Source organism: Cyanistes caeruleus, chromosome 3 (assembly GCF_971803275.1).
Source record: "Cyanistes caeruleus chromosome 3, bCyaCae1.hap1.1, whole genome shotgun sequence".
Lineage (NCBI taxonomy): Eukaryota > Metazoa > Chordata > Aves > Passeriformes > Paridae > Cyanistes > Cyanistes caeruleus.
The window spans coordinates 64,226,988-64,515,345 of record NC_141703.1 but is presented as its reverse complement, the minus strand read 5'-3'; the positions used below and the strand labels follow the sequence as shown (position 1 = coordinate 64,515,345).

The 288,358-nt window shown below is 39.3% G+C and overlaps 5 protein-coding genes across 16 annotated transcripts; 3 read left to right on the top strand and 2 right to left on the bottom strand.

The window, feature by feature from the left end:
* Positions 1-48,261: 48,261 nt before the first annotated feature.
* FREM2 (FRAS1 related extracellular matrix 2) lies at positions 48,262-174,717 on the top strand. Its single transcript, XM_086881449.1, has 24 exons — positions 48,262-55,800; positions 59,390-59,479; positions 115,104-115,250; positions 117,443-117,673; positions 120,358-120,483; positions 121,370-121,621; positions 135,206-135,355; positions 137,219-137,428; positions 137,594-137,791; positions 139,791-139,955; positions 140,035-140,217; positions 143,640-143,770; positions 144,684-144,842; positions 145,723-146,026; positions 147,882-148,013; positions 148,605-148,936; positions 158,486-158,678; positions 160,933-161,037; positions 162,202-162,329; positions 162,419-162,553; positions 166,892-167,018; positions 167,216-167,403; positions 168,278-168,424; positions 170,072-174,717. The coding sequence occupies exons 1-24, from the start codon at positions 50,433-50,435 to the stop codon at positions 170,582-170,584; spliced, it is 9,714 nt and encodes a 3,237-aa protein (XP_086737575.1). The 5' UTR covers positions 48,262-50,432; the 3' UTR covers positions 170,585-174,717.
* Positions 174,718-179,910: 5,193 nt separating this feature from the next.
* On the top strand, positions 179,911-231,153 carry LOC111945366 (complement C4-A-like). 6 transcript variants are annotated; one of them, XM_023948187.2, is made up of 43 exons: positions 179,911-180,371; positions 182,047-182,111; positions 191,018-191,100; positions 192,585-192,777; positions 193,808-193,988; positions 194,623-194,693; positions 195,006-195,091; positions 195,758-195,840; positions 196,808-196,895; positions 199,292-199,397; positions 199,584-199,707; positions 200,018-200,133; positions 200,859-201,026; positions 201,769-201,966; positions 203,575-203,766; positions 204,186-204,335; positions 204,753-204,879; positions 205,254-205,325; positions 206,189-206,389; positions 207,296-207,407; positions 207,635-207,705; positions 208,644-208,783; positions 209,600-209,812; positions 211,072-211,123; positions 211,582-211,662; positions 212,726-212,929; positions 214,423-214,498; positions 214,914-215,070; positions 216,405-216,500; positions 216,822-216,990; positions 217,965-218,131; positions 218,575-218,733; positions 219,325-219,384; positions 219,825-219,918; positions 220,646-220,814; positions 222,450-222,537; positions 223,091-223,165; positions 223,787-223,895; positions 224,852-224,941; positions 225,306-225,398; positions 226,093-226,176; positions 229,540-229,672; positions 230,825-231,153. In XM_023948187.2, the coding sequence occupies exons 3-43, from the start codon at positions 191,036-191,038 to the stop codon at positions 230,961-230,963; spliced, it is 5,052 nt and encodes a 1,683-aa protein (XP_023803955.2). In that variant the 5' UTR covers positions 179,911-180,371; positions 182,047-182,111; positions 191,018-191,035; the 3' UTR covers positions 230,964-231,153. The 6 variants fall into 6 exon arrangements, with proteins under 6 accessions (XP_023803955.2, XP_023803830.2, XP_086737572.1 ...); XM_086881445.1 differs by having other exon boundaries at positions 180,128-180,371; positions 181,974-182,111; XM_023948062.2 differs by lacking the exon at positions 182,047-182,111 and having other exon boundaries at positions 180,023-180,371.
* A 1,130-nt stretch (positions 231,154-232,283) lies between these two features.
* On the bottom strand, positions 232,284-241,479 carry STOML3 (stomatin like 3). Its single transcript, XM_023948335.2, has 7 exons — positions 241,385-241,479; positions 238,567-238,670; positions 237,879-237,951; positions 236,541-236,623; positions 234,666-234,869; positions 233,512-233,646; positions 232,284-233,102 (listed from the first exon to the last, which is right to left on the bottom strand). The coding sequence occupies exons 1-7, from the start codon at positions 241,434-241,436 to the stop codon at positions 232,902-232,904; spliced, it is 852 nt and encodes a 283-aa protein (XP_023804103.1). The 5' UTR covers positions 241,437-241,479; the 3' UTR covers positions 232,284-232,901.
* Positions 241,480-244,439: 2,960 nt separating this feature from the next.
* On the bottom strand, positions 244,440-266,112 carry PROSER1 (proline and serine rich 1). Of its 6 annotated transcripts, none has more exons than XM_086881439.1 (14): positions 266,032-266,109; positions 265,229-265,299; positions 262,071-262,136; positions 261,273-261,341; positions 260,726-260,820; positions 258,425-258,518; positions 257,856-257,966; positions 257,088-257,171; positions 256,115-256,193; positions 253,769-253,864; positions 253,603-253,647; positions 249,566-251,327; positions 248,765-248,912; positions 244,440-244,771 (listed from the first exon to the last, which is right to left on the bottom strand). In XM_086881439.1, exons 2-14 carry the CDS (start codon positions 265,271-265,273, stop codon positions 244,766-244,768), a joined length of 2,700 nt encoding a protein of 899 aa, XP_086737565.1. In that variant the 5' UTR covers positions 265,274-265,299; positions 266,032-266,109; the 3' UTR covers positions 244,440-244,765. The 6 variants fall into 6 exon arrangements, with proteins under 6 accessions (XP_086737565.1, XP_086737564.1, XP_086737566.1 ...); XM_086881438.1 differs by having other exon boundaries at positions 265,835-266,050; XM_086881440.1 differs by having other exon boundaries at positions 265,901-266,050.
* NHLRC3 (NHL repeat containing 3) lies at positions 265,436-275,492 on the top strand. 2 transcript variants are annotated; one of them, XM_086881443.1, is made up of 7 exons: positions 265,436-265,854; positions 267,321-267,470; positions 268,372-268,519; positions 269,006-269,206; positions 270,300-270,391; positions 272,256-272,368; positions 272,833-275,492. In XM_086881443.1, the coding sequence occupies exons 1-7, from the start codon at positions 265,513-265,515 to the stop codon at positions 273,059-273,061; spliced, it is 1,275 nt and encodes a 424-aa protein (XP_086737569.1). In that variant the 5' UTR covers positions 265,436-265,512; the 3' UTR covers positions 273,062-275,492. The 2 variants fall into 2 exon arrangements, with proteins under 2 accessions (XP_086737569.1, XP_086737570.1); XM_086881444.1 differs by lacking the exon at positions 265,436-265,854 and adding an exon at positions 266,182-266,316.
* The last annotated feature ends 12,866 nt before the right edge of the window (positions 275,493-288,358 follow it).

Below are 288,358 nucleotides of genomic sequence, written 5' to 3'. Positions count from 1 at the left end.
CAAGAGCTACAGGGCAAGCCATCCTGACGGTGTACATAGTTACTCACTCTGCTTAAGTGGCATTTCTTGCCATCTTGTTGCTATCTGATGTTACCATCCAACAAGTACATGAGTAAATAAAAATTACTCATTGTCTATAAATTGATATAAATTTATAACTTTGTCTCAATTTGACTGTGATTATAGAAAGTCAAATATGGGGAAACTCTACAGCTGTCAATAAGCAGACTCAAAAGGATCAGATCCATGTATTAGTGTCTAAGATAAACAGGAGACCTGATTTTTAATGTGATTATGTTAAATAATTGTGGCTCAAGGAAAGAAGCAATCTGTGGGGAAGGAAACCAACAGCAATACAGCAGAACTGCAGTTCAATATTTTTAGGAAAGTGAGAACTTGTGGGTGATATTGAAATGACAAATAGCTTCCTAAAAACAGTGAGGATAATGTTTTTTTCTGGATATAGCATAATGAAATAAAGCCTGAACTGTAGGTGTAACTCAATAAAACAGAACTTTTTTTCCTTGACAGATGATATTGCAATAAAGGCAAAATGAATAGACACGATAAAAATCTATACAATTTTAGGGTAGTGCTTTAATTTGTGAAGCGATAATCATAAAATAGTCAATCTGGATTGCAGAATGTTGCTGGGACATAGAACTAGCTGAATAATCAACATAAAATGGAGAATCTGATTCCTTTCTATTGCCTGCATATTTCTTCCATCTGTGGACCATAATATAAATTGCTGAAGCATACTCAACTTCTCTGCAAAATGTTCAGCAATAAAAGTTCTTGAACACTCATAAAATGTAAATCCTTATACTATATCAAAATCTCCAGTCAGCCTGGAAAATATGACCTTTATGAAATAAACTGACAACATGAAATAAAAAAAAAAAATCATTGAGTAAGGAGAAAAACAGAGAATCCCAGCTGCTAAACTGCTACATCATCCAAACTCTTCTTACATGAACAGCAATGTAAATTACTCTACTGAAAATATATGCCAAAATTATACAGTGGTCTGAAAACCCTTTCAGTCTTTAACCAGTTGTTTCCTTGCAAACACTTTTTAACTCCCTTAACTGTTTTTCCTCAGCACAAGAATAACTGCCATTCAAGAAAATATCCATACCCAACACCTGACTAAATACTGAACTACCCCATCCAAATTTACGTATGAATCAATTCCCTACCAAACAAACGGGAGGTCCAGAGGGAACAGTTAGTTTTCCAACAGTGATTTGCAAATCCAGCCTTGTAGAACTTTTTCCTCATAGCCTCTGGCATGTCCTACAAATCATGACCCAGTTTCCCAGTATTCCCCTCAATATAGTTATCTAGATCACAGGGCTTTATATTTCTGAGACAAATTCAACATCCACCCTATGTTTGCCAATAATCATGTGAACCAGACAAGTTTTTCAGTGATATTTATATGGGCTTGGAATTTCTGATGATGCTGACCTCCAGCTAAAGTATTTGGGAGCAACAGGATGGTGTTTGCTACCTACATGAGGCATCCAACTATAATAAATAATGTCAGTGAGCTTGATTCCTTATCCAGCCAATGGAGAAAGGCAGGTGCCTCCAGAGGCACACGGGAACAGCTACATTTAAATGCACAAAGACAAATGCTGTGATTACTGACCTTGCAGGGTCAAACCCAGAAGAAGACCACTCATTTATTTTTTGTTTCTCACCCATTTATAAACATGCCCAGCAGAGGGAAGTATCTCTCTGTGTTTTGAACTCCCGGGCTCTGACCGAGTAGGGGCAGCCTGAGCTGACACCCCTGAGCCAACATCCAGAGCAGGGGTAGCCCTTGACCTGATGGCAATAGGTATTGCACCACTGAAGTGAAATTATTTTAAGAAAGCTGAAAGAGTTTCCATAGTGTTTTCCCATGCTCTGCAATGGGGCACTGTGGAGGCAGGACATTGGTGATATTATTTGAAGTTCACATCTGCCATAATAAAAATATAAAATGCTTTCTAGAGGAAAAAAGTAAAATATTATAAATCAAGTAATAAATCTGATGGCTACATAATGTTTTAAGCCTCTAACCTAAGGAGCTCCATGAAAGGAAGAGAAAAAATCTAAACTGCATCTGGCTTGTTGTCCAAGACAGCTTTCTCTCTTGGGTATGAGAGGGAAACAGCTCCTTGATAGGCAGATGGGGCTCTACAAATCAGTGCTGATGACAGGAGGTGAGGGAGGCAATCCCTCAGCCTGCTCTCCACATTTCCAGGAGAATCAGAGCAATGACAAATTTCAGCAACTGAGATAAAGGAAGGCACTGCAGCAGTACTGCAGATACAAGGCGCACATCACACTGCAAGTTTGTCATGCCAGCATTTGTAGACCCTTAAGAAAGAGGTATGTTGATTTTAATAAAAGATTTTCTCTACCTCTTCTGGCTTCCCCCGCCCTCCACCCTTGCCATTAAACCCACGCAAAATTTAAAAAGACCCCAACAACCCCAACACCAAACACGCAAAAAACTCCGTGGTTTAGATTTAAGAGGAACTCTGAATGGAAGGTACTGCTTATTGGACAGATAAGTTTTGTTCCTGCTGCAGCTTAGCAGGAAACCTGCTGTGAAGGTTGAACTATGCTTTCTCTGGCTTAGTTCTAGTATTGCATGTGATTTTAGACTAGAAAAAATCTGAATGGGTGGAATTTACAGAGGAATATTCCTTGCTTCCATACATACAGAAATATCCTGATTGGAAGTCAGCTGCCCGAAGCAGATCCTAATCACTGTGAGTGAATGGCAGAGAATTACTGAGTCTTCCTGCATTTTGACTGATCATAAAGTCACCCTTTTTCTGATCTTGGTGACAAAACAAAGGGCAGTATTATAGAGCCACATTTGCTACCCATAGTCAATCTTTTGTTCAAGATCAAAATGTTTATTTCTCATAAAAATTCCTACACATTATATGGATCCTGCAGTGGTGACCTTTTCTTATCGCCATGTAATAGCAACACTATCTTTCTGTTAGTCACACACTTCCTAGCTTCAAAGGAATGGAGAATTTTTGCACTTGAAAGGGGGTGGTATTTTAAAATCCCATGCTGTATGAACAATTAATTAATAGCTCTGAGGATATGGTCAAGTTATGAACTATGTTTTTGGAGCCTCAGTTCTTCAAAAGAGACCAGCAGCAAACTGAGGCTTAAATTGTCACTCACCAAATAGATAATGACACTTTTTCAAGACTCTGTCATTTGATCACTGGTCCCTGTATTAGTTCTGTTAAGTACTTCTTTGGCCAAGTGTCAGGTTTAGCAAACACTGTGTAATTTGAATCTTCCAAGTAGATTGTACAGGAATGCACACCAACTTATCAGTGCTGGGGAGAAACAAGGAGGAAAAAACCTTGACAGTGTTGGATTTCAGGCACGTATTACTATCACTAACACTTGTCTTTGTTCTTTGGATGAAGGGTATTTACACAGACTGTATCTGAAAACTGGGTTTTGATGGTTTATCACAGCTAGATCTTACTGTTCCATTTCTTTTGACTGAATGTGTGCTTTTCCATCTGAAGGGCTGGATTCCAGAAATTTCAAATGTTTTGCTGCACCTCTATTTATGGAGACTTTTACTAGATCTCAAAGGAGGTCATGTCTCAGGGAAAAGGACCATCAGAGAAGATGAGATCCAAAGATAGGGGATTAATAGAGAAGAGCTTCTAAAGTGGTACTATTTGTGTTTCAGACAGAAATCCGAGTATCTGCCTTGGAGTAACTCGGCTCTTCTGTTTGTGCTTTAAACAAAGCCTTTTCACAAAGCTACAGCTAAGGTGGAATAAACAGATCAGACCTATAGCAAAATTAGTTTGTGTATCTGCATAAGAAAAATGCATAAACAGCCATAATTCAGGATACCACAGGAAAACATAGACCATTTAATAGTTAGGAATAATTTGCAGCAAGGGCCACTGATATTTGCCTCTGTACAGTCATGATCCAAAATTTTACTGCCTGTGCAAACTGGAACATTACACAAAATGATCTCTCCCTGCTGAGCTCCTGCACAGAATAACCTTTGTCACAGACAACGATTTTAATCATCTTACCAGAGATTTGGAACAGCCTGCAGGTGTTCTTGCCCTTAAGAAATCTCACTCCTAAGAAGAGACAGCCATCACCTCTGGGTGGTTTGATTATTTTTCCCTACCAAATTAATTTAGCAATATAGAGTAGATTTCTCCAGTGTTTGTAACAAAAACATATTTTGCAACTGAAAAATTTTATTTTTAAATTTGCCTAAAGCTCTAAGGGCAGATGTGAATCTTCCATTCATATTTGAGACTCTACTCAACACATCTCTGTTTCCTGGAATATTTTTAGTAAAGTGAAATACAGGGTAAACCATAGTTTTTGGTTTTTTTCAGTCCATGCCAAACATGAAGCCATAAGTCTGCAGCCAGCTGCTATAGAGGTGAAATGTCAGAAATTTTCTCCATGAGAAGCCCTGTGACAGAGTGCAGCTGGTGTGTGTGATCACCAGGAAGCATTCACACAAGTGGCCTTATCAGAACATAAGAGAAACAACTTCCACCTGAAGCAAATCTTTTGCTTGGAAAAAAATTACTGATTCTGAAGATACAGTATCAAACACACTATTATTTTCTCTTGAATTCTTCTTTAAAAATTCCCTTGCTTACAGACTCTAAGATTAAATATATCCCAAAAAGATTGTTCACCTCTATCTTATGTGCTATTACTGTTCTTGTTGTCTTTCGGTGAGCATATTGTCCCAAAGTTGCATTTCAATTTGAACTGGAAGTAGCAAAGCTGCTGTTTTTGGGGAGAAGTGAGTCTTTTGTGTGCAGGAAGAAAGAGGGGGCCTAGTTGGTCTGCAGCCCTAGGCCCTGTGTTACCCAGGACACAGATTTCCACAGAAAAGGAAATCTGCAGCCTAAGGAAGCTGAATCTGACACCAGTATGACCAGGGGAAAGCACTGTGTCACATTCCCTGCTGCAGTAGTTAGGTACTGCTGCAAAGTGGGATAACTTGGTGTTTTCTGCATCTTACATGTTCTGGGCAGAAAAAATGTAATGTGCAGGAAGCCATATTTCAGACGTCTTCCAGGATCTGAGAAGCAGTACAGGTACATAAGCCTTGAAATCTGCCTTTTCACATTATATAAAACAGGTGAGATATTTTTTTTTTCACTATTAGACTTTCATTCAGTAATCCAGAAGTTTTCAACTATGTGTATCTGTGCTATAAATAACTGCTCATCTCTGAAACAACAGATAAACTCAGTGCTCTGCTTTTGTTGTAAGGTGTCTCCATGTAACTTCCTTTCATCTACACTTGTATCGGAAGGAGACAAAGGGTTTTGCAGACTATATTTACCATTACCTTTGCAAACAGTGTACTGGAGATGAGATCATATGGTTTAGCTAGGCCATTGGAAGCAGATACAGGATTTTTGTGTCTCATTTACCCTGGAATACTTGTGTCAGTGACAGACATTGACAGCCAGCAGTGTGGAGGAAGTTCATCCTGAACTGGAGATTATTCCATTTCTCTGTCATGTAACACTCCTCTCTTTTGCGCATGCATATTCATTGCTACCCAATTCTCCAGTTCTTTTCTAATCCTCAGCCTTAAGAATAAAGCCCTGCTAAGTTTGGAAATGTCAGACTGCAGCAGTTCTTTTTTATGTCTGAAGGTAGAAACCATGTTGCTGCTGCAAGAAGCTGTCCATACATCTCTCTTGACTTCCTTCTGTTAAAATTAGTGATGATGCTGCCATGCAGCGAACTGGACCAGATCACTGATCTGGTTAATAAAGACCCAGAGAGGAAAGAAAACATTAAGATATCCAGTGACCTAGTCCAAATGTGACATGGGGTTAGAAGTAAAGTCACAATTTTATCATTAAGATTATCAAGTTATTGCTAAATACCTGGGTGCAACAATGCTCTTTAATCATGTGTGTGTTCCCTGTACTCATTTGCCTTCAGGACCTGTAGCAAACCATTGCCTTGTTCAAAAGCACGGTGTTTAATTAAGTATGGCAGTACCAACTTCTCTCAAATGTTGAGGTGGGATCCATTTGTACCACTGCAAGGTGCAGCTGGCCTTGAATCAGTTCAGCATAATAACATGCATTGCATTGCTACAAAAAGCCACTTACAGAATTTAATGCTTTTCCTTTCATCTAAATTTGTCTTTTTTTATATTTTTTTTAAAGGTAGAATTTTACAAATATTTCAGCAAGGCAAATATTTAATTTTAAAATTATCTAAACTGTGAAATAAATGCTTTGCATAACTTTATGTGTCATTTATATTAATGTCTTGCCAATGTGCCAAGTTTTTATTTTTGTTTCAGCCTACATTTAATTCGATATACACTGCAAATATACTAGATACATGACTTTGTTGTAATTATTCATATTTTACATACACAGTAGTGTCCAAGCTATTAATTGTTTTAGAGCTATAGTCAAAATGAGTTACTCTTTGATTATTGAAGTTTCTAGTGGAATTATTCAGTCACCACATTAAATTGACAAGAATGTTCATTATTTGACAGAAAATAGGTGAGATTCTATATCACTGCTGTAGCTGTCAAGCACTGTCATAACCTTCCATGTAATCCATTCTATTTTTGGGCAAAAACTGCTAGGAGACGACTCTAGTTGCAAACTTTCCCAGTTTTTTATAATCAATTTTGCATATGTTTAAATTCCTTTTTCTCTCAAAGCATATACCATTTTTAAAAAAGTTTTCGCTTTCTTCAAAAGAAGACTATAATTTCTGAGACATCATCCTGCATTCCTCAGATTTATTAGATGCAGAGGAATAGGGAAAGGCTTATTTCCTTTATGACCATGGGATTTGCAGACTGAAACAGGCCTTGACATGACTCATTGTTACTCTCCTAATGCCATATTCAAGTGCAATGTAAAGCCTGTTTGATCCCTGGTTAAACTCAGTTTTGAAAGGTTTGTTCCTCTGCAATCAAGGGTTTTTTCATTTGTTGTTCCTTTCCACTTGATGTTTTAGGTTTTGGAAATGTGAGAGCACTTTAGATTGGGATCTGAGGCTGGGTTTATGCTTTTGTGATGGAAATGACCTGTTCCATCTGATTTGTATAACTAACAATTGCTCTTGAGATGGTGCCCTATCCTGCACCACCAATATCCACCCTTAGGGTGTTATTTTCTCATTAGTCCATAAATATAATCAATATATTTTCATGGGTTTCAAGGCATGTTCTCATCCATTTGGCCAAACCATGATGTCTAGAGATGTGTTAAATCATATTGCAAACTATGGATTATAGCAAAATAGCACACAAAGCACATAAGATCAGAGGCAGAGATATTTGGGTACCTAAATTTACATTGACCTCATGGGAATTCAGATATATAAAGCCTAAATATATTTAATAGTTAAGTTAAAAAAAAAATTAAATTGATCACAATACACTGAAATGACCCTTTTTCTAGGATATAGGAGCAGCAACACTCTCCTACTTCTCTTTCCACAAGATATTTTTCTCCCAGACTTCTTGTGTATCCTCTTTCTTCCATTCTCTTGTTCTTTCTTCAGCAGTGCCTGCCTCAGATGCAACTCAAATTTCAAATGTCTATTATATTTGAGATTTAATTTTGTCTTTAAATCTCTGAAAAAAATATTCTGTGATTTCTCCTATGTCTTACTTCTTTTATCTCTTCCAAAATAATTCCTCAAGTGGTCTCACTGCACTCTTTCTTCCCCCCTGCCTCCACTTTACCCTTGATATGAGCATCCCTTTTCATCAAAGAGGTAGAATTTGGCGTTGTCTACAAAGCTGAGCAGAGACAGGAGCCTGTTCTGCCCACACTCTCAGCTGACTGAGGAAAATCCAGTTCCTGAAAGCTATACATCATGTTCATTTGTCACTGAGCCTGCACTAGTAACCTCAGCAACTCTGCAAAGTTCACTAGCTGAGCCCAGCTGTGGCCATGTCAAAGCTTCAAGAAGGGGAGGGAAAACTGAATTTTGCTTCCTCAAGTGTAAAAGGCTGAAGCTCCAATGGAAAGAGGAAAGAGGATTTGCAGAAAGATGCCAGATAGAGTGCAGAAAGTTGAGTTTTCTGCTTCCTGGAAAGGTAAAGAATATGGTAACAGCAGTAGCTGAGAGAGCCCATTTCTCACTGAACAATATTGTTATATAAATATGTACCAAGTCACCTGTGTGACATATTATAGCCACACTTTAAGAGAATCCAGGCCCAGTTCCCAGGGCTCTGACAATTCAGAATAGTCTGGAAAGACGGTAAATACATTACCTGAAACAATCCATTGTCTCAAATCTCTTGCTTACCATACTTTGCCTTGATCTTTCTGCTTGTTATTATAGATATCAGTATCAAAACTCATCCATCCAGCACCGAGGACAGGTGGTAGCGTTTGTGCCTGCCCACACCACAGCATTCAAACTCCACAGTTAAACCTGTGAGCAGCCAGATCTGAGAGTTGTAACACAGCAGCAGAAGTAGGAAAGTGTTGGAGTTTCGTCTTGCAAAGATACTTCAAAAATGCAAGGCAAGCTGCGGTTTATGTGCTACAGTGACAGGACAGCAATTAGCCCATCCTCAAGCTGTGTTTTTGCCATAATACAGCACAAGCCCTGTGCTGAGACATGATTCTGCAGCAGAGGAGGAGTAGCTATAGCAGAGAATTAAATCAGTGCTGGCAGAAGCATATTCCCTCTTTTGGCATTGCTGCTCCTTTACGAAACCTAAGTATTGCCCTGCCTGACTGGAGGAAAGGTACCCAGTTATTGCTGATGTAAGCTGGCCCAACTCTGTCAGTTCCAGGCTTATTTCTGACCCTTAAACAACACAGAAGTTGTCATGAAAGTCATGTTCAAATTTTGGGTCACAGGTTTTTGTCACAGTGTCCTCACTCTCACTAAATCCTAAAGGTAGTTGGTATATGCAGTGCAGGTATTTTTAAAGCAAAGAAATATGAAATAAATCAATTTAAAGACACACACCTTTTGCAGCAGTTTCACTGAAGGAAGGTATATATGTTTCATATTATTTCTGATCCAAAAATCAGAAAGAAATTTAAACAATATACTTCAGCTAATGACATTGCTATGAAACAAAATAATTTTTTTTTTTACGTGAGTTAATGTTTTTTTGAAGTAATATGTTAACTGCCTCTGTTAACTGTTAGATTTTTTGATCTCCGTTTCATTTGGCTGAATAAAAGTATACTATCTTTTATCTCTAGATTTTAAAGCCCTAAAACTTTGTTTGTGAAAAGCAATAAAAACCTCATACTAACAAATCACATTTCTATTATCCCAGCCTGATCTCTTCGGCCACATTCAGCCAAGAATTTGGCCTCCTGGAAGTACTCCCACAGCATGCCAGGGGAAATCAATGGGACTTAGAGCCACTAAGTGAAATATTTGGGAATTTGATGTGTAACTGGTGACTCCCATAACACCAAAGTTTCTTTCGTACGTATTGTTATTAAGTGGGTGTTTCTGAAAAAGGACTTCGGACCAACAGTTTATTTTTCTTACAGTTCATCCTGCTTCTGTGCCAGATGCTCAGGAATGCCAGAAAATATATTCTCAGACATGCACCTTTGTGGAATGTCACAGGATTCAAAAGCAGAAAAAGCCTCACAGGAAAATACTACTTCTTATTAGTCTGCACATTTCTGTATGACTTATAACACTAATTGCTTTGCACATTTCACTACGTAGATGCCAGCAGTACACATCTGCGTGTCTGCTTTTTCACTTCTCTGGTCACCTGGTTCTTCTATTTGTTTTCTAAAAGACTATTTGCATTTGAGTAGCCTTTTATACTCAGTCTGCTGGGATGGTTTCACAAGGTGAAAAACCCACTAGAATTATACCCTTAAGGATATATATTTTCCAAAAAGTGTGTGGCATTGCTTTGTTCTTTTTGAATGAGCTAGAAACTGATGCATTTAGGGATATCATAAGGGATGGATAAGCAATTAGTTTAAATTGGGGTAATTACTTAATTATAAGTAGGAGCCAAAATTATGGTTAGAAATGTTTTTTCCAGCTTTTACTAAAACTTTATAATCCTCAAATAATGGATATATCCTCATGCCTTGCAAACAAAAACTATTAACAAAAATAATTAATATTAGCAAATAGTTTTGATGTCTTTAGGCCACGTTCCACTCCTGGTATGGCATGATTGCAAAAACTCAATGCACCCTTCCTTTCCTTCAACAATAAGCATGTTCACTTACCTCCCTGCATCCAAAAGACTCATGTGGAGGCTTATCTGGCCCTGCTATTCTGCAACCAAACCAGATTTTCATCCCCTGTCTGTATTTATGAAACTGCTCTATTGTGGAAATTCTCTGGAACCTACTTTTGGTAGGTTTCACTTCTGCCCCAAGAACTTGATTGAATAGTGGATATGGCTAGTGAAATAATGAGCCATCTATCTCCTACCTACCAAGCCTATTTATGACCTGCTTTCTCTTTCCTCATTCGTGTCTTGACCCCAGAACTAGTAAGTTTTTTATACACTCTCCCTGTAGGTAGAGAGGCTCATATGGGCATTCATGGCCACTCACAACGAATTCCTTCCAGCTCAGTGTGTTCAGACATTAAGTTCCCAGACAAGAATTTCCTGAGACGCTGCTGTCTGGATTTTCATCTCTTGTTTCTCATGAGGGTATCGGCATCATCGTTTGTAACCTCAGTCATCTAACAATAGCACATATATAATGTATTATACTGCAAGATGGCTCTGTGGGGTTGTTTTTTGACCCATGTTTTTAGGAAAAAAAGCAGGCTGTAATAGAGAAAGGTCAGCGTAAGTCCTAGACAGCTCCCAAAGCCCTCTCCTCTCAAGGGTTAGGCTGTGTTGTACAAAAAAAAGGAAACTCAGTTTGACAGTTCTGGAAGAAGTATGCAGAAACAAACACAAGGAGGCCTAAGTTACTCAAAGCTTCTTTGTAACATAAGAGGTACTTTTTAACGTGACATGACTCAACATAAGGATGGGCAATTTAAGCACATTTGCTTTACGTATTTCTGTGATAGTTACAAAGAGCTGGTTTTTTCTGAAACAGAAATATCTCCTTAGCATCAGAGAGTGGATGAAATTAACTACAATTTACCAACATCTGAGATTTGGAAAGCCATAGGATAAAAGGAAATTTTACATCATATGCAGATGTAGTGTTTTATAACATTTCATACTTCTATCTAGTCCTGCATTCTAATGAATACTGCCAAGTGGTATTTTTAGGACTCAGCACACGGTTTCTCCAGTGACATCTTTTTCCCTCCATTTAGTGGATATTTCAGTACATTTTCTAATCCTTCCTGCCATTTCAGGTCAGACTGCTCAATCAGTCAGTTTGAGGTTCTGGACACATCTACCATTCACACTCAGGTTAGCTCCATTGGGCTTGTGCAGTGGGAGCTAAACTTTCTGGAAGCAACACAGGGATAGTCTGCCCATGGTGAGAATCAGTTGAGAACACACCTAAAGGTGTTATGAAAATCCTTCAACCAATATCGTGGTAAATCTAACATAACTCATCCCAACAGCATCAACATTGCAGGTGCTGCTTGTACACCAACCTGTAGCAAAAATATTACATATAATCCTGATGTAGAATCTGACACGTATTCCTCATTAAAAAAAAAAAAAAAAAAGCTTTGTACAGCTGAAGGGCCCAAAGTAAAACAATCATTATTTATAAAATAATATCTGTCCTTACATGGAAAACACAGTTATTTTCAGTGTAAGTCCCATAGCCTCTTCCTGTATCCATATGAAATCTAGGTGTCTGTCAAAGTTCTGCTATATTTTGCACAGTGTTGTTGACATAAGCATGTGGGATACCTTGTGGTCTGAACATATATTTTAGGATGAAGTAAATTGCCCTCTGGAGATCTTTAGTTCAGTCCCAAAGAAGAGGTATTCAATCTTGACCAGGTACCTCACTTTAAGGTGTTGGGGTAAATGAGACAAACTCCACTCTAAGTATACACAAATTCTAACAAAGTACAAGAATTTTAAAACTCTTATCTACCTTTGTTTATAGCTCTGTACTTTGTAATATGTTCCTTGAATCCCACACTCCTATCTCCAAGAAATCCTTATTTTCATCCATACTTACTGAGACATGGAGAATTTATTTGCTGTGCATAAGAGATAATCCTCTAAAACCAGGAAAAAAATGAAAAATTTTTTAACATACTGTAGTATTGTAGCACAGAAGACTCCACAGCCTTTCTAAGAATTATAAGTATTAGCTGCACTGTTTGGAGAAGGCCCAGGTGGACAACAGGAGCAACTTGCTTTGTTGCCTGTCTGGTGAATTTTATAGTAATTCTTGTCTGGACTGTGTAGGCACTCTAGTGAGCAGCTGGCAGAACAGTAACAATCCACACCAATGCCCCATTCAGTGAATCAGGCTTGTGCTGTGGGGAGCTGAATCACGATTGTACTAAGTTTTTTCCTCAGCAGAAAAACAGGTTAGCAGTTGATACATTTGGCATAACTCCACATCCACACAGAGCAGGGCAGGAAGTGCCACTCTGCTGCCAGTCCTCCAGATGCACAGCATAAAGGCGCATCTGGATCAGGAGTCCAGGTTTCAAGTGCTTTGGGGGTATGTACTGCTGCTTGGTAGAGCCTTCATACAACAGGTAGAGGTGATTGCCTCTAGCAGTTACTTTTGATTAAATACATTTTAAGCTTATCTGCTTAAATATTATCTCCAAGATAAATTCTGTGTTAAGAAAACCTTGTTTCCATACCGACATGCAAAAATAGCATAATTATTTGCTGCTAATACATGTAAATGCTTGTTTTCAAGAACAACCACGGATTTTTGTCACGCAGATGCATTTCAGAGCTTAGTTAGGTAAAGTTTAAACTCTTCATATATTCTGAATTGACTGCTAAGATTTTAGGTCATGGATTTTTTTTCTCTCTGGTTGCCTGTGTTTTCTATGTGAAAAGTACACTCTTTACCCTGGGGACAAGGGATAACTAAGCAAAACTTACTCCTGCACCATATGCACAGTGAACATAGAGATTTGGTCAGATTTGGCAACTTGACAGCTACAGTATGTGGCTCAGCTGTTGTGGAGCTACCCATAGCTACTAAAACCAGAAGGTGGCAACAAAGTCTGTATGGCATTTGCAATAGAAAGGCCTGAAAACACACAGTTGAAAACTTTTATTTTTGCTAACAGACATTAAATAATGTAAGCATGAGAAGTCACTTTCTTTGTATTAGTCTTAGGAACTCGGGGTGGGCAGACTCCTGGCTATCTCCTGTGATAGGATCTAAAGTATTATGACTCCCTCAACCCAGATTAATTATTTTTTAAGAATCATTATGAATGAGTCAATTTGTCTGGGATTAGTAAATATATAATACTGTTCTAATATCAGTGAATGTATTTTTTATCCATAAGAGTTTAATTAGTCATCTTGACAAATATAACAACTTATACATTATCTATGCACATGATTTAACTGGTGCTGTCCATCTTGGCTATCAGTCACCTAATCTAGGTTTTATCCCTTCTCACTTGGATTTTCTTCTCTGTCAGAGTCCTGGACAGAACAGAAGTGCAAAGTGTACCAGTAGCAGTACCTAGTCAAACTAACCTTGATTATGACAGGCTACACTAGAAGTACACTGAATGGGTTGATAACCTAATTTATCTACTGATAATCTGCTGATAATCTACTGATTTATCTACTGATCATCCTGAAGCACCATTCACCACATTATACCTTCTCTGAAAATCAAATCTTTGATTCTACCCTGAGTTCTATCTCATATCTCCATGCTATGTTCATCTGTTACCTCATTTTCTATCTCTTAATTTTTCAGATTTTACTTGCATCACCTCATAAACTTAAATTAAAGTTTTGTGGGGCATAAGGCATAAGATACATATTTTTTTACAACTTTCAGATTAATTTTATTTTTCTTTTTAGGAAATTTTATTAACTAGAGAATTTATAAACTAAATATAATTTCTACACTGCATTATTCCCTCTATTTTTTGTAGCTTTTGAAGACTGTGGCAGAAAACCTGAGCAAAACTTATTGACAAGAATTCTGAAGCTGGCTGCCCACATGTTTCTTTGTCTAAATTCATCCTTTTACTTTCAGTTATTCTCTATATCTAACCTTCTACCTGTAAGATTAGCAACATTTAGATATTTTGAGTCACTTAGTCATTCCTTAGCCAAACTATTCAAATTTTTCCTGGTGTTACGCCACAAACTGATTCTCTCTTTTCATCATTTTTGTATTACTCTTCTTACCAATCTTCAACTGCTCAATATCTTTCTAGCAGTGTGGTGTTCAGAAACTGAGCCTCTCAATTCTAGGGTTTTGTGGTATTAACTGCATAGTTACTTAGGGCAGTGTGCTATGCCTGCTCTGTCTTGTGTGCATCCATGTAAAGAGCTGAAATGTAAGGATTAGAGAGCTGCAGCCTGTCAAGGAGGAAGCAAAGAGCCATCTACATTCCATTCTTCAGCAAGTACACGGAGAAATCTCGTTCGGGCAAGTACCTGCTTACCCTGCATTAGGCACCACACTTGCATGTCAGTTATTAAGCATATCATCAGATAATACACATGGTAAAGTGTGTTTTTTACAATTATTTCAGAACAAGCATGAAATGATGAGGTAGTGAAACACAATATTGGCTATGAAGTAATTATTTGGAAACTTTTCAAGAAAAAATGAAGGAGGAGTATTGTCAATTTTACTGCTAAAAGTCTGAGTTTGGTGACACAATCTATAAAAAACATTCAAATAGTTCAGCTCTTTTTCAGGTCTTCTTTGGAATAACAGCTTTCTCCAACTGTATTGTACTTTCCTGAAATCACTTATCAACAAAAATGCAACCCACTGACCTTACTGGATACTTCTCAAAATTCTCCTTAGATTTCACTAAGAAATAAGGGATGACTCTCTAAAAGCATAAAAGTAGCATCAGCAAAGGAAAAATATTTTCCTCATCTGAAGATCTAAACTAGAAGAATATTTCTTCTCTGCATACACCTATGAGAGCAGGTACCAGTGTGTGTCTACCCAAGATTAATGCTGGTTTAAATGCTGTTTCACTTAGGGCCGCTATCAGAGGAAAAGTATCAACTGAGTTAAGGGGGAGTGTTGACCTTGGCTGGCTGCCAGGCACCCACCAAGCTGCTCTATCAGTTCCTTTCCATCAATAGAATGGGGTAGAAAATAAGATTAAAAACTTGTAGATGGAGATAAGGACAGGAGGATTGGAAAGAAATTACTGTCACAGGCAAAACAGGCTCAATTCAGGGAAAATAATTCAATTTAATGACAATTAATTATTACAATTAAGTTGATTGTGAGAAATATGAACAAACATAAAAAACACCTTCCCCCACCCCCTCCTTCTTCCAGACTCAACTTCACTCTGAGCTTGTTTACCTCTCCATTCCAGTAGCACAGAGGGACAGGGAATGGTACAGTTCTTCCCAAACTGTCTCAGCATGGCTTCCTTCCACAGAGTAGAAGAGTCCTCCAGGAACAGGCTGCTCCCACATGGGTTCTCCATGGGGTCATGATGGGCCAGCAAACCAGTTCCAGCCTGGGTTCCTCTCTCCACAGGGACACAGGCCCTGCCAGGAGCCTGCTCCAGCACAACCTTCCAGTGGGTCACAGCCTCCTTTGGGGCATCCACCTGCTCTGGTGTGGGGTCCTCCATGGCCTGCAGGAGGATCTCTGCTCCACCATGGACCCCCATGGGCTGCAGGGGCACAGCTGCCTCACCATGCTCTGCACTGGGAGCACCTCCTTCTCCTCTTTCTGCACGGACCTTGGTGTCTGCAGGGCTGCTCCTCTCCCATCTCCTCATTCACTCTACAGCTGCTGTTTTGCAGCAGTTCTTTCCCCTCAAATATATTCACATGGAAGCACTACCCCTGTTACTGATGGGCTGGGCCTTGGCCAGTTCTGGGTCTGTCCTGGAGCTGGTCAGAGCTGGCTCTGTCTGATACGGGGGAGCTGCTGGTGTCTTCTCACTGCAGCCATGCCTACATCCCCCTTCACACTGCCAAAACCTCACCCTTTAAACCCAATACAGTTTCTAGAACTTCTTTCCTTGAAAATGCCATGATGGATTTTAGTAATGCAGTCAAGTGTGCAAGAGGAAGGAGACAAAGAGACACACAGGGAGATATTCTGTTATTTCTCTGAACTTCATCAACTGAAGCAGGCATCTAGTCTAAACTACTTTCTAAGTTAACCTCTGCAGTTAGCAGAGACTTATATATCTATAGAGCCATTTATTTTCTCCTAAGGTAAACACCTTAAATCAGTAGGACAGCTCTTTGCAGCATGTCTACCTCTCTGTTGACTTTTGGACAATTGGTTTGGACTAAGAACTTGACCTCTAGACAAACAAACTTAAGTCATTTGAATACTACCTGTACATATGTAAGTATTTTGAGTATTTTTATTTTTAATGGAATACAGGTAGAAAATATCCTTATTTCTACCATAAAGAACAGAAACAGAGCAAAGACAGAGGCCCTCAAATTGTTGACGAGGGAGTAATATCACCATTTATATCATTTTTCAGGAAGGCAGAATTGCCTGCTTGGGTTAATTAACCCATTTAAGTAGATTAACATTATTAATATTATTGAAACAAGTAGGAGCTGCAGTTTTGCACTAGAAATTTGTACTGCTGGGACCTGTGCAGCAAAAATCTGAGATCAGTGCAAACATATAGAGCTATAGGAAATAAGGAAAGGGAAGAGCAAATTAGCAGGGCAAGAAAAAAAGAAAGAAAAAAAGACGAGCAAGGAATTAATTGCCTTTATTATTTATTATTTGCCTTCTGAGCATGGCATGTTATAAACTGCTGTATATCAGATGCAGAAATGTGCCTACTTTTCGTTTTCAGTGGTTGTGCTTTGAAACAACCACTTCAGACAATACAAAAACCTTTTGTTAGATGGTTCATTTCTTTCTGTTGCTTGTCGATGTGATCATTACCTCTACAAAATAAAGTGATAGAATCCTATTACAAAAAGTACTAAGAAAAGAGCCGTGGAAAGCTGAAAAAGTTTGAAACATGGATCATACAGCACATTAATTACCAGGGGAGAAAGAATCTGATAAAGCCTGATGTGCAAATACGTGATCACAACAAAGGTGTTCACACACATCCACTCGCTTTTTTCCCCCAGGCCTTGAAATTCCTCCCCCTTGAATTTGAGCACTCAGAGGGAAAGGAACATTCCTATGTTTTCAGTGACTTCAGGGATGCTGAGATGAACCTTATTTTCATCTGCAAAGGGTCTTGTAATTTTCCTGGGTTGTGTATAAATGTTGGGGTCTAATTCTGTCTGACCGAGCAATGATGAGTGGCTGATACCATCTGGCAGTTTTAGGGCTGTTATGTCAGCAGCTTTCCCTGCTGAGATGTACAAAACAATCCCTTATTTTTGGAAAGTCCTTTAAATAAAGTCCCAAAATCTATAGTAACATCCAATTAACCTTTGCACTGGGTTGACAAATTCACTGGAATTTGGTGTGATTACACCCATTATCCTGAACACTTTAATCCTGCGATAAATATTACAATTCTGCCTTCATCTGCCTTTCATGAAAGCCGCTTTGAGCAGAGTCATCCATGTGCCAGTCACCTGGCAAACATGCAGGGCATTACCATTGAAGAACAGAGTGTATACAAAGAATAATATAATAGCAAAGGTATTTTTCCAACACTTCCAATTTTAGGAAAGATGCTTTTAAACAGAACTTTATAGTTGCTAAAAATATTTAAGTTAGTATTATTTTTCCCCTCTGATAATCTATCACAACACGCATTCTTTTGGTTAAATAATGTCATTCATGCATCACCTTAGTGACTGCATACTTTGGTTAGCAAACATTCAGTAATTCCTTTAAGTTCACATAACAGGAAACTGCGCATACTTGCACACTCTGAGATTGCTTATCTGGAGTTCAGGTAAGGTCAAAATGCGTGCAGGTTCCATGGGACATTTTTCCCTGACCAAAAGAAAGGAGGTATCTCATTTGATATCGGCTCCAGAGATTAATTTTGTGATTGAAGAACCATCATGTTTTTGAGCTAAGTAAGCAAAAAACCAACAAACATTTCTAAGATTTTACAGCCAATTCAGAGGCTATGTAAGTCTGCTATTTTTTCACATACCAGTTTAAAGAAAATGCTTCTTTGGAAGCTAGGACATCCTTTTGCCAGGGGTATTTTGGTATTTGAAAGAAGCATGGTAAATCTTGGTGGTGTCTTCATGAGAGTGTGAGCTGAAGAGAGTCCAGCCATGCATTATCACAGTCTTGGTCCAGATCAGAGACCTGGAAAAACATGTTGTCATCTGCCTAGTTTTGTTAGGATTTCTTCTGGGTTTTATGTTTATGCATAGATTTACTCATACCTGGATGCTATTCAGATGTAATCGAGTTACAAGGTCAAATAAATAAATAACTGAATAAGTAAAACCAAAAAGCCTTAAAAATGAATATAGCCAATTCTAGCATTTAAAAAATATTTCTTTCTGCAGTCTTTACAAAATGGAGAAAAATCGTAAACAATCTGGAAAATTGCTAAACTACCAATAATTAAATCCAGTTTCCCCTAAAATTTTGCCAAGGTATAAAAAAATGCTAAATAATGATAACATTACATTCCAGAAATTATTATTAAAGTGTAAATTGACCAATTTTTGACTGCAAAATAAAATAAATTCTGTGAAATTTTTAACCAGTACATTGATGTAATAAATGTACCCTATGTCACACACTAATGATTTTCATTTCTTCTCAGCAGCTCGCTCCTCCAGACATCCCAGCAAGTGTTAGCTGATGTTGTGTTTTACATTTTTTATTTCTACTGCTACAGAAGAGAAATCTTTGGCTATGAAGCTCATCTGTCACCCACCTTTGTAGTGGTCATGGGCTTTGCCACAGGCCAGGGAATTCTCTATTGCTTGAATGTTCAAGACACTGGACCAGGGGGCAGTCTGCTCTCTCCTGTCTGTAGGCATGGCAAAAGAGAAGTGCAGTACACCTGGGCCTATGCTTTCTTAGAAGACTTAACATTTGGTACCTGATGAAAGAGACCATGTGAATTTTAATCTGCTCCTTTAATCTGCTGCTCTACCAGAACTAAAAACTGCAGACTGAGGGTAGCCAAATGGGGTAGATCAGGAATGAAATTCTATATAATTCCGGTTTTCTCCTTCCCACTGTGTGTTAACTGTAATTAGCCTAGAATATGGTTCTTAGTTTGAAAGAATAACCCTGTTGTACATTCAAGTTCTGTTCATTTTTCTATTAGCTTCCACTATTACAAGGTGGTAGTTGTCACTGAGTGGCACCAGGAGGCTTGGATGAGTCTTTAAGCAGAAGGTGGCAGAACCTTTCATGTCACATGAAACCTCCTCTTCTGGCACGTGTGCCAGATCTGACACATGTACACCAGTTTGCCTACCCTTTGCCCTCTGTGGTCTGGAATTGTGACAGGTTTAAACTAACTAGAAGAGCAGAATATAGAAAGCTGAATTAAATGATGAATGGAGGCAAGGCTTGTGTATCAATTAGGAATATTAAAGATACATTCACACAGATTGGTTCCTGCTTCTCTGAATTTCTCTAACTATGTAACGCAAGCCAATGATTTTCTTGTTTCAGAACATTTCATTTTACCATTCAACAGCTAAGTTAAAAAAAAAAAAAGTGATAAATTTCAACAGTGTGAGAGAGAACACCCTAAAGGCCTCATAAACAGTAAAAAGATAATACAAATTTTAAATGTTTTAATAAAAAGCTGTTGAGTGTTAACTGTATTTTTCATGTAAGGGCCTCCTTGAAGCCTTTTTTACTGCTTAGAGTTGCCAGTACAGGGTACAGTTACTCTCAGCCTGCTAATTAATTGCACAGCTCCTACAAAATGGTTGAGATCTAATTTGGTGTTGCAAAAGTATCTGGATTGGCACAAGTTCCACTATCATCAGCCTTATGAATTTGTCTCTCTGTGTCTGATTCACAGGTAATTTAGGCAATCTAAGGCATTGTTTTGCTTTTGTTTCTAGAAATTTCATGTACGTAGGAGCTTGGGCCCTGAGTTTTATGCTGTGCTGAAAACCATGGCATTAAGGAATAGACCCTGGGGAGTATCAGCACATACATGGAAGCTGATAATATTTTTAACCTAAAACTTGGGCACTCTTGGTCAAATCTGGAATGGAAAGGTAAAAAGGAAGAAAAGGGAACGGAGAGCAAAGGTTGAATAGCTAAAGGATACAGCCATGCTGACCTAATTGTCAGATTTGAGAGAAAGCAGAGCTTTTGTCCTACCCTCAAACCCTGCCTAGGGAAGTCTAGAACGTTCTCTGTCTTCACACCACATCATCAATAAGGCTTCAAGCCAAGGCCCATAAACCTACAGTTGCCTCAAGCCAACAGGCTTTCCATAAATTCCCAGGAATCTGTATTTTTCTCTCTGTCTCAGTTTCTGTTTTCTACTGTGTCTGCTTGAGGGAGGTGGGAGAGGATGTGGGCAGGATCTGTGTGAAAATACAGGGGTTTTCTGGGAGATTCTACCTTTTTAGTAAGAGTATCAAATTTAGTTTGCTCGAGTTCCACTGGTAATGAGCAGCCAGTATGTAAGACACAGAGTTAGCACCTTATATATGCAGCTCCTTACTGATAAAACCATGGCCCCATATGCCACCCCACATCCCATAGCTCAGTTCACAGCCTATGTAGTTAGAAGTTTCTTTTCTCGTTTTTTTCAAATGGTAAGTATTTAACGCAGTCGAGAGACCTCTGTTCAAAACATATTCTAATAAATAGCAGTTTGGGGACCAGAACACACATTTCCCTAAAATTTAATCTTTACTTGAGTGTCTGAAGTGGACCTAATCAACAGTGCTTGCCACCTTCCTCACCTCTGTTCCTGTGTGGAGTCGTAAAAAAATACAAAATGTTACCAAATGTAGCACTTGGATGGACAAAGGAAAAATTTTGCAAATGTATTTTTGGAACCAGGGAGATTTTTCTTGCTTTCTCTGGGGGTACTGGAAAAGTAATATATCTTAACCATCCTTTTTTTTCCATGAAACACTTCCTTTTATGAAACACTTCTAAAATATTTTATTTGAGGAAAAATCATGCAAAAATGTGGCAATAAAGAAATTAATGAGAGAGCCTGCTTCAACACATGTCTTCTCATTTATTCTCTCCACTTTAAACATGCTCTTTCCTTCCAGGAGAATTTTTTCAGGAGATTTATCTGTAAAGCCCAGCTACATGAATTATGTGATTAAAACTACTGATAGGTTTTGTTTGTGACTCGTCTGTGATTCTGTGGAATGTAGGTATTTTACTGAATAAGGCTAATTATTACGTGTAGGTGCCAACTCTCTGTAATGAGTGCAATGCAAAGCTTTTCAATGGCAAACTGTAACTGAGCTGTCAGGTGATAATAAAAACATTAAACTATATTGAAAAATGGGGAAAAAAAGTCTCCTCTTTCTCACTTGACAAGTTCTGAAGCGCAGTTGTGGAAGTCATTCAGGTCTGAGCATTCATGCATGCACACTGAGCTCAAGATTCACAATTAATTCCCGTTCCCACCTCCCCCACAGCCTGGCCATCCCTTCTGTTTGTGCATTAGCTGGAAGCCCCCACACTGCCTGGTGCCCCAGGCTGCAGCAGCAGCTCTGTGGCCACCTGGTCACCTGGCTCACCCACAGCCCTGGCTGAGTACACAGGAGGGAATGTGTACTCGGGGGAATGGCCATTCCGTGCTGTCCTGGCTCTGAGGCACTGCTTAGCCTGGTGTCCAAAGGATCCCATCAGTTAAGGGCCTCCTGCTCTTCAAGAACAGCACCCAGCCACAGCCCCCAAGGGCGACCACGTGTGCAGAATGAATCTGACTGCAAGGCCTTTGTGAGAGATCTGTGCCTTCCTCTGGTCACATCTTGTTTCACAGCAGCTCTCTAACTGACCTATTTTATCTTTATTTGCTGCCATGTCCAGTTCAAATGAAGAAATGTGCCTGAAGGGCCCTCTGTTTTCTGACCCACAGCCGTGCTTGCCTACTCCTCGGGAAGAAGGAGCTCAGTGTCTCATTCACAAGATCTGACTGCTCAGGTCTTTGTGAACCCATAAATGTGCAGAGACACACTGATACAGTCCATACAATGCTAAAGACAATGCAATTTTGGCAAACATCCTAAACCAGTTTAGACACATAAAAGACACATTTATTTTAGTTCTTAGCAGTTTTAGGGAGTTTACATTGACTTCACTTTTTTTCCAGTAAGAACATATCTTCTCCTATAACAGTAGAGCTTTTTTGGGAAACAAACCTTAATGCAGAGAAGTGTGTGATTTGCAAAGATGTAATGCAATTTTATTTCTACTCTGAGCCGAGGAAAGTGTTGGGAATTACGCTATACAGGCTGAGAGCCAAATGCCCAAAGACAGAGCTGAAAATAATGTAGTTACAGCCATACCCTAGACTGCTGAGTTTTTCCTTCAAACTATTCACAGAAATATCAGTAAAAATGCCCCCATGGAAAAACCCTGGGCTTTGTGGAAGATTGGAAACTGGCTAATTATGTTAATTACAGACCACACAGCTTGTCTTAGCTCCCATTCAAAGGAGAGATTTATTAACGAAGCCATCACGTTTCAATAAGGACAGAAAGAAATCCATTTTATGTTTGATGTCCTTCTTGTTGTTTTATGTCAAAAGGTCCTTTGGGGCAGGAATTTTTCATCCGGAAAAGTAAAGCTGATGCAGGTTAATTTGTCCTTCAGACAGACATACTCCTTCGGTCCTCTCTTAGAAACTTATCTGAGTTGCTGAGGCAACAAACACTTTGGTTTGCCATAGGTCACACATACAAACTGGGAATCTCATCCACAGTTGTTTGAAGTTAACAGGATTTCTTTTCTGCTGGATGTTTACTTAGGCCATCTTATAGAAGACACTGAGTCTCCATGAGGGAAATTTATTAAGAGACTGGGGGAACTTGACTGGCCTTGTCATTTCTCATTCTGAGAAGTAAGGACACCATCTGGTGACCAGACAAGCGTCCCTCACTCCTAAACATTCAGTGACAGCACAACATAATAATTTATGGATTGCACTTGAATGAATCAGAGTAACCTCACTTGAGTCAATGAACTCGCATGAGGAGGTAGAACCTTGACATTTTTCTTTGTATGTTTTTATTAGTGCAATACAAGTGGCTGAGATGGGATTCATACAGCACACCTTTGGCCATCTGAAAGTGACAGCCTCTGTGGGGGTAATGAGTTGATGGAAACATACCCTTATGTTCAGTGTCTGTAGAGGTTAATGTTTCCACAACTCCCCTTTATAGGTACAGGAGATGTGGTTGCTCTCAGCAGTGCAGCCTGGACATTGATTCAGCTGAGCAGTCACTACTCTAGGGTGAAGTTATATGTTCTCCTTGGATTTTCATCTAGTAAATGGAGAAATTCCTCTTGAGATTAATTATTTCTCTTTCTAAAAAGCAGGTCATTTAAAAACCAAACTAAACCAAACAAAGCTCTGTGCACTACTTTATAATCAGCACAACTAGTAGTTTAAAAGGAAACATAGCCATGGTTTAGCCTAGAAAACTGATTTTTTAAAAGCTACAGTTGGCTAAACTGACTCCTAACCCAAATATTTGTGGAACTTCTGAAAATTAGATGCTGGGAAGAATGTAGAACTAAGAAAATTATGTCCAAAACAAGAGCCCAATAACTCAATGGGGCTGTTGTGTTACCAGAGTAATTTCCATTGTCAGCTGTCAACTTGTCAGCTCATGTGAAGCCAAGTTTACTATGGCTCTGTCCCCTACAGCCAGTGAAGGCACAGGGCCATACCAAATGCTCTGGCATGAGTCCAGCTGTTGTGCTGGATGTTGTGCTGTGTGGACAGCTGCTGCATTGCCCCACCCAAAGCCCAGCATGGCACTTCTAATATTTTCTCACTCTTTAAAGAGCCTGGTCTCCATTGCCTCCCTCTTGTATTCTGCCAGGCTTCTTCTTCCACACAGCTTTCAGCAGCAACAGAGGTTAGTGCTGTCAGCCAAGTGCAGCACACACAAGCAGGGATCACCCAAGAAAATCTGGCAGCCCTTGGGCATCTGGAAGCCCAGCTACTGACACACATTTTTTTTTGTCACTGATTTATCTGTGGTATTTTTCTGGACTCTTTATCATGTAAAACAGAAAAAAAAAATAAAATCCATGAACTATAACAGTGAAGCTTTCTTCTCCTCTGCTGCAGACTGTAGACTATTACAACTGATTCACTGCATTGTTATGATGTGGTATTTCTCCCACTTTAAACCAGTTTTGGAGATGTGATCTAGAAGAAATAAAGGCAAGAAAAATGTTTTGGGTTATATTTGACTTCATCAATAAATAATGTAACAAAGACTTTATGGGATATATAAACAACACGGTAATATTTTGAATAGCACAAAATTGACTGGGATGTTACTGACTGACAGCAGTACAGAAATATCCAGCAGCTGAATGTTAGGCATGAGTGTTATGCTTGCTCTCAAGGTCATTTTGAGGATTTTTGAAAACAGAAAGTGATTTTTAAAGCAAGTACAAAAGCCAGCCCTTATATTCATCTGCTCAATATCCCACTCATGCCAATGTTGTTTAAAAATATGGTGCTCAAACTCTCCCTGTCATAGTGATGAAGCTACTGTTGTGAAAGCAAACAGGACTTTGGCTTGATAAATTTTACATGTATTGGAGGCGTTCTCAGGCTCTCTTATGCTAATAAAAAAAATTATTGACTTCCTTTTATAATTAATATCAAATGATGCCTGAAAAAAAACTCAAAGAAGGATATTTTCATAGCATAATGGGACCTTAGTAAACTTCCTTTTCATAGCTGCCTGTGAAAAGGCTGACATTACACCAGCGATAAAGAAAAATAAGGGCACAGGAATCAAGACATTCAAATGTCTTGAAATTACTTGAGAAAAGGTTCATCTGTTTAAGTCATTCCTTTTCATGAAATGTACAAATACTTTTTTTTGTCTTCTGAGTCATCCATAAGTTATTTTAAGTTATCTGTAGTTCCTTGGTGTGGATCTTATTAGAGACAGATTTGCTAAGTATGAATAATAGGACAACTTAAACCAAGAAGCCAAAACCATCACGTTCCTATGCTATATAGCCAGGTTTCACTTGGGTACCTCTGTCTGTTTTGCACTCTTGCTTTTATGCCTTTCCCTCCATAGCTGATAGCAATAGCAGGAGAGCAGCCATAGGCTGGGCTCCCTCAGAGCAGTGCTCTGAGACAGAGTTTGGCATAAGGGGCTCCCAGTACTTTGTATTGGAAATTATTCTACAGTTGCTGCAATCTATGGAGCATGAAATGTTCTCTTGGGGCATCAGTCCTTATACCAACACAGAGTTAGCTGTGCTTTTCATGATGTATGGCCAGGTCATGCTCTGTGAGTGAGCTCAAGGGCCCCCATCCTCCCCAGCCTGAATATACCCTTTCTCTCCTGGTACAAGAACACAAGTATGATCCAGCCCATTCTACCCTGAGTATAGATAAGCCTATGAAATACTACTTGGTGTTGTATTCCAGTAGGATACACTTCAGATGTGATTGAATGCCATCTCTCTGTGGTGTGAAAAGTATTCTTCACGGGCTTGCCAAGAATTGGCCTTTTGCTGCCAAGTTTTCATTTACACTTTTCAGGGGCAATGTGCATAAATGCTACTACCCTTCACTAGGCAACTTGCATCTGTTAGAAGGAAGAAAACTTCAGCAAAAGCTTGTATTTTTCTTCAGCTCTTTCAAGGGGCATGAAAGCCTGGAACACAGAGAAAAGCAGTTTCCTGTTGCTGATGGTAACGATAAGCCATTATTGCTGATGAGCTCAGTGTGGAGCTGGAGAAAAAGGATCTGGCTGCTCATCAGACTGAAGGTGCAAGGCATTAAAGGGGATTAAACCAGCATAGCCTCTGCCAGCCTAATCCACTTGGCACCAATGAACTGTAGGGAGGCCTGGCTGCTTTGTGCTTACGGCGTGTACAAGGAGGCTTAGAAACAAAAGAAGTAGTAAGTTTAGTTGCTATGAAGGCTTTTACTGGTAATTGACTTTTGTGATCCTTCCTTTTCTCCCTTTTCTTTTTTTTTTTGGAATTGTTGATTAGAAACTGTGCACCACTCTACTTTAATGCCCATGAAATAAAGGAAGTTGTTATTTCACAGTGAAAAATCAGAACTTTAGGGCAGTATAAGGGCTTGTGAATATGCCATGTATGCTCAGAGCACTGCTGCAGCACTGCCTTTGCTCTGACTCTGTTAAGGCAGGTCCAGTTTAATTTGAGGCAATGGAAACACTCCATGAAGTTACCTGAGAATGAGATTGGATCCATATCCCTTTTTCACTGTCCAGAACACAGTACACTACAAACGCAGGAAGGCAGCTTTCAGTGGTGGTACACTGTCCTATAGGGAAGCAGGAGCAGCAAGAGAAATTCAGACCTTCTATGGTGAATTTGATCCTGATAGAGGCAATTTGTGTTCTGAATGTCACTGATCCACTTCTGATGGCTTCTGATCCCAGACACATGCTGGAGACAAAAATGAAAGGTTGTATATGTCTGCAAAGAAAAACAAAACATTATTCTTTATATTCTAGGGACAGAGATAGTCTATTCTCAGAATAGCTCAGAGTGGGAGCATAATGCTAGTTATTTGCACTTACCCAGGGAGGAACTACCCCTGTCCTTTGACTCTGAAATGAGTGTGGACAGTTTATGTTCCAGCCAACAGTAAAGATTAACCTAGCAGCATCTCCAGAAAAAAATCTAGAAGTAGTTTTTCCCATCTGCGATCAGCAGTGAGGAATACATTACGTTGTAGCTATCTGCAAAGAAAAGGATTTTCTTCTTTTTTGAGCACTGGATGTTTGGTTGTTATTTTGTTCTTCTTTATTAATTCAGTGCATAAATTCAAAGGGTAACATGGTTCAGACTGACTCCAGCAGGTACAGTGTGTGTGTTATTCTCTTAATTAAGCTGTTGGAAAGAACTGAAATTGCCGTGTCAGTAGGGACAGGCCAGGAGTAGTGCAGTATTTGCTAAAAGGCAATTTTTAGGGATTAATGTAACAATGGTTCTGAAGACCTTTCCTCTTTTCACTTTTACTTCTGACCTTTTCTGTCTAACAGAGTTTTCTGATTAACGTTTTGAAGGGTGTAATACAAAACCAGTGAATTATTCCTTTGGAACAAGAAACCTGTTAAAATAAAGCACTGGCTATATTTATTTGTAAGCTGAAGAGAAAGCATCAAAAAACCCACTAAACACACAAAAACTCAGAGGCAGAATTTTTTTTGGAGGAAAAGCTATTTGAAAGGCTTTCATTTTCTTTGCTTTTGGAGTAACCACTATGGATGTGAAGATAAGAGATCATTAGACCTACATCAGTATGTGGCATAAGGGCTGCTCTTCTGTAGCCCATCAAGCATGCAATAAACCAACTGAAATTCCCACAGAGGTTAAACAATAGCCTCCTGTTTGTAGCTGCCTCCGGTTCATTTAGTAGAAAATGTATAACCCAAGTTTTATCAGATTCAGCTATAAAGACGAGGTGCTCAATATTTCCTGTGCTAAGTGGAGTTCTTTGATCCATTGTCCTGCTAATTACCAATGGGGTTGACCTCTTCCTGGATTTAACTGCTCTTGCCCATTTTTTTTCTGGCTCCCTGTATTTGCTTAATTAGACAGAGCCATGAATGCTCCCACAGTTCAAGCCATCTTTGACTTGTCTGTCTGGATCCAGCACCTTATGAGTTAAGTCGGTCCTGCTCAAGGACTTGATGTAAAGGCCAGAGAAGTCAAGAGGAGACTATAAGTCAAATGGCCAGACCTGGTATGGTAAATAAAATCCTCCATGAGTGTAACTGGAGCCAGGCCAATTTGTACAAGCAGAGAATTTGGTCCTGAAGTTTACTTTCTGATGTTAAATTCAGACTAACACTGTTTACACAGTGGACATAAGAAAGACCAAATTAGGTGCTGTGGAAATACTCTATGTACAACTAGCTGAGGAAGAAAATGTTTCACTGTCTTTAAAAATGTTCCATTTTCTTTCCATGATTCAGGTGTGAAATGTGGTAAGAAAGCTTATTTTCCAGTCTATTTATTGCTGATTTTTAGTTATTTGTAGACTTGTAGACAGCTGACCTAGAAGACATGCTCAAAGGCACTGGAGTCCCAGACCCAAGGAACATGTCTGTGTCATTTCTGGCATTTATTTATCTACTGCACTTTTAAAACCATGATAGGAACTCCTTTCTCCTTTAGTAATCTATTTTTGTGCTTCTCTGTGCTAGCAATTAGATTTTTTTTCCCCTTTATATCTATTTCTCCACAGCTGCAATATAGGCCCATTAGCTGTTATCTTCCCATTGGATAGGGAAAATTATTTACTTCTTTATTGTTTTTATGATATCCTGTTATATATTTGAAAATGATTCCTATATTCTTCTACTTTCAGACTAAAGAAACTTCTCTAAGTCATCTTTGTTTCTATCTATCCTTGCAGTGCATAGGACAAATTTGTAGGATCTTAGTGTAGCAGAGTTTGGGTTAGACCTTAATTTAACGTGAAAGCACCATCATCTGTAGGAAGCATGTTCCTCTTCCTAAGGGTTAACTGCTAAAACCTCCAGCCAGCCTTAACAGAATGCCTGGACAGACAATTAGTTCATGGAGGAGCCATATGGCTTTCTTTTCCTCACTTTCATTAAGGGCCTTGGCATCCTGAGGGGTGTAGGAATGCAGAATCCCTTGTAGGAATTATGTAAAAATTTGCACAATCTATGACAAGATGCTTTAATGGGGAAAAACCCTACAGACAGTGAGCATTTTAATACCAGTCCATGCTGATGGATCAGACAGAGATAGGATCAGGATCTTCCTTCCGTGGGGGATGAACCCATGCAGGTCAATCCTGTGAACAGGAATTGGATGGATTGTGTCATGTTTCACTTTCAAGATAGACCATGAGAAATTCTTCTCAGTTTACATTCTGGAAACAAAGATCTGAGATAGAACTAGTTTGACTAAATCTAAATTTTACAGGTAAAAGGAAGAGAAGCAGAAAAGAATGGAAAAGGAGGGTATAAAAGCAATAAGGCCCCTTAGAAAGTTATATTTACTGTGTGGTTGTGTGCTAGACATGTTTAAGGAAGTTTGAAGATTTTCCTTTGAGAATGAGGCACAGACTACATATCATAGAATATGTGTTCATCCTTTCATTAAATATGTTATTTTTTTTTATTATGAGGCTTTTAGTTCCTGCAAAATTAGGTATGAACATTCAGCTCATCTATAGTTTTGTGTGTGAATTTCTGCTAGAGAAGAGCTTTTCTCAAAACTTAGGATATATCAAAGGCATTGCTAGAGATAGCCACATTGATGAGGGTTAAAAAGGAAGTGTTTTAACAGCTTCAAAGTACTCCACTAGTTAATTCTGTCTCAGCAATATCTCAAACAGGAAACACAGAAAGTTAATAGTTGGTCTCAGTCAGGATTTCCTTTTTATTTCTCTGACTACAGTGCACAAATTATTTCAAATATGCTATTCAATTTGTTTACATTTTAGGAAATCCATGTGGTTTCTCATATCATGTGTAGCTATTTCTTTAGAAAACTGAATCACCTTTTGTAAGCTTTCCAAAATCTGTAAAAATTCCTGGAAAGCAAAAAGCATGGGTGTGATTTCTTGGTCTCAATCAAATGCCCCAAAAGCCTTGCTAAGATGTGTGATTCAGAGGATTACTCACTTCAACAAGCAATTCCTTCACACACATCTCTTTTCATCCCTAGATCCTTATAAATACAAGATATTTCTTATAGTTCTTCCTGTTAATTTTTTTCTTGACTTCCACTTCAGAAATTGATTGTGTGTTATCATCCATGTGTTACCAACAGACAGTCAAATACTAGGCAAATTCCAAAGCTATGCAGTGCAAATATAGGTATGACCTCTGTGTTCTCCTGTCTCCAGAAATATTCTGGTTCTAGGGAATTTTGAAAATCAGGTACTGACAACCTTCAGAAGATTTCAGAGAATGTAGCATGTTCTTATCATCAAACTCCTAATTAATGTGTGCTATGGCTCATGGAACAGCTACAGACATCCTCTCTAGGTCACAGGCACTCCATGAAAACAGTGAGCCAGATAACATTTTCCTCTTTTCATGAGTTGATGAAAGCTAGTTGCCTTTACTTAGTTTTTGCTTTTGTTTTCACTTCCTAAAAAAAAAAAACCAAAAAACAACGTTATTTTGCACTTTGAAAGCACAGTTCAACTGAGTCATTAATGCTACAGCCAGCTTGGGGAAGAGGTCAATTTCTTATACTTTCGTGGTTAAGGAAACCAATATGGAGAATTGAAAGGCATGATAATAGAATTGTTTACTGTAATTGTGCACAATCTATACATAAAGCATGCTGCAATTAAAATTCTGCTCCTCCTAGGAGCATTATGAAGATGTTAGAGTACACCAAACTCTACAGCAGCAGTTTCCAGTGGGAAAGATGTTTTTTGACTGTAAAATTTATTTTGCTGATCCTCTGTGCAGACCACTTGTCTAAATGATGTCTAAATGTTTAAATGTTTACCTGCTGAGCCTTTCTTTGGCAGAGCACCAGTAGAACTTGCACATTAAGTGCTCATACTCTCTACATCGGAAAATGCAGCCCTCCCCTCCCCTTCCCTTCCCTCCTCTCCCCTCCCCATTGATATAAATTTCATTTGAAAATGGTAAATTACAGTTTTACTGCTACTGAGCTCCATGGGGATTGATAACAACACTGACAGACCTTAGGGACACATCAGGACTGACAATCCTAGCAGCACTGTCGTGCTCCTTGTATTTATCTTTTCTTTTACTCTAAATTGTAATTCTCAAAATAGCAACGACCAAAAACACTCATCAGCTTCTCTATTTAGCTGAGACCATTTGGGCAGCTGGCTCGCTATTCCTTTCCCAGACAGCATTTTCACTCTCCTGCAGAGTTCAATGGGGGTGTAACATGAAGACATAGCCATCATAAGAGCTGGCATTCAGAGGGAGAACTTAAATTTAGGCCTAACTATTCTTACCCCAAGCAAGCAAATGCCTAGAAACTAGCTCTATTCAGATGCTGCAAAGTGCAGTACTTACACAGAGAATCCCACTGCTTCACTAAAGGTATACAAGCAAAAAGGTGGTTAAGTGTGCTGATAGGTCTTGATAGGGAAGGGGTGACAGGCAGATCTCATCCTGCTGTTATGACAGCAGAGACCACAGACCTTGCCAAGATTCAGAAGGCAACCATTTGTTTCCCCTCAGATGATATAATGATAGTTTCTAATACTGGAAGAATTATTAAGATAGAACAAAAATAAATAAAAATAGTAAGAATATTTTTTTTTAAAGGGATTCCTTTTTCCTGCTTTCTGTGGAATCTTGGTGATAAAAAAGAAGGACTGAGGCAGCCAAGTTTTGGAAAGAAATTAATCTTGTTAGTAATACTAGAACATGTTGAGCATTTCTGTTTAATAGAAGCTTACATTCAGTGTCCAAATCTGTTCAGACAAAGATCCAGTGACTAAAATGTGGGAAAAGAGGTAGCACATTGTGAAAAAAATAGAATCAACTTTCTTGAGGTAAAGATAGCTGAGAACAAAGATACACCACATCTTTACAGAGCACAGTTCTAACCAATGTGCAAATGTCTGTAGTCCCATCATTTCCATGCAAGTCAGAAAGAAAAATCCAACTATTTATTTTTTTTTGTTGGTTTTTTCCCTGGTGTATTGGGGGTTCCTGTTTGCTTATTTTGTTAGGACATTTTAGCATCTATCTATGAAATCATTGTGAGAGACTTCAAACTGAAAGGAAATTGAAGGACCTTATGCTGCGAATATTAAATCAGCCCTGGAATTTTCCAACTGTAATGACTACAGTCTCCTAATTCCAAAGTCCTTTACCTGAGAAGGGCAAACATTGAATGAAAGCTCTTCACAAATGATAAGAGGTCACTGAGTTAACAGTCAGACAGTGAGAGTGAGCACTACTGGGTTATTTTCAGCTCTGAAAACAAGAAAGTCACAATGATTAAAACTACTCACAAAGCTAAGAATGACTGTGAAGTGAATGAATGAGGAGTCCAGACATGGGAAAAAATACTACTTTAAAAAAAAAAGGCTTTCCTTTTACTATTTATTTGATAGTCTTAAAATAAGACCTGATAACATAAGAAAAATACCAGAATCTTAGTCTTAAGATTAAAGAGCCCTCACACAAAAAAAAACCCAAACCAAAACAAAAAACCACACAACTGCCATGCACAAGGAGAAAATGGAACACAGCTAAGGAAACAAAATGTAAATATAAAATGAGGGGGAAAGAAAGTTGATAGGCATGAACACTAATTAGAATCCAGTCATTGTGGGACTATACCAATAGAAGCATAAACAGGTGAGTATAGAGAGCTAGTCAGGGTACTTACGAACAACAAGAAGGTTTTGAATGATTTATAATTTTTTTCTCAAATAGAAGGAACCTCTATAGTAGGGAGGGGAAGTTTCTGCATTGAAAAGGGTAAATTTATCAGTAAGAGAGAATCACCAGTTGTGCTCAGAATGCATAAGTTTATGTCATCTAAATAGATCCATTCCTAGACAGGATTTTGTAGAGCTTTCCTTGGCCCTGAGAAGAAGGAGTATTAACACTGATAGACTCTAATTTACCCAGCTAGTATGAATTGCAGTAGTGTGACCCGAGCACAACAATAGTGTATGGATTTTTAAATCTGAAAAGTGGTGTTTCGGACAGATGAACTATTCTACAAGATAAACCAGCTTATCTACATTTTCACTGTCAAACTATTTAAGGACATCAATGTTGATCCCAAACAAAATAGAGGTCTACAATTAACACAAAAATAATTTCAACAAAACAAAGGTTGGAAATGAGCTAATGTTTCTTTAATTTCTTTACCAAAATTAGATTTTTCCATTTCATTCTAAGACTTGCATAAAGCAGTGTAATTTTTCTTGATTTGTACAGTTGAAAGGATTTTTCTAGCTTTGAAGACTAATAACCAAGCATTTAATAGGAAATAACAGCAGTAATGCAATACTACAAGTCCACATCACAGAAACTGAAAGAAAATTTTTGTTCTCTACATTCTTTCTGCCGGACTACTTTATTAATTCTATTATGCAAATAAGAAGAGAAATCTCTGGAATCCCACTGCTTTTACAGGACAATGATTTAAAGGCAGCATGAATGGGACTCATTTAACTGATTATTGGTATCTCTATCTGATACATTTAAATTCCTAAGAAAATCAGTGAAGGTCTAACCGTTGAAATGATGTTCACTTCACCAAATGTAGGCTTCTGCTTTAACATGAGATGAATCTCATGCTCAGCTTCGCAAACCGGCTTAATGTCTGGCCATCGAAGGAACTTGCATAACTGCTTTGGATGTGGCTCTTTGAGTTGCATAAATCTGCATTTGAACAGGAAAAATCAAACCCTTCATGTGTTAATTCATTCTTTTTTGCTACTTATAAGAACGTCCACAAGTGGGACCAGGATTTGCTACGTCATAAAAACACTTCGTTCCTAAGTACTGATTACCTTTTTTCAGATTTCCAGGTAATTTAATAATTTGTTGATGATGACAGGGAAAAAATGTCTGAGAGCAGATGGATTAATTTTGGAATTAAAGTAAGGAAATCCCCAAAAGTAATCAGTAAAAATAATTTACAGCTTTATTCAGTAATAAAGATACAATCCCTCAAAGTGTACATTCCCATTTCTGAGGGGCTCATCACTTCCCACTCTCTTCAGTGAGGATTGCATGTGCTGAATCTTTCTCAGAAGACATTTAATTTACATGCTTGTAGTCTAGATTAAAAGCATCAAGCTGCCCACAGAGCAGTTATACCAAACTGCTAAATCAAATTTGGTTCAATGATTTGGAAACTTTAGATAGGAGCAATGTCCTTCTGCCCAGGAAATAGGGCCCCACAATTTATGTCTTTGTTAAATATTTAGTCATGAATTAACAACACGTAGTGCCACACTAAAACATTCCATTTGAGATCAGAGACCAGAGAGTTTATTTGAGCCTGCAGTCCTGCTTGACAAGATTTGTAGCATACACTTATCAAGCCCGTTGGTATATTCACAAAGATACAAAAAGGTTTCCCCTCACATGGATGCCATCCATCTTATGATGCATTTTAACTCTGCTCTTTTCAGAAATACATAACCTCATGCCAAAACATGCTTAATATAATCTACTAGAAATCAGACATGAAGAAATTAAAAGTGAATGGGTTTTGTTTGCCATGATTTTCAGAAAGTGACTTGGGAGGGTTTGACAGTATATTTTAAGTATTGAAACTCATCTATCAAAGAGCGCAGCAGTAGCCTTTGGAGTTACTGGATTCAGTCAAGGATAATTCTGAGGTAAATGGAAGGAAAGAGGAAAAAGAGCTGAAGCTGAGAGATCACTTGAGCTGTAAATATTTTTTTGCCCTCATTTTCTTTAATAAATTCATGATTGACCTATACACAAAGGTGTTCTCTGGGACTAAGGGCAGCAATTCCAGAAGGATCACACAGGGCTGGCCACAACACTTTTGCAATGATTAGGGGAAAAAATAAGTTATCTGCCTTTGGTTACATGGGCATGTGGCAACACCAGCAGAGTTTTCTTCTCATGCAAAAGTAACATTCATCTTAGCATTTACATATTTGTGAATGTTTGACTTTGCAGATTTATTCATCTATTAATTTAGCAGGAGGAGTAAAGGGAGGGAATGTTAATGGAAAATCTTGGGTTTTTTTAAAAGAAGAAACTGACCCCCTCAGAAAATCCATTATGTAGCATTACAGTGACCCAGAAGGTTCATTGTGAGAATTTTGCTCTTTGGATCCCTTTTAGTTAATAGTGGCGCATTTGTCAACTTCTGCATAAATCAAGAACAAGAGACACATTTTGCCAGCAGTGTTGAAAGCTGACAATAGAGGAGGCTCAGTAATCTTGAATCACTTCCAGGCTCCATTTACTAGAGATCCTTCTGACCATATCAAAATTTTGCTCCATTTCCTCCCTTGTTCAAACAGGAGGAAATCTTTGCTCTTTCCACATTGCCATTTTATTTTATCACCTTCAGGCGATACTCGCTCACCTCTCAGTCCCTGCTGCTTTCTGCGTTAGTCACTTTAATGCTTCTTTTTCAGCTAAGAACAAAACAGAAACAATCTCTTCTGGTGTCTGGTGCCAAAGGGGCCATTAGCAGCCAGAGGACAATTTGCAGAGCAAGCCTGGCTCAACTGATGGCCTTCCACACAAATCACTTCACCTCTTACCATCATGACTCCTACTGGACAGTGCAAGTTCAACACTTCCTCAGGCAAACTTCAGAAAAGTTCTCTCTCAACTTCCATCAGGGCCTAGAGGGCACCAGGAGGTCTGACTCGCTCTGTCCAGCCTCATGTGGCACCTGCATCCCTGAACCTGCTGCTGCAGGAGCTCCACAGCAGCATTGTTGGTGTGTCTGTCTCACACCTTCTCTCATGGGTGCACCTTGTGCCTGTCTGCTGAACAGACCCATCAGAAGTGTGTCTCATGTTAAATGAGATGCCTGTAAATCACATTGCTCCAGGGTTAACACTTCTGAGTCTTATAACTAAAATGCAAAGAAGTTTACATTCAAATGTAAATTCAAAAACATTACCAATATGAAAAGATGTGGAAGTTACCTATTATTATTAAATTATCTAAAATAATGAGCTTCTCAATCACTGAAGCTATATTTCCTGAGATTACTAACTGAAGTATTTTAGAGTTTATAAAAAGGCTTGTAATGTCTACCAGTGTCACGATTAAATGGCTTTCTGAAGGTCATCCCCTCTCCAAATGGAAAAAGTCTGAAAGTCTATCTTGGTTCACTGCTGTTACTGTCACTGGATACTTATGTACATGCATGTGAAAACATCAATATATTTAGGGCTGGCTGCTGGGCGTGTGCATGTGAGAAAGAACAGAGCTCCACTCTACTGTAAAGGCACTGCTAAGGTTATCAGGCCTTCCACTTGTTCTTCTACTTATAAATAGACCATAAATTTTAGTTACTGTACATTCTTGACAATTTAGGAATTTCTGAGAAGAAAAGTCAGGAATAGCTGTGGGCGGGGACAACCAAACCCTTTTGCTGATTTGGTATAAAGCACTAAACCATGATACTAATGTTCACTCTGTCAAATTACCTGTCAGAGTAAAGCTCTGTTATCTTTGCTTGGCCTGCACATAATGAAAACACAAGCTTTCAGCATTAATGACAAATTATAATAGCTGTACTCATCCTTGCATTTAAAAACACAAACAGAAAATCCCACTCAAAACAGACACAATGTAATTTTTCATTGCAAGTGCCCCTTTTGAGACCTCTAATAGCAAAATAGACATCTTTAATATAACACAAGAAAGTGTGGTAGAAACAAGAAGAGTATGCAAACAATCATTAATGATTCAAATTTTTATCTCATACTGCCTTATTTTCCCTAAGTTGCCTTGTCCATTCTTAGCCACTTCTGGGATTTTGGCCACACGTCTCTTTCCCTTCCTGCCCAATTTAAAGAACTTTCATTACTTCACAAACAAGAATAAGAGTACCACAAGATGTTAACATCTGTGGAGCCCAACCCTGACTTTCCTTCATCCATCTGTCCTGTTGTTTATTCCTCCTCTTCCTCTCATCATCTCTGCTCATGCAGACCTGAGATCCTTGTTCCTTGAGAGCAGCAGCAGGAGGACATGCTCATCTCTACTGTGTGGCCTCTTCTCACCTCACACTTGTTTCAGCTCTGAAGAGAGTACTTTGCTCAGGCAATGCTCAGATCTGTTTTACACTCCTTGCTTAGCAGCCCCTACATAACCCACATATACCTCCACTGACCATGCAACTGTGTGATTTATCAAGAGATCACCATCCAGCCAAATCTAAATGAGTGATTTCAATACTCTCCAGCTGTTTCTAATAAAGTGTCAGGCATAGTTAGTCATTCCTGGTATTACCAAATCATGGATTCTACTGAAATTACCCACAATAGTTCTTTACTATTTCTCCGATTTTCATCAGGCCCAAACAGTCTTGTCCTCAAAACACAGGATGAACTCCATGTGGTATCATTAGGACTGCTTTCCATGTCAGAAGGTCTCCTTTGCATCCTGGCATGAGCTCTGGTGTCTGAGATGAAGAAACATGCTTGAGCTGGAGCAAGGGTGGGATTTCGTGTGCTTCTCCCTTCTCTGCTTCTCTCAGTTGGCAATGTGTGCTGCTCTTATTTCACTGTGCTAGAGGCACAGCTGAGTAGCTGCAGCCCTTCACAGTGTTCGAGTGAAGGACAGACAGAAGGTTAAGACTGTGAGAGCAGCAAGTACTTGTGAGTCAGATACCAGGGAAAGAGAAGGAGCTGCAGGGTGAGGTGGCAACTGAGATGCATTTTTGCTTTAACAGCGAAGAAGGGAGTCCATAGAGTGTTTCTTGGGTGTTTTTTAACAAACTGAGGCAGCAGGTGATGTTGCTGACTCCTGAATCTGAGAGTAGAGAAGAAATGGAGTTGAGTCCCTGGCCCCAGCTTTGCTAATGACTGTTCACCATCTGAGAATTCCAGCAGGTGTGTGTTTAGGAGAGAGCTGCTAATAAATAACTGGACACAGGAACCGAGGATCTGAGACATATGAAGGGTGCATATGAAGCAGGCCAAATAGCATTTTTTAAGATGCCTTTGTGGTCTTTTTCTTGCCTCTGTGCTTCATAAGACTGTAGCTGCTCTTCCATAGGTCCTGTAATGTATGTACTAGCCCAGTTTGGTGTCTCAGGTTCTGTGTGGCATCTGAGAGTACTAGACACCTATGCTTAGGAATGTGAATACCTCTCAAGGTATCTAACCACAAAATCTGGGGGAGAAAGGACATGAAGTGAAGACATGAAGACCTAAGTAGCTGAATTTCTCAGTATTATTACTTTATTATTACTATAATTTTTTTTTAAAGCAAACTAGATTTTATATCAGCATTTACTGAGAGCTTCAATACTACCAGCATGACATGCTACACATGTACTATAAACATCTAACAGATAGATCACTCCCTGAGAGATTTCTGAGGGTGGTCTGATCAGCCCTGGGTATTACCAATTCTCTCTGCCTGTCAGGGCAGAATTAATTTCTTTAAATAAAAATAGATCAAATTGGAGTGGGGGATGTTTCTGTGTGTGTTTTTGGGTGGAAGGTAGTTTAATCAGCTCTCTCCTGAGCCCTGTAGTCTACTGATCATGCTGGCTCTGGCTTATGAGAATCTTCTAGGAATATCTATGGCCTTTTGGACACATATTGGGCACATTTCAGATGGTTTAAAGGAAATTCAGGCAGTACAGCCCTGGAAGGACTAAAGGACAAGTCTAGGAGCCCTCCAGCCAGAAAACAGGATGTCATTGTTTAGGGGGCCTGTAATGCATGAGTTTAGCACGAGTGCTAAGATAGGCATCTAGGAGCCTTAGACAGCACTTCTGGAATATTGCTTGAACCACATATTTGCACTGAATCTCAGCAAGATTAGGAAACCTTTGTTTACTCTTCTGTCTCTAGGGTTGTGTTTTCAGTGGGAGACACTAATACAGATAAATGTATTTAGAATTTGAAGAAAAAAAATAAGAAAACTCTGTTTGCTAATGAATATAGCTCCATGTGTGTAGTGGGTCCTGTATCTCTACTGCTTATAAAAGTTATGTCTCATATAAAACAGGCTTCATTTCTTGTGCATTCTATTTCATTTTAATTTTCAATCCTATATTTTACCACCTGTTTATTTTTTCCTGTGCAAAAGCCCTTTTTTTTTAATACAAGAGACCTGCCTAGAACCACCCAAGGAGTACACTTCTGAACAGAAACACGGATTCCTGTTAGTCCTGTTTGGAAAGTAATGGAAGTAGTTATGAAATGCAGTAACTAGGAAAATGTACTGATACCAAGAAACTGCAAATAAATAAAGACAGCAAAAAAAAATTTTAGCTAGTTGTAACTCAGAGGTATTCTCATTATTTCAATCAGGGCCCCTTGAGGACCGATGCCAAAATACTTAAAATAGCAGGAAACTAAGACACCTTCAAGCATAGTGTTGCCATTTCTGCAAAAAAAATAATAATAAAAAAAAATTGCATTCTCTTTAAACAAATCATAACAGAGCTACTAACACGAAGTGTTGGAGAGCAACATTGATCCTTCATGGAAACATAAAGCCACAACATTACAGAAAAAGCCACTTCCAAAGCATCACATTTTCCCTTAACACCCTTATTTTCAGATGGATTGACTGTTTCAAAAAGGAGTGATGGAAAAGAACATTATTTTTGTCTTGGGTTTGCTTCTTTAAGGCTGTATGGTGGAAATACATGTTTTGGCACAGGCAACCTTCTGAATTGCTGCAGTCTCTCCTATGCCATGTCAAGTGGATCTGTTCCCATCAAAGAGTTTAACTGACACCTCAGCCTTTAGACTGTATCATTAAAGATCTCCTGGGATTTAGCTTGTCCTTCCTTGAGTGCACCATGTGTGCATGGTTGCTCCAAGGCAGAGCGAGAGGTTTTGATCTGCACTGTCTCTATTTATGATTGACTAGCAGAGATTGCAAGGCCTCCCGAGGCAAACTGCTTTGTTGGATTAGACAAATAGGTATTTGGTCTAGGTTGAGTTAATCCCACCCTAAGGCAGGAAGGTGGACTACTTGACCACCTGACATCCTTTTTAGTCCTATTTTTTCCTACAATTTTCTGATTCTTTCCTGATAAATAGGCTGTTGGGTTCTTCACAAGGTTAGGCGCTGGAAAATATGAGGATGAAAGGCTGAATCCATGAATGTATATACAAGCTTAAACTTCATTTATTTCTATGGAAACTAAGATCCTAAAGACTGCTCTAGATCACAGACCAAGCCCAAAATTATCACTGCATCCTGAATAAAATAATAATAATAATAATATATATATATATATATATATATATAAAAGGAGATGTCCTAACTTGCAAATGGATGCAGAAAACTCAATTATCTTAGATAAGGCTGGACCACAATCTTTCCTGAACAGCACTTGCAGGCTTTGACCTCTGAATATTGCAGCTTCATTTTCAGGTGTATATGATAATCTAGCCAGCAGAGTTATGTCTGGCAGCAAGCTACCCACATGATGATATTTCTACAGAATATATCAAAGGAATGACAATCCATTTGGTTTCCTTAGCTGTTGTTTCAGAAATAGGGAAAGTTTCCTGACAGACTGATGTCAGACTGAATACCATTTTACCAATGAATTTAAGCATACTTTGGACTGCTGCCAGACCTTGGATCAGGTGCTCCCAAGGTCACCTCACACCCACAGTCACCTGGCATGGGAAGAGACCAACGTCATAGGTTCTAAGCTTCAATGCTTTGTAAATAAGATCCTTACCCAAGAAGCTATAACATTAAAAAAAAGGATTTTTTTCTACTACAAAGATCAAATCCTTTAGACAGATAAATATAAATGCTCTACCTAACATTTAAACTATTGAAGTTCTCTAAGTTAGAAACTGTATTTCAAGTGTTCAGAAAAGGTACAGTGCAATTTTACCACATATTTACAAAAAAAACCCCAAAAACCACTTTAAGTGCCCACAACTATCTACCTTTGAGCATTTTATCCTGTGAAATATTCCTGAAAAATATTTTAGCTTCCACTTAATTCAAAGTATATATAGACATAATATTCATATGTATACATGTCTTGGAAAAGTATTTATTACAAGATCTGTGTTGGTATAGTAGACTATCCCATTCCATATCAAATATAGCTTATAGGAGATTGTGCTGTTGTACTGAATAATAGACAATAATACAGATATGGTGTAGCATTTAATCATGAGTGCTGCAAAAACCCCCAAATTAGGAAAAATAACATGAAATTAACTTTGACAGTTACTGTCAAAAAAATGTTTGCTTCTCTTTAGAAATGCATGCTTCGACTACTGTAATTTCAGGGCATTTCAGAATTTCTAATATATTGTCCTCTTCAAATATTAAGTGCTATTATTGCTACTTTGTAGCATATAGGAGAAAATATTAATAAACACAGACATGTAAACCTTTGGCCTCTGATATAAGCAATGTTTTCAGCTGTTCTATATTGCCCAGCACTGATAAAGGGCAATTGAGTCTCATCTCTCCAATGCTTCCATTTTCAGGATAGAAAGGATGCTCTTTTAGAAGTGCCTGTCTATTTTCATCCCTGTACTGCACCTGACCCACTCACCCAGGCTTTTCTTGTGGTAAATGGAGACAGAGATGCTTTCAGAGCATTATTCAACTTATTCTAAAGTAGATACCCAAGGTAGCTCAGATGAATTGCAAATTAAAGCAGCTTTTCTTTCCACTGATAACAAAAAGAAGCCTGGGGTGATGAGCACAGAAGAACCTTCACTGTAGGCATCTGCAGTCAGGTATAAAGAGAAGTTTCCATTAATCCACATTCCCAGCTATCCTGGGGGAGTGCACTCACTTGAAGGGGATTGATGTTTTTTGTGAAGTATTCAGCAAGAAAAGCTCCAAAGAATATTTATTCTTTCTTCCCTGCATCTTCTCTAATTTTCAGGGCGGAGGTAAAGGAATGAAGTCTTCAGTCATTAGATGAGACAGTAACTGACCCTTCCTTTCTTTTCTCTGCTAGTCTAGCTTCACTGGGAAGGACAGATCCAAAAACTGTTTCATAGCTGGAAGTTCAGGTAATTGAGAGGAACATTTTAAGTCCTCTTTGATAGTCAAAAGTCTAAAATCAACCTCTAGTATTTCTGGAGAAGGTGCTCTAATCACTAGTTTATTTGTACATACCAACTGCTTTACTTCTTCCTTGAAACAAACAGACCATAAAGACTGAAAATCTTCATGGCAAACCACTAACTATCTTATTCAGGAACTTTATATAAACCCAGTAACAACAATGAAATCACAGTGGATGGTCTGTGATCACTGACACTTTATTTTGTAGAGAGATCTGTAGGGATTCAGTTGTTTGTGTACATGTTTTTGGGATTTTTTTTTTTTTTCAGCAGATATCATACACATATCCTTTTTCTTTATTTTCTTTCAGACCATTTATTTTAGTTATTGCTTCTGTTGTTTTACAATATTCTGGACTGTCTGGTTTAAGACCTGAGAAAGAAACATTTCCTTCTCAGCTGAAAACTTCATCACTGAAATGTCCTGGTATAGTTATGGAGAAACAGATATATAAGCAAATTCTCAGTTACAGACTTGAGAAATTTAAGAGAAAGTGATGGAAGAAATTTAACTTCCACATGTCCAAAATATTTTATTAGACAAAACAATGTAAACTTTCTTGGGTATTTAAATGGCTTCTGAACTAGGAATGACTGCTCAGGGCAACACTGTGTTGTATGCATTACTGACCTCTTACCAGTCCACAGTAAGGGGCAGAAAACCAAATCTAAACCTAGATGTATTACAAAAGGTATGACATTAAGGTGATATAAGTTTTTTACATAAATGAATGGCCCAGAATACTGCACAGAGAAATGGAGACTTGCTTTGTGAGACTTTTGGTTAATTCAAATGCTTTCATAGATGAGAAACCCCAGGGAGGGAGAATTCTCCTATGGATATATGTGTTTAGGGCTGATTTGGACCTTCAGTGTGGGATTCAATTCATAATGGGCACAGAACAGATGGGGGAAAAAATAAAAAAAGTAGTTTCTTAAAGTCTCAGTGTGCAATACTAAAGTCGAAGGGCTTAAAAAAGTAATGGGGAAAACTGCCATGTCTGGCAATGGTGCGAAGATACAAAGGTTCTTGTTTGGGTGCAGGGCAATCACCAAGCTGTAGGTCAAGCACACATCTTCCATGAAGTCCCAGCACCATTTATAGAGATGCAGTGGGCATAAAAGGCCTGATGGTGATGCCGATCAAAAATACTCAGTGAACAGTGGCTCTAGATATGTACCAACCACATACACCTCACCTTCCGGCTGAGAGTTTTTCAAATAAAGCTGCCAATTTTACTTCCCTGAATATGGTTGGAAATAGCCTGAACAATGCAAATACTAAGGTTATCTGACTGCAAATACTTATTTAGCTATCTGAGGCAACTGGCAGTGCAGTTGCATAGCCCCTGCCGGAGATCTTGGTTTACCTGCTTAGTTGCAGGTTTACATGCTACAGCAAGAGTAAAGTTTATGGTGGGTCAGACACTGGTGGCCTCTGACCCTCCTTATTTGGTGACTGTATGTTTGCTAATTGAGTTTGTTTTTTTTTTTTTTTAATAAGAAATGTTTTATAGCTAACTGCTTTTAAAACTGGTGAAGGTGTATGTGTTGTGTGTTCAGTCATTAAGCATGTCAAATTCCCATTAGCTTTAGCTAGCTGAGGCAGAGGAGTTCCCTGGACCCTTTTTTTTTTTTTTTTTTCCTCCTTGGATCTGTTCAAACCTGCTCTGGACTGAACACCCAGCCAAACCCCGGGAGCTCACGCCTGTGGCCCACCAGGGCCTGGGCCTTAGCACTTTTCCAGCACGGGAGGGACTGATAAGAACCTGAGCGAGCTGAGCTACACCACATGAAAAAGACTTCTTTTTTCCTGGATTTGCCATCCCATCAAACAGTGAGAGGTTTTATTGTTTAATATTATTCAATTTCTGTTAAATAAACAGGGTTTTTTCCACTTCTCTCCCAGGAAATCTCCTTTCCCAAACCAGTTGTGGGGAGGGGCTGCTTAGATTTGCTTTCTGAGGGGACCCCATTTGGATGTTCTCTCCCATATTTGCCATAAACCAGGACAGCACTTTCTCTGAGAGGCCTGTACCTTGGTGATGCTGCAAACATCTTTCTCCAAACACAAATCCCAGCTGTTCTTTGGCTTCCAGTTAATGTCTATGTTTCTTGAAGTTAGGCACTAAGTACTTATCCATGCTTTCAAAAATCTTTCCTCTAAAATGCAATGTAACCTGAAATGAGGATTCTCACTTGCTAACCATGTTTTTTCTGTGATGAACACCTGCAATCCTAGCGAGGCAAAATCAGTGTGATCTAGTGGTTCAATAGCTGTTGTTCCAGAATAGGTCCTATTTTATAGTATATGTTGACACTAAATGATGGTTCATTTTAAAGTCCTGGAAAACAGGTTTGAAACAATTTTACAGAAAAGCCTGGAAATCAACTTGCACCATTACGAAAATGCCAATTTTCAATAGGTATCCAGGTGAAGAGACACCTACATCCATATGATTTGTATATTAATAAAATCATCTATCATATTTTAAACTGACTGTGATTCTTATTTTGGCAAAACTCACTGAAGACACTATGAGGCTTAGCTGAATGGAAGTCACAGTATCAGACCCAAAAGTTTAAGAGGTGTTTATTCCAGTAATGTGTAAAATAGGAATAAAGTTAACATTGACTAACTTAGGGAAATCTCTATGGAGAAAGGAAACATAGTAAGCGGTTGATATCACTACCTGGATATTAAGAGGGAGGGAGTATGCTGGTTCTTCTCCTCTTCACAATCTTAAGGCTTAGTTCTCATTTATTTTCCAGCCTGTGGCTGTCTAACCTAAAGAGCAGAAGTTTACAGTCACAGGAAAATGTATACATGGCAGTGATACTGTTTGAATTATAATACGATGAAACTGCCTGTGTGGGGCGGTTATGTTATGACAATCAAAGCTACAAAGATTAGGTAAAATTTCTTCTATAAAGCGGGACAGAAAAATTACAGTGAAGGGAATCTTAAGTGATTCAACTGCAATTTCATCAGCCTTTGATATGCAATTTTAATAGTTATCCAAGGTCAACTCAGAGATGGCAGGATCATTCTTCAAAAGAGTTTTGTTACATTTTCTTGCATTAAAAAATACCATGGCATCCTGAATTATTAAAAGCATTTAATTTGGGGATATCTGACAGCTTGTTTGACAGAAGTTCTGGACCTAGTTTAACAGCCTTTGTCATGGAACATGACTGCATACTATATAAAATGTGCAGTATGTCATGTTTATAGTATAGGTGCGTATAAAAAATATTTAGTTGGTAGAAAAGAGTTCTATTAATAGGCAAAAACCAGCATCTTGGCTCATATAAATTAAAATAATTTTAAATATTTTTACTAAATATAATCCTCTGTCAGCTGCAGAATTACTGCACTATTTTCATCAATTAACTCACAGACAAATATACCTCCTTCCATAGAAACAGCAGACATCCAAAATAAAAGTGAAAGATAGTAACATTCATCTAAATATTGCTGCAATTGTTTTGATAAAATATCATACTTATGTTATAAAAGCCTCACAGCCACTGAGATCACTCCTCTAAAGAAAAATGGATTGACTCTTCAAAAGAATCACTTTGATGTGAACACTTGGTACAATACAGTCTCCCCTCACCACTGATCTTTCAGCTAAACATGAAACATACAGAAAATTATTAACCATAGGAACCCATGATGGAGGAAGATCATCTTCTGAATTAAATTTCAGCATGCACAGCTTCATTCTATAGGAACTGCCAAACTTGTCTCTCAGACTGCTTCCCAGATTTACCATAAGAAAGTTAATTTGGGGGAAATATTCTTGATGCTCTTTTTCTAGGGCAGGTCAGCCAGAAGATAAGACAGGCTTATGTGGTCAAAGGCTTTTCTACGTTTTTGCATAGAAGCGTCTGTTAAATCTATTAAACAGCATTACTTTTATGTACAAGTCTTCCCTTGCTTATTATCAAAGGGAAACTGTAAAATCATAAACTGAACACTAAACTGAATATTGACACTAACAAAGATATTAAACTGTAGTCAATTTGTACGACAAAAGTTTCACCTCAGCTTCCTTTAATATCTATTCTAGAATGAAATGTTTTACCAATAATTCCTTGTTGATCCACAATTTCAGTTATAATTATATTACTAGATATAAATATATCTAACACTATACATAACCAGAAAAGGAACCAATTCTGGATTGTACATTCAGATTAAATTGTTATTGTCACCAGTGACAGTACTTGGCCACTTCCTGTCAACAACATTTCCAATCCCTCACCAATTTTATCCAAGAGCAATATGAGAGAGACTCTAGGTCTTAAGGTCTTTAAATATTTTTTGGAAACAGCTATGTTGCTTACAGTGCCTTTTTTTCTTGCCTTCATTACACATCAAAGAACATGCATGTGTGTGTCAGTGTACATAAAAAAATAATGTTATACATTCCATAAGCACAGAAAAAAAACTTCAGAGTCCAAACAGAAGACATAAACTGTAGGTAAACAACTTATTTAGTCTAGTAAATAACTATCACCCTTTGTTAATAGATCAAGAAGCCGTATTTTGGCTTTGAAACAAAAAGAGTGATCAAAAGGCAGAGGAAAAAAAGAAACATAAAGCAAAACACATTGCTTCTGATGAGATCTGAAGTGGGAAGGACCTTAAAGAAAGTTGACTTGAAAAGTATGTTTTCAAAGACCCAAGGCTGAAGTAAAAATAGAAACATGGAGTGTTGGCAGAGCACCAGTCCCAGAAAGGTGAAAATAATTATTGGGACAGCAGCAGAAGAAACACCACAACCTAATACAACAAAATCTAAGAAGAACTTTAGAAAGCTGGGGGGTGATTTTGGACTGGGTTTTGGAGTGGATGTTGGAGTTGTGCTCACATTTACTGTAGGCACGTGAAATGTACAAACCAGCACTGTATTCATCCCAGCATCAACCCAAAACAATTTTGAGAACAGACTGTGTAAGTTTCACTAGCTAAGGAATGCAACCTTATTCTGACAGAAACCATTTCTTCATACCACAAGGCAATGGGAAATAAACTATGGATGTCAGATTTGGTGGTGGACTTTTCGCGAACATCTCTGCCTGCATGGCAACAGATATTTGGACTGAAACAGAAGTCATGAAAGAAATGGAGAACAGGTTCAGGACAATGACCCATTTACAGATTGTGATAGTAAAGAAGACATTTTGGGGACGACTCTCAAGGCAGCAATCTGCTTCTGGAGATACCTAGCAGGAAAAAGATGACAGAAAGTTATAGCTTAGCAATACTCCTGCGTATATCCAGGCAAAAATCTTTGCCTGAAAATTTATAAATAGACACTTGTTTAATAATTTATTAATGAAGTAATGAACAAAAGTAGTATAGAAGCAACAGAAAGATTGTTAGTTAAGTACAGCAACACACAGGCAACTGAAACACTCTCTCAGTTGGCTGATCTAAATTTTTCAAATTCTTACTGTTTCAGCAGACTTTTTATATAGGCTCGTTCTTTGGTCTTTGAACACCAAATTACTTGACATACTGTGAATGATGGACGTTTTCTCTGAGGCACAGTAGATACTGTACACCTTGCTTTTACATGGCCTTCAGTGTTGAATTGTAATAGCAAAATTAATTATGCAACCAATTAAGTATCCAAACACTCCCATGAAAACCACTTGTTGTTTCCATCCTCTTTCCCTGCTCTCCTAATTTCCTTGGCAAGATAGAAAATACACATTGGCAAGAGATGGCAAATCTTTCTGCACTTCTAAGATATGAAATACACTGTTGAAAAATGTTAAAAAAACCTGTCATTTGTATGTCATATTTTTCCTCATTTACCACTATTTAAGAACCAAAATTATTTAATTTTTACTAACTCATTCGAAGAGCATTTCTGGAATTGTTTACATCGTTCAGTACAAAACAGCTATGAAAAGTAATGTGTTAACAAAAATCAGTCATTGCTACTATTTAGAAGTTAAGATTGTTCCTTATCAACAGAGGGCAGTCTTTGATAACTATACATTTGAATGAAGACTTGGAGAGCAGTAAACTTCTGTGTGTTTTACATGGGACTGTGAGTTGTGTAGGTTTCAAGTAAGAAATATGCATCTCTGATCCATCATCAAAAGCAGGAGCCAGATGCCCCCAGGAATGGTTGCATTTAAAGTAAGAATATATTTGCACTCTTTTTAAAATAAACAAATGTCTTAAAATATAGATTTACCCTGCTGAACCTCACAGGGTTTTTTTTTGTTTTTAATTTTTTTCAGAGGAAATATTCATCGCTAGATTTCCAGAACACACATTTACTTATTAATGCTCTGTTAAATGAGGTGGTCTTCTGTGCCCTAAATCTTTCTGTTTCTATTTAGACTTGGAAATAAAGTTTAGTAATATAGCAAAACTTCAAGCTTTCATGCAAAGACATGTATATGCTTTCTCCCCTGGTCAAATACCAGTTCCTTTATTCACTAAAAATTTATTTTAGAAGATCAGTGGACTTGTTATTGGGCCCAGATCTCATTTGTCACACTAACTTCAGGGACAATTTGTGGAACAGTTTGGATTTACATCTATGTTATTAGCTAAGTTAATTTGTTATTAGCAAAACTTAGCCAAGATGAATTTTCTTCAGGTACAATTTGAATACAAGTGTTGGCACAGCCCAAGGAAAATACTTTCAAAATTCTCATAAATTCTGTAATCTAGAATTTTTGTTTATGTGTCCTGAAAAAAGAAGAAGAAATAAAGCAAGTCTTGCACTTTGTACTTGGACTGTGGCACAAGAGCTGACTTGTTTGACAAGACAGCAACTCTTAGAAATAAAGAGGACTTCTGCTGTTTGTACATGGAGATTTACTACTTAGTGATGGAGATAACAGAGGTCAAAAAACCAGACCTTGTGTCCATAGAAAATAAGAAATTTCTGTGTGACACATGGGGCAACTCCATCCCTCTACTATGTTTTGATTTTTTTCCAGATGCAGCAAAATATCTCAAAAATTAATAGTTAGAATGCCTTGGTCATTGATGCCTAGGACTCAATCGAAATATCTTTCTTTGAATCTTACAAATAAGACATTCATTGCTGAAATCCAGGGCGAATGTCTCATAAGGGTAGACAAATAGTATTAGTGTTGCTTAACTTGATAGATATCTAACTACTAGAATTATTACTCCCTGAAGCACCATCCGACTCTGTAAGTCTATTGTATAAACTTCTTTAATAAAATAGCTTTCAGCAGTATTACACAGGTATGTCAGTAGTAAAAGATAAAAATTTATCAAAAACTACAATAATCTAGTGTTGTAGAACTGAGTGTAGGTGTCTACTGATGTCCCCCCCAACCCAAGCTGAATTATTTCTTAAAAAGAATACTTAAATGTGAATGTAGCTGACTGTGCCCACACCACAAAATTCAAACTCCAAACTCGAGTTTTGCCATACAGAAAGCAAGATCGTGCCACAATGTTGCTCCACCACTGAAGGTTAATGTAAAAGATAATTTCAAAAGAAGGAATAAAGAAATCACACACATGTCGAAACAGCCTTGTGCTGTCCTTGAATGTCTCTTTGTCGTATTTTTCGATTTGTTAGAAACCTTTCTTATACCGGCGCGCAGATCACATTTCATAAACAAGAAAGAATGTTATCCACTGTGAGATACGCTGAATCGAAGCTCAGAGCCTGGAATCAGGAATTTTACAAGACAAGGAACTCAAAGTTCGGGTTCTCGTTAATGTGCTTTTAACTGCAGGCACAAGGTGGCAGAGGTACCGTGAGGCTTTCATTCACCCGCTGCTGTGACTCGAGCAGTGACACCGGGCACTAGCTGGTACCAACTGATGCTTTCTGCCCCCGGGATATTTATCCTGCATTCTCTGCGGCGCACAGCACCGCGGTGCCGGCAGGCAGCTCCGCCGCAGCCCCGTCCCGTTCTCCCTCGGGCACTTTTGTCTCCCTCCAGCTCCCCATCATCCGGACGCGGCTCTCGGGCAGCCCCGCTCCTGCTGCGGCTGGAACCCGGGCGGCACCCGGCACCCCGAGGGGACGGGAAACCCGAGCACTGCCCGGCGGCGAGCCGGGAACAGCCCAGCTTTAGTTCTGCCCCCGGGGGCCGGCCGGGAGCGGGGTAGCTCAGGGCAGGGGGCGGCGGTGAGCTCCTGCCGCTGCCGGGGCTGGCAGAGGTGCGCTCCTACGCTGCGGGAAAGCAGCCGCCCAACAGGAGGGTTCCCTTCCCGCAGCGGCTGGCGGCAGCAGAGCAATCCGTGCCCTCCCACTCCCGCACCGCCGGGAGTCATCCCTCCCTCCTTCTCTGCTTCCCGCGGCCGCTCATCCCGCCGCTTTCCCCTCCGCAACCTGCTGGGCGGCCGCGGGAAGCAGAGGAGGGAGGAGAGCCCTGCCCCTCTCATAACTTTTATGATTGGCAGGCAGCTCTGTCCAATCGCGCATGCCGGCTTTACTCCTGCGCGGGTGCCCATTGGTCACTGGGAGGCGCGGGGCGGGGCTTACCGGGCCGCGGGGCTCCCCTCCGGAGCGGAGCGCGGCGGGCTCAGAGCGCAGCGTGTGCCCGGAGTGAGGGGCGCCGCGCCGGCGGCAGAACTGGGGCCGCGGTTCGGCCGCTCCGGAGGTTCCCGACGCTTCTCTCCACCGGCAAGGACGATGCAGCCTCTCACCAGCTTGCTGCTGGTGCTGGCCGGCTGCGCCTGGGCTGGGGCGGTGGAGCCGCCGCCAGACAGGAGCGCCGCGGTCTCCTCGCCGTGGTCGCCGGAGGCGGCCCCCGTGGTGGTGGCCAACCGCGGGCTGCGGGTGCCCCTGGGCCGCTCCGCCTGGCTGGACCCCACGCGGGACCTGGTGCTGCAGGTGCAGCCGGGTGACCGGTGCCACCTCACCGTGCTGGACGAGGACCCGCTGTGGCAGCGCCCGGGCCGCCTGAGCCCCCGGCGCTTCCCCTGCGACTTCGGAGCCCGCGAGGTGCAGTACTCGCACCTGGGCGGCCGCAGCCCCGCCCGGGACCGCGTCCGCCTGCAGCTGCGCTACGACTCGCCGAGCCGCGCCCTGGTGCTGCCCCTGGTGCTGGAGGTGGAGGTACTCTTCACCCAGCTGGAGATCGTCACCCGAAACCTTCCCCTCACCGTGGAGCGCCTGCGGGGCACCAGCAACCCGCTGGACGCCCGCAGCCTGGAGTTCGCCTTCGAGCCGGGCCGGCAGCGCTGCCGGGTGGGGCTGCTGCCGCTGCTGGCCGGGCTGCCCCGCTACGGAGAGATCCTCAACTACCCGCCGGCGGCGGCGGGCGGGGGCGGGGAAGCGGCGGGGGGCGGCCCGATGCCGTCCTTGATGTGGGACTGCGAGGAGTTCCTGCGCCTGGGGCTGCGCTACCGGCACACGGCCGCCGGCGGCTCCCCCAACCGCGACCTGGTGCCGCTGGTGGCCGAGCTGCGGGAGGCGGCGGGCGGCGGGGCTCTGCTGAAGCGCGAGTACTTCCAGGTACTGGTGCGGATCCGTGCCGGGACTGAGAACGTGGCCCCCAAACCCAGCTTCTTGGCCATGCTCATGATGGAGGTGGACCAGTTCGTGCTCACCGCCCTCACGCCTGACATGCTGTCAGCTGAGGATGCTGAGTCACCGCCCGATCTACTGCTCTTCAACATTACCTCTCCCTTTGGTCCTGGCCAAGGCCACATGGTCAGCACAGACGACCGGAGCTTGCCTGTCACCTCTTTCAGCCAGCGGGATGTGCGGGAGCTGCGCATTGCCTATCAGCCACCCGTGGAGGACTCTGATCGGGAGCGGCTCTTTGAGCTTGAGCTGGAGGTGTTGGACCCAGAGGGTGCTGCTTCAGAGCCCTTTGCCTTCGTGATTGTGGTGAAGCCCATGAACACCCTGGCACCTGTGGTGACCCGCAACACTGGTCTCGTGCTCTATGAGGGGCAGTCAAGGCCTCTCTCGGGCCCAGGTCCCAGTCCCAACCTGGTGGTCAGTGATGAGGATGACCTTGAGCAGGTGCGGGTGAGTGTGGTGGCAGGGCTGAGGCACGGCCACCTCACTCTCCTGGAAGACACACCAGGATCTGCTGCCCCTCGTAAACATTTCACAGTGGCTGAGCTGGCAGCAGGCCGAGTCATTTACCAGCATGACGGCAGCGAGTCTCCACTCAGTGACAACATTGTGCTGCGGCTGGAAGATGGTGGCTCTCGCCATCGCGTTGAGTTCCTTTTCCCCATTACTCTGGTGCCCACTGATGACCAGCCACCCCTACTTAATGCTAACACAGGGCTCGCCATGGCTGAGGGTGAAACAGTGCCCATCACCACCCGAGCTCTTAGTGCCACTGACATTGACTCGCAGGATGCCATCCTGCTCTTCACAGTGGAGTCTGGCCCCGTGGCTGGGCAGCTCCTGCTCCGTCAAGCACAACCACCTCCTGGCTGGGAAGAGGAGGAAGAGGAGGAGGGCTTTTCTTGGAGGAAGGTACCAGGTGTAGCAGGGAGCTCCCTCATCTATGAAAAGCCAGTGAGAGAGTGGCTGCAACAGGACATTGTGGAAGGGCGTCTCTTTTACCACCACTTTGGGGCTCACAGCCCTGGCCCTGGGGTTGTGTTGGACCAGTTCATCTTTAGAGTCCAGGATGACAATGACCCACCCAACCGCTCTGGACCACAGACTTTCGTGATCAGGGTACATCCTGTAGACAGATTAGCTCCAGAGCTCCATAGTAGCAGCAGCCTGCATTTAATAGTTGCAGAGCAGCAGGTGACTCCTCTGCGGAGGAAGCACTTGTGTTACACAGATCAGGACTCGGGGGACCGTGAGCTTCGCTACACAGTAATCCAGCCCCCCACTGACACTGACTCCAATCACCCTCCCGATGCATATGGAGCACGCCTTGGATCCCTCGTGCTTACTGAGGATCACTCTGTGGAAGTTACGCACTTCACCCAAGCCCAGATCAACCATCACAAGATCTCATACCTCCCCCCACAGGAAGAGCTGGGGGTGGCCCCTCATTTGATTCAGTTTCAGTATCAAGTGCAAGATGCAGCTGGCAATGCAGCCAAAGGGACTTTCACCATCTACCTGCAGCCTGTGGATAACCAGCCTCCCGAAATCACTAATACTGGCTTCACTTTGCCTGAGGGAGGCAGCCATGTCCTTAGTCCAACTGAGCTGGATGCCAGTGACACGGACACTGAACTTGCCCGTCTCAGATTTATCCTGACCCAGGCTCCTCGGTATGGCCAGTTGCAGCTCTCTGGGTACAGTCTGGTTCCAGGAGGTATCTTTGGCCTGGAGGATATCAGACAAGGGAGGGTGGTGTATGTGCACAGTGGAGCTGAGACCAACAGTGATACCTGCAGGCTTGATGTGAGTGATGGGGTTCATTTTGTGCCCATCACACTGAAAATGAGTGTGCATCCAGTTGATGATGAAGTTCCTACGCTACGACTGCCCCCGGGCACTCTTGGTTCCTACCTGGATGTGCTGGAGAATGGTGCTGCTGAAATCACAGCTAGTGTCATTCAGGGCACGGATGAGGATACAGATGACTTTATGTTGACCTTCATTGTAGAGGATCCTCCTCAGCATGGCAGAATCCTGGTTCAAGGGGTTCCGGCAGAGAGATTTTCCCAGAGAGATCTGCTGGATGGCACTGTGGTGTATGCTCACACTGGTGGTGAAATAGGCCTTCTGCCCAAAGAGGATGCTTTCAACCTTACCTTGTCTGACCTCTCTGAGAAGTGGCGTGTCAGGGGCAATGTCGTTCAGGGAGTTTCAGTCTTGGTGACCATTCTTCCTGTTGACAGTCAAGCTCCAGAGATTTTTGTGGGGGAGCAGTTCATGGTGACGGAAGGTGACAAACGGGTCATTACTCTTGCTCACCTCAGGGCTGAAGATGTGGATACCCCTGGTGATGATATACTATGCACAATTGTTGCTCAGCCCACGTCTGGGTATGTAGAGAACATCTCTCCTGCCCCAGGATCTGAAAAATCCAGGGCAGGTATAGCTATAAGTGCTTTTACCTTGAAGGACCTCCGCCAAGGGCATATTTTTTATGTCCAGAGTATACATAAGGGCGTAGAGCCTGTTGAAGACAGATTTGCGTTGCGCTGTTCTGATGGCATCAACTTTTCCCAGAGGCACTTCTTCCCCATTGTTATTGTGCCGATCAATGATGAAGAGCCTGAAATCTTCCTGCGAGAATTTGTTGTGATGGAGGGCATGAGCCTGGTTGTTGATACCCCTATCCTCAATGCAGTTGATGCAGATGTCCCTGCTGATGAGTTAACATTCACAATCACCAGGCTTCCCAGGCACGGCCACATTGTGAACCAGCTTGTCAATGGAACTGTCCTAGTGGAGAGCTTCACCCTGGATCAGATAACAGAGAGCTCCAACATTCTCTATGAACATGACGACTCTGAGACGAGGGCGGACAGTTTTGAGGTGCAACTCACGGATGGTAAACACACCATTAGGAAAATGGTACCCGTCATGGTTATTCCTGTGGATGATGAGACGCCCAGAATGGCCATCAATGATGGTTTGGAGATTGAAATAGGGGAAACTAGAACTATTAATAACAGAATATTGAAGGCTACTGATCTTGATTCTGAAGACAAAACCTTGACATACGTTATAAGTTACGGGCCAGGACAAGGCCTCTTGCAGAGGATAAAGCCTTCAGGTGGAGTTCAGAATATCACCCTGGGAATGAACTTCACCCAGGATGAAGTGGATAGAAATTTGATTCGATATGTGCATTTTGGCCAACAAGGAGTTCGTGATCTTATCAAGTTTGATGTGACAGATGGAATAAATCCTCTCATTGACCGCTACTTTTACGTGACAATAGGCAGCATTGATATTGTCTTCCCAGACGTCATCAGCAAAGGAGTTTCTCTGAAGGAAGGAGGGAAGGTAACCCTTACTACTGATTTGCTAAGTACCAGTGACCTGAATAGTCCAGATGAGAACTTAGTTTTCACCATTACCAGACCACCCGTTCGTGGCCATCTTGAATGCACAGATCAGCCTGGGGTGCCCATCTCCACTTTCACTCAACTCCTGTTAGCAGGCAATAAAGTCTATTACATTCATACTTCAGAAGACGAGGTGAAAATGGACAGCTTTGAGTTTGAGGTGACTGATGGCTATAACCCTGTGTTTCGTACTTTCAGAATTTCTATCAGTGATGTGGACAATAAGAAACCTGTTGTCACAATCCATAACCTGGTGGTGAGCGAAAATGAATACAAACTGATAACCCCATTTGAGCTGACTGCAGAAGACAGAGATACACCTGACACACTGCTAAAATTTGTCATCACTCAAATACCAGTTCATGGCCAGATCATGTTCAATAACTCCAAACCAGTCACCACCTTCACTAAACAAGATCTGAATGAAAATCTAATCAGCTACAAACATGATGGCTCAGAATCGGCTGAGGATAGTTTCTCTTTCACTGTTACAGATGGCACTCATACTGATTTCTATGTCTTCCCCAATACTGTTTTTGAAACAAGGAAACCCCAGACTATGAAGATTCGAATAATGGCTGTGGACAACAGTATACCTCAAGTTGTAATAAATAAGGGTGCTCAGACTCTCCGTGTTCTGGCCACAGGTCACATTGGGTTTCTGATTACCAACAAAGTGCTCAAAGTGGAAGACAGGGACAGTTTACATGCTACTCTTAAGATCAGAATCACAGAAGGTCCACGCCATGGCTTCCTGATTCACCTGGGCAAAGGCAACCATAGCATCAGCCAGTTCACCCAAGGTACTACAATACTTCATGTGATTTCTTTAGATCACTGGAAACATTATTTTTTCATGCTAAATTCTATAATAATTGATGGGAGAAGCATTCTGACAATGAGCTTATTTATAATGGCTTCATTTTTTGCATCTGTTTCTTTTTTATTACATCCATCACAGCTTTAAACAGAAAATGTGGTCTGGCGGATAAACCCTGATTAAAGGAGCTTCATTTCTTTGGAGAGCTTAATGAAAATCACACTTTGGAGAGTGTGATTTGCACTTTCTGTCAGTCCTAGTGATAGAAGTATGGATGGGAGAATTGGGCTGTACGTCTTAAGAGAAGGTGTTTTCTTTGACCAGTTCTATTTACAAAATGCTATGGGAGTGGCCAAACTATTATTAACTAATGGCTAGGGTATCAGTTTCTGTACAGTATAAACATGCCTAACTGTAAAAGCAAAATAATTTCCTCACCAGTGAGAAATAATATATTGAGTGCATTTGTTGCCTTAATTAACACAAATCTTTACCACAAAGTGTTTGTGGTAAATTAAAATGTAATGTAAACATTTAAAAATTATGTTAGTGGTGCTTTTTACATGGAACTAAAATAACTGGTGGTATAAATAGGGAAAAAACCACACGTGTTATATATATTCTGAAATAAAGCCTCCACCCAAGGCTGTGAAGTAACTTCAATTGAAATGGGAACATTAGCTATTCTCTGGAGAATTTTCCATGTTGCGTTGCAATGATTTAATGGCTAGTTGACTAACAATGAAATTAGGTTTCTTTTGCAGCCTTCTGCAGCAGTTGAAGGAACAAACAGCACCAGCAGCATGGATGCTCAGAGTTAAAGGGGCCCAGCCAGGCTGGGCTGTGTAGGTGAAAAGGCTTGAGGTGAACATTTGCAGTTGGCTGTGTTTCATTTCACAGAGCCCATACTGGTTCATATCCCTCATATCCAGCAGCCGCAGTGTTCTTGTCAGATATACCAAATCTTTCTGTTTTTCAACTAGCAGTGCAATGGCTGAAGTATCTTCAATTTTTACTGCCAGTAAAAAAAAAAAAAAGGATGATAAGAGATCAAACTGTGTCCAAGCTTTGGGGACCACCACAATTACTTAAGGCTTGTAAGGCTTCAGTAGTGAGCTGCGAGTAATATTGAGTGTTATTAGAATAAGTGAGAAACAAAGGAGAAAGGGAGTGAGCAAATAAACAGATTATGACTTATTTTAGTGGGTTTTCTTTTACACTGAAGAATGTGAAATTACTGAACAGGTGTTCCTTGAAAGCAGAAGAACAGTGATAGTTTTTTTGAGGATGGGGGAGCACTTGGGAGAGGTACATATTCCATTCCCTCCTGTGCCGTGTGGCCAGGCATACATTTGTCTGACAACCAAAATGAAATTGCTACTTGGCTTTGAATTGGCCATGGAGCCATATGGCATGAAGGCTGTCTTAATATCCTGGGGCTGCCCAAGCTGGGTAAGAAGAATGCAATCCTTAGGGAAGGTTTATTTTAAAGGTAGTGAGGATCCCCAGAAAGTGGTGTAACTTCACATGTTCCCTGACAATACTAGCACAAGCACTCTTTAATTTGTGTTGGATTGAGGAGTGTGTTTAATTTTAATTCCTTCAATAGTACTGGCCTTTTAGAAGGTCATGCTTAGGCTACGCTGAGACGAATAATTGTCTAATGTTCAGGGCAGAAATAAGCAAGACCCTCTTGTCACATTCATTATGATCCCAGTGTAAGCACAGATTCTGCAGTGGACTTTGTGAAGCCTCTGCATTGACTATTGGACCTGTTGTTACATGCTTTCTTTTTATATTTTGATCTTCCCCTCTCTTTAGACCTTTTATCCTGTCATGTGCCACCTCTTTCAAAATGCTGAATAGTTTCAATTTCACCAACACATGTGGGTTCTTATGGGGCTTGTAAAACTACATTAGAGTCTTCCAGTTTATGTTGGAAGGGACCTCTTGAGGTCATTTGATCCTATCTCTACTCAAAACTGGGACAGCTTTGAAGTCAAATGAGGCTCTTCAGGACATCCTGCAAAAATTTTGAAAACTGCTTGCTAGTTTGTGCAGTCCATACTCAAACTCTCAGTTCTTGGATTTGTGCCTGTGGTTGTATGAATAGGCAGCCTGACCACTTTGAGTAGGGTAACAAGATTCATTGTGTGCAAGCAGCAGGAGCAGTCTGTTTTTTCAGATTCCTGTAACTGAAAGAGAGGGCAGAGCAATTGCTTAGAACACAGCTTTTTGCCTTATGCTAGTGGGGATAATTATATTTTTTTAATAGAAAATTTTGCTTGATGTGTTTTAAAATTATGTTGGAGAATTTCAATATAAAAATAATTTTATCAGGCAATGTAGTTACATGGTTATGAATTGTGCTTATAACTAGGCAAGTTTTGATAAAGCTAGCACAACCCAATCAGCTGTGGAAGGAAGGCATAGACTTGCTCAAGTGACTCCAAGCACATTCTTAAGGAACAGAAAACAAGTCATTCTTTGCAATTATTTTGACAAAATTAAGGTCTTTGGATGGTGAGCAGCCTTTTTTTCTTATGAGGTGGTCCTGGTCCTGCAAACACCAGTTCAAGTGCTTTTCTTTATGTCTGCTGGAACCATGGATCTTGATAAGGCTACCCATGCGAGCAGAGCTGAGTACTTGTGTGTTTGCTGTTTGAAAGATTTATGTGCTCCACTGGTATGAAGAAGTATTTGTTTGCATTCTCTTTACGGCCCCATGAATTTTTGATCTTTAACTTCAAACATTTATGGAAGAGATTCTTCAGTTACATATATTTGCTGATAATGCTCTTAATTTGTTTGCGCTCAAAGATGTCTGGTTACTTTTGGAACTGAAGATTTTGTGAAGCTCTAACAAAAGTGATTTTGGCTTCTTTTTACTCATTCATCCTCCCTAACATCCAAGGAGAACTTGGGTGGTACTTGATCTCCACTTTAATGTGATTAATTTCTAACACTTTTTCTTGAAAAAGGTATCAGACTTGGGTTTTTACCAACAGCAGTCCTAGAAACTAGAAAAAACAATATTAGCAAATATTTGTTTATCTTTTACATACTTTATGGTAACTGCTGGCTCAAAATTGTACATCAGTTTGGTTTTTTTGTTACTGAAATAATTTCTGTTTACTTTAATTGCATCTGTTTGGGTTCTTAAAACAGACAATCACTGTAACTGTCCTCTGCAGCACTTTGCAGGCTAAAGAATGACAGAATCAATATTAATATCCGTGTGGAGATACACCTCTGTTTAAGAAAATGGACCACTAAAAATATGAAATAGTTCTGACTGTCAAGCCTATGTTTTTAAATTTCATTTCAGTTCTTTTTGTAAATACAGCTTAAAGGAAAGAGAGCACTGGGGAGGGGGGGAAGTAAAGAGAGAGAGAATGAATGATATCTGTAAAGCTTCAATGCTGTTAATACTGAGATTCCTCAGTTCTGCTGGAGGACCTTGACTTCTCTCTTGTTGAAGTTAAACTATTTAATACATGTCAAGTTTTTCTAAAAAATATTTCCAACCTTCATAATTTAAAATAAAGTCTATTTTTCCTGACTCTTTCCAGCTGATATTGATGATATGAAGATATGCTATGTTTTACGAGGGGGTGACAATGCCACCAGTGACATTTTCCACTTCTTGGTTGAAGACGGTGGTGAGTACTCCTAAAATCTCAGTTTTTCTTGTTATTTAGAGACAAAGAATTTAAATATGCTTTCAGAATTGAAGAACATTGAATTTAATGGAGGGAATTCTGTGTTATCTTCTGCAGTATCATGTTTTTTATGGTTTTCCTACATTGTGAACTATTTCTGATGATTATGAAGAGAGGTCTTAATAAAGTGGTAATTGCACCTAATGAAAAAACCTCAACCTGTGCTAACAAGAAAGTGAAATTCTGTAAGTCTACTCAATACCTGGACTTTCTGTAGTTTTACCTTTGTATTCCCTGTCCAGACTGCTCCCACATAAATTCTCCTAAGTCTTTATCTTGAAAAACTTTTCATTTATGGTTATTGTTGTCTACTTTTTTAAACATTCTAGTAATAAGACTGTTCATATTAAAATGTTATTCATAAAACATATAAACATATGTTTACATATAAAACCATGTACCTGTTGTGTAGAGTTCAAGTTTTGATTCTATGTACTTAACATAACAGAATCCTCAATGATCTTTGCCAGGTAATTGGTGTGAATTCTCCTGGGTAGTATTATTTTCTGGGATTGTGGTGGATGCAAAAGAAAATTATTTTAAAAACCCTGAGAATGCTGGCGTGTACTCATTTGAAGAAGAAATATGTCAGAGTTTTTTGTTTGGTTTAAAAGCATAAAGAAAGAACAGTTTAAAGGTTAAACAAAATGTATCAATGGGCTTTTTTTTCCCCTATCCAAAGTCTGACTTGATGTGGGTATCCCTACATGTAGATATTCCTGTGTGTGGTAACAGGTGTCTAGATTATGTTACTTTAATGCTTTTTTAAATATGCGATACATAGCTCTATGAGTAATCGGCAATGAATTTTATTAGTTGATTTAATAATGTACTTCTTAGAAAGAATGCTTCAAGTTAGCTGATTGTCAGCTCATGAACACAGCTTGTGTTACTGCTTCACAAGAAGCACAGCCAATTAAGGGTATTAAGATCAGTGAACAGGGATTTTTCCTGTCACAGGCTGGACGGTTTTGTCACCATCTACCATTGCTGGAGTGGGATATTAAAACATGTTTTACTGTTTATTGTGCTGGACAAGCACAGAGGAAACCTTTCTATCTTCCAAGACTTTTGGAAATGTCTTTGCAAATCTTTGTGACATTAGAGACCGAGTAGTGACAGAAGAGTTTACAACACTTGACTTATTTTCCGTAAATAAGTCTTATTTTCACTGAGATATAGGTTAGAGAAGCTTAAAGATAAATATAAAAATGGAGCATGGGATGCTGCCTTTTCATAGAAATACTTTTTTATGACAGGTGTCACCACAAGGTGACATTGTTCATGATATTCAGTTTTTTTGTTTAGTAGGTGAAAAAATATTAAGTCTTGAGATTGTTTTAAGGTTTTGTGTGATGGGAATAATTAAAGCTGATAAAATTTTACTCTCAGTGAGCTGTTTAACATCAGTTCTTAAAACTGAGTTGCCCCTCGAGATACCAACATTTGTGGGATTTGTGTCAGTACTATTTAACACTGCACAGTGGCAAATACGTAGTTAAAGCAAATTGCACCTAATATATTCCAGCTCTATACCAAGAAATTTTTTTCATTTGGAAGCTTACTTGTCACATCTGCTTCTCTTTAGCAGAGTTGTAACAGCCTGTCAATTTTAAAAGCATGCTATTTTTCAGAATACAAAGAATCATAACAAGGTGCTTGCAAACTTTTTTAGAGCCTTTGGAAGTTGTGACATTGTCTTAGACCTACTTAGCTAGATGGTAAGATGGTTTGTGCTTTCCTGAGGCTATTTGTTGACAGAAAAATGAGCTGTGTTGCATTTCAGAGTATGTCTGATTTTGAAGATGGTAAGGACACATTTGAAATTGATGAAGTTGTGATCAAAACATTAGTAGTTTATTGTCTGAAATATCTCAAATTTATTAGCAATGTCTTTAGAATCTGTAAGAGATGAAAAGTCCAGCAATTTAATATACTTCTATTTCCACCCTCCTCAGAAAGACTTCAAAGCCAGTGTTTTGTAGCTCAGATGTATTTTGGCAGACTTTCAGTTGTATCAAGGGTATTGTGTAGGTTTTTTTTGATTTTAAGCCAAATCATAATTTAAGAGACTCCACACAAGAGCTGAGTGAAAGATGAAGCACAGGTGATCAACATCCCATTGTAGGAAGCCACACTTCTGACTTCCATCTCCTGTATCAAGATTTTTGCAATAGTAACAGGTTTGTGCTACCCTACAGTGCCTAATGCTATAACTTGAATAAGTGGGACTTCAATTAAACTGAATCGTATGGTAGTACCTGAGTGAACTGGTTCAAATCAAGAAGCATTTCAAAACATGATTCAATGAATGCATATGTGTTCGTATAATTCAGGTAATGTAATTTCAAGTAACTTAAAAATCCTAAAATAAGTCACATATTACAACCCAAGTTGTTTAGGTTTTCATGCCTCAGCAAGGGGAACATACAACAGCAATTTCTTCTCTTTTCATGTGACACAAATTAGAAAGTTATTTTTGCCCCAGATGTGTAGTGTTGCCTGTAAAATACTTTTCTACATGTCCTGTGGTATTTGTTCAGAGTCTCTGAACTGCACATAGGAGAAGAGCATGACTTTCCTTAGGGTTGTCTTTTGGTGGCTGATCTGCCATACTCATTATAACATGACTTACGAGAACAAATGCAAAAGCTCTTTTGTCGGCCTCTTAAATGATGATAGTCTGACTGGGGCCCAAGGCTGTTATTTCATGCAATTGCCTGGAGACCAAGTACAAGGAGTCATCAAACTGCTGTGGTGTGAACTGTGTTGTGGATTTGGAATTTTGTTTATCTTCTCACATGCAGTAGTATTTATGGTAAGCAAGTTAGGGCAACAGCAGGCTAGGTGGGTAGGTGAGGGGAAAGGAGCCAAGTCAGCCCTCTGCCAGCTCTTGGCCCTTTGCCTGCTCTGCTTCTCGCAATGGGAGTAAGGTGAGTGCCATGCTGCATACCAGAGCATGACCTGGGATCTGAAAGCATGAAATATGGTACTGGAACAACGTTGTTTGCCTGGTGGCCAGGGGAGAAAACTGAAGTGTAGACAAATGAAGAGTAGCTTGGGGATTATAACTAGCACATAATAAACTTTGCAATGATAACTAAAGAGAACAGAAATGTGCTCAATATGAAGAGAAAGGAAGTCCATTTGAAAGGAAATCAAGCCCTTAGGACTATAATTAACAAGCAGGAGCATAGGCCTGCTGTATTCAAACCAAAATTAGAGGTTTCACCAGGAAGAACTGGTTCAGGTTTAAAGCTCTGAAAGAGTCTTATTGTCAGCATCAATTACCCCTACAAATGTATGGCTGTAGAGATTTTTCTGGCTTAAAATGGCATTTTCAATAAGAGTAATTAAAAAGTAAAATAAATTGAACACAATTCACCTATTTATCAAAACTAATGTTTTTTTAAAGGTAGAAGGTGTTTTTATTCTTTGTATATAGGGATTTAACCTCAAGATGATCTGCTATAAAGTGGGTGAACCCATGCTTCTGCTGTGCTTAGAATAAGAAGAGTTTGCAGTGTGTCAGATGCTGCTGAGTTAGCTGTGTGACATTTTGAAATAAACCACTGTGATTCATATTAAGAATTTACTTTCCCTTTTTTTAAAAATTCTAATCTTGAAATAATCATGTGGAGATCTTTTGCTACTGAAAAAGTGTTATGAGTCCAGTTTCACAAAACCTTGAAGAAAGCGTGGAATTTTCTTTTCCACAAAGGTTGCAAAATAGTCTCAGTTGAATCACATTCCTCAAGTGTGGCCTCTACATTCCATTAAGAAGGTGGAGAAAAAACTCTTCTTAGCAAGTGCAAGCATGTGACAGTGGTGAATCCTGATGTTTACATTATTAAATTCTTAATTCAGTGATTAATAAAGGAATGAGGGAATAAGGGAACACAGGATTTTTATTTCTCATGGGGAAGTAAAATGCAAATCTAGACTGATAGTTGAACTCCTGCATATAGTTCTGATATGTAAGTTTCAATAGTATTGAAAGACTCACTAGACTGAAAAAAAAAAGATCCAGTTGAAAATTCTTGAGCCTTGTAAAAAGTGAAAAACGCACTCAGAAGCTAACCTATATCTGGTAATTTAAAGAAGGAGCTGCAGTTTCTGCAGCAAGTTCATATTACTGAAATCTTGAGAAAATTATGTGTGTATGGCATAGTTGGTGCTTCAGCTGTGCAAAGTGGCACTAATCTGTATGGAATGAAAGTTGACACAGAAATTAGCTCCAGTGTGCTGAGCTCTGGTGCCTGTTTCAGAACACTGCACACTACAATTTTACACTATATCCCTCATGAGTTGTCTGAGGCATTTTTGCTCCTTATGTGAACTGGGCACAGAAAATTAAAAAACTGAAAGTTAAAACTGAAGTCTGTTGCTTACCTTCTCTTTATTCTTTGCTTGTCTGAGATTCATTATTGTCACTGCAGTAAGTCATAATCATTGACTAAGAATATGGACTTAATGCCCAGCTATCCATTCTGTAGAAGATATTTTCTCATGGAAGGTGCTGTTTCAAATAATCTGAAACTGGTTGAACTGGTTTAAAGCATTTTTTTTACCACATTCTGCTGATTGTGTAGTGCAAAACAAACATACCCTAAAACTGGCACTAAACTCTAACCCCAGCACAACCTCCGTGCCTCCAGAGCCAGTATCAAGGTGAAATCCATTCCCCTGCCAGCACTGGGTATCAGTACTACTGTGGCAGCATGTGGACTGCCTGTTAGACAGCAGCTATTGTGTTCTCTTTTGATTCACATAAGAAAAATTCTTTATTTTACTTCAGTTTTGTAGATAAGTCTGAAATGTTCAAGATCAGGTCATGTAAAGTCAGTGAAGGAATGTTCATCTCTTTTAAATAGTGGTCTGCTCCCAGATATTTTTAAAAGAAGACCTTGTTCTTGGCCTGCTTGTTACTTGACTCGTGCTCTCATCGCAGTAGTTTGCTGTGTTTGTTCCCCTCCTCCCCTGTCTCTCTTCTGAAGCTTGGGAAACTGTCAGCCAGGATTGCAGCGCCCATGGAAGAAATTTCTGTGTTGAGCCTTGGTATTTTTGTTGCAAGAGGCTAGTGCCACACTAGTAATATTTTGCATTACAGTCAGTTCTGTTATGTTTTCCGGTTGTGACTAACAAAATGAGATAACTCTGATGTGGGCCTTTTGGGTATGGAGCATTCTGAAAAAAAACCAAACCCAGATCATTTCCCATTCAGCTTTAATTTGAACCATAATCTGTCTGACCCTTACCTAACTTCATTCTCTGCACAGTGCTTAAGTGCTTCATTAGGGCTGCTATGATATCTTGCAACACCTTGCCTCAAGGGTAGAATGGTTTCAAAGGGGAAGTAATGACAGATTCTCATAGCTGGTTTAGGAATGTGAGGATCACTAGGGAAACAAGAATTGTTTTATTTCAGGCTCTTTGGGCAGCTTTTCTGACTTAAAGCCAGAGCATCGCAAAGCCAAGGCTCACTAAAACTGGTGATTTACATCATTAGCTAAATCTTACTTAAACTTTTCATTACAGATCCCTAAATGCCTTAACACAGCACTGCATTTTGCTGTACTAACATTTGGCTAAATCCTATTGAAGCAAGAATCTTTCAAAAACAATTCCCTGAAGCTAGCCTTTAAGCCAAATTTATGGGAAAATTTCATAGACTTTTCCCAAATATGTTTATGGAAGAAATTCTGCTAAAGAATCACGTTCCACTGCCTAGAAAAAGCTCTCCATTAGGTTTGTGAAATACAATTATTTCATCTGTCATCCTTTGTTTTGCTAAACAAATACTATTTTTTTAGGAGCTTCACCATTCTGGTATGCTTTATTAATTTATGAGCGAATAATATTTCAACCTTGACTTTAATTATTAAACTATAACAATATACTATAGTATACTATAATATATATATACTATATAATACTATAACAGTTTAATAAACAGTTATATATATACAGTTGTCAGTGCTGTTTTTTAAAGCCAGAATGCCAATGTGTTTTCTTGGGTGAGCTATAATAATAATGTTGTATCAGGCCTTTTGGATGGAATATCTGAGAGTTCTTAAAGTAGCAAACTGGTAAAATATGATTGGGAATTATTTGCAGCATCCTAGCTTGACCTCTCTTATGGCATTTGGGCATACCAGTCTTGGCAAGACACATCAACTACATTTATCTTTGGCTTAAAAATGAGGGCATCACATGTTGGTGGTTTGTTTGCCATCATTTGCCAAGTACTGTATTGGATTCTGGTCCATTGCCAGGCTTGTTGCTGCTGTTATAATATACACTAGGATGGTGCCCAAACAATTTTCCACATGTCACAGTTCTTACTGTAAGTATTACCAGGGGATTTAAATAGTTAGTTTGACACTAGAGTTTATATATATAAAAAAATCAAAATCAACTTTACTGTAAATAAGAAATGAGTTAATGGGGATATTATTGTGAATGTGTCTGCAAGGTCTCAGCAAAATTAAGTATCTGTGGAAGTACACAGGGATAAGAGATGCTTGTATGGGGCATATAGAAAGTTTGGTACAAGTCTTACTAATCTCAGTGGAAAGATTGTATTGTCTCCTTTACTAGTTATTCTATGGGTCTCCTTGTCCTGGCATTTTAGACTGAATAATGGGAATTACTGAATTTTCCATTTCTAAATTGAATATCACCTTATCCTCCAAATATGGACACAGAAAAGGTCTGCTTTGTCTAGTTGAAACAAGATGATTTTTTGAGAGGAATTAAGGTAGCTGTGTGATTTGGCAAGAGTATTTTTGTTTGGTTTTGATTATTTGAGTTCAAATGGTGATTTTATCCAAAAACAAAGCTTTCCTTCTGCTCCCCATCCTGTATTTTTAATAATTTTCATTAAAAAGCAAAGCAGTGTAATTGAAGGGGTAGGTTTAGATATTGCCTTGGATTAGTAAAGGAGAGTCAGTTGTGGTTTTAATTGTCTTTTATACAGAACTTAGAGCACTTTGTCCAAACACGGAAGTCTCGGATGCAATTCCTTCCTTCATTTGAGAGGCTTTTTAAACCATACTTTCACTAATGTGCCTTTGCTTACATTCTGGACTGTTTTGTATTGATTTTCTGTTTGCTGCCCAAGTATATGAGCTCTTAATTACTCTTTGTAATACTCAGGAATATTGCCTGCACTTAGATGTTCCAGTTTCAACTAAGTATTGTTACTGTGGGGCCAACAAATTCTGGTTTTTTGGGTGGTTTTTTTGTTGTTTTTGTTTTTTTTGGCTTTTTTTCCCCATTTGTTCCTCTTCTCTTTTTTTCCCCTGTATTTCTCCTTTGCTGGTGATACCTGCTATGTTCCACAGAATAAAACAGGCCAGTTAGGAGCAGTTCCTTCCAGAGTTAGGCTGGTGGTTTAGATCAGAGATTAGAGCAAGCAAATACTGATTCCAGCTCTCCTTGAGTCAGGTCCAATAGTCTTGTCTTCCATGCAGAGTGAGGACCTGAACTGTTGGGCTGGCTGAATAGAAAGGGAATGTCTCAAATACCAATACCTGTTGATAGTAGTTTTCTAGTTTCCAACTGAGATCACTTGCTGAGTAATCACACTTTCAAAGAACAGACTGAGATGCAACAAAGTTTACCAGTTTTGAAGCTCAATCAGGCTTGTTTTCCTGAGCTGAATAGTGCCATTGATTTTGTTTGACCTGGTCAGACGAGAGACAAGCAAGGTATAAGGTAGCCCTATAAGTTATTAACAGGCTTTTTCCTTAAAAATAATCCACAATTTAGCTTTTATATTCTTGTGATATAGAATAAGGCCCAGACAGCAGCAAAAGAAGCATGACAATGAGCAGTAAAATTAGGTCAAAATGCAAGAATTAAAGGGATTAAGGAGACACACTAGGCTTAAGTAGAAGAATTGAGAACTCTCAGCAGTAACACTGATTGCCAGTGACATGAGAACCTGCAGAAAGACGCTAATTCCTAAAGTGAGCTATAATAAGCTTGTGAAATTATCTTGGTAGTCAGTTGGAAATATTTTTGATTTGAATATTCCGAAGAGCTCTAGAGAAGAGACACTGGGTGCTGAAATCCTGCTCACAGCTTGTTTAATTTCCCAACTTGTTTTAATCAAGGGATTCTAAACAGCCCTCGGGATAAGTTTAGCTTTTATCACTTCACTGGCCAGTTAACTGTGTAGAATCCTCTAGAGTTCCCATATAGGTTAATTTGAGCAGTAAAAAAATGTATGCAGGAAGTTTCTGGATTTCTTTAAAAATTAGATTGATATTTATACAAAGAGGGAAAAACCTCTGAAACAAGTAAAAGATACATGAAAAATAGCATTCCAACAAGAAAAGTTAGTGAGTATTAACCCATGGAAAGATTCTAAGAATCAAGTGAAATTAAAAATGGAGAAAATATAATGATGACATATGTTGTTATCGAAGTCTTGCAATTTGTGCATCTTAATTTACATTAATTCTCACTGCTCCAAGTTTCTGTTTGCCTTGCTAGATATTATAAAGGCAATTCTTGCCTCGTCAACCTCTGTGATTTTTCTGGGAAAATGAAGACAACTATTTTTGTTTCATAAGCCCAAGATTTTGCTTGGATACTGTTCAAACTTTCCCTGAAATTATATTACCTGTTCTTTATAATTGGCATTGATGTTAAGGGAGTGTTTTGGTTGACTAGAGCTTAACAATGGTGGCAGCAAGGCAGAGTGTTTAGGGATAGGAATCAAGGAAAATCCAGCAAGGTAAATACTGTGGTGAGAGTCAGTTATGGAGCACCCAACCAGGATGAAAAAGCAGATGAAATATTCTATAAGCAGCTGTGAGAAGTCTCACATTCACTACTAGCTCTTGTTCTCCTGGGGGACTTCAGCTTGTAGCATGTTTGCTGTAGGTCCAGTACAGCAAGGAGGAGGCAATCTGTGGAGGTTCCTGGAATGTATGGAAGAAAACTTCCCGACACAGCTGGTCAGTGAGTCAACCAGGGGAGGTTCCCAGCTGGACCTGCTGTTTGTGAATAGGGAAGAACTGATGTGAGATGTGGTGTTTGGAGGCTGTTTTAGGCACAGCTATGACAAAATTAATGAGTTTAAAGGAATAGGATCAGCAGAGCTGTCCCCTTGGACTTCTGAAGGGCAGACCGTGGCCTGTTTAGGAGCTTGGTTGACAGAGTCTCTTGGGAGATAGTCTGGAAAGGCAGAGGGAGCCAGGAAAGCAACACATTCTTCAAGAAGGAAATCTTGAAAGTGATGAATTATGATGTCCCCATGTGCCAGAAGTAGGGAAGAAGACCAACTTGCCTGAACAGAGAGCTTTGGCCAGAACTTGGGGAACAAAAGACCTTATCACCTTTGGGAGAAGGGGCAGGCAACTCAGGAAGAGTACAAGGATAACATTAAATTTTGCAGGGAGAAAATGAGAAGAGCCAAATCCCAAGTAGAGCTTAATCTAGCTATTGCTGTGAAAAACAATTTTAAAAAGTTTCTGTTAATACATTAGCAAGAAAAAAAGGACTAAGGGAGATATCTTTATCCTGTATTGGATGTGGGGAGAAAAATAACGATGAAAGATGAGGGACCAAGTTCACCCTCAGTAAGTTTGCTGATGACACCAAGTTGTGTGGGAGTACTGATCTTCTCGAGTGCAGAAAGGCTCTGCAGAGGGATCTGGACTGTCTGGATCAATGGGCCAAGGCCAACTTGAAGAAGTTCGACAAGGCAGAGTGCCTGCTCCCATTCTTGTGTCAAAACAATCCCAAGCAGGGCTACAGGTTGGAGGAAAAGGACCTGGGGGTACTGGTGGACATGAGCCAGCTATGCCCAGGTGGCCAATAAGCCAATGGCATCCTGGTCTGTGCCAGCAATGGTGTGGCCAGCAGGAGCAGGGCAGGGATTGTCCTCCTGTACTCAGCACTGGTGAGGCCACACCTCAAATCCTGTGTTCATTTCTGTGCCCCTCACTGCAAGAAGGACACTGAGGTGCTGCAATGTCCATGGAAGGGCAACAAAGCTGGCAAAGTGTCTAGAGCACAAGTCCTGTGAGGAGTATCTGAGGCAGTTGGGGGTTTTTATCCTGGAGGAAAGGAGGGGAGATCCCACTGCTCTCTACAACTGCATGAAAGAAGGATGTAGTGTGGTGGGGGTTGGCCTCTTCTCCTGGGTAACAAGGGACACGAAAAGGGAAAATGGACTCTAGTTGCACTAGACAAGGTTTAGACTGGATATTTGAAAAAAATTTCATGGAAAATCTCATCACACATTGGAACAGGGTACCTAGGAAAGTGGTTGAATCCCCATCCCTGGAGGTATTTAAAGACATGTGGATGTCATGATTTAGTGGTGGATTTGGCAGTGCTGGGTTTGTGGTTTGACTTAATGATCTTAAAGGTCTTTTCCAACCTAGATGATTCTATGATTCTATGAAATGAAAAGCCAGGAATGATACAAGCAGACTGAAAATCCTTTTAGACTAAATTAATTAATTTTACTTGTGTTGATTATTGTTTGGGTAAGGTCTAGATCAGACTAGATCAAGACTGTATAGTGTGGCTTTTCTAGGGTTTCCTTCAGTTAATTTTTCTTTAACAGATTTAACTAATTAGTTTCTGGTTTTATTACTAGAAAGTATTTCATTTAGCAGTAGGCCCTTAGGAAGCTCTTTGAAAAGATAAAAAAAAAAAAATTTCCCCTTCCTGAAGAAGGATTTTGACTTGTTTAAATTCAAGTCATTAGTAAAACATTAATTCAGTCAGCTTGATACACCATTGCCCTGAATGTTTGCCAGGATTCCAGTCTCAGTAGCTCTTAAGTACCAGCGCAGCACTTCTGTCACTGCTGTATAATGCACATTTTTTAAAGTCTGTAGGAATGCTGTTACCACACACTTTGCTGCCTCTCTAAAGCTTTGTAGTTAGGGAATAATATAATAATCAGAGAGTGAATTGTAAGGATACCTTTAAAGAAGCATTTGAAGCCTAATTCAAAGCCCAGTGCCTCCAGTGAGGCTCTTCATGCCTCAGGGTTTTTGGTTTGATCCTCCATTACTGAAATCTCTGATTTATTTCTTTTTCACTCATACTGTGGTGTTCAAGAGCAAGCTGTACAAAATAAGATTCTCCTAGCTAAAAGCATGCAGTGTCCCTAAAACTATTTTGCCCTTTAAGTTTTTATTTTAGGGCCTTTGATTTGGTTTCTTATTCTGATGTCTGCTTTTTAGGCAGAACTTTTGAGTTCAAGAGCCTGAGATACTATAGCAAATTAAAAAAACTCATTGAGGTTCTCTGTATTATTTCAAGACTTTCCTGGGTTTTGTGCTGAATTCAGTCAATGTCTGTGCCCTTCAAAATGGCTCATCATGACTGTAGTTTGTATTTGTGCTCAAATACATTCCTTTTGAGAAAGTTTTTGACAGAGATCTAAGATCCTAGTGGAAAGGAAACCAGTCAGTATGTTTTTCTTTTTCCTGTGCATCATATTCAGCTTCTTCTTTAGGGATAGATGATGCAGTGTTGGACATTTAAGATCCAAATGACAGAATTTCTTTAGTGGGCATTTTGGGGGGGATTTTGTCCTGGATTCGTCCTAATCAAGTGAAAATCCTTAAAGTGCTGGATTAATAGCAATAATAAATTTAGGTTTTGCTCATAAGCTTGAGGATGAGATTTAGATTTGGCATAGTAACAATTGCTCTGAATTCTAATCCAATTTTGCCCATAGTTTTCCTTTCAATGTGTACTTAGAATTGCATTAATTGTCTAAGTATTAAACAGTGTTCTGCACTGGCAAGGTGTACATTTTAGTTGGTGAAGTGGACATTTTCAAGCTTGTTGGCTGATTTGGGCATTACACTAAATGTAGGAAAGGACATGAGATTGCTGGTGGCTTGCTTTTACTTTTTAAATCATTGCATATTGTATTTGTTGCAGATATTTGAGACCTGTGCTAAATTTTCTGTGCTGCCTGAGGAATCTTAAATAGATATTTCCTACAAAACTGCTGTTACCTTGAGGCTGTAGGAAATGTGAGTTAGCCTGTACTCCTGCAGAATCATGTTGTTTGTACACCAGTGGCAAGTGGGAATGAGACAAAGCAAGTTACTGTTTTGCTACCACTGAAAAAACACAGGCAAGAAGAGGAAAGAGTAGTTGGAATAGGCAGACTTTAATGCATTAAACTGTAGTTGTATGACTGCAGTAGCTGAAGGGGCCTAAAAAGAGGGGATTGCATTGGCATTCATCAGCCAGCTCATGAGATCAAATATTTTCATATAGCTCTCATTTCCACTCCCCGCCCCACTTAAGGATAGGCAGAAGGTCAGTAGAATGTCCTGCAGGTATTATAGCAATAGCATAGCAGAGTCCTGTATGTCTTTTTAAGCTGCACAGTTACTGTATGCTTGTGTCTTATTTTAAAATGTACTACTTCAGAACCTGCAGAAGGATCACAACTGTGTTAGATTCAAATAAGCAGGACAATTTTCACCAGTGTTGTTCTGCCCTGAATCATATAATGCCTAATTCTTGATTTTCAGATTATGAAGAGTGGAGGAACAGATCACAATAGAAAAATGTTTTATTCAGTCACTTGTTTATTTAAGGGAAAATAACTCTTTAAAAGGAGTACTAATGCACTTCTAACTATCTAACTTGGGAACTATCTTATTCCCCATTCAATGCACACAACCCAACAGCCAACATCTCTACAGCAAGGTAGTGAGCTTGCAGCAAGTCCTGTATCATGTTTCCACCAACCTGAATTATGCTGCTACTTAAACTCTTTTTCTGAATTGTTAGGTTCATAGCACAAGTAAATTCAAGATAATATGATTTATTTTGATCAGATCACAAAGATATGTTTGCACCATATTCCAGTTAATGACCTGCAAATGTTTACTAAATCTTCAGGAAAGAGGATGAGACAGGGAAGAGAAATATTTTTTTATGAGTTTGGTCTTTTTTTTTTTTCTGTTTGAGTTTACTCACTGCATACCCCAGAATAGCCTTTAACTAATTGCCTTTTTCTGTCATTCAAGAGTTGTTTCTGAGAAAATGCATTTTGCTACTCATGGTGGGCTTGAAAATTGAAAGAAGCCTCAAATGAATCTACAGCTGAGAAATAGAAACCCACTGAGTGAAACATTAAAGTTGTAAAAATTTCAGCATATTGACTAATTAAAAATATGTAGTTTTAGACTGTTAGTATCTATGTAGTTACTGCTATTATTTAAAGTAGTTTGATAATCATTGGTCATTGAAATCGTATGATAAAATTATTTCTTCTCTCAATTGCTACTGTAACTACCTATTAAAGCAAATAACTCTTAAGTATGGATCTTCTGATTTTTCATGGTTCTTTAAACTTCCCTTAATTGCACACCTAAACCAGGCCTTATTCAATGTTTTGAGGTCCCAGATTCATCTAAATTTCTGAGGAGGAGACAGCCCTGGATCAATATCTAGTTACTGAATTACTGAGATCTCAAGTGACTGCCTTACTTTCTGCTGTCTGCTTCTCAGGAAACTTCATTTAACTGGGGCACTGATTGCTCTTACGTGTGATTAATCTCTTTGTTGTTGAACAGACTTCCCTTGGCTTCCACTAAAAGAGCCAAGAGCTAAAAAAGAATAAATCTTCTGTGGACTTGACTTATATTTTTAGTAAGACTGTCTACAAAGTCTTTTCAATGGAGCTGTTTTTCCTAGCTGGGACATACTTTTGCAAATGCAGATGGAACCTGATTTGACCATGCATGGCTTTGCTTGATTAGGTCCTCATCAACAGGCGATGTTTTATGTAGGTAAAAAAATAGCTTCTATGCTGTTTTTTCCTGCACTTCTCTCAGTTTTGTGATTTGCATGGAATATATGGGCATTGGAGCAAAAAAAATTTGTGAAGCATGTATATATTGTTTGTTTAAATCTTGTGATTTTCATACCTTTTGAGTAGTTTTGAAACCTAGTAATTTTAGTGTAGTTTTATCTTTCAAGTGTTAATTTCGACTTGAGGGTTTTTTTTTTGGGTTGTTTGTTTTGGATAGTTTTGTTGTTGTTGTTGTTTTGTGGTTTTGTTTTGGTTTGTGTTTTGTTTTTTAGTGTTGGTCTGGTTTAGTTTTGGTGGTGTTTCTTTTGGCGGGGGAGGGTGTTTAGTCATGTTTGATGACTCCAGAAAGAGTATCAATATAGTAAGATTGAGTATAAGGTATGCATATAAAGAGTTAATATAGGGTTTTTTTCCACAGCATTTGACATAGCAATGCATTACAAAATTACCTTAAACATTTAGCAGGTGCTGAATTTCATGAAATTTACAGTTTGGACAGTTAGTAATGTTTTCCTTGAAGGATTGTGGAACTTGTCAAATTTCATAAAAGCTGGGAAGTGTAATTTCCTGAGAAGCTTTGTTTCATGAAACTTAACAGTGATGGTGATTTTGCTAAACAAAGAATCTAGGCTGCTTCAGGTCTGCTGGCAATTTTTGGATGCTCAATTTCTATATTTCACCCATGTTAGGAAGTGGCATCACAAGGATCACAGTGGTTGGAATTTGAATGGAGAATAATTCAGCTTAGAGATGGCAATGTAGTTCCTAAGAGTGGGTGATCTTAACTGGTAACAGATTTCCAGGGAAAGTGGTGAATTCCAATGACTTCAAGAACAGGTCTCTTACAGAAAAAAACCCCATCTATGAAACTACATCCAGCATAAAGTTACTGTATGGACTCCTATGTTCTCTCAATACAGAAGATCAAGCTAAATCATTACAAATGCCTCTTTTGGCCTTGAAATCAATAGATCAGGAATTTGTAGAAACTGTCAACTATTACTGATTTTGCCTGCATCTAGATACAGCAGTGAATCTCTCCTGGAAACTTAGTGAGAAGAAACTGAAAGGAGAATATGTCATTTGCAGAAAATTCTTATCAGTTCTGTACTTTCAAATTGTATATTTAACAAACAATCCTTATTCCTCCCTGACCCTGCTTCAAGACCCTTAAGGAAATTAAGAAGTGCTATTGTGAAAGTCGTAGAAGAACCTTTAAATCACATAACTGAGAAGCCAAGAATTCAAAGATAAAATGAAACCTGAATGGTACAAAACTCAGAACCTGTGGATTGTTAAAGCTTTTCATATAGTAGTTATTATTTGTTTAGTATTTCAGCATACAATCTTATCCCTCTCCCACCTACACACATTCTTGTAAAGTATATCGTTCTAATCTTAATGTTATCGTAACATTTTTCACCTCAGGGAAGTTTTTTACAAAGAATTCTGTAAGTAAAGCAGCTCTTGGAAAAAAACAACCGAAAAGAACATGGAAACCTAAAAAACCTGACCAAATTGATTTTTAAAGCTTTTTGTATTTAACAGTTAAAAACCCCTTAAATTCCTGAAATTCTATTTATTTTCTTTTTATGTTCAAAACTCCATAATGTGCCAGATACTCTTAAAATAATATTTTTATGTAAATGTAGATGACAATATTTTTATAGAATTCCATTGCGTATCCTGTTGTTATTAGCTAGATCAGGGTTATTCTGACATAATTAAGTGAAATAACTCCATCCTTATGTAAATGAAAGATTAGCCAGATTCTACCCCCTTCTCAACAAAATTATTCCCACAGAGGTTATCCAACATGAGTGCTGCCTGATTAGTGTCTTGCTTGGAGGAGTTCAGCAGATCAGAGAGAGTTGTCATGTTCATCACACTGCTGGCTTCTCTGTGGATGTGCTGTCACATGATACCAAATGTGGGAATATGGATGATTTTCTGCTCTGATTATGGGAAGTGTGTCTTTCCTGCTTCACTCCTGTTTTTTTCCCCCCATATAATGCTGAGGTTGCTTTGGTGAGCGTTATGGCTCACGGTTAAGTCTTGACTTTTGGATTCTTGACATGCCTGAACTGGCTTTCCGCCTGAATAAAAGCAGGTATTCCACCTTCAGTGCTTAGCTCTGCATAAATAGTTCCTTACCCTGACCAGTGCTTATAGACACTGTTATTCAGTCAGCTACACTGAGGGGAGACTGAGAGCATACTGTTTCAAGTAGCAGTCAGTTTTAAAATATAGAAAAAAGATGCATTTCTTCTGCATCAGAATGACTCAAATTTTTGGTGATAAATAATTATTTGGAGGGAAAAGATGGTCAAGAGATATTTTCACACTTTTACAAAATTCTTTTTAGGTCAACTTTTAGTTCTCATTGATCACAGTATCTGAAACCACAGCTTTCAGGCCCAACCCACCTTTCCAGCGTGGAACTGATAAGAGATTGTCAAGAGGCTGATAAACACAAGCTTAAAGATTAAGGGTAAAATAAAGTATATGGGGTGGGCTTTCAGGGAAAAGTGGTGTCCATGAGTGAATGCAGATTTGCAGATTTTCTTCCTATTTTTATTTTTTTAATTTCTCTATGCCTGGGCTTCTTTTAAAATCCTTCTCTTAACACAGTTCAGTTGTCCTTGCCTTATTTCTTGCTAAGATTAAAAAAAATTAATAAATTAATTTCCCCTCCACAAATATATTACCTCTGAGAATTCCCCTTTGGGCAGTGTTGTTTAGCTTCATTCCAAAATACAAGGTCATGGACTAAATGACATAGAATAGGATATGCAGGAAAAACAAAGGCATGATTAATTGCCTGTGCTAACATATTTGTTTTACTTCAAGCTAGCTGCATGTCTTAGAGTAGCAGAAGCCACAGCATGAATTCCAATATATGTTAGTCCAAGTACAAACTTTCTGTGCATTGTGGTTATGCACACTAAATACATAACAAGCATTGGTAAATGCCATATTTCAATCTCTTAATTGCTAGTGTTTGGGTGCTAGCTACATCAAGCTAGCACAATACACTGTCCTATGCTCTTACAAGTCTCTTAATTTTTCTCAAGATTTAACCAAGTTTGGAGGGAGCTGGTAGCATACTTCCCTGGGCACTTTTAGTTTTTGGGTTTTTAAAGGCAAGATCTGAAGAACCATATGCTTTTGTCATCTGCTCATTTATTACATTTTAGCAAAAAAATATTCTCTAGGTACAGACAAATATTATTCTTTCAAATTCAGAAGGAAAATAAAAAGTATGGGAGTCATATGTTTTGACAAAGATGTCCAAATGTATGGTTGCAAATCTAATGGTAATTTTGGAATCCCTTTATAGTTAATGGAGTTGCTAAGCTGATTAAATGAGGGTGATTCATCTCAGTCTAAGAAACAAGCTAATAGATTAGTTGAATTGCTCTCCTGAGGCATTCATTTCTCCATTTATGTCATGGTACATCTTGGCTATTAGTGGAAATTAGAAAAAAAAAGTTGCATCTACGTACATAGTTCTGTAACTCCCACATAAGATTTTATTTTCTGAAATTAATGTTGAGGGAAAATACAGTTAGGAATAATATTAAAAACATCTATGCAGTAATTTCAGTGCATTTGTTTAATGTTTATCTATGTATTGCTCAGAAAACCTAAATTCAAATTCTGTATTTTGCCTTTCCTGGAGCTTGAAGATGGTTCATGGTTTTACTTTATTTCTTTTATAAACTTTATTACTGCAAAATCTGCAGTAGATACTGCAAACAGTTTTAATGAGTTAAGGAAATTGATAAAAGTAAGATTGTGTTATCTTTTACTTCACTGTAAATTTGGCAAGCCCCCTTCATTTGCAGTGGCCATTCTTTTTATCTAAATAGTTGGGAAAGAATACAGAGATAATTTTTGATGAAATGAAATACCAAGAAGTTGTGATTCAGATAAAAAAATGCTTAGAAGTGCAAGGAAAATTTTTATCTTGTATATATAATCCTTTAATACATGAAACGACTAGAGCAAATAGGGAGTCAAGCACTGGACTACAAAATTTAGAAGAAAATACTGCAAACACTTCTTTATGAACCTTTATTTACATTTTTCTAAATACTTATGTGAGTATAGAGTGTTCTCATCATGTATGTTTATATGCATGTGCATACAAAAAATTCAGTGAAAATATTATCTGTGAAGTTAAAGAAAGACATATTGAATATTCTGAATATTCTCAGCTTTTAGGAGCATAATAAATAATATGAGTAAAAAATAATCTGTTTCTTTCCAGTTCTGTTTGTGCCTCTAAGTGGAGGAAGGATGGCTTTGAAATGAAGTTGCTAAAGTTATTCCTAGTTTTTCCCACTTGGCATGTGACCTTATGCAAGCCATAGACTCATGAAACAACAAAGTGCTGGGCCCAACTCTGGAGATTGTTTAGTCTGATACCCCTGTGCAGAGCAGACTCAATGAGAGCCGATTGTCCAGAACTGAGTCCAGTCAGGTTGGAAGTATCTCCAGGTATGGGGATTTCCACACCCTCTCTGAACAATCTGATAAAAACCTTGGACACCCTTAAAATAAAAAAGTGTTGTTGTCATGTTTGAATGCATCTTGTAATTCAATTTGGCCCCAGTGTTTCTTGTCCTGTCTCTGGGCACCTCCGAGAGGAGCCTGACTCTCTCATTACACCTACCCATCAGGGAATCTTAACAGGCACTGTTGTGTTTCCCACCTGAGCCTTCTCTTCCCCAGGCTGAACAACAACAACTCTCTCAATCTCTTCTGAAAAGTTAGGTGCTCCAGGTCCTTAATCTTAACCTTTGTGGCCCTTCTTGCCACATGTATGTCCATGTCCCTCATCTGTTGGTCTCCGTAGTGGGCCCAACAGTGCATGTGTGTCTCTTCATGAGTAGAAAGGAAGGATCACATGCTTCAACCTACTTCAACAAGTCACCCTAATGCACCCCAGAATGCTGATTATGTTCATACTAGCACAGATCAAACTAGGTAAGTCCAGGCTTCATATTGTGGCAGTAAGAAAAAAAAAATCTATTCCCTGTTACTTCATTCATCTGCTGAGAAGCAAAACTCTAGTATTCAAGTGTACAAACTACAACAAATGTGAGCGGCTTACAAATTTTATATGCAAGGAGCATATCCAAATTAGTGTGAATCACTGATAGCTGAGATAGGTCTAGAGACTGTTTTCCATGTTCCACTTGGAAATGGAGCAGTGTTAGAAACCACCAACTGTACACAGAACTTTAAGTCTGTCTCACAGCAGGATTCTGGGGAAATCACATAAAAGGCTTTGTCAGCTGCTCACAAGATCTCTTACCATTTATTACCTTGGCTCATGGCAAAATAGCTGAAGACTTTCTTCCCTTCTCTGTATGAATATTATAGGCTGGAACATAGAGATTCATATGCATAATAGCTGGTAAAATCAGAAGAATCAGATTTGGGAGGCAAACTCAAAAGTGTTAATTTTGCTTTCAATTTAACTGTCTAAAATTAGAAGACTTTAAAGGATGATTTAAGACAGAGGTATGAAAGGATATTCTGAAAGTGCCTGAACTATGATAAAAGTGTATCCCTTTATAGCTGGAACTGATTCCTTCCATAATTTTTAATTTAGATAAATGAATGAGATGCTGTTTAGGTGAGAGGAGCAGGAGGGGGAGAGGGAATTCGAAATCCTTGCCACCTGGTTCTTAACACTAAACGTGATGCCTCCGGAGTTTTACTGAGGATATGTCGTTATCTCTGGAGGACATTTTAGGTCTTACGCAGGCCAAGTAGCCCTCTGGAGTTTGTTAATTCTCTCCATCATCTGTTTACAGAGTTTACAGTGGTTGGGTTCCTCCCTTAAAATGTGGTTCATTTATCATTATCATTTGAGTGATACAGTCAAATTTGACTTGATGACTTACTGCTGCCAAGCAAGCAAGATCCCCCTCTCCCTCCCTCATCCTTTCCTATCTCATCCATCTCACAACAGTTTATAGCATGCTAGGTTGATTCAACTAACTATTCTGGCAGAAAGCCACTGGGGTTTTAGGCTAAGTGAAGGGTAGGGTGCTGAACTGGTTTACCAGGCAGGCAGGGATGAGCAGCAGGGAGACCACATGTTCAGGAATGCAGGGACTGGAGGAGGTGGGAGTGAAATGGAGTCTCCCAGTTGAGGGCTTGAGGTGCTGTGTTGGTTCAGCTCAGCTGTCCAGCTGTGCTGCTTCCCACTCAGTTTAGATGGGCCTTCTCTGGCTGCTTGAGGCAACAGGAAACTGTGCTGCCCACCGCCGGGGAAGTGCCACCTCCTCAGTTCATCTGGCTGTACCTTCTCTCTGTGCAAGCACAGGTGACAGTGCAGCCACATGCAGAAGCATGGACTCCCCCTATCTACAGCATCCCGTAATTAATCACACTAAAACCATCTGAGATCCACATTCTTGGGCTCCTCAGGCTAAGAAGGTTTGATGGATGAATGAACAAACAACTTTCCAGCTACTGCTTTAAAAATAATAACAACACATATTAGTCTGACTAGTGGCTTAGCGACAGAGAAAAGGCAGTTTATAAAATGAGTCCATTTAATCTGTGCAATGATATTCCAGCATGACATCTCCATTAGCACTTAGGCAAATTTTTCTTGGAGGTTTGAATATGCTGAAAGAGACTGTACATTTTGTAAAAACCATCTAAACATTAAGAAGAAGAAAATAATAATAAAAGAAGGTGAAAAATTATATACATATCTGTGCTCTTTAGGAGAAAAATATCTAAATCTGTACCTGAGAAAAAAACGCATAGGTATAACATTACACACATGATAAAATAGAGGAAGTTTTATATCTTCTAACTAGCAATGTTCTAACAATTTTAATAAACGTTGAAATAATTTTAGTTGTTTAATAATGGAAGCTCTCCCATTTAATTTAGAATGTTGCAGTAGTATTGGTGAAGGATTTAGGTTGGAATTGAGGTAACAAGTGATGAGAACGTAGCTTAATTGCTTTTGTGGAAGGAATATTGTGCTGCAAGTTTATTATCACTAAATTGAAAGTGGGTTAAACATTTTAAGTGCCTTACACAAGATGGTGGTTTGCGTGTGGTAGAAGATGTGCAGTTAGATGATTGAAATCATGGGGTTTGCATGTATATGTATTGGGATTACAATCCTATAAAACTTGTGCAGCAGAGAGATCCAGCTGGGGTATGTCTCATGTTCTACCATAATAGATGGCATCCTTTGCATCAAATATTTGATTAACAAGTTAAATATGGCATTCATGCGATGAGTACATCATCAAAACAATCTTCTTTTGAGGTGGCAAAGCATGGAAGGTGTGATGAACCAAGTCATTAGGCAAATGCTGTAGTGTTTCATAGAATCAAAGTAGGAACAGAATTTTAAGATTATTAAGTCCACCTATCAACCCAACAGTACCGCTGAAGCCCCTAAACCACTAAACCCCTGGAACTGAGTAAAAGCTAATGGAGAGCCACAGCTTCACAGGATTTTTCAAAAGGAGGCTGTTTTGCTTTCTTTTTAAAAAAGAAAACAAATAAATAAAACCCCCACAAAGTGCATCCTCTTAATATTAAGGGAATTTTCAGAATTCATACATGTTCTCTATTGCTTTGTGTAAGTAGTTATTGGTGGTGGGTTATGTCAAGACAAGGTGATCTCCCACTTTGCACTGAGTCAGTGGCTTTGCAGTGCTGGGGACGAAGGCAGGAGCCCATACTCGCAAGCCTATTCCCAGGAGAGAAGGGCTTTTTCAGAAATCAGCTGAGAATATTCAGCTTGTGCATTCAGTTTGTGCTGAAGAGGCCTTTCTCTCCTTGCAAGGGTTTCAGGGGGAGCTAGGGAGGCAGGTCCAGACAATAGCCAGAGATACTGCTATAATACAACAAGAAATTGCAGCATGTTTGTTCAGACATGCAGTGTCTGTAGAGATGCCAGCCATCCCCTTTGCGTAACAAAGGCACTGTTGCCTCCAGAGATTTCTTTCTGAAGGCATCTCTGTTTGGAGACACTGCATGCATGTGCATGTCATATTTCCTTTTTGTGTTTGTGCTTGGTTGCATTTTTTTAAATCTAACATAATGTCACACTGTACATCAAATCACTCTGCTTGATATTTTCATGTGCAGCCGTGATGAGGTGTTTCAGATTTTCCATACTGTGTAATAAGAAGCTATTTTACAGCTTAAGAGACATGATTTGGTTTGAGCAGAGTATCTGAAAATATTATATTAATGTTGCAGGCAACCAGGTTGGTTTTGCCTGAGAATAAAATGTAATCTTTTTACACTTCCAGAGAAGGTGATCTTCTAAAACTGTTCTGAATATTCATAATGATTCTGGTCTGGGTCAAGGCACACATTCCTGACGGATGCTGTGTGTAAATCACAGCAGACTAATTCTGAGACAGAATAATGACTGTACCTGAGCTGAATTTACTGTCTCGACGAGGTACCAATAACACTGCAGCCACAACAGTTTGGGATTCAGATTGATCTGCAAAAATGCTCTGTAGGTGTTTATACTGAGCTCTACATTGCCACTGCCAGATAAGTTTTTTAACTAGTTTAAGCTAGGTGCTTTGTATCTGTATGTGCTGCAATTGATTATTTGTATGCACAGTAGCAATGTGTGGTACCAAAAATTGGGAGCTGTTGATGGTTAGAGCTCCCTTTCCGTGTGCTGAGGGTAGGGTATGATGTAGAAAATGCTGTTCCTCCACAGCATGGGAGTATTCTGCTCCAGAGTATTCAAAGGAGCCCATGTGACGACAAGGGTCTGAACATACCCTCTTTTCCAGTGAAAAAGCATGACTTTTTTCCTTTAAACAAACATATTTAAGCTTGCTGATTCTGCTTGTCACATGTTTTGTCCTTGAGCTCTTCTTGAAGATAGTAGTAATGTAGTAATGACCACATTTGAAAAAACAAGTTCTGACTGTCATTTGCTGAGGAAACAGGTGTGGTGGTTTAATATGTTACTAAATCTCCTTTTGCCAGAGGTAGCTGCCTCTTTACAGAGTCAGCAGAGTGGTATGCATGTGTTGGTAAGTCAAGAGTTAGTCCAGCTCTGCAGCAGTGCAAGATGCTGAACTATGGGTGTTTTAGGGCAGGGATGCACTCTGCTTCACTAAAGCTGCTGGAGCTTTAGTGAAGTTTTTCCTGCCAGTGGTGTAGGAGGGGGTGAACAGCTGTGGAGGGTAATGTCTTAGAGATGCTATGGCAAAATTTGCCAAGGCTTTCCTGTCCGATATGGTCACAAGATCAAGATTTCCATCAGAATGTACGTTATCATGCAATTCATTAAGAGCTTTTATTCACCGCTCATTTGAAGTTGTCCAAGTTAGTATAAGCTGCCTAGAAACCTTTCCTGACTGCACACAGATTTAAAACACCACAGTCTAATTATCCACCACCCTCTTAATTATACAGTTTCTGTATTTTTCATTGTAGTTATGGACACTTGCCTGTTGGTACGATATAGGACATAAAAAAACATGTTATGAGAAGCAATCCTGGTTTTTAATGAGGGTAGGCAGAAAAATTCAATTTTAAAATTTGATTTAAAAAATAAGTAGTTTTAGCAACATAAAATAAGTTCAGATTCACCTATGAAGGGGTTGTTTTCAAGTCAGCAATCATTGGTCTCTTTGTGTGACATAGATGCAGTCAGACTTTCGCACTTTAAAGAAATAGTTTTTATAACTAGTGCTTCATATTTAAAGAAATAAGATGTTATCATGAGCATTACAATGCCAGCAATTATTTTTTACTATGGAAATATTTGTATTGCCTGTATCTGTCATTTCAAAGGTAGGTTATATTAAAATGTATTTATATCATATGCTAATGTGATCTCATATGCTAACATGTACTTAAAGGTGGAATGCTTTGTTTAGAGGGAATTGAAATTTGGACATGGTGATTGCCAAGTAGAATTGTGAATATGAATATTTAGTACAATAAGGAGAAACATGCAGCATAAAATAAGAGAATTAAGAAAAAGAAGAATAAAAACAAGAACATGATGGTTTGGAGGAAGTGGGAAGATGTGTTTGTGTAGATGCAATTACATGAGAAAAAGCTTGACTTTCAGATTCGAACAGTTATGGGGAAAGAACAAAGAGAAGGTTATTAGCAGAGAAATAAAGAGACACTGAAAACAAGTGCTGTATATCTAGCAACAACTTAGGAAAAAAATGAGGATTTAATTAGTTACAAAATTAATTTAAGTAATAGAAGTTCCCTTGAGTATTATGAAACTAAGATGCTTTCTATGGTACTGCAGGAGAAAAAGGTAATTATTTATGGTGCCTACAGAATTACAGTAATCAAAATGTGATTTCTGTGTAATAGTTCTTTCTGTGCTGCCTTTTCTTCGCTAGCTGGAGCTTTAAACTATATATACATGCATCTCTTCTGTAATTTACAGTCAGTGTAAGCTAAACTGTAAACTGGAATTTTTATTTATTTTTTTTTTTTTAAATAGGGGCTTAGTTTGCAATATCAAGGTTAAATTTCACTCTTTACAATTTTTTATATGTCTTTTGTTTCTACTTAGTGAGAGACCTATCATCCCAGGCAGAAATGTGTTCCTGACTGTTTTACTTTAAAAGGGAAAAGGTCTTTCTTTGGGATCTTTGAAGCGGAGTTTTTTAATGTGTGACTGTGAATGTTCTTTGCCTTCTACTTTCATAATCAGAAATATGTCACACTTTGTAAGATATATTACAAGAGTCTAGAATTTTGTGTGTGCTTAGTCATTAAGTCCTTTATTAGATGTAGCTGGTGGGGTTTCCATGACGTAGATTGGAAGATGTGCCTGAGTGCAGACTGGCCATTAGAACTCCCTGAAGGTGTGTTTCTCTGCACTGTGGCCTGGGTCCTAGAGGAGATTTTAGCCTGAAAGTGACCCTGGTCTGCTCGTGAGTGTTCATGTTGCAGGGCTGGAGTCAGTACACAGCATGTAGCCAAGACTTCCAGTGCTGAGCTTATTGAAGCACCAGAATGTGTTCTTACAGCCTCACTGAACTGCTCTGGGATGTTTGTTCTCCTAAGTTGTGGGAGTCTCTGGACGCACTGGTGTTGAAGTGGTGTTTTTGGCTTACACAGAAGCGTCCTACTCTGTCTGTCCATTCCATCCGTTCCAGTATCCAGAGCACTCCAGTGACTGCTTTAGCCAGAAAGATCTAGAAACTCAGTGGTACAGCAACCTCAGAAGGGGTGATAAGTTTTAGCAAGACGATGGAATAGTTTGGGTGCAGAGGTGGCAAAGAGGAGACAGACACTGGATGAAGCAATGGCTGCAGGTTCTCTTCATGAGGATCTTATAGTGCAAATGGCAATAGTAGAATTCTGACCAATCTCACACTACATCTGTTCATGACTATTCTTGTTCAGTCACAGGCTTCTTTTTGAAGAGATTTTAACTTTATAAGTAATCAGATGGATAACTGCTTAACCAGAGTAGTTCCCCCAGACTGTCTTTTTGTTTGTGTTCTACCAAGCGATTATAGTTTTAGGCACCCCTGGAACAAATGAAGCATGATAATTAGAAATTGTACATATGGATGTAGAGCTCACTGAAGCTTTTTGATAATCTGCCATGAATGCTAGTTTGCATTAGGCTGCCAAGAGCTGTGGCTGTGGCTGATCAGATTGTTATCATCAAGTAAAACAGATGTTCTGTGTGGAGTTGGAGGTTTAGGAGGTGTTTTCTCTTTTGGCTGCCATATTCTTTGGCATATGCTGCAGTCACTGAGCATGAGGCCGAGAGCTTTTGTTAGGCAATTGCAAGGCAATTTCATACTGTTTTCTCTAGCCATTACAGAGGGTTAGGAAAGTACTGTTGTCATCATGTAGGCTGCTTCCAAGGAAGCAACCAACATAAGGAATGCTTTGTGCTTTCACATCCCTGCGTAGCAGGAGGAAGGGGCCCTTTCAACGGAAATTTGTGATGCTATTAAACACTTGGCCATTTAGATGCTTTTGGTTTTATGAGAGAAGATAATTCATGAACATTTAGAAGGAAATCTTGTTTTCTTTCCCATGTTCTTATGGGGAGCAATTCAATGGAACAAATCGCTCAGCAAGTTTTGCCAGCAAATAAAGTGTTAAATTAGAAATCATTATATCAAGCCGGAGGAAAGTTAAATGTAAAAAAAAAAAAGAAAGTGAAAGTAGACCTAAAGCCTGGGAATAGTGCAGCCACTTGCAAGATGGGTAGAGTTCTTCATTATCCTAGAAAGATAAATTATTTTATTGTCTTCATGATGATTGCATTCTGCAGCTGAAGCAGTCAAATCTGCTGGGCTCGTCACCTCTGAGCCTCAAGAAGTGGAATTGTCACCTTGCTGTGTAACTGGAGATCTTGGTGCTGCTTTACTAGTCCCTTTGTACAGGAAATGAGTATGAAGTTTCACCAAAAGTTATTGGCTTCTGAGTCATTCAGATGTTTTTGAAAATTTTATCTGGTAAAGAAGAGCTTCACAGAGGAATTCAGGATTAATTATATAAGCAAACTCACAGTTTTTTTGTGAGCTCAACTAATTGCTTCCACCCTAGGCTAAACTTGACCTGATGCCCTACAGAGTTGCTTGTCTATCTGCACATCATCCTCCCCAGCATGTCTCATAATTCCATTATTATTTTTTCCATTTTCTGGGTTTTCCCAGGCCCCTTAACCTTAACATTGAATAATACAGAGTTAAGTGTAATTCTGTATTACTGGAATAACACTTCAAAATTTACAAGGAAGAATAGAATGTTGGTTATACCCACCCTAAGTCTTAAAACTTCATGCCATCTGATTTTTCTTGTGGTGAGAGAAATGTCAGCAGACTGGTCTTTTGTCACAAGAGTGTATACAGTTACACGTGTCCTTTGTGTGATAGGATTTTTTCAGTGACCTGATTAAAGAGGCTTTTAAAAATGCATTTTTCATTTAAATAGAAAACTGATCCTACTTTCAATAATTGAAACAAAAATAACTCAAACTGAGTCACTTCAGTGTGATCACAGAGACACATTTAAAAATATTTTTTTTCTGTAACTATCTTCCTATCTCTTTCTGTCTTCGCTTCAGAAGATCTTTATCTATTGTGCTTGAGGAGAAAATACGGGGTTGGAGAAAGGCACCAGACCAGGCTGAGATTGAAATCTCTATTCAGTTTTTCAGTCAAGTTTCACCTGGCTGGTAATCTTGGGTAGTATCCTTAGTCCCTCTGTTGCAGAGGGTAGGAAATCTTTTCATTGTCCTTATGTAGCCTACAACATCTTTAAACTATCTCTCAAGGAAGGGCTTTATTTTATCTAACTTAGATTTAGCTTAGATACATGTTTTGAGACGAGATGAATCCCACCTTTTCCCTCTGTTGACAAAAGACACCTTGAAGGAACTGAAGTGTGATGTTAATACTGACTGGACTGCTGTACTACGTTTTCAGTGTCATGGAATTTTATCAAAAATTTGTATACATAGCAAACATGGAGTTGCAAATACGGATGTGGGCTAGAGAAATAAGAACAGATGAGATCTGTTATGATGGGCTGCAGAGCCTCAATTTGTTAGCTAGAAGAAGAAACAGCAGTGGCTACTGCAAAGAGATGAGCTACACAGAGGGGTTCAGAGAGGATGGCCAAGATGGGGTGGTGAGCAGTGTGCAGGTAATCTGCAGAGCAGTGATTTTACTGGAGCACACGTGATAGAGAGCCAGGGAAACCTCACCTTTGTCCTGCTGCACAGGACTGCCCCAAGGAAATGTGTCGGAAATACGCGTTTGATGTGCTTAGTGGAACTCTTAAGGGCTGTGATGAGCACACACGTTTGTGCTGTTTAGTATTGGCAGGCCTCTCAAAGGAATTTTCATTTTATTTGGAATCCAGGAGTGGTTCGGGGAACTGGCAGAGGGTTAGTATCTGCAAGGCTCCAAGGTATGTGAAGTGCTCTAGGTGCCTGCTCACAGCCTAATAGACTGTTTGCAAATGGCTGTGTCATGTCACTTGGTGGGACATGCCAAGTCCTAGGATAAAAGCTGGGCTGTGACACTAAGCTGTTGATGGAGAATATGTATTTTAGCAGGCCTCTGTTAATCATGGATCACTTGTACATTGTATCCTTGTAGCTATGTAACATAACAACCTTCCTCTTTCTCTGGCAAAATAAGCCAGATTCTGGGACATGGGTGTTGTGAAGCAGAAAAAGAGCCGGTGTAAGGTTCTGCAGGTGTTCAAGGTACAGGCTCAGCCGTGGGCATCGTGGAATGAGACGTATCTGCATTGTGTTTCCTGCTCATTTGATGAGTTCTGTGCTCACAATTAATCGACCCCTCCATAAATCTTGAAGTGGGGCTACATTGTGTTGTTTTTGGCCCAAATCTGGCACATTAACAATACACTTTTTTATTGTCTCTCCCTCTCTCCGTATTTTATTTTGTTTGGTGTGTTTATCTGTGGCCACTGGAAAAGTGAGCTTCAGCTTATGGCACTGTGCTCTCTTCAGAATCAAGTATGGGATGTTTGCTATATTTGGGGTAGATTTTTAGACAACTTTGTAAAATGAAGAGATAATTAATAATAAACTGATGTTAAAAAGACCTGACCATTGCCACCATTTTTATCTCTCAGAGTTGGAAACGTGGAATAAATCTTGCAAAGTATTGAAACAAAAATTACATGAAAGCTTTTGTCTTTTTTAGAGAAAGTTATGCTTAAATCTTCTTAGGAGCTACATTAACACTCTTTTTTTTTTCCCTAGGTGGTGGCATTAGCATGCACATCAAAAATATTTGTTAGCAAACTGACAGATATTTTGTGATTAATGCCATTTCACACACATAGGTTAAACATACAAGAAGCAAAGGGTTCAATTCGCCCTTTTTTTTTTTTCATCTGCCCTTTCTAGCATAAAGTACATAAACCTTGGAAGATAATTTTTAACCTAGGAGTTACCCATTCATTAGCAGAGTTGAAAGCAGGATACATTAAGTAGTTGTTTCCTGACCTCAGAGAGAGCTGCCTGTGTGCTCTCAGATCTGTGTCCAATAATTGGTCCTACCTAGGGGGAAGAAAAGAAAAAAGAAACTAGACAAACTGACTGAATGACCACTGAAGGGTGCTTCCAGAATAATAGCTGGCTTCTGGCAATGCTCCTGTTCATGTGACATAGTTTGAAATACTTTTCATGTTACCCATGGGTATCTTCTACCTTAAGCTTTTAAAAGGTCATTGTTGAAAAGCAGGAATATTGATAAGTTAATGGTCTGAATTTTTAATCTTAGTGTTTGTGCTGTGATCAAAAAATGTTAAGGGACTTCCCATAAATGAAAATGTGTGTGATTTAATTTTCTGGACTTTATTGCTTACAGACTCCTAATAGTAAACTTTGCGCTTTAGTTAGATTATATAAATACTTTTTCTGCAAATCAGGATTTTAGAGTTGTCTTTAGATTGTGTCATGCCTATGAACAAAATCTGCTTAATCTGTCGAGTTAATGCTTCTGCCTTGAGCTGGCTGCCATGGCCAGGCATTCCATTCTGACTCTCTTTAGTGTAGCTCCTCAGCTACTTGCACAATGCCTTTGTCCTGAAGAATCATTCCGGAGTGCCTGCAGTTTTGTTGATTTTCACATAGCCTAAACTGACTTGGGTGGAGTGAATTCAATTATAATGCGAATGCTATGTCAGAGGAGAAAATAATCTCCTCTGGAGGAATGATGCTTTTTGGAAGGTTTAGTATGTGTACTTCAAAAAGGAAGTTTGATTGATTCTTTGACATTTTTCTTCTGCTCTTCTGAAGTTAATAAATGCCAGATAAGTAGAAATAAGAGCATTTGAAAAATCTAGCTTTTTTCTTTTATGTAGTTTGTTTGCATTTTACACTTTGCATACCCTGATTGGTGTGCTGGATTTCGCTGGGGTAGAGTTAATTTGCTTCACTGTGGCTGTTACAGGACCATGTTTAGTATTGGTGCTGAACACAGGGTTGATGATATAGGGTTGTTTCTGTTAGTGCTGAGCAGTGCTTACACACAGCAAAGGCATTTTCTGCCTTTTGGACTGCCATACTGGCAAGGAAATTGAGATTTGCGAGGAGACACAGCCAGGACAGATGACCCAAACTGACCAAATGGATATTCCAGACTTCATGCTCAGTATATGAAGAGAGGGAAGAAGGAGGAAGGGAAGGACGTTTGGAGTGATGGCATTTATCTTCCCAAGTCACTGTTAAATGTGATGGGGCCCTACTCTCCTGGAGATGGCTGAACACCTGGTGCCCATGGGAGGCAGTCAATTAATTCCATGTTTTGCTTGTGTGCATGGCTTTTGCTTTCCCTGTGAAATGATCTTTATCTCAACCCATGAGTTCTCCAGATTTTATCATTCTGATTTTCTCCCTGATCCCACTGGCGGGGGAGTGAGGGAGCAGCTGTGTGGGGGTTAAACCACGACAGTCCTTTTTGCCCCTAAAAAAGGGGCAAACCACAGAAGGGAAAAAGGTAGGACTGAAAAACAGCAAAGCTGAAAAACTGCTACAGCGAGGGGAAAATTTGTACCTCCAAAACATTCCAAATACGTATAATCACATGTCTATTTTGCATTTCTCCTCTATGGGAGAAGGTAAGATGTGCAGTCAGAATAGGCATCAACAGCAGAGATAAGAGTTTCTCGATGAGTCCTTGTTTTCCTTTTGATTTTAACCTGGCCTTTCTGAGGATAGGTCATGTATCTAAAATGTTCAAGAATGGAAAATGTTGGAATGAGCTTCCCTACAGGTGGGTTAGTGCCTTTGAGGTCAGCCAGTAGATGTCATCACAAGACTGAGTGTCTATGTCCAGGAGCTGTGCAGCACCCTTCCCTAATCCTGCACACACTTGCCAGCCCATGACTGGCTGAAACCTCATTGCAGTACTTGAGTGTGTATTTTCTGGCTGGCAGCAGGTGTGGGCTAACAAAGGGGTTCAAAGTATAAGTCATCTACAGAGGAAGTGCCACTTGCTGAGACACCTTTCCAACAGATTCTCCTTGAGCTCTGCTGGTAGTATGTGAGAAATTTAAAAGTTTTTTCAGCAGAGGAGGGTAACTGTTGCCTGTGGGAATCATGAGATATCACTGACAGTAAATTCACTAACATAAGGTCTTATAGATAAGACCATAGATATATTTACAGCTGCAGAATCTCACCTGTGTTTCAGAATGGAAGGGTATGATCTGAAAAAGTGTCTTTTAAGTGTTAATTGTATTCTGTCCTTGCTGAGTAATAATAAGAAATTTACCATTGATTTTATGAGAGGAAAAGAAGGGTTTTAAAAAATATCCTTTCCTAAATTTTAATTTTATAAATGCATTCCCAGTCCTCATAATCAAGCTGATTAAGAATGAATTGCCTAAATATACATATCTTGCAATAGTCCAAGTACAGTAGAACTGAGAGGTAGCCTTCTGGTCTCTAGCTGTCCCTTCACAACTATCCAGTTTTCCATAGGCCCCAAAGCCAACTGCATTGATGTCTGGTTTCCATAACCTTAAATTGAACTATTTGTCAGCACTTTGGCATCTAAATCACATCAATACAGAATTACTTTTCTTCTGAAATCTGTAAGCATGCTGTTTTGTGGTAGCATATGTATGACCTGCCCTGTATGTATGAATCTCAGTGAGTTAACACTGAAGCCCTCTCAGACAATCATCACAGAGGCAGCTGTGGTGGTTTAAGATGTCCTCGTCCTTCAGCTGTTCAGTACTAAACTGCTGCTAGGGGCTGCATCCCACACAGGATGAGATGCCTTCTGTTCTGAGACAACAGAACTCTGTCTTTCTCTGGTTCAGCATAATGCTCACCTCAGTTACCTTAACTTGTTGATGAAGAGGCTTTAAGTTAGGCTGGTTAATTTGTGCTGGAGTAGATGAGAGAGGCTCACAAGATCTGTTGATTTATATTGCTAGAGGAAGCCTTCAGCAAAGGAGCAGAACCAAGTAGCCAAGGTATATCAGCTTCTAATACCATCTCATTCATTTCTTTAATGCATGTCTGGCTGCAGCCTAAAACTAAATATAACAATTTAAACAGCTGCAGTGGTATAGCTAATCTTCTTCATATGCTCACTCACTACAGTATTTTACAATATTGCCCCTATCCAAGACTAACTAGACACCAAAATCTCTGGCTTGCCATTTGCTCATCTCTCAGGATTCCCAGCTGCCCCTGTCCAGTAAATAGATATGTATGCTGGAGTGTGACTTCAGTGCCCTGAAACCAGAAATGAAGACACAACATTAAATGCCCTGCATTTTGCATCATAGCCTTATAAAACAGGAATTGTATTGATTCTCATAAGAGTTTACTAGAGCTCAAGAATTCTTTTACTTTGGACACATAGCTCCATCTGCTTTGGAATTTCCACCTGTCTGTAGTAACTCATAATCTGCCTATAGCATCTAAGTTCAGTTTTCCTTGGAGTGTGCAGCATTTTGTTTACTGCTATTTGTCCATGACAAGTCCTATAGAAAGCAGCAGGGCCCATGGAGAGCTGCCAGGGAGATTCTGGCTCAGACAAAGAGAGAAGCCCCTCTGAGAATTTTCTGGCATGAATGTTTGTCTGGCCAGCTTCACCAGCAGTGGGGAGGACAGGTGGGGGGACATCTCCCCATCTTCATTTTGTGCTCCTCTGTTCTGTAGAGCCAGTTCTTCCCTTCTTGAAAAGACTGGGTCTTTAAGGGTATCCAGTCCACAGCAGGGAGATGACTGCTTGTTTGCTACTTTTGTTATCTCAGGCGATTTGAGAACAGGCTAAGACTGGTGTTGCACTAAGGACAATTTAGCAAAAGGAAGCAAAATCTCCTGGTAGGAGGAAAGTATCAGCTCCAAGGACAACTCCTTATAGTAATAGAGAGTACTGCTTGTACAAATGCTGCAATGAAACAAACTTACTGCTTACTTGCCATAAATTGCTTTCATGGTTTCTTTCTTCCAAATCTTTTAGGGCTGCCTGATGATAAACCTACTCATGATAATTCTTGTATGAAATGAAATGTCTTGTGTCATAGTATCTCCATTATTTTTTTAGGAGCCTAATTTTTATTACTAGAGACCAATTTTGACATTTTGAAGTTTTGAAAATTTCACATTTATTTCAGTGCCTGAACTGACTATTTGGTAAAGACTTGAGTCCTAAATGTACAAATAACAGCAACAAATCTCTTTAAAATGCAGGTTACTGCTCTTGAAACTGTCAGTTTGAGAAATATTGAAAGATTACAAGGTCAATCATGACAGAGGTTTTATGAAATGAGAACATATGTGACACAATAAAGCATCCAGCATAAAGTTTTATTGTCAATTTGTTCAACTTGTAAAACTGCTTCATGACTATTTGCAAGAGACACAGTATTTTCATGCTGTCTTTTGTTTCACTTATCAATCAAATAAAGTCAACTAGTCTCTTTCCTTCCCCTGTGTTATGCCTGCAGCTGGATAAGGAGTACGCAGATGTTGCAACTGTCAGCACAAGGCAAGTTGAAGTGGAGAACAGAGACTACATTTTAACAGCAATTTTCTGAGGATTAATAATCTGCTATTAAATAGAAATGGATATTTGAAAGTTTTACAAATTAGATGGTTTTGAAAACCCATCAAAAGGGCATTAAAGTGATTCACATCTGAACAGATGTCCAATATGGTATTCAGCTGTGTTGAAATAAGAATGGATAAACTAAAAAACTTCAGAAATGTTTTGGGAACTGGGAAATAGAACTTGAAAACTGTATTTGCTTAACAGCATATGCAGAAACTTTTGGACCTTCATGTTATTGATTAAGTTTATTGATAGGTCCCTGTACTGTCAATATTACTTAACATTCCAGTGTCTTGTTTGTTGGTAATCAGTTAACATTTACAGGATTCATTGTAATGTTTTTAGGTTTAGGAATCTGGCTTGATGGATAGACTGTCAGGTTCATTTAAGATGTGAGCCTGTGGAGATGGCAAAGAGAATGTGTTCCTGATAGAGCACAGAGCATTGCACTGGGAGAGGGAAGCAGCCTTAGAGAACGTGTCAGGGCATGACTGATGGTGTGGCTGTTCTCTTCTGTGTTGGGTCTTACTGTGCTCCCCCCGCCCCTTCCTATAGTATCCAAGCACCTTTCAGTAGTACATGAGCAAACATGATTAGCATCTGTCACAAAATGTTCTTTCTTTCATCCTTTCCTTGAGGCAGAATTGTGTGTGCAGTATAAACTAGCACTTTCTTTTCTTTTCTTTTTTTTTTAATGTATTTGTTACATTATTATTATGTTTGTTAAAGAGAAATCAAAGGTGTATACTCTGACTCAAATTAGAAGATTTGTGCTTTATTCCTGGGGGAGTTCATTTCACAAACTGAGACCAGCTCCCAGGCAAGCTGTGTTTCCTGCACAGGCAGGCTGTACCTTCAGGAGAAAAACAAAATCTATTATGCCTGAGGAGTATTGACTAGCCAGTTGAACTGGAGTTTTAAGCAGTGTTTTAAATATGGTCAGCCCAGAATCATGAGCCCCGTGAAAGAATGGTTTTTTGGTTTAAACATAAGTCAGAGTTCACTGTGAAGCCATCAAAAACTGTTTAACAAAAAGACTGGACACACCCTTTAAAGTCTCTGTTGGTCAGATGAATGGGAGTGTTTGGTTATCATTTAGCATTCTCTGTTTACTGAAGGACACATGTTAAAGATATCACACCACTGTGACCATGAGAAGAGTGATATGCCAAGTATAGCCTTTTTTTTTCTGTAATTAATGATAAAAGCAAAGCCTTGCCCCGTGACATAATCCTTCTTTTTGCCATCAAACATAATACAATCCAAGTTGTTTCTGAAGAAACCTATTCTTGATACATTGTTACAAACAAAATGAAGCCTAAGTTACCATTATCAAAATCAGAAATAGACCAAGTTCACACTCATTTTCAATGAAAATCTTGGACATGATGAGACTTAGTTTCAGTCCTGGCCTACCACAAAACCTGATTTAAAGCTTACGAGCATGATACCTCTGTTGTAAAAACACTTGCTGTCAAATGTTCAATCCGGTATGTGCTTCCTAGCACTTTCTTTAGAGATGCCGCCTCTCAGATGCAGTGATATCTACAAACAGTGCTTTCTGACATCTGTTTGCTCTTCCATTTCTTCAGCATGACAACCTGTAACCTATGGCCCAATTAAGAGGAAGGTTTAAGACTGATCTATTGTATCACATACTAGATACATCTGCCTCCAAAGGGGAGTTGGTTAGTGTAGAGGTTTTTTACATCTGAATCAGGTGAGGAGATTCCTGTTTATGGTTTCACAGTAATAAGATCAGCTTTCATTTATTATTGCAAAGGGCCAAATTTTTGGTCTTGACTGATGTTGAAAAAGAGGACATGAGATTTCCTTCTACCCATTGATCATGATAGGATACCTATTTTGTGCATATAATCCATTCTTAAAAAGCAGACATACAGGAACATAAACCAGATTTTATTGATTCACAGAATAGTCTGAATTGGAAGGCACCATAAGGATCATCAAGTTCAGCTCTTAAGCAAAAGGCCCATACAGGGATTGAACTGACAATTCTGGTTTTTATTAGCATCGTGCTCTAAATAACTGAGCTGGTCTCAGTTTTATTTGAAGGTGTACTCAATGTCGTTTTAGCTACTTCACTTCTAATAGCTGATAACAGTTTTGAGAGAAAATCTATTGTATTGTACAGAGGCAGTGTCAGCTTTAGTGGTGACAATCTCTGCAGGAAAAAACAGTATTTTCTTTTGTTCTCTGTTGCTATCTGATGGCTGTGAAGATGTTACTGGAGAGAAAATGTTGTATCTCCAAAATGTGAAAGCACAAAAGCGTGGGCTAGCTTCCCATTTATCCCAGAACTGACCTGTCACCTACAATGCTTTTACGTCTTTAGTCAGTTAATGCCTAAAAAAAATAAATATTGGTGCTGTTTTGTATTTCCTTACTTGACTGAATGATGAGAGCCACAGTTAACCTTTCTCCCCTCATTTTTCAAAAGATCACATGCTATCAATATTTGGGAGTATAAAATCATTTTTAATTCTTTGCTCCCTGTAGGCTCAGAAAATGTTTTCCATCCTCTAAGTATTTAGAACAGTAGCTGGAAAGACTGAAACAAAGGTAGGACATGCATTTTCCTAATGAAAAACAGAATTCTTCTTACGTGCTCCCAAACACTATTATAGGAATAACCTGCAATCAAATTATTTCTTATGAATTTATTCTTAGTACAAATATATAGCTCAAAAACATAGTTACTGATTGACCTTGTACTTTAAATTCTACTTATTGAGAAAGGAAACTCCTTTGTTTTGTTTAGTTTTGTTTTGTTTCATTTTTTAATGGTATTTATTTCCATGAGGACGGGGGGGAAAGTTGGTGAGAAACTGTGAAGTTTGTATGTCTGGATTTATACTCTGGTGAGTGCATGGCAGCAGGGTAGAAACTAGATGATTTTTATGGTCCCTTCCAACACAACCCCAAACCATTCTGTGAAAAAGCTCTCAGAACTTCTTTGTGCCTTTAAGTTAACACTCATATTACTGATGCATAATTTGAAGCTGTATTTTGTATACGGTTTTATAATGAGATCCTAACCATTTGGTAGATATGAGATTAATTACATGGAGCTACTATTCAGCACTTGGGCTTCTGGAAGTAAAATTTTTTCCTTCTCCTCTCCATCTATGTTCAGGGGACATCTGAGATTCCTACAGTTGTGCTCCCACCACAATGCTGTTGGATAAGACATGTCTTATGTGTTCCAATGTTTGCCAAGCAAAGCTATAAAAGTCCCCTTTTTTAAGTAGAAAGGCAACAAGAGGAAGCCCTTTTTTTTTGTGTGTCCTGGGGTGAAACTAGGACATTGTGCTTTTGTTAGCTAGCTGTATTTTGTATTTAATATTTGAATTTTTTAGTATAACCCAGAAAATATTTCACAGGGTTTCCTGTATATAAAAATACAAAAGAAAGAAATTTATAAAAGGAAGCAAAAGCAAAAAATGGTACTCTGCAGGTTTGGAACATTTATCTATAATTAGTAAATAGAGAAACTGATAAATACCTGATAAAGTTTCTGCATGTAAACAACCAGAGAGATAATGATATAATAAAGCCAGTTGATCTTGATGTTGATCACTATGTTTCTTATAACAAGGTATAGAAATGTCATGCTGGTGCTCCTTATCCTTCAGATTTTCTTGCTGGCTTTTTTCGTTCATGGACCTATTTTCTATGTGTCTGGAATGATTGCCATCGCTGCTTGTGTGTGGATTGTACGTATTTTGAAGATAGACTCTTACATTCTCCTAATGTTACTAAGCAGGAAGGATGCCTTGCTTTGTTGTGGGCTCAGTTTAATCTAAAGACAGTGCCATCAAATCAGATATGAAATTCTTTCCATACTCTCAATGATTTTTGTGCTAGGGAATATGGTGATTCACCTGCATGCACTGTCAGATACTGTTAAAACATCTCTGCATTTAAAACTCATTTGAAAAAACACTAAATTATGAGAGTTTAATTGTTAAGGAGGTTAATGAGAAATTTATTTTGAATGTGTGTGTCTTAGTTACATTTACTGCAATATGATCAAGAGGAACAAAGAAAACTAAAGAGCACATTGTTCAGATTCATCCTGCTCTCAGTACATTTTCTTCCTTCTGTTTGCCCCAGTGTCTATCACAGTCAAGCAGATCTGTTTATTCTCTAATATAAAAGTAAATAATGAAAAAAGGATTTTCCTGCAAATATCTGCTTCTGGGTCAATCATTAACATAACTTACCTATATGAATACTTCAATATGCATAGGAGTACTATACTGGAAAAGGTCACTTGTGTTTTTGCAGGGCTAGTGTCATAGAATCACAGAATTTTAGAATGTTTTGGGTTAGAAGGGACCCTAAAGGTCGCCCAGTTCCAATCTCCCTGCCATGGGCTGGGACACCTTCCACTAGATCAGGCTGCTCAGAGCTCCATCCAACCTGGCCTTGAACAGCTCCAGGGATGGGGCATCTGCAGCTGCTCTGGGCAACCTGGGCCAGTCCCACCACCCTCACAGTAATGAATTGTTTCCTGATGTTAAATCTAATCCCAGATGCTTTTACAGTTTAAAGCCATTCCCCCTTGTCTATCACTACATGACCTTGTAAAAACTCCCTCTCCAGTTTTCATGTATATATAATTTGTATAGAAGGGGCACTGGACTGAAGCATCACTGGAAGAGGAAATAATACACAGATCTTGATTTTCAGATGAGACCTGTATTTCTCATCCTTTATTCTGTTGTGAGCTCAAGATGTTGAATGGTTTAGTAAATAGGATACAATTATGAATACATTCAGAAGTGACTCCCTTAACATATTTCTCAATATAATGAAGCCTGTGAAAACAAGTATATTTTTAATTTCCTAATACATACCTAGATTTTTATATTTAACATGTTAGTACAAGTCAAACAAACCAGGCTTCTCTCTATTCAGTTTCTTTTTTTAATTATACATTCACTTCAGAATTCATTCTGGTGAGTGCTTTATATGTTTGTGCGTTTTTAGTTAGGCATCTGTCAGTGTATATATAAAGCACAAGTTTAAGGGAATTATTTTTTGTAGAGGGTTACAATTTTTTATGTGTGTTTTTCCTGTTAGAACATCAAATCTTCATCTTGTGGAGTGACTTCTTGTTTTTAAAGGGCGTGGCTGGTGGGCAATTAGATGCAAGGTAGTGCCTCAAAAATGATCAAAAGGAGCAAGTTGTAATATTTCATAAGCTCTGTCCTTCAGTCACATTAATGTCTTGGCCTGTGGGTCTGGTGGAAGGCCTAACAGGAAGCCTGGTTATCTGTAGGAATAACCTTGGGAAGCATTGTAAGGCAGGAACCTTTATGGCCTCTTTAAATGGTTGCCACAACAACTTCTGCCTTCTATCAGGAATCATTTTCAAGTTGTTCAAAGCAATGTGATTTGTGTCACAATCAAAGCATGTGTTGCCTGGTTTCACTCTCAGTTAGGAATCAGACATAGGGATAAAGTTGTTTCATAGTAGAAATGACACAGAAAACTGGCTTTTCAGGTTAAGGGTCAGATTTACATTCTAACACACTGATTTATACCAGCAAGGAATGCCAGCTTGAGGGCTTGCTTCCAGCATCAAGAGACAGAACTGCTGCCAAGCACAGCAGTCCCACTTTCTCTCCACCCTTGGTATTTATCACTGTGCTGCTGCCTCCCTTACACTGGCACAAGCAGTGTTACTGCTGTGCCATGAACTCTGGGTCAGGGAAAACACCCAGATTAAAATTAAACTGTTTCATTCCTCATTTAGTTTTACTAGAGATCATTTCCCTAGAGCGGCTCCTTAAATGGCCGTACAACCACCCAGGGAGGGGACAAAGCAGGAGCTGGGACTGAGAGCCTGTGGGGGAACAGGGAATCCTTGATTTCTTAGGCAGTGCTTAGTCTGCATTTGCTGGATGCATCCAGGATGTGGCTCAGGGATGCATTTTTAATCAGTTTAATTTAATCTGAGACCAACCCTTACATGGATACTGCATCCCCTAGAACTTGTTCTGCTCTGAGACATGTTCCTGTCCCACCCTGTTTGCCTGTTGTTTCAGGCTGCCTGTTTGATGCAGGAAAACATCTACACATTCATCTCAAAAGATATGGTGCCAAGAGGTAAGGCTTGCAAATTTCCCTGTTAGTAGTAGAATCAGATGCCATGTAACATGTTTGTTTTTCTATCTGCATATCCCCTCTCTGAGGAAAGTTTTACAGTAGTTTGTGCTAGATTGAAGACAGATGAAGTTAGATGATTAAATGCACGTTTCTGAACGTGTCTAGTTGTCAAAGGTCCCATTGTGGTCCATGAAAAACTAAACAGTTTGGAAATGTTCAACCAATGCAAGTGTCTTCTTTATGATGAGCTGAATAGCTCTCCAGACACTGTTGGGCATGTTTCAATTCCCTCAGCATAGGACCTGTGAGGGCTCCAGCCAACCTGCCTGACCTCTGTCCAACCCTGCCGAAGGGCATGGGCTTCCTGTTAATCACGTGTTACATTTGCCAGCTGTCTGCAGATGTCTCAGATACCTTAAAGGGTCTCAAATGACCCTGAATACCTATCTTTAAACAGTAGGCTACAAATTCACTGACTAGTCTTCCTTGGATATAATAGATGCTTAGAATAGCTATCTTAGGATGCAGACATCTACCTCATCCAAGGTTAGGTGAAATAAATGCTTTTCAAAAAAACCTGTCTAACATAGCATGAGTGTAATTCAATGCAGTAATGTCTCTCCCTACAGAGAGTGTTCTGGAGAGAAAGTGGACAAAGGCTTCCAGCTGCTGCTGAGGTTACTAGAAGCAGCAGGCCTACAGCCTGGATCATTCCTAAAAGGGCAAGGATTTGGGTTGTGATTATAGCTATGAGCTACATATAGCTCTCAGTTGTAATCATACTTAGTGAGGTCTAGGGGTTGATATTCCAGTAAAGGGTAGCATGAATATAGAAGTTCAGTGGAGAGAGTAGATAAAAGAATTCCACAGACATCAAAAAAAGTTTTTTGCTCAGGATAACCATCACTTTTTTTTGTCATTTTGTTTTTTGGTTTTTCTCCCAGAACATTGCTCTTTACAGTGTCTTTACTTACTGGGGTATTTTTAGTGATTCAGGCTGTGTGGAACCAGCAGTGTCCACAGCCAATGTAGTGTCCAGGCCAAAGGCTTGATGGACTGCAGGTCAAAGTCTGACTAATGGGAGAAGAAAGGTCAGTGAGTTATACCAGCTTAAACAGGAGTATTGAAGGTATAATGTCAGAGAATGCCTGACATTACTGTGTTGCTTTCACAGAATGAATTTTTCAGAAAAGGCTGCTTAGTCTTGGTTTACTGACAGAGCATGAGGTTTTAGTTATGTGTCTTGGGAAAATGTATGAACTGATTACTCTTGTGTATGGTGTGGGAGTCTGCTGCAGTTCTGGACAAGGTTCATGAAGAAATGCTCTTGGAATTTCTTTTTACAGGGATTGGAGTGTAAGTCAGGTAGAATGGAACCATTAATACATAAAAAAATTACTCTGGAGATCTGCAGGATATTTTACTTTGCTTCATCCAGCAAAATAAGATTACTATCCATAACTGTAATATTATTATCCGTGTTACTGATTTATTTTAAACTGCCAAAGAGAATTAATCCTCAGCCCGTTGTGTAGGTTCTTCCAGCCCTGAATGAAGATTTGAATTCTCTGTAAGATGAAAAATAAATCCCAATGCATAAATTCAACGTTAAAAAAATAGTAAACTTGTGTGGATATGGTGCTGGGAGCACATTTATTTCCATTTATGTTGGTGATATAAAGTGAGTATCACTGGTAAGCAGCTACTACAGATTCTGTGATGGCAGAGAAACACAAAAACTGTGGGCCAGGTCTTTATCTTAATGAGTAGTTGTTGCTTTGTTTGCTTCAACTGAGCTGATTTTGAATACAGTGCAGCCACTGTACTCAATGAAGTTTAACTGAGTTCATTCTTGCATAAGTCTGTGTGTATGTATCTATAGGAACTTATGTATGGATATATAATTATTTTGATTAAGATATATACAGAGAGAAAGAGACTTGCAGTGTAGGAATATATTAAAGAGCATTCCAGGAAAGTAGTGCATCTCAATTTTCTTTATTAATCTAACTGTGTACAAAGAAAACTGGCTTAAGTTCACCAGTTGAAATGCACATGGTTTCTTAAAATATAGGATACGTAGCTACTGGGAAGAAATTCAGATTCTTCCCAAAGTCTATATGAAAAATGTAAATCTCCATGGTTGAAAAATGTGGTGTCAATCATTTGGGCATATCAGGTGTAAAACTCTTTAGCATTCATTATATTCTCTATATTCCACACTACCATTGGTGTTAACTTATACTGTTAACTTATAAATTAACATTCATACGGTGTTATCTGATGGTGATTGCACTTCACACTGGCTATTGGGCAGATTCAAAATCTAGAAATGAATGCTGGCCTTGAGTTCACTGCTGGTGTTTACAGTATAGTGCTGAAATGCTAGGAATGGAGGGAATTGTAAAGATAATAATCTCTAAAACATGAAAGTTTATAATTTTTCTTTTCCTGTATTAATAATAATATTCAGGCATAGATTAGAACATATAAATATTATACTTACTACAGGCAAGAGATTTATACCTTGTTTAGTATGTCTCTTAGAGAACTCTAAGTAATCTAAGCTATTTTCTTGACACACTATTTCATTTTCATAGGAAAGTAATGAAAGTTTTCACTGTTCTATTATTGACCCAAATAATGCTGATTTCTTAACTACTAAGTGTCAGAACATTCTATGTATTGACTCAAATATAGAACTGTAAAATCACAGAATCATTAGGTTTGGAAAAGACCTCGAAGATTATAGAATCTAATTTTTAATTGAACATCCTCAGTGTCCTTCTTGCAGTGAGGCACCCAGAACTAAACACAGGATTTGAGGTGTGGCCTCCCCAGTGCTGAGTACAGGAGGGCAATCCCTGCCCTGCTCCTGCTGGCCACACTAGTGCTGACACAGACCAGGATGCCATTGGCTTTTTTGGCCACCTGGGCACAGCTGGCTCACGTTCAGCTGCTGTTGTCCAGCACCCCCAGATGCTTTTCTGATGAGCCACTTTCAAGCTACTCTGCCCTCAGCCTGTAGCGCTACATGGGGCTGTTGTGACCCAAGTGCAAGACCTGGAACTTGACCTTGTTGAATCTCACACAGTTGGCCTCAGTGCATTAATTCAGCCTGGCTAAATCCCTCTGCAGAGCCTTCCTGCCCCAAGCAAATCTACAGCAATCTGCTGCATCATACCTGACTTCGTTGTTTTTCCGTCATGATACATTATGATTCTTTGAAACATTTTACAAAATTCCACAGAATACTTGGGTACTGCTGATTTTATATATGTTTATAGGAGTTCACTTGTGTGTCAACGGTAGACAAAAAAATTATATGAAATGTTAAATAGTAGATTCCAGAGAGCATTCAGGAATTCATAGGAATAATTCACAGTAGGTTTTGCACTATTTGTATTAATAGGGATTTGTGGGGGTTTTAATTTTTTTTTTTTTTAATTTATTTTTTATTTTATTTTACAACCAGTGGGTGTGCAGGAACATTAAGTGACAGGGCATATTTTATCATCAAATTTGATTTGGTATAAGCAGAAATTTAGATACTATAAAGCCAGCTTCACTCAGAACTGCATGATATAAGAAGAGAATGCATGTTTACTTTAAAGTTGAAATAGAGTATAGCCATTCGGGGATATGATCAAATTTCAACTGTTCATCTGTGGAATACTTTCACCATTATGGATATATGTGAGTAAGTATACTTACATGTAGTAAAAAACAATATATTTTTATTTTGAACTTCCATGCACTTCTGCATAACACTGCTTTTATTCAGATCTCGTTGCATACTTAGTAAGGTAGCAAAGAGTTTACCTAAAAGGTTATAGCTTTCCTGTAGAATGCACTGTCCAAATCTCATTCTCAAGATCTCTTAGGAAGGAAAAGTTTAACTATAGTCTGAATGAATGTCCAGGCCCACTTTCATGCTGTGAGTTTTGCCAGCCTTTTCTCTGGTAGGTTTGAACAACTGTTCTGCTTATCACAATGTGACTCGGAGAAAGCAGTGCCCTTTGAGGACACTAGTGTGAAAACTGGCTGTGAAATTTGTCTGACACATACGGCTGGCACAACTGTAGCTGTTGAATAATGTTAAAGGAAAGCATAAGAAAAAAGGTTGGAAGGCTTGACCTGTACTGTATGTCTACATAAGCAGCTACTGTATTTACCCCAAGAAGGGCTTGTGAGGGCAGACTGGGGAGAAAATGGTTTCTGCAACCACATTTGAGTACGAAAGAGAGACAAGTGTGTCCTACAACCTGTAGAGTGCACTGTCAAGAAACACTGAGAGAACCCAACATCAAATCTACCCTCATTTATTTCCCTCTAGCCAAAACTAAACCTTTTCTGTCTATGGAGCAACACAGTTCCTTAGTGAGCTACTCAAGTCAGAGCCTAATGAACTATCTATGGAATCAGCAGGGTTGAGGAGGCTCAGCAGAGCATCCATCTGGTAAAGCTTTGCCTCTGCAGGGCTGGGTCATGTGGCACTATCCTTTGTGCCATGAAGAGGTACCTGCTCAACTGGAGCCAGTTTGTGTCGCTCTAACAGGATGCACATACTGTGTCTTGCCCCCATATTCATGTGCAAAAGCACGTTAAGGGATCTTGGTGACTGTAGATTGAAATACCTGTTCAATAAAAGAACTACAGCCAAGGGCTCTTAATGTAAGCACATACTAGAGCAAATGTGTCTGCATTGAACAAGTAGTTTTTGAGACAATACACACACATTTCTTTTCACTTTTCCCTCCAATGTTCTTTAACATAAGGACCTTTATCAAACTTTTCCTGAAAGTTGCTCATTAACTAGAAAGTGAAAAGAAAGTGCTTTCCCATAGTTATGTTAGACTGTATTACCCTCATTATCCTCTCAAGAACTTACTCGTGGAGTATGTAAAGAGGTAAAGAACAGAGGTATTGCTTGTGTCTCAGCAGCTAAGAAATCTAAAATATATATTTTTTTTATTAACATGAGGTAAAAATCATGTCAAAAGGATTAAGAAATACATTTGGACAAAGATGTTTCAAGATCACAATATGTTCTCTTGAGATATTCGAGTTAAAGTGTGTAAAAAAATAACTTATTGTGAGATTATTGAACTACAGCACCCAGTTTTAGAATCATAGAATTATTTTGTGTTTGAAAGGATCTTAAAATTCATCTAGTTTCAGACATTTTGTTCCATTTAGTCAAAAATCATCTAGTTTCACCTGTTCAACAATTTTTGAAGTGTTACACAAGAGGAGCTGGAAACAAGAGCAAGAAGCCCCTTCTTTCGTAGGTGGAGGTTAGTGAGAATATCCCTTTGGTCAGTTTGGATTATTTGGATTATTTTGGACTATTTGTCCCCCCTGCCAAACTCTTGCCATCCCCAGCCTACTGAAGGGTGGTGGAAAGTTGGAGAGACAGTGCTGTGCCAGTGCTGCCCAGCAGGAGCCAAAAACACTGGTTATCAACACCAGTGCAAAGCACACCACTGTGAGGGCTGCTGTGGGGAAAATGAACTCCATCTCATCCACACCCAATGCAACCTTATAAATAATGTTAGTAGTATTTTCCCTCTTTGAAAAGAAAGGAGAAAGCAACCTAAGTAGACAAGTGATTCTTTTAAATAGCCAATATAGCAGGTACTTCTTTGGAAAGCTTAAGGCTAGAGCCCACCCTTCCAAGTGACAAGATAAGACTGACCAGTAGAGTTAAAGCAGAAAAATTTCTCTGGCATAAGGAAACCAGTCAAGGATCTGATTTAGCAAGGGTGTGGGCATGAGTAAAGTTACATGTGCAAATGTTAGAATGATTGCAACTTTATTATGCATCACACAACTTTTCAGATCTATCTCTAAATAAGGAGTCACTGCCATATTTTTCTTTAGAATGCGTGGCATACCATTTTTTTGCACAGGATGATTAGCAGTTTATTGCTTTCAAACTGACCAACTGGTTGCTAAGCTTTCATAGATGGGCTGAAATACACATCTTGCTGAGGTGTCAAACAAAGGACCAGCAAGCAGTGACATTTCATATATTGCACAGTTGTCTGTATGAAGATTAATACCTTTGCCATCTCATTTTCTGCTGTTAACTCAGTTCATATCCACACCTGTTTGATCCTATAGAACAGAGAAAAAAAACCTGTGAGTTTAAGTTATGCATAATCTCTTATGTACCTCTCATGTACCACTCATTAATCAATCCTGCTAATTAAGACGTCCATTTTCTTCTAGAATTAGGGTAGAAGAGAAAGAAGTAGTCTTAAAAGATATCCAGATGAGAGGCTTTCACAAGTAGCTCTATGGCAATCAGTGACTAGAAGGGTTTCTGAAACCAACAATACTTATGCAGCTGGGGGGCTGCCCAGGCTGATTCTGTCTGAGATATCCTGTTAATCTCACTATCAGTCTATTCCAATCACTAGCAATCAGTGAGCTCTGTCATCTTCTCATGTCTGCTCTGTTCTCCAGCCTCTGCTGCATCCTCTATTCTTCATGGCCCTATGGTCCATGAGGCTTCTGTGGCATTCCTGGAATGGGCTTCCATGGACCTCGGTCACTAGCATGCTGTTGCATCCTAAAAGAAGCAGAAATCCTAACAGGTCTCAGGGGCACTGTCACATTTACTGGGGAAAAGAAAATAAATATTTTGAACAGCCATGAAATCGGTTTAAAATAACAAGTTTAACACCCCCAGCCAAAAGGATGAAGTAGGTGATGACAGCTCAGCACTGTGTCATCAACTTTGTTCAGATTGCTGCAGGCAAGAGTTTTCCCAGCAAGTGCCCCCCATGGTGCTGCAGCCCAGGGAATTGCCCTGGTTTGTGTCTCAGCAATCTCAGCAGCTACAGCAGGTGACGTGGGAGGCTGAGGTCATGTCCCAACAGGTGAGCGCTATGCAGCTCTCTTTCAAAACAGGGTGGGAGACAGCTTTCTTTACAAGTGATAAACATTTGTGCTGGTGGGCAAGTTCAAACTTCTGTGATTGCGCCTCTACACATTTCTGAATGAATTCTAAGGCAAAAAAATTAAAGCTGAGACCAGAGATACCCAGGCCTTCACCTGTCTGTATGTGGTAGCCAGCAGATTTGGTGGGAGCCAGACTTGATTTAACTTCAGAAAAATATTGCCTCCCTGATGCTTGGCAAAAAGCTGAAGGATTTTTTATATCTCGATACATATGGGAGAGCAGTGGTGGAAATCTTCATTGAGAATTCTTCAGAAACTTGATGGATGCTAAATCAGCTTAAATAGCTAAAACAGTAATCTTTTTTCAAACCAAATAAATGTGAACCATTCATAAATAAGTTGTTAAAGTCTGTTGTATAATAAAAACAAATTTGATTGTAAAGGTGCAATTTTTCTACTGCCGATTTTAATTTAATTTCTACATATCTCGAAGTGTTACTGAAGATTTCATGCCAAATAGAGGGAGAAGAAATGATGCGTTGGAAGCAACGTGCTTTCAAGACTGAGTTGTCGTAATTTCACAGTCTCTTCGCTTCTCTCTTGGAAAGCTCAGAGTGCTCATATTATTCTGGACTCTCAATTCTATTTCTTCTGAAGTACTTTTGTGTGCTTTTTTTGTATATTATATACTTACATACCATATATTATATATATAATATACAGTATATTATATATTTTTTGCATATTTTTAATATTTAAACATATTTCTGACATCTTGGCTTGAATCTTTTAAGGCATCTTTGGCTCCTTACAGTTTTTTATTTTTTCTTCTTGCGATATACATTATGACTACAACATAGAAATTTCAGATAAAATGATACAGGAATATATTATAGTTACTGCCATAGGAATATGCTGCCCTTTAGGATATACTTCAAGTAACAGTAAAAAATTTGTCATGGTATAAAAAAACCCACATTACTGCAAAAATATTTTTCCTCAGCAGAACTAATATCTTCAGCTACTCTGCAAGGCTTGTCTCAAGTCAAAGTTAGTGACTTCAAAAAGAATCTTTTTCTGTTCTTGTTTATATCAATAATTTTATATGTTTTCTCTTTTTTAATCTACTTTTGCTGAGCAGGACTAAATCACCTGCAAAAGGTTATCAGTTTAACATAGCCTAAGAGGGATGAAAGGAACCACAAAGGAGTTTCTCTGGTCAAATAATATTGGAAGTCCAATACTGAAATTACCTGGTACAATTACCCTGAAATGAATTAAAAATAAATGTTAAATGAACCTGCCTGACATTTGTTCTCCTCCAGTCAGTCGTACATTTTATTTGTTGTATTGCCAGAACAGAAAAGGAACTAAAATTCAAGTCTCTGGAAGGAAATTCTTAATTAAAGAAACAGTTCAATCACTTTGACACGGAGTTAAAAGAATGTTCTTTGTGTCAGTGCTCAGTGAGTCCAGTTGATAAAATGGGAACACTATTCCAATTTGTTTAGAGTAGGTTTTGCAAATAATACTAACCTCTTTAATTCCTCTTGCATGCATTTGCCTCTTAAGTCTGTAAAATTTGAGCTTTATGAGTTTGGATTGTGGTCTGAAATGAAGAAGAATTTTCTTCAAAGACAGTGCTGAACAGCTAGAAAAAAAAAATTGAAAAGTTCAATTACTTCTTCAAAGGAAGTTTGACAATTTGACACAAAAAACCTATTTAAAATTCATAGTAAAATATTAGAGGTCTCAGTTTCAGATGATACCCCCTCATGCATCCTGGTTTTAAGCAATAGAATGATTTTGCAAGCATTGAAATATTAGGCGCATATGCAGGAGTTTGCAGTAGTGGATTCTAAATGAAAATGTAATCTAATGAAAGGGAAATTGGTCTATTCTTTTCGCAGAATAGAGGAATTTCTTAAAATAGTACAATATGTAGTGAGATCATATTTTTATTGTAATTATATTTCTCCTGAATCCTGTTCTATTGTGATGTCTTGCATTTGCGAGGTTGCAGTACACTTTCCTGTTACTACTCATAAATTGTCTGGGGCTTAGGATGTACCATGACCCTCAAATTTAACACTTTCTCTGAGTAGGCTTTAAATGAGAATAGCTTTCCTATGGGCTACTATATGTGTAGCTTAAAGGTATAAACCAGAAAAAAAAGTCCCCTATATGACAGTGACTAAGATGGTTGAGCTAAGCCCGTTATTCCGTGAGCTGAGGAAATGACCCTTGCTTCAATTCAGCTGGAGCCTCTTGGGAGAGTTGTCTGGCGCCACAAAACAAATTAGTAAGCAGAGACTGAAAACTATTAAGTTTATTTTAAGAATGTGTTGTCAGAGATCTAATAAATTTACTTGTTGCTGCAGGCCATGCATGTATGAAGCCTTAACTAATCCAGGTGGTGTTTTTTTCCTTCAGAGGGAGATGCAGGGTGTGGATCTTTAGGAAAAAGGTATTGTGCTTTAGGTAATGTAGGCATTGTTTAATGATAGACATGACAGTGGTATGTTTGGGTTTTCTCTGTTAATGCTCACAAGGCAATTTACATTAATTTTCCCACGCAAAGTTAGTTAGTGACTTCACAGAATGCTAATTAGTTTAATGACAGCATGGAAATAACTTTATAGTAACAGAACAGTTCTTCAAAAATAAAATAGATTCCTATTGTTGCCATGCTTAAATAGTCCACAGATTACTTTTAAAGTAATAAGTTTACCATATTACAGTTCAGGACCAGTTGTGTCTTTGGGTTTTCTCAGGACCCTCATTTGTCAAGAAGACAACTTAACTGGGTTTTAGTTAGCCCTATAGACCGGTGCAGTGAACACACTCCCATTACATTCAATGGGGTGGATCAAATCTTTCCAGAAGGTGATTCTGCTGTGCAGATGAGATGTGCCTGCAGTTCCTGAAGGTGTAGTTCTTTCAATTTCTTGTGCCTAGACAGCTAACTTTAGTTAAACATGCATCTTTTATAGGATAGCAATAGATGATATGAATCCTATGTCTATGAAATATCTCTTGTAAGAATCTATAAGGCAGGTCTCTGGTCTTCACCTTTTGTGGAACAGGAGCCAGTTGATTATGTTCCTGTGCTCTGAAACCTGAGCAAAAACATAATGTGTTTGCCCAGGAGTGTTTTTTCACTGGAGGTATTGAATTTATTTGCTCTGAGTTCTTTTCTGCTCAGAAACAGTGGTCGTCCTGCAGAGCTGGTCCCTTGCTTACAGCACAGAATCCAAAACCAGCAAGTGAATCTTTTGGATTCCCTGGAAATCAGTCACAAACTAAGTACTTAATGTGCATAAAGGCTTTCAAACACACACAGTTCTCCAGCATCTTTTTTTGATGATTCAAATTGGGTTGCTCTTTATCTATCTTGCTCTTTTCCTTTGGAAACTCTTAGTCTCTTGGTACAGCCAATAGAGTGACAGTGTCCTGGCACTCAGTGAACTAATTTCTACAGAGCTGATTTATACTGAAATTAATTTAAAGTTATGAAATTAATTGGCTGAAGAGCCAGTGCATATTTGTTTGCACAGTTTTTGTTAATTAAAATCAGGTTAATCTCTTAATCAGAACCCAGTTAATCTACAGAAGAACTGGATATAGACTTAAACTGTGAATTCCTTAAATTAACCCAGCATGAATCTCCAGACTGCACCTGGAGACATTCTTTGTGATGCTTAGTTGAATTTTACAAGGATCCAAATTTAATACACACTAGGTAACTTTGACATTCATGTCTTGTCTCTCACTTCCCCTTCCTTTATGTAAAAAAGCAGCTACATGGTATTCTTTAGATATTTTTTCTGCTGCATGACTTCAGGCATTTGCTTATTCTGAGCCCTGGCAAATATGGCCCTTCCAACTTGTTTCTTGGGGGTAGACATAAAACAGAAAAAGGAGTTACAGAAACTACTGAAAGACAGAAACTGTCTGCAGTTCATTGGATACCAGCAATTACACTCCAGGCAAGCTAAGTCCGTAATGCTGGGACGTGTGTGTTTTCTCATGAGAAGTTCAGAGAAAGCATTGTTTTAGTCCCTAATCACTAGGGGCTGGTTTAGGGGGTTCATTTTGGCTGTTCTGCAAAAATATTGAGTTACAGTGGCAGATAGACTGCAGGAGGGTGCAGAGTTCAGTAAGTTATTTTAATGATTGGGGTCTATTTCCGTATACTCGAAAGACGCTTATAAAGGTGGAGCATTTTAAAGCTTTTCTAATCTTAGGATATCTTATGCATTGTTAAAGTCAATTCAAGAGTTTCTAGAGCCATATGTTATGTGCTGGGTTTACTTAGGTAAATGGAAGTAAAGACATCACAATTCACTTCTGCAATTTCCATATGAAATTAAGTCAGTTTTAAAGGATATTCCCTTGCTGATGGTCATAGCGAGAAGGAATAGCATTTGATCATAGAATCAACATTTTAGATCATAGAAAGAACATTTTCAGGCCATCTAGTCCAATGATTGACTCAATGCTCTTAATGCATTGAGAGCAAAACATTTATTGTCTACTTTATTACTGGGGGCAGTGGGGGTGGGGGAGGGTTAATAGTTTGGCAGAAAAAAAATATTTACTTGAGACCTTTGCCTTTCTAACCTGAAGCTAAAATGTACTGGGACCATTACACAGTACAGTAAATCAGAGTTGTTGAAGCTGTGTGCCTTGAACTGGATATATAATGTCTATATATTTATTCTGAATCACCTTCTGTAGTCAGGTAAAAATAGGTTTATACTTTCCTTTAATGACTAGAAAAATAGTGTGCGGAAGTGGAAAGTGTTGAGGTTCACAGGAAGCTTCATGGCTAAATAGGGAATCATGATGCTGGGGACTAAAATTTCTGCACTTCACACCAGATTTTGCTTCTAATACACTTGCTGATGTAACTTCATCCTGGTGTATATTAACTGACTTGGCACAAAAGAGGCTAATCAAGGATTCAAATATGGAACAGATGTCTCAAAATAGACAATTCCCTGTTCTTCCCTCTCTCCGTATCTTTGAATTCAAGTTCAGATGTGGGTTCCTGTTTTCAGATGCTTCATGTCCCTACTGCAAAAAGAAGGGTAGGGTAGTGGCCGCTTAAATAACCCTGTCTGAATGAGGCATCAGATAGGGCCAAATATTCAGAACCAAGGAAGAAAGAGTGCAGCAGACATGCGGACATGCAAACAAGTCAGCAAGTATTGCATTGCTGTACAGTGATCCCTGAAATGCAGGCAGATTGTTAATACATCACACTTTCTTTGATTCTCCTTATTAATATCCTTTTGCAGGGTGTTTAGAAAACAAAATAAGAAGAGGAAGGAGAAAAGACCTTTAGTAAAAATTTTGAAGAAATGCTTTTTTCTTGGTGCTTTAGTTACCGGTTTTTTCCCACTCTGTCTTGTTTTTGAAGTATGTTCTTTGTCCTGAAGGAGTTTCTGGGCTGGTTTTTTTTCCCCCATTAAGCAACCTTAGCTAATGACTAAAGAGAGCAGATATATTGTACCTTGAAGCTCTCCAGGTCCCAGATAGCTGTGTTTGTACAGACATACCTTGTGCACACAGTGAGTCTGTGTGGCTGCAGTTATGCAGGGTAGGCACTCTTGTTGATTCATCTGATTTATGCCATGGATACTCAGCAGGGAAGTCAATATCTGCATCAAGATGCATCAGTTTCTGTTGTGTCAATAAGTGAATACTGAGGTGCAGTTATATGCTTTCATTTAGGAATTGGGGTCTGGGGTAGCTCCTAGGGACAGCAAAACTACAGTCAGACTTTCCTTACAGAATGGCCATTTTTTATGGCCCCTCAGGTCAACAGTGCTCAAGATACACAATTTAATGTTAGAATTATTTTTTAAACTGTCTTTATATAGCTCTGTGATCTATGTAGAAAACCAGAACCGATTCTCTCCTTCTCTGAGCTCTTTGCACCATGATAGAAAATTCTGGCAATCTAATCTGTATTTTTTCATGGAGGATTTATAACTTTGAGGTATCTGAGCAGCATGGCTGGAAAGATGAATGCTTGAATAGGAATATTAATTTAAATATTTTCCCTTCAAGCAGTCACCTGACCAAGTCCTCCTCCCCATCCTCTTTTATTCATGTTGTGGAATTGAAACTGTTTTTTCCAGATGACTTGATCTTTTTAGGAATTTTTTGTTTGATGACCTATGCAAAAATAATGCATCATTGTTTTCTGACAGGCAAGCAATTTGCTGACAGGATTTCTATAAAGACCTAGATATAAAGTTTATATCTATCTTTGCCTTGTCATATACAGGCAAACCTTCTCAGAGAGTTTTGTCTTCAAAAGCCTCAGTCATGAGGTTGCTTTTTGACTTTGATCCTTACCTTCAGTTTCTTAAAAAGTTTTTCTAATGTGTCTCACAACTCTTGCCACTTCATTTCTCATGAATCTCTCACTGCACCACCTCCTGTCTAGCTTCTGATTTAGCACCGCTGCAATCTGATCTCGGGCAAAATTTAGGAAACAAGTTTTCATGCCTCGCTTTGGCATCATCTTGCCAGCCACGTCTCATTGACTCACAGGTCCTTTGGATTTACCTTGTTCTGACACTGCCCTCCTTGCATTTGTGTAGTTTAAAAAGTAATGGCTTCCCTCTGGACTTCTGATGTATTTGTACTGCCAGCACTTGTCTGGGAGAGCAATAAAAGCAAAACTGTCACTGGGGTATAGCAGCTTAATGATTTGCCCAGCAGCTAAATGTCTGACTGTGCCCAAGGGCAGAGCTTGTAAGCAGTGCACAGTCCATCTGCTGATAGAAATATTATTGTAGGGCAGATGCTTACTTTAATAGTGAACCAAATTAAAGTGGCATGTGCTGTTTATTTCTGACTTTTTATAACTTCTAAAAGCTACACTCTTAATATTCTTCACAGGCGATGTGTTTGTGAGGTGCTTGGCTCTATGTTTTAGCAGTTTCATCCGGATTAGGCAGGGAGGAATTCATTTTACCAAGCATTAGATGTCTGTAATAAAAGTGTCTACAATGTAAAGGGTCACAACAAGAATTTTTAAAAGCTGCAGAGGAAAAATGTATGCATTTTTGCATATTTCAAGGCAAATCTAATCTCGTTCAAAAATGAATGCCTAAATCAAGTCATAGCCTTACAAAATGCCTCTTTCCTGGGTTTGGGTATTAAGACAGTTTAGGATTTCTATCTGAAATAAATTAAGGTCTATCATATGCTTCTTGCTTTTTGTTAGAGGTCTGTGTTTTGTTCTATGGGACTGTGAAATGGCTTGTAAAAATTAGAAAATGTCTTTTGAACATGAAGAAAAAGCACAAAGTAAAGGCACAAAGATTTAAAATACCTTTATTCTTTTCTTAAAATTTTAAAGCTGATGGGTTTAGTATTGCACATTCTAAATGGTGAACAGTATATATGTCAGTGACTGAAGTAGGTCTGTAAAGATGGAGGCTTGCTGTAACCCCCTTAAGAAATACACTTTTTTGTTTGGTTGTTGGGTTTTTTTTAATCCTACAAAAAAGAAATAGAAAGAAACAGCTGAAAGGAAGAAATAGATGTAATGAAGGCAATACTAAATCTTTTTTATTGCCTTTTTTGTGCTTTTTTTTCTTCCTAAATTTCAGTAGTAAGAGACCTGTATGTAAGATGTAGATTGTGTGTCCTTGTCCACAGCACATTTAACCTTGAGTTCTTTGGATATGAGAACAAATAATGCCGGATTATTTTTTGCTTTCTATCCTCTGGTTAGAATATCTTTTGTTTAAAAGGATGCACTCTGCTAGAAAATTTTCCTTTACCTGGGCAGTTTCAAAGATCAGACATTCTCATTTGAAGTAAGCTCATGCAGCATTATTTCTTCTCATTAATGGTACAAATAGGTTCTCTCTCCTTTAAAAGATTTTAAATTTCCATCCTTTTTATATGTCAGAAACTTTTATCCTTCTGTTAAATTGTTGTCAAATTGGGCAGTGCATTTAAGGGTGGCACACAAATGGCTTTTCTCACGGGATTAGAGAGTAAGGCATATTCTGTTACATTTGTCTCCAGAAATTAGTGGGAAGACAACACATACGGCAAACCTAATGCAGGTGCTGTTGTAGCTGCTGCTGTAACACTATGGCTGCTGGTTCCCTGTGGTGCTCTTTAGTTTTTGATATGTGTGTTTGCAGCCTTCCCCTTTGTCAGTAAAGACAGGGATCAAAAGAGCAGAAAGGAGCAGGGTGAGGAGTGCAGGGAGACACTCTAGTAACCATTTCCCTCCTTTCATTTACACAGTACCTTTGCCTCCCTGTGAGATTGCACAACTATAGTTCCTGGGTTTTTTCTAGTAGGCAGGTCAGCAAGAAACATAGAGGCTTATCTTTGAAGCAGAGTGAAAGTACTGCTTTCAGTGAGTGGCTGCCTCATTTTTCAAGAATGGAAGAAACTAGAAGGGGCACCTTCATTTGTCTCTTCCTCCAGTAATTAAGCCATGAATTAATTTAAAAGCTTAGATATGTCTCTCTTCTGTTCAGAGGAATTACTTCCTCCAATCACCAGCTTGGGTACAGAAGAGTTAATTTCTAAAGGAAATTTCATGCACATTTAAGACAGCTGTTACCTGAGCAAACCTTGTTCTGTAGCAGCACCTTGTGGGAGACAAATCAGACTACAGTCTCCCACACAGGCCAGCATTCCCAGAAGACAGTATCCAAGTGAGCATCCCCTATCAGTGAGCTGAGCAGCTAAAGAATTATTGGTTATTGCTGAAGAACTCACAGGATTCTAGAGTAATAGAAAGCACATCCATTAGGATGATATACAGAAGGCATCCCAAATACACTTTTATTTATTCTTGATCTTTTTCTCTTGAGATATAAGAAAATTAGTGCACTATGTTTGTATGCATCTAAGGAAAAAAAACAACTCCTATGTGTAGAAAATGTGATATGATTGAGTTCTTTACTTGTAATTTCTTGGTTTTAAATCTTTAAAACCTTTGGCTTGTGATGTCCAGATAGATACATACCTTACCCAGGATACAAGGTTGCATTAACTTCAAAAGACAAAGTAATTTAACAGAAATTAAAAGTTATGATTACATCTTTTTAATTTTGTTTTGCAGGAGGCAATAAGCTGAAGAATCAACATTTTCGCCTAAACTGGGCATGGATCTCTTTAGAAAAAGAGTATTACTTAGTAAATGAAGACTCCAAATATCTTGATGTTGTTCTTAAACGGAGAGGTTACCTGGGAGATACCTCTTTTATAAGTAAGTTCAATTCTAACCTTATCAGTTGCTTCTATAAATCATCTCCCAGCCAGCTGATATAATGTATCAATACAGCTGTCCTATAACTGCTGTTTCATGATAAGCAAACTATATTCAAAGGAATATGTTTATTTGTTAAAGAATGTGTCTTTTATATACTATGTATATGATTTCTTTAGTTCAATAATGAAATTTTGCCTTTAGTGTTTTGTTGGTTTTTTTTGTTGTCTTCTGCAATTAATTTTTGAGTAAACAACCCAAGACATGGTCCTTCTTTCTTTGATTTGATTGATACCACTGTTAATTTGTTTCAGAGAATACAGGTCTTCTCCAGATCTCCTTTTCCCTATAATGAAAAAATGCAGTTGTAGCAATGGAAGAGACAACAATAAACATATATCATTTTCCAGGCAGGCTGTTGTGAGCTGCTCTGACCAGCAGCGATGGGCATTAAGCTCGTTTTCTTCACTCAGTGTTGGCAGTCAACTGAGGCTGATACAGGAGGTGTTGAAAACTGTTTGCAGTGTCTGGGGAGGGAAAAGGTGAAAAAAGGGTTGTGTTATCACGTTCTGCAACCTCACACCTGTTTCTGTCTTCTGGATCTATTTCCTCCTCTGGTGCATTTCCATCAGGGAACATTATCCTTGTACCATTTCACATTGAAACCTGTGGTGAGCTTACACTGCTTAGAGAAAACTCAATTTAAAGCTGTTTCTGCAGAGATATGTAAGCATTTTCCTGGAAAGGTTCTGTTTAGGGCTTTTTCTGATTAAAAATCTGAGTTTCAGGTAGCGAGATGCAGTAGGGACACGTATTTTAGCATGAGATTTAGGAGATACAGACCTTAACCACCATGATCTTACTTAAAAGACAATGTTTTGAACAATGAACCAACTTTATTTCTTTTGATGAAAGAAAAAGAAGGGAAGAGATAAATACATAGTTAAGCATGTGTGGTTTAAATTGATTACTAGTACTGAATAACAGGTACTGATGTGATTTCTGATCCTTCAGATAGAGTCTTTACAACATTTTCTACCTATGGATTCAGGGTCAGTTTCAGTATTGAGCTGACTGAAAAAACTGCAAAACCAGCTTGAGTAACTTGCCTTTGACTACCTTAATCCTGCAGGTGGAATTACAGAATTGGAAAGAGCATAAAACATACTGGCCAAGATGCTTACTGGCCTTTCTGGTCTTTATGCAGTGCCAAAGGGGCTGAAGGTTTATAAGGTGTATAAAATTGGCTATGACTTAGGACAAGGCACAAGCCTGAAGAAAGCAAGCCAAGGTTTGTAGGGAAAGGTCATGTGTTTCAATACATCAAACAATGCAGCTGGAAGAAACAGAGAAGGGAGAAGTTTAAAGGTTGGGGGTTTTTTTTCCCTGAAAACCTGAGAAAATATTGAGATTTCAGTTGTACTGTGGGATTTAAACAAGGCCAAACACATTGGGAGTTAGAGATAGTTCTCAAATACTTCCTAATTTCTGTGAGGGTCTTTCAGAAAGCCTTAAACTGGGAGTAAAATGCCTGTGAAAACCTTTTTCAGAGCAGTCTGAATATAAGGCTGAAAGACCTGTGCCATCTCTCTGGATTGAGTTGTTTGAATTTTTTCCTATGGATTTGCAGCTTCAGCTTCATTTTAACCTAATGATTGTCATTATGCAGTCAATGAAATAAGAGGATAATAATTTTTAAAATTTCTTATTCCAATAGGAATAAGGGCAATGGTTCAGGTTTTGCATTTTCTTTCATTTTCATTCAGTATATTTTCCTTTGTGTCTTTGTGTTTTCCTTAGCTTTCCCTTTAAAGTCTGAAATTTCCAGGGGTGTTTTTATTTTTTGTAAGAGAAATAAAAATCTTCTAGGATTTCAGGCAGGATGCTATTTAAATGTTCTAGAAAAGAAGAGAGCCCAGAGGACTAAAAGGAGAGAGGAAAGTCTGTTGTCCTTTTTTGACATCCATAATCTAATTATGGGGAAATGGAAACTTGATGTAACTGCAGAGAATGTAGAGTTTTTCCACCTCTATGTGTGACACACAAAATAAAATTGATAAGAGTGATGGATTTAGTTTGAATGTTTTCAGTTTGTTAAAAATATGTTTTTTCTACACGTCTTTTAAAGATGACACAATGGGAGAAAAATTTCCAGTGATGTTTATAATGACCTGAATTTCTGATTTTAACAGGTATTAGCACCAGAGATGGTACTGCCAAGAAAGATAAAGACTTCAGAGGAAAAGCCCAGAAGCAAGTGCAGTTTAATCCTGGTCAAACCTCAGCTACGTGGCGAGTACGGATTTTGAGTGACGGTGAACATGAGCATTCTGAGTCCTTTCAAATTGTTCTTTCTGAGCCCGTCATGGCAATTCTGGAATTTCCTGCTGCATCCACAGTGGAAATTATTGACCCAGGAGATGGTGAGAACCTTTCCAGAACTGTACTGCCAGTATGTGCATATACCAAAAGATAAACTGGAGGGCAAATGCTGTGAGTAACAGTGGATACTAAAGGTTAACTGTCCTCAAAATATTTCTGAAAAGAGTCTTGGGCATCAGGTAGCCATTTGTCTTCTATCACTTTGTTTGGTGAAGGGCTTACTCAGGTAGCATGTTTTTATGAAATACATGCATTTTTTATGATGTTATTTCTAGGGGCTCTGTTTTTTTTCATTTTGGGTATAACAGGTTTTCCATTAAATGTGTTTGCAGACTGAATGTGTCTGAAGAGAAGGCTGGAGGATGATTTGATTTACTCTGCCACAGTAATTCATGTGGGAGAGGATGGTATAGGAAAGTCTAGCCTGGTTGATCACAACAGGTTTGGTCTTGGAGCAAACTATTTGCATCTCTTAAGGCCTTGATATCAACCTGAGAAGCACAGTAATTGTGAAGTTCATTAGACCAAGTGTTGCACACACTGTGTTAAGAACAAATAAAATTATGGTTAAATATAAATTAAGAAATAAGCTGATTTAAAAAAAACAATTAAAAATAAGTAGAGCATGCTCTGGTTGCTTTACATCTGTTCAGCTGCATCCAGATGCTTGAACCTGTGGGCTGTAGTCACACAGAACTGTCCTTAAGAAATCTTTTAAGTGCTGGATGATCATTACAAATTAAACTATATAGTCTTCCCTAATTAACTTTTTAAGAGTGTTGGGCATGGAAATTATGAGATGTGTCTTAGTTCCTGGTTACAAATGCAGGCTAAACTAGAGCTTATCTCACATCCATTTTTAATCACTGAGAAAAATAGTGCTTAACTTGAATAGCAGCATGTATGAGACACAGAAATTGCTTGAAAATGTGTTAAATCTCATCTTTTCTATGATCAGTAAGATAGCACAGTTAAAAGTAATTGGCTGAGTCTTCTTTATGCCAACAACAGTATTTTATATTTCTTACAGTAAGATAAAATTTTTGCAGTCCCAGAGAATTTGTATTAATCGTACATAAAGTGAAGTTGCAGAGGGCAAAATCAAATGTACAGCTGCAAATCAAAGAATACCTAGAAGAAAACTAGATGGAAAACTTTGAGGGGAAGGACTGTGTTTACTAGCAGTCTCTTGAAGCTCAGGGTTTACAAACATCATTGAATAGGGAACATCAAAAGTTTCATTCTGCTTCCAGTGAAAATATCATTGATTTGAATGGTGTAGCTTTAGGATCCAAACTGTGAGTTTATTCAGAAAGCTGTACCAGCCTCTCTGGGACATTAGTTAATGTTTTATCCCAAATATTAATTGCATAGGGATGTAGTTTTTCATACTGGCTGTGATGGTGTAGCTCATTCTCCTCCAAGCTTTTATGCTGTTCATAAGGTCTGTTAAACTTTTGTAGTGCCATTTTACTCCTAGTTGAATAATTATGAGAGAGAGAGAGAGAGAGAGGAAACTGAATAAATCAGATTCCTGCATGTTTTAGAAGTAATGAGTTTATTTTGCCAACTAAATTCTAAAGGGAGAAATAGAAGTAATGACATGGGATTTTTTTTTAATACTTCCATTTGCTTTACTTTAAAACAAAAAAAAAAATAGGACTTTGATATTTTTCACATTGAATTTTTTGTCTTGCCAGAATAGTGAGTACCCTAGATGTTATCAAACCTGAATTACAGCATTTTTAAGGCAGGCTTTTGACCTTAAGTCATGCTAGTAATAGCTGAAGAAATAAAACCTGGAACATGTTTTCAATGAAGTCACTTTACAATTTTCAGAACACTGTTTACCAAAGTACTCTGAAATGATGAAAAATTTACTTTGTTCAGTCAGCTGATATCACTTAATTTTATATTATATGGAATTATATTCTGTTTGGGTTGCAGTGACTAATGCAACTGTAAAGGTGCTTGATAATTATGTGCATAGCAACCTTTTGTTCTTGAGTTTTTGAGAGAACAACGAAATTGATCCTGAATCCCAGTAAAAGCACAAAATCCCACAATCTGATTATATGAGCATAAAATAATGAAGGCGTTCAGAATGCATCCTAGTGGATTTTTTCCCTGAAAAATGATCTGATATCCTTTTGTATGATACATTTTAGGGTGAGATTGCTTCTCAGACTTCACTGGCTGTATGGACTGGGTCTCCTTTTAGTAAAAAAGGAGTGCAGACAAGTAACCAACTCAAATCAAATGTGCAAGTCAGAGTAAGATGCCAAGAGCTCAACCTTGCTCCTCAATGCCAAATGATTTTCCTGGTTATTTTATTTTTAAGTTAAAGAACGGCCCTGGTGAACCACAGCCTATGTGTGAGTTATGCTATTGATGCTTCTGTAGTTAACAGTTAATAATTAAATACCATGGAAATAATAAAAATATAGACTTTGTGGACAAATTCTCCGAACACTGGCTTGCACCATTAATCCTAGATAAACAAATCAGTCACGTTAGAGACCACTTAATAAGGACATGTGAATTCAGACCTAATGATGGGACTTTCTTTTCCATTTCTGAAACACTAAGAAAATCTACTTCTCTCACCCTCCAAGTTTTACTTATAATTTTGTAGCGTTGCCAGTAAATGCAGGCTATTTGTTGCACTATCAAAAATGCTCTTAGCTTATGTACAGGTGACTTTATGAGGTTCTTGTCTTTGCAGAATCAACAGTCTTTATTCCTCAGTCCACCTATACTATTGAAGAAGATGTTGGTGAGTTATTTATTCCAGTCAGAAGAAGTGGAGATGTGAGTCAGGAACTGATGGTCATCTGCTACACTCAACAAGGTAGTAGAATCTCCTATAGAATAACAAAAAAGGCAAAATTGGAAAAGAGACAGAAATTTAGAAAATATTTATTCTATCTATTTTATGATAAAATAGTTTATAACTCTGTTACTTTTTCATCTAAATATCTTCAGTCTCAACTGGATATATATTCATCTCTGCAATCTGTCAAAGAGTATTACTGAATGCAGTTTAAAAATCATCATGGAGAGGTGAAGAGGATCTGTGTTCTTCATATTTCTGCAAGATTTTTATATGCAGCCCCATATATCTGAAAATGATAGGAACTGAAAGCACTGCAGTGATTGCCCTGACTATCCTTCACTTGTTTGTATCTTGAAAAAAATTATACAAAATGATATTCCTTAACTGTCTAATTTGTCCTTCCTCTGACTTTCAGTCTCTTACTAATTATACATATGCAGGGCATGGGGTTTCTACACCTATAGTTTTATTACTATTTTTTATCTGGAAAGCTGAAGCAATATTTTGTGTAAAGTTATATAGAATCTAAATAATTTGTTTTCATGAAATTCTATCTGTTCTAGTTCACTGGTGCCTTCAATATGGGTAAAATGTGCTAAGGTAGTTAACTGGCAATCCTCACAGGGGCTATTTTGTCACTCTGTCTCTCTTATGATAGGCAAAATTCCTTCTCACTGAAAAGGTGCAAATGATTTAAAGAACCACACTTTTCCATTGTATCATATACAAAAGTAGTACAGACCTCAGAAGTGAGTCCGTGGACCTGGGCACTTGTCCACAGCCCATCTTATCACCAAAAATTAAACAGAAATTAAAAGATAATGAAAATAAAATATCACCTCTGTGAGGAGACTATCATAACCATGGCATGTATAGTGACTGTTTTCCTTTTATGCCACAGGAACAGCCTCTGGCACTGCCCCAACCTCTGTGCTTTCCTACTCTGACTACATATCCAGGCCAGAGGATCACATCAGCATTCTACGTTTTGACAAAGACGAACAAGAGAAAATGTGTCGGATCGTCATCATCGATGATTCCTTGTATGAAGAGGCTGAGACCTTTGATGTTTTGCTGAGCATGCCCATGGGTGGAAGAATTGGTGCAGAATTCCCAAGGACTCGCGTTACCATTGTACCTGACAGGGATGATGGTAAGACATCATACAACTGAAGTGATATTTCCAATGCAGGATAGAAACTACAAATAACATCACAATCAAATCAGCATGTAGAAAAAGGGTTTTGATTTTCTTCCTGCTGGTTAAAACACATGCTGCTTCCATCTTGAGATAAGAAAATACTATTGGAAACCTATGTGGGTTTTTGAAAGTATTTAGTATTGCTATTTCATTGTTTGAGAAAGTCACATGAGCAGTGATTCAGAGCAAGGAGCTGCACCTTTCTCTTCTGACACATTAACGGACCTAATCCAAGATGTTACCTTGCATGGGCAGCCTTGTTTCTGTGATTCTGTGTTCACAAAGCCTTTGTGCCCATTCGGTCATGCTGCAGAGGGCCCTATCGGTGGCCCTGAGGGGGCAGAAGCTGTCTGGCAGATCCCAAGAGGCATATTTCTTCTGATTTGATGCATTTGAATTTCTGTGTAGAAGTGTCCATTTGTACTCTCTTTGTCTTTTTAATAAAGCAAATATTAAAATAAGAGTAATGTTACTTTAGTAACACTAAAGTTTAGTGTTACTAAACTTTAGAAATTGCCTCAAATAGTAAGGAAATACTGACCGAATTATGTAATTTGTTCAACTGGTTAATAGCTTTAAGTTTTCAGCATTGCTTTGAAAGGGGCACTTCTGGTGGTGATTAGAAAAAGAGGTAGAGTAGAATCGGAATGCAGTATTGCCAACTGCTTTCAAAAATACATGTATTATTGCTGCCTCAAGCCTCTCCTTTAATGTCTCAGCATTGGTATGACAACTCTTTTTCAAGCAGAAGTAGCATGAAAGCTTCCTGGTACAATTTCCGTCATTTATGTGTGGAGTTCGGAGACTGACATCTCAAATGCAAATTCTGTGATAGGACTACTGATAAGCTGTTTAAGTCCTCTCTGTGAGGCCATGAACCATCTGTTGTGACACCATCATATTCCTTAAAGACTAAAGGGAGGAATTAGATAGTGCAGTACTCTTTGAAAGTCTGATGCCAAAACAGACCATTATTATCAGCACAGTGATTTCTCTCTAGGTAAGGATACAAAAGGCAGCTCTTAAAGGCAGGAAGTCCACACCCATCTAATTGCCTCATAAATACTCAGTCTGCCTGAAATTTCTCACCTGTAATCCTGTGACAGAAGTGACTTTGTTTTCTCTATGCAGCATTTGGGTAATCATATAGCATTAATGACTACAACAGGTTGAAAAAAGATGTCTTGTAAAGCAAGAGATCTGATACTGAATGCAAGCCAAAATAAATCTTTATCTGACTCTGCTATTATAGCAAACACAAATTTTCATTTAGGAGCTTCTACAACAGTTTGATTTGTATGAATAAATTTTATGAATTCATGAACTTTAAAGTTTGTGCATAGCAGAGTATAGAATATTTTGAGAGTAGCTATTAAAATTATGTATTCATGCTGAAGCTGATTCTTCAAAAATTGGAAGTGTTCTGACTGCTTAAAATATATGTGGAGAGTTTGGGATGGAGAGAATGATTATCCAAGATACTAGTTAACATCAGAAATGAGCTGAAATTAGACCATCTGACTCCAGTGGAAATCTCAGTTACTCCCAGTCACAAGAGAGTATAAAACTTATTATTTTATGAAACCCATACAAAATATTAGGGAAGCAAATGAGAAATCTCTTTTAACACTGCCATTAGAAAGCAGAAGTAATTTAGTTTGTGTACCACTGTTCAGTTTTAAGTTTCTGCATTTATGAGCACAAGTTGCCTCAGAGCTACAAACTTTTCTACACAAATTAATTTAACAAAGAATAATCTTATACTATTAATTAAAAAAGCAGGGGAAGTGTTTGGGCAATTAGAATAGAATGTTTTCATTATGTAGCAACTGACATATCTATGGTGGTAGGAGTAAAGAATATTTGGGATATTGAAAGATAAGGTGTCTTTGAAGGAAAGGTTTGGAAGTCTTTTTTGCAAACAATCACTTTTCTCTTTACACCCAGAATGTTGATATGTGGTATTTGGAATGATGTGACAGAACTCCTTTTTAGCTTTCTGTATCAGTGAAAGAACTCCCACAAAGAATTCCAGCACATGCAAAAACTTAACAACAATTCACTTACCAATAAAATTTCCTACCACATTCTTTTTAGTTTGCATAAAAATATAAAGAATGAAAAGTCTGTATTTTGTTTCATCTGACATCTGTTGCACTGCCTTTTCTATAAAAAACAAAGTACAGACTACAGAGTAGATAAATTATAGATTACACTTTGCATATTTATGTATTCACACACACTTAAAAATATATATACAAGCACATATTTATGTAAGATGTGAGCAATTTAGCACCCTGGCAGTCATGATTGAAATTCTGCATAAATAAGCAGAGGATTTTAAGCAGCATTGGTTATTAATTACTATTAGTAAATTCATTTTACTAAGTTAAACCAGTGTGATATGTGAAAAAAAAAAACCAAAAAGGAATTTTCTTTAGCTTTTAACAGTAAGATTTAATTCAGATGTCTAAGAGGTCAGTAGAAGATTTAGCACATATATAATAGCCTATCAGCTGTAGTAATGCTGTAATGCTAAATTTTGTGGTCCACTTTTGTCTCTAGTTCACATCTACTGATGTATATTTCTGTTTGTTTATGTTCATCTTCTACTTAACGGAGTTGCTTTGGACAAATGTGTCATTAAGTGATATCTCTGAGTAATGTGAGTGAATTAACATTATGCATTGACTTCTTCAGGCCAAACAATAGAAATAGCAAAGGTCAAAGTTTAATAATACTACATGAGATCTTTCCTATGAAACTTAAGTCAGCACTACCAACATTGCCTTATCTCCTTTGGCATTCAATGAGAATTAGTTAACACTCACCTTCAGCACCTGCCATCCAGTCTTTTATTTCTAGAGAATCCCCTTAGGGTCTAACTAAAATGTCATAGTTGCTATATAATCATGGCAATAAAAATAGTAAGAGGTGTGCTCTAGTGAACTACAGTGTATTCACTAAATTCCAGACAACTGGAAAGTTTAATTGGGGATTATACAGTTGTGCTGTGCTGCCAAAGCAAAATCTGGAAAAAAAAAATCGTAGCATGTAGAATATGCACTGGTATATTTACATGTTGTGAATGGTGGTTTTCAAATTGGTGCTGCTATTGGGACATTTCCTAATTTGGAAGGGACTTTTCCTGATAGGTACTAAAGTTAGATAGAAAAAAATAAAAGGATTAAGTTAATGAAGTCAGCAGCAGAAAAAACATCACATGGAAATCTTGGATTTCAAGTTACACATGCCACTACAGTTAAGGCACAAAAAAATAAAAACATGGTTTGTTTGAGTCAGATGTGATGGTTACTAACTGTGAACCATGGCAGAAAAGCTTGCATAGGGATGTAAATGTAAATCATCTACTTCTGGGGCGGCACTAATCTCACTTGGCATTAGCCTCTAAAACTTTAGACATCCGATTCAAATAGTCTGTTACAGAATTCTTCTATAGTTAATGAAAAGAGATGTACTCCCAGGAAACATCCCATCCTAGGACAAGTATCTAAATTGTTGAGCTCAGTCACCAGGGGTACCTGGTGCATCTGAATACATTGATTCATTGGTTTATGACAGTGGATCTAAACCTCACCACTGAAATTTAGTTTGAAATTACAAAAGTGTAAGTACTACTGGGCATGAAGGACATATCTGTACTGCATGGAGAGCACAGAGTTCAGCATAAAGATCATTTGAAGGAGGCACCTTACTTAATAGATAAATATTATTCATCTAGGAAAAGGAAGAGGAGGTTAATGTGCACTTTTCAGTCCCCTTAGACAGAGGAATCCTGAAATTCAGTCTTAAGACTCACACAAACACTCAGACCCTACTCTTCCATGGAAATGCCTTAATCCTCAAGCACTTAGCAACTAAACTAGATCAGCCTGGAAGTGCTCTCTGTTCTTCCAGCTGAAGCAGTGACTCTGAAATAATTTCATAGAGTGAGAAAAAATGAGCTCTAACTCTTTTGTTAGTATTCATCTGGAAATGAAGAGCCTGTAATTTGGTTCCAGCACTAACAATGTTACTGTATTATATGCAGTAAGTCTTACACAAAATGCTTTAACAAGCCTTGAGTCAAAGCTCTGCTTTTTCATGGTCCCAGTACTTAGACTGCTGTGCTAATATAGACTCTTTTTTACTTACTTGGTTTTTGTTGTGGGCAAATTTAAAACTCAGTTTGTAATCACATTTGGAAACCTGTAGAGAAGAGGTGTGGTGAATGCAGATCTGGAAGTTTGCATCTAAGGGGAAAATGCTTACAATTATTTTGTGTGCTGCAAGTTTTTTGTAAGTGGCTGTCTCCCCATGTGATTTTAATTCCATGCTACTGTATTTAGTGTTGCCGTGAGAGCACACAGCCTTACAGCCAGGCTGACAAACAGTCATCCTGCCTTAGTGGAATTGTTGAAGCCTCATGCTGTTCACAGCAGGAAGTACATTAAATACATTTCTTCCACTTCATTCACATTAGATGGGCAAGAAGCTGCTCACACATCTTCTTGACATTTCTGCATCAAGGCTGGGAAAGCAAAGGACTCAGGTTTGTGTTGGAGATTTGCTGACCATTATCTCTACACCTGGTCAACAGAATCAATCACTCATGCCATCCACATGACAGAGGATAGCACTGTCTGGGAATATTTTACAGATGAATAAACTGGATGATGGTATCTTAATGCAGAAAGGGAATGTTGAGCTCAGAGAGAATAGTTTAATTATTCAGTCTTATGGAGATTTCTTTAAAACACCTGCTGTCACTTTCCATACACTTAACTAAATTTTGAAAATCCTTAGACCATGTTCTGGAAATTGGTACCCAGCTTCCTTGTCCAGCTTCCTTGGAGTAGTAAAGTACATATTGATATTTACTATCAATAGCCTGAAAAGTCAGCACTGCAATGTTACACTAGAAATGCATGCTTTGCATTGGCTTCTAGCAAGCAGGCAGTATGAGCTAACTCTCAGTGTGTGTACTGAGTCAATTTTTCAGCTTGTGATAAATAAGTGTTTTATTAGTAACATAGTTTATCAGAGGAACGTCCTTATCTCACAAGGCTAGTTGGAATCTCCTTATTTCCATTGGTCTCCAAGGCGGGCAGTCAAATGTGCCTTTTTCTCTTTGCCAGTAGGTCTGTCAGACCTTAAACTGAACAGGTGGTTGATTAATCTTGGTAGTTAACATCTTCTAGTCTATTTGTCCAATTTTAATTACAATCTGAACACTACAGGCAGAGCATGCCCACTGTTCTGTTATGGACTGGAGTCAAGATTTGGCCAACTATCCATCACCACTCTCTGGAGATGCCTAAAATAGTGAACTAGTTCTTTTTTCCTGTCTACATCCATCTCTGATTACTTTCTCCTTTTCATGTTTTTACAGTGCTTGTGAGTCTGATGCCTCTGGCACTTCTGTGTAGCTTTTAACATCTTTTGTCCTCCTGTTAAGTAAAATCTCAATATGACCCCTCCCCTTTCCCCAGTTGGTGGCTGGTGGCCAGTTTGGCAGCTAATCAAGGGAAAAAGTGGATGACAGCCAGCTTATGACATGCATTATACTCCCAGTTTTCTGTACTAATAGCTTCTTATTATCACCAGTTCAACAGAGTGAAAAATGTTCAGTCTATGATGATAGCCTTCAAGATTTCGGAAAGTGCCTGTTTGCTGCCTATCACAGAAATAAATTAATGTCATACCTTGCAGTAGGAACGTTTATGATTTGCTTTCTTAGCATTATTTGTTGCTTACAGTTTATTGTGTATGTATGACCCATTTTGTTAGAGTGTTTGTGTATATATGTGTGTGTGAACAACAGATGTTGGATTAATCTCATCTTTATTTATCTGCTTATTAATTAGAAATACAGTCCAACCTTATGGTCTGGGCTCCTTTGATAGGTGAGGAGGGCAGAACATGACCTCCAGGCAGTACTTTGTCACATCTACCTCAGATGGCTTTTTGGAATGCAGCTGGTGGAGCACAGAGCTCTTCAGCCTTCACTGCTGCATGTTTTAAATGGGTTGCTTACACAAGGAGTATTGTACTTCTATGTGAATTGCAGTAATAGTTCAAGGAGAGTGTTGAAATACAGAAAACTTTTGGTTTTGTACACAAAGCACACAGAATAGCCAATAACCAAAAACGCATGAGGTTTAAAAATTATACCTTCTGTTAAATTTAGAATGAGTTTAATGGAGTGGTGTTCTTGTATGAACTTATATTGCATCCCTAATGTATTATTGGTTTATTACAATTCACTGGAGAGTACACTGAACTGCTTTCTCTCTTGTGTCTTGTGTCTCTTGTGTCTTTGATATTGTATTTTGGTGGCATTGATCTTTGTACTGTAGATCTTGCATTTATTATACACTGTTTAGAAATTTAATGAATGCCTAGCAAACCATTCTAAGTTAATCATTTGTTCAGTGTTGGATATGGTTGTAGGGAGTGAATTTAGTGACCAAGTGAGTGCTTTGTATGTTTAAGATTTGGATAATCAAGTTGAGTAGGATCTCTTGGTGCATTCAGTTTTCCTAAGGCTTCTTCAATCATCTTCCTTACTCTGAATCTCCTCATACAGAGACTTTGCTGGTTTGCTCATAGTCTTTGAAGACCCTAAAGATACTGTAGCTATTGTAGCCCATTGGGCTTTAATTCCATGGATTCTCCTTTTGAACTTGTAAATCCTCAAAAATATTAACTCAGTTACTATCTCACTGTCAGGACACTCTTTTGTCTCACACACAAATGAGATCAGAAGTCCAAGGGACAGAATTCAAGAAGTTTTAACATACAGTAGAGCATATTTTCTTTTGTTAGAGCTCTGCTTTTGTGGTCTGCTAAGTCTGGCTTCTGCTCTGTCTTCTCTGCAAAGTCCCATCCGTAACAGTAGCTCTGGTAAAGGGATCTCGGGCATACTTTTCTTCTACAGCCTTGGTGAGCTAAATATGTTCTGATTGTATGTGGGCAGAAAAGCCAATAAGAAATTGTTTCCACTGGTTAAGCAAACTCAGTGTAACTAGCATTGTGACTGAATAGAAAAAGTGCAAAAATCTGAAGTCGGATCAGCCAGAAATGGCTACATACTATATCTTTACCTAGTCTGATTTCTAAATTGCTGCTGAACTTCTCATACTATTTCTGTTTGTAGCCCTCATTTTTTTACCTGATGTGTGAATCACTGACTGTAAGCTCCTTCAAGCTTGGCCTCCTTATGAAAAACCTTGTGTGTGGTATACTTAAATGCTGCTGCCAACCCCTCCCATTTATCTATCTGCCTCTGTTTCATCAGTTTGTTGAGAATTTGTTACTGATCCCATTTCCCAGGCCTGTTATATAAAAGTAATCTAATTCATCTTAAAAATAGAGGATCTAGAAGACTCTGAGCTGGTTTCATACTCTGTGGGAGGTATAGCCAGTAGAAAACAGTGTGAATGTGAAATTCAGATGGTTGCTGCAGGCAATATGATACCTGGGTGTGTCTCCAGGTTCCAGTGTCTGTTTCTTCATCTGTAAGCCTTTATATTTGTATTTCCATTGGCAAAGGAGGCAATTACCTACATTATGGAATGGTTTAGGCAAGTGATTAGAGCTTGATGTATACAGCAGGAAAAATCTTTTGGTCCTGTCCTCAGACTGAACATAGGAAAACTCCAACACGTGTAATAATCCCAGTGATATCAAGATCTGTAGGTTGTACTCTGAAGGTGTGTGGAAGAATTGTAAGAATACTACTCTACTAATAAATATTTTCATGTATGTGCTAGTTCACCAATACATGAATTTAGTGTTTTGGAAAGGTAGCAATGTTTCTTAGCACACCAAAAGAGGTAAATTAGTTGTTTCAAGGGAAGGTCTCATATTAGAGTGAACTGCACACATTAGCCTTTCTAATAACATGCCATTTGTAGCTGGGAAACAATTTAAGACTGCTCATTACTATCTTGTACATTATAATTGATTGTTGAAAAACTCATTTTCACTTTAAAGGCACATCCTTAACAAGTTGAACTACAGCTTGTCCTCATACACTCAATTGTCTTTATTCTCCATTGTTCAGGAATACTCTGTAGCTCATCGAGCTGTTACTACACCATTTACGACCAGCAGCCTGACGTTAAACAAAATCAGAATTATCTCTGTTCTCCAGGCTACAAAAAACGCTGCAGGCTGTCAAGAAGGAAAGTACAGGTGGTCAGAGGTGGAGTATCACTGTAGCCATCTCCTTGCCATCCTCACTCTTGCAGATGGAGCTGTAGTCTGCTTCCTTTAGCATGCTACTTTGCTCACATCTGAGTTTTGCTTATTGATGTAGCAGAGAGTTTAGACACGGTCTGCAAACCTGCCAGGCAGGTGCTGCTTGTGGTAGTACTGTGTCTGGAGAAACTGAAGCATGGATGCAGTAACATAAAGGGTGAGTTAAAATGTAGAGTGTTACACTAAATTAGTGTGTGTCATAAATTAATTAAAAGTGAACCATATATAATGTTGTTCATAGCAGTTGCTGCTTCACACCATATTACTCTACCGAAGTTACTAGGTTGAGTTGCATAAAATGAGAGTAATTAAGTGATGAGCCAGTCTAACCAATATAAGGCACTGCCATTGTGGATTAAAAAAGAAACTGCAATTTCCTTACAAAATCAAAGTGTGTTTGGTAAAGATTGCCGTAATTTGAGTCTGTCCTATTAACTGTTAAAGTGTTTGCAGAATTGTTTTAAGAAACTTTTTAAAGTAAATTGACAGAAATGGTCTGCTGAGACAAATGGAAAAGCAGACATTATTTTCTTAAGATAATGTTTGTGGTGATTTGGCTAAAACTAGCAATTTTTATTCTGAGGGGAATTTACTTTTTGATTGCAAAAGTTATGACAACACTGCTAAGAAGATGAAAGCTGTTAAGATTGCAACATATGAATTTGAAAAGTAATCTGTTTTGACCACATCAAATAAAAAGCTATTGGCATTTGCACAATAGGTACCTGCTACAGAACTGAGCTTTGTAATCTTGACCCCTGCTTCTACAGCATTCAGTGAAAATAAATGACTTGGCAAATTAAATTCATTGTGCTAAATGCAAGCTCAGTGGCTTGCATAGTTTCAAGTGTGTGTAAATAGCTGCAGAATGGTGCTACCTAGTTTCAAATTTTAAAGTTTTCTTTGATATTGTCTTAGTATAAAGTTTTTGTAATGGATGGTTTCTCTGGGCTTTTTTTTGGTGTTATTAGCACACATGTGTAAGAGAGATTTCAGAAGTTGACCTTTACTGCTATTAAACAGTAGATGGTCATGCCTTCTTATATCTAATGGAACTCTCATTCTTACCTGGTCTACTTACAGCTCACACACTTCATGTTTATAACACTGGAATCTGTTATGTTACAGATCAGATTGTCATCAGATCAGTCCTTTAAGGCCAGCTTTGATCCTGAAATGCAAGCAGGCATTGTGTAGGGTTGTATATGTTGCCTGAGTATGAGCCAGACCAGGTCCAGCCAAACCTGGCCATGTTTGTCTGGTTTTGTGTCCAAGTTAATTAGCTGTGCCAGCCACCAGGGCTCCTTACATCTGATTCAGCATGGCCCTAGCATGTCCAGACTGTACCAGAGCAGGCTCATAAGGTTGCAAAGCACTGGTTTGCACCTTCTTTATTAGCGCAACAGACTTCTAGCTCTGGCAATTCATCATGTTCACAGCCTTGTTTGTACTGTTCATGGAAAGAAGGAAGGCAAAAGCTTTTAGGAATAAATAGTCTTAACCCTAGAAAAGATGAGCCATAAATTCATTTGTAAAGACTGCTCCTCCTGGTTCCAGTATCTGAATATGTCAAAATGCCATGTCTGTTTTCTTCTATTATTTTTAACCTCCTGAGAGTGTATATATATATATACGTGTGTGTGTGTGTGTGTGTGTGTGTGTGTGTGTGTGTGTGCGCATCACTGGCAGCATATATCACTGAAATTCACTTTCATTTTAAGCCTTACCAAGGTGTCAGCACAAAAGACTTTTGTCTCTGTTCTTTTGTGTTTGTCCTAAATATCCTGTCAACAGGATTTTTGTAAACAACCTACTCTTTTGCAGTGTCTCCCTCACGCACTTTATTAGGATATAATTTTAAAAGGTAAAGCCTCTTTTGAAATAAACATTTGTGTGCTATCACACTGATTTGACGATGTGCCTTCAAAGTTAGACCGGTTCCTAGCAAGATGAGAAGTGTGTTTGTTTTCCTTCTTGATGACTGACTAGTGCTGTCATTGAGATATGCCTCTGACTCTGTAAGTACAAGGACAAGGCAAAGTTTTCATTTCTGTGCCAAGAAACCTGGGACTAAAGCTCCTAACCTTTCTCCTCTGATTATTGTAACTTCATGCCAGTGAAATCTGTGGGTCTGAACAAAAAAACCTTTAGAAAACTTCCTCTTATTTCTCTAAGAAGAACCATTAAATTTGCAGTAGTCTCTCTTCAGAGTGATTACTAGATTAAAGGTCTGCTGTAAGTGAGCCTGCAGTCATTGAGCAGAGTGTTTTCCAGACATGACCTGAGATAGACAATGCTTTCCCTGTTAGGAGCTTGGCTTTGCTAATTCCCCTGGGGAGCTACTAACACAGCTTACAGGAAATGAATTTAGAAAACATTTGTAAGGATTTGTTGCCTAGGATGGGTAACCATGCAGAATGTGTCTTTCATTGAACATACATACCTCAAAATGTGTGAAAAACTCATTCTGAAATACAAGGCAAGCTAGCTGAGGATTTAGATTTTATTTTTTGTTTGTTTGTTTGTTTGGCTGTGACTACAGGATTGAATAGTATGTGAGGATTCTTCTTCAGCAGCAATAAAGCAAGTGTTAGGATAATGCTGTAAGAAACAAACAATATTTTATTTTAAGCCTTCCATCTAGTTTAAGGCAGATCATCTAAGTTCTCTGTGTAGCCAGTAAGTAGAAGGGAATGCTTCCACACTTCCTCAGATTTTTCTGAGGAAAGTGAGTGAGCCATTCTACCTGTCCTCCTGCATGTTCATTGTGCTGGGAAACCTGAAATTGTCTATCTTTGTCCTTGCAAACTGAGAGCAAGTGTGAGTACCTCTCACTAACGTGCTTAAAATGAGGTGCAGCCAAGCCCAGATCATGTTCTGGAACCGTTGGGGCATAAGAACAAAATTAGGCTTGGGAAAGTGTGCTGAACTCTAAGCATACCTGTTCAGGAAATTAAGTGTATCAGAATTAATATTTTTTTAATTGCCCTTATCTAACTATTGGCACATTAATAATGATTTGGTCTTAGTAGGCATTCTGTATTTTTATTGTCTGGAGGCTGGGGAAGTCTTTGTCCATCTTAGGAATTTAGAAGAACATTTTATGTCTGAAATGACAACATTGTTTTGCAGATCTAATATCCAGTGCTTCAGTATCCCTGTAAGTAGAGCTCTCATCAAAGTTAATAGTAGTTACACAAAAGGTAAAGAGGGTGTATCCTGTTCACCCATTAAAAATATTTCTGATAAGAGCTTCACAGTTCCAAGTACAAAATCAAGCTAGCCTCTATGGGCAAATAAGGTAAGATTGATGTCTGTCTGTCTGTGCACACAAATACACACATGTTTAAATACACATACTCTTGAATTAAAAATTAATTAATTAATTAATTGGAACTGACAATGTTTTCATATTCCAAAGTTAGACTTCTTCCAAGTTTGTCTTTCATCCTGCAAAGGTTGATGGCTTCAATAATGCTCAAACAAGTCTATGAATGTGCACTGTTTTTCAATAAATACATTCAGCTCCATCAATTTATTGCAAGATTTCAGTTTTAGCAGATAAGTAGGGAGGCAGCTGTAGGTTTTTCATGTATGAGTAATATTCAAGGAGTTAATTTTTTTGTTTAGGTTTTTTGTGGGTTTTGTTTTGTTTTGGGCTGGGGGGTGGGTTTGTTTTGTTTTGGGTTTTTTTTGTTTTGGTTTGGGTTTTTTTTAACTTTATTAGTTGTGAAATACAGGAAAGTCTTGAATGCAGAAGAGAAAATTCTTTTCTCCAAAACTCGCAGTTTCACTCTTGAATACAGTTCCAAAATACTTACTAACTGCTGCTGTCTCAGATTAAGTTTTGTCTTAGTAATAACATGGTAAAGTTTTATATTATTTCTGGTTAGTTTTAATTAAGTTGTTATTTTACATGGTTCACCAATCTACCAGAGGAGATTGTTGCATACACTGTGGTGATTCTTCAATTCCAAAACATTTATTCCATGTAATAGAAGTCATAGCTTTTGCATCCGACATATAATCTTATAAAAATCTGATTTACGGAAGTGATGGTCCCAACTTTCAATTACCATTAATAAGTATTTATGATTCCTCCTTTGAGTGAGTTGTACATTTTCTGTAAGCAAGGCATAGCTCTGTAGAGCCATAACCTTTTCCAGTAATTTTCTTTGAATTTTTTGCTTTTTTCCTATGGTTGGTGAAGGGGAAGTACACACAGTGCTGCTCATAGAGTCCTGAGCAATTGCTGTGATCTTTGTCAACTGAATTCACGTTGGCTGTATGCTGCATGGTATTTCAAATGCATTTGTGATACTGTAGCCTCATGATTCTAATAAATTCTCACAAGACACCATAAGAAAATTGTGATGAAGCATGAGAACTTGGGTAGGTCTTCCTATGCTTGAGGTAGAGATGATTTTTGCTGTGCAGTGGGAAAGCTGAGGCACTGGCTGTGCATGCTTAATCTTGCATGTTTGAAACAGGAATGGAAAGGATAGAAAAGGGGAGATGATATACATCCAGGATTAAGCTGGGATATGTTTTTAAGGCTGTTTGCTTTGTGAAATTACTGTGGGTAGGACAACTGGAAAAGGGAGGAAAAAATAAAGTTAAACAATGTGTCTGTTAAGCGGAATAGCTCTTAATCTCCTTTACTTTTTGCTTTTCTATCTTATGAGCTGTGGAACTTCAGCATTAAGATAAAGACTGTTCAAATTTCAATTTACATGAAATAAGATTGATTTTGTTTTAAATGCTAGGTGTGGGAGAACTAAAATTAAGTATTTGCCCCTTTAGTTAGCTGGAAAATGTTACCAAGAGTAGTTCCAGTTGCATGTCATGTTCCAGCCTGGTTTTAGCAACAGCAATCTGTGAGAACATTCAAGTAAAAGTTTCATTATCTGTATTCACCTTCATATATTTGCAACAAAGTGAAAAATGCAAGGAATTTCCTGGCTTATGTGCAGGACTCAACTAAAACAAGTTTAATGAGATACCACATTTGGTTTTGTACACAGATTCATATGTGCTGACACAAAAAGTTGAAAATGTAGGAGGCAAGAAAAAGAGCACAGTGGTGATACAAAAATTGCTACTAAAACCATACAAACCAATACTTGAAAATAAGCCAAAAATAACTAGAAGAATTCTAGACCTTAAAAAAACAAGCTTTATTTCACTTATTGAGATGAGCAAAGTATTCTCTATTGTTAACTTCAATGTAAGGTAAAGAAGTGTTTATGGGCGTTATTCTTCTTTCACCAGAACCAGCATTCTACTTTGGAAATGACGAATACTATGTTGATGAGAGTGCTGGCTACGTTGAGGTCCGTGTCTGGAGGACTGGAACCGATCTGTCCAAAGCTGCCTCTGTTACGGTGAGGTCTCGCAAATCCGAACCAGTAACTGCAGAGGGTGAGTTATTGCTCCACTCCATTTCAGACTGCTGCTACCCTGCACATGCTGCTACATTTCACAAGTGCTAGTTCAGTGGGTCTTGGTACAGTTTCAACCACGTAAAATTAAAATTTTATGTGTCTTGCTCTTAGTAGTTCTCTTCTTAGAACAAATTAAGTGGTTACAGAATTTCAGAGAAGCAGGAGTAAGAGTCACTAGGAAGTATAGCACTAAGTGAAATGCCTTTAAATCTTCATATAAAGACTGCTACAAAAGCAATTGATTGCTGCCTCAAGAGCATACTCTGGGCATGGTCATGATTACTGGCAGCATGCTGAGTTTGCTTCTCTCATTTTTACAGTAGGCAATGAGAAATCACTAGCTATTGTCCTGTTCAAAAGCTGTGTGGTTCTTGGATGCTTCAGCAGAACCTTTGTCTGCAGAAGTGTTTAGCACATTTTTTGAAAAAAATACTCTATTTTTTTTCACAAAACATATCATAATGTTTAAACTAAGGTATTCATATAGAGGCAGCATAAAAATTATCTTCCTGGATGCTTATCCTGAATATCATTTTGCTGTTATTTCAGGAATATTGAAACATAATATATATGTATGACATATGCATAACATAATATACATAACAACATATATACTTTACTTTTTTTATGAAAAAGAAAATTATTAAGTCTGAAAAAATACATGTTTGCTTCCGTTCTCAACTTGCTTTTATGATCTGATGTCTCTATCCAATCTTGAATATTTAAGTTATTTTATTTCTGGTAAAAGAATACCTTCCCTTACACTAAGGATCTTCATTCATTGTGCCAATACCTCTAGGATTAAAATCTGAGAATCGCTCACCTCTTGAGCTCTCTAGTCTGTTGGTCACAGCATGAAAGCTCTGACATGGCTGTCTCCCTGCAAAACCAGGAATTTGTGGATCTGCTGCTCTGAGCTCTCAGTCCTGGAATCCTGCCTTAGAGCCTTAGCTCTAGGGTAGTACAGCATTAGGGCTTTTAGGCAAGTGCCCATCTGATGATGGCCTTTAATCTGGCCAAATTTTGTCAAATTCACAGACTTCCAAACCTGACTTCAATTTCAGTTTAAGTGTTTCCCCCAAAGCTTTGTTTCAACAGCTCGGCTGTTTATTCTTCCCAAAAACTAGTGTTAAAACTGAGTCCCTCCTTAAAGTCCTAGATACCTTTAATGTCTTGGTTCCAAGACATGTTTTAGTCAGGTTCTTGTTCTTTCTTCACATTGACATATTATGGATTGGTTTGCTTTGCTTAAAAGGAAGCAAATCCAGATCAATCTTCCTTTAAGAATAAGATGTCAGACCTCACCTGATACGCTCTGAGCAGATTTTTTTTTGTTTGTTTTCCATTCATTCTGTTTTAAACAACTCCTCTGAACAGCAGTTCTTCCCCCAGTCAGCTCACTGGCCTTGTCTCCTTTCTTTTTTACATTAGTCTTAAAGCTTCCATCTTTGTTACAAAATAATAAGAAATTTATTTCCAGAAGACTTTGCTTCATCCCCTCCTTTGAGTCTCTCTCAAAGCTTTTTGCTTACTTTCATTTCTCACTTCAAGCAAGTTTCATTAGTTTTTCTGGAATAACTGTTGATTTACAACAAAATGGAATCAGACTAAATTTGTGACTCAAATAATTAAACAAAAAACTAATTAATATTGGCTTATTTTATTGCGCAGTCCAAGTTAAATGACCAAAAGATAGTTTTGCTTTACATGAATGCCAGAATCTGGAAAATATTAATGTTACAAAGGAAAAATATTTACCTACAATTAACTGCCAAATGATAGATTTAATTTTTTTTAAAAATTATATGTAATGCTATTTTTATCTCTTTTCCATTGGTAGCTGGAGTAGATTATGTAGGCATCAGTCGTAATTTGGATTTTTCCCCTGGAGTCAATATGCAGACATTTCGTGTGATAATTCTGGATGATCTTGGACAGCCAGTGTTAGAAGGAACAGAGAAGTTTGAGCTTGTGCTAAGAATGCCCATGAATGCTGCCCTTGGAGAGCCCAGCAAGACCACCATCTTCATTAATGACTCAGTGTCTGATTGTGAGTAATTTTTTGTATTTTGGAGATGCTGTGTTAAGTCGTTGGCTGTCTGGCTGCTTGTGTTCTATATCTGGTGCAGCGTCACATAAGTAAATGTGAAATGGTGGAGGTAAGGTACCATAACTTGTTGTACCTTACATGTGCTTTCTATGTTTTCCTGCCCAGTGCCAAAGATGCAGTTTAAAGAATCTGTGTATGTAGCCAATGAAAATGATGGGCAGATTTCTGCCATGATATATAGGAGTGGGGATATCCGATACACATCCACTGTGAGATGCTATACAAGGCAAGGTTCAGCTCAGGTTATGATGGACTTTGAAGAACGTCCTAATACTGACAGTTCCATCATCACATTCCTTCCTGGTAAGTTCTTGATCTTACTTTAGAAGCCTTTAGTCTGCCATGCTTTCTTTTTTGTTTTTTTGCTTTGCTTTCCTTTGCTTTGTTTGTTTTGTTTTTATGTGTTTTGTGTCTTCTCATAAAGCAGTTCCAAAAAGATCACTCTGAAAAACAAAGGTTTTGGTTGTTTTATTTTTTACACAATGGGATGATGTTGCCTCTGTTTTCTTCACTTCTGACTTAGAAGGAAAATCAATAAGAACCAAAAGAGTATATATTCATTTAGGTTCAGCCTGCATGCTGATAGCAAAAGCAGATTTGGCATAACACAGTACAAGTACAGATCTGCTGTCAGAAAGGAAACTTCAGAAGTTCTGCTTTTTGTTAAGCAGATTTCTGTTAAATACATTAGACTTACACTGAAATGAGTAATAGATCTTTCAACGGGTATATAGCTCCTTAATTCCTGTTTGAATTTTATCTCCCACCGAGGCTTTCCTAAGACCGCCCACCAATATCAGGTACTTAATATCTTACATCAGAGATGAAATGCAAATAAATCAAATGTTACTGTGTTGAAAGAATATTGCCTAGTTCTTTCTACTTGCGCAGAAGGCAGTTTGGTCTTCTAGTCTTTGAAGTTCACGTACACATGATATTTTTTACAAGTCTTAAACAAGTTCTGTCATCAGCATGAAATCCTTGGTATGCCCTTATCACAGAAATTGCAGCCTTCATATTTTTGTAGACATGTATCATCATTCTCTTGAAAAAGTGAGTTGTTCAGTCTTTATTTAGGGCTGGCCTCACCTTATAGTGCTGCCCTGTACTCTACACCTTTGCTATAGCTTCTGTGCATCCAGGAAAGAGTCTAGCTAATAAGAATTAATGGAGCTGGGCCACTTAGGAAGTGACTCTTCTCTTTTTTTGAGTGTGCCCTACTATTTCTCTGCAAAGACAAGTAGCAAAGAGGTCTGCTAGAATTATATTTTGTCTCCATAGCTTCTTACACACGTTTAGTATGCAGCAGTTTCATTTCAGTTTTTACATTCCCCATGTAACAATAAGCAGTGTGAGTGATTTGCATTATTTTCTTCTCCTAAGGGAAAATTTATTTTTTATAGTCAGGGGAAAAGGCAACCTCAGGAAATGAACACAGTCAACAACCTGGTCTGGTTCTTCATCTTGAGGACCCTTGACCTCATTTGCAGGTGTAATGATGAAAAAAATACAGCAAATTGACCTTGTTTCTCTCTTGCTGTGCTGTTCCTTTTGTCTGGGGTGTAGGAGTCAGTCTCACGACGAAGAGCCCACCAAGTCATTCTAGGTGCCAGACGCTGAACACCATTCATAGGTCTTACTGCTTGTGTAGAAGGCATAAGAGAAGGTGTTCAGGTTCCTGAACATCTAGGTCAGGGCACATTAATTTGTGATTGCAAAATTGAGAGGTTTGATACTCCGAAGCATTTTTAAGGCAATATTCACTGTCAGTTGGGATCAGTGGGAGTTCAAAAGACTTCAAAGTCAAACAGAATAATATAAGTGAAGGTCCACACAGTTGGAGAGTGCCCACTCAAAAGAGACTTGAAATATAAAACTTTAGGATAAAATTGCCATTAGTATTAGTAATGGTAATTAGTAATTAGTATTACCATTAGAAAGGTTTTATTACTCTGTTTCCTTGTGAAAGTATTTACTTTTTAAGTGCACTCTGTAGAAGAGTTCACTGAGAAGGAGCATTTTCTTCTTAGGCAAAACAAAAAGACTAATATGTGTAAAGTGGACATACCAAATAGAAATTTGTCTTACAGAAGTCCCAAAATGGGGGATTCCACTTGAATGAGTTTCCACAGAAAGGTAATGATTGCTAATTCTGCTTTCACTGCTGTCATTGCTCATTAACTTGTATGGTGCCAAGGTGGATGCCTTTGCCAGCAGAAGCAGCCTGTGGTGCCTTGGGCTTGGAGAGGAGTTCTGTCTTAGAGTAAAGTTCTTCCTGATACTACCTTCAGAATGATTGCAGGTGAAACTGAGAAGCCTTGCACGCTGGTGCTTATGGATGATACTTTCCATGAGGAGGAGGAAGAACTACGCCTGGTTCTTGGCACTCCAAGAAGTGATTCTTCCTTCGGTGCCTCTATTGGCGAGCAAAACGAGACGCTGATAAAGATTCAAGATGATGCAGACAGTAAGATAGTAGTTTACTGTTACTGGCTTTTGGAAGCCCATTTGCATGCTCTAAAACCATTTTCTTCTTCTAATTACAGAGGCTGTTATTAAGTTTGGTGAGACCAAATTTAGTGTGAGTGAACCGAAGGACACAAGGCAAGTAGCAATTGTGAAAATCCCAGTGCTTCGTCTGGGAGACACTTCCAAAGTTTCTGTTGTGAGAGTTCATACAAAGGATGGATCTGCTACTTCTGGAGAAGACTATCACCCTATATCAGAAGGTAGGATCATACTTACCACATCCAACTATTTGTCTTCATTCATGACTGTAACATAATTTTTCAAAAATGAAGTAACTTTGTGATTAAAATACTTGGCAACCACATCCCAAATGCATTTTCCTATTCAAATTCAGTGTGGATAAATTCAGTGCTGTTGTAACAACAGCCAAATGTTGTTGGAATACCAATTGTCAGTGAAGATATTTACAAAAGAGTTATGACTCCTTTGAAAGCATCTATAGCTCAAGAAATTGTGGAATATGTGTGAGTTATAACCTTAGTTATATTTGCAGAGTGTAGTATTACTCGGAAGAAATATGTGCTTACAGGATATGATTGTGTGGTTGTTTCTTGAGCAATTCATTACGATAATGGCATTTGCTGAATGTAGGAATTAATGTATATTTCTTATTAATTTTCTATGTTCATAATAATAAAGCTTTCCTGCTGTATTTCTGAATTCACTGCCTGCTGCTCCACGCTACTAATGAATGAAGGGAGAAGTGCAACAGAATGAGAAATTTCTTAGGTGATAAACTTCCTTCCATTAATAGCCCACCTACATGCTTTAAGCAATGACTAATGGAGTTTGTAGCATTACGATTTTTTTTGCTTTTAAAGTTTATGATAATACATGATATTACTCTGTGTTTTAAGATTAATTTTTCATTGCTGGAGTGTTTTCACAGTTTTGGATAAACTATTTTGGCATCCAGTCCAGCTGGAATATGTGACTTGCCTTAGAACATCCAGCAACAACATTGTGCTTTATCTTCAAATTCCATAGGAGTGGCATTTGCCACTAGTGATATCTGAAGAGTCAATTTTTTACCACAAGAAAATCATTAACCCAGATCTTGCTAATTCCAGTCACTTTGCTCCTGCATTTTAGAGTTTTGCTCTTTCCCGCTGAAAACCACAGAAACTTCTAGTGTCAGCTGATACTTATTTTATTTGCACATTACCTGTAGGCATTGTGCTTTTATTCTCCCTGCTGTGAACCAACAGCACATGGGAGAAAAGTTTTCAGGGGAAACGTGCTACTGCAGAACAAGAGGCTCTCAGCCTCTGCCCCCAAGCCTTCGAGAAAGGTTTGTAATGTGCAGAATTTCCCCACAGGTTTCAGAACACCTCTGGGTTTAGGGACCCTGCCTATTCAGCCATGGGTACAAAACCTGCATCCTTAATTGGGTTTTCTGAAGGAAGTGTAGCAAACTGAAAAACAGCAAAATTCTTAGCTATCACACAACTAAGAGTTCATATGTTTATTACCACAAGGAGTATTTCCCTGACTTAATAACACTTGGGATTGGAAGGATCATTAGATTAATTAATCAGACTCACTGTGGATTGCAAGATTCTCCGAGTTTTCCTGAGTTACTTCTGTGTTGATCCAAATAACTTGAGCTGGAGAAAATATATCCATTAGAAAGGGCATCCAGTCCTGGTTTGACAGCTTTGGAGAGGAAGTGTTTCTCAGCATTTTGCTTCACTGATCAGTCTCTATCAGCTAAGTGCACATTATTTCCCATATACAATTCAGCTTTGATACGCTATTGCTTTATGTGCCTGTCTCTTTAGAGTGCAGAGCTCTTTATCACCAGGTATGCTTTGGTTATGGTGGTGTTTCTATATATCAGTGAGAACATCACTCTCTTCAGGTTCTTCTGGCCCTAAGTTTCTGTTGGTTATGTCTGTACATCCTCAAAGTGAATTTGACATTCTTTAAAAATAAAAATACTAGAAAAGCACTTATTATTTTGGTTACTACCTCTCTCACCTTTTCCAGGCACAAATGTTAAATAGTTTCTGTACTTTTTATTTTTTTAGTAGTTAATACAGTTGAGAATCATAGTACTCCCTCACTGGGTCTGAGTGTGATGGGTTGATCTTGGCTGGACAGCAAGTGCCCAACAAAGCTGTTCTATGACTCCCCCTCCTCAGCTACAGAGGAGAGAGAAAACATGGTAGAAGGCTCATGGGCTGAGATAAGAAGAGGGAGAGATTATCAGCTCACCAATTATCAACACAGGGAAAACAGACTCAACTTGGGAAAATTAGTTTCATTTATTACCAATCAAACAAGAGCACAGTGATGGGAAATAAGACTAGATCTTAGAACACGTTCCTCCCACCCCTCCCCTTTTCTTGGGGTTGGCTTCACTCCCAAATTCCTTACCTCTGACTGGCTCAAGGGAATGGGAGTTGCAATCTGTTTATCATGCATTATTTCTGATGCTGCTTCTTCTTCAGACTTTTCCCTGCTCCAGCATGAGGTCCCACGCACAGAAAACAGTTCTTCAGAAACTGCACTATGGGGCCTTCCCATGGCCCATAGTTCTTCCTGAACTGCTCCAGTGTGGGTCCTCACAAGGTCACAAATCCTACCAAAACCCTCTCCTGCAGACCTTCTCCACTGTGGGCTCCTCTCTTGATGGGGCCACAGGTCCTGCCAGGAACCTGCTCCACTGGAGGCTTCCCCCAAAGTCACGGCCTCCTCTGGGCATCCACCTGCTTGACTGTGGGTCCTCCACGGGCTGCAGGTGAATCTCTGCTGTACCATGGGCCTCCATGGGCTACAGGGGCACAGCTGCATCACCAGGGTCTGCACCAGGGCCTGCAGGGGAATCTCTGCTCTGACTTCTGGAGCATCTCCTGTCCTTCCTTCCCCACTGGCCTTGGTGCCTGCAGAGTGATTTCTCACATATTCTCACTCCTCTTTCCCAGCTGATGTGGCTCAGCAGTTTTTTCCCTTGTTTAATCTGTTGTCCCAGAGGCACTACCACTGTCACTGCTGGGCTTGGCCTTGGCCAGCAGTGGGTCCATCCTGGAGCCAGCTGGCACTGTCAGATACAGAGGATGCTTCTGGAAGCTGCTTGCAGAATCCACTCCTGCAGCCCCCACTACCACAGCCTTGCTATGCAAACAAATACAATCACCTAAGATTGAACTTCTTATCACCATGACTTATGAAGTTTTTTCAGAGACAATGATGTTCAAAATACAATACTCTCGTGTAGCTACAACTTTGTTCCTTATTTTTGATATACACCATTGCATTTATTACATTTTGTTGGAACAAGATGTAACAATGCTATTTATTTAGAATTCTTCAGTCTTTTGGTCATTCACATATGTTACCAACCTTTATGTGATTAGTCACAGATAATTTTCAAAACATAAAGTTCCATTACACTAAATCTTGAGCTTTGCAAATCTCTTTGATTTATGTCTTATATTCAGTGATTTCCACATGTCCACTGCCACTGATTATTATTATTTGTAGGATAAAATAGGTAAAATTGAATTTGCAAATGCCTGTAATTTGAAAACTGAATACTAACTACCATCTCTCATGGCTGGACCTAGAATCATAGCTTGTTATGAGCAACAGATTTATTTTAAGTGTCTCATGTTTTCAGAAATTGAGTTCAAGGAGGGTGAAACACAGCACTTTGTGGAGATTGAAGTTCTCTTTGATGGAGTAAGGGAGATGAGAGAAGCCTTCACTGTTCACCTGAAACCTGATGAGAATATGGTTGCAGAAATACAGGTAACAAGTTCATGAAATGTCCTGAAGAGCAAAATCTGGTAAATAGACCTCCTACTTAATTTCTGGCTCATCGTTTTACTCTTCTTTTAAGATTTATTCACACCATCTGGGCTTGTACATTAAAAGACCAAAAGGCCATCCCAACTGTCACAGTAACACCTAAACAAAACAGTTTGCTGTCAAGGCAATAATGTTGATGGGGGCATAGAGTCAATGAAAGGCTGAAGTCTTCAGGATATTGTTCCAGACATATTCTTCTCATATAATCAGTCTTAGAAACTTATGTCCTCTTGGAAACACTCTCTGGCAATACAATATAACCTCTATGCTGTCAAAAGAGCAATTTCAGGTGAAATATGACTTCTGCTGTCAAAGCCATGTTAATATTATTCTTATTGTGTAAGATGAAATAGCCACATATTCTTGTTATTTAGCATTATATCTTACATACTTTTAATTTAAACATTATATTCTGCTGATTTGGCTTAAAATGTTCTTGAAACTCCCTGTCTTCTTCATCAGTGTCACACCATATATAGTCTGACTCCAGACAGCCAGACAGAAGAGACATAGCCTTTGCTGATGGCAAACACCCCATTTCCACCAGCCATTAAAGCATACAGTGCACATAGATAGGGGGTTCTACCAGAGTACTGAAGTGATAACAAAAAAGCTGGGAGACAAGGTTGAAGGTCTGGGATCTTTGCTGTTCTGAAAAGAAAAATTTCATTTTGTCTCTTCCTTTTGCACTCCACAGTGTACTTTCAGTGCCTCAACCCTTTCTCAATAGCTCATCCAGTTGAGGTTTTAGAACTTTCAGAACAATGTTTCAGAATTCTGGAAATTCTGATCAATGTCCAGCTTCTTTATTTAAATTTTCACAGAGAACTGTTTCTGTCCTTTTCATTGTCAGACAGCCAAGGCCATTGTTTACATTGAAGAAATGAACAGCATGGCAGATGTCACTTTTCCCTCTGTCCCTCAAGTTGCATCTCTGTTGATATATGATGATACTTCTAAAGCCAAAGACAGAACCAGTCCCATTGCTGGCTATCCTGTCATCTGTATCACAGTGAGTATCTCTGCAAAAACAGAACAAAATCTGTATATGGATTTTGTTCAGTGGGTTTTAGGCACCTAGTATCAATCCATATGGCGATGAGTCACACTTATTAGTCACACATATTAGTTCAAGCTAGAATTATCCTTAGAGCTAATCTAATTTGTCTGGATAATGAATCTGTTTCAGGGGGACAAAAAGCATAGAAAGATGTTTAACTTGTTCCTCACTAAGAATAGTTTGATATTGATACACTGTGTCTGTGACTGCATGACTTTAGTATTTCCTGCATTATCCTGCCTTAATTTGCAGAGTTAAAATCCATTGGAGGTAAGAGATGAGCCATTGTTTTCAATGAGTGCCACAGACTGTAAAATGAGTGCTGAAGGAATACAGGCTTCTTTCATTTTTTTTTCACTTGCAACTGAAAAGTTTACATAAATATTCATAATCCTTGAAGAATGTTTTGTCCATCTTCAGTTTGTTTTTTGCACATTCCTTTTGCACAGGAATGTCACAAGTTGAATGGTTCTTCTAAGTAAAAAATGAAAATATTTTTTTAAATGCAAAATGTATTTGCAGAATTACATCAATGGGTAAAGTTAAAATTAAAGTAGTACATGGGAGTGTAGCTTGTGCCTTCATGACTGTGCTGTGTTTTCACCTATAAATCAATTTTAAATAATGGTTTTTTATTTCAGTAATCATAATTAGATATGCCTTTTAATCTCCCCTAACAGTGCTAAATACATGATTGTCAAAATAAGGTGATTTTTTATGAGATTTAGTGGGATTGTCAGTTCCATGTTGTTGAATTTTGTGACTCTTGATGACTTAAAGCTCCTTTGCCATGAAGCAAATAAATTCCTAACATATGTGCCTTGTTCTGCAGGCTTGTAATCCTAAGTATGAAGACTTTGACAAGACTGGCTCTATATGTGCCAGTGAGAACATCAATAACACTCTGACACAGTATCGGTGGCTTGTAAGTGCCCCCACTGGCCCCGATGGTGTGACCAGCCCCATGAAGGAAGTTGACTTTGACACCTTCTTCACCTCCTCTAAGATGATTACACTCGACTCCATTTACTTTCAAGCTGGTTCTCGTGTCCAGTGTGCAGCTCGGGCTGTGAATTCAGATGGGAATGAGGGTCTTGAGCTTATGAGCCCTATTGTCACTATAAGCACATCAGAAGGTAAGACATCATCACCTACTGCAAAATTCACAGATCTCTTGGATTCCAAATCCAGTCTTAAGAAAAGCTAGTTACATGATCAGGCATTTTAACAGTAATGTCTCAGCTTTTCTTCTGTTGTTCATAGAGTTGGTGCAAAAACTCTTTTGATGCAGCAAATCATTGTATAAAGAAAAAAGTTTTTCCTCTTTCTAATTCTCCACATCTTTAAATAATAATCCACATAGCAAACTTGTATAGTCATGGGAACAACATATAACAGGCAATGGAATTAGTGAAACCTGGTTTCTGTTGACTTTAGAATTCAACTGCAGTAATGATGCAGTACAGTCTCAGCTCCTATTAGACACTAGAGAATCCACATGGGAGTGGTGTATGAAAGCCTAGCCAGAAGAAAAACCTCATTTGGCATTCAGGCCTTCCTGAACACCTGAGAATTGATGTCTTCCTTGACCCAAGATTAAAGCAGCTGGGCCCAATAACAGTGCATGGCCAAAATTTTTCCCTTGTCAAAGCATTCATAATTATTCATCCTTCTTGTTATATGAAACAGACTGGCTTTGTTATTGTAAAAATGCATTATTTGGATTACACTTCACAAATTAGCAGAGCTAATTAGCTCAGGCTCAGGACTGAGTTGTGATGCATAAATTACTTCCAGTACTTGAGCTTACTTGTGATGTGGAAGGAAAGAAGTGCAATGTTCACAGCAGCCTGCAAAAATCCTGAGTTTTTTCCACTTTGAAGATGCCTGACCTCCAGTACATATACCAAAGTCTCAAAAGGAATTCAGATTGTGAAAAAAAAAAAAAAGGCATTTAGTCTCTTTAGCAATGTTATTTGCATTTGAGGAAAAAGAAACCTAAAACCACTGACCAAATCAACCAATCAAAAAGCTGTCACGTGCAGATAAGAAATTCTGTTTCATCCTGAAAGAAGTTTCCAACTTGGAGATGTTGAGCAAGATGAGCAACAATAAGCTCTACAAGAGGAGGGCCCTGCCTCCTCTTTTCTTGAAATCCCTCAGAAATGTGCAGAGAACTGTTTTGATTTTCTACATCTGCTTGTTTCTTACTTAGAGTACCTGGTAATCCTTTGGCCATGACATGACAAAGCGACCAGAATGCAGACATTTCTGCATTGTCTCAGATCTTATGATTACAAACCTAGTTTTCTGGTCCTACAAAGCTGGACTAATACTGGAACACATTAAACTAACACTGGAAAGGATTACCAAAATGAGTTACACATTCTCCTTTCTTGGAGAAATTCAAAATTCAAATTAACAAGGCCTTTAGGCCAACTTGATCCAGCTTTGGAGCTGGCTCTATTCTAAGTCAATTATTTTTAGATATCCTGTGACACAATCTTTCTAACTACACTTTTGTTACTAATGGATCAGGAGACTCATAAATGTCTATGAGGTCATATCACTGCATGCTCCAATCCAGTGCCAAAACCAACCAAACACTGGTTAGATATCTTCCATAAAACTTAGGATGGTGGGAGAAATTAAAACATATGCCTCTGAAGACCTTAGTAAGAAAGTATGGCACTTGGCACTGGCTTTGCAAGTAATGCAACTGAAGAGACACCAATGCAATATCATCACCTTGTTCTGAAAATGTGATCCTGTTGATCAAGTAATCATTTCTGTTTGAGTCCTCTTTTGCATAAATTTCTGTTGAAACCTCTGGAAAATGCTTCTCAAAGCATTTGTATGTTATTCAAGAAAATTCTCATTGTTTTGGATACCTGTATTGTGGAAGAAAAATACATCTAAAAGACTGCAAGAGAATGTATAGATTGTTTCCTGTGGACATAAAGCAAGGTTGCTCTCTCTTTTTTCCAATAGGTCTTTGTCAGCCTCGTATATCAGGAGTAGTTGGAGCAGAGCCATTCTCTGCCAAACTGCGCTACACTGGCCCAGAAGATCCTGACTATGCCAACCTCATCAAACTGACAGTCACAATGCCACATATTGATGGTATGAGAAAATCAGCTGTGGGGTTAGGAGAACATATACATTATGCTGTTATTTGAGCTGTTTTATTGGTCAGGTTATTTTAAATAGACAAGTTAATAACATAATCTTTTAACAGTAGGACCAAAGAAAAGTGCTATGAATGATTCAGTTGCAGTTTGCAACAAGGTGCATAAGGTACTGTATTGATATATAGTCTCTGATGTGAAGAATAGCATTTTCAGATTAACTGCATAATTTACAAAAATTGGGCTAGACCTAAACTTTGTAAAAGACCCTTGAAGTTCATAGAAATATAGCATTTAATTACTATTCACACTTTTTATTTAATAACATGTTGTATATTAACACATTTAAATAGTAATATGTTTAGAAATATTTTGTCTTTTCATAGTTTACAGACAGTTATTGTGTGTAAAATTATCATACATACTTGGAATATCAACTTTCTTTGAATTCTAAAGTACAGTAATTAGTGTAGGTACAAAATACAAAAGCACTGCATAATATGCTTAGTGTTTGATGAAGTCTGGCTAAATTAAGCAGGTCTGACAACTGACATGTAGTGATAGTGTTATAAATTAATGTTTTTAGGCATGCTGCCTGTTATTTCTACAAGAGAGCTCTCCAACTTTGAGCTGACACTTAGCCCTGATGGAACTAGAGTTGGAAACCATAAGTGCTCCAACCTGTTGGATTACACAGAAGTCAAGACCCACCATGGCTTTTTAACTGACTCTACCAAGAATCCAGATGTGATTGGAGAGACCATTCCCTATCAGTACAGCCCAACAATTAGAGGCTTCAATACCTTGCGCTTCTACCGCAACCTGAACCTGGAAGCATGTTTGTGGGAGTTTACTAGCTACTACGACATGTCTGAGCTCCTCACAGATTGTGGAGGCACCATTGGGACAGATGGACAGGTATGGAAGTGGAACTCGATTTTCTACTGTGTTCTTGTAATAAGATATTTCTCTGATAATACATCTGTGCTAGTAGAAATAAGAGAATAATTTCTTCTGAATTATATTTGTAAATGCTTTTCTCACGGTAGAGTTCTGTGGTATTTTGGGGCAAACCAGTCCCCCTTTTACTGCATAGTGAACCAGCTTAGTCTTTTCTTAAAATGAAAGCCTTCTGAAGAATTGCTTTTAGCACATAGATAGCACTGGGCTATGTAATATTCATTGTGGTATATCTTAAAAAGCAGTTTCAAAACATTGTCAAGAGACTTCTTGCTGATCACAAGGGACTGCAATGTCCTGCTGGCATCTTGGCTTTGCTGATCTTTTGTTCACTGGGTAACATGACCCATCAGTGCAGACAGCACAGTGCTCTCACATTACCCAGCAGAAAATTACTTGTTCAGAAAGCAAAAGAAGCTGCCAGTATGGAATGGCTGAAGAGCAGAGCAGCAAAACTGGTTGGGGAGTTAAAAGCAAGAGATGGGAGAGAACTTCAGGTGTACTTTGGAAAATGATTTCTAGAAATCCATAGTAATGTGAAAGGAAAATGGTGCAGGATTTCTTCTGTAGCAGTGACAGTGAAATTAATCCCTGGATCTTCCCTGTATAATTACTGTATAAGCCTGTATGATCCCACTCAGGCTCTGGACTATAGAGGCTGTAACTATGAAGTTTAAGTATAGAAACTATACTTAGAAAAAGTATAGAATATACTTTTAGAATATAGTATATTTCTTCTCTTAGAAAAGAAAACTATATTTGGGGAATAATCCAATAGGCTGAAAGAAATACTCATATCAGAGAAGTCTATCCATACGAGCTCACTTTCCCAGTACACTAACATTCCTTATTGAACCACTGTGAAAAGAATGAGCTTGCTCTGTGAAATGGCCATAATTTCTTTTCTCTTTTGACATTTTGCCAGGGATACATATTCTGTGAGACCCCAGCAAACTTATTTGCACAAATTCTTATTTTGTTAGTCCCAAATGGCGTAAAGTAGATTTGGAAAGTGTGTTGTTGCCCACAGAAACTTACAAGCATGTGCAACAGCAGAGCTAATTTACTACTAAAAGCATAGGCACCAATGGACATACAGATATCTAATCAGAGAAACTGATTTTGTTTGTTTGTTTGTTTGTTTTGATTTTGTTATAATTACATGCCTAAAGTCCACCTTACTTCATGGGTATTCACAGTAATCATACCGTCAAATTCCTGGACAAGAAATTGCACCAGGATCTCTTTAGCAGTCGCTTAACTTCCTCTTAATTAGAGATTAATTAATTCTGCCCCTCTTAATTAGAGATTATATGCTCTAAATCAGAAGACAAGAATAAAATGGAGCTTCTGCCCATCTCAGATGCAAAGCTTTGATGGATATTTCATCTATCTCACTGTTTTGTCATCAGTTCTGGTTCTTTGTCTGTTACAGAGACCAGTTCAAGGTCTCTGCCTTCATGTTGAAAGCTCACTGTCCATGCTTTTCTTGGGCTTGGCTTCTGCTGAAAGCAGATCCTCCTACTGGTGCATTCCAAGAGATCTATGAAACTGTCAGAGGGAAAGGGAAGGCATCCAAGTGTGGGATGTAAACCTTGTACATTCCCACAAGATAAAAATGACAGCAGTCTTCACTGTTCTTAGAATGATTTCATTTCTTCAGCTCATCATTCCTTTGACTATCTCCTTATGCCCAGGCAATATGCAACCATATATTCTTATTTCCCATGCAACACAACCACAAGCACACAGAGCTTGAAGCACCTGTAACTACGCAAGCCACTTCTCCCTCAGTGAAAAAGAAGGAAGACCTGGTATGGATCCTTTCCATTTTAAGTACTTCTGTGCCCTTTAGAGAAAAGGCTGAATAGCTGCCTTAGACAAATATGTATCTAAATAAAACCTCATTATTTATGTCTATGTTCATATAAACAGAAGGGGAAATACGTACTATTCCAATATTTTAGTAAATTGGAAGAACCTGTATATTCGGTTTTGGAGGACACACATAAGTTGCAATGTGGCCAAATAAAGAGCTGTACTTTCTGTAGGCTTCAGAAGTATTATGTACTTTATGTAAACTCCCTGGTTTACAAGCAGAGAGAGATCAATATGAGCTGTGAGAGCCATGAACCTGCAGCTGAAGTCGTCCTTTAGTGCCTTCTAGGTTATGTATAAAAGGTTACAGTGTGTTAAGGGAAATATCAAGCTGAATTACTTGTAGCAGTGAAGTATTACCCCACAGCCAGTATGCGATTTGCTGCCCTCCCTGTTTTCCCCACCTCCATTTAATTCTTCTCCAGGTTTGGTCTTTATCTTCACATGACCCTCTCCAGCTGAGAGGGGAGGCAGTCAGTGCCCTATCTCTGTGGTTGTCACCATTGTTGTTTTTTTCTCCTTCAGTGAACAATTAATAATCCTCTTCTGTGAGAGGGAAGCTGGCAGCTATGGTTTTCACCATTTTTTTTTAGCAGACAAAGGAAGCCTAAATTCTATTATACAGTCAGAACAGATAAATAACAGAAACACTCTTACCATATCCTGCTACCACTGCAAATTTAATATCTTGAATTTTCCAGATACTTTGGCTAGATCTTTAGGCTCAAAATTTTGTTTCTTGATTCTAGTTCTCCAGTACCTGTATGGTCAAACAAAGACAGCCATGTTGATTCAGACAGAAAGATTTCACACTGAGAACTGGCAATATCTTAAATGATGTGGACTTTCACTTTATGGGAGCTCCTGCTATGGTATGGAAGGAAGATGAGCTTTAGGAAGCAAGAAGTGAGGTAGGAGACCTGCAGCTGGTGCAGTTCTTCTGGCACTGCTCCTAGTGTTTGTTGAAGGCTGCAGCTGTCTTAGCTAGTTCCCATGAACTCATGAACTGTCATAATACATACAGAGAAGGTCTTAGTTTTCTTTTTTTTTTTTTTTTTTCCCCCTTTCAGGCCTTTTGATTGTGACCCACTCTCTTTCTCAATTATTCTGTGCATGAGCAAACCCTGTGTGAGCTAGATGCAGCACTCCTTTCAGTGTACAGCTTGACGGTTTGTTCCTGGGGTCTGCCCACAACTGAAAAGCCAGGCATTTATGTATCTAAACATGGACTTAGTTGTGCAGTTTAAAGAACTTCTACTGAAAATTAAAGACCTGCTCCTCTTTAAATTGAGCTAATTAATTTGGATTAGAGTTCTGTCCTTGTTAAAATTAAGGTCAGCTTTTAAGATTAGCAGTTTTCTTTAGGGCAACCTGGAGTCACAGTCTAAAACTCAGTGTCTACATTTGGATATGTATAGGCCTTAAAAAAGGGGAACTCACCTATTTGAGGACAGTCTTCTGGTATTTTCAAGTAACAAAGGCTGAACTTTACTTCATGGGGACATTGTGAGAGTCAGGCACTATAGACATCTCACATTCTCACAACACAGGTTCTAAAACAATGAAAGGTATTTGTGAAAGGACATGAAAAAATGAGTGTGAAAACCAAGCAGGTGACCGTACTTTAATGAAGTGTTCATTGAAGTACTGGCCTACATTTATTTCATGGAGTGTGAAGTATCATTTGATCTCATTTCCTACTGATAAAACTGTTTGCTAGAGCCAGGAAGTTTGGCATCTGAAGGCTTCTGTGTGGTTCTGCCCAAGTATTTATATACGGGTGTTGCTTTCCATAGTTCCAGTCCATTGCCAGACTTGGAATAGGGAAGAAAGGAAATTACCATTCAGACTAATTTTATTAAAGACAGCTCATTAATCAAGTATTTTATAGGAACAAGGAGGTGAAGAACATGTATTAAAATACTTGAATGTATAGCTTTATACCTTGAAACTATGGTAATTGAGTATAGCTGAGCAGTTCACCTTTTTCTCTTCAAAAACCAGTTATTTTTGGCCCAAACTGAAAATGTCATTCTTGCAATATGTTCAGCTCCCATTTATGCTATAGCATATAATAACATATACATGTTATAGCACTGAGCATTTCAAAATCCCACCTGCATACAGGTCTTAAAATCACTAATGTACTGCTGCACCTTACACAAGGCAGCTTGCAGAGGGTTTTTATTACACAGAAACAGTATATTTCCAGCTTTATTGTAACTAGTTTTACCAAAATCATTCTTTAAGACGAAAACTCACCTATTCTGAAAATCTCACTAGATGTTGTAAAATGTAAGCAGACAGAAATGTCTGTTTTCATATTTTTATATTCACTTTAGCAACCCCTGTCAAGTTTAATAAAACTCTACAACTCATGTCCCCTTGACATGGAACCTCGCTAAAAGGCAAACATTTTTTCTCTAGCTGCAAACATGTGCATTTAGTAAAACTGTAAAGAATAAAAAACTATAAAGTGAATGCACCAGATGTGTAACAAAGTCAAAGAGGTTAAATTTTTTCAAGGGACTGTCATTTCAAGGCTGTTTTGCATTCTCTTCTCCATTCAGGCTTCTTTAAACAAACCTGCTTTGCATTTCACCTGTGACCTACCTGTCTGGATGTCTTCTTAGGGCCAAATCTTCGTTTTGCCATACTGACATTGTGTAAACAGTTAATTGATAACATTGTTAAGCTTTGTGACTCAAATTCACAAACATCACAAGTAAATGCAATAGAAATGAGACTTAGGGTAATTTGGAAAATAAAAATAAGGTTTTCACGTAAAGCCTGTTTCATTGAGACACACAAAATAAAACATAAACTTGTTTTATTTCTAATATCTAATTCTAATTTTATCAGTACTATCCATGTATACACACAAACACTGACAAGCTCTGTCCTCTGGAAATATAAGCCAGCTAAATAAAGCACACTATAAATGTAGAACAGAGTCCATGCCACAAACGCTTTATTGGAAATATTTTTTATTGTAAATATTCTAAATTGTTATTTGACAGATTCTCAAAATAATTGTGTATTTTACTTAATGAAGTTTGACAGATTGCATCTGAAAGGGAAAGAAAAGAAAAACACTTATAGAAACTCCCATTAATACTTTCTAAGTCTTAAATGGGAATTGTCAGTATTCTGAACCAGACCTTATGATCTGTGATTATATGAAGCTCTACTTCTTAGATCAATGTCTGGTATAAATTGTGTTGTTTTCTGACACACGTGAATTTTGAGGTGCACTGTTTGATGTTTTTTTATCTAAATTTTTCCAGATGTTATCTGTAAGAGTCTGTTTCCTCCTTGGAACAATTTTTGTTCTGTCTTCTCAGGTTCTCCAGACCTGGCATTGTCATGGAGCATGAGACAGAATTTCCCCAGTTCATCTGTGGTGTAGCTATAGTCTGCATTTCTCTCCAATTCACATTTGTATTGCAGTTCTCTCCTGGTATCAGAAGACTAAAATTCACACCCACATATTATTGTTTAAAATCAACATTACTGAATGTAATTTTGTCAGTGTAACTGGTAAAATCTCCTGTTCATAGGATGTATGGATAATGCACCTGTCCTGTCTCTCCACAGCAGTTAAGCTGATCCTACACTTACACAGCTCTCAGTTACCCTTTTGGTTCCATCAGTGTCACATTGAGATATAAAATGAACAGCTGGCTGCTCCCAATAGGCTTTGCATGCGGTCCTGGAAAAGAAAGATAACTCAATGGAAAGAATGTTTTCTCATGTTTGTCTAAACAGCATTACTAGTGGGGCTGGAGAAGTCAAACTCCTCCATCTGTGTAACACATTCCATCAATTCATTTGGGGGGCGGGGCAGTGTCTGCTCACTTTGGCACAACTTTCCTCTGCAGCTGACGTCCTCTTTATTTTTTTTTACTATATCTAAAAGATCCTTTCATATACCATGTCTTGAGATTTTTCTCTTCTGCCTACAGAAGAGTAGATACCCCCCTTATAGGAATGAGAGGCTCTTAGAAGTTTTCATTTACTGTTAGAGAGAATTATTCAGTAATTCTCTGACTATCAGTGTTGTAGCTTTGCCTCCAGACCTGCAAATCCATGAATGTCTCTAGAAGGGTTTGTGTACATAAAAACTCCATGAGCTTTTAGCAAGAAATCCTTCCTCCCCCATTCATGCCATGAATCACACATAAGGACAGCAATACTGATGGAAGCACATAAGTACACAAATAAATTTCCAGGCTGAAATAAGCAGCCCAGACACCTCTTGCAGGTTTTACTGGAAGGGAAGAACCTTTTGAATTCTGCAGTCCTAGAAATGGGGAGATTTGCCCAGGGCAGTGGTAATACATAAAAGGAGCAGTGATCCTGGCAGACTTGCCAGGGATCCTGCTACTAGATTTAAAGTAGTACAATAAGCTGAGCTCTCTGACACTGTGGTCCCATCAAATGGAGGCAAGAAAACCCTAAAACGTGGCTTACAAACTTCATTAGTGGATTGCTTTATGTACAGTACACATGAAGAGACAACGGTGCATTCAAAGCCAAGAAAAGTTTTTTAATGAGGGACGTTTTTTTTAGCTTAATATGTTATAAGGTACTGAGCTAGAAGGAGTTTTGTGGATCACCCTATCCAGGCCTCTGCCTTAAGTCGCTATAATGTCATTCTAACACTAGGAAACTTAACCTAAAACCTAACAGGATTTCATGGCCTCACTATTCTTGTGGAATGCCACCACACTGAGGGCTGGAAACTCTTCTGGGCTGTGTCTGTAATGGCCATCTTATGCTCATTTGTTCCTGTGTCAGCACTATCTTTCATCATCAGTGGCCCTTCTCTGGACTTAGTCTCCTGACGTATATAGACAGCATTCTTACTCCCTCTCAGCCTTTGTTGTATTTGGCTCAACAACATGGCTGTTTCAGACTCTGCTCATCAGGTAGTTTTGCCATTCCCCTGATTATGCTGATTTCTTTTTCTGCAGTCTACAATGCAAATTAGACTTTTTCAAGCATGGATGATCAAAGCTGTTCCAGATAAGCTCTCACTAGTGCTCTGTATAATGGCATGCATGCTTCTAACTTCCACCCCATTCCTCAGTTTATCTTAGGATCATAGCACATGGAGAGGGTAGGAAGGTCATAGTTATGATGTGATCAACTCGCATAACAAAATTTCTTTCCCCTCTATTGTGTCTAATGAATGTCTTTCATTTCTGCAGAAATCCCTGTGGCTGGTTTCTATTACCTTATGGTTTAAGCTATAAGATTTCACCTCACTGCTATTACTCTAATCCTCAAGGTCATTAAATTCTCACTTTGATTTTGCAGTCCTCTACTTTATCATTAAGCATTATGTATGCTTCTATTTAAGAAAATAATGGACATGTATTAAATCCTCTTCCACATACTTTTGTCTCTTCCTTATAAGCAAACTAAATTTCAGATCTCTGACTTCAGTATCTCATTCTTACTGTACAGCATGCAAATATAGAAGAAAAATGCACAGAGAAAAGACAACAGAGTTTGTAATACATTTTTTATACAATCAAATGTATTCATTCAGTTCTTGATACTGGTCCAGGAAATGACAAATTTTTGAGGTTACCCCTGCATCAGAGGCAAACCATAAGACACTTGCATCGTTGCTATATTTTTTTTAATAGAAGTGAGAATGTTGCATTGTTATTTTGAACAATTTAATAAATCTGTGTCCAGAATAATTTCTCAGCTACTCATGCAGGTATTTCAAAGATATTCTTGCAACTTAAGTGGTACTAAATAATAATACTTTTGTCTAACTTCAACTGGTCATCCAATATACAGAGAGAAAAATTTATTTTTTTCTGCTCCAAATAGAAGTACTTGATGGTGTTCAAGTAAAAGCAACAAAGAATCATTAATATACTCTACAACTGTAGCGTCTCATCTACCAATCTGTGTTAGTGTTTTGTTCTTCAGTGATGCCAGACTCTTTTCAGTGGTGCCCAGTGGCAGGACAAGGAGCAATGGCCATAAACTAAAAGACAAAACACCACAATATGAGGAAGAACACTGAGGGTGGCAGAGCACTGGAACAGGCTGCCCAGGGAGACCATGGAGTCTCCCGTTCTGGAGACATTCAAAACCCACCTGGACACATTCCTGTGTAACCTGCTCTAGGTGACCCTGCCTTGGCAGCAGGGATGGACTGGACAATCTCCAGAGCTGCTTTCCAACCCTATCAATTCTCTGATTCTGTGATGCTGTGTGTTTCCCAATGACTGCTGTCTAAATGCTAGCACGTATTATGGAATGAGTCAAACAGTGTAAGTTGAAAGGGTTTTGGTAGCACAATGCAGATCAAGGAGTGTCACATGTGGAAGTGAGTTGTGGCAACTACAAACATTTGCCTTAGTGAAGTCCTTAATTAGGTCAGAGTATTTGGTCAATGCAGGCAGTAAATTTGTGGTTCCATTATATTAGTAAAAGTTCTGTCAGGCATTTCAAAGTGTAAAGCTGCTGTAAGGTTATGGTCATTCAGCCTCTTGACTTGCTGCTGGTTGAACCCAGAAACAGTTTGATTCTTACACAGCTTGTAAACTTCTTTAAATGCTGGGGATTTTTGATAGTGCAAAACATTCTTTAGAAGGACGTAAGGTAATCACTCCAGGGAAATGTTCAGGTGTGCAAATTTATATATGGAATTTCTATTGGAACTAAATGAGAATTCAACTTTTATACCTTTAAAAAGTTTCCCACTGAGAGATGATTTCAATGTCTTTCCTCCCATGTACTTCTAAGAAAATCCAGAATGGTCTAAAAGAATATGGATTGCACATTTCTAGTCAGAGATATGTGAGTGACAAATTACTTGTAACCAAAGATAAACGTGAAGTCTCTTCAGACAGGTTTAGATCTGTGTATCATGTAAGAGCTATCTTAAGAGGTGACATGTTACTGACATTATTCTTCTTGTCTTTTTTTCATAAAAGTATATATAAAGAATATGTGATTTTTTGATAATTACAGCACAATTGTTTGGTACAATATATAAAGAAAGGTTCTATTTTCAAATCCATATCAGCTTTCTTACTATTTTTAACTCTTCCAGGCAGTGAAGAATGGTATGTGTTTGCATGCAGCGTGTTAGCTATTAGCCATGCACAAAGGAAGAAAGAGTTCCAGAGGTGACTATGTAGAGTCCAAGGACTCAGTCTTGCAATGATATCTGAGCAATTTCAGCATCTTCCAGAAGAGTTTCTTAGTCGATAGTAACAAGAAAGTAACCAAAAAAGTTGATTAAGGCATAACCATAGAGCAAACACAAAACCATACTGGAAAAATTTCTAAAGCCTTCATTAGTTGTTCATGTGTTGTTTATGTACTAAAAAAACCTGAACAAAAATGATGAGTCAAAATTGAGGGGGTTACGTTTTATCAGTTTGAAGTACAAAGATGAAACCTGAAGTGATGTAAGCTCAGCTGAAAACCCCTGAAACGTGGTTTTGCACTTCATCTGTAGTTTACAAAAAGAATTTGATCGAGTCACGTTATTTGTTTCAGGTTTTGTCTTCCCTTTCTCTTGCATTCAGCTTAACCTGTGCGGTGCTGCCATTCACGATCACTAACCCTAAAACGCAATTCTGATTTTCATAGGTTCTCAACCTAGTGCAGTCCTATGTCACTCTGAGAGTCCCTTTGTACGTCTCGTACGTTTTCCACTCTCCTGTGGGCGTCGGAGGCTGGCAGCATTTCGACCTGCAGTCAGAGCTCCGGCTGACTTTCGTGTATGACACTGCCATCCTGTGGAAGGACGGCATCGGGAGCCCACCTGAAGCAGAGCTCCAAGGTGCGTGTTTCTTGGCATAGAACTCGTACTCTGTTACTAAGAGTATAGTTTGCACACAGTAGGATGGTTTTTCAATCATTCCAATCGTAAAAACAAATTTTAAATTTTCATTTATTTGCAAGTGCAGTCTGTCATTTCCTAGCACTCACAGGTGTATGAAAATCGTGTAAAGTCTTTTACTGCAAAGAAAGATAATCGTATTGTTATATTTGAAGTACATGTGCAAAATTTAAGTAATTTAATAAATAATAAATAATAATTTAAATAATTAATATATACTCAGAACTTCAGGGTACATTATGTAACAAAATTCAGTTAGCACACAAGATGTTTACACTTCAATGAAAATAATTGAAGCTTTTCTGTGATGCCATTTTTTTCTCACTATGAATGGCCAGTTTCAAAAAATTTTGATATTTTGCAAATGTTCTGAAATATTCAAAAGAAACAGAACTATGTAATGGAAGTCTATCCTCTGTGTGAAAGCAGTAAACTCTGAGACATTCTACAATATGTTAGATACTGTCAGTAAATGTTTGTGAGTATAACTAGTAATCAACAAGTCAAAATTTATCATTGCAGAATTTATCTTTTAAAAAAGTTATTTTACTTTTTACAGATAGCAACATACAGATGTATGTGCAAGATTAAAATATATAGTTGCACCTGTGTGCTGCATTGTTCTTGCTTTATGCAAATTTACTTAATATTTCCCAGCGTTATGCTTCGGGTGTTTCCTATCTTTCTCAACCTAAAGTAGAATACAGGTTGTGCTTATGTACATACACAATTTCAGGACTGCTGGGAACCTAAAATCACTTTTTGCTTCTGCCAACTCTGTATATAAACTGCAGAAATCACTGCTATGCCATTTCTTTCCCTATGTTAAGAGCAGGAAATGAGGAGCAGCAAGGGGAATCTGCAGTGCATGAAGAGTGAAGCACATGTCATGCCATGGCTAAAGAATAAGCCACATGCCACAAATCATGTGATGTACTAGTCACAAAATAACAACCAGATCTAATCCTCTGTCTCAGCAGTTACGTGGTGCATTTATGCCACCATTTCCCATCTTTAATTATTTTTATTTCTCTGTCTAAGAACCTGATGGCCACATCTTTGGAGGTGCTGAACACTGTCAGTTCCCTTTGAAAACAACCAGTACAAAACAACCCCAACATATCCCAGCCTCATTTGGGTTGTATTTTTTCAGCACTTGTTTTTCTGGGCAGGGAGGGGTTCCAGTTTCTTTCCATACCTCTCAATTCATAAATTCTAAGTAAAGCAGTCAAGGTCTTCTATTGCCCTAATTCATTCATGAATATGTAGTTACTTCTATTGCATCAAGAAATATGATTGGTACAGATGATTTTGTACAGGTGGTATGCATTCACACTGGTGTGTTAGATTTCCAGCACATTCACTGGGGAGCATTGCTGTTTCCTTCTTTTTCCTGGCAAGCAGAATGGTGGCACATCACCGGCTGTTTTTAAGAGAGAGCTGGAAGAAATAGCTGAACTCTAAAGCTTTGCAGAACTCCTGAGAAAAAGGATCTTGGCTTTTTCTTGGTCAAGCTACAGAAATAAACCACTTCTGATGTGTAAACAAGATCTTGTAATCTGAAATTAGAATATGTAAGGTCTGTGTTTTGTGCCAAATTCATGCCAAAATTTTCCAGCAATGCAAAGCCTGTCAGGAGTTTCACAGATTGCAGCACCCTAGAGCAGATTGCTGTGGAAGTCACAACCAGCTGCTCCAATTAATGCTGATGGTTGCTGCCTTGGCACAGTAGGCAGGGAGGCACTGATAGAGGGTATGTCTGAAGCAGCTTTCATTGGTAGGAGTCAGAATACTAGAATACTTGAATACTTGCTGAAAACAAAATTCTTCCTTCTGCAGATGTCCCTGACAGCTGACCATGCTGCCTGAACCCAAGCACAGATTGCTGTGTGGATTTTCCTTAGCCTACTAGCTCAGCTGTGTGGGTCCATGGTAGCCTGTAAAAGCATGGCTTTGCAGGGAAGTTCCCTATGTGCTTTGGAAGCTGCATCATGTCCTGAATTCTCAAGGCATCACAGTATAAATTCTTGCTTGAGAAGAATCTGGAGTCAACCCAAAAAGTACCAGTGGGCCCCCCTGTCAAACAAATCACATAGCAAGGATAGATGGAAGAGTGGGTCTGGTGTTACACAGGAGTGTGATTTCTTTGTCACCTGCAAGTGGAACACCGTTGTTAATTGGTTTTTGCTGGCAGGTTCCCTGTTCCCGACCAGCATGCGTATCAGTGAAGAGGGGCGCTTGGTTGTCAACTTCAAGACGGAAGCCCGGTTTCATGGTCTGTTTGTTATGTCCCATCCTGGTAAGTGTAGCATACACTTTATCAGCATTACTGAAATAAAGACACTTTTCCCAAATTTGATGCTATTCATTTTTTTTTTCTATTTCTGCTTCTGATAGCTGTTTGTTTTGGTTTTTTTATATATGCTATGCTCTTCAGATACATGTTTTTCCTCTTCTTGAGATTTCTTACTTGTCATTGATGACTGTATTCAGGTTGTCAAACTTGTTGGAATATACATTAATCTGATGGAAAGCAAATAGTTCCACTTGATCGAGAGCTGACTTGTGAAAGATGAAGATCTAGGCCATTGTGTCCATTAGGGATCTATAGATATGTGTTTTTAATCCCATGGTTATAATTACTTGTATTACCCTAGGAACTTAGCATTAAAATTTCTTTCTTAACTTGAAGCTTTTCTAGGATATTTAGACCTTTTTCATAGAGCAAGAAAAAGTCTTGTGTGGGCATTGTAGCACTCTGTTAATATAACACTCTCACTGACATTCAATTAGTCATTGCCAAGGACCCATTCCTGCAATTTAATCTGTTTAAACCCCAGTGTCTTTATTCAGAACAATTACAGGTGTAAAACTCAGTCTACAGACACAAATCTGAGCATGAATACCAGCCATGGAAAAGAATATCTAACTAAATTAAATCTGCTGAACAACAGTGAGGAGAGAAAAAAAAAAAATAGGAAATCTCTTTAAGTTTAACTCAGGTGTTTTTAACCCATAAAACTCCTTCATGGTGATTCTACTTTTTCTCAGCCATCCTCTAGTGTTTGGTTTTGCCCATCAGACAGAGACAAGAGTGTTCAATTACTAAGAGAAATTATGTTTTGTTTCCCTGGGCTGACATTCCAAGTTTAAAACAGGAGGGATTATAGAACTCCGCCATTCCACTCTCAGTGTTTTGACTGCCTCTTAAATTTATTCTTCATACTGTTCTCATTGTGTAGCCCAAAAGTAGCTGCTGCATAGACTTGAACAAGAATCAAAGAGGCTCAGCTGTGTTGACTGTAATTGATTTTATTTTCAGTTAATAAAACCCAGTGCCCTGTGAAGGTATTAACATCAGCTGTGGCATTATGGTTTATGGATTATTGGGAATGTTTTTCAGGCTCTGAGAGTTTGTAAAGAAACACTAAAGGTGACAAATCTCTCTTTGACATGTTTCTAGCTTCATCTCTGACTTCCATGGTTATGTCAGCTGACCACCCGGGCCTCACTTTTAGCCTCAGCCTCATCCGAAGTGAGCCAACCTACAACCTGCCAGTCCAGCAGTGGAGCTTCATTTCAGACTTTGCGGTAAAACCTCAGCCCCCACTAAGTCTTCTTCTGCCACGGCCTGTTAGTTGGGATGTTGGTGGTACAGCTCCCTCTCTCTCTGTGTCCAGGTTCGAGACTATTCTGGGATGTACACGGTGAAGCTGATTGCCTGCACCACTGCCCCACACCAGGAGTACAGCCTGCCAGTGATCTGCAACCCGAGAGAGCCCATCACTTTTGATCTGGACATCCGATTCCAGCAGGTGCTGTTCCAATGACACCTTCGTCATGTTCCCTTTCTAATTTGATTCCCATTTGTTGGTCTTTTAATAATAGTACTAGAAACTGAATTTGTTGCTAATAAACAAGGCATTCCTGAATTGGTGGGAGAGCACATGCTCCTCTCCTGCTAAATAACCATTGGTTTAGAGGAGAGTTACTGGAATGCAATAGTAACATTTGGGAATTATTTTTGTGTCTGTTAGCTTTGGTAGTAAATAATTTTATCAGATAATTAGGAAAATATAAAACTATTATCAGAATGTTTTCATCTGATGCAAAATCAGAGTTAGGTTTCTGGTATTAAAAGTGGAACCTCCAGAGTGAACCTCCATTCAGTCCTAAGACAGAACTTCCTTCACTGACTCTAGAGGGAAGTGTAGATAGGTAAAATGCTTAGCTTTAAAACTCACATAAGAGACCAGAACAAATCCAGTCCATAGCAATATGGATCATATGGGAACATGTGGCAACAGGCAAACAGCATACCTTTTGTAAAGCCCAGCTGTGAAGCAGTGTAGCAACGAGCAAATCATGGGGAAATGGATTCTGCTGTAGAAAATACTCAACTTTAAAAAAAAAACAAAATGGGAGTCATATTGGATAGTTAAGAGAACATAAACTGCCAGCTTTCCAGGGTATCAAAAGGGCTAGTGTGACCTTGGGATGTGTAAGGAGGAAGTTATATCATTTCTGCTATTTGGAGCCAATACAGCTATTCCAGCTAATACTGGAACAGTGTGGCTGTGGTTTCATGCTCATTAATAGTATAGATTATGCTATTAAATCAGCTTACAGAATAAATCCATATCAGTCAGGGGTAGACAAGCACTTTTCTGTTGACTTTGCCAGAGTACACAAGGGAATGTATGCAGTCTTTATGCTTTCATTTGGCATTATGCCACCTGTGGTAGAACAGATGATTCCTGATAGGGCATTAAGTCCTGGCAAAGAAGAGGGATGATACATGATCTGATGTGAAACCTGCCTTCTCAGAGTTAACCACATTTCAACATTTTGGAGAAGTTTGAATGGAATGAGTGAGGGGAAGTTATACTAGTTTGGCACTTCAGCCTTTGTCTGGCATTTCTAATCTACTTCTAGGGACTCTAAAGCAATTCATAGCAATGCTAAACCACAACTTGTTCCTGATACTAGTAACAACAAGATGTTGGTATTTCAAAGAAAGGTCAAAAAATGTGCAAAAATCATTGCAAAATGGGCAAAGTAGCCTAAGAAGAGACCTAACTCTTACCTGGAAGTAGCCTGCAAGTTAAAGCTATGGCTAAGAATTAGAACTGCCTTGGAATAAATAAATGGGAACTGTAGGGGTTATTTTATCAGATAAGGCTTTAACAATACAGTATATGGAAGTTTCAGATGCATCAATTCAAAATAGGCATAAGGTGCAAAGTTACAACATTATAGATTGTAGCCAGCTAAACCCCCATCATCAAAAATTTTCAGGCCAATACCAGCTCTTTTTCTTGAGATACTCATAGTAAAAGGTAAAAGGAGCTTGGGCCTTCTGTGGCCCATGATTTTTCCATCTGATTACAGATTGAAGCACTATGTCCCAAAGCAGGTCCCAAAAAAAGCAGCAGCACAAGAGCACAAATTCAGTAGGCAGAATCTAGCACTTTACCACTAAGAATTTTTTAGTTATTCTGCAAAACTGAATAAGCATTTGTATCCACTCTTTTACAAATAAGAAGCAAAATCCTGAAGGATCAGCCTGGATGATGCTAGTCCTTAAACTAGAGAGCATCTGATACCTTGCACAGGCCCACTGTATCCAGTCCTGTGGTGCCCAGTGCTAGAAGGACATGGACCTGTTATAGGGGGTCAGAGGAAGACCAGAAAAATGGTCAAAGGGCTGCAATGCCTCCCCTATGAGAAAAGGCTGAGAGATTTGCTGTTGTTCAGCCTGAAGAAGAGAATGAGCTAAGGAGACCTTATTGTGACCTTCCAACATATAAACAGGGCTTATAAGACAGACAGACTTTTTACCAAGGGCTGCAGTGACAGGACAAGGGGCAGCTGAAGGAGAGGGTATGTTTAGATGGGATGAAAAGAAGACACTTTTTACAAGGAGGGCAGTGAGGCACTGGCACAGGTTGTCCAGAGAATCTGTGGATGCTGCATCCTTGTCAGTGTTTCAAGGCCGGGATGGATCCTCTGAGCAACCTGTCTAGTGGAAAGTGTCCCTTGCCCATGGCAGAGAAGTTGGGTGAGATGATCTTTAACTATGCCCTCCAGCCCAAACCACTCTGTGACTCCCTGAAATCAGTGAGCATGGGTGTCACAACTGGAACAAAATTACTTTTGACTGCAAAGTCTAACGATAAAACGATGAGGCAGGACAAGAGTTGCATCCCCCAGTTCTTAGTCTAATGTTCCAGCTCCCATACTGAATTACCTTCTTGGGCTTTTTAATACGAGGCTTTTTATTTCCTTGGAAACTTTTTATCTTAATTTCCTTCATAATTGTTTTCACTGGTCACAAGTGAGGAGCCATTTTAATAATCAAGAAGAAAATGTATTTTGTCTTTCCCCACTGGTTTAACATTTCCTTTTTTAACCTGTATCATCTGCATATCTCATTTTTCCTCTCTCTGTGGCCCCCAAGGAGTGAAGCAAATAGCCTGGAACTCTAGTGAGGATTTTATTACCACTGTCCCACTCTGGGATTCTCTGGAAATGAACACTATTCAACCTCCAAGCTTTGCTTTATCCCAGTCCTTTCAGCATCTCCTTTCTTCTAATGTGTATGACTATTTCCTGACAGAAGCACTTCCATACTCAGAATGTTGCCCTGGAATGGCCCAATCTCAAGAGTGCTCTGTTCCTTCAGGTTCCAAGTGTCACATGGGCTTTGATCCCGTGGGTGATCTGCAGTGTCCCCACACCATGCATCTGCAGAGTTGATCGACATGACAAACAGGCAGAATAAATTGACAGTACTCTTCTCACCCAGGAGATCCTCACCGATTATTTTTTAAGAACTCTTCTATAAAATGTCTCAAATGCCCACAGAAGTAATTACACTTAAACGACTGTCATAAATTACACAGCTGGAAAACAGTTGTGCTAATCAAGTATTTGTGGAACTGCAACCCAATGTCCTGTTTCTCAGGCATTTAGAAAGAGGCATTCGAAGGGAAGTGCTTCTTTCGTCTTTTGTTTTTGTTTTTTTCTTTGCAAAGGCTATGATTCTAGGGCTCCTTTTTCTGAAAAGTAGCACTCCATTTATAAAAAGGTTTGAGCTGTTCATTCTTGCCAGATCCTGTTGCTTTGATAGTTTTGGGACTCTATTGTGAAATGGACCCTTATCCATGAGCCAGCAGAATGTTTTCTTTGTTGTTTTCTTTCCTTCCTGTCCACACACTTATACTTATATATACATAAATATACATTTATATGTTAGCTTTTTTTAAATTTGTTTAGTGGCCTCTTGTTATTTTTTCTTTTTCCTTTTTTTTTTTTTTTTTTGGATATGTGTGTCTTCTATATTGTTTCCTCAGGTACTTGCATCCTTTTGAATTTTAGGCTCCCCCAGTTCTTCAATTCACTGTATAATTTTTCTTTTATTATGCCATGTCCCTTTATAGTTTGCCTTCTTTTTTTTGTTTTATGGCCCCATGGAAAACTGCTGCTGATAGTATTGATTAATTTTATACTTTTCATGTAATCAAAGAAGAACCATAGATAAGTGTATCATATGTAAAGATAAATACTAGCATAAAAAGATAAACACTAGCATAAAAAGGTGTTCAAATGGTTAGGTGCATTTTCACATGGATGATCTGATGCATCCTGCAGCACATTAGAAGAACTGATACTTGCAAATAAATCTTCAGCAATGTGTGCTTTCAAATATTGACAGAGGATCAGAAGCAGAGGTGGCACTTGTGTGGAAGAATGAAAATGGGATAGAGAAAACAGGCTGTGAAGAGTCAGAGACAAGTTTTTGAGGGAAAAATTTTCCACGTGTTACCCCATACGTAAATTACCCTAGACACTTCCTTAGTTGGGATTTGGAAGAAATCCCAATGGGATGTGGGAAGAAACTAACCTAGAATACTATCAAATATCACAGATGCAGATAATCCAAAGGTTGTTTGCATATAAAATAAATAGAAATATGTTTCTACTAGCAGGAGATCTTTATTTTAAACTGTATTATTGCATGTAGATGTGCAGGGCTGTTAAGTAATGTACCTTGGGAGAAGATCATGCTTTGTTTTAAGAGTTTAAGATCATGCTATGTTTTTTTTCATTTAAAAGTCTAGTTGAAGAGCCTTATACTTTTGTGGTTTTAGGTCAGTGACCCAGTGGCTGCTGAATTCAGCTTGAATACCCAGATGTTCCTCCTCTCCAAAAAGACATTATGGCTGTCTGATGGCTCGATGGGCTTTGGGCAAGAAAGTGACGTTGCTTTCTCAGAAGGTATTATTGTTCACAGATCATGCACATTTAATTTGTATTCCACACTGTCAGGATCCTGTTGCTCCCAAAATAAGATAGGAGTAAAGCTTTGTGCTTGTTGCACTAAGTTTCTTGAGGCTTCACAAGGCTTTATTAGCTCAGCCTCAGAGCTGTGATAAATGTTCCAGTCTAACCAGAGCTGTGTGTGCTGTTCACAGGTGATGTCATATACGGTCGGGTGATGGTGGATCCAGTGCAGAATTTGGGTGATTCCTTCTACTGTAGCATCGAGAAGGTTTTCCTGTGCACAGGAGCCGATGGATATGTGCCCAAATATAATCCATCCAACACTGAATATGGATGCCTTGCAGATTCTCCATCCCTTCTGTACAGGTTTAAGATTGTGGTAAGTGTTCTAATTCTGGGAGGATGCATATATGTATATTTTCATTTTTTTTCTAACTTGTCTTTTATCCAAAACCCAGCTGTTCTTTGAAATGTTTTCAACAGCACCAAATTTTTGACTCAAGCTCCAGGCTAACATGAGCTGACGGAGGCAGTATCTTGCCTTTTTCACTCCTGGTTCTATTCTTTATCTTTCTGGGAACTGCCTTCATTAAGAGTTTAACCAAAGTTAGATCATACACTTTTTCTCTGTGTTGTCTATATCCATGGGCCATAGAGAGAATTTTAGGAGACATGCAAGTGAAGGATTGGAATTTGTTTCATATTTAGTGAAAAAAAATCTAGTGTATACTGCAAAGTTAGTCATCCAGGCTACCTCTGTAGTCCATAGGGAAAGAGAAATACTTCTAAAGTTGGCTTGGATGATCTAATTTCCTTCCTGAAAATAACTATAGAGTAACCCCAGGTAACTGCAGACCTGATGCCCAGCTTTTAGAGTTAACTTTAAGATGATCATATAATAAGCTAAACAAATTTAGATAACTGTATGTTTATGAAATTAAATGTAGCTACTTTAGACTGGGAAATAGACTTCTTACTTTCATTTCAGACCACATTTATGTATCTGTTTTATTTAAGAAGTGTAGCTATGGTTGTTCTGCTTTTATTCCAGAAAGGCAAGAGATTAAATAGTAGTAGAAGTCAGACGGGACCACAACTGCTTCTCATGTCTTTTCTCTTGTAGTAGTATTTCCCTAGACTATGTAAAATTGCATGTTTAAAGTACACAATTTATACACTGCAAGTAAATGCTAAAACTGTTTTTCCTCAAATAAATAAATCTGGTTTACAAACTTTTTTCCCCCTCCATGCAGGACAAAGCTCAGCCAGAGACACAGGCCACAAGCTTTGGAAATGTACTTTTTAATGCAAAACTTGCAATAGATGATCCTGAAGCAATTCCATTAGTTAAACAGCCAGGCTCTGATGGATTTAAAGTAGATTCAACTCCTCTGTTTCAGGTATGATTTCTGTAGCTTATTAGCAAGAGTACTGAACCAAAGAAGAAACACACAAGTATTGTTGTTAACTATAAATCAAATTGAAACCAACAGAAAGATTTATTCTGATTCCAGTGACAGTCAAACACAATTATAAAAGCTTAGAAACTTATAGATATAAAATCTAGAACACTTATTAAAGTGTTTCTGTAGGGATACTTTTGTTTTTCTCTTGTATAATTCCACAGACTAACCAGTAGTTATGCATAGTGCTCTTGTACATTTCTTTTAAGTTAATAAGATTCTTGTTGCACAGCATTGTTTTATTGCTTCCCATCTCACTTCTCAAAGACAAAAAATTAAAAATCATAAGCATTTATAGTGAACTTAATCAAAATCAAGTTGATACTTGGCATTTTCTGTACAATTCTTTCCTTGAAAGCATGCACAGTATGAAGTACTGGAAAGCCTAAAAGTTGATGACTAAAGGGTGGAATTACTTCTTAATTATATATAATCCTTCAGCTGTGTGCACTCATCCCTTTGATAAATATAACCCAGCCACAGAGTTCTCTCTTCACTGTCTCTAGTATTTGCAAAACTGCATGCGCAACTCAAGTGTATAAATTAGGAAAAATATGGAGGAGACCTTGATTCCATTCCTGGCCACTTCAGTATTGAAGGTCCCATTGTAAGCAGTAGAGTATTTAACAAAAAAGTCCTACTTAAAAGTATAAAAAGAGTTTCAAATCTGCCCCCAGGAAAATGAAATCTCATTTTTTATGTGAAGAATCCATTTCCATGGATTCCGATGCCATGATTTTTGGTCCTCTTCCTGTCCAAAAAATGAGAATATAAAGAAACAAAAGTATATCTTGAAAAATACTGGGAAAAACAAGAGTAAAATAGAAAATATGTTCTTTCTCAAAATAACAAAACTGGGTTGCAACCATTCAAATTAACAGGCAGTAGCTTTAAGACAGTATTCAGACAAGCCTACTAAACCTTGTAGAAGCCAAATCTGGTGTGTATCCAGGATAGATGAGAGAAATTGAAGGAAGGTAGTATCTTCTACACAAATTGCAGGGACTCACGCAACCCAGAGTGGATGAATTTTTCAAGGACCTGTGGAAATGACTGTTCCAACACCCTGCTCAAAGCAGGGTCACCTAGAGCAGGTTTCCCTGGACCATGACCAGTTGTCTTTTGAACATCCCTGTGGAAGGAGGTTCCACAGGTTCCCTGTTCTAGTGTTCAACCTTCCTTGCAGTAAAAAATTGCTTTTTTTGTTTAGGTAGAATTAGAGCCATGGCCTAATCGCTTGGTAGTTTGGGCTTGGAAGGTCCTTCTCTGTGGCCCATCCACAGCTGAAGACACTTTGAATGGCTTTTGGTACTAATAGTATCAAAACCACGCCAAAGCCATAGTTTTCTTCATCTGCGTTTGGTAGCCACAGTCTGACTGTGAAGAGGAATGGAGACTAAACCCTCTGAAAATTTTGTCAGAAAATGCAACTCTTCTGGTGCACATTGGCACACAGGAGTTACCTGTGCATGATTTTGAAAGTGCTTCTCCAGGCATTCAGTTCAGAACAGACTGATTTCCTCTGCATTTAGTGCTTCCCAGATTTAGTATGTGTGTGTTTAAATACAAAATGTTTCTTTCCAGGTGTCTTTGGGCAGGGAGTGGTATGTCCATACAATCTACACTGTGCGTTCCAAGGAGAACGCTAACCGCGGAATCGGCAAAAGAAGCCTGGAGCACCAGTACCACTCCCTCCTCAGTGCTGGAAGCCCAGGAGCATCCACACAGAGAAGGCAGAAGAGGGGAGTTGAGCAGGCCCCAGAACTTGCAAGAGACATTGGAGCAGAGAGCAACCGAGGAACGAACATACAGCACATAGCCCTGGATCGCACCAGCAAGAAACAGGTGCCGCAAAGGGAGGTTGCGCTCAATGGTGTTCTCCCCAGGGAGCTGAATAACCAAAGTTCAGGAATCAGCATAGTCACAATCATTGGTGGAGCTGCTGCTGTCTTCCTTGCCGTCTGCTTAATTGCAATTATTGTTTTGCTGCTAAAATGGAAACAAAATTCTGACAAGAAGGAACATACAAATGAGTCAGGCAGCAACGAACCAATGATGCTTCCACATAATTACAGCAATGACAGCTCAGAGGTTTGATTCCAAGACCACAGTATTCAAGCCAGAGTTTCCAGAGTGCCTCAAAAAAACTCTTGAACTGCGCATTTTTTGCAGCAGATAAATGGTGACTCACAAGGAATTCACATGTTTCTAGATGTACTTGAAACTTGCTATCCTGAGCTCTTACTGCCATTATCAGCAACAGAAGAAGCTGAACTGAATCTCCCACTTTGCACGAAAGGAAATGCTGATGTCCCTATACCATGCACTAATTTTAAGCAGCAGTTCAAGGGACTGCATTGTAAGGGAGAGATTATTGTTGTGGTTTTGTATTTTCTGACATTTCAAAAGAATAAAAGAAGCTGAACAAAGGTGCTATATATCCTGTCTGCAATAAGAGAGATCTCTTTCTTCATAAACACATGATACTTGAGAGGAGGGATCCTTACTGTCTTCTGTAAAATTTTGTACTGTTTCTCACAAAGAACTCAATATCTACAAATAGTTTGAAAGGTGATGGAATGCCTTAGGCATGGATCCTCCTTCCTATAAGTTTTTGACTTAATCTATACCAGTGATTTTTTTTTGATTTTTTTTTTTACTTAAGTGAACTTTTTCAAAAGACAGCTAGATTATACAGCGTAGCATTATAAACAGTTGCATGTCACAGGATCCAATACGTATTCTTTCCTGCAAATTCCTGTTCAACTATTTAATGTGAGAATTTCTTTTTATTTATGTTTATATAAAGCCAAAGAATGCAATAAATCCAGAAAAAAATTTTGGTTTTCACTGAAACTGGATGCTTATGTCCTCTTAAGTTTATAATGGATCATGGAAGTGTTGTAAGGTAGATTTTATTTCTTAGTGCATGTCCACTGCTGAGAAATGCAAGCATTAGTATTTCAGTACCTAGAGAAGATGATAAATTCAAAATGCAGAGGACAAGGTTCTGCTGAACTGAGCCTAGGAATCATTATATTGAATTCAGCATAGTTAGTTGCCATACTGAATAACAAAAAGAGAAGAAAAAATTAAAATTTGATTGAATCAGGTAGTATTTATTGCTGCATAATCATAGCACATTTTGACAAACATGCTGGGTCATTGTTGGGCATTTTTTAACAAGTGACTACTTCTGCAAGAGTAATTCTAGTTTTCTCTCAGCATTCTTGATTTAGGTAACATGGCACGTTTGGATCAGCAGTGTCCTGTGTCAGTTTTTATCCAGACACTACCTGTTCTGTCCCAGAGATGTTTTTTATCCAGACAGGACCTGTTCTGTCCCTGCCAAGTCCTTGGCTATGAGAGCTATGTAACCTTCAGGAAACTGTCCCTTTTGTCCTGTTAGTGTTTTACGTAAGTCCTTAAAGTCATACAAGGGTAGAATGGCCTAGGTCAGAAGGGACCTTCAGGATCATCTAGGTCCAACCCCACAGCCATGGGCAGGAGGATTTCCAGCACATCAGGTCACTCAAAGCCCAATCCTACCTGACCTTGAACACTCCAGGCATGAGGCATCAGAAACTTCTGTGAGCAACCTGTGCCAGTGTCTTACAACCCTCATAGTAAATTCCTCCTAATACATAAACCCTCTTTCAGAATTAAGTCATTTCTCCTTGTCCTATTGCTACATGTTTAGGAAAAGTCCCTCCACAGCTCTCTTGTAAGCCCCCTTCAGGTACTGGAAGATTCTCTAAAGTCTCCTCAGAGCCTTCTCTTGACCAAACTAAACAACCCCAGCTCTCTCAGCCTGTCTTCATAGGGGAGGTGCCACAGCCCTCTGAGCAGCTTTGTGGCACTCCTTTGAATGCTCTCCCTCAGGTCCATGTCCTTCCTATGATGGAGGCCCCAGAGCTGGATGCAGCACTCCAGGTGGGGTCTCACAAGAGCAGAGTAGAGGGCCAGAACCATCTCACCTTGCTGGCCCCACTGCTTTGGATGCAGCCCAGGATATGTTTGGCTTTCGGAGCTGGGAGTGCATGTTGCTGCATCATGTCCAGCCTCTCATCCACCAGCATGCCCAAATCCTTCTCAGCAGGGCTGTTCCTAATCCATTCTCTGCCCAGCCTGTATTTGGGATTACCCTGACCCAGGTGCAGGACCTTGCACTTGGTCTTGTTGAACTTCATGAGGTTTGCTCAGGCTCACCTCTCAAGCCTGTCCAGGTTCCTCTGGATGGCATCCCTTCCCTCCAGCATGTTAACCACACCACACCACAGCTGGGGTCATCTACAACCTTGCTGAAGGTGCACTTGATCCCACTGTCCATGAAATTGTCAAACAGCACTGGAGTCAATGGAGTTCTCAATAGAGTTGAACTATATAAAATCTGAATTAGGATGTTGAGACATTGCTAAAATGTCTCTTCCCTTCCACCACCACCATCTTGTGGTGGTGTGTGCAGGCAGTCCCCAATACACTTGGCATTTGGTGTTCCAGGGCTCGTGCTGCAGAGATCAGTTAGCAGAGCAGGATTCAATTTGAAAGCAGTGTTGCAGGGGTAAGGCAACACAGATAGACCTGACCTAATAATTCTGCACAGTTGTCCTGTGAGCCATAAAGACTCAGGAATCTCTACTAGCCTAGGAATATCTGTGCTGTGATTCATGGTACAGTGTGAATATGCCCACAGAGAGACTCATGGTATCTCTTGCTCTGGATTTGTGTTGTTATGACTTCACTTATTTAATAGGATTTCATCAACCTTTCACAAAATGAGTCAGGTCAGAAGCTGTCCTACCTTTTCCAGGTTTTCTAAAGATTAAACAGCTTAATTGAAGAATATTTTCAGCACCTGAAGGGTCAAACTCCATTACTAAACTCTTTCATTCATCTTTTATTGTAATTAATCTGAGTTTTAGCCTGAAAAAATTATCCATAAGCCATGCCCAATGCTTTAGACATTTCCCCCAGGCACCTGACATCAATTTGGTCTTTTAATGAAGTTTCTGGTTTTGTGATCCATGTGTTATGTGCACAAGAAAGATCAAAGACTTAACCCACAGATACTTTTTATATTTAGTAAGTTCACCACTAAATTGCAAATGTACACTAAGATCAAATTTGCCTTTGTGCCTATGTGTGACATCACTATGTGAAAAGCAGAATTTCTCTCCTAGAAATTGCATGTTTGGATAATAGCAGTCAATGATTCTACAGCAGAATGGACACATGTAAATAATAGAACATTTTAATATTTATGGAATGCCTGTTTTGTATAAGCAGAGATGATCTTTTTAAAAAATATATATATAAAATACAGAAATTGTGTTTATCAGTAGAGCTATTTTTCTGCTTTTGAATTTTACCAGACCAAAATATCATTAAAGGTGCTTGCAGGCAAAATCTTTTTTTAATTATTACTTGTTTTTGTAAAACCATATCAAAACCCATGTGTTCTACAAGCCAGATATTTAGCCCAGTAAACAACTTGATCAGTACTTTGAACAGTGTCTGATTAAAACTTTGTGAAATATTTAGGTTGATGGGGATAATCAGATTAATGTTTTTGTAACAATATATAAAATAATAATGAAAAATGGTGATAAGAAAAGGACAAAGCAAACACTGAAAAGTTGGACAAGTAAGATCCATAAGTCAGATACCAAAGTCTTTTTCCTGGGGAAAAAAATCCCAATGTTTTCAGTAAGGCATGCTGGATTTGTCCCTTTCTTAAGAAATTGGATTTTTTACAATTCGGTGAACTATAAATACGTCTGTAACAGCATGCTTGCTTTTTTTTTTTTTTTTTTTTTTTTAATTAAGGCTTCAAGGTTTCAGATTTCAGCAAGATGTTTTGGAGGCTTATTAACATTTTTCTTTTTACCTAACAAGTGCCCTTGTTTATACTAACCTGAATAAGTGCCTCGTTCCCAGTGATGTGCACAAATATTTTAATATTTATCTATCCAAGCAATAAACTGATTATATTTTATATATATATTTAATCTATTTCCAGATTATGTATTCAATCCTCTTCCCTGGAGATGCTTATTCTGCTAGCAATAATACCATTTGTTTAACGATTTATACAATAATTACTGTGTTTAAATTTGTTATCAAGCTGTCATATTTATTTGGTACAACTTTTTGCTGATGTCTATGGCTGTGATATTTGGCATTTGTATCAGGAAAAAATAAAACTGCTTCTGTTTGGTTACTGATCTAAAGTTTGTGTATGATTATCATGCTCTGGGGAGAGGTCAGTTATGCAGTGTTAAGAAAAACTTAATTTGTCACATCAGTGGAAGAACACCAAGTTTCTCTGTTTGTAGTAAATCTCACTGCTTTGTTCCTTGATTTTCTGTTCATGAAGGGTTCAGCACAGGGGTTGAGTTTTAATCTTTGTGGTTGCACTCGTGGCTCAGAGAGGGATTTCTTTTTCAATTCCAGAACATCAGAAATCTCTAGATACCTGCAACTCCTTTGCAGGCTGGATTGCTGTGTTCCTGTGTGCTGCTGGCAGGCTTTATTTTACTCATCTCAGTGACAAGAGAAAGTGACTCTGCAGGGAGCAGTTCCCTTGTTCCTGTAGGGCTGGTGTTCCTTCTTGTGCCAGGTCATCATATTTTTTTCCCCCTATTGGCAAATCTATCACTGATAGATGTGGACATATGCGAAGAACTGTGCTGCAGAAAGAAAAGGCCACTCTGAACTTTTCCCTTCTCAGCCACCCTTTGTAAGCACTGATCTCTGACTTCTGTGTGAATTTAAGCAATCACTTGCCTCCTTCACTGTATTTCATGGTTAGTTACATGAGTGACACAATATACTTACCAACTTACCTCGCAATAAGGAGGGATAAGCCTGCAGGCAATGATTCCTGATTTGCTATGTGTATTTCCTTCTGCTACCTAAAGTTGTTCACATGGATCATGCTCAGTTATTTAGTCTGAGCTGAGAAGCCCTGTGTCATGTCCATGAGCTCTGGGTTGTGATTTCTGCCAGGACAAATCACACTGAAATAGTTTCTCTCCAATATAAATAGCTATGTATGATGTAAATGAATAAAGAGTCTAGTCCTAGAAGTATGGCATTTTCAGTAAATCAAAGGGCATTAATTTCACATTCCAAGATCTTCTGCAGCAATCAGGTCATGTCCCCACACATCCATGATCACACTCATTTTGGCACTTAGTGGAAGAATTTTGGTATTCCTGAGGTGTTCAAGCATGTCTCAATAGGTCCTGGATGATTTTTATTTCAAAGCACAAGCACAGTCCCATATCAGCATCTCTGTGAGTCAGAGGTTTTTAATGCATCCTCACTGTCTTTTGAAAGAATGACTCAGTTCTTACCCTGAAGGAATTCAGCTCATCCCATGGAGTGCTTGAGCTTTGAAAGCTGTTCAGTAAATTAGTCTTGCAGTTGCCTTTATGATTTTGGGGGCTTTATTATTTACTTCAAGAGGTAATTCACCAGAATTTACCTTGCACCACTTTGCTTTGGTAAGTAACCACTGACTTCCACTGAAGCTGAAGCAAACAACTAGAAGATTCTTAAATTACACATCTTGTTTCATTTCCTGGCCAATACTCCAGCATGTGCTGGATTCCTCCTAACACCTGTTACCTGCAGTTTCATGATACAAGTTTTCCTGAGTGTAAGTTTACATGCAGAGCATAAATCTGTAGCTTTCCATGTAAAAGTGCTTGGGTTAAACCAGTGCAACTGGAAGATCACATGTAAGAGTTGTCATCTCAAGCATCTTTTTGATCAATTCTGTAGCAAATCTCCTTACTCAGCATGTAGGGCAAAGAGGAGGCAGTCTAGATAAGTATGTGTTCTACCTCCTCTTTGATAATATATTACTCTTTACTTTTCTCCCACTTTCATTCCCTCCCCCTCCAAAAAACAAAAAAAAGCATACAATGGAATTAATGACACAGCAAATGACAAACAGGATGATAAAAGGTAAGGAATCTCCTTCACCATAAGGAGAGATTAAATAGATAAAACCCTCTTCTACTCTTCAGCCTTGGAGAGAATTACCCAAGGGAGAGCATGATAGAGGTGCATTAAATCTTGAAAGTTAGAAAGACAGTGAGTAGAGAGCAATGATTCACTGTTTCTTGTTATAATTTTAGAAAGGTTCCAGACAATAAAATTTGCTGGCTACAAGAATGAAAGTAGTCAATACCTAACCATACAACCTAAAATTAAACTTGCAGGTCTCATTACTGAAAAAAAAAAAAAAAAATAGAAATTCATGGCAGATAATTCAATTGCAATCAGCTGTTTTGTATCAACAGCTGGTTCAGAAAGCCTGGACTAGGGAAAGCCAGTAGGATTCAGGAGAAGGATCAAGCTATTCATCTTCTTTTTACTTTCTGTTCCCTACAACTCCACTCCTGGGCACTGCCAGAGGCAGATGAACCAAGCCAGACGAGCTACTCTAAGGCCCTAACAGTTGTACAAAGAGCCACCAGCCCCAGACTTGGAAATGATAAAGTACAAATGCTATAATGCCTTACTGATTTTGTTATTCTTGGAGTAAAAGAGGAATGAAAGTTTTAATTTTTCAGCACCCTAGGCCTCCAAAAGCTGGTTTAGCTGCACCTCACATCTGCCTAAACCTCCTGCTGAGGAATGCTTAAAATGGTAGCAGGATCCAATAGTGTTTTCCTGGTGCATATCTTGTGAAGGCATATGATCTGGGCAGAATGAGGTAAAGCATCTGGAGTGAGGAACTTGGGGGCCAAGGTAAAAGATACTGTTGATGATTTTATTTACCTTATAAACATGCTCCATTTCTTCTCTGCTGTTTGTACTGCAAGGTTAAAATAATATTTCTTGGGCTCTCAAGCATCCCTTTTGCTGATGTATTTTTTTCCTTATGTTTCTAATGGCACCAGAATGATCATGGCAAGAATGAAGTACAAATACCTAATTCTTTAAAAGGACTAGGGAATGTGACTAGGCTCTGCTTCCATTTCTTGGCAAGGCACCTGGATTTCAGTGCAGCAAGCTGCAATATGTCCCACAGGGACGGGTCCCCAGTATTGAAAAGCCTGTGAAATTAAGGGAGGAGTATGATCTGGCTAATTCTTCAGAATAAAATTATTCTAATTCTTCCTCTGACAGAGGAAAAAATGATGTTGCTGTATCAGGAGGCTGGCTTCGTAGGTGTCATCCAATGCCCACATCTCATGACACAGCTGTGCCACAGACCACTTCATCAGTGGTGTGCCTTCTGCAGTATTCTGGAGTGGGATTCCTGGCCTCCTGTTGACAGGATTTTGAAACACTCTCTCCCAGTAGGAGGGAAGGAAAGAGAAGATTTGGATCCACCCTCAAAGAGCTGGGGAGACTTGTAATGGCTTTATGGACATCAGCAGCTGCCTGTGCAGCACACATGCAGCAACTTTCATCTGCCCAGGATTTAGCAGAGGTGCCACATGATGCCCTTAATATCCCAGGCAACCCTAATGCATCAGGATGTGCAGTACAGCACAGGAGCTCTGAGGGCTCCTTTGCATCCCAGAAGACTTCTTCCATCACAGATTGTAATGTCAAACACAACATTGCCATGCTGCACAGGAGATGTGCTCATGTGTGTCACGTCTTCCAGGACATCAGTGGCAAAAGGCTTAGCAGAGCATGTTCACTTCATCTGAACTCCTCTCAGATCCTAACTCGGGTGAACTTTAGTAGCAAGATCCAAAAAAGCCCCTTTATAGACAGTATCATATCAGTCACAGACACCTAAGATTTCCTGAACACAAGTAAAACAGAGAAATGCAATTCTTACTGCTGATTAAGGGTCTACATGCTGTGCTTGGTTATGGGAAAAGCTTGATTATGGGAAAAGCAGTGGTTCTGAGCACAGAATGCCGTACCCTGAGACCTAACCCAGCTGCGGGAAGTAACCCAGAGGGGTGCATTCCTGAAGCTGTTTTGGCACTAACTTAATTGTTATTAACCTGGATGGCTCCTCAAAAGAGATGAGCATCAGAGGCAGAACCCAATCCTTCCTTTTATGTAGCCAGACTACATGTGAGCAGCTCAATACCTGCTTTCTCTAGCTGAGGGGTTTTTCTTGAGCTAGTTGGGTATTTAAATTTTCTGAGAAGTTCACATTCTGTTATCAGACATTAGAATGAAAACGTTTGTGTGCATACCTCCTGCAACAGTTGGGGCACTCATTCATTACTCTTCCTTCAGCTGTGGTGATTTCTCTACCCTCAGAACAGGACCACCCATAAGAGCTTCTGTCCAACCTATTTGACTTGGTACACTGCTGCTTGGATTTTCCTTTCCAATTTGGCTCTCAAAATGAAGGTGCCAGGGAAATATTTGTGCCCCAGGAAACTGATCCAGTTTCCTCAGGAACTGCATTTGACATCTGTAACATCACTCTGAATGATAAATGTGAGGCCAGCAATTCCAAAAAATTCTTGCAGCATTTTGGCATTGCCTGTACTTCACATCTGGGACTGCCAGCTGTGGTAATATACATTTCCCCAGTCTTTTCAAGAAGTGCTGGGGAGTTCTATTGTCTAGCAAAATGTTTGTTTTCAAAGCATGATTGCAACATCCATACATGAGCACACAAACACACACAGACACACAATACATATTTATTATTAGATAAATTTTTTATAGATTCTGTAATGTAATTTAAACATACATGTACAACATAGAGTAGTATCTGTGCATTTTATGTAGTTTGTAATAGATACTGATTTATATAAATTGTAGATATTTTATGAATATGTCTATATTTTTGTATTCTTGATGCAAAAATTTTTATTTATATGTAATTCCACAGATAAGATCACAAAGATGAAGTGTTACAAGGTGAGAAGCAGAATTCAGACTGGAAGGAATCACAGCAGCTAGACCCACAGTCAAAGCCTGAGAATGCACCTCCTAGAGCCTTGGGGTCAGGGAGACTGATTTGATACACTCTCCTGGAGTCCAAAATAAACAAACAGGTGGCATTCTGGGCTGTGTCCCTGATGGGGACCAGCAGTTGTAGCTGAGACCAGCAGCTGCAATCTATACCCCCAGCTTTTGAGCTTCTCAGTCCTGCTCTGCTGCAGGATGCCAAAGAGGAGCACAACCATTCCTTCAAAATACCTCATGCTTGGAGATCAGCAAGGAAATGCACTGGGAAAAGGAGAAGTTAAATTACAGTTTTCCAAAGTCCACGCTTCCTCTATTTACTTTATGTCAAGATGCTGCAGCGCCAGAATTTCCGTTTCCCAAAAACCAGCAATGTGGGGCAGGAAACCTGTAAGGCATGGCAACAGCTTCTCCTTGTGTCCCTCTCCTGAGCTGTGAGCTCTGGGCTCCCCTTCTGCCCCTGCTGTGAGCAGGTTTTGGCCTCTGGTCAGCAGAGTGGCCTGGAAGTGCTCCCCAGGAGGGGGAATGCAGCAGGCTCCCCCAGTGAGCATGTGTCTCCAGCGGTCCATGGCAGGGGATGCTGCCAGCCTCTGGGCCACCTGAGACCTCTCTCCCTGCTCCCCAGACATTCTAAGGGAGTCTTTTTCATCTGGTGAAGGTATGAAGTTAAAAGCGAATCAACTGCCCAGGGAATGAGGGCGTTTGGCTGCTAAACAAAGAAGGGCTGTCTGCTGGCAGACGCCGTCCAAGATTTCTCACAGGGCAACAAAAGTGCTGCTTTATTCCCACGGGATGTGAACCTTAGCTCCTTGGTGGCTCCTGGCACCCCCAGCTGGGGCAAGAAAGGTCACTTTGGTCCCGTTCAGACCAGCCCTCACCACCCCTCTGGAGCAGTGTGATTCTCATTAAAGGAGCTGTGGCAATTAGTCGTAGAAGAGAGTGAAAAGAGAGCTCAAGAAGAGGAGCTTCCTACCTGGTGAGTCACCAACAGTGGCTGTAAATGGGGCTTTTTCTGCTGCTGCCACTCGGGGCATGGAGAATCTGTTGCTTCTCATAGGTTGGAGGGTCAGAGAAGAGAGTTAAATCTGTGCTTTAAAGAAAAGCAGGCAGGCCAAGAGGGTGCCCCTGCAGACTAAAATGCACCTGCTTGTGGTAAGAGTTGCACAAAGCCTGATTAAATATTCAGAAAGGTCTTAATTTAAGGACTTGAGAACACACGGTTCTGCAATTTCTGATTTATTTCTTTTGGGTTTTGCTTCATAAGTTTTTGGAAAATGTAAATTAATTCTCCTTTTTGCTTGGTGCTATCTCCCACATATCTGCACTTCAAAGGGAATCTGTCAGGGCTACTTTTATCTTCCTTATATGGTTCTTGATTAACTGGTCATACTGTGTGAGTTTTATCACTGAAAAAACAAAGCCAAACAAAACCCCAAACAAATAAAAGAACAACCCAGAAAAATATTGCACTCCTGCATTTTGCAATTTTTATAAAAATATTACGGTAGTAAACTGACCAGGCATTTTCCAAAGCCCAGTAGAATCAGCCCTTATGGCACCAGTGAATCACACAGCTAAAATGAGGAACATAAATAGTCTTCAGTGTCAATACAAGCCTTAACAGCAGATATTTATCAAATTAGGTGTGGTCTGGGTTTATCTGTATTCTTTCTCCTGTATCCTTTTTCCCTTTACTGTAGCTCCTTCTTTCATTCCCGTTTCTGCAGTTACTTGCTGGATGAAAATGTTGAGAACATGCCACCTTCTGTTCTTTTCAGCCATTGCACAGTGTCCCAAAGAAAATGTATAACCCCTGGAAACTTGTGTAAAGCGTGCACATCTGTGCCCAGCTCCTGGCAGGCACACACAGAGGTACACACCTCTGAAACCCCTCTGAGCTATCTACATCTCTTTACTCACAGACTTTACTTACAAGGTTCTCACTCCAGCTGTTAGAATGTTAATTTATTGTTTAATTTATTATTTATTTGCCCTCACTAAAGATTTTCAAGGAAACCAGAAATTAGGCCGATTCTGACCATTGTTGCTGGAAGCAAAGGGAGATGAGGAAAGTAAGACTTCATCCAGTCTCTCTTTAATGACTGCACTGAATGAAGATCTCTATCTGCTTTTTTAAATTCTTAACTTTATCACCTTTATCACCAGGTATACACCCACATGTACACATTTCCCTTCAGAACTGCTCTGGGAAAATCTCCCTCCTCTCTTTTCACTGATGCAGGAATGCTGAAGAGCTTCTGCTAGGGCAGATCCTGGGTGTCCTCACTTGCACACCACAACAACAAAAAACATGGTGTGGGGAGATGGAAACACAGTTCCAGCCCCACAATTGTGCTTTTGTTCTTGACTTTTAACATGCATTTTTGTATGGCTGATAATTTCTTTTTTTAAAAAAAAAAAAAAAAAAGACAACAAAAAAATGAAACAAAACAAATTCAAAAAACAAAACAAAACAAAACAAAACAAAACAAAACAAAAAAAACACAAGGGAATTTCTTATGTCACAACTCTTACAAGTTTATCCCAGTATCTTAGTCTTCTGTTATTCCAAATACAGCTCAGCTTTATGGGTATGAGCAGATTCCTCTGCATAGATTTTTCTACCCATGTTTCCTCTATTGCCATTGAAGGAATCTCCGTAACTAAAGATAAACTTGGACTTGGACAAGGCCAGACTGACTCTCCATACCCCAAGGTATGAGAAATACTTTATTTTCTTTCCTCTAACCAGTAACAAAGAAAAAGCTTCTTTCTAAGCAGCTAGGGCTGTGTTCTAAGGCCCTGGATTCCTTTCACCCTGGACTCTGCAGTGGAAAAGCAGGAGGCAGTTCTGTGTTAGGTGACAGAGGAGAAGAGTAGCCCCTGTGGGTGAGGGCAGGAGGATGCACACAGCCACACAAATGGTGTTTGTGGGTCACCTTTGCAGGCAGATGGGGAGGTACTCTGTACCTCTCTCAAGGCTGCAGAAAAAGGAGGAATGTCATTTTGCTTTATCTAAGTTTGCACGAGGAGTGCATAGCTGCATTCTTTTGTACCGACCTTATACCTATTATCTTGCTTTTATATGGTGTTGCATTGCTCCATGAAAGTGGATCCTGCCTGTCTGACTCCTTAGAGAGGGCACTTTAAGATATCTCAGTTACAGATAGAGTTATTTATTCTTTAAGAGTATGGTAAATATAATTAACACAGTCTTTACTTCTACTGTAACTCCCACATCAGAAGAGCTATTTGCAGACTGTAAAAAGGAATGAGTAGCAAAATAAATTTCCTCAGATAGTATATTTTTTTTCTGTTTTCTTAACCTCAGAGATACATGTTATGACAGAGAAGCCAAAGACTCTCTCTGCCTATTCCTCTTTGCCAGAAAGGTGTTAGCATTCCTAAACAGCTGGTCTTTTATCACAGTACCTTAAGGCACTTTAATTCCTATTAGAAGTGAAGTTAGTCCTCTGCCTACTGTGAAATAGAGGCATCTTAATGATGTCTCTAAAGTAATCTTTTACACTCCCTTCTAGTTGTAAGTGGAATTTAGCTGGAACAGAGAACAGAGGCCCCACATTTTCAAGGCATCTGTGTTCCCAGATAAGCTCTTGATTCTCAGGGAGTGGAAAGAGTGTGTTGCAGTAAATCAGAAACTCCATAAGGCATGCAGTGGAGTCAAACTTCTGAGTGCAGCAATGACCCCAGAAAGGACTCAAATAAGATAAACCTTGTACTTGGCAGTAAACTACAGTGTTCAGCACAAACATCTTAATCTTGTCTTGAACGGTTTAATGCCATGAGGTTGATGCACCTGATGAAGAGCAAGGTGGTCGTGACTGGCCCTGAACTGTGTTGCCAACTGAGAGCACTGACTTTATGAAAAGCCCTGATAATTTGATTTGAACTGCACTGCTTTTGCTGTTTTTGTTTTGGTTTGGTTTGGTTTTTTTTTCAAAATGATAGATCAGGCAAGCTGGATAAAACCTGGACTTCCTGGACTTGTATCTAGACAAAGTGGTTTTGGAGACAAGCGAGTAAAGATTGTGATGCCAGTGGGTTCCCTGGGACTTGTTTGGGGAGTATTGTTCTGTTTTCTCTTTTTATTTTCTTTTTTTTCCCTTTTTTTTTTTTTTTTGTGCATACAAGTGTTTAACACTTGCATACGAGTGTTATATTTGCATATAAGTGTTTTTTTGCATTAAGTGTTTAATCATGGAATGAACCAGGATGGAATCCCCCCCTTTTCAGTAACCCAAATTTCTTTTTAAAACCCACTTAGCTGTGTTGACTGTCACAGGGCTCAGATCCACAGCTCACGTGTGAGCATCCTGGGCTGTGGAGAACCACCTGAGGACATGGTAATCCGGAGCTGATTCCCACATACTAGCCTGGGAGGTGGAAACCTGGGGTCTCAGAAAGCAGGGCTGGCAATTGCACAGTCCTTGACAAAAGCTGCTGCACGGTGCAGAGCACAGCTGCCCACTGGATGGCACCAGGACTCCATGCGTGTGTGCACATTCCCCTCCAGCCTCCCTCAGCCATCCCATCCATCCCTGGGATGCTTTGCAAATAGACACAGCAGGACTCTGGAAGCCAGATGATAGGGGAAAATTAGAGGTGTGAAAGCTGTTCATGATGCTGCCACGGATAATATTTTTAAAGGAGCAAATGATATTTTATGGTGTGTAACCGAGATGGGAATGCTCTGCAGAGTACTTTATGTTCCTGTCCATACAAGCTGCTATTTCCAAATAATCACACAGAGAATAATCACAGGTGTGGAATACTCTCTAACCATAGAATAGAAGGAAAAGTGTCATATTTTTTTTAACTATATTTTTACAAATCTTCATTCTTGATGCTTCAGGCTACAGTAACAGCAGTATATAAATGCTGCAAGCTGTGCAGATTGTGGCTGCAAGATTCTGTGTCCTAAAGTATATTGACATCCTGCATGTGAGCCAGGTCAGAGGCATTAATGCTGCCACTGTGAGTCAACACTTTTTGATCCTTCAGTGGAGAATGCATGCAGCAAACTTGTGGCAGATATTTATAGAATAATGTACAAGTTAATACTCTCCTCCACAGCCACTGGAGCTGGGCCTGCTGCCTAAATGTACATCTGCAGTGTAGTTACTGAAGCCAGGAAGCTTTACAGAAGTCATCAAAGAAAAGGGAGCTGTTTGGAAATTTAGGGATCCATTACCTTATGTTGTAATTCTTAATGATCTCTGATGACTGCATCTTTATTTCTTTATTTATCATTCCTCAGGCAGAAGTGTAAAAGCCCAGGAAACAGGAACCAGCCCCAGATATAGAGAAACTGCTGCTGGTGATTTTTGCCTTTTTCTTTCATGTATTCTCTGTATTTTTTACTGATATATTTGTAGGCTATTTTATTAGTGTCTAGTTTTCCCAGTAGTTTTCCTTTCCTTAAGCAGAAAGACAAAGCACATTCCAAGGGCTCTCAGCCTATCTTGGTTCTCCCAACAACCAAGGCCAAAAACCAGCTCTTCGAGACACATTTTCATCAACACAGTACAGCTAGTACCAAGAAGGGGGGAGTCCAGAAAAGGGTTGAACCAGAAGGTGGAACTGATGAAAAAGACACAGAGCAAGGAGTGAGAAAAGCCTGCAAGGCAGAACACTGCATCCCGAGGCTGAGCTGCTTGGTAAGGGCCAGCCTTGGCAGCCCCAAGCTGTGTGTAACCTCGAGGAGGAATCTGCCTCACCATTTACATGACAGAGGCCAGTGGGCTCCAAGAGCAGGGAGAGATGGTGTCCAAGCCCAGGAACAGCATAAACAGCCAGGGAATTGGATCACAGACCTGGGCTTCTACCTGAGTTTCAGAGTGCCATGGGTCACTGGCTCTTCCAAAGCTGCCCTTTATTTCTCTCTGATCAGAGACAGTCACACAGCACAGGGAGAAGAAGGAAAGCTAAGAGAGATGGCTAGATGTGGATGGCACCAGCTGCCATCTCTGTCCTCCCACCCTGAGGAAGGGAGAGCAGAGGTACAGCCCCATACTTGCTTTCACAGCAGGGCTTTGGGGATGTCCAGCCAGTCCCCTTTTGAAGGCATCAGTATTCCCCTCTGCATCTAAGCCACTGAGAGGGCAGCTGAGCTGACTTATTTTGCATTATTTTCGTGTAAAACTGCGTTTGTGAGGGAAGATTCCTCCTATGATTGCCATGTGCAGGCAGAGGTACTTGTGCCTCACAGGCAAAGAGGCACGTTGTTCATCCAAAGAGCTGCCTAAGAAGCAGTGTCACAAAGAGCCAGAGCTCCGTGGCTAAATTTCTGAGAAAGAAGAGATCAACATACATTACCTGATCAGCTGTCCCACTGAGCTGCTACAAAAGTCATCCAGACTTGTCCCCTCTCTGCCAGGAGAGCAGATGCCAGGCCTTCCACTTGGGGAGGTGCTGCAGCTCCTGACACCGAAAGTAGTTTCTCCTTTACGATGAAAACAGAATTCTCCTGACCCTTATATCCTGTCCCCTTTCCTCCTGTCTTGTTGTGTTTCATCCTTGAACATTAAAACCAAGGGATCAAAAAAGCAGGGCAGCTTCCCATCAGCCAATGGAGCTGATCTGAACTTGCTTGGGTGTGATGGAGGTGGGAGCTGAGACCTTTCCCATCTAGGGAGAGGAGATCTCCTTTCTGCTGTCCCTCTGAGGTACTGGGACGTGGATGCTTTAGATTTAATTTGCAGATCAGGAGAGGGCAGGCTGCCAGTAGCAAATAGGCACGAGGCTAGCTGTGGTTGTACAGGGTATGAGATTTCTTTTCTCATTTGCTGTGCCTGTAAAACATTTTTCTGGCAAAACTGTGCAATTGTCTGAAACCTTAGAGTGTCTTTATGCAGCAAGTCAGGAAATCCTAGGAATGAGGGTCAGTTATAAATTACTTCTTTAATTTTTTCCTGCAAAAGACTGGTTTTACTTGATTTCACAACATGCCTCCAAATCCACAGAACTGGATTTGTCCTTACTCTTCTCAGCTAGTTAAAATTTTTGCTTTTTCCACTGATGTGTTCAAGATGCCTTTTGTTTCTTTAGACTTATTCTTACCTTTAGAATAAAAGATTTCTCTAGAGAGACAATTGTGTTTATTACAGTCCAGAGGAATGGAGAAGTTGGGAAAGATCAAATTATTTTAAACACATTAATTTTTCTAGGTAATTTGTACTTGTTACAGTTGGTAATATGGAAGAATTTGGGTTCCTTTGGGGTTTATCATGAAATTGAAAGAAAAAAAAGAAAACAACAAAGGATAGATTTGAGAACAAGCCTCTAGGCAGAGTATCAGGATGTTTGAGTACAAAGGCAGTACTCCAAATATTCTGTATTGTTTAGGCCGAATTATTTTATTCCTCATTTCCAGCAGCTCTGTGCTTTCACCTGGGGTGAGGGAGTCACTTGCATGCTCAGTTTATCTCCTGTCCTCCTGACCAGTTCAATGGCTTCTTAAAGGTGCCAAAAGCACTGAGATTCTGAAAAACATGGTTGACCAGAAAAACAGGATGCATTATTACAATATGGTAAAATATTATGTCAGTGATGTTATGCAATTACCACTCGAACTAAAAGAATCCCTTAGTCTTACATACATTACTTTTGCAACACAATAATTCTAGAGAAGTAGTGCTGGTTTTGAGTATTTTTTCAAAAATCCTTAATTTTATTTTTTCAATGTGACATTCAGAAAATCACAGAATTTAGAGAATGAGAGAGAAGGGAGGGAGAAACCCACAAGAAAAAAACTAAGCCTGGTTACTTAATCTCCCTGAAATCAGGACTCCTCAGTGAGAGCAGAAAATGCCAGGGAAATATTTGTTTTCCTCCTTTAAGTACATTATTTTCTTTTTCAGTAGATACACTTAGAAGCTCTAAATGCAGAGCTTTTAAAATACTTTTTTTTAATGGCAAAAGCAGCCATAGCCTTTTCATTTCATTACGTCAATTATGGTAAAAAAAAAAAAAACCAAAAAAAAACCCAAAAAAAAACCCAACATGGTTTTAATTTACAATTCAAATTTATATTGACACTAAGGAGAAGCTATCCTGCTGTTAAGAGGAACTTTTCCAATTAGACCCACACTTCATGGTCTGCTGTTGAAAAAAGGATTTCAAACTCTAATTTTCTGAAATGTCAGAAGTGAAGTATTGCCTTTTGTGTTTGTCACAACTCCCTGTAACTCGGCAGAGAGGATGTCACTGCAGTGCTTATTTGTGAAATGGGCTTTGTGAAGCTGTCCTTTGTACCCTTCTGCCAGGCAGAGGTGAAAGAGTGCAGGACGAAAGTGAAAGGAGAGTTTGGCCTCGTTAGTATTTAGGCTGATTAAGGGGAAAAAGGCTTTGGGAAGTTCTTCAAGCCAAAGAACAAAAACTACTGCTGGTGCTCAAAACACTGTGAAATCCCACCAAGTTCAAACGAAGGTACTGAAAGGAGAGACAGCATAGACTCAAAATAAAGCAATTCTGTCTCCCCAGGTTTGGGGTTCACACACACATCAATCCCAGGCTGTGCTTTCCACAGCCCACACTGGACTGTGGCCAGCTGGAGGATCGATAGGTGAAAAGTGGCCGATGAGTAAACAGCAAAGGACTTTGCCTTTAGGAAAAGAACAGGCATAGGGGTTATTTTAAAGGGAGTTTTCTGAGATCTCTCTCATGCTTGTGCTAGAGACCTTCAACCAAGATTTTGTTTTGTTTTGTTTTATTTTATTTTATTTTGATTCATATTGTTTTATTTTATCTTGACTTTGGACTGAAATGTTTTACATTATGCTACAAATCACACTGTGAAGAATCTGTGATAGTAGAGAGCTGGTGCAATGGTTATTTTATACCAACCCAGAGACAGAACAACTAAACATAAGGAATTTTAATTCTCATTATATAAGTGGTTATGCATAAGCTTTCTCTTTTATGTTTGTGAGATACAGTGAGAAAAATTCCTATTTAGTTGAAGTCACTGGTTTACATTTTGGTGAAAAAAATACCTTTTTTAACAGTCAGAACACCTCCTTAAATTCAAGTATAAAATAGTTATGCAGCATATTGCTATGGACAGTTGTTGTGTATTCACATATATTTATTCACACTTCACTTAAGGAAGCAAAAGTGTGCAAACCCAATTAAAGATAAGTGAAACCAAAATAATAGCTTTTCCAAGGTCCCCTATAGAAAGTGATTTGTGAAAATGTCTAGCTGTGAGTTCATACATGGTTATTTGTATAGCTGTGCAAACAGACCTCGGCCCCTGACAAACAAGCCAGCCTGGACAATGGAAATCCCATCTCCTCCCCTCTGAGAAAGATGGGCACAGAGCAAGATTTTGCTGTGACCTCACACTCCATAGGTGCCTTTCCTGTGACTTCAGGAGTAGGAAATCCCTGCTGGTTGTGTTGTGTGGCATCTTCTGGAAATTGTTGGCTTTTCAGTCAGGAGAACTCCCTTATGTCTTTCTCAAGGAATGGGCACTGACCTTGCAGATGTTATTTCTTTTCCTAATCTGTATTTGTCTGAAGAAAAGCAAATGACCCACTCACAGTTGCTTCTTGTCCTGTTTTAGCGACTAGGATTGCTCAGTGATTGCATCAGCTCCAACCTTGGATGCAGCAGTGCAAGATGGAACAGCAGAACTGTTTCTGAAGAGGGGCAGGAGCTTTAGCATGCTCCACAGCCACTGCTGCTCTTAATTAACTCTGCCCATTATCTTTGCAAGAGTGAGAATCCTTGTTTTACCACCTGCAGGTTTAACAAGACTGTTCTGCTCCCTAGGGAGAGCACAAGCCCAACTCCCAACAGGATTTTTAATTCCATGTGTCTTCGCCTTGAACACAGACCAGATTTATGGTGGAAATCTCTACTCTTCCACATCATCTCTCTTGGGTTTGGGTGGCTAGAAGCCCTAAGGAAAATTATCCTGACATGGAAATAAATCAGTTTTGTGAGTTCATAACTGCAGAGGGAATTAGCAGGTGGGGAGGGAGGGCAGAGAGAAAATAACTTTGTTCTTAATGTTTCCTGAGTCTGAACTCCTATAAACATCCCCAAAGAGCATGGATTTTGACTCTGAGGATCAATATGTATTTTTCATCAAGTTTTTCCTCCCTTCTGACAGCTGAAGTGAGAATGAAAACCAGAAGAGGTGAAGGAAACTGACTGTCTCTTGGGGAGCAAAAAAAAAACCAAAAAAAACCCAGAAAACAACTATGCCTAGAGCAGGCAAAGCGCAGCTTTCCGTGACATGCTGCTTTGAAGCCAGCTACTTCTGCCCACCTTTTCTGTGACCACCAATGGATAGAGAGCATTTCTGTCTGGTTTTGTCTCAGAGGGAGTTATCACACTTGCAGCACACTTGGTGTAAAATAGTGAACTGGTTTGTAGTCAGCTTCTCTCCTTTCCCTACCTCCTTGACTTGAGAAGCAAGGCTGTCATGATGTCACTAAGATGTCACTTAGGCAGACAGTGGGGTGAGGGGAAAGTCCTGTGACTGTGGGCAATGAGCCTTTGCTGTGAACATGAATTCACCTAGCAAATAAGGGAGTGCTGATTTTAGGCATCCATTGCTAATAATTAAAGACACAGACTTAGCCAAGGTGCATTTAAGGGCAGTTTATCACCAGAGCCTGGGAGTAGCCATGTGATCATTTCTGGGATTTGACCTTCCTGTAAATCAGATGGGCATGTTTCCATTTTCAGGGGTCAACAAAATTATGTTTGGGAGACAACTGCCCAGTAAAAGTTTGCAAAAATGAAACCTGATGAGGGTTTCATTTCTTTCATATACCTTTGATCAAAACTGGTTCCTGTACAACAGTTATTCCTCAGATGGGCTTTTTTTTCCCTGTTTATCAGTATCCTATCTTTCAAGACATTTTGTTTCATGCAGTCTGGAATGCCTACAGCTGATGATTCATCTTACATGTTTATGGTAAGATGAGACTAATTGTCCTCTGGAAAAGCCCAGTGTCTTGGGCATAAAAGAAAACTGGGCTGAGTAGCTCAGACAGAGGCATCAATTTCATTTTCAATGAAGTCAAAGCAGATGAATGCCTCCAAGCACCACAGACTGAGACTGAGTTGTACAGGTGGATTTCCAGTACAGTTCCTTTGATACTGTCTAAACCAGAAGGAACTTTCTCTCACCCTTGCTGGACCACAGAGATGCCTGGGCTTAAACAAAGGCTGAGAGAACAAACCTATCACCTGCATTTGTCCCCATTTAGAAATACTCTAAGAAAAGTAAAAAGAAAGCCACTCTTTAAGCCACAGTATCTTTTTTGGATTTTGGGATGCCTTTGCAGTTTTTGTGAAAACTTCTCTCTGCACTTGATTTTTAATTGCTTTCATGTGAAAACATTGAAACTGGGAAGAGAATGGATGAACAATAAATTATAAAATTGTAACTTAGTCCAGAATGTTTGTCCCTAGGGAATTACTGTGAACACCACCAGCAGGTCCATCACTATTACTTCCACAGTTTTGCAAGTTATTAATAAATAACCAGGATAGGCAACTTTATTCGCTGCAATGTGCTGTCAGCCCATTTCCTACAGCCAGCACCTGGATTGATGGTGGCTCTTTGGTGCTTCTGTTTTGCAGATGGTGTAGAGTTTTCCAATGGAAAGGCTGGTATTGTTGATGAGCTTTTGTTTGCTGCTGTCCAATACACAACAAGCACCATCGTAAGTATATTTTATTGTGAATTATTCCATCCTAACAAATCCCTTGAAAGTGAAGATAGAAATATTCTCTCTTTCTCAATAGAGAATCAAAAAAGCCAGTTTCTTGGAGTAAGGTTACACTGAAAATTTGTGTAACCTTAAGTAGTTAAAAAGTAAAAAGCTTAAAACTACCCTTCTAAGGAAGAAATCTCTCAGGAACCAATAACTAAAAATACACTACTGAACATGTTGCTCACTCTCTTATTGTTGTTTGTTCATCTATTGTTTGTGACATTTACTGTATTGAAAAATCTTGGGAGAAAAAATTCTGTAATTGATTGATACATTGCAAAAAGCAAAGGTTTAACTTCTGGGAGACCTTCAGTATTCTGCATTTATCATCTATTTCAGTAGAGATTTACATATAAGCCAGGCCTTGTGTCACCTTTTCCTAGAGCCAAAAGATTCTGAGTGAATGAAATTAAGTATCAGCTTTATTTCCTGATTTCTATACCCCACCTTTCATTTTATACATTTAAGAAAGAGGAAACTTTTTTTTATTCAAAAAGTGAAAAAGAGAGTTCAGCCAATGCATTCTGATAATAGCAAAATCATTCACCTTTCATTTTAGAAGCCTTCTGCAGAATAATCATTTTCCAAAAGCACCTGTCTTGAGCTCAGAACTGTTCTTTGTCTATGTGACATCATAGTGAAGAGACAGGACTTGGCTCTTCACAAAGTTCTCTGATTTTTGTAAAATCATTTTGTGTAAAATGGACTTGAAAAAAATGAGAGCAAGGACAATGATCTACATTTTAAAGGTCATGAATTCAATTATTAAGAAGCACCAGAGTAGAGTTAAGAATGAAGGAACATAACCAAGAGGAAAAAAAACATTAAATCCCTACCAGCTTATCCTCCAACTCAGCCCTTCCCAGGGATGTGGTCTTGCCTTCTGTGATCTCTCATTTCCAACATTTCCCAGTGATACTGCAAGGAAGAGCAGCCACTTGTAACCCCATATATATGGTTATATAGGGAATTGATGCCTCCTGACACATTGAAGTATAAGCTGGCATAATGTGGGTGCTAGTACATGAAGATGTATAACGCTGTAGCATTAATTGTGTATTTATGAATATGTACTCATTGTCTTTCAGTGCATGGCCTCATTCTGTTTCAGAAATTTGAGATTATAGAGCTTTCTCTGAGTTACACTAGGTTATAAATTGCACTGGTAGTCCCTGGGACATATTGCAGGTTTTTTTTTTCTTGCCTATGTATAGTAATTGATGCTTTATAGGACTTAAATGGGACACTTCAGAATTTGGAGATCAGTCAGAGAAAATTATTGTCTTTTAACCTCTACTCTGACTAACAAGGGCAATGTGTTAGGTGTTCTCCACAAGCTCAGGTATTTTGTAAGAGCCTGTTTTATCTTTAAAATTCATATTGTTTGAACATTCATTGAACATACTGGACAATCTGTTTTTCTGTTGTTTTAGATTTCTTATTACTGCCCCAAATGTGGTGCATTTGGGCACACATGAGATGATAACAGTTCAAGTCCATGGGGCACAGAGTCCTGTGCAAGTTACTGCATACTTCAAAGATGAGACAAAAGATCAGCTCCTATCAGAAAGGATCTACTTTAACCTTAATCAAAATAATGACTACCAAGAGATGAAAAAAATAATGGTGAGTCTGCCATCACTGGGATTTAATTTTTTTTTTTTATTTGGTGATAAAAAGCACATCATCTCTACTTGGAATAGGCTGGAACCAAGACAATACTGATCCTGAGAGACACGTGACAAAACCAATTCCAGTGACAGCAGCAACCTGTCACTATTCACCCAACCAGCTAATAAAACAATGCCTAATGCAGTTTCAGCGGTGATTGTGAATATTGTTTTGTGCCCATATAACAAGCTCAAGAATTTGTCATATGTTTGTAAACAAAAATTAATTTATACACATTTAATTGTTTTATCACTGTTGGGTTTTCTGCCTCACTCAAACTATGACTGCATTCATGCTTTTGGGTTACTGCTGGCCATTTTACAGTACAGGAGAAGCCTTTAAAAATGTGTAGTCTATCAGACCACAGCCTGTCTTCTTTCTGCAGATTTTTAAGAAATCAATTAATTCTTTACATCCTACATCATTTGTTCCTGCCACGATTCTCTGAAGTCTGGCAGGATTTAGTTCAGAAGCACTAGTTCGGGCTACTTGGTTGGGAAAAAATGCACACAGCAATATTCAGTTTAGCTCTGGTTGGTTACTCCCAAAGCTAACTGCTGAGCTTTCAAATCAGGCTCCTGTTGAGGGTGGTGTTTAGAAGCATCACATTAAACTGCTTGAAGCAAAGCAGCAATCTCATAACCCAGATTTTAGCATAAACAGGGATTACAGGGTACATGGTTAATGGAAATCACAGGCATCTAGACAGAAGTCTCCCACCTGGATTCACTGACACTGGACAGAATAAAGTGTATTTCTGTGGTGGAAAATGGAGGATTAGAGACTATCTGTACTTTAAAAGAAATATGCACCTAATAAGAAAAATGTAACACCCAGTAAGAAAGATATCATTGTGAATCTTCTGTTGAATGGTACTAATAAGATTATTTAAGCACTTCAGCTGTTGTCAGGATTCAGCTATGTGGTCCCAAAGTTACCAGGCTCATCTCTGACTCTGTGGGGTTTTCCCTTTTATTCTCTTCAGGTCAAGCCAGGGGCTCTGCAACAGAACCTGCTCAAGAAGAATAATCTGCCATATGTTCTACTGGTCACTGAGAGCAAGGAGCTTTATTCGGCTGCCAAGAGCACTCGCATCCTCCTGTCCTCCAAGAAAGGCTACATTTTTATCCAGACAGATAAGCCCATATACACACCAAGTTCTCAAGGTTAGAGTACAAATGCTGCTCTTCAGGTGTTGAACATGGAGGTTGCAAGGGCAGGATTAGAAAAAGTAATAACCACCTGGTTGTTGGTTGTTCCAGCATCCAGGGCTCCTGCAGGGTCTGCTCTGCAGCAACTGCTGTGGAAATGCCTCCAGAACCACTGTCACTTTTAAGGGAGACAGACCTTTTTGGTTCAAAAAGGTTAATGATGACTTTACTTTGGAAAGAAAATTCATGAGAAATTTGCAAAAACCGAACCCCTACTGCTTCTGCTTGTAACACCAGCAGTATTACCTTTGCTCCTTAAGACCACTACTGCTTTGTGTCTTAGCAATTTAATTAACAAAAGAGGGAAGTAAAAATGTTTTTGAGTTTGGTTTCAGGCCTCAACTACAGAAAGAAAAAGTGAGTGAAGTTCCCTGAGTAACTTTCAGAATTTTCTCCAAAAAGTTGTCTAGTCATGTTACATACAAAGTCTATAGAAGAGTGCAATTATTTTTTTAAATTTCTCAGCCTTCTTTTCACTAAAAGAAAGTGTTTTATCTTAAATTCAGTAACTCAGTTTACAGATTGAAATGATTAGTATCTATAAATGCCAGAAAGAAATTTTGAACATATTTATTCTTCTGTTAAACAGTCAGATACAGGATCTTCATTCTGGACAATGCTATGAGGCCGACACATGACACAGTTACAGTCACTGTGCTAGTAAGTATGCAAAAACACTGCTGATGAGTGCTTCTGCAGCACAGGAGCTGTGGAAAATGTGTACAAAACATCCAAGAGCAGAACTATAACTGGGACTCTTCTCCAGAAATCTGTATTTGCACATAGTGAGATATCTGTGGTTATTTTTGGCTTGTATCAGAAACATGGAGACACATCACATGTGAATATTACAGTGGGAAAGTAAGCAAAGCATTTTCTCTTCCATAGGACTAGGATATGACCTTGAGCTTTTGGATGTAAGTATTTGACACCTGGTGTATTATTTCATGTTTGCTTCTTCTGTCTCAACAGAATTCCAAGGGAATTGTCGTTAAAAAGTCAGACCAGAAAATAAACACGGTGTTTGGTGAACACTTTGATATACCTGACATTGCTGAGTATGTTACTGCTCTGTCTTCTGCATCAAAACCTGTAGATTAAGATTTGTAACTGCTGAACTTCTTGACTTACCTTTCAGAATTGTCTTTCTTTAACCATGGGGCACATATTGAGCCTGTGATCAATATATTTTTACCTTTAAGCGCCTCATCTGGGAGAGATGAGTCCAGAATTTACTGTTAATATGCTGCAATTAGCAAAATGTATCCTGGTAAAGAACAATTTAACAAATTGCTTTAATATCTGCTCAAGCATATGACTGCATTCAAGAGAGCACTTCTACAAAGTGTCATTAATTCTCTCTGATTTCAAACAGTCAAGCTTTTACTTAATATTGAAGGTCTTCTGGCATGCTAGGTTGATTTTGATATCTCAGTGAAGGTAAGCTGTAAGAAATATTTGATGAGTTCTCTGTTTCTGCAGACTTTTCAAAGGTAGTGGTTTGCAAATATGTTATCTTGCACTTCCTCATACTTATTTTTAGTGCTTCCTAGGATACTTCAAAATATGTTGCTGGCTCCTCCCAGCAAAAAGAAAGCCATTAATTAATTAGGGATGAGATCAAAGCAAGAAAAATATTGTAATTCAGTGATAATTTATATGTTGGCATCATAAAATATCTGAGGAATTGTAATTAATTATTTTCTGCTGAATCTGGACTTTAGGCCTGGAACTTGGAAAATCAAAGCCTGGTTTCATCAACATGAAATGTCGAATGTTTCCACTGAATTTGAAGTTAAAAGATACGGTGAGATATATAAAATTTGCATTATAAATATAAGAAGTTTACACTATGTGTTGAAAGACACAGTGCAGTAATTAAATCTGGCTGTAGTTAGGCACTAAGGGCAACTTTCCTGGTGTTTCAGTGCATCATTGTTATCTCTGATGCACAGAAGAAAAACTCTGGGTTTGTGTGGCTTCCACTTATATTTAAAAAAATAAACACCTCTGTTTTAATACAGATTTAGTAATTTTTTAACACTTTTTTAACATTTTGTCACAAAACATTTGAAGGGCTCTCCTACCACAGAAAAAATATAAATGAGATGAGTTCCATTTTGAAGTCATTGCAATTCTGGGTAAATTTTGCAGTGAAGACTACGACGGAAAAAAAAAAAAAAAGCAAAAAACAGCTGCCCATTTTGTCTCAGTTGAATTCAGTCAGGAAGTTTATTAGAGTTATTCCCATCCTCAAAGAACATTTTTTTAAGGAAAATAAGGGCCCTTTGAATAAAGTAAAAATATAAAAATGTGGCAATTTGGAATGATTTGATTTTTGTATGCTAAATTATACCTTTTTGTAAAACTAATGTGGGTTTCATTTTTTTTCCTTTAAAGATAAAAGAAAACCTTGAGACTTCATGAAAATCTCAGTTTAACAAAACTGATTTTTGCTTAGTGGGGGTAGCAGAATAGTGGAGATTACTGCCTCCTCTCCAAACACCTGCAAGCAGGAGCAAATCATTCTGATCTACCTGCAGGAGCAAATAGTTTGGTTTTGTAGGAGCAAATTCAGTGTGATACAGCTGATGCTGAGGAGCTTGTATCCACGCTCAACCCATTTCAGGGTGGGTTTAGTTCAGCCTGCTCCCAGTCCAGGGCACTTCAGGTCCATGAGCAGTCTCAGTGTGTGTTGACACATGTCAGGAGTTTCAGGTATGTTTGAAACCTACATGTCATGACCTTTTGTCCTCTTTTTTTTTTTCATGCAGAACTTCCAAGTTTTGAAGTCAAACTCATCCCACTTCATCCATACTACCACATCTGGAATGACAGCTTTGTGTTTGATATCGAGGCAAAGTAGGTGTGCTCAGAGCCAGGCTGGTTTAGGAGGCTGCTAAGCAGATAAAGTTTTGTGACTTCTTCCTTTTTCTTGTCATTAACAGTGAACTAGCTTGTGGCTTTACTTGGATCTCACTAATCTCATATACTCTGTTTTCACCACTGATGTGAGACATCAGTGTAAAGTGCTACCTGGGTCCAGATCATGGTGATCAAGCTGAAGCAAGATTTTCTGAATATTTCAGTTTGCTAGCAAAGGTGGCTATTTAGGATTCTCCTCTGTTTTTCTAAGCAAGGTTCCAGGCAAACTGATCACCTGGTTTTCATTACACTTTTTGAGTTTAAACATTTAGAAATGTTCTAAAGCTTTCAATGTGCTACGCGATCCGAGCAGAGCCGGATTCAAGTTTGGGTATGGAATTTTCTCAAAGCACAGTGAAGTCTGTAAGCAATAAGCTAGTGCTTGTTTGAGGGTACCAATTTATGTAGGAAGTCTTCCAGGTAGATAAACACAATTAATTGGAGGAGTTTCTGTGGCCATCACTTCAGCATCACATGTCCATTGCAGCACAGCAGTGCACTGGTCTGGGTGTGCCATGGCTGCAGAGCTCTCAGACTGGCCAGGCCATGGGGCAGGGCTCAATGGAAGATGAGTTACATCTGGTCCCATACCAAATTAGAATGGCATCAAACACAGAGTAACTAAGGAAGGCAAACGATGAAAATGTAACCCATCAAAATATTTTTAACAAAGATAATTTTTTCGTTATTGAATTTTCATGTTTCATAAAAGGGGGAATGCTAAGAAACTGCCTGTTAGGAGAATGTCTAAATCAGAACTTGATACCTTTGGGTTTTTTTCTTTTTCTAAAGAGGAATAAATGTTATGAAATGAGAAGAGTCAGGTGGAAGCAGCTGGCCTTCTTTCACAGTTGGGAGAATTCTGTTCAAAGGAATGAGGGCTGTTGGAGTTCTGCCTGCTGTCCTTGGCCATGCTGGTCCTTCTGTTCCCCAGCACACCCTGAGAGAGCAGACAGAACCTATATCTACCTCCTTGAGCTTGCCTGAACAAACTCAACCCTTCTTATGTCCTCTTGATCACCTTCAATTCTTTATTTGGTTCTATTGAATAATTACTAGCTTTAGTCATGATCACTTGATATTGTGATACGAAGTGATTTCAAATCACTGGCTTTAGTATTTTAATCCTTTCTAAATTTTTCTCTGTGCTATTGAAGCACTCTATTTTGAATTTATGAACTTCCTATATATTTGACTTGTTATTAAAATCATAATTATTTAAGAAGAAAAATTGGCATTCAGTAACTGGATACCATTCCTTTCCATACTGGAAAATGTCCTACTGGTGCTACACAGGCCTGCATGACTTTCATCAGCATATGGAATTCCTGATAATTGAACTTATTTGTCTGAACTGGCCATGCATGGGATGAAGTTACTTGGTGTAATTGACTATTGTTTCCCATTTATTAGCTCTGGCATTTAATTGCATTTTTGTTAAGAGCTGCCTCTCCATTGGCTTTATTGGTATAGATCAGTGCTGCTGATCAGGTCAATTTGAAAGAGGCTTTGTTTAAACAAAAATAAGCCATTACAGGACTGAGGTGAAGCAGGATTTCCACAAGCAAAAGATAACACTGCAGCTCTGATGGGTCTCACATAGCACGTCGCACACTTGGCAGGACTTCCTTGAGTACAGAGCCGGGTGCAACCAGATACCCTATCCTCTCTCCCCATGACCTTTATAAAATGTTCAGGGGTGTCCTGGCCAGATGCCAATCTGGAAAATATTTCACTTACAAGAGGAGCTTTATGCCATACTGGCCAAATCTGTATGAGCAATGTGGGGCAGAGGATGTCCACTCTAGCCAATGCAGGTGTTAGAATATCAGCAGGTAGGATCTTCCTGCTTTAGGTCTTCAGAGGTACCAAGTATTTCATATCAGTCCCTGAAATGCTTCTCTGATCCATTATCTGTTATGCTCTGCTCCTGAGGTGTCTCCTACAAAGGAAGCAGCTGTTCAGCCAAGCTACATGGGATGAATTGTGTAAGACCTCTCTGTGCAACTGAAGTTCTCATGAATTTGTTAAAAAAAAAAAAATCAACTCCAGCGCAAATTTTATCAGATGATGTCTCCCCATGTGATTTTACCAATGTGATTTACTCTATATATATCTTTGTATTTGAAATCACCACTTGGTACAAAGATCAGTAGAAGTTTTCATGGCTGAATTACAAGAGAGTGGGACTAAATTTAGTTCTCAAGGTGTTAGTTACAAATGGCATGCCTACAAACATTCCAGTGTTTTTCCAGCATAAAATGATTAGACTTACTTATGTTTGTTTTTTATTAAGATAATGATCCCTGTCCTCACTTTTCTTCCTTCCAAAGACATTCTTACGGGAAAGAAATTCAAGGTGCTGCGTATGTTCGATTTGGTATAATTGATGAAAATGAGGACAAAATATTTATTCCAGGCCTGGAGCAACAGCTATCAGTAAGTATTCAGTGGAACTACTCTGATTCATCTCACCTAAGCTGAATAGTGTCAGAAATTCTGGAAACTTAGAAGTTCATAATACTGTAGCCGCGATAAGAGCAGCACTTTTTTACTTCTAATGGCAACAAACCAGTAAGGGCTGTCTTTTTCTTTTTTTGTTTCCTTCTCCACTTTTTTTTTTAGATCCAAAATGGAAGAAGAAGAGTTACTTTAAATACACCACTTTTGGAAGAGAAATTGAGAAAGAGTATTTCCACTCTGGAAGGGTTTCATTTATATGTCGCTGTTACTACCGTAGAAACTGCAAGTGAGTACAGCATGGCTTGATCCCGTCTATAAGATTGACATTGATCTTTCTCTGGTGTAATCTGTTACGTGGGGAATCTCGTCTCCCTGGGTGCATTTTTGCCACAAAGCTTGCTCATGCTGTAGGGAATTAACTAGAAGAATCTTAGATGGAAAGCAGCTGCTCAAGATCCAAGTTGCAGAAGATGATATTAGGTAATGTTAACCCTCACCAATAGTTGAAAATGAAAACAAAATCTTTCAGAAAACCCAAGGTATGCAAGTCCATCGTCAGTGTCCCTACAGCAACACACACTGTTTGATATTAACAGGTGGTGAGATGAGGGAAGAGGAGCTCAGCAGTGTGAAGTTTGTGAGATCTCCTTATGCTGTTGATCTGTCTAACACCAAAAAGTATTTTGTGCCTGGAGCCCCATTCTCTGTTATGGTATGTAGTGCTCTGACTGTATCCATTTGCCTCCACAGCAATGAATTTATATCTGCCCTCTTTCCTTTTCTGATTCACTGTGAGCTCTGTAGGATGGAGACCTTCAAGAATAGGTCCAACACAGAGCTATTGTTTGTTAGTGTCTGGTTTTTCTCATTTCTGTATATTCAGAGCCTGAACAGCCAGAAAATGCTGGTTTTCTGTTCTAGAAGTTACTGGTGCACTACAGGGTTTTATAAAACATAACAATCTCCTCCTCACTTTCTTATCAAAACATTGAAACCAGAATACTGTAACAAATTAATCCCACATCAAATTAAAATTATGAAAAGTAAAAAAGGGTATTGCCTTTTAAAAAAATGCATTTAAATTTATGTGGCTTGAAACTTCACACCTTCATTTCTCTAGAGTTAAAGTCAGAAATTCACCTTATAATAGTTAATGATGAGTATCTCTGGGATCTGCTTAGACCAAATAGATGCTAAGCAAAAATCTGAGGCATTTTGTAATCTAAAATCAGACTTTTACCTTAACTGAATTCCAGACTGAGTCAATTGCTATCCCCTTTTCACAAAGCTTAAATTTTTGAATGCTGGTGTGTACATTTTTATATTTTTTCTCAGTTTATAAAAATTATAAATTATAATTGCTTTTTGTTTATGGGCATTTTTTAAACACGGGATTTCCTTTAAACAACAGAATTTTTATTTTTTTTTTTCCAATAGGCATCTGCCACTTCAGTTGATGGTGCTCCTGCTGCCTTCCTATTTATCACTGCCACTGTTACTTTGCCTGGAAAACCCCCAGTGAAGAAGACTGCCTTCTGTAATAGAGAGGGTCTGGTCTCCATTACATTTGACATACCTAGAGATGCTCAAATGCTTGAAATAAAGGTAAAGGAAATGCAAACATCCATGTTTAAAGGTATCTCACTGAGAATTGCTCATAAGACTGTGATAAATGACTGTGAAGATGATCACTTTTCATCAGTTTAGCACAGAGGGTGGAACATGATCTCTTCATTTCTTACACCACCTGCAGATCCTTGTCCAAATAGTGTAAGATATATTGGAGAAGGCCTGAGGGATGTCTCAAGTGAAGGACACACTTGTACATCAGAGCCTTGGGAGTACATGCATTGATTATAATGGTGCATTTTTGTGTTTTGGATGTCCATTTGCCTGGCTTGAAGGACAGAAATGGGACTGCAAGGAATATCACCATACAAAGTGATAAAAAATTATAAGAAGAAAGTGAAGGAAAGGTCCTGAGCAGTGCAAAGTGTCAGTTACACCTTTCCACTCAGAAGGTTCAGTTATGTGGACAATATAAAACGGGAAAAAACTTGTCTGAATACGAAATCACATTGTGATTTTTGACCCATTGATTCCCACTTAGAGCTGAGGGTGAAAAATACAAAATGTAGATATAGCAAGAGGCAAAATGGGGTGAGAGAATGAAGTAATTAAAATCCTGGGGTTTGGTGCTAAGCTCTGCTAATGAGGTCCCAGCAATTATTCCTCTTACTTCACAGCATTTTCCAAATAACCTGGCACAATATATGAATTATTGGTGACACTATGCACTGTCTTCTGTGGGACACTTTACTCACTCTGGCCTTTTCTTCCCTGACAGGTAAAGGCTGAAGAGGGTAAAGAAAGGTTAGAATCACCTGAAGCCAGTATTAGAGCTGAAAGATACCAGTCAGCTTCCCCAAACTACCTCAGCATCACCATCCCACACACTGTTGTGGCACCTGGAGATACCGTACCCTTCACCTTGAATGATATCCATCAGTCTGGCAGTGGAAACATTGGCTATTTCTATTATATGGTAAACACAGTATTATCATATCAGTAATTTCTTTTAGAAATTATGCAAGCTGGAACATTTACCTAGTTACTGATACAAGGGAAAACCAAGGGGGTCCAGCAAAGGGCAAGTGAGGTGATGGGTGTTCTGGCACACCTGACCTACTGACAGGCTGAGGGAACTGGGCTTGCTCAGTTTGATGAAGAGCCTAAGAGTGAGTTAATAGCAACCTAAAACTACTTGAAGAGGAATTAAGGCATAGTGGAGACAAGATGTCCTGGGCAGTGCCATACAATGTAACAAGGGGCCAAGGTTAAAAATTATGGCCTTGAAGATTCATTTTGGAAAAATCTATGCACTAGTGATGAGTGCAATATTGGAAGAGATTCCCCAGACACTTGAGGGGTTTTCCAGCCTTAGAAAAATCCAACACTCAACAAGAGAAAACCTCACCTAGTCTTACCCTGGTCATGTCTCAGAGCAAGTAGCTAGACTATTGAGATCTCTATACATCCTTTCCAGATATTATTTCTATGATTCTGCTATTTTTTAGATGTCTGTGCTTATTTTTGGTGCGTGTAAAGTGCATAGTATTTATTTTGCTGAATGAGACAAATGTGTTTGTGGGTACATTCCAAGAATTAATCTGTGGAATGTGAAATGTGTTTAATCCCCTTCTCCCTCTCCTTGTCCCAGTTTCCCTTGGCAGCCTAAATCTCACAGGATAAGTGCCATGATATCAGTTCCCATTTATTTAATAGGACTCTGATATATTGGAACAACTGTATCCCTAGGAGTTAAGTTTAGGTTTGGGGCTTCATTTTCAATGGCTGATGTATCACAGGGCTGGAATTGGTGCTACCAGGCTTTGGGAAGGTGTAGTGCTGGGCAGGCAGGACATGTGGGAGGGATGGTGGCAGACACTGCTGGAGCTTAGCAGTGAGGGTGTCTCCCAAACTTTGGTCGTCTTAACAAAGGCAGTGAGGATTTCAGGCCAGGCTGTACTATGCCTCGGTTTCTTCCTGAAATCCACTCACTGTGTGTTTAGGAAAGCTTCATGCATTTTGTTCAGGGAAGAGCACTCTCAGTTCTGTCACTGCCTGGTTTTCATTCCTCCGACCACCCATGAATATGGTTAACATAGGATGGAAGAAGTTAAATAGTGAAAGATGGGCTTAAATCAGTTAAAGACCAGTCTGTGGTACTTTATCCTGAAACCTTCTGCTCCAACTCTTTTACACCATCTGAAAGATTCAGTACTGATTGCAGATTAAATAATGCTGATATCTTCCTGGATGTGACGACCGATCATTGTAGAAGTCAAAATTTAGACTACTATCTGGGTACCCCTTCTCAGGCTGTAAGATCGAGTGGAAGGTGACAGATTTGTGCTCAAACCTGGGCCACAAGGCCGGTGTAGCAGAGATTCATCACCACAGTATGTGGGTCTCCTTCAGGTATACAGCTTGGCAATCAAAACTGCTAATGCCATTAGAAGAGAATACATTTTAAACAGTAATTGCCTCAGGGAAAGAAAGAAAAAAAAAAAAAAAGGTAAAATTATGCAACATAATTACCTTTCTGGGGCATAGTTACAGTATTTGATTTCTCTTTGTTTCTGCCTTGCAGGTTGTGGCAAAGGGACAAGCTGAGCTTCTGGGAAGGGTCCCATCCTCAAACAAAGTAATAACCCTTAAAATTACCGAGAAGATGGTGCCTGCCTTTCGGTTTTTAGCCTACTACTTCATTGAGAACGAGGGCCAGCAAGAGATCATTGCTGATTCTGTGTGGGTGGATGTCATGGATGTCTGCGAAGGAAAGGTGCTTTCAAAACTTATGGCTTCTGTTGTTGCATTCCAGAATTTAAAACAAAAAAACCAAAAAAAAGCATGGGGTACTGGCAGAACAAGTGCAGGCCTGGGCTTATAAAGTGAAAGACATGAAATTTTTATAGAAAGGGGGTCATGCCAAAAGGTAGAGCTCAGAAAGGCTCCCAGATTGTGCCAACATTCAGTATTCTGCAAGACACCTCTTTCAGTTCCCCATGATTTCCCTCAGTGTGAAATAACTGCACCTAAGTACTCCAAAACAGGACCACAGGCAGAAACTCCACAAAACAGGAACATCTCCCAGCCTCTGATTTGAGCCAGTCAAATGACAGTGTCCCTGTCCCTGACATCAAAGAGTCTTCACTTTTTATTAACAAATATGATACTTTTGTTTCAATTTTTTCTATTTAGATTAAAGTGAGAACAGAGCAAGACACATATGAACCAACAGACAACATCAATTTACAGATTGAAATGGACCATGCGGGAAAAGTTGCCTTAGCTGTGGTTGATAAGGCAGTTTTTATTCTGAATAAGAAAAATAAGCTTACAGCCAAGAAAGTAAGATATTTGTAAGAAGAAAATATCACATCTACTAGTCAAGCGAATTTTTCCATGACTAATGAGAGGATCAAAATGTAATTAATGGCTATTAATTGCTTGGACTAGGCTTTGCTAAACTTGAAAATGCTTTTTTCTTGTGCCATTTTGTATGTATTTATAATGAATGGCATGTTTAAGATGAGTATTTAAGATGGGGATTTCCATCCTATGGCAGACAAGTTTATAAATTTAAAAAAGCATGGCTTCAAAGCACTCCCTAACTAAAACTTCCCTCAGCTTTAATCTGCTTCCAAGTACAGCTTGCTCCACCAGTTTGTCTTGCTTCCATGAATCAAAGGCTACAAGATTTTTTCTGATATATGTATGAACCCTTTACAAGCACATGGAGTCCATCCATGCCATTTTATTTGGCAGGTATTTAATGCAATGAATTCATATGATCTTGGATGTTCTGCTGGTGGTGGTGCAAATAGCATTCAAGTTTTTACTGATGTTGGTCTGGCTTTTATATCAGACACGATTCAATCCAGCATGCGGGAAGGTAAGCGCAATCTGCCCTTTAGAAATTTGTGTAAGACCACTGTAGGTCTGGGGAGACTGATTGCTTAAGAGATCAGAAACATTTTTACTGTGATATTGTAAAATATCCTTTGCCTTTGGATTTTTCATCTTGTGCTCTTGCACCAGATGCTGGCAGCTCAGATATCCCAGGTGGTGGGTGCTGGTCCTTTGGTGACCACCTCAGCTGGGGCAGGCAGCAGTTGGCTAGGCTGGAGGATTTGTGGGACTCTCCCTCCAGCTGTGGGTCTTCTGTCAATGAGATGGGTCCTGAGACAGGTCTTCATGAATGATGTGAATGATCAGGTTGTTCCTGTCATGTCATCGTGACCAAGCACTTTTGTTCTGCCTTCCCAGGATATAAATGCCTCCAGAGCACCAAAAGGCAGAAGAGATCTTTGGATTTTCAGAAAAAAATGTCAGGAATTGGTATGTCTGCTCCTTTGGGTGGCCTGAAAATCTTAGCAGGGGGAGGCAAAAGGGTGGGATGCCTGGAATCTAGGGAGCAAGAAGAGATGACATGGTGAAGGATGCCAAGATATTCTCAGTTCCAGTTCTTTCATTACTTGACATAACCTAGCACAAGTGTGTGCACTATGCTGGCTGGTGCATCATTCATCAAAACAGCTCAAAAAACAAAACCAAATTATGCCTATAAATGGAAACTAGTCTGCTTTGTAATCCTAAATGCAAAGCACTTCTTTAAGCACTAGATAACATATCATGTCATCAGTAACAACTTTGAGGTTTTTGAAATTATTGTATGGTCAAATGTTTCATAAATCCTATCTTTTTCTTAACATTCTGCTTTGAAGCTGTGCCAGCTTTGGTACTTTGTGCTACAATTAAGAGAAGAGTTAGTATAGAATTTGGTATAACATGTCAATTTGTGCAATTTTTTTTTCTCATTTTCTTGCCAGAAGGCACAAAAGGCTTAGAGTTGGATTCTTCCTTACTTTTAAAATCAGACTTTTTACTCAAGAAAGAGAACACTAATATTGCTATTTCTATTAAGAATTCCAGCCTGCAAAGAGGATTCAGTTTTCAATTCAGTCTGACTGTGAAGAAAGGTCTTAGAACAGAATGTCTAGGATGCCACAAAGCCTATGCTTTCCTCCTGAGTTTGTGGACAGTTTCTAGGATGGACTATTTTCAGGGTCCCAGGCTGAAGCTTGGCTGTTGCAATGGAAACTAATGTTAATGGCAAAGAATGACTGGAATGAGCACAATGAACACCTTTACACTCATTTCTACTTACACAGCGCTAATTCTGGGCTTTAATTCTCTTGCAGCCAGCAGATACCAAAACACTGCTCTACTAAAATGTTGCCAAGATGGAATGAAATTAAATCCCATGAGGTTTTCTTGTGCAAAAAGGCTGGCAAAGGTGTCTGGCTCCCAGGAATGCAGGAGAGCATTCCAGGACTGCTGTGAGAAAGCCGCAGCCCTCAGGAGGCAGGCGAAGCAGAGGAGCAGAGTGGGCTTGGCACGACGTAAAGAGCAGTGGCATACAACTCTGCCACTTTTATCCTTCTTGTGGTGGCCAGGGAGGGTCAAGGAGCATTTTAGTGCTGTGGGGCTGGGGAGGGAGTTTTCACATCAGCATTTCAGAGAACCCTGGTACAAGGCAGCAACCATGTGACATTGCATCTTCATACCTGTGCACTGGGGAGGTGGGAGTGGGATGGGATAACTTCTTGAGGAAAGAAAAGGCAGGAATCACCTTAGCCATTGCTGACCCCTCCAGTCCCATAAAGGAGCTGGTGGCCCCTACCCACACCCCAGAGAGGCCACAGACAGCAGAGTAGGAGAGGCTGTGGTTTGTCTGCATTCAGGGCTCTAAGTGGTCTCAGATTTATGACTCTTTTTAGTGGTACTTCTATTATAACACTCAAACACCTCCAAAATGCTGCCATGAGGAAGGTCCACTTTAGCCAAAATAGTTTTGTCTCTTTCTTTTCCTCTCCCTAAAGTCTATCTCTGACCACACATTATGTGTCACTTCATGTTATAAAAAGAATTTACTTTGCATCTAAAATAATTCCATTATGAATGTAATTTCTGCTACCATCTCTCACAGATTTCCCCTTTCATCCTCTCTCTGTCACAAGTATGGGTCAGTGGGAACATCTTTGCTAGCCTTGCTACAGGGGACTGCTTTCTCATTTGGTAGCATATAGCAATTGAAGTTGGGAAGACAAGCTATCTTTCTGTTCTGTGACAAACTATGGTCATTGCTTCTCTTTTTTCAACATTTTTACTTGAATGTGCAAGATGAAACACAGATGAAATCTTTTTCCTCAGAGCATTTTTTGTGCTCTGACAAGCTGACTCCCTGCAAGACAGTGTAAGGTCATCAGCCAAAGACTTCCAAAAGAAACCTCGCTCCTGTTTTGCAGAATACAACGAACAGGAAGAATTGTTTGATGAAACTTCTGTCAGCTTGCGCAGTTATTTTCCTGAGAGCTGGTGGTGGAATTTTGAAGAAGTAAAAAGCCCTGGAAAACACAGGTACTGTGTTGCATGACTAGGTGACTATGTTTAAATTTGTACTGTCAAATGTATGTAAATATCAGCTTTATGTAGTATCTGATGCAGAGGACTTCAGAGTATTTGAAAGCACTTTGCCTCCACAACTGAGGGAAGAAGTTTTCCCCTTACAATACTCAAGCCTCATCAAATGACAATGTTTACATTTTATGCATGCTTTCTAATATGTTTTATTTTGTGTTTTTCAGTGTAAAAAACTTTGCTCCTGACTCTATAACTACCTGGGAAGTTCAGGCAATAAGTATATCTCCTGAAAAAGGTATAAGTATTGGATATTATTGGTTGTTTGTTTCTTTGTAGGGATAAATAGAGAATGTGTATTTTTTAAAAGAGAGATACAATGGTACGTTGACAAAGAATCTGAATTGAAAAAACTCAAATTGTTTTGATCATAATATTTACTTCTCTCTTTTCTGCCATGTTGAAGCCCAACTAGAAGTTAAGGTATGGATTTATATTTATAAAAGCAACATGAAGTAGGGTCTCAAGGATGATGGATCCTACAGTCAAAACTGTCTTTTATTCTTCCCTCTCTATCAGCCACCTCATTTTATCTTCTACATGGCCAGGAAGCCACAAGAAAGGCAGCAGTAGTAACTCCACTTTGAATAATTCTGGGACCAGATTCTGTCTATCTCAAAGCAGGAACCTCTGTGGCCCTAAGGCAGAAAAGAACACCAGGAAACCAGCAAAGAACCAGCCAAGGGCTGGACACCAGAGAGCCCAGGTTCTCAGATGCTGCCCTCTTGGGAGCTCCTGGGAGTTGATGAGCACCACACAGGATGGACAAAGAGTCTATCTTTTAGTACCCACTCCCCTTTGGAAGGGGAGGATCATCCAGGGGTGTGCAGTGATGGCCATGGAGTTTATTTTCAGAAAGAAAGGAGGGGTCATTTTGTTTAAAACAAGAAACAAAACAAGGAAAAAAAAAAAAAAAGGAAAAAAGAGAAAAAAACCTTGGCCACATTTCTCTCACAAAACATACAAACACTTCTGCCGAGTTTTACCTGTCAAAAACCACAGCAGTGACTCCTGGGGGCAACCTAGAGATAGGTCTCTAGTGCAGATGAATTTGAGTTCTGAGTATGCCTGTTTTCCTCTCCTGCTCATGACCTGTGGGGAGCCAAGGCACTGAGTTTTGATTAGACATTTAACTTCCTGCTAGCTGGTGTTAAGTGTGTATTTTTCTCTCCCCAGGGTTCTGTGTAGCTGACCCCCACACCTTTGCAGTTTTCAAAGACTTTTTTGTGTCCCTGAGATTACCATACTCAGTCAGACGACACGAGCAACTGGAAATAAAAGCAGTGGTTTACAACTACTTGCCCAATGATCTCCAGGTAGTGTTATCAACAACCTCTGTACCTTGCATGCCTATCTAGCTAGATCTATAGTTTTGTAATATTTTAATGTGAATGACCTGGCCACCCTTCAGTGCCCCCCTACAGACCACACATAATACTCCCATCTCGAAAGCGTTCCCAAAAGCAGGAGCCAGCTCTAATTGGTAATCATACTTATTTAAAGCAGATTTTATTCACCATGTTTCATAGCCATATCCTTTCTCTTTGGGTACTTCTTCCCCTTTATTGAAGCCATCTGTTCCCTTTTTGCTGCCTGCTGATCTGGACAATACCCAGCTGCTGACACTGACACTTGCTGACACTTCACAAGGTACACAAGATACAGAGGTAAATGAGTGCACCATCCAATGTTAGCCACAAAACTCATTGAGCATACAACACAGGCACTTTTTCTCTTCATGTGACTCATATGCAGTCCTGCACATGGCCACAGTTGTCACTGGGCTTAGGGCCTCCATTGCCCTAAGGCTGATACTCTTTTTTTCACTTCTTCCCATCTCCCAACAAGCTGTTTAACCAGCATCCTCTCAACTGCATTGAATTGTGTAGAGCTGGGATGTATAAAAATGCACTATCCTTCTTTACTGTGGTTCAGGGATAGGTCAAAAACTCTCAAGTTCAGTATAAGGAAGAAATGTTTGCTGATTTACCTTCAGAGCCCTAATCAATATAGCTGAATATTAACAGACCATGGGGTCACAGAACAATTTACACTGGAAGGGGCACCCTGAGGTATTTTTCCTGTGCAGTGATGCACTAGGAGTGATCTTGGGCACTGCCTTGTCCCCACAGGTGACAGTGAAGATGGATGCAGTGAAGGGGCTGTGCACAGCAGAGACAACAGCGAAGGGTGTGCAGCTGTCACTGCTGGCTAAGGGGAACTCAGCAACACCAGCCTTCTTCTCAGTTGTCCCTCTGACTGTGGGAGAAATCCCAATTACCATTACTGCTTTTGACCAGGATTCTGGGCACAGTGACAGCATTAGGAAGAATCTCAAAGTTGTGGTATGTATAACTGACTGAGGGCAGGCACTTCATAAATTATCATAATCATTTACCATCATCATGAATTGTCAAATATGACATTCACTGTGCGTGGAGTTCTCATGAAGGGAGTGAAATGGTACAAACACAAGGCTGGAAGCAATTCAGTAAATCTGTTTTTCAGCAAGGACTGAGGCAAATAATTTTAGCCTCAGTATGTACTGTATATGGGAAGGTTTGTTCTCTGTGGGAAAAGAAGATCCTCTACCCATGACTCAGAACAACTTCAGCCATGCCTTAGAATCTTTAACTTCTCCCTGCTTCATCAACATGTATAAAAATTTATTTTTCCTTGTGAAGCCAGGACTGAAGATTTCCATCTAGCAAACTTTTGAGAAGGAAATGCTCTCTGCTAGTAATGAAGTTGAACACTATTTTATTCCTTCCAGTCAATAGATAAATCTTCACTCTTAACAATTGCATAGGTAAAACATATGCAAAATATTCAGACAAAGATGCTGTATTGATTATACCTTAGCTCTCTTTCAAAATTATAAAAAGGAGGAGCCTTTAAGAAAAAATTACTTTCCAAGTGCCAGCACAGACTCATTGCAGTACCTAAGTCATCCATGGAGGTCTTTTTTCCATCCATACAAAAAGTGCAGTATATGAATCCTTGCACCCCTGATTTCAGCTATTGCCATGTAGGTAAGGATAAAGCATAGGATGCTGGGAACCTGCTGCTGTTAAAGGTTACAACTTCTGTAGATATTAGACATAGTCTCAGAGTTCAGTGTTACATCAAAACAGTAAAAGTAGCTATAAAAATAGCTTTATTAAAACTGAAACAGTAGGAAGAGGGATGTGAGGAACCAGAAGGAAAAAATGTATTACTCTTACACCCAAGATGTACTCAAAATTTCATGGATTTTATACAGCAGAGGTTTACAAAAATGAATCCCTCTGTGAACTTGACTTGATGGGCCACAAAGCTGAGAATAAACTTTGAAGTTTAATTTTTGGGAGTTGGTTTTGGTTAAAGGAATTTCATCTAGGGAAATGTTTCAATAGTAACACAAAACATTCAGCAAGTATTTCAATCAGGAAACAGAAATTCTGATTTAAAGCTTGCATTTTGTCTAGAGAAATTTCCCTTCAAAATCACTTATTTGTGCCACCTGCTGGCCTAGTGTTTGGATGGAGCTCTCGGGTTTATTGCAGCTTAATTGCAGGTGTGAGTGCTTGCAAATGTTTTGACTTTTCTTTCTTTAACTGTACAGACTGAAGGTGTTTTACAGAGAGAAGAAGAGACCATTTGCATTAACAGTGGCTGTAAGTTACCCAAAAGGGTTAGATACAGATGAGGTTTGGAGTAAGAATGAAGAGTGCAGTTAAATACTTCTCAATGCACAGATATTCCTTTGGTTAACCAGAACTTGTCAGAAATCTCTCCATCCAATACATTAAAAAAAAAAAAAACAAAAAAAAAAACAAAAAAAAAAACTCGTAAAAGAAAAAAAAAAAAGAAGAATTCTAAATTTTTAAAATTGATTTATCTTGTTTTTGTTTTTCAAGGTATCATTCTTCATGTATTAACTGGGCATCTATTTAATTCACTAATGGGTCTTAAAAGGCATTAAAAACAAGAGTTTTTTAAAATCTAAAATGTTGCTAAAGATTGAAAATTAAGTCACTCTAAGAAAGATAAGTGTATTTTTTCTAAAGTTATGGTATGTTGTCTATTTTTTTTAAAGTCTGGATGTAGATATCTATTTATTATTTATTTACAGTGAAGTCCCATACAGTGGACCTGAACAGACCATCTAATATGGTACCAGGTTCTGATAGCCACGTGGTGGTTAGCCTGAAAGGTAAAAGTAATATTTTTGTCCATAACTTCTCCATAGGTGACAAGGGACAGGCCCCTCTGTGCTGGTCATTCCTGCATGGCAAGTCCCCATCCTCTCCTGGTTTTTCTGTTATGACTCAAATGGTCCATGCTACATGACCAGGGTATAAAACAAAACATCCCTAGGGCTGAACCAGTACCTTTTCCTCTTTCTAATTACTCCTTATTTGCAGTGGATGTAAAATCTTTATGAGATCCATCCTTCCTCACTGTGCTTGGACTGACATTATGGGAAAGCCAAAGGTGAAAGGAAGAATTCATCTTCTCTAATAACCCCACACTGTATGCAGGGCTGTAGAAATCTGCTCTAGATTTCAGAAATAAGCATGCCAGACTCTGATGTATAGGTTCTGGAGAGTTCTGCATTTCTGAAGAGGAGATATGTACAATCATATTTTCATTTAAACAAATATAGTTGTATACATACATATATATATATATATATACTCATGCATACATATTTTAAAAACATTGTACTTTATTAGTGATAAATACTTCCCCCCCACCCAGGAAATGTAAAACAATGCATTTGTAACACAAAGGGTCTTGGCTTCCATTTCGAATCCCTGTTCTAAAATAAAGGGATCATTGAATTCGTAAAGTTATAAAATTGCAGAGGGGAAAATAAATCCACATAAAATGTTTGTCACGATTAATGCACAATTTTTTTATCCCTCTGTGGGAGGGTCAGGGCTGGTTTGACAAGACTTTTCCAGCCCAAACCTGATACACCGGTCTTTCCCCCTTTCCTTTCTTCCCTGCCTCCAGTAGCCTAAGGATTCTTTCTCCTTCATATTCCCTCACCGTGCCACCCTCCTTTCTCCAGCTTTCCTGGGGCCTGGCACCTCATCCTTGCCCTTCTTCAAAGAGCTTTATGAAGTCTCAGGCAGCTAAGAACAGTGTTGAGTAGTGAGGAATATCAGGCCATGCTGGAACGTCAGCCTATAGTTAGGATCACCTTTCTTCATGTCACAGCAATCAGTTTTAAATAATATACATACTACAGCTTGTATTTTTTGCAACAGGGAACATTATGGATGAGTCTGTTGAAAACTGCCTGAGTCTCAGTGGAGTTGAGAAGCTGATTCAGGTGCCCACAGGCTGTGCAGAACAAACGATGGTGAAAATGGCCCCTGCAGTCTATGCCATTGAGTACCTGGATGCCAGCGAGCAGTGGGTGAACTTTAACCCCAAACGGAAGGAGGAAGCCATTGGTATGATTGAAAAAGGTAAGCAGAAAAAAACAAAGCAAGACAAACCAACCAGAAGCCAAAGGCTGGGATTCTTGTTATCAGTTTGCACTGCACACTGCCGCAGCTGCCTCCTGAAGGAGTGCCCACCACCTTAACACAGCCTCACCGAAATGCCCCGGCAGTCTGCGGACGGGCATGAGCAGCAGAACATGTGAGGAAGGCTTAGGAGACTAGTTGTCAGCATCTGGCACTGGACAGTATTGCCATTGACAGTCCATCCTCTCTCTTGCCTAATTTAGAAGGTAAAATCTGAGCTGATCAATGAAAATTCTTTTCTGAGTAAATGGATAGCAAAGGCCAGTTGTTCATTGCCTCCCAACATTCAAAATCAGCAAGACAAATCACATCCTAAATATGCTTATTTCTTGCCATGATTCACAGTCACTCTTTGGATAGCCAGCATGTAGACATCTGTCTGTGGCTGCCAAGAGGAGTATGACAAAGGAAATTCCCAGTGCTAATCATGATGTTGACACCTTCCCTTCCCCACTCCTCTATTCATCATTACATAAACTAGAAGGACTTGGGCAGCCTTGGACCAAGCCAGGCAGGAAGTTTCCTTAGGGAGAGAACACCTGCAAGTCTGCTTCTGGAAGACTCCACTCCAACATGTGATCCAAGGCTGTACTAAATGTACAGCAAAGCCAGGACCACAGTATGTGGAAATGTTCCAGCTCACAGGAACTGACACAGGGAGTTGTCAATATTGGAGCAGGTACAGCTGATCTTTCTAGATATAGTGGTGTGCTCATGCCATAAAGCAATGTGCACCTGTCATTGTGATCTTCAGATATGATATACACTTTGCATCAATGAAAAACAAGTGTATAAATAGAGATTAAAAGCATTCTAGCAGTTGCTGCATGAAGACCTTTGCCTATTGATCCAAGACTGCCGAAAGTGACATGAGATCCTGCTAATAAGTGTTTGGTATTATCAGCATCATTTAGTCCCTACATTATGTTTTTATTGATTCTTATTGAAGTTCATCAGTGCAGAAAATGAGTTGTGTGTCTATGATACAAACTTTGTCGAAATAATAGCAGTCAAGATGAGAAACCTCAACTCATGATTTCTAAGACTATGTCTGAACAATTTGAAGATGTTTTGTACAATTTTGATTTAATGTATCATAAAATCAACAGCTTGAAAAGTTGTCAGTAATGGAAAATAATTCCCCAATATTCACTACACATAAAATTTTTTGTAACCATAGATACCTGCAGTTTTCAGGTTATTTTCATGGCTCAATTAAGTCAAACAAGACAGAAGACCTCCTAAACCTAGTGATTTTTCTGTGTCAAATTCTGCTGACCCAGTCATTTCCTTCATAATGCCTCAGTGAACACCTCCATGAACTCTTCTACCAGTCAATACAAAACATGTACATTATAACACAAGTGATGTAGGAAAATGCCCAATAAACATGGGTATTCTCTGAACAGTTATGTGCTCTCCTGTTCATGCAGGTTACACTAGACTGCTTGAGTTTCAGAAGGAGGATGGCTCCTATGGAGCATTTAAAACAACCCCCAGTAGTGTATGGTAAGTGATTTTCTTTTCCTGGGGTTTTATTTTTGGGGTTTTATTTTTGCTTATTTGGTTGGGATTTTTTCCAATTGACCTCTATTATCATTTGATGCATCAGAAGTTTATCTTTGGCAATGGATTTTGAAAATCTGGTGGTTGCCTATGTACTTGGCATGAATAATCAGCCACCAAATTCTCTGAGCATATTCAGTCTTTGGTGAAAGAGATTTATACTGAGCCACTGATTATTTTGCATTTGCCATTGAGCAGAAATATCCAAACTGATGTTGAACAATAACTCACTAGGTTGCAGTGAGTGCACTGTATTGAATACGAGTCTGTGCATTAAATTAGTATGTTTATCTTTCTGTCAATATAGTTTTCTATAAGTATCTGTCAGCACAAGTTTGGAAAATTTTCTTTTGTGCAGGTTAACTGCGTTCATTGTTAAAGTGCTCACAAGGAGCAGAGAATACTTCAGCATCCAAGACAGTCACATAAGCAACTCAATTTCCTACTTGGTTAATCAGCAGCAGGCAGATGGCTCATTCCATGACCACCATCCTGTGATGGACAGGTCAATGCAGGTAGGTCATCCAAATTTAGAAGAATTTATTGTGCATTTAGGGCTATTAGGGCTTGAAAGGAATATGGTGAGTTGTTGAGTAGCAAGAAATGTATCTAAAGAGAATAAATCTGTAATGTAAGTACAAAATCTGCAACGTAAAATTAATTTGTTAACAGGTTAGTTCTGTCAGATGCATAGTTAGCACCTTTATCTTTTCATACAGTCTTAGATAATTTTTTCAGCTATGCCTATAGAGCACTTAAAAAATTATTTCTGGGGGTCATATGTTGGGTAAAAATGTAAGCCTATTATTGCCAAAGGCAATAGAATGTAGAATTGTAACTTTGTTTTTGAAAGGGTGTCCAGAGCTCATCTATTCTAAACAGTTCTAGATAGATCAGAGTGTACAGGGCCAGGTCCAGCTGAGTCTGGAGTATGTCCCGGTCTGTCTGGGTAATGTGTTCCAGTATTTCACCACACCCATGGTGAAAAAATAAAATGTTAACACTTTATCAGAATTTCCAGTTGCATATCTTGGTCTGTGCATCCTCTATAACTGTCAAGAAACACAAGATTTTTATACTGTCCATTAATGTAGTCTAGGAAAGTAATGTGCATCTTCCAAAACTCGTTGAAAATGCAATGTAGTGACCATATATATATATGAAAAAAAAACAGGAATATTTTTTATGATCTGTGTCAAATAACTAGTGAGGCTTTCACCATCAAAGCTAATTTCACAGTTGATATAACACTCATGGGGAAAAGGAAACAAGTAGCTCAAGGACTGGGCAAAGGGTTTTGGGTTTTTTTGACTTGTGTTTGAGCTGAGATAATCTCTCTTACATACACTTCAAGAGCTGTCAGGGTGTGCTAATGACAGCACAGTGCTTACTTTATCAAGAAGAGGGGATAAGAAATGATCTAGTATTACTGTATAAATACCTTTACTGGAGAGCAGTTCCATCTGCAAGGTAGAGGGCTCTTTAGTGTGTAGAGAGTAGCACAAAAATGAAAACAGCCCCACCCTCCTAGTGACTGAAAATTGAAACCTTGAATTCTTCAGTGAGAAAGTATAGATTTTTAGCTGTAAGATAAATAACTAAACATTTGATTATCAGCTGAAGCACATGGTGGGTTCCTCATCCATTTAATGCAACCTGGCTGCCACCATAGAAATTACACTTTAGATGGACACATATTATTGAGAAAAATTTAAAGCAACAGCTACAAGGTACATGGTCAGAGGGTTTGCAGAGAAGAAGCTTGACTTTATATAAAGTGATTTTCTAGATTTAATCGTAAGTGTATGCGTGCACATTTAACTTTTCCTTTCCATATCTCATCTTTCAGGGTGGCATTAAGTCAGCAGAAGAGGATTTGGCTATGACAGCCTTCGTAACCATAGCATTGCAACAGACCCTGCATGCCTACCCATCACCTGATGTGGTAGGAAGCCTGACTCTTTAAGTCTGCAGTCTCTTGCACAATGGCATATCCACCCTACCATCTCCTGGAGAGCTGCAAATGAGGAGTTTAAAATCTGCTTACATCTGTGGTGGATAGGAAAAGATGTCATGTCATACAGCAAGGTGTCTCGAGCGACACTCTCCATCGTCAATGGCTTTAATCACTAAGAAAACATTATTATAATTGTCTAAAAATTACTGCAGTGCAGTATCCTAATTTGCTAGTATGAATTTCCTAGTGCCAGAAGTAAGTTAGCAGGTCTCAGTGAGCTTTACAAACGGATCCATTCTGTTTTCACAGGCACGAGTGATTAGAGGAACAGTGGCATACATGAGAAATCAATTTTCAAGAAACAGTGACTGCTATTCTTCAGTCATTGCTGCTTATGCTCTGACACTTGTGCAGCCTGATAGTGAAGAAGCTCAGTCTGTAAAAGAAAAACTAAGGAGCTGTTCTTCTTTTGATGAAGGTACTGATAACCATTCTTAAAAATCCCTTTAGAAAGCACTTTTCCTAATGGAAATACTCTGAGCACGCTTACATGAACAAAACAAATTGAAGTAAATGAAGAAAAATTAATTTTATACAACTGCATATGTACATGCATAATATATTCAGTTATTTAAATGGAATAATTAAATATTTCAATATTTGACATTTTGATATGTAATTTTCATAATTAATATCACTATAAAGTGACAGCATAATGAAGCTTGGATCATGACCTTCTCTAATTTTGGAACTGGAACAAAACCACAGTAAATATTCATTTATGTTTTCTGCTTCCCTTGAGAAGGAAAAAAAATCCAAGACAAATGAGAAAGAAGAAACTCCATATGAGAAAATGACAACATACAGGAGTAGTCCAGACTGAATTTGTTGTCAAGAGGGAAGGTGTCTCTTCCAGCCCACCTTCTTTCAAAGCCCCCCACCAGTTCTGAGTGCTTTGTCCCAGCTCCCCATGGATGTCACCACTTATCCCCACGGGTGTGGCTGTGGTGACTGCTGAGCCAGTCAGCTGTGGGGCTGTACCACCGTCCTGGTTATTCCTCCCAATGCTTTTGGTAAATACCCTACACCTCAACAGCCCCAGTTTAAGCATAGGGAATGTGCTTCTCCTTAATCAAGGCTGGATTTGTGGCCATGATTAATACTTTTAATCCTGGTCTGAGGGACCACCAGACACAATGCCACCACTCCATCAGATGGACATCGCTGTACAATGGGATCATTAGACTGCTATGGTTGGAGAAATCAAAATTAAAAATTGTGGGGTTTCTTTTCCATTATCTTTGCTGCCCAGCCGATTTGTTGCTCTCACAGCAGCATCTGTGTCTTGTGGTTCCACAGTGCCATGACCAGAAATACCCACTGTGTAGAGCAATAGTGATTTTTGGCAAATGCCTTCTGCCAAGGGGATTCAGGACTGAGTTATTCTTGCAGCAAAGCAGCAGCGCTACTGGGGAAATGGCAACAACGCCGTCTCAGTGGAAACCACTGCCTATGCCCTGCTTCAAACCTTGCTCCTGGAAGACATGGAATATGCAAGGCCTATTGCCACGTGGCTGACGGAAAGAAGGAGCTACGGCGGAGGGTACTGCTCTACACAGGTGCCTGACCACCAGTTCAGGGGGAGTCCTAAGGGGAGGGAAGGAAATAAAAGCCCCCTAAAAACTTTTTCATTTAGGTTTGAAATCATCATACCAGTTAATTTTCAAATTCTTTCGTATATGAAGCAGTAAAGATTTTGGATCGTTAATTAGCAATGGGCCAAAATAAAATAGTTAAAAGCTGGCAAAGAAAATTCTTTGTCCTCATGAAGGAGCAAGATAGTCTAAGATCAGGAGTCCAATGTGTTTACAATTTTAGTGCTATAAGAAGAAGCTGGGAAATTAAACAAATAGTCTGTGAAAGTAGGAATAGAGAAATGCAGGAGAACTTCAAAACAGCAAAAAGCATAAAACTGAATTCAAGGTGACTGATAATGTCATCTCACATGTTGTTGAAATAACCTGGCATAACTTCTAGTTTTTTGTTTTTCTTTCTCACCCAGGACACAGTGGTGGCTTTAGAAGCTCTGTCAGCTTACAGCATACAGACACTGAACACTGCTTCCACTGACCTGACTGTCAGGCTGGGGACACCTGGAAGACAAAACTACTACAGCATTGTTCTGACTGATGCCCATGAAGAATTTCAGAAGCAGCTAGAGGTACGCAACCATTGGTTGTTTCAAAGGGGTTTTTTCCCTCAAAAAGAAGAAATCAAATCCTCTGGCCTAGGTTTTGTCATGTTAAACAACCATGATATAGCTGATTTATTGTACTTTGAAATAATTTGATCTGTAAAACAACAGGATCTTCTTAAAGTTAAAAATCCCCAAACCAGCAGGTGCTTAGCAGTGCACTTTATAAGTGCTCTCCCACCTCTTTGAGGACTTTGGTGGCATGAATCTCTCCCAAAAATGAAGAACAGCCAGGAATGCAAGTCTTTCTAGGGAATGAGAAAGAAGGGGAATAATCTGATCTTCACTGTGCCTGGAACTGTGAAAATGTGAAATCCAGGATACAAAGTCGGTAAAATACACCTACTGGGCCCTAAATCAGCAGAGCAAGATGCATCAGCTCAGTGCATTTAAAATATTGAGACTTGAGGTCCCATAATTCCTTCCATAGCTGAAAGTTTTCCCTGCCTAGGTTTGGAGGGGGGTAAAGGCATAGAAGACTGTCAAAGATGTCAGGAAAACAATAGATCAAATGCTGAGCACAGACTAAATATCTTTTTTTTTTCCCTTGGTTTGCAGTTTGAACTTGGGAGAAAACTTGAAGTATCTGTACATGGCAAAGGAAATGGGACAATGAGTGTAAGCTGCAAATTCAAAATCCAGAGTCCAGCTGGACTTCTTTTAATCTCTTTTTGAAACTGAAGTGAAAACTTACCTGCCAAAACCTCAACCTTTGTGTTCCTACCTCCAAAATCCTAAAATTTGGGGTCTAAAGCCTACCGACAAATTTTCCTCTCTTTAACTTTATTGAATCCATAAAATGTCAAGGGTGATAGAGGGGGCTGGAGCTTGAAGGGCATGTTTCTATTCTGGAATGGAGAATTATCTCAAAGGAGTCCCACACCATTTGTGAATCGCACATGGGACCTGCTTATATGTGTGACATTCACCTGTCTGTGCCACTGGGGGCTGGTTTTTCTCTCCACATTCCCATGTCCCATCACCATGTGCTGGAGTCCTGAATTCCTTGTCATTTAAATTACATTTTTAGTGGCTTGCTGTTTGTGTGTTCATCTTAGATATTAAAAATGTACTGGTCACCTGAGCTGAAGAACAACACCTGCAATGATTTGATTTTGACAGTGGAAGTGGAAGGGAGCCTTAAGTACTCTGGTGAGTGAAAAGGGCAGGGGCTGGGTCTCAAAGGTGACTCATTTGGCCAGCTGCTAATGGTACTTCATAGCTTTCCAGACTTGGAAAGTGGGAACAAATGAATGAAACAAGGAAAAAGAGAAGTCCCTGAACTCTACCAAGTCATTGTTTCATTTAGCTTATTATTCTTATTCTTAAATAGTATAATAACTATCTGAGTGACTGTGGGTGCAGTGGGTACTTAACAGTTACACAGATATCATTAGAAACTCTTCTTGAGAAAAAGGAGGTGAGTTCCCTTCACAGAGGGGAAAGCCCTGCTCAGTTCCCTGGCTAATAAGGGACCTACCATGTGGGCATAAAATTCTTTAAGTCAGATCTGTCATAGATCTTTCATATGAGCAAGAATGTGTTTTCCATCCCCTGAAGTGTGTAGTCATCAGAGCCTGTTGCCTATGCATCATCTATGTCTGTATTGGTTTTTTCTGTTTCAATTGTTAACTTTTGGAGGGAGGGATTGTCCTTTACATACTTATGCATGGCCTAAACCCCATCCTTAGCTAGGTTTGTTAGTTATTTTTAATATAGTTATCCCTAAAATTCTAACTCTAGATGAATTGGAAACACTGAGACAGTGTACAGTGAACTCACAGCGATGCATGACTGCCCACTGGTATTTATCATGATTACAAAGGGAGCCAAACTGCAGGAAAACTTGTGCATGGCTGACCTTGTCTCTCACCTCCAGAAGCTGAATACTCTGATGAAGATGATGATTATGAGGACTTGAGTACTGCAGGAAACAGCACATTTGAGACCCTGACTAAAATGGATTGGTTTGATATCCACAGCAGAAGAAAAAGGGATGTGACCACTTCCAGCAAAACAGAATCCTTGCAGTACAAAGTCTGTGTCAGGTAGGTCTGCAAGATCAGCTCATTTGTTTGTAATTCTCCTTTGTCACCTTCTTCCTATCCACAAACTCAGCATCCAACCTAGTGATCTTCTCTGAGTCTGCATACACGGTGTGTCCTCTCTCCCATAGCAGGAGAAAAGGTTTACAAACAATGGGTGAGATTTATTTACATGGCTTACATAGACTTCAAATGTTCACTGCAGATTCTTCCCCACCAAATTCTGGGGAGACTCTAAAGCACTTGGCAAGCTAATAATTTGAAAGAATTTTTTTTATTAAAAAAAAGTAAATACAGCTGGAATGCAGTAGTAGTATGTACAGTGTTTCATCACTTTCTGGAGAGATGCTGTTACTTCCTTTGTGATCACACTCTGGCCTCATAAAAAAAGGATTACTAATACTATCTATAAGAGAAGAGGAGGCAGATGGGATGTTCTGTTGTGAAAAGAAGTTGGCAAGGGCAGAGGTAGGAAAAAAGAAACTCTCCTATGCAGCGTGGCACCGAAACACCTGTCTTTCCTCCCATTTACAGTCTGGCATTGGTCTCAGAAGCACAAATTTGTGGCTATCCTGGGTTCCCTTTCCAGAGAGGAGCAGGAGGGAAGAAGCAGTTTTTGCTCCCCAGTAGAATTTTGATTTTCCACTGACTTTTTTCAAAGCCTTGAAGACAGTGGTTTTATTCCCTCTTCTAAACAGTGGCATGAACAATGGCAGAGCAGAACTGAAGTTACCCTAATTCCCAGTTTTCACTCTCCCTCATTAAATACATACTCAGTGGATTGTGTACTGGCCAAAACATCATCTTCCCCATTAATTGGTATGTAACATTTACCAGCTACCAGATCCACTGTTCTGCATCACTGCTCTTCTGAGTATAAGTCTGAGGCATAGACAATAATGTGAAATTCCTTGTGGTTAAGACATGGGAGAAAAACTGAAGGCGTGAATTACACCACCATTCTTCTTCCCTACACTGTGGTGTATCCTTTATGGGAAGGGAGAGTGCCAAAATAAAAAATTCTGAAGTACCACTAAGTGTTTGTAAAACATCTTATGTCAAGGCACCCCATGTAAGTGCAGAACAACTTCATTTTCTGGTGATGACACCACTGCCTGATTTTTGAGATGGTGAGAGTCAAAAGATTGGAAATCTAATACATATATTTAGTGGATAATTAAAGCAATGAGGTTTTTTGCCTCAGACAGCAGAGGTGATATAAATTTACTTAGTCAGTGAAAAATTTGGAAAAATCAATTTCCTATCTGCACTTTGTAAGTAATAGAGAACTTTGTCAGTGCTGTTTACCTCCCTGGCTTCAACAGTGCTTTTAAGGTGGGATGAACTGTCATTTACAGGTGATTCTTTTTCTGCCTATCAGCTCCAAGGAATGCCTACATGAAAAGCTCAGGCAAGGTACCTGGGTTTTGGATGACCATTTGACTAGTTTAGATGACTCGTTTTACCTCGTGACTCTTACTGAATTAGACAGCTAATTTTAAAATTAATATCCCCCTAAGAAAGTTAAATGGAGCAGAATGTTTTGCTTCACCTTTAGCAAGCCTGAAAAGCCAGACTCTTCAAAGCAACCTGGCTGTTCAGTTCAGGTGTTGGATGCTGACCATCTCCCTTATAAAGTTCCACAGGTCCCAGAGCACCGAAGATGTCCCTGGTTGATCTCACCCTGCTGAGTGGGTTGGAGCCTGACACAAAGGAGCTCGAGCAGGTTGTAAACACGCTTTTCTATGCAAACTTTTATGGAGCCTTTAGAAAATTTTTCTTTCAAAATCTTTCAAAAAATCTATAGAAGAGACATGGGAAAACAGATTTTGGATGGATGGATGGATGGATGGATGGATAGATAGACAGACAGACAGATAGATAGATAGACAGATAGATAGATAGATAGATAGATAGATTAGATAGATAGATAGATAGAGGTGAGGCACAGAAGGGCAGTAATGTGCCCCTCCTTACCATGTCCAGCTGTCCTGTGACATGCCAGGACAGTGCATCCTGTGCTTGCAGAGCAGAAGGCAAGTAGTCTCTCAGTGGTGGTTGGTGGAAGGGCACAGTGACAAAAGGTGATGGGGCACAGTGCTCTGAAAATATGGCTACAGAGTTTGGGGTTCTGGAGCACGCTTGGTTGAGGGAGATTTGCTCTGTTTCATGCTCTCAGGGACCGTCTCCTTTAGGGAGGAATAAAGGGCTGAACAAAGCAAACCAGAATATCACCAAATCAGGTGCTCTGATTTGTTTGCTTCTTTGTTTTCCCACAGTTGGTGACAGCTTCAGACAGGTACATTCAACACTTTGAGTACAAGGAGGGGAAGGTTTTACTCTACTTTGGTGAGGTAAGCAAGCCCAATGATTTTGTAACCCCTGTCATTTCAGAGAGCACATAAACTTCTTGAAAATCATTGTCTAATCATTGTCTTCTTCAGTCTGTTTCCTTTCTGTAATTTTGTCATTTGTTATTATTGAACAGCTCAGTGGAAAGAACAGAGGAAGGGAAAAAAGGAAACACACACCTTTATCTTCCACCTTTCTATGTCCAAGGAGATGTAGCTCATATTCAAGATTTGACCTTTGGCCCAAGAAAAAAGATAAATTCTCTCCCTTTCTAGGCAGAAGGGATGGTTTTCATACAAAATAGCAGAAGTGTTAACTGCTAGTCCTGTAAATTCTACATGGACATCTTGCATGTCAAGATCAAGATCCATATAGTGACAAACAAATGCAAACTTCAGGACCCCTAGTCTCTGTGTATATTTCCCAATATTTTGGATAATGGCTCCACCCTATATGCACTTGAATTGCCAAAGCAATTCTACAGCCAGAACAGATATCAGCATTAACTCAGCTATGCCATCAGAACAAGTGTTCAACAACTAGCACAGGCACAAACATTGAGGAGTTGACTGGGGAGAGAGAGTTAGTTTTTTCATCAAAACTGTTCTTCCTTTTTCCTCCAGCTCCCAAGTGGACCGGACCCAGATTGTATATCATTTGGGGCAAAGCAAATCAACCCCATGGGCTTGGTTCAGCCAGCAAATGCCATCCTTTATGACTTTTACAACCCTGGTAAGGGCACAGAAAAATGATACATAACTGATTGAAAAGGAGACCCCTCAAAAAAACCCTGCAGTCTGTAGAAAGCTGATTTTGATGCAGTGTGTGAAACCACGTAATTTTGTTGAGTGATAAAATAACCAGCTTTGCATAACTGCCTTCCAGTTAGTTCAGATTATCTCAACAGAGATCTTCATAGGAATGGTCCAGTATTGCAAATGGACTGGAAATATGAACTTTAGCACTCATGGATTTTTAAATCAGATTTCATGAGTTCCTGTTTCTCACAGTTCTTTTAAGCATATTTCACTCATGTTTTGTTTTGTCAGGCTGTGTCTGCATCTAAGATAGGCAATATTAGAGGTTTGACTTTTGTAGAGTGCTTGCTAAGGGAAAGCAATCTTATTTCTCATTCAAAGAAAGGTTAAATGCAAATCATCCCCATTTGCCAAAGTTATGCAAGCAATATGTGAAAATTAGGACAAATCTCTACTTTGCCTTAATGGAAGGATCCAAAACAGTTTACACTGGGCATAAATCACTAACTATTGGTTGATCCTATCTTCTTCTGAAACAGTGCAATGTTCACTGTTGTTCTATGGTCTAAAGAGGCTTTTAAGATGAATGGTTTCCAGAGGGAACAAAAAAAAGGGGGATGCCAAAAAAAAGGGGGGAGGGAAGAGTACAACTTAAAAAAAACAAATAATAAACTCCAACAACAACAAGATACCCAAACAAAAATTATCCAAACTTAATGAAAATAATCTCAAACTGTTGTCCAGCTGAAAAGCAATGCTGTACCCTGGGTACCTAAGCTGTAGGTCTTTGGGAACTGCTGATGTGCATCTGATCCCTCAGTGCTCTGCTTTCTCTGGACCAGGCAAAATCTGGGCTGCAAACGTAGTTTGTGCTGTACAGGCTTTTCCACCTGAGCTCTCCCATCCAAACTGTCTTGTTCCTTGTCCCAGACAGGAGGTGCAGTGTGTTCTACAGCGCTCCCAAGCACAGTGCCATGCTTTCAAAGCTGTGCCATGCCAACGTCTGCCAGTGTGCAGAAGGTAAGGAATGACTACAGAAGCTGGTCTAAAGGAAGATAGTTATTTCTAAGAACAATTTACATGGGAATCATTAAGCTCAGAAAGGACCATTAGAATTGTCTTAATGTGTAATAACAGGACACTTTCATCCTCTAGAATGTTCAGTATCAAGTCAATTCTTTTCAAATATATCCAGGATCTTTTGATAGCTCAATTAAATATATATACACACGTGCATTTGTATGTAAAAACTCTCTATCACCACTAAGAAAATTGTTCTGCCATTTTATTCTCTGTTATACTGTTGTGTGAATTTGGATGTGTAAACTACATCTATCTACATATCCATGCCTGTAGGGTGTATGACTTATTTTCTTCCCTCCAGGTCCCTGCCCAAGACAAAAATCAACTTTCAGTAAAACACTAACAGAAACCACGCGTGTTAGTTTTGTCTGCTACCAACCCACTGCAGATTATGGTAAGGCATGAAAGAGAACTGTTGATTTCAGCATCACTCATCTTAATAAATAGAAACTTGTAGTTTTACGTGCCCAGACATCTCCTGAATTGAGTAGGGTTTCCATATGTGGCTGAGAGGCTGAGGAGAAATAAACAAAGGCATGAGCCATTGTAGTCATCAGGGCAGTGAGGTGGAAAGCAAAAGCCTTGGAAAGATGCAGCAAGATGCTGGGGGAAAGAGTGGACATGACATTACAGGGTTTAGAAAAAAACCCATGGTGTGGTACCAAAAACACCTACATCACTCATGTTACAGGATGTAAAGAATAGGGTTTCCATGGCATGTTATAGTTCAGTAGCTCCTTCTGCAGCGCTAGATGAATATTTTTCTCTTTGTTAATTTGCCTTTCTGGCCTCTTCTTTGGATAAAAAGTTGGATAAACTACTGTAGGAAAACTGGTTGGGCACCAGTAAGACAGATGCTAACAGAAGGACAGGAAAAACAGTGAAAACCTAACCACAGAGGAGCTTCCTTGAAAAAATACAAAGAAAGGAATACAAATTTAGAGTCTCTTGATTAATAACTCAGTGGTTTGTGAATAGATGGTACACTGGCTTGTGTTCAGACACTTGGAAAAAGCACACCTATTATTCAGTCTTTGGATGTATTTTCATGTTGCCATCTGGCATCACTGAGCTGCTGTCTTTTGCAGTATACGAAGTGGAGATCCTCAACAGCACAAACAAGAATGTTTTTGATTACTATGAGGCCAAAATCCACAAAATCCTTAAAGCATGTGAGTATCAAAATGTTTGACTCCTTTTATTAACCTGTAGAAAAACTAGGACTAAATGTTAACCAGCATGAGCCATGCAGATGCCTTCTTCTGCCTTGGAAAAGTAGGATCAGGTATATCTCTACAGTAGGCTTTCAAGAAGGCTTATTTATTGCAAGGCTTGTTTGGTGCAGCTGCCTCACTGTTCAGTTCAGCCCCGGGGGTGTTTTCTTGGTTCACATTGTGCAATCTCAGAGCACACAAGCTTCAATCATTTCTGATGAAAATAAACCAGAAGGCACGTTCTAGATTCATAGAGTCCATGGTTACTGGAGCTAGTCTAAGATAAACCCCTCAAGAAATATGCATAGTGTGGATATTATGTCTTCTGAATTAACTATTTCATTTTATGGACTGTTGACAGATCCTTATTTTTTCTTGTGTGAACATATCCACTGACCTCTGCTCTGATACTAAGTGAAGATTTGAAGTGCTTATTACTCAGCTAATTATTAAGCAATTGCAATCCTTGTGGAACAGGCTAAGAGTTGTCCACAGTGACTTACCTGAGGTCAGTGAAGACAGGAAATCTTCTAGAAATTCAATTTAATAACTTTTTTAGAGTTATAGAAAGAAATAGAAAGGCTTCTTTGTTGTTAGGTGCAGTGTAAAGGTTTACACAGCTTGTAGACAATGTCCTTTTTCATGTCTGACATCCCAGCTGCCCCCAAGTGAACTTAATCAGCAGCACCAGAAAGCATGGATACCCTTCAGAGTAATTTCTGGGGAAGCTGTTGGATGACACTGTCAGACTTCAGCTGCTGTGATATCATGTGGTCACCAGTTTTGAGTTTGGCAGCCAGAGATTGCCTTTAAAAAGGAACTTCAAAGGTTTTGAAGTCTTCCTTCTCTGGAACAGAATACTTAATTCACTCCATCAGTCTTTGCCAAGGGGCCTGGCAATGTCACACAGTACTTTATGGCACACAGCTCGTGATCTGTGCCCAGTGTTCCTGTAGGAAAATAAGGTCCATGCTTCCTGAAGCCAGAGAGCATCTGAAATACCCAGGCTTTTCCATGTGGGAGGAAATGATAGTGTACCCAGTGGTCAAAATACTGAGATTATGGTATCCTGATGGAAAGTTTTATTAATCTCTTGAGAATACCTATAGGATTTAAAGGCTTTGGGGCTCTGGGTCCAAATGCATTTGTACTCACAACTTGCAGGAAAGCACTGGAAAGATTTTGGGTTTTGGTAGCTGAAACATCCTTTGAATGTGAAATTGAAGGGAAAGGATATCTTGATAGTTCTTTTTGGTTTGGGCTTTCAGATGCACCTTCTGAGCATCAGGAAGCTTTCAGCAGGCTTGGCAAAGGCTGGCAGGAGGCATGAAGCCATATGAGGATGAAGAAAAAGCTAGGAAATAAGGATGAAGAAAAACTCAAATCAGCCTGTGTCTGATGTTATTATCTGGTGTTATTATCTCTTGTATTCTCTGTGGCTCTTTTGAGTGAGGTTGGCCTCTGTTGCCATCACCAAGTTTAGATAAGAATTAGTAGGGTAAAATCTCCTTCCCTGAACCCTATTATTATTTCCCTAACAATCTTTGAAGTGAGGGGTTGGTTCAGAGACAGATGGAAACACTTATTTGTGTTTGGGAGTCAGCAAAAGAGAATCTTGCAGGTGTGTGCTTCTCAGATTAATTTGGTTATTGATGCAATTACTGTATATGTTCTGGATGGCTAATATTTATGCTGTCCTATGAGTCCTCCAGGAGTCCTTTAGGGGAGCAGTATAGCCCATGGCAAGTAGCACAGAATCTTTTCCTTTCCTCTTCTTTCCCTCCCCTGGCCCTTTTTAAACATTATTTCACATTACACGTTACAAAACTTGAAGTAATTGTTTTCCTTAAATTCTGCTTGGATGCTTTGAAACATTAAATTTAAATTGTTGGGTTTTTTTTTTAATTGGAGATTTAAAATTGAAAATTACATAATAACCATTTAAGATAATGACTCAAATGCTTATGTATGATCCCACTGTCTGAGTTGTATTAGGCCATTTGTGAAGCATATGAACCGAAAAACACCTTGGTAATTTAACCTCAATGAAGCATAACATCATCATTTTCTCAAGTAGTTCTGACCCATCTCTGCAATCCATGAACAAATGAAAATTCAGGACACCATGTAGCATAGGAACAGCAAAAAGCTCTTAGGATATATGAGAAAACCTACAGGACGAGCAGATGTAACTTAAGTAACATATATTAAACTGATGCAAGTTTTAACTAGGTGATAGATAAGGTTCTTAAAGCTAGGTTTCACAGATTAGCAGTATATATCAAATTCTCTGAAATCCAATTAATGTTAGAAAATTCTACTTCAGTATTTTTATTCTACTTTTAGGATTTTGAGGACTAGTCTTTCCATACTTGTAATATAATGCTCAATATTAGAGAAGATGCTGCATGAGATTCTGTTAACTGATAAAAATGTGACTGTGGTATAATTGACCTGTAATTTAAACTGGTTTAATATCGAATTTCTTCAGGAAATTTCAAATTATAGTTAGAAAGAGAGTAAGAAATTAGAATATTGCTGTTATTTGCTTTTTTTTTTTTTAATGTTCAAATGGACTTTGAAAACTGTTGTTCTACTTAAGCAACATAGTGTCCTCATGGGCTGAGATTGGTCAGATGAATAAACATCTTTTAAGCTATCATGTCATTGTAATAGCTGAGCAGCCACCTCATCTGCCTTGGATACCCACTTCTATAGTGGGCAGTGCAATTCTGAATGAATGAACTGGGCCAGAATCCAGACCAGAATCTTCTAAGTTACTTTAACATGGAGATCACCAGGAGATTGTCCTGTGTATCAGATTCAGAAGGAATAGCATAAAGGCTGCATCAGTAACATTCAGGTCAGGTGTACTAAGGAGAGTGAGATTTTGATACTGTCTGCTGCATTGTTGAGCCTCAAAATGTTTGAATTTAGTTTAGCTTTTAAGCCCACCCTGAACCTGAACATTCTGAAATGGAAGATAGCATGTTTTCTATTTTCCTTGGCTTTTCCTTCATCTCTGAGATTTAAGCAAACTCCATAAGGTCTGAAAGGTCCTCAGGTCTATAGGAAAACATTTCCTTCAATAACTACTGCAAAGGCCAGGACAACCAGCTGAGGCAAAAGTGGCTTGCTTACTAAAGGAAATATATCCTACCACAGCACAGCCATTTATTCACATGTCAAGCCCCAATTCCCAAGTGAAATATTACCTTGACTTAGCACTGGGGCAAATGATCAAGGGGAGTTGTGTCCTGTGGGCTGCAGTTCTTCCCTTTGTTAGAAAAGTTCATGAGGTTTTCTCTTCTTGTCCCACAGCTGCGGATGAAAGCATCCAAGTGGGCGAGCACCGACAGTTCCTGTCTCGCTCCATGTGCAAGTTGAACATTGTCCCTGGCAAACGCTACCTCCTCATGGGGAGAGATGGGCAAACAGTTGATTGCAACAAGAAGTAAGTGCGAAATGGTCTCTGGAGAGCAGCAGCTCCTGCTATTGTGGAGCATAAACCCAGAGGATGCTCAATTATTAGAATACCTCCAGAAAGTAAAGGCAGCACCAAATTTCTCAGGGACTGATTCTGCTGCATTTACTAAAATGCAAAGTGTTCCACTTCAAAGGCAAAAGGGGAGATGTGTGGAAGAAACAAGCCAGTCAAATCTATTGGCTCATAGATCTGTGGTTCCCACACTTCTCAGAATCAAATCTGGCCCTGGTTCCCCTGGGTTAAAAAATCACAGCTGGAAAAGGAGAATGGGAAAACCTACCCAGTCCATCTACTGCAGATACCTTAAAGAGCTCCAGTGTTTGCAGAAGAAATGTGTGGGACCATGACTAAGAGCAGCTCCCAAGGTTGCTGTTACCTCATGCATGCGAGTAGCATAGTCTTCTCATTTCTCACTGTCACACTAATGAAAAAAGGGAATTTATTGGATTAGGAATTTAGTATGACACCATCAAATATTCAGGGAGGAAGACATCCTAAATGTTTCATTTCTCTGCACAGAACTGGAGAAAGGTAATGCCTCTAAAAGATTCTAGGGAGGACATCTCCATCAAACTGTGAGCACCACTTCCTAAAACCTTAAAAAGTTCCATTCCCATCTCTATGTGACACCAAAGTGAGTGCCTAGGTCGGTGGCCTGCTTCTAAAGAAGCCTGCTAGACTGAGGTGTCCCACCAGCTGTTCAATCTCCAAAGTCTTCTCCAGTTCAGGCATGAAATACTGGAAGTTACTGGAAGTTTCTCATCACAGAAAATTATGAAACATTTTGGGATACTCTGTTGGAACTCAACTTCCCCTCACTGTCCCACAGGTGTGCACTTGGGTCTTTTGTGTCATTTTGGAAACTCTGACAGAAACTTGGCCCAAGTTTACCTGACATACTCAGCTAGGTCTGTCCCAGCTTGGCGCTGATACTTCCCAGACTTTGCTCAAAGCTCAGTTAACCTGCTGGTGAAAGCAAGTTTCAGGCAAGTTTCTTGGCCAGTATAACTCTTGCTTTCAGATGTCTCTGTGGAGGATGCAGCAGCTCAGGGATTACGCTCTCCCATGGCTCCATGTCAGGAATAACAACTAACCTTTACCTGTCCCATCTTCACTCAGGATGCAATACTTACTTGATGCACAAGCCTGGGTGGAGAAAATTCCAGAGGACAGTGAGTGCCGCAGCACTCTGCGCCGGCAGAGCTGTGCCCACCTGCAGGACTTCCTGAGCACCTCTGACAGCCTGTGCCATGTCTGAAAGATGGCTCTGACTTCCACATCTCTCTGTGGGACTGCAGCTCGCCTTCTGCCAGAATCCCTCCTGCAAAGCCTGTGCATCCCAGTGGCACCTGGAACATTGCAGGGCTGCTTGCATTGCTGTTTCACTGATTAGAGTATCCTCTTGTGGATGTGTATGTGGGTAATACAAGAAAAATGCAGTTCCTCTACTAGTTATTGTGTTTATTGTACCTGACACTGGGGAAGAGAGAGCAGGAGTTTTTGTCTCCTTGAGATATTATACAAAAGTGTAATTATCCTGCAGAGAGTCAAAAGAAAAACACATTGTGCATTGCCTGATTAATTCCTGCAGCCCTGGGCAAGAAAAAAATTATTTGAAAAAAGGCCAAGACATTTTTGTGGGTCAAAAAGAAAATTGGGTGTTCATGTGCTTACCTGTATTTACACTGCTGCTCAAAGAGAAGAGATAGTAATACTCATGCTTCAACACATCATGTGGTTTCTGGTTGTAATTGTGAGTCCTGCTGACCCCATGACCAATCCATGGCTGGATTCCATACACTTCTAAAGATGGAACTGGAAGTGGTACACTGAGCATGTCCTGTGCTGCACTTGGGAGCCTTCCACGGGCTTCTTAGGCTGGGAGATCTCTGAGGGCACAGAATTGCTTTTAATTGCACTCTGTAGCCACATGTCTTTCAAGCTTTTCTTTTTCTAGGGTTTTAACTCAAAATTGCTCTTTTCTTAGGATAAAGAAAAGTCTGTGGAAAATGTTTTGGTAACACTGATCAGCTGATGATTTTCAACTACCAGTTTTTCCTACTTTAGCTTGCCAGCAAAATGCCATTTGGCAGTCATGTCTGAAGCAAAGAAGAAATGGGTAGGTCACCATCCTCAGATGCTCATAGCACTATTTGTGCCAGCAGTGACTGAGCACAAACATTTACCACCTGGACTGCTTGTGCTACACTGTGGTAAAATAAGAAGGGCCTTTGTCAATGACATGATAAGTAGTAGGTCAGTACTGGGGTGGTTAATTTGGAGTCAAAGGACCCTACTGCTACAAAGGGCAACAGTGGTGCTCATGTGGCCAAGACAAACTGTGAACTGAACAGCTATCTCTGAAGGCTGCAAAGTCAAATTTAGCATCAGCTGAACCTGAATATCAGCAACATCTTCCTCTCAGCTGTCAAGCACTGCATGGATGGAGGGTAGGGAAGGCTCATTTCAGGAAAAGCTGATTATGTAAATATGTAACTTCATGGCGTATGCAAAGAAACCTTCTGAGGGTGTAAGACAGACACTTAAATTGACAGATGACTTTGAGGTTTGCCCCAGCTTTCACATTTATGAAATGTGATTTTAATGCCTGGCCATACATTCTCTTTACTTTATTATACAGCTTATATAAAAGTCAGTGATATGGCAAAATATGGCTGAAGTCAATAAACCAAGTATTAATTTCTATTAATGTAAGATAAAGAATAGGCTGTTCCACTGACATACCCATTACCCAGTAATTATGCCAATATTTATGAAAGAATACCTCTAAGGTTTAGAGCCAAATCCTTTCTTTCCACTCCACAGGGCATGAGTTAAATAACATCTGACCCTTCAACAACTCAGAGGTTCTTGCCTAGCAGACAAATCATCAAATAATTGCAACACTCGAAACTCTAAAGTGTGGTGAAAGCATCATTAAAATTTTATATTAAGTCTAATGTCCATTTTATATATTTTCTTCCAGGTGAGTCTAAGCTGGAACTGCTTGGTGTCTAAACTTTGCAAATGCAGTCTCAACGTGGGAGCTGTGCATAATTATTATACTTACTTTACTCTTATTTTGGGGACAGAGGACCCAAACATGCTTCTACTTTAACTCTGCCAATCAGGACCCCCTTGCTTCCTAGGAAAACCTTTAAATATCTCTGGTCTAGGAGCTAGCATAGAACATTCTCTATCCCCCTGTACTTTTCTGCCCCAAACCTCCAGACATATTTATGGGGAGAGGGAAGACAATGGTGGAATTATTCTGTGCTGCCACAGCTGTTAATGTTTGCAGGTAACGCAGGGGTAGAGCTGCTGGAGACTCAGACAGCACCATGGAGGCCTTCTGGAGAGCTTTGGAAGCATTCATTTCTCCTTCAGCTGCCACAACCTGCAAAGGAACAGAAATGAAAATGGAGTGGAAATGCTGCCCATAGTGGTGAAAATACAGGTTTACAATGGAGAGAAAACAAACTAGCTTGGACACCTGGAACTACAGGACAAGAGGAAATAGCCTTTAAGTTGCCCCAGGGGAGGTTCACATCGGATATTAGGAGAAAAATTAGGTTGTCAAGCATTGGAAGAGGATGCCCAGGGAAGTGGTGAAGTCACTAACCCTGGTGGTCATTTAAAGGGTATGTAGATGTGGTGTTCAGGGACATAGTTTAGTGGTGGACTCAGCAGAGTTGGGTTTAAGAGTTGGATTTGGTGATCTGGGAGGTCTTGTCCATCCTAAACAATTCAGTGGTTCTATGACAAGGAAATGAAAGCCTGGAGGTGGACTCTGTCATGGGTCTCACCTTAGCTTTTGTCTCTCGAGCAGCCTCTGCTTCAGCTGCCATTGCCCTCTGCATGGCCACGGGAATCCGGATGTCTTTGATCTCCACACGGCCCACTTTGACTCCCCACTGCTCCGTGGCACTGCCAAGGGTAGCCTTGGGGACAAACAACACAGGAAGAGCACAACAGTGCTGGCAGAGAGAAAGCAATGTGGTGTACTCTGCTTGGACAGAAGGACAGGGCACACCTGCACAGCAGGGATGCTCCAGGAGCACCAGCACCCAGCATGGTGTGTGTACAGTGGGTACCACAGCCTCAGGAAACACTTGCTGGTCAAAACCAGTGTCTCCTGCCTCCTAAATTATGATCCCCATCCTTTCCTGAGGTGGGCACTTACTGAACTACTCCTGTTCACAAAGAAACACTAGAGCAACTTCCTTAAACAGCACAGCATGGTAAAAGTACTGGGAAAAGTACATGGTAAAAGTATGGGTGAGACACAGGACAGCCCTGCAGCACTGGCAAACTCATCTGTGCTCCAGCTCCTGGGCACTCCTGCAAGCGACACCAACACCATGGTCCTGTCTCTGCCCATGGCCACTCTCCTGGCTGCAGAGGGTAGTCTCTCTTTCATCTGACTATGCCTTGTCTCTGAAATTAGTAAATTGGGTGTTGGTTTTTCTCTCCCTGGCTGCCAAAAAAAAGAAAAAAAAAAAAGAAAAAAAAAAGAAAAAAAAAGAAAGCAGATGGCATTTTAAAGCATACAGCAGCTCCATTTTGTACTTAGCTGTAGTGACAGGAGATGCAAGTCTTGCCTCAATCAAGGGTCTGCTCAAGACAGCGCTTCCCACAAGCAGCCAAGCAGCAGTCCTCTTTCTGCATGCTTGCAGCTGCCTCTGTGCAAGGGCTAAGATGATTTTTTTAAAGTCACTGGATAATTTGAGAATTTTAATTGCTTTTTGATAGAGAAAATTTTTCTACAAGAACCTGGAGAAATACCTTTAGAGTAACTCTTTCTGACTCAAAGCAACGAGATGTATAATTGAAAAAAAAAAAAAACCATAAAGAGAAATTTTGTTATCCTAGTTGAGTAAAGAAAAAGAGATTATTTCTAATTTGCTACTCCCCAGAAGACATTTTCATGCTTGTGAATTTCGAGTGCCAAAAGGTTTACCTGTACACTGTGTGCAATCTCCTCTCGACCTGCCAGGAGCTGAGCCAAGCTCTGTGTACCCAGAACATTTCTCAGGGTTGTCTGTGCCAGGAGCAAGGTGGCAGAGTGGACATCAGTGACGTTGGCAACAGCACAGACAGCACTGTGGATCCTGTAGTGCACCACCCCATCCACCTGGGCAGTAACAGCATCTCTCGTGAGAATCTGCATTTGAGAAATGCACACAGTCACAGAAAGATCCAACAACACATCCTTTGCCTAGGAAGGGGAATATTATATTTAGCCCTTAGTGAGTAAAAGGCACAGATCATTCAAAGAAACTAAGAAATTTTTTTTATTTCTTTGTCATTCCCTGAAGAAATTACTTCAAGAGAGCTGTCCAGCATCAACAAAGTTTAAACTGGGGGGGAAATGCTTTACATACCCTCTAAAAAAACTGCTTCAATAGTAAGTGAATCTCATAATTTGAATTAATTTCTTTTGCAATAATAAATTATGGCTATCCTCTTCCTGTCTTGTTGAAAGGTCTATTAATGAGTTTATACATTTCATGCAGCTTGAAAGATCTGTGCTATTTCCCCTAAACAACGTATTTGTAAGAAACACAAACAAAAACAAAAAGGAATTGTGCGAAGAAACTGAAAGAAATATTTAAACATTCATAGAAGAGCTGTCATCTTTTTTTAGACAAGCTACCTGTGCTTCAGAGGGCAGCTGCCTCCGTGGAGAACTGATGATGCTCCACTATAACTTCCTTCCTCAGCATCTTTTGGCTGCAAGTGAATGCTTCACAAAAATCCTGCCAGCTGCTGCAGAAGCCTGGCCAAAAGCTGCTAAGTCTTAGACAACACAAGTTCTGCAACCATCTTCCTTCCAGCCTCACATTTTGGGGTAGGCATTTCTCATTTCACACCACACACCCCTGCACCCTGTAGTCTTAGAAAAGGTTCTTTCTGTTTACAGAAAGGTAATAGCCAAAAAAACATCTCCTGGGGAATCCAGTAGGAAATTCTGAGGACCCAAAGGGTCTTGGAGCTGCATCTTCTCCCTCTGCTCTTTGTTTAAGGAAGGGGACAGCAATGCCAACTCCATAAGCAGAATAATTGTTCTGCCATGGGGCTGAGGCCACACAGAACTAAAACTTGATCAGAACAGGATTGCTCAACAACTGACTCTTCAGATTAAAATTTTCAGTCAAAATTTCCCAGAAAAATGCCTGAAGATATATCCTGCTTGGATGTATCTTGCTTCCTCCATCCATTCCTGCTTGGAACTGAGTTTTGTGGGAGATTTTCTGCTAATTCCTGTTAATTTAATGGGATTTGTTACCCATGGGTATTTTGTCTTTTCAGACATATAGAAGGCTCTTTTGAATGATGGAACTCCATGTCAGATCCAATTTTATTAGGATATTAATTTAAAACTGGGAATTTTGTAGCCCTCTCCTCTCTTGTCCTCCCTGTCTCTCATTCACGCTTCCCTTATTTTTGAAATCACACTTCTGAACACCAGCTTGACCTGCAATGATGCATCTTCAGATTTTCATTAGGACAATCATAGAATGGTCTGGGTTGGAAGGAACCTTAAAGGTCACTCAGTTCCACCCCCCTCCCATGGCCAGGCACACATTCCCTTAGACCAGGTTGCTCAGAGCCCCCTCCAACCTGGCCTTGAACACTTCCAGGGACTGGAGCACTCATAACTTCTTTGGGTAAGAAGTTGTTTTGTAAGTAGCTTGAAATCCAGAAGATACAGCAAAGCAGCTAAGTACGGTATACTATGGTAGCTCAGTGTGGCAAAATTACAAAATATTGATTGTGCCATGAAACTGTTGCATCTTTTCTTCCTGTCTTAGATGGCAGCCAGAGAAGTTACCTCTTGTGGAGGAATCTTACAGGTAACTGTCCTAAGATCAACCTTGATAAATGTATCTGTACATGGAAGTACAAGGATCATTCCTGAAAAATAAAAATTATTAGATGAAACACCTCTGAAACTGAAGTCCAGCTCCATGTATCCTAGAGAAAATAAATGGATGGAAATACCCATAGGATGGGGGATAACACCCTGTTTTATCATTGCAGCTGTCTTTCTGCTTACAAGACATGACAACAGTGATTTGCATTTTCAAATAGCAGAGGGAAGTACCAAATAGCAGAGGGAAGTACAGATATCTGAAAATAATGTGAACTCATTAGAGCTTAATGACCTAGGACTCTGGTCTGGAAATGGGCAGCTTGAAACTCGTCTGAAGTCTGCCATGAGACTTTTGGCAAAAATTCCTTCCATGACTTTAATTTTCCCTTTTTAAATCACAAGCTATGTATGGTTCAGTACGTGTCCTCAGGAAATACATCACCCAGGTCCAGATTCCTGCACCACATGAGGAACATTGTCCCAAGATGTGACAAAACCTGTGAAGAAGTCCCCACAAATCTCCTTCACTGGAGGGGGAGACTGGACAAAACTTCTAATCTTCTATTGTAATCTCAGCACCTTGCTTTGGTGCCCAGAGCTACACAGAAGAGCCCTGTACCAGGCCTAGCTGCTCTTTGGACCACATGACTGCTATTCAAGAGGAAGGACAGTACCTGAACAGAACTTTTCCCTGTTATTTCAACTTCCAGTTTTCCCATTTTGCTGCCCAGCAGTGCTAACTGCACCAATGCAAACTCCTCCTGTAGCTGGGTTTGGTTTGTGATTTGTAAGCTGGTCCTAGGGGGCTGTTACAGACTCATTGTAGCTGTTGAGTGTCCCTGCCCTGACACATTTACCATTTTCAGAGCAGAGGACAGATAAGGAGCTGGCAGCAACAAGCTGTTTTGGAAGTGAGGTGCAAGGAGAGAGGCCACAGTCACTCAAAAAATACCATGGCAAACCTGAACACTGAATTTAAACCTCCCTGCAGTCCCCTGACAGTGCTGCAGCATGAACCCAACCCTCTGTTGTCTAAATTATTCAACAGCAAAGTCATACCTGGTGTCAAGGTACTCAAACTTCTGTGCTATGGCAGGAGGGTAGCTGTATCTTCCGTTCAGGAAAACAAACAGTCTGCAGGTAAAAGAACTGCACTAGAGAGGACCTCCTCATTCCCCTCTATGCTATGAAGAAGGATTTCATGGAACCTCTGCAATTCTCTATGTGATCTGAGCACATTGTAATAACATAAACAAACCCAGAAGACTTTAACAGAGAAAAACTGCTTGTATTCACCTGGTCCCTTTGCTTTCTTAGGCAGAATACGTCCCAGACGAAATACAACAGCACGTTCATACTCTCTGACAACCTAGGAAAATATTTTAAATTCAGAATTTTACAACTAATTCTATTCTCACTTCCTGGTCCTTTAATCCTTGGTACCCATATTAAAATGTGAAGGAAGTACAAATAATGTAGGAAGCAACAAAGCTGCAAATCATTTTCTTCACATCTACTTGACTCATGATTTGCTGTAAAAACTCGGCCCCTATCCTTGGAAACAAAACAGATCACTTATGGAAGAATTAACAGTGATCTAAAAAAGGACACCCCAGAACTCTCTCAACATCACCAGCACACTCAGAGGAGTTGTTGACAAAGGGGCTCTCACCTCAGGTAATCTAAACTACTTCACTTAGTGCATCACAACTACTGAAGGCCTGTCATCCAGCTGATGTTGAACTGGAAGTTTAACTGATGGTAAATGTTGGGACTGTAAGAAATTAAGTGAGGAAGCCATAGCAACATAGAACATTTGTGTTCTGTGATCAGTGTGGATCTCATTTCCAGAGCACATCTTTGCAACAAACCTTTATGATTCCCAAAACATGAATGTGAGGTGCCTTGTCTAACCAAATCAGTAAGAAAGTAACAGCAGTGACAGTAGAGCTTTCTTCATGTGCCTCAAATCCTGCTAGCTTACCTTAATACATGCCCAGATGGAAATAGGAAAGGTAATAAGCACCAGGAGGAATGAAAGGGAAACCAGGATCCAGCCACAGACACCAATTCCTTCCTGCCTGTCAGCTATAAAAAATATAAGGAAGAAGAGCAATGAATGTAGAATTGAGGAGTTATCCCAGGGATGTACATCTAGCCCAGTGCAATCATATGGGAGCATAAAGTCCACAGAAACTCACTCCCTCTTCCTTCCTCCCATCGCTCAAATAAAGCCATAAAAGACCTAATCAAACATTCAACTCTATGGCCCTTCTGCACAGAAAGTTAGAAAAGGTTCAGAAAATACCTTTTGCAATAGGAAAAAAGACGAAAATGAAAGATATTACCAGACCTGGGGGCTGTGAAGGAGAAATAAATGAATGGGTGGAGTAACCATGAGTATGAAACTGTTAGGTGGGGCAGAGTTTAATTTGTATGAAACAATTAACAAGGTAAATGAGGGGAACTCCTGCTTTCTTTTGATGAATATTTTGAGGAATATTCATGGACCAGTCCATTCACTGGACCATAAACTTCAAAATTAGTGCTTGTCAAAATGGATGCTTCTGCATTTAAAGCAGTTGTCTCCATGCGTTCAGCTCAAATCATCCCAAAATTACATTCTAATGAAGTAAAGCAAATATAAAACTAATTTCATTATTTTACTGCCTGAAGACTGTAGTAATGTAAGTTATTCCGAAGGTGTAGGGCAGCACTGGAAATTTCTGATACTAAATAAATCTCACATGCAGACAAAAATGACAAATAGGTAACAATTCCATTTGTACTGTGTGAGAATAAAATCAGCTTGTCAGGACCAGCATGAGGATCCCTGATCTGTAAGGCACAAGCTGGCAGAGCAGCTGAACAGGACTGACCAGTTTGCTAGAACATTCCCAGCAATGCTGGGGAAGGAGGACACACAACACAGCCTCCTGAAGCCCCTGCCCCTCTCCTGGGTGCCTGTGCATGGCTGGGCTGTGCCAGCTGGCAGTGGCTGCTGCAAACCTGGCTGTTACCCCCAGCCCTTGGCTACCTGCAGCTTTGCCCACTCTACTTCTGAGGCTCTGATGCAGATTTAATTACTCACATGTAAACACCTTTGCATTCAGAAGGGCCTGGGTTCAGGTCTCCCTGAGAGCTGGGCACAGAGCTGGTGCACTGAGAGCCCAGCTTTCCTCCTCACCCTTCCCAAAAAACAGCAGTTTTAATTCCCTGGTTGTTTTACCAGGTATCATCAGGCACTCTGCAATCAGTGCTAAAATTGATTTGAGGAGCTTCCCTAAGCAAATTACTGTGCAAACCTTAAGGCTGTGTGTATAAAAACAGGGTTATTAGTACATAGTGTGAAACTCTTTAACCCTTTCATGGCTACCTGTTCTCCATACAGAGTACTTCACATTATTCTAGTGGTGTGTCAGGCTATGACAGGTACCTAAAGTACCAGCAGTCTAGTGTCCTTTAGTGAAGTGGAAAAAGATCAAGGAAAGTCACAGATTAGGCATCATTCATAATTCTTAATCTGAAATCTGAGTAAATTAATCATGAAGGGATGTTTTGTTCAGAAGAACTCAACATTTTAATCTCTCTCTTAATTTCACATAAATGACCAGTTTATAGAAAATATCTGAAGATCTTTTTCTCCAGTGACAAATTTGTTTTAAAGAACCTCCTCAAAAGCATTTTTGTGTTGTAGCATCATCTACCATCCACCTGAGCCCACTGTGAAGATTCCTGGTGGGAATTACACAGTCCACAGATGGGGAATAGATGGGAAAAATACCAGCACTCAGCAGACTGATACTCAAGAAGCTGAGAAGAGTTAGGGGTCAAGATATTATCCCTAACCATCGTGGGCAAAAAGCATGCATCCAAAACTTGAAAAAGTACATTTGAATCCTTCTCCACAAGAACTGTCCTACAGATCCTGATACCAGGTAATAATGTAGGTTACAATTAGGAAAGGAGAACACGAAAATATGCCTCTGAATGAAACTCTGAATTCCCCCAAACCACCACAGATATCTCTGATTACCCCGAAGTTTCAAACCATATAACCACACAACAAATGAAAGGATCTAGAAAAAAAACCAATAGGGAAGAACCAGCCACAACTTCATTCATCACTGATCTTGGTTTGCTATCCCTGTACATGGATTATAATAGTCATAATCACCAAAAACCTCACTCGACTCTTTAGTCCAGAGCAAAGCAGGAGCTGCAATGCACCACAAAACGTGAGAGCTCATCACTCAGCAGTTGCGGAAAAGCTCCAAGTGCTGGAATAAGACTCACTTCATTTTTTCTTGATACATTCATTAGGATTCATCACAAACATATTTGGTAAACAAACTCATGATGTGAGTTTCACATTTGGAAAGCAAATTAAAATTGCAGTGTGGGCAAAAATCTCCCAAGTCTCCTATAGCAACAAAAAAGATGGAGTAGACTCAGCCTCTTAAACCACCATGTACCTTCCTGCTTTCTACTACAGGCTGAAAAATTCTTCTGCCTTCCCTAACTAGATCCTATTTTTCTTTCTCCAGCCCATCCCTCCATACAGAAGTGTATCAATAGTTGAATCAGTCTTTTTTCCATGGGGTCAGAAAGTAGATGCTGATGCATCCTGGCAGGGCAGCATGAGGCAACATGCTCTGTCACAGTGGCAGATTCTGAGTTTTCATCTCCAGTCCATGTCAGACATCAAATGCAGATCAAACATATGTTTTCTGTTTGGTTAGTTCTGCACCTTTTTAATATTACTGAGAAAAGACCCACTCACACACACAAACAAAGCTTACCAATTAGATTTTCTGTGTTCATTTTCTTGGGTCTCTCTCTCTGGGGATCCATCCCCTTAGAGGGAAGCTCTGATCCCCTCACAGATGAGACAGCAGTGTACCTTGAAGCTGCAGGGCTCACACAAAATGCTGAAGAGGGAGGCAGGATGACAGGAGAAATCCCCTGTACAAGAGTCTTCTGGGAGTTGGTTACGCTGATGAGGAGAGGATGTTTACAAACACCAAGTCTTGTGTCTCTGATGTAACTGGATGGTATTTTGTGGCCATCCTCTGTCTGGCATGTACTTGGCCCAGCTGGTCTTAGACCCCACTAAATACAAACTGGAAATAATTTGCATGAATCTGCCACCAGAGATTGAAAGACCCACAAACAAGACAGGAAGATAAAGTGAGTCCTGTGAGGAGCAGCTGAGGTATAGCCTGAAGAAAATGAGGCTCGGGGGAGATCTTAACACTCTCTACACCTGCCTGAAAGGAGGTTGTAGCAAAGTGAGGATTAGTCTCTTCTATCAAGAAACAACCAACAGTATAATAAATGGCCTCAAGTTGTGCTAGGGGAGGCTTAGATTACATATGAGGAAAAACTTACTTCACCAGAAGAGTTGCCAAACACTGGAACAGGCTACCCAGAGGAGTGGTAGGGTCCCCCTCCCTGGTGGCATTTAAAGAACATGTAGATGTGGCACATAAGGATGCAGTTTAGTGGCGGATGGAGCATGCCGAGTTAATGGTTGGACTCGATATTAAGAGATCTTTTCCAATCTACGATGCTATAAAGCCAGAAGGCAGATATTGCTGCTTCTCTGCTGTTTTGGGGCTCATCTACTGCTCAGATCTCAAACACCAGCATAATAAATAAACAAAAACTCCAGGTGAGGTCTCCAAACTGTGTAGAAACCTCATCACACCCTTCACACTGTCCTTCAGTACAGGCTGAGCCCTGTTGAGCTGGATAACCTCAAAACCACAGTAGAAGCATTTCAGCTCCTAAGCCCTAAAATTGTCCCCCAAGAGTATTTTTCACAAATTATTTTGACAATCAAACTAAGCACAACATTTCAGACTAAACCATTTCTGAAGGCTGTAGTAGCAGAGGACAACCCTCTCAAAGGACAAGGCTGTTTGCTTGTTATTTGAATAAAATATGAGAGGTGTTTTTATATGTCATTTAGGAGTTTGATATACAGCTGCACTAATTACAGGGCTGTTTTTTGTGGGCATCTGTTATCTAGAATATCTGTGAAGATCTGGCTCTAGCTTCATTTCACCCATCTTCCTCCCTACCAATAATCACCCTGGCCCCGGATGGGTCATTCAAAGCTGACTGTTCCCCAGAGAATCCTTTTTCAGTCTCACAGAGGAAACAACACCCCTAAACTGACATTTTAAATCCCACTGAAAGCCATAAGCATAGCTTGAACAATCAGGATTGACATGCACATGCTCCCAAACATGTAACCATATTCATTTTAATCCATTTGTAGCATTTTCCTTATAATTTGATTTCTAAACACTGAGCTGTATGATCACACCTCTTCAGGATGGGCCCTTACTAGCAGGGTAGCATGTATGAACAGAGACAAGAGAAAAGTGATTTAATTATTTCAGAAGCAAAACCACAATATCCAAAACTATCCCACTTTATTTTTTTTTTCAATTTTAGAGCAAAACCAAAGTTACTTAAAATAGCTTAATTCTGAACCATTAGAATATGCCACAATTTAAATAGCTCATACCATCAGATAAATGAGCAACCCATACTAAAAGTTAACAGACATGATTGCTCCCTGTTTATTGACAACTCACTGAGGTGACTGTAAATATAGGCGAGTAAAGCAGATGGTGTTTTTTGTTTATGGTCAGGAACATCACAATATTAGTTTTTTTCATTTTAACTTAAGCTGTACTTTTATCCCCTTTCCAAAATGTTGAAATCAAAGTCAAGGCAATCTTAATGCTTCCTCCTCAGGGTTATACTGGGGCTTGTAGATAACTCATGTCCCAGAGTGCTATAGAACACTCAGAGACTAAAACACATGAACTCTGGGGCAAAGCAGTTTACAGGCTGCAAGTTCACTGGTGCTGAAGAGCCTGGTGCACTCCTGTGACACAAAGCACAGCCACAAAGACTGAGCTCAAAGCTTCTTCAGCAGAACTTACTGACAGAAGCAACATCAGATGCCTGTGGTTTGGGCTGCTTGCAGTTCAGCTACTTCTGCAGAGTTTTTTATTTGTGATATAGCTAAAGCCTTCAACTTCTATTCCAAAAGCAGCACAAGTGCTCAGGTCAGGCACAATCACGTGCCCACCATTCTCCAACATTCCTCAGCACCAACTGTTACATTTACAAATGGCACCAGTCCTTTACAGTCACCTTTCCCCCACTTACCTCATCCTCCAGTTGTAGACACTTAAATCTACAGCCATTTGTAAACAGTGCCAATCCCAAAAATACAAAAAAAATCAGCAGGCAGCCCCCACATGAGATTAGCAAAACTGTAGGTTTAAATTTGTCTTTTTCTGACCTTTGTAGGCCCACACTACTTTCTTCCCACTCACTGGGCTTTGGCCAGTCCCTGTTGATTTCTCAGCTTTTTTTTTCTCTTTTCCTGGCCCAGAGTTCTGCCTACTTGCTTCAAGCTCAGCATTCCTTTTCCCCAGGTCAAAATTAAGGAGACAGGACAGGAAAGAGCAGATTAACAGTACTGTCCTTTTGCTTGTAGGAACATCCCCATATTGCTGCTCCTCCTCATGGAAACGGCATCAGCTTCCTACAGCTGAAGATCTGGAGATGACAGAATGCCCCCCTTTGCCCACTAGAGTAAATATGAGAGAGAGTCAAAGTTATTGCTCCTCTACCAATACAGAAAGGAAGGCAATTTGCAAGAAACTCAGAACATTCATACCATGGCAAGTTTCCTTCCAGGCCCAGGCAAACTCCCAATACTCATTTGCAAACCAGAGGAAAAGGACAGAAAATTTCTCTGTTTGTCTCCTATTCCCTGCAGCTCCAATTAAAGCACTTGAAAGAAACATTGAAACTTGTTTGCAAAGGTATGTTCTTAGCTGTTGCAAAAAGGTTTTATTTCAAGGAACACTTCACTACATCTTATCTTTGCAGTCCATCAGTACACGCAAAATAGACCAATAGTAGGCAACTTGAACACTGAAAAAAATCAGTTCGTCCAGAATTAAAGTCATACAGCAAGAGCCCTTTCCTGGCACAGGCTCAGTTTGAGGTGGTTTGCCTCAGCAGTAGACATTTCCTTGGCTGTCTAAAAATGGTGCTCAAATAAGTGTGAAAGAGCTCAGGACAAATCACTCCCTTCAGAAATTCCAAGGCGGGGTCACAGCAGTTTGCTGCAGTGCAGAACACAGACTTTATTCCTGAAGAGGAAAAAAATTAATAGAAAACAATTTTACATCAGGAAAAATATTTAAAAAAATGAATTTTAGTTCTAACCACTGGAGAGTTCCATTTACAAAACCCAGCTCAGTATGATTAAGCAAGAGTCAGTAAGAACCAGAGAGCCCATTCCAGACATAAGAACTTTACAAGTGAACACTTAACCTATTGATTTGTCTAACACTGACTGGAGCGTCAAACGCTCTTCTCTGGTAAAGTGGCTGTACACCACCCAGAAACTACATTGCTTCAGGAGAAGAGCATTTAATACCATGGATTTCACTCCTTCTCACCTGTTTTCATTTGGAGAAACAAGGCTTGAGTCTCTTTGGCATCCCTGCATTGTCCAGTGCTCAGACAGGAACCCCAAACCCCATGACTATTCAACAGATAATTTTAGAAACAGAAGCACAAAGTACTTACTTTCTGACAAAGCAGTATTACTTGCTTTTGACTACAGGGTGACGTGAATTATTTCAAACTTTGATTGCTTGGCAGGGAAACTAGGATTAAAATAGGATGTCAGACTCAGCACCTCAGTAAGGTTACAAAACACTTACTGACTTGGAACTGCTTTACATTCACATCTAGGGGAGAAAAGCCAATTTTCTCATGATAAGGTAACTTTATTGTCTCCAACTGATCTGCAAATCTACAAAGAACAAGTTATGGAAAGAATGACAAGCAGAGCAAAATGAAAGATGCTAGAGACCTCCTCCACAGATTTCTTAAGTCAAGATATCAATATCAAAGATACAAATTTTAAGAGCAGTTCAGAGTGGAGAATCATGAGAATTTAACAGGTTTAACAAAATAAAAAGATGTAACAACACAGTATTTTTTTTTCAATTGATAATAATATGTAAGTCTGATTATTAAAATGTCAAAGAATTTAAGTTTTTCATCTAAAAATTAAATAGGATATTTCTAATCTCACTCCTCAGGAAGTCAATTTTACAGTTTTGGAAAGAATTCTGCATCAAAAAGAAACAGCATAAGCAAGATCAAGCAGTGAAAGTATCTTAGTAAAAACAAGTTTATTCATCATATTTTAGGTAAATATGCAAATATTCAGCAAAGCCTTTTTGCCATGACTGTAAATTTTTTATTTAAAAAAATTATGTTAAAAACCAATACAGTAATTTCCATTAATGTTCTAAAAAAGTTTATTCACATCTTGAAAGAAAATACATTAGCAACATCTCCCAGCAGAATCAATCTTTAAAAAAGTAAAACTCTAGGTGCAGAACATTTCTACAGTGTAGTATCTCTACATTTTAATTTAATCACATGATTGAATATCATTCATCTCTAGTCTCTAGACCATGATCAAGAGCATATCTTAAATAGATGATATTCAATGGTGTGTTACACATTGCCACAGATACTAACATTATTAGAAGAGTGCACAACTCAATTTCACTAACAAAGCAAGACTTTCCTATATGCTGCATTGTAACAGTTAATTTAGCTATATGCCTTTAAAATCATGTCTGTTTTCCAAGGAAAAATACTAAAAAAACACATGGTCCAAATTCTGCTCCCACTTATATTCACAGGATAAGATAAGCACCATCAAGTTGTAGTTTATAGCTGAAAAGCATATAGAGAACCAGTTTGTTTATGAGTATAAGGGAGAGAAGAACTTGCCCCATGTCTGTAAACATTCACATAAGTCTGCAGTCAAAAGTGCCAGATAGGCAGCCTATCTGCAGTACAATTATTTCATTCACAGGGGTGCTGGGGGCAAGGAGAATATTATGGAACGTTATTTTAGAGGCAAGTTAAAATGCTTTCAGGTACTTTGGAAAGACATATTCTCAGCTAGCTAAACCATACTCCAGTAAAACATAATCCACTTCTACTCAAATACAGTACAGCATCATTTCCTAGCTTCCTGTTCAGACAAAGGAGTACTCAATTCAGCAGCAAGCCCATGACAATATTTCGAAGCATAAGAAAACCCCCATACACCTCTGACCTACTCTCCTCTTAACACATTGCTGATGCTAACAGGAGTTCCTCATACATTGGAAAAAAACATCTGAAAAACCATAAACTGACCTTGATTTGCGCAAACACAAGAAGTGTGCTTCTAGACAAAAGGTCATCTACAGCTTTAATTGTCTAGTTTCAGTCTAGATCTCAGTCTATATTAACCACATATACCATACAAAACATAACAGAAGGATAGGTGCATATTCACACTATTAAGTATACTTGGTCTCCCTATTCAGTTTGACAGTCAATTGCCCTATTTACACAAACATCTGTTTGAATGATCCTGTAAGACACCAAACATTGAACTCTTAAAATTAGAGTCAAGGATGCTCAGCAATTCACAGGATCAGACCCTGAATCAAATTGAATGCAATTCACAAATTAAGTTTGACATCTGACACAGCCTCCTGCACACATTTTACCCTCATGTTTTCCCTTTCTTTCCCCAACTCAGAACATGCTCCCACTATCGCAGAGACAGCCTTCAAAGTGAATAGGATCAGGCTCTGTCAAGCAAACACTGCAGTCTTTAGAAATGCCTGGAATTTACTGCCATCCACTCTGGGGCAGACTTGTCTGCAATGAAAATGGTGTTCCTGGTGTTGATGGATAGTTAGCAAAACCTTCAGGCTGAGCTGTATAGTTCTCCAGAGCAGAAGCAGAATGCGCCTTTAAGGAAGATAAGAAGTTAGGAAACAGCACTGATAAAAACAAGGAAACAAAAATCTAAATTAAGCAAAATTTCAGCCACAATACCAGTCCTACTCAAGCCAAAACAAATGGATTATAATCTGAAGTGTGCAAAGAATAGAGATGAGCAAGGCATCTACACAAAGATGTTAAACTGTAGTACAACTATTGCTCTGAAATAACAGAGAAAGAAAAGAGCAGTTGAATTAAAGGGGAAAACAAGGAAGTGTTAATGGCTTTACTTTTCAGTGGAGTAAGCACCAGCTGATTTGGAAGGCACAGCTTTATCAGGAGCTGTAATATTCTAATGATTCTGAACTTTCTCTTCATTGCTTAAGTAAATAAATGTTAATTTTAGTGACTGGATCTTAAAAACAAGAACAATTTATATTCCCTCAATGCAATCTGCATACATTTCTACAGAATAGACTCCTGAGCTGTAAAAGCAGCACGGCCTAGATGAAGTAACTTGCTTCTTCCAATCCCCTGATATTCAAAAGATACCTGACAATACGCTGCACTCTGAAAAGTACTTAGACACATGCTCCATTTCAACAACTGATGTGTCACACAAGAGAGAAAAACATTAAATCAGGACACTCAGTTCTCTCTTTTAGCATTATGTAGAGAAGGACAAATTTCTTACAAGAAGCTGTACAGAGGCTGTTTTTAACAAAAGACAAGCTAAAAACACAAAGTGCGATGATAGTTTCAGTTAACTTATTGTAGGTTGATGAGTGAAACAAGCTGTTTCATGGACAAGAAATGAAATTACACATTACCCAAAACCACTTCAAGTTTATATTATAACTCTTTTTGTGGGAATTATCAAGAGAAAGGCACAACCACAATAGACACAAATTCAAGACAATCTGATTGCATGTGCAGTAGCACATGACTCACAACAAACAGTCCACAGAAATCTGTAAGTTATTCAAGTGTCAGACTGGAACTGAGTACAAGTTTTTCAATGGTATGGTCAGCTCATTAGATTTAATACAAACCCAGCAAAAAATTAATTTGCATTGTATTTTCTTTTAATTTTCCCCATTTTACAAAGAGTTTTAGATAATGTTCTAATCTCATTTATGAAGCATTGTACACTGGCCTTGAGTAAGAAGTTAGTACAAGTTGTTTTTTATCATCATACTTGTAATCAGTTCTCACGCAATTTAGGGGTTTTAATCTTTTACTGACTTGAACTAATCCCATGGAGTTAACAGGCAAGTACATGCTCAAGAGATCACTGGAAGTAGAACAGTATTAACAAATAGGCACATTACCTGTAGTAGTGCTGACTGTGCAGCTGCACTGTGCTGCAATTCCTGTAAGGAAGATTGTGCGGCACTTTGGGGAAAGCCAGGGATACCAGGGAGAGATAAAAGACCAGGAAAAACTGCATTTCCTGGCGTCTGTAGTCCAGAAGTCAAGCTGAAACAATGTCAAAATGAGGATATTATTGGGAACATCTGCACCAAGTTTTATTCTGTTTCCCTGTCTATAAGCTTATGTCTATATAAATTGCAAAAGCAGTTCTTTTTCTAAATCTCATAAAGGTCAGAATTTCTAAACCAAAATTCAGTCTTTACCCACCTAAAAATTATTCATACATACACAGACCAGGACTGTCTGGAACATAACTAAGGGGACTCAAAATGTTTTGTACCTCAACTGTGCTGACAACTCACACACCAAAAAACTTTACAGACAAGAATTTATGCTGACTACTTCCTTAAAACATCTAAGATATTGTCTACTGTTACCTGTGTGTGTCAGTGGATGCCCCTGTGGAATCCATTCTGGTAAAAGCCTAGGAGATGCCAAGTATCCTCATCTGGGAAATATGATCACTGAGCACCTCACTGGATTAGACTGTTGTAACAGGGAATACTAACGCCAACCATTTAGTCACTACTCTATCAACTTCTAAAGACAAGTGGAAATCCAGTAGTGAACTGTATTTAAAAATCATCTGCAATTATTAACTATGAGTGAAAATATTGTCTACACACCTAATATAAAATCAGAGTTTTGCTCAAGAGAAAAATAAATAGTTCTGACCTCCTCCAGAAACAGTAACATACCCAGCCTGTGCCACGAGTGCAGAGTTGAAGTTTGAGCTAAAGGCCGAGGCAAACCCTGGCAGGACCGGAGCCGGAGATGGGGCTGTGGCAGCTGCCGGCAACGGTGCAACTGCTGCTACTGCAGAAGATGCCTGGAGGCCAGGGAAAGAAGGGAGAGCAGGAGTGACAGAGGGTGTGTTAGAGACAGGAAAACCAGGGAAGGATGGGTTTGATGATCCCAGAGGTCCCTGGGCAACAGAAAAAAGGGAAGGGACAGCACTGGACAAGTTAAGCGAGAAGGGTGGAGCAGAGACTGCTGCGGAGGCGGCGAGTCCTGAGAGTACGGCGGCGGTGGAACTCACATGGGGGGCGGACACGGCTGAAGCGCTTGTAGCCGGAGTGGCCAACAGAGACCCTGGGAGAGTGACGGGCGGGGGCAGTGCTGGGTTACCAGTAAAAGCAAAGTTACTGGTTAGCGACGTGAAAGGAGGAAGCCCATTGAACACGGGGGCAATGGGAGCAGAAGAGCCATGTGGGGCGAGGGAAATGGAAGCCAGAGAACCAGAGTTGTTCAGAGGAGCACTCAAAGAGGAGAGCCCTGACAGCGCTGGATTCAGGGAACTGGGTAAGCTGACGGGCACTGAAGCTGCTGAGGTATAAGCACGCCCCAGCCCTGACAGTCCTAGAGTGCTGTGAGAAGGGCTGGCTGAATGAGAAGGACCTTTGAAGGCTGACAGGGTAGGACTCATGGGTTCTGTTTTGACCAGAACTGGGATATTTGTGGCAGCTGGGGCTGATGAGAGCTGCTGGTCGGGATTAGTAGGACTTGTGCCATGCAAGAGGGAGGCTGATGAGCCACAGTTGACTGGCATAATCGATGGTGAAGAGGTTAAAGGTGACTGTGCAGGCAATGTGGGAGGAGTGGAACTAGAATTGGCTACAGATGGGGATGGAAGACCTGGAAAAATAGCCAGCCCAGGTGTGGAGGAACGCTGTGTGTTGGGGGTGGCTGATGGAGTGTAACATTTGTTGACAGAGGAAGTGGGAGGGTCAGAGCTTTGATTAGCAAGAGAAGATAAAGAAGCAAGCTCACTTGTCACAGCAGAAGGTAAAGCAGATGAATTGATTAATGAAGTGTCATTAGATGTCAGAAATCCCTTTAAGACAGACAAAATTGGGTTAGGCAAGCTAAGTGAGCCAGGAATGGTAGTGGCAGGAGAATTAGCAATTGTAGATGGAACTGGACTAGAAATCCCTTGGGCACTGGGTGGCAAGGACAAAGGGAGGCCAGCAAAGACTGATGACAATGGAGCAGGATTATTAGCAGAAGCAACTGAAGAGGTTGAAGAGAACGGGAGGCCAGCAAATGGTGTAGCAGCAGATGCAAAAGCTTCAGTGGGTGCAGGTGTGGCACATGGAGTGGAAGAACCTTGCGGCGTGGGCATAGCAGCAGGGATAGAAGCCAGCCCAGAGAAAACTGAGGGGACAGGGGTAGAGGTTGCACTGTGAACAGATGTGACAGGAACACCAGGCAATGAAAGGGATTTGATGACAGTAGGGGTTGGGGTGGATGGCTGGGATGTATGGATGGAAGAGGAGACCTGTCCTGGGAAAACAGGAAGGACAGGGGTAGACATGTTCATCCCAGAGATGAGTGGAGTTGCAGGTGCTAATGGATGGCTTATTGCCTTGACAGGTGATGGGGTAGGGACTGGAGTAGCAGCAGGTGTTGAAGGATTAGAACCATGAGGAGTAAAGAGCTGATTCGATTGTGCAGAAAAAGCTGCAAAGAAACAAAACCAGTAAGAAAACTTGAAACTGTCAGAAATGTTTGAAATCAACACAATAACATTTTATACAGCATTTCAAAATATGATACACAGGCAATAGCTAACACACAATGTCTACATATAAACAATGAACAGCGGGACCTATGAAAACAAAAAAGGTACACACAAACACATCACACAGATCATACACCATGTGGGCTAACACTCCTTTTTAAAACACTCTGTGACATCTGCTACCTCTTCATGATCTCATGCAAAACAGTTAGAAACTCAAATACACTCTGTAAGAACATCTAAATGATACAGGTAAACAACCCTCCCTCTGGTCCCTAACATTTGGCAGTACCCAAAACAGATCTAATATTCCATCAGCATCAGATCACCTGGGCTCCTCTGCATCGACTCTCACTGAAGGTCAGAATTTCCTTCAGAACCAGTTAATTCAATGTATCATGATTTCAGAGAAGTTTAGTCAACAACTGAAGAAAGCTGATTTCAGGTGCTGGTAGTTTCTTTCCTTCAAAATCAGGTCATTCTCTTCACTGTGCTTCCTTCAGATTTTGATTCTAAGAAGGCACACTTTTAAATTCACGTATCACACTACAATATTAAACTAACATTGGCACTTGACTTTATCGGTATTACTAGGAGTCTTAGTCAGGTGTCTGTGATAAAGGCAAGCACCTGCCACTAAAAGTATCAGCTTGTGTCCTACAAAGTAAGTTAGAGACATCAGTCAAGCTGCAGGAGAACAGGCAGGCACACTGTGAATGGGGAGGTGGAGGTTAATGGAAAGGAGCTGTGTTTATGATTGCTGGCATGTCAAGAGTCTTGATATGCCTGCCTTTAGTTTCCTGCGGAACATGAATATGTTAATAAATCATTCCTCTCAAACAACCCTTATGCTTTATTTTACTTTTGGAATAATCTGTTCAGATGTAAGCAAGACACTCATCCAACCAGTCAAACTCACCTCTCATAACTCTCTAGCAGCCTACATGACTCTCCTGTCTGATTTCTAATCACTAACACTAATCCAGAAAATTATTCTTTAAAATCTTGGACCTAAGTTGATATGACAAACTCCCATTTCATGTATGTTGAAACTCTAAAATGAGCAAATCTGCAAAAAATTTATTTCCTTTGACATACTCTTCTCAAAAAAACCAAAAACACCAGCCTGCCCAGCTCTGGATTTTATTCTCTCATTCTATTTCCAAGCTGAAGACTCTCCTAAAGATCACAGTTATTTAATCCTGACAGCCAAGATAATCACTAATGAAATACAGCTGTACTAGAACCCAGAATTGTTACTGAACTTTTCTTCCCAGGAGAATATTTCATTCCTTACACTGTATTCATTTAGCTGTATGAACTAACTTTGTAAAAATACGTGCATACTTTAAGAGGGATAAATAAGAATGAAGTGACTCTTCAAAACATTTCTGTAGAACATCCCTGGACATAGAGAAGGAAAGACAAAACATAACTTTTTTTTTGGTCCCTAGGAATATTTACCATAGCTAAACTTATCATAGTCATTTTGTCTATTTGCAGTATGTGTTAATATGCCCAACTCAGTGGTCATTAAATTCTCGGTTTGTATTTGTCAAGTCTAAAAAAGTGTTATCAAAGCCTTTTTATAAGTAGTTCCTAATGGAATTTATTATTATGCTTTGTACTAAGTGTAAAAAGCACCACACAAATAAAAACAATAAAAAATGCACAACTGCCTTGGTAAAAAGAACGGGATCTTACAGGGTAAGACAAAAGTACAAGCAGACATAGTTGGATCTAACACTCTGGGAAAAGACATTCTAAATCTCTAAATCACTCTTGTATTCCTACCTTCTTATTGCAACTGATTAATGAAATTAAAATGTCAATGAGTTTTCCAATAGATTTCAGTGTTTCACTGTCCAGAGTTTCAAAAATTGCAAAGATTTACTGAAATATTTAAGTGCATGACATTGCAAAGGGTATTTTGATTAAGTTATTAGCATGATTTCTCACATACTTATATAATGAAGAGTATAAAAAACTTTAATAAGCTAACACAAAAGAATGAATTTTGATGTTTCAATCCTTCTAAGTACAAATGTCTGATGATTTTTTTTTCCTCCACATTCAAGAAAGTCTATTCCACATACTTTTTGGCTTCATACTTAGAAGCTTATTAAGATCCCACTAAACAAGTTGTTAACATTTTCTGAACAAACAACAAAGATACAATCAACACAAAAACCCCCCTGTGGATTTGCAATTTACCTTGATTTTGGGAAGGTTTTGCCTGGCTGGAAAGGTCCTCATTTTCTAAACAGAGAACAGCAGCTTGTTATTGAAAGGCAAATGAAACTCCAGCAGTGAATTATCCACTCCCAGCAATGAACCAGGAAAACCAGCATGAATATTTTTAAAGATATGCATGCTTTACCTGATACCACTTGATTAGCACTGTATGGTGGAGGAGCTGGTAAGCCTGGAGCTATGACATTGGCCATTGGAACTAAGCCAGCATTGTTGTAAGCACCTAAAATAACAAAGGCAATACACATCCCCATTGTCAGAAAAACCAGTATCTAGATGAACCACTAAGCATCTTCTCCTTTAAAAGAATTATTTTCAAGACTGTAAGACATTCCCTCATCAAAAAGCTAGACCAGTTAATTATCCAGGCTGGATGTTGGCTTTTGCCAATGTCTGCCTAAAGGGCATGCATTGTCATCCAAATTTTACTAATGGCAATTCTCTTAAGAGAGCTGGAAAAAGTCAGGTTTCAATTCCTTGCAGTTCCATCTTGCCTGAAAAAACTCAGCCAGCCCGGAGGAGTGGTACAGAGTGTCTGCAGCATCCCCTTTCCTATTCCTAATGTAAAGGCTGCTGCAACTCCTTCTTCAACATTAAAGCCAGACAAACAAAGAAGCCAAACACATATCAGTAACCATGACCCTTTAACACTAGCCACTAACACTCAGAAAATTCTGAGAAAAACGTCCCTTCTCAAATATTTAATCTAGTATTCTTCAGTATTTCTTTAAATGCTAAGAAATTCAAGTGGGTTAGCAAAGTATTTTAATATCACATTCTTACAGCAATGAACACATTAAATATACCTTTTTTCCTCCATTATTTCTTGGAGCAACTCAAACTGTTGTATTTCTGTGGTATACAGTTCTGATGAAACATCTGAATTTAAATTGCAGAAACACAAACAAACTTCACAGTGGCCCTGAATTAATAGTTTAAGAGAATAAGAACTTGGGCTTCCTGGGAAAATGTAGCACTTGAACAATACTTAAAGTGCACTAATTTGTCACACAGAAATGCTTTCTGATTTCATACTTCCATAGTAATTCCACCTGATGTTAAGATTTCTTGCACAACTCTTGCCTGAAAATCAGAAAAGCAACTAATGATCACTGCATCACACAGGAAAGAAATGTTCAAGAGGCAGAAAACAATTCATCATTCTAACCACTGACTGAAAACAATCACATTCAATAGTTTCAGGTCAGCATCTACAATCTCATTCAACACACACACACACATATATATGTAATTTCACCAGTTATGAGTTCTGTTGTCACATGAGCTTTCTTAAAATACATGTTGCAGCCTAGTAAGGTCCTGAAACCCTGAAACCTCAAAAGCTCTTTCATATCCTAAAACTGTATCAATATTTCTATCTTGCCACAGGTGAAATTTTGTGCTTTGAGATATTTTGGATAGAATTTCTATAAATTTGAGTTAATCTGAAAGTTTCCTGTACAGTTTCTTGGGAACAAGTCATTTCCTCAGCATAAATAATCAATCAGTCTCAGTTTAGCCACTAGTAGTGCCCATTTTTCTAAAATGGCTATAAAAACACTTGCAGACATCAAGTTCATTAGATGACTCAGCATTCAGCATGTTTGCTAGGAGTTCTGCTTCACTTTCTTATCAGCTACCTGAAACAGTCCCTGAAATCCCCACCATCAGTGAAAAGCAAGCATCCTAACCAGAGCACTCCTTGATTTGCAGTACAGAATTTCAAGATTAGAAAAGGCTTTCAGCTTCCAGACCTAAAATTGACTACTTTAAGTATTCTAAGCTTTCTTCCAAAGAAAGGGCAGTTGTCTTGCTCCCTTTCCAAAAATGACTCAAGTCTAACAACTGATGTAGCAGAGCAAAGAGAAGAGCTTATGAATAAAGGCTCAAACTTACCCAAGGCACTAGGCGAGAAAGAGAGCAATGGCAGGAAAAGGCAATCACTATTTCCCTTTTGAGACTGAAATCTACTTTTCTTGTAGGAAACAGTTTACTCTCCATTATAATGGAGAGAAGGCAAAGATGAAGGCAAATGAGAAACAGATTACAGCCCTTCAGCAAGTTCCTGCATAGTTCCACACAATTCAGGGCTGTGGCTGACCATATCCCAAGATGGGTTCCACAGCAACAAGTCAGACTTGTCAAGCCAAAGCCCAAGCCTTGGCCAAACATTACAACAAAGCCAAAGCCCTTGTTTTGTCTAACATGCACGTCTCCCATAAATTAAATATTTTGTCATCAGAACAAGATTGTGAATTTTTCTTATGGACGTTGGAAAATGAAGTCAATATATTATTTTTTTATCAATTCTGCTGTCACAAAAGAAGAGGTAAAAACCAGTACCCAGAGCATGCTCAGGGAGCAGAAGCCAATTTCAGAAATGACCGTGGTCAGAGAAACTGACACTTGACACATTACCTAAAAGGCAAATGCACGAGCAATAGCATCAATCTAGAACACACAGAAACCTTACTTGGTGCAATAGTTGCATGTGGCCGACATGGTGGGATGGGATATGGAACTGGTTTGTGTGGATTGTACGTTGATGGAGCCTACATAAACAAGAAACAAATGCAGAAAAGCAATAGTGAAAGCATTACCTAGTGTTTCTCAGACAAAAAGCTATCATTAAGATTCTACTACAGACAGGCATTCTTTACTACAAATATACGTGATATGAAATTTTTTCATCACATCCATAGTGACTGTAAGCATTTCACTCTTTCTGAAAAGATTGAAACAAACATCACTAGTATACCTTTAAATTTTAATAGAAAACTGAGGAGAGAGGAAAGGGAACTCCTTTCTGCCTTGTAGTTCTCACACTCTGCAGTCTTGGACTGACTTCTCATTTTTCAGGTTTAGCACATTTAAAATTAGCAAATATTTCTGAATGTACCTGTGCCTTTAAAATAATACAGCTTTGTGGGAAACATAATAAAAGTGATAATAAAACATTTGAACAATACCTCAAAGTAGTAACAGGTTCACTAAAAGTTTGTCCCACATGCTTAAAAATTCAAAATGCATTATCAGCTGTCAAGAAACAAGAACCTCTTTCTAAGGCACTTCAGTAATTCAAGTGTCAAAGATGGAGGCATTTTCTGTGTTCATGTGAGAAATCCTCAGAGAGCAGCTCATACTAGACTACTAAAAATGATTCTAGCTTTCTCTTCTGCTACTGTAGTTTAAATTCTGTCTTCAAATGCACATACATTATATCGAGCAGAGAATCCTCCCCCTCTACAGATGAAAACTAGAGCTCATTTTCAAGTTAAAAAAATACTAGGTCATATTCATTACAGAAATTTAGCTTCAATTAAATTGCTGCTCTACAGTCTGCTTGCAACATAACAGTACTTTATAACAAAGCCTTGTTGAGTTGGCTGGTGGTTGTTTCGGGGGTTTTTTGAAGTTTCATGTATTTATTAATTTTTTAGACATACTGGTTTGGATGGGCCAAGTATACGGGCTGCTATTCCCTTTCCTTCATTAGTACATTCTTCTGTGTCCTTTTTGATAGGGGTTCCCTGGAACAAAAGAAAATGAAACCAAGCATTAGTTTAGAAATAAACTCCAAACTACCACACCTTGCTGTACAGCTCAGCCATATTTTTTTTCTGAACTACATTTGAATTTTTGAACATTCTGAAAGTAACCATGTTTGCCATGAAAAAAAAAACAACAACCCACCTGTTTTAGGCTTGTAACGAGTAAGAGCATTCCAACAGCTTGGTTTGTAACACTGAGCTTTTGTGAAGAGAGGCAATTCTGCATTTTGACTTTTGGACGTGATAACATTAATTTCAGTTAATTTTTCTGTCCCTTAAGTGTTCACAAGTAGTGCTTAAGAGCCACACTGAGATTAGCAGTAGTACTGTATTGGCAATATTAGGTCACCTTCTCAACCTATCAAGAAGCCTCTTGACACCTCTCCTCATTCTGCCAAATACAATGTTTTCCTGATATGAACAATGTCTTGTTTATGAAATAATCTTTACCTGAAGCAGCATAGAAGGAATGGGCAAACAAAAGTAATACAAGTTCCCTATAAATGTGGAATGCGCTGAAACAAACAAACAAACCAACAAACCCACTTTGGTTTTGATTCCACTCTCCCTTCCATGTATATGAATTCTGAGTGTGGTTATACCACAATGAATCTTAAATCAAGGGTTCATTTGTGAAAAGCAAAAGCATAGGATCATGCTTACTGGAAAAATTCCATTTATGCGGCTTGGTTTGCCCTTGGGATAAGGATTGCCAGGAATCATGCCACAGGATGATATCATAGCATGAGGAGCCTTACAACCTGTTTTTGAAGCCTGCAAAATAATCAAGAAAGAATATTATTTGCTATCAAATTCAATGCCCTAAAGAAAGTAGTTATTATTTCATGACATGTAGACTGCATGAATCAACCTACACAGAACAACCGAAGTCTGAGTCTCAAATCTTATTCCAAATACTCTAAACAGTGTAAACTTCTGCCCAAGTACCCCCTGCTTACACTGAACTAGGGCTTAAGCACTTGGTGTTCTCTAAAACAAACAGTTTTCTCCAGCATAAGTTGCAATTCTGTGTCATTTTTTCCATATGTTCCTAATGCCTGACAAAAACTTCACCTTCTGTTGCACGTGCTCTTATCTTTTTTGCAGTTGTTTCAGCTTCTCTTACACCAGTATCTCCCTGAAGTCCTCATGTTAAACCCTGACCCCACAATGACCACAAGGATGCAAACGGAATCCTAACAGAACCAAGGATATTAGTTTATCTTGGTTACCTGTTCAAGAATTCTTCTGCATCTTTTCTTCTCTGACATATTAATTCTGAACAAATCTTCAATAAGGCGATAATTCTGGGCATCAACAATGTTCCTATAAAGACATTGACAGAGAATTACTGCCATTCCATTTGCATAAGTTGAAACAATTCACCACTGAAAAGTGACCCACATTTAGTTAGTCACTACCCAAAAGCACATTAAAAAAACATAATTAGTTCCGATCATAATATTACTATTATTAAAGTAAAAATCCTAGGCTTAAAAATGGACTTCATACCTCTAAGTAAAACATGGCATTTGAACAAATATCAGCACAGAACAATGGATGATGATGGCTAAACTTTATTGCAAAAGTACAGAGAAAAAATGAATTGCGCATCACAATAGTTCATTAGAAAGCTTTAATTACTACTAACACACAATTCCTAGCACAGCGGAAAACCAGCAGCTGCTCAATTTGCTTTTTGCCAGTCTGGTAGAAAAAAAACTTTTCATCTCATTTAGAATGAAAAAGATAATTCCTAGTAAATCTCTCTAAGTTCTGCAGAGCTAGTGAAAGCCTTCATATAGTTCCAAAACTGCTCCTCTCTCTTCTTCCCCAAACAACACTAGACACACCACAGAGAACAAAGTATGTGACTACAAGGAGACCAGTGCCTGCTTCTACCCACCTTTTTCAAAATTCTGACCAATTTTTTACCAGTACTTCTCTGTCAAATGTTACCTGTGCCATCCAAACTATTGGAAATACAATACAGTACCAAAAAAGGAGGACTCCTTAAAGGAGGACATTAGACAGAAATTAAATCAGCAGAACATTGAATGAAGCCATGAAAAACACCTCAAAGAACAGTATTAAAATATGACCAAGCTTTCAGCTTTGTTTACTATTCCTAATTAATGAAGTAAGCAGAACACAGATTCGGGCTAGGATTTGTTATCATGACTCCCCTATTTTGCTCTTGTACTGTAGAAATCCAACAGCTAAGGAAGTTATTGTGCTTTCACCCACATCAGCTGAAGTGTAGCAACTGAAGAGTCCAAGAGGTCCAGTCTCATCACAAGAAGATACAAGGTTAGTCCAATGTGCCACTAACTTTCCTTAGGCTACCCTGCTTTGTTTTGGTCTGAAATAGACAAGGAGCACTGACATGGTTTCCTTAAGCTTAACTCCAAAAGCAAAATCATGTCTGTATCCTCAGACTTAATTGTTTTATTGATATTTGTATCGTGAATTTATATGCCCCAGGAAGTTTACACAGGCTGTAATACAACATTCACAGGGAAGACAGATATGATTAAAGAAAAAAAAAAACAACCCAAACAACCCAAAAAGGAATAACATTTCATAAAATAAATCCCCTGAACCAAGCAGAAGAGTTCCATTTTAAATATGTGTATTAGATCCTCTGAAGTAGCTCTGTTCACTAGGAAAACCCCAACTTTCCCTGTAAATACAAATTTAGAATATCTAAACTTTTTTTTTTTTAGAGACAGTAGATTTGTCAGTTTAAGAGATCCATTTATTTAACTCATTTCTACATATGGAATATTTAGAAGACTTTTCAAAATAGGGTCAATTCCCAGAATTGCCTGGTCTCAATACTTCCAGATTTCAGTGAGCAGTGAAATAAACTTAAGGCCCTCTTGGTTCTCAACAACATTTGAAGACCACAGTAAAAACATTGCCCAAGTGGCAGTCTTCCAGCAGGCAGGAGCCCAAACAGCAGCAAGCACAAGACTCAAATGAAATGTGGAATTTTCCACAATCACAGAATCATTGGTTGGAAGTACCTTGAGTATCATCTAGCTCCAAAGCCTCTCCAGGTGAGCAGAGGCAGCTTTTACCAGACGAGGTTACTCAGAGCCCCATCCAGCCTGGCCTTAAACATTTCCAGGGATGGGGCATCCACAACTTCTCTGGACAACCTGTGCCAGTGCCTCACCAGCCTCACAGCAAAGAATTTCTTCCTAATATCTACTTTAAACCTGCTCTCTTTCAGTGTGAAGCCATTCCCCTTATCCTGTCACTCCATCTCTCTTGCAGGCTCCCTTCTGGTACCGGAAGGCAGCACTTAAGTCACCCAAACTCGTTCCAGGTTGAACAAACGCAATTCTCTCAGTCTTATGTCTACTTCTAATTATTCTTTTAAACAGCCCCATCAGTAATGGATTTCTGCTTTACCTTAACCAGGCACAGTGTACTGTGCTTACTTAATAGGAGTATCTAAAGTTTAATATCCTCAAACATGAGCTAAAACACTCTAAGTTAAGGAACACAGCAGAAGAGATACTTACGAAGCTAAGATTTCAAGGGCAATAAGTTTATCTTTACTGAATGTGAAGCAGTTGAGAATATTAACCATTTTTGATGCTGGAACTGCCACTATTTTCTGATAAGGAAAAAAAGAAAAAAGTGTGTATAAAATAAAGCAGTACAACTATTTTAAACTCAGAATACAATTCAGTAACAGCTTCCTATCGTGTATTTCAGTAACTTTTAATATCCTTTCCCTCCCATTGGGAAGGAGACTCTATATGCTAAATTATGAAAAAGCAGCTCCAAAAAGCACTCACCAACCAAAAACAAATAAGGAGAGTTAACAAGAGTTACAAAGGGTTACATCTTTTCCTGTGATACACAGGAAAGGAAAAGCTACTTTAGTCAGAAGAGATACCCCAATTATAAGTATGACATTTCATAGCTTGATACCACTGAAGGAGATGAAGAAGAAACTCTGAAGATTTTAAAGGGTATATTGACTCATCAGTTGAAAAGTAGGTGTCGTAAAATTGACATTAAGAAAGCAAATTTATTCCACAAGATCATGTCACAAGAACTTACATGTTGTAAAGCTTTTATTGCCTTAAGCTGTGGTTCTGCCCAGGAGAAGTATCTCAGTAATTCAACAACCTGTAACAGTAAGGCCTTCAATTAATCCTTCAGATATATTAAAAATGTATACTAACAGCATCAATATGACCTTTCCACTTTTGTAGCACATTGGTATTCTGCTAAAAAACATCTGTCTGTGATGTTTGATTGTCAGTGCCTACCAGCATCTAGCCTTCTTTTTATTTCTAAGTAGGCACCTAAAAATTCTATTTTATGAGACAATGATTTTTAATGGAAATATTTAAAATATTTACTTTTTGACATATATTAGAAAATATGAATAACAATATCACTGTATTAGAATAAGTAAAAAAAAAAAAAAAATAACAAACAAGTATCTCTGAAAAAGCTTATCAACAGTCATGATCCCAAACAGCATATTCCCAAACATATACCAAAAAAAAGCCAGCAGGAAAAGAGGAAAAAGAAAACCTACATATTATCATATATATTATTGCTACATCTCTAGACAATACACGTGAAACAATCCTAAATTACGTCACAATAAATTTATACCATTTTCCAGTCACAAGAAGAATGAAAATGTAGTGATTTTGAAAAGCGACTTGGAACTCTTTAATAGTCATGCTATTATCATGCTATAATAATAAGGAATTAAATCTCCTTAGTTAATAAATATGAAAAGCTAGTATGATCAGCCTCAGTATGACTGGGGACAATTAATTTGTATTACTGAATACACAAAAACAATAGCTCCCATTAAACCCATAACAGTGTTGACTTTACCTGTTCACTGGAAAAGTATCCATGAACATATTCAATAGCTTTTAATTTGTACTCTGTCAATACAGCCTAAAAGATATAGAAAAAATAAGGATGCATAATTAGCGACTCAAAAGTTATAATTATAGCACAACCATCTGCTGATCTATTAATCTAAAATCTGCCCCTACAAAGTGACATTTGTAGCAATTACACTGCAGCATTTTGAAGTTAACAGTGTATTTCTTAGGTAACTGAGAACAGTGAAAAGCAGGAAGATGTGATTTAATTTTTCTGTTAAAAAAAACCCTCATTTTTTTATTTACTTGATTTTGGTTTTTTGTTGCTGCTTATAACTGTGCTGAGAGAACATCATCACTCTTCTTTTTGCTCCAATGATTTACATCAACTTTAAGTTAAAAAAGATAATACTGTTGATTATTCAGGCAATCTCTTTGCATGGCCCCTGTAAACTAACTGACAAAGTATTTTACTTCTGTGAATTTATGAAGAAATTGGATAACAGTTTATACAGACAGAATTAAATACACAACAGAGCTTGGTCCAGAGGTGGATACTGTCTTACCATTATCCTTACACCTTTCAAATTTTAACATGCAGTCATACTAAACAAAGCACAGTACTTTAATGCAGCCTTTTGGGTTTGTGGCAAGACAGTTTTGTTGATAACCACGTGAGCTGTCTAATAGCCAGCTAACTCCTTCCTCCCTCCTCTGTACCCAGTCCTCTGTGACAGGTACAGGATGTAAAGACAGCTAACAGCTGAATTCCTGCCCCAAGCCGGTGAAAACTTCTTTCTTCCACAGTATCCAAGTACCGCCTCCAACGCTAGACCTCGTGTATTCTCAAACCACCTTTAGCTATACCCACACCCCCACTTCCATCTTCCTCCCAACAGTCCTAGAATCCACCCCCAGCCCTCGATTTTTTGTTCTTGTCCCTCCACACAGACAGACACAAAGGTCTCCATCACTGTGAGTAAGTAGCTCAGGTGCACAGAAACACGCTTGGATGCTGTTTGAGGACACCCTCCTCCTTTTCTCTACCTCATTAAGAGACAAACACTACCAGACGCACTGAAGTCACAGGCAAGAATGAATTTCTGTTTTCATGCTCATTTTTTCTTCTACCCCTTCCTCCTCTTCATGTGTTTTGGAAAAAAGCAGGGTATGTCTTTTTTATTATTGAAACAATTGTTACTTTTCCTTCTTAAATCAACAACTGAATGACTTTATTACAAGTGTACAAACAGAAAGCACTGCTATGCATATTTATGGCAGGAACAAACAAACAAAACTCCCAAAGTTTATTTTGCTAGTACTTGTAAATGCATACAGAGAGAAGCAGAAGCTACACATGAAGACATTTAAATAATTATTCCTGCTAACTGTAGGACTGAAAATGGAACATGCCAACACAACAAACTTGTAAATCACATAATAAAGAAGGTTCTACCACAGAGTCAGAAATGAAGCTTAAATAAAAACATAGCAACAAAGACTCAAAATCGGCATTTGAACAATGAATGTTACACCACAACAGCACAACTATTATTAACACAGCACAGCACTGATCCTTAGATCAACAGCAAGTTGGAATACAGGAATACAGTCAGATAGCATAGAGGAAACATAATTGCCTAAAATCACATGTCTAAACCCTTTTGTCTGAAGTCTTTAGTAATCATAGAGCGTATTCTGAAGGACTGCACTGCAGTAATATAATTGAAACATTACTCCCTCCCACCATCAATCATCAGAGAAAGCATTCATGTGCTAGCCATCCCTTGATTTTTTTTCTTTCTGTGGTTCCCAGATTTTCCACACAAATTCATAAGCTGGGAGGGAAGTCCACACCCTGAAATATCTTCGACTGTCATGTTCCTAGCTATTTTATAAAGGAGACTTTATGACCATGACCTTATGCAAATATGTAGTTGTGATAAAAAAGATACCCCTGGGGCTTCTGTTTAACAGTTTTATACCTGTTTGGTTTTATACCTCGTTATGTTGCAAAATAATAATACTGCAATTTCAGCCATCACTCCCTCACACCGAAGAGAAACTGAACTGAAACTCAAATCCAGTTGAGTTCGGATCCGAGTCCAGATAAAGGAAATTTACCTCCCCTAAACAAACCAACACAACAAAAAACTCTGCTTAAAACAAAAATGCTATGGATCGCTCTTCTGCCACGAGCAAATCTCATCTGAAACAAGTCCTTCATGTCACACTAAGACACCTTCGGCAGGTAAACTGTTCTACTGTGACACTTAAATATCCTCTGCTTAACCACAGCAAAATACATAATCACAGGTTTCTGCTTCCCAGGCAAAACAAGAAACATTAATCTCAAAAGATTCTGATTTTTTCCTCTCTCCTTTTCTCCTTCTAGCATTTGGGGAAGTGTGCCAACCACTAACCTGGAGCCTTCCTGTTAAAAGCAGGCCCCCGTGCAGAGAGAAACCAGGGCCCTGCAAGTCACAAGGAAGCCCAGGTTTGTATCTCTGCCCCCCACAACCAGCAGTATTTTGCTCGGAGAGTTTTCAAACAGGAGATGCAGAAACACAGCTCAGAGAACGCATCGAAACGCAGGATTCACATCCCAGAGGAAGAAGGTGTGCACAGCACACTCCTGAGCTGTGGGAGACGTGACTTCCAACAAGGACTAACAGGGTGCAGCTCAGAAATCTCACGTCCTATTTGTGCACCGTACCTCCTAAACCAGCGTGTAAAAGGTGGCTACTCCACACTGTCTCCGCACAGGCCAAACAAATGCAGCCCTTCCCCCCACAGAAAACATGCTTGGCTACTTTTGTTTTTCTTTCTCATCTTCCTTGAAAGTCAAAATGCTGCAGTAACCTTATCCAAGTGCTCATTTGAAATGAGGGCTCAGGGATCATCCACCCTTGCCGTGGGCAGGGACACCTCCCACTGGACCAGGTTGCCCAAGGCCTTGTCCAACCTGGCCTCGAACACTGCCAGCACTGGGGCATCCACAGCCTCCCTGGGCAACCTGGTGCAGTGTCACTGCCCGCACAGTAAAGAATTTCTTGTTAATATCTAACCTAAATGCCCCCCCGCTTTCAGTTTGTAGCCATTACTCCTTGTCCTATGGTCCATCAACAAATGATTAAACTAACACACAAAAGGAGAATTTACCTTCCTAATTTCATCCAGCACGGTTTCAAATGATTTCTTATCCATCTTGATTAGTGCATTCAATGCCGACACTTAAACGTGGAGAAAATATAAAATACAAGTGGTTTCTTTTAAAAAAAAAAAATAATAAAAAAGAAGACCAGAAAAAAAACAAAACAAAAAACCCGCAGCACCAAAAAAACCCTAAGTGTCTCTGAGCATACAGGAAAAAACGATTTGGAAAAGAAAAAAAAAATAAAAATGCCGGGCACGGAAGGCGGCCAGGGCTGTCCTCGGCCCCAGGGATGGAGCGCTGCCGCCTCTGCAGCGGCGGACACGGAGACAAAGGCGCCCTCCGGGAGGCGCCCGATGCGCCCGCTCCCCGCGCGTCCCGCGGGAAGGGAAGGGAAGGGAAGGGAAGGGAAGGGAAGGGAAGGGAAGGGAAGGGAAGGGAAGGGAAGGGAAGGGAAGGGAAGGGAAGGGAAGGGAAGGGAAGGGAAGGGAAGGGAAGGGAAGGAGCGGAGGCCGCCCTGCTCAGCACGCGGCAGGGCGGCTCGGGCCGCCCCCGCAGAGCATCGTTCGCGGCGCCGCTGCCCTGTGACCCCGGCGAGCAGAGCCGGTACGGACCCGGGAGGCCCTCGGGGCAGGTGAGCAAGGCGGCACGGGAGCGGCGTGAACCCGCAGACAGCGCACCCCCTCCGCCGGTCCCGCCTCCCCGCCGTCGCGCCCCTATAGCATCACAGCACGGAGCGAAGGCCCTTTTCCACACTGGGCGACGACAGCGATGCCTGCGCGGGAGCGGCGGGAACTCGGGGCGGACTCACCCCTCGCCCGGCTCCCGGCGGCACACCGAAGCGCTGAGCGCTGCCCGTGGGCGCCGCCGCGCCCGCCCCGCTCCGCCGCCGCCGCGCCGCCGCCCCCGGGCCCGGGCCCGGCACGGCGCGGGGAGCAGCGGCCGCCGGGGCGGTGTGGGAGGGGCCGCGGCCACGTGGCTGCCATGGCAACCGGGCCAGCCCCCGGGAGGCGGGAGCGGCCGCGGGGCCGGGGCTGTTATGGCCGCCATGGCCGGGACGCTGCTGGCTCTGCTGGCCGTGCTCGGCGGCTCCCAGGTGCGCGGCGGCCGCTCGGGGCTTCGTGCCGGGGCCTCTGGTTAGGGTGGGCAGCAGGGAGGGCCGGAGCCGGCGGGGCGGGGGGTGCGAGCGGCGCCCCGGGACCCTTTCGCTCTCGGTTCCAGGCGGAGGCTGCGGCCCTGGGCGGCTCCGCAGCCTCGCCGCCTGCCCGGGGCGGCCCCTTCCAGGGGGTTCAGGCAGTGTGCTGCGCTCCAGCGAGGGAAAAGGAGTCTGTGGGCGAATAATTTCCCGCTCGATACCGACGGGTGTTTTCCTTGCTTGACTGCTACGGTTTTGCTTCATGATAGCCCAGCCTGTCGGTCCGCAGCTCTGTGTCATCAGTGTGTGCCCTGGTCCCGGCAGGGCGGGGAACAGGAATGCCAGGTGGCCCTGAGCCTTCAGGACCTCCTGCGTTACTTCTTAGCTCTGTGCTGAGTGCTCTGTTTCAATGCTTACCTTGCAACAGTGCTTAGCTTCCACTCTGCTGCTGGAAAAATAGAACAAGACGGTGCAAGATTATTTTTTCTAGTATAATTTAAAAGGTGTACATTGACCCGAGTCTGACTGTTCTGGGCATTTTACACTTCTTCTTTTCCAAGATGTAGTTTCCTTTGGTGACCTGTATTATTTTTTTCTTTTTATTATTTTCACCTCCTGAAGTGGCTACTGAATCTGGTGCATTTGAAACCTGTACTGTTCATTTTGGAGAGTGATTTACAGATATTAACAGCAACTCTGGTAGAAGAAATTTCAGGGTGTGTGTTTTGCCTTCTAATTCCAGAGGTCCCCAATCCAAAGGACTTGGTTAGCTAGCTTTCAGGTTGTTTAAGCTTTCCCACTTGCAGTCCAAACCCCTGGCTGCAAACCTGCTGCTGTTTGTTTTGTTAATTTAAATTTAATAAATTAATTTATGATGTTTTGACACGCAGTTGCTTTCAGCTGCTATTTCCTTTGATCCCACCCTCATGGAATTTGAATACTATATATTTATTTTGTATTTTCAGGTTTTAAAAGCAGAGGACTTCTTTCCTTGGAGGGGAGAGCAGCAGATGTACAAGCTGGACATAGGCTGGCCTAAAACTCCAGAACACTTCACTGGCCAAACATTTTGTGTTGCTGTTGACTCTCTCCATGGTTTGGTCTATGTAGGACAAGTGAGTGGGAATACTGTATTTCTCCCTGTGGTTGTTTTGTGGGTTTTTTGCCTTTAAAGGATCTAGTTAAGATTAGGATTTTTATGTGTTTATAAATATATATTTATTTACACACTTTTATATATATGGATAATTCTTGTATTGAACACAGAGAAAATATGAGCAGAGATGTCTCTGCTATATCTATTTTTGAAAATAGCTCTGGCACAACATTTGTTTGTGGTTTGTTTTTTTTTTTAAAGTGTTACATTTCTCTGGTATCCAACTTAACTGAGTTGCAGCAGCTTGTTCCCTTACCTCTAACATAAAATGTGATTGTGGGGCAACTCAGTCTTCCATTCTTTGAGGCCTTGTCCCATGAAATCAAAACCACACAGCTCTTTCAACCAGTTAGAATAATCGGAGTTAAATTATTTCCTGTACCCAGGTCCATGTCTTAGTATCTCTAGGCCATGGATAAGACGTTCTCTCCATGGGATGTGGTAGGAATTTCTCATAAAGCACGGTGTGAGTACTTGAATGCCATGCAGCAAATAAGCACAGTTGCAGTTTTTCATTCCCATTACGTTGGGCATGCTTTTCAGCAGGAACACAAGATCACAATTCAAGCTGAAGACCAGGGTAGCTGCAGGCATTTGGCTGCTCTGAAAGCTGGACTCTGTGTGATGTAAGGTGAAAGTCTAGACTGACTGGAAGGTTTTCATGCTAAATTTAGACCCTTATCTTGTTTTCCTTTTCTAGCTGGAAAAAGAGTTCTAGCAGACAATTATGTCAGGAGATTCTTTCAATTCATGAAGCATAGCAAAAACATCACAAAGAGGAATTTTATATTATAAGTTTTATTTTTATTTTTTTATTTTTACTCAATATGTTTTCTTTAGAACTTCTTTTGCCTTTTCAGAGGGGAGACAATGTGCCAAAGGTACTTGTATTCTCAGAAGAAGGCTATTTTCTTCACTCCTGGAATGATACAGTTGAAATGCCTCATGGTATCTTTGTATGGAACACTGCAACAGAAAGTTCAGTGTGGATCACAGATGTTGGGACAGGTATGCATGGTGGTGATATGAGAAATATTCAGTGGAGATGAACATGTAATATTGCTTTAAACAACTTGCTTATTTAAGTCTCTCAAGTAATTCTGAGATAGATTTGTGCTTTTCTTGCCATGAACAGACTTCTCAGGTGCTGCACAAAATAATCTGAAGTTTCATGAGTTGTGCTGTGTTTCTGCTTACAGCTGCTGAGATCAATCAGCACTCCTCCCTGCTGCCCAGAAGTATAAGGGAAAAAAGACTGATAGACTTAGGTTTAGCCTGGCTAGACCTAGTTTTAGTGATCTTAATACAATGGATGAATAGTGTTATAGCATGTGGATTTACTAACCCACTGTCATAATCTCATTATAGAATTTTGTCTATTAAATATATTAATATCACCTTTGAGTACTGGATTTTAAATCTTTGCAGTTAGTTTTAATACTTGAATTTTGTTTTGTTAAGATGTTTTTGCACTTTCTTTTTTCCTTGATTCAGGGAAATATGGACACACAGTGAAACAGTATAGCCCTTTGGGTAAACTTAAGCAGGTTTTGGGCACACCAGGTAATGCTGGTTCAAGTTTGATTCCCCTGCAGTTTGATCAACCAGCAGAGATCTTTGTGGAGGAAACTGGAGAAATCTATGTTGTTGATGGAGATGGAGGAATGAACAACAGATTGCTCAAACTGTCAGATGGTATGGAAAAAGGAACTGTTGCTGTAGTTGACCATTGAAAACTGGATTTTAAATAACATGACTCGGGAATACTTCTATGCAAGTACTAGGCAGAATTGTCATTTAACTTTAGTTTGAAGATCCTTATTAAATCCTGTTTTACTGCTTGTCACTTCAGGAGAAATCTAGTCATTCATGAGAAGAGGCTGAGAGAGTGACTTTGTTTAGTGTACATGAAAAAAAGCTAAGGTCTTTTTGCTGTCTTCAAGTCACTGAAAGGAGGCTAGAGAGAAGACAGAGACCCATGTTTCTTGAAGATATGCAGTGAAAAATGAGGAACACAGAGCAAAAGGTTCAAGAGGGGTGAATTTCCAGTTGGATTTTTGTTAGAAAACATTCAGAGTAAGGGTTGTCAGTGAATGACAGGGTGGCCCAAAGATGGTTTGCACTCTCCATTCCTGTAGATGCTCAAAAGCTGATGAGTTATGGCCAACTTGATCTAACTTCAGAGTTGGATTTTTTTATCAAAGTCCTGCTTTGAGAAGCAGGTTGGACCAGGCAGTGTCTGGAGAACTTTTACACTTACATTGTTCTGTGATTCTAATTAGCTCGCTCATACTCCTCAGTTAGGGCAGTGACTAAAGAGTCTACACATGCTCACAGTTGGAATAGTGGAGGAGCTACTGTGTCTCCATTGTGCTATCATAAAACAGATAGTTTCCTAAAACCTAGTTTACATAATGGTAAATTGTTAAAAGTAAAATCTTCCAGGTAACGTGTGTTAAAAAATCAATTTAGGAAACAAATGAATAGCATAATCAGACAACTTCTTTTTTTTTTCCTTTTTTTTTAAATTTAGTGCTTAACAGAACCTTGAAGTATGGCTCTTATGTATTACTGGCTACTTTTCTGTAGCCATAATCCTGAAACCACTAATAATAATACTGTAGTAGTCATATTTTCTCTCAGATTTATGTATTGGTGGTACTGTGTTTAAACAGTTTAGAAATCTCAGCTTTTACAAATTACCCAAAGTAACTTTGCAAGAGAATGACTTAAAAGTTATTTGTTGTTTTCTCACTGTGATTTTTTTACTTTTTTTCATGGCGTTTAGACTACAAAGAGATATGGCTGACTGGAACAAATGGGAGCGGCGTTGGTCAGTTCAAGATTCCTCACAGTGTAACAGTGGATGCTTTTGGACGGGTAAAGAATTAAGGAAATTTTCTTATTTCATCTTTCAACAGACTTGAACAAAACAAAATGCATTTCTTTTTTGTTTAAACTGTTGTGATCTGTGTCACTTTATGGGTTTAGAGTTTTCAGTGTGATATAGTCCCGAGCTGAAGTTTCATACTGCAGGTTCTATGGAAGCAGCTAAGCCCAAGGTTTACACCAGGAACCTGACAACTTACACTGTCAATGTCCATGCAACAACAGTGTTGCAGGAGTGTTCCTCCTGCAGTTTGTAACAGGTTGCCACAGGTGAGACTACAGAAATGTGTTCTGTAATAAATAAAAGCACTTCTGTTTCTTCATGTAGAAGCAGCAGCCTGCTCGGGCCATCCTGACCTTGATTAACAGCTCTTCTTTTCCCATGGGGAAGTGCATACCAAAGGATTGAGTCCAGCCATAAACACCTGTGCTTTGGTGTGCAACCCAGAAAACTGGGCTGAGAATGTGTGTGGGATGAATGATAAGAGCTAGAAACATCGGCTTTACTCTCCTTGGATTTTTTGTGGTTACTTTCTCTCGCCTGCTGGTTGGCTGTGTAGTTGATCCTAAAACTTGGGCACAAAAGAAACATATAAATACTCCAGAGTGTTTATTAAAGACGATCCTGCTAGATGACAAAGTGGTGGTCTGTTATCCTCAGTCACTACACTTCAGGGGGCTTTAATTTCATATTTGCAAATTCCAAATAAGCTTTAGGTAGTAGTGAAGCTCTAGCTATGTTGTGGACATTACTCTCTTTTACATGCAGCTCAAGGCATTCCAAGAGATTGCTTCTGCCAGGTGTTAATTGTAGTCTGGCTTTTGGTCTGCCAGTCCTAGAGAGGAATTATGCAGTCACTTCTTAACCTGTTTCAGGGGAAACAAGATTGCTTCACTAAAACACCACTGGTTGAAGCTATTTCTGCTGATGCTGTCTGAATCAGAATAAGTGCATATAAAAATCAATTCTCTGCCAAAACTGGCAGAGTGGGAGCAAAAACTGGAGGAGCATGGTCACTTTAGGCTGCAGGGTAACCATGAGTTTATTCATTCAAAGACAATGACTGGGATGAGCTACAATTTTACTGCAAACATAGTGTTGATCATCAGTTTAGATTGAGAATTAATTATTAATTCATAAGTAGTGTAAGAGAATGCTGTAGTAATGCTTCATTTTAAAACAGTGATGAAAGATGTAAGGTTATGTTTATTGCTCCCTTTTTGGTGATAGAAAAGTCATGAAGTTTACTTATCAGACTGACAATTTGTCAACAGCTAAAACTTCAGTGATTGTTGCACAAAAGATGCCTTCATTGGAACTGTCTAGTGCTTTTGCTAGCTTGCAGTGTTTGTGGACCCAGTTAACACAGGGTGGGACAGAGACAAAACTGCTTAGACAGCTAAACATTCTCTAAGAGTTTAAATGGCTCAATGTTTGTAGCAGTATTAGGTATATCAGGAGTGTTTGCAGATTATGATCATGAAATGAGAGTACCATTGGTAAACAAAATGCAGGTGACAGACCTTTAGACAGATCTTCAGAATTTAATAGGTGGAAATATATCTTCATTGTAGGGATAAAAATCCTACCAAATATATCAATACAGCCACAGAAAAGAAGAGAAAGCACTGATTGCTCTGTTAAAGTAGAATAAAATAATTTGTGTATGTTAACTGCAGGTCAGTTTTGGTTTATATCTGGAAGTCAGATCTACTGATTTTCTTTTGAATGGAAAAGTATACATTCTTCCAGGGTACATTCTTCCATTTTTACTACAGGGCACTTTGGTCTTGTAAGAAACAAATGCATTTAATTTGTTCTATTTGTTGACAGCCATGATTTTTTTATTAACAGGTATGGGTTGCAGACAGAGGCAACAAGAGAATCCAAGTGTTTGATAAAGTCACAGGAGAATGGCTTGGGTCTTGGAGTGGCTGTTTTTCAGAAGATGGACCCTACTCTGTCAGGTATTGTTGAACAGTTCTACAAGCATGCAGTTACATAAATAAGGTGTACTCTTACCGATGAATTAAAATGTTGATATTTAATGCCTGCTGACAAGGAGTTAACTAGTGTAATAACATGCTGGGTATCCTAACATAAGCAAAGATCTGCACAGCTGCATCTTGACAGGGAAATCCTGGCTGTGTAACAAGCCCTGTGGATTTGAATGCAGGATTCACTTTAAAGTTGTTATGTTATTAACCTTACTGTTGCAGCTTTTACAGGAAGAAAGATTTTCTTGAATGAGTTTTCTGTAGCATAATGTGTCTTAATGATGAAGAGCGAGGCTTACAACTTAATGTCCAATGTTACATTTCATTTTGACAGTCATAGCCTTTGAAACTGTGACTGTTAAAGAGGTTTTGTTTGTGTTAAAATGAGATGTCATATGGAGTTCACAGTTCAAAAATATGTTTATCTTTCACAGGTTTACTGCTGATTACAAATACCTGATTGTAGCTCAGCTGAATATCAACCGGTTGGCAATCTTGGCAGCACCTCCAGTTGGCTCCATTGGGGATTGTGTCATGGTCCACAGTGTCCAGCTGGCTGATGAAACCAAACCACATCTTGTGGATGTAGACATGAGGCATGGAGCAATCTATGTTGCAGAGATTGGAGCCCAGCAAGTACAAAAATATGTACCCTTAAGCTGATGGTTTCCCACAACTGCCATGGCACAAGCTGTGTGACATTTACGACCTATGACCACATTTCCTTGAGATTTTTATAGCTTTTGTTCCCAGAACTCTAGAGCTAAGACTCTGTCCTAGCTGTTGTGGAGTTCTGGAGAAATACTTGGTCTTCAGCTGTTACTTGTTTAAGTAATGATGTGGTGGCTTTTACTTTTGTTGCAATTATAAAATAAGCATTTTAATTTTATTATATAAAACTTTACAAACACAACTGTTGATCTTAATATATGGGGTCAACTTGGGGCTCTACTTAGACTGTGTGTGTTGTTAAATGGTCAGAAATGTCTGAAAGAAGTTTTATAAATTATTTCCTGGGACAAGAGCACTTCATTTCAATGTTTCTTCACTTTGTTTTTTGAATGGTTGTGCTGATGCTGTCCAACAGAGAATATAAGGATGTGTCTCAGTGTTAAATTAGATGCTGCTGGATATTGGTGTCAGTACTGATACTGGCATCTGCCTTAGGGGGTTAATGACATAAGTATTGAAATCTGTTTTCAGATTCACAGATATAGCTCTAGCTAAAGCCATAAAGTCTGTAATAAGCTTGAGCTGAATTGATATTAGACACTTCAAACTAAATTAAAAGTATCTGCACAGCAGCCAAGTACTGATTCTTAACTAAATCAGTTCTTAACCTTAGTTGATTTATATCAGCGTGAGTTTTCTGTTCCATAAGATTTCAGAGTGGAACATATTGAGGTTTGAGCCACGTAAGTTCCTCAAGAAAAATCTGCAGTTTGCTAGGAAAGTCTTAGTCAGCAGTAGGGACTGGGAGACATATGATTTTCTTCTGATTTAATTAAAGCTCTGTTAACAGCAGAAATTGTTAACAGCAAGGCATCTGTTTTAATTTATTTCCAGAACTCAGACTTCATCAACTCCATTAATGTGTAGAGTTAAGTTTCTTACACTATATTATAGCAGATGTCTCTAAGCTCTGTCCTAAAAAATCCTGCCTCTCCATTCCCAGAACAAAATGATTCTGCTTTCTTTACATGTTGCTACAAGATTTTAAGTTCACTTTAAAATACTGAACAGAGGGAACCAAGTATGGGAAAACTGGGATGGGGAAGATGACAAGGCAGGAATGAGACCATGGCTAACTGATTACCATGGTAAAACTGTGGATCCACATTCCATATTTTCTATCTCTTTAAAACATTTGAGAGGATTTTTGCTGTTTCCACACACTTACTCTACTGTGTGGATCATTCCAATGCTAATTACCAGCTAAGAGAGGTACTTTTTTCTACTTTCTTAAAAAGGGAGTATGGAAAATGGAATTGTAGTGATGGGAAATACCTGCTTCAGTAAACATTATCAAAAGCAAATGCTACTTAATTTTGTAGGTTTCAACCTATGATCACAAATTTGTGAGTCAGCAGATGGAAAAGCTATTGAGAAAAGTTAGATTTGTATTTTCTCTGGAAAGTAACTCAGCTGTGGAGCCTGACTGCCTGATTTCAGCACTATTTGAGATTATTGCACTAAATGTGAATGCTTTGTTGTTGGCTACATCCACAACAATAAGACCAGATCCCACCTGGGGCTGCCCTCACTCAAGCCTTAGAAGCAGAACTTCAAGGTTATACACTAGCAAATATGGTCCATCACTCATGTGGTCTTGAATGGGAGCTAGTAAGCAACATTTATTTGCTGAAAAAGTAGCAGCACTTCCTCTAGACCTATGTGGATATGTTCACACAGTGTGTTGTGTGACTTTTCTAACTAGTTTTTTACTAGCTCAGGGATCTCTGTTCTGTGTGCAATTTAGCTATTTCTTGACTACATAAGGTGGGTTTATTTTATAAAATTTAACTGTAAAATCGTTATATTTTAGCATATCTTGGTGGTGTAGGGGGTCCAGGCATACCCATCTTGCTTCACTACATCCTCTCCTTATTTATTTTTAATTTGTCACATCCATTTGAAAATAGAACTCCAAGCTTTCTGGGAACATGTTTTTGTGTTCAGTAAGGCAATATAGTGCACTTTTGGATGTTGACAAATAACTTGCTTGTACAAGTTTCTGTTTGCTGCATGCATCTGCTCTCAGCTCTTTTTTTATGAGCCTTTGCAGCCCCAAGAATTGGAGAGCACCCATCCAGTTTTGTGTGGCTTTACTGAGATAGGCCAAGGTGCCAAAATGTGCCTTGCCACTAGGCATTTGAGCATCTGTGATAACAAGGGACAAGGGATGCTTATTATTGATAATTATCAGATGCTTAGACTCTGTTTTGTCTCTGTGTCTATGACCAGACTGAGAAAATGATTTTGTGCACTAACTTGCTAATTCTCTGAATGTTTTCTTATATATCACCTTGAAAACGATTTCTGAAGAAATGAATAGTATGAGAATTTGATAAAATAAATCGAGAATTTCCCATTATTAAAGTATTGGGTGTTTTATTTCTGTATGAATATAAATACATTCCATTGTAATGGATTGCTTCTCTAAATACAGGGACCTCAGCACTTAAATAAGGTATGTAATAATTTCTGATGCTAACATTTAAATATAATGTAAAATTCCATGTTATCTTTATACATCCCTATTTCTGTGGCAAATCTTTTTGCATTCTAATTTATGTATCAACACAGAAACATAAATATCTCTCATATATTTCCCTCTGAGTAATTAGTAGAATGGAATGATGAGTTACATAAGTGCCAAGTATGAAAAAAAAACATTTAAAGTGTATACCCCTATGATGGTAATAGGGAAATTAAAAAGAAACTAACAAAACACTTCTTATACCAAATCAGGTTTTCTTTTCAGAAAAGATTTGCTGAGCAGTCTGTCTAGGTTTTAGAAGCCCAAGAAGGGTTCTGTATGGATTAAAAACATTTGCACAAGAAAAAAATAAAACACTTTTATCAGTGTTAACTAGATAACAGAGAAACCTAAGAACCTAAGGTGATTGCTAGAACTGTCCAGAAATCTAACTTTGGATATTAAGTGCCAGCTTTTAGGTGTGAACAGTAATCACTGGAGTATTCAACTAATGGAAATAGAAATACTCTGTATTTTGTTGTCCCAAATCCTGCAGGCTTTTTTTTTTTTTTTTTTTTATTGATCCTTTTTTTTGAGTAACTACCTAGGTTGTTAACTGGATGATGTTTCCAGGAGGTAAGACCAGATCACATAGCCCTTTCTCTTCACAGAATTATGGAATGGTTTGTGTTGGAAAAGACCTTCAAGATCATCTGGTTCTACCTCCCTCTGTCATGGGCAGGAAACTTGGCACTAGATCAGGTTGCTCAGATCATCTGACCACACCTTGAGCATTTCCAGGGATGGGGCAGCCACAACTTCATTGGGAAACCTCTCCCTGTGCCTCATTACTCATAATGGTTTTTTTCATGCCTCTTTTTGTATGTGTGTTCTCATAGTCAGAAATTTATTAACAGTATTTGGCCAAACAAGAAAAAGCCTGAGTCTGGTTTGTGCTATGCAAGATCAGGTTAGTGAGGCTGAACCACCTCAATAAAACCTGAAGGGAAGAGGACAAAAGTATGTTCTTGGGTTTATTCATTGCTGGAAGTTCATTGCCACTCTGGGCAAGTTTGCTGCCTTACAGTGGTTGTTAACCTTTTTTGAAGCATTAAGTAGTCACTTATCACAGTTAGCACTTACTTTCTTAACAATTTGTATCCCCAGAAGTCTTCTCAAGTGGACTATGAGCCAGAAGTGTTTGCAATCCCTCAAATTGCCTGTACCCAACATAAGAGGGCACCAAACCCCTGCTGATGCTTGAGAGACTCGGTGTGTTAGGACAGGCCTAACAGCTGCTGCTTCCTGAACGTCTTCAGTGGGTCAACAAAGATGATTAATTGCTCCAGACTTCCTCTCTCTTTTCAAAATAGACTGCTTTAAGCATAAGCTGATCACAGAATCATAATAATTTCGACCCATTATTACTGGATTTATGTCCATCTTTTATTTCCATGGTTTTCCTAGGGAAAAAAAATCAGTAATTCAGTGTCCAGAGACAACTGGATATCGTCAATTGATTCTTGTAGTCCTAACATCCTTGGTTTCAATGGAATTAATGCTGATATGTTGCTTTGGAATTATCATAATAGTTTATAATAGTATAACTGTAGCAGCATAATTATACCAAGAGAACGATGCCAGTGTATTTCCCTACAGAGGTGACCCCGAGTGAGATTAGAGCTAAGCTTACTTAATCTCATTCACCAATTTTATTCTACTCTTCCTTTCTCAGCCTTTGTTTGAAAAAAACTTGCTTTGATTTTGTATTTCTATTTTATTCTATTCCTTTGGGAGATTGCATCTGCAAAAATTGTATTTTCCAGTAGTTGCCATAATAAAGTTAAAACACAGACTTTTATTCAGGTATATGATTCAATATATTTGAATCATTCCGTCTTTCAGTGTTCATAAAACATCAGTCTTACATGAAATTTTAAAGTAGTATATTAATTTATGCACACAGGATGATTTATTACATCATTAAAGCCAAAATTACACTGATACAAAGGAGATATTGAATAGATACTCTTTATCACAGTATCACATTTCTCAAGTCAGAGGAAACCACATGTAATTGTGTAACTGGATCTGCAAAACAGAGATGAAAAATACTGCCCAGTTACAACAGGAATAAGCCTGGTAATTCAGTCTCAGCTGTGGTGCGATCTAATTAAGACCTGAGAAATCTCTTGAATAGCTAGAGTCTGTATACTTAAATTCTTCCTAGTCGTCAATAAACATTAAGAAGGGTGGCTTTATATTTAGACTGGATTAATTTGTCTTCAATACCCTGTGTTCTGTTTCCAGGTATCTTAGAGATTTAATATAGCAATTTTTTTTTCTTATCACCCATGGAGTCATTTACAGATGATGACTGAGTCATCTCTTGCTCTGCTCCTTATCTAAACTGTATAGATTGGAAAACTTGATTTGCAATGGAAAACTGATAAGACTTTAATTTCAAAATGTTTTCGTAGCACTTTTTAATAAAAACAAACAAATGCAGAACAATGTTTACTGTGCAACAGAAAGTCTGGATATTAGATTGCCAGCACTAAATATATCTGTGTACTCTACAGGAATAGTACTATTTCCCCTTTTGATTTGATGAGACTGAATTTACTCCTGCTCCTAGCTCTCAGTACAGTACTGTCTCTGACAGTTGTCGGATAATTTGGGTGACTACAATGTCAAGGTGTAAAGGTGGAAGAATAGACCAGAACAGACACCAAGTATTTATCAGTGTTTGCTGTTGAAGTGCTTAGCAAAATTTTCATGCTGTTAACATTTTCTGACAGGGTCTTAATCAGAATATCTGGCTGAATTTAAGTGTCAGTAAATGGCTTATTGAAACAATCTGGTAAGTTACTAGCAGGTGGTCAGTTCATTAAGGTCATTAAGTATTTTCAGGAGATTTCTGAAATAGTAATTTGTGCTGGAACTGCATTAGAATCACAGGAGAGAAAGAAAATGGCAAATATGGTTCAAAGAAAGAAAAAAATCCACCACACCTGTGTGTGAGATTTCTGTAGAGGTTCCAAATACTGATGACACTACCTTGCCAATTGACATAAAACATAATGAAAGAGTATTGTATTGGATCTACAACCATTAAATCTGTTACAGGTTGTTGGAGGAATCTCTGAGCATGTATGTCAGGATGATCTGGCTAATAAAGTTTGCTTAAATCTTAAAAGGGCTTTTAGCAACATCTCATGCCAAGTGTCCAACAGAGTGAAATGAAAAAGAAGGGCTGATTATGGAAGACTAATTAGAATATTATAAGTTAAAAATTAGTTCTGTCCTGGTTAAAGTATTGATAAATATTCTAGAAATGAATTTGGGGAGTAAGGGACAGAATTTACTGACAATACTAAACTACTCAAGCTTGAGTGTAAAGACAAAAGCTGCAAAGAGTTGCAGAAGGGTATCATGAAGTTGAATGAATGGGCAATAAAATAGCAAAATAAATATAATATCTATAAATATAAAATCAGATAAAATTAGCAAAATTCAGTATTATACGCTGTGATAGCTTTAATATATACTACCATTCAGAAAATTATTCTAACTCATAAAAGATGATTCTATGAACATATCAGCTTCCAAACTCAGCAGCAGCCAGGAAACAAAGAGAATAATGGGTGGTACTAGGAAAGTACCAGCTGATTAAACAGAAGGCTTTGCAATGCAGTTATGTGAATTCCTAGTGCATGCTCATTTGGAACTGTACGGGCAATTCTCCCTCTTCTTCCCACTTCTCATCTTTAAAGGAAATAGTAGAGCAGGGGAGGAAAAGTCTGTTAAGAATCCTTGGCTGTGAGCACCTACTGGGTAGATGTAGGGTGGGTGTTAGAGTATCAACAGCATTTCATCATGAAAGGCCTCTGCAGGAACATGCTTTTCCCATATAGCTGCTGCTGCAAACTGGTTCGGCTTCAGGACTCAGTGAGGATGTACAGATATGCCACGTGGGGTGAAGAATACAGATGGGCAGAGACATGTGGTGTCTATTATGCAGGAGAGGTTAGATAAGACTTTGCAAATATCTAAGCTTTTAGTGGTGAAGGCACTTTATGAATAGGACATACAGTCATAAAGTCAGTTACTTTGTCTTACTGAAAATCAAAAGTTTCAGCAAAGGGATCAGAGTCGCCCTCATTCCAGTCTGATCACCTTTGATGTTCCTCCTAAGGGTCATGCTCTGGCTGCCTGTGCCACCTGTCCACTGTCCCAAAGATGAAAAGCACTTTACTCTCTGCATCAGGTACTAAAATATAAAAAAAAAAATCAAATTTTTTGGAAACACATCATCTCCCAGGGCCTAACACAAACACAAGGCAGCACAAACTAATTTGTGTTCAAAGACTGGAGCCCTTGAAAAATGTTGGAATTCAAATGAAGGTGCTTTTTAAATGTTTTAATGATTTCCAGCCAAGACTCAATGCTAATGGTTGTGCTGGTTTATCTCATGGGCATTGGTGTAGCTGGAACAAGAGGCAGAAGATGACTCTCGGCTCCCAAAGGAGAACTCCCACTGCAGTTCATGGCAGTGGGTGACTGTTCTGCAAGCAAATACCCGTAATTGTCTCTACAGAGATGCTGTAAAAGAGAAAGGGATCATACTAGAGGCATATGCTTCAACATGTGTATAAATCTTACAGTGGAAAAAAGTCTTTTGTCAATAAAGGAGGAGACCTGGATGTCAAGGGGAAGGAGAGGGGAGGGATTCTACCTGGCAGAGTCCACACTAGCACTGTAATAAGGCTTGCCCCATCTTACTTAATGGCCAGTCAAATTTCAAAGATTTTAGTAATGAAAACTAGCAAATTGTTATAAAAGCAAGAGATTTTATATAACTAAGGAGTGCCATGATTTGCCTCCAAGCTGTTGCCTTAATAGGGCTTTGTGATGGATGATGCTACCAGATGATAACAAAAAGAAAGTTTAAATCATATAAGACAAACCATGAGCTGGAGGGAGTAAAAATATTTGGGATGACTTTAGAGATGGTACATTTCAATTGATTTGAAAGTGCTTGTCAGTGTTCTAACAGGGATGCATGGTGCAGCAGACAGCTCCTCATTTTCATTTTGCCCAATCTCCTTGTCACAGATGTCCTTTTTTCTCATAGACAGTTGAGTCAGGTGGAAATACAGGCCACAAACAATATTTATCAAGCATATTTTATGAATTAAACTGTTAATACTAATAGAGACAATTTGCTCTTTTCCTTGCAGTTAAATCTGCTGGTCTGACCCATGAACATCTACCTCCAGAGCTCACCCAGCAGCAAAGGGCAGCCACAGACAGCTCCCACCCTCTACTTATGGTCTCTCTGACCTGCTGCTTCCCAGTCAAAATTTCTCCATCCTCACACAGGTTTTGGCAGTGCACAGGTCTTCTTCCCTGCATGCAGCTCCCCAGCAGTGCACAGGAGAGGAGGACAGCTCTGGAGGGGCTTATGTTAAAGTCTTTTCTTTTTCACCAAGCGTTGCCGAGAAAGGCAAAGCTTACCTAAAAAGGCAGATTTGCTGGCAGTCTAGGAGAGGCAACCTCTAAAGCAGAGCTGGCCACTGAGAGTCCTAGGAAGGTTGCCAGGTGTTGTGAAACCCATGTGGCATTGCAGAGCAGTCCTGTAAGGTCTGGTGTGTCCCATCTGCTTCTCCCTGTGCCTGTCCAGTTCCACATGGAACGAGGGCCCTTCAGTCACGATGGCTGCTCTCTGAGCAGCACCTTCCCTCTCCAACACAGGAAGCAATGACACTCCTGCTATAAAACCTATAATGATCTGCAGACACAACTTCTGCAAGGAGATATATTATCTCTTATTAGTGCATTTGTGGCAGTTTAAAAGCATTTTGGGTACATATGCAAGGCCTTATGTAACTTTCTTTTTTATCAACTTCCTCACTAGATATAATAAAGGATATCACCTACCCCAGCAAATTTCAACTTGCTCAAGATGATGCAACAAATTTCAGATTGTATGGATTGCATACTATATGTATCCTTAGCACAAACACACACACACACTCAGGTATGCAGATAATATATCAGGAGAGGTGTGCAGCAGATGCAGTATATATAATCTATCATTCATACATATGTATGCTATTTTAATTTAATTTTTATTGATCTAGTCTTTTTATTGATCCAAGGCATGCTGGGAGAGGTGAGTAGTAGCAAATGCCTAAGCCACCCAGTATCAGCAGCAGTTCCCTGCCATGTTTGCTCTGTACAGAGACAGCTCTTGCCCTGGAGGCCTTCCCCAAGGAAATGGGCTGGTGTTAAAGAAAAACAATTTATAATTCAATAAGACAATCTGAAACTTCCATCCTTCCAAAAGGAGGTCTGGTTTGGTGTGAGGGATCCGTTAGACCAGCTCAGGTGTCCCAAGGAATGCTATTGCACCAGTCTTAACTTGCTGCAATAATTACAGTGTATGAGTTTTAATGGGTTTTATGACATCCTTAGTTCTCACTCCTCTGCTTGGGAGAAATTTCAGCTAGGAAAGGAATAGAAAAAAAAGAAATAGAAAGGAATAATAGCCACTTGACTCAAAATCTTTATCAGAGAAGAAACATATGTAGCTTGATCTAAAAATCTCAAACCCTGTATTATTTCAAAAGAAAAATACCAGCACTTGGCACTACACTATACATGAGATAAAAGCCTGCACGTTGCCAAGAGGGCTTGACATAAGAACACTGCAAATAATGAAACAGTGGGAAAATTAATAGAGAGGAAATTATGAGCACCTTCTAAAAAGTTTTATTATAAACATACCTGTTAGCCCATGGAAGAATTTCTTTTTCACTGAAATGTGGTTAGAGGTGAATCCAAGTAAACAAAACATTCAAAAATTAAACGGAACACAGTGGCATTTCATGGAAGTACAAGTCAATTATACAGGTTAGAAATGTATCCTTTTTGTTAGGCAAAGATTTATGCAAGCCTAGCCAAAGTGAATGTGGTTCCTGGTGCACACATTTAAAGAGCTAGCACTGGGATAAAGCTAGCCCTAGGATAGCAGTCTCGAATCTGAAGAGTAAATTAGGCTCCAAATCAGGAGTAGCAATTGGTAACATTTAAATAAACACCATCAGGCCGAGTGACTGATAATCCCACTGCTCATCCCTTGCTAGCCCTTGCCTCCTCACCGAGGGTGAGTGACACAACCGGGTACATCCTCTGAGGCGTAATAATTAAATGGGATGAATCCTGTGCGGCTGGGTGCTCAAAATGCAAATACTGCTGCTTTTTTGAATTCAGCAGAGAATTTATTAGCCATTTATACAGTTAATCAGATGCAGTGGGGGAGGGACAAATGGTGAAACCGAAGCAATACTGGAAACACAGAAACTGTGGGACTAATGGGATTGGGTTGCTTCACTCCTGTTCTGGGATAAGACTATTTTAGCTGTTGCAGTTGGTTTAATTGCCTGGCCTTAGTTTTTTAAGTGGGTGAAAGCAAACCTGAAGCCTTGTGTTGGTCCCTTATTTTTTGCTTTCTTGCTTGCTCTGCAAAGAAAGGGAATGAAACAAAAGGGGAAGCTGACCACTCCTCCTCCAGCCTGGAGAGCTCTCCAGGTGCCCAGGAAGAGCTGCTTTGCAGCAACACCCTCACCTACAGACCACCCTGAGGGGATAGAAGGGAAGAGAGAACAGAACTAGCCCTGGACACTTCTCCTCCCATTTTTTCCACATATGTTTTACTTGGAGCCCAGTTTCAGACCCCAGCCTCTGGTGTCCTGTTCCTCTTATTCAACAAGGCTCGTGAGGAAACTCCCAGGACTGCAGTGGGCTTATCAAAATACAAGCTGAGTGATCGATAAAGCAATTCGTGTCACCCAGCCAAAACCTGCCAACATTCGCCTTTATTAGATATTGTTTTTGTTTACTTTTGGCCTCTGAAATTAAACTATTCAGGCTGAAGTCATCCATGCAATGGATTTCTTTTTCTTCTGCTTAAATCAGTTACTCCTAAGAAAGTATATTGTTTTCCATTTATTTAGAAGAATTTTAAAGCAGGCAGAAGCTCTAATACTGTCCTACTAAATATGGCTTTAAATTAAGCAAAGGTCATGTCCTCTGCATGAGATAATTTCCACTTGTTATTCCTGTGGAAAATATGTGGATGTTTGGCTGTGCAGTGAGCCTGGAGATGTCCAAGGAAGCTGAAGGAGGACCACCCAGGAGAGGACACTAAATGAGACAGGAGCCTCTGAGGAGAAAATAAACTGGTGATCATGTCATTAAAGCTTGTAGCAATGATGCATGTGGAGAAAGGGCAGATTTAGAGTTGCACAGATGGTATTAAGTCTGACACTTCCTAGGCTTTTGCCTGCTTGAGTTAGTAGATTTAATAAGGCACTAAACGTGCATATGTGCATGTACAGTATTGTTTTCTGACAATGTGCCTTTAACGTGGTAAAACTGTTTGCAATTGACAATACCTCGACACACAATGCCACTCAATGAAAATAACAGTTGTGTAGAGTGGTCTCTAAGACATAGCTTGGGAGAACATAAGATTACAGTGCAAGGTGGGCTTTCAGTGCTACTGAGAAAGAAAATAATCCATGTCACCAGAGGTGGGCTGCTGCTTTGGATCTTATTCTCTCTACAGTTTTCCTTACAGCTACATGCAGTGGTGTTTACAGTGTGTGTATCTAAGTGGAGGGGAGAAAACTGTTCACCAGAAGCCTCAAGAATGCACAGCGAAAACATTCCTCTTGGTTTGTCAGTTACTTGTTTATGTTACTTCTGTAATCAGCTCTTTTACTCCTTCTTAGCTTTAAATTTTATTTAGCTGAGCTTGCCTGTACACAGAGCCACAAATAGAACAAGCCAGTCTCCCTTCTCATAGTGTAAGATTCAAAAATTAGTTTTTAATGGAAGATGCTTTCAATCTTTTTAAAAGAAATAGTAATTTGAGTTACAACAAGAACTATTAAACAATTTCCTGTACTGAGCTACAATAGGTGTTTTCATCTCTACACCTCTTCTAATTGCTCACTATTATTCTTACTGCTTATATATCTTGATAGGTTTTAATGTGCTTAAGATGCTTCTCCAGAGTATTTTCCAAGATTGTGGTGAGCAGAATTATTATATGGTTAGTCCTTTCGTCTTCTGAGCATCTTATTACTTTATCAATTAAGATTTTATGAGTAGTCCTATCTTGCTAAAATTTGCAAATCAAATAACTTTTAATTTAAAGGAGAATGATTTGATGGTAGTGTCTGCTGGGTTTTAGCTAAAGTAAACCAAAATACACTCAGTTGAAATTGTCTTGAAAGCAGAAAAGCAGTTGCAGTGTGAATCTGCGGGGGTGGAGGTGATGAATTGCACTGTGAAAGAAAATGAAAACCAGATGGCACTTGCCAAACACCAACACAGGGCAGTTATGCACAATGGAGGCACAGCCACACAGCACTTACACAAACCTGTTACCTAGATCCTCTCCAGGCTGCTGAGCAGAGTGAAGCTTGAGTTTTGCTGAGGTGTCTGGTGACATCGGGGTTTTGTGAGATGAAGACAAAGCAGCAGCTCGGGCTGAATGAGCCCAGGCTGCAGATAAGATGAGGGACAGGCAGTTTGCCAGGACCTCCTCAGCACTGGTGGCTTTGCCCAGAACTGCTGCACAGTTTGGAACCCCCACCAGTGCCCGCAGGGCAGGGAGCTGCTGGCTGCTCTGATAACAGGAGTTGCAGGGGGGGCTGAAGTCTGAGCTTGAACAGCTTGTTTTTTCCCATTTACAACAGCTTCGCTTTGGTGGCCACAAATAGTTTTAAACTCACAACTTCAGTTGCATTATGAATTTTAGCTTGGTGTGGGAGGAACTGAGATTTTATATAGGAGGAGATAAAACTTGTAGGAAACATTAAAACATAGCACTGCAACCAGGAGTAAAGTTGTCACTGACAGCTACAGGAAAAACAGAATTTCCCCCTAAGCAAACACATCACATATTTTGTTGTTGCTAATATGACCCCACTCACTAGGACCATAGAAAACACAGGAAGATGCAACCTGGTGATGAGGGATTGACATCAGAACTGGGTTGGTTCTGCTGTTCCAGAGCATCCACAGTTTACAAGCTGGGGAGTGCAGCTCTAAGCGAATAGAAGCTTTTTGCTCAGTCAGTTATTGCTAATTAAATGTTGTTGTTTGAAATTCTTTGCAACTTTAAAGTAGATTTTCCAACCAACAGATGAGTCATTCCCCTAATGCTCTTTATTTTGCCAATAGACAAGTAAGAAGACTCAGCTGATACACACCTTGGCATATTGCCATTTTATGATTCAATCTACTGTCATAATTGTTTGTTGTTCTGCTTTGTTTCAGTGAAAATTATGGATTTTAATAATTATTTTGCATATTGTACTTCTTTCTAAGTCCTTAGAAAGGGATTTGGCCTCGTTTTCCTGCAAGTGAACCACAGCAGAGGTATGTCATTTTTATGTAGAGATACCTAGATTAATCTTTATTATCAACATCTCTTATTAGCAACATTAAAGAGGAAAATCAATTCCCAAGAAATCCTTTTGAGCACTTTCCCATCAGTAAAAGGCCATGGCACTGCAGAGTTAAAGCCTCATCATCTCTACATTACTATTCTTTCTGGGTTTGTTCCAGTTAAAATATCTTGTAAAACGGTCATACGAATGCCTTATGATTGAATTCAGCAATTTATAGAAGATTCCCTTTGGCTAGAATTTTCCAGCCAGCAGCTGAGGCGGAGTAACTGACATCACGCCTGGGGCAAAAGAAGGAACAAATTTTAACTGAAGCTTGCATAGGTACGCATTTCTAGAGTTCATGTCATGCTGTGGCACCATGCATGGTGCTCAAGGTGGAGAAGTTTGATCCACTCATTTGACATTGCAAAATTGACCCTTACTTCAGCTCAGGTGACTGTTGCACATCACAGCGAAGAAAGTTTCTCTGTGGGAGAGTTTCCAGATAGATCTCTCATCCACCACATTGTGAAGGCAAGGATCCAATAGATATCTGTTTTTCTTGCAAAACCAACATGCAGGCTGGTGCTGACCTGAGATGTGCAGCTTCTGGCAATAGTCCTAATTTACACCTGCCTAATGCTCTCCATGGGGGAAAAAAAATAATAAAATTACTCCTTTCCCTGAGCAGCTGGAGGAGGGTCTGAACTCCAGTATCTCAGGTTGAAAGGCTGGATGGCAAAGACTATTAAAAATAACAAAAAAGAGGATTTGGTCCCTACCCCTGAATGACATGGACTGTCTCACATCCACACAGCCCAGTACATGTTCCTCTTGTAGCCCTTCCACCCCATCCTCTCTCTGGATGTCCTCTGGCACTCTGTTGGTGTCCCTTCAACAACAGAATTATGATTTAGAGAGCTGGGGAACTTCACCTTGCTTTCTTTTTCTGAAATAAGCCAGGGCTTGCTCTGCAACTCTGAACTTCAAGAACCTGTAAGTAGATGTTTTGTTCACACCAGTGTGAGGCACAAGGACATATACCAATGATGGAGGGTCAGGTTCACTCATGGTGCCTTCTGGCAGGAGTTGCTGAGAAAAGACTCTCCCCAGAAGCACTTCTGGGCTCTCTCTAGGAAAACATTCATTAGAGAGGTCTGGTCATCCCTGGAGCAAACTAAAAATTCAGCAGAGAAGAGCTAGGGACCCGTACTCAGCCCCATTCCCTGCCCCACGTTTGTTTAGCTGTGCTAACATACCAGGAGTCAGAACTGTATTTTCACCAAAACGGTATTACCAAATGAGCAGAAAAGGAATTATATGGGTCAAATTCAACATTTCACACACTCTCTTCCTGCCAGGAAGCAAACATTCTCATCAAATAGTTTAATCCAGATTAGAAATATATATATATAAATCTGGCAGAGAAGGAATCTTAAGTGTCTCAAGTCAAATTGCCCCCTGGGACTTCTCCCAGGAAAGTCAGCTTGTGCCCCACCTCCCACTCAAGATCCCACCCAGACTTATGGTTTCATCTTGTGCAAAATACCCAAGGTTTTTGGCAAAATATTTGAAAATTAATACTGCAGCACAATCATGGAAATTCCTCTCTTTTTAATGGGATTTTCTACCTGGCTAATAAACAAACTGTCTTTTAAATGGAAGCTGCCTCTGAGTTTGTTCTCCTGCTGGATTCCAGCCCAGCTGACTGAGAAGGAAACTCTAGAGAAGTTCTGTTCTCTCTGACAATGATCAAGCCATGAATTGACGTGTAATGGTTTATTTACTTATTTATATATTTATTTGCTTGCTTACTGACTTGCCATAGTTAATCTCTGTTGCATTGCTGCCTGCTGTCTCTCCCCACTGGTTCAAAAGGAATGTTGTACCTTGGGTTGTTTTTTCCCTCACAGTATTTTAGCCACCCAAATCTCTTGGTGGTGGTGTGCCCTATCTTCTAGCCCTGGATATACTTTTCTGCCATAATCATCCTTTATCTGCCTTAGAGTTAACTGTTGCAGTCCTTTTTCCCTAGAGGTGAGGGAATGGATAGACAAATGGAGCCAACAATGAAAGCAGCAGGGCTGCACACCCCAGCAGGGTAAAATGCTGGCTTAACCAGCACTGCTTTAGACAATTACAGTTTCTTCCCAGTTACCTCACTGGTTACAGTCTCTACAGGTCATTGCTGTGCTCTGTAGTCACAAGCTTCTCTGACAAAGAGTTATACATTTTAATTTATCTGTGAGAAAACCAGCACAGCAGCAGTGCTTCTGAATGTAGACGATAATT

Excerpts from the sequence above, each read along its gene's own strand:
- FREM2 (XM_086881449.1), top strand. The coding sequence starts at position 50,433 with ATGATTGGCAGGCAGCTCTGTCCAATCGCGCATGCCGGCTTTACTCCT. Across the intron at positions 137,792-139,790 it reads CATCATCACATTCCTTCCTG|GTGAAACTGAGAAGCCTTGC; the intron begins GTAAGTTCTTGA and ends GAATGATTGCAG. Across the intron at positions 140,218-143,639 it reads CTATCACCCTATATCAGAAG|AAATTGAGTTCAAGGAGGGT; the intron begins GTAGGATCATAC and ends TCATGTTTTCAG.
- LOC111945366 (XM_023948187.2), top strand. The coding sequence starts at position 191,036 with ATGGAAAGGCTGGTATTGTTGATGAGCTTTTGTTTGCTGCTGTCCAAT. Across the intron at positions 216,991-217,964 it reads CTGTTCTTCTTTTGATGAAG|CAAAGCAGCAGCGCTACTGG; the intron begins GTACTGATAACC and ends TTATTCTTGCAG. Across the intron at positions 219,385-219,824 it reads AAGGAAATGGGACAATGAGT|ATATTAAAAATGTACTGGTC; the intron begins GTAAGCTGCAAA and ends TGTTCATCTTAG.
- STOML3 (XM_023948335.2), bottom strand. The coding sequence starts at position 241,436 with ATGGATCCCCAGAGAGAGAGACCCAAGAAAATGAACACAGAAAATCTA. Across the intron at positions 237,952-238,566 it reads CCATCTGGGCATGTATTAAG|GTTGTCAGAGAGTATGAACG; the intron begins GTAAGCTAGCAG and ends ATATTTTCCTAG. Across the intron at positions 233,103-233,511 it reads CTCGAGAGACAAAAGCTAAG|GTTGTGGCAGCTGAAGGAGA; the intron begins GTGAGACCCATG and ends GTTCCTTTGCAG.
- PROSER1 (XM_086881441.1), bottom strand. The coding sequence starts at position 265,273 with ATGGATAAGAAATCATTTGAAACCGTGCTGGATGAAATTAGGAAG. Across the intron at positions 253,648-253,768 it reads TGCTAATCAAGTGGTATCAG|AAAATGAGGACCTTTCCAGC; the intron begins GTAAAGCATGCA and ends TTCTCTGTTTAG. Across the intron at positions 251,328-253,602 it reads AAAACCTTCCCAAAATCAAG|CTTTTTCTGCACAATCGAAT; the intron begins GTAAATTGCAAA and ends GTTTCTTTGCAG.
- NHLRC3 (XM_086881443.1), top strand. The coding sequence starts at position 265,513 with ATGGAGCGCTGCCGCCTCTGCAGCGGCGGACACGGAGACAAAGGCGCC. Across the intron at positions 268,520-269,005 it reads GATCACAGATGTTGGGACAG|GGAAATATGGACACACAGTG; the intron begins GTATGCATGGTG and ends TCCTTGATTCAG. Across the intron at positions 269,207-270,299 it reads ATTGCTCAAACTGTCAGATG|ACTACAAAGAGATATGGCTG; the intron begins GTATGGAAAAAG and ends CATGGCGTTTAG.